This window comes from Equus quagga, chromosome 2 (assembly GCF_021613505.1).
Source record: "Equus quagga isolate Etosha38 chromosome 2, UCLA_HA_Equagga_1.0, whole genome shotgun sequence".
Classification (NCBI taxonomy): Eukaryota; Metazoa; Chordata; class Mammalia; order Perissodactyla; family Equidae; genus Equus; species Equus quagga.
The window spans coordinates 50,642,188-50,882,739 of NC_060268.1; the positions used below are offsets into that span (position 1 = coordinate 50,642,188).

The 240,552-nt window shown below is 39.4% G+C and overlaps 2 protein-coding genes and 1 long non-coding RNA gene across 7 annotated transcripts in view; 1 reads left to right on the top strand and 2 right to left on the bottom strand.

Annotated features, from left to right (window-relative positions):
- Positions 1–48,187: 48,187 nt before the first annotated feature.
- Positions 48,188–168,216, bottom strand: NEDD4 (NEDD4 E3 ubiquitin protein ligase). 2 transcript variants are annotated; one of them, XM_046653935.1, is made up of 29 exons: positions 168,101–168,216; positions 149,597–149,670; positions 142,084–142,162; positions 141,946–141,984; positions 123,836–123,889; positions 87,061–87,111; positions 85,506–85,567; positions 82,734–82,836; positions 77,576–77,742; positions 75,565–75,682; positions 75,306–75,473; positions 72,070–72,135; positions 69,410–69,529; positions 67,917–68,120; positions 66,020–66,100; positions 65,738–65,792; positions 65,593–65,651; positions 64,434–64,499; positions 60,659–60,888; positions 59,800–59,921; positions 59,643–59,713; positions 58,431–58,526; positions 58,031–58,104; positions 57,683–57,743; positions 55,110–55,169; positions 54,916–55,023; positions 54,187–54,283; positions 51,667–51,739; positions 48,188–51,143 (listed from the first exon to the last, which is right to left on the bottom strand). In XM_046653935.1, exons 1-29 carry the CDS (start codon positions 168,143–168,145, stop codon positions 51,041–51,043), a joined length of 2,706 nt encoding a protein of 901 aa, XP_046509891.1. In that variant the 5' UTR covers positions 168,146–168,216; the 3' UTR covers positions 48,188–51,040. The 2 variants fall into 2 exon arrangements, with proteins under 2 accessions (XP_046509891.1, XP_046509890.1); XM_046653934.1 differs by lacking the exons at positions 141,946–141,984; positions 142,084–142,162; positions 149,597–149,670; positions 168,101–168,216 and adding an exon at positions 114,636–116,223 and having other exon boundaries at positions 123,836–123,851.
- Positions 168,217–168,307: 91 nt separating this feature from the next.
- Positions 168,308–179,372, top strand: LOC124231923 (uncharacterized). 2 transcript variants are annotated; one of them, XR_006886729.1, is made up of 3 exons: positions 168,308–168,415; positions 169,608–169,710; positions 176,264–179,372. It is a non-coding gene; the product is annotated as an uncharacterized LOC124231923 (long non-coding RNA). The 2 variants fall into 2 exon arrangements; XR_006886724.1 differs by lacking the exon at positions 168,308–168,415 and having other exon boundaries at positions 169,261–169,710; positions 176,264–176,491; positions 178,025–179,372.
- Positions 179,373–232,814: 53,442 nt separating this feature from the next.
- Positions 232,815–240,552, bottom strand: part of RFX7 (regulatory factor X7) — a 127,161-nt gene continuing 119,423 nt past the window's right edge. For all 3 annotated transcript variants that reach the window (XM_046653954.1, XM_046653952.1, XM_046653953.1), the window contains exons 9-10: positions 240,119–240,414; positions 232,815–238,910 (exon numbers count right to left, since the gene is read on the bottom strand). In XM_046653954.1, coding sequence (XP_046509910.1) covers positions 235,638–238,910; positions 240,119–240,414 — 3,569 coding nt within the window. In that variant the 3' untranslated portion in view covers positions 232,815–235,637. The remainder of the gene's footprint in view (positions 238,911–240,118; positions 240,415–240,552) is intronic.

Sequence of the window (240,552 nt, forward strand, 5' to 3'; positions counted from 1 at the left end):
CTGACTAGTGTTTCAAGCCCCAGGCTTCAAGCAACACCAAGCTCTCTCCACTCCCTGCCGTGGGAAATGTTAGTGATGCACATGGAAGTAGCGTGGCAACTTCTAGTCCATAATTTATTGAGTTAGGTTTTATGAATCAGTAACTTTCTCAATCAATTCCTCAAAGACCTCTATAAATTGGTAAGTATTTAACATCTCGTTGAAAATGCATTTTATATTAACGGGAAATTTCAGGTTTGTCACTATATATTGGTTCTCTATTACTCCTGCTCCTATCTACCATAAATAATAGCAGTAGTAGTATTTAGTAATTCCTGTTTTATCCACATGGTTTTATCCACGTGGTTCACCATCTCTATCTAGGAGCTCGTAAACCTATAGATTCTGGACACTAAGTACACATGCTTCCTGCTAACAAACATGCACAGATATTTCTCTAGTTTGTAAATTGTATGTCTGTCATTGGCAAGGGAGAGATCTATGTGAAGGCAGTGAGGACAGAATAGTTTTAATAATTATAATTATAGACATAGAATTTTTTAAAGTTTTTATAAGATTTCCAAAGATTTTTGGATCACTCCAAGATGTTTTCTAGATCTCTTGGCTATAAGAGTTAGAGAAGAAAAGGTAAATAAATGTAGGGACATATATACTCACACTAATAGATTATAATTCCCTTTCTCTGGTTAGCATTTTTCAGAAAATTTATATTCTGCTCAAATTTCTCATTAAAATAACTAAGACTGATGACTTATGTTAGCAGTTATCATAGGGCAACCATTTATTTAAAAAATACAGTCTACCAATAAATACTCATTTTATAACACAGAACAACTTTCTTATGTAGCGGGGTTTTTTTGTTAGAAAATCATGCTTTTACTTTCAGAAAGAAAGTTTTATTTTATTTTTTTAAAGATTGGCACCTGAGCTAATATCTGTTGCCGATCTTTTATTCTTCTTCTTCTTTTTCTCCCCAAAGCCCCCCAGTACATAGTTGTATATTTTAGTTGTGGGTCCTTCCAGTTGTGGCATGTGGGATGCTGCCTCAGCATGGCCTGATGAGCGATGCCATGTCTGCACCCAGGATCCAAACCAGCGAAACCCTGGGCCGCCGAAGCAGAGCGCGTGACCTTAACCACTCGGCCACAGGGCTGGCTGTAGTGTTTTTAGTGATAACATAACTGTGAAGAAAGACTGAATAGTTTGATATGTTTTCGTTTTCCAAGATGAAAATGTATGACTGTATATTTTGGGAATGGTAGGTATGACATTACAGGTGCTCAAAAAATTAATCCTCCTTATTTTTTTTTTTTAGAATTAGAAGAGATTTTAATTTTTCTTGTAAAGATTGGCACCTGAGCTAACAACTGTTGCCAGTCTTCTTCTTTTTTTTTTTCCTGCTTTTTTTCTCCCCAAATCCCCCCAGTACATAGTTGTATATTTTAGTTGTAGGTCCTTCTAGTTGTGGCAAGACTTTAATTTTGAACCTTGGTTATTAAAGTTTCCCTTAGGTTTGATGTTCAGTAAGCAATCGTATTCCCATTTATACCAGTCAAATCCCATTTATCACTGAATGGCAGCAGCTACTGTGGAATGGTACCCGGGGTACTTGCTTTCAGTTCAAAGCTCTTGCACTAGTGAAGGAGTGTTAATTTCTTCAAAGACTTCACAGCAACCCCTTCACAGCCTGGGAGAGGGCAAGGAATCCTTTTCTGAGTCCCATAGAGATTGTTCTGCTTTATCACCTTAGAAGTAGGCAAGGAGGGAGGAGCTGCCCTCTCTTCTTCCTTTTCTTCCATCTCTACTTGAAGGATCTTCCTTAGCTCAGGGGGGTCCTGACTAAAATCTCACTGTGTGATTTCTAAGGCCACCCTGTTTCCTAATAGGGTGGAGGCAAAAGCAGAGGAAGAACAGGGAAAAAGGAATGTGAGTGAGGCCTTCCCTGGTCGCTCCCCAGAGAGCAGAGCATCCCATTCTCCCTGTCATTCTCTTCCTCTTACGCAGCACAGCATTATTGCATAGATTTATTTGCGATCTATTTATTTCCCGTCTCTCCCCCAGAAGACTTTATTTGGTTTACAACAAGCCCAAGCTTTTCTGGCATAAAGTAGACCCTCAATAACTATCCAATGAATGAATTAATGTGTTTTGTAGACATCATTTCATCTGTTGATAGTTTTATATTAATGTCGAGAGAATATTCCTGAAATGTTAGTTGTTTGAAACGAACATTTTTCCCTGATTTGAAATTCTATTATGTCAATATAAGATGTTCTTTCTGAGGAACTTCTTTCAGGCGGCTATCTTAATCAGGATTTGTTTTAACTGGGCAAACACATACTGTCTACCCAGGCGTTCTGCTGGATGCTGAGAAAATCAAGACGAAGTGACACAGCCCCGACCCTCATAAAGCCCCATCATAACTGTGGAGACAGACATATAAACAAATGCTGATAAGGCTCCGTGATACGTGCTGGAACAGCAGTATGTACACAGTGCTGGGGGGACCTGGCTGGGTAGGAATGTGTTTAAGTGGTGCAGAGGACAATTCAAGACAGGATTTAATTTAAAATGGTAATTTAAATGTTATTAAAGTAACACATGTACCTGGAGTAAAAACTCTTGATGAAAATGAGCGGTTCTGTGCACCCCTCCCTTCCTGACCAGAGTTTCTGTCTCCCACCTCCAGTCTGGGCTGGGGTCTCCGTCAGCCTGCTGCATAGCTATTGTCCTGGGACTTCCCTTTCTGGCTCTCCTGAGTTGGAGCCATGTTTCCTGGATCCCATGTCTCCTTGCTTGCTTATTCCTTTATTTTGCTAAAGCATATCCTGTAGTAGATCTCCAAGAAAGTTGCTCGGGAGGTATTATTTGAGTCCTTGAATGTCTGAAAATGCTTTTCTTCCACTCTCATGCTTGATCAATAGTGTGGCAAGATACAGAATTCTCAACTGAAAATCATTGTCCTTCACAATTTTAAAAGCATACACTCTCTTCTGGCATCATTTTGCGTTCAGGAGTCCTATAAACCATTCTGATTCCTAATTCTTTGAATATGGCTTGTTTTTTCTCTCTGGATGTTTTTAGGGTTATCTCTTTATCCAAGGTGTTCTGAAATTTCATCATCATGTACCTGGGTTCGGGCTATTTTTCATTCATCATTCCAATAACCAGTGGGTTCTTTCTGAGTTGTAAATTCTTTTTTTTTTTTTACAATGTTTTATTTGTTTTTATTTTATTAATTTATTTATTTTTGAGGAAGATTAGCCCTGAGCTAACGTCTGCTACCACTCCTCCTCTTTTTGCTGAGGAAGACTGGCCCTGAGTTAACATCTCTGCCCATCTTCCTTACTTCATGGCTTGATAAACAGTGGGTAGGTCCTCATCTAGGATCGGAACTGGTGAACTTTGGGCCTCTGAAACGGAGTACACAAACTTAACCACTGCGCCACCAGGCCAGCCCCTGAGTTGTAAATTCTTGAGAGTAACAATTTTACTGACTTTCGTCAGAAACTCCTTGCAAGGTTGTCTGATCATGACTCAGAAAAAAATCAGAGAGAAAATTGTTTCTTGAAGAGTTATTTTCAGTCGTTAGCCTAACTTATTCCAACTTTAAATTTTTGTAATGTGAAATTTCCAAAGCTGTTCTTTTCTAAAAAGTAAAACAAATACCATGTAATAATGCCTTCCATTTATATAATTTTTATAGTTTATTAAAATTTTTCACAAACTTGATCTCATACAATATTTTACCAGCTATTTTGTAATATTTTTAAAAAGATACATCAGAAAAACAGTGAATAAAAATTCATTTGACATTTTCCTTTCTCTATTTCTTAAAGGAATGGTAGGTATAAGTGTGATTTTCTTCTGCTAGGGAGTAATTTAGCACTTTATTTGCTCTAGATTAATTAAAAGAACAGTTTAATAAAAAAGGCTGTCTGATGAAGAATGTACACAGTGAGATAGGTAATTTGGAGTTGGAAATGGAAAATTCATAGAAAAAAGACAAAAAACACAAAGAACTAGTAATCTGTGGAAGGAAACAGGATAATATTTTAGAAGACATAGAAATTAAAACAAAATGTTATATTTGATATACTAAGGTGACCAACATAGGTCTGTAGAGGCCCAACTTGCTGAGAGACAATTAAGGGACAAATCCTCCACTTTAAATGCCTAAGGAGGGCTTCTGTGGTAAATTTTTTCTTCAGTCTCTGATTTCACCACCAAATAAATATCTTTTGAGTTCCCACACAGTCTAAGGATAGGTAAAGATCTCTTGCCTCCATCTTAGGCTGAAGAGTAGCTTCCATGGCTTTCTAAGTTATTATGTGAATGCTAACAAGAGTAAAACAAAAATTCAAAATTGTATAAAACCCATGTCTCTTTCACTGTTATTTTTGCTTAATGAGTTTTGTTAAGCCCAACAGAAATCCAAATTTTAGACTACGTTGGCCAAAAAAAAAAAAAAAAAAAAAAGCTCATTTTAACTACTAACGTTCACTTGATTTGGAGCTATATACCTGAAGTTCTCTTTCCAAATTTCCATTTTTATAGTCGTTGCAGTAATTAAGAGTGAATTCTCTAAACTCGAGTCTGACCATTTGGTTTCAAATATTTCTCCATCATTTACTTAGTTGAATGATATTGGGCAAGTCGCTTAATCCCCTGAACTTCAGTTTCCCCACCTGTAATGTGTGGATAATAGTATCTATATCACAGAGTTGTGATAAGAACTAAATGAGACAACACGTATAAACAGCTTGGCAGAGTGTCTAGCGCATAGTAAATAAATGCTCAATAAATGTAAACCAGATTATATTTGCGTATGTAAAGTGCAACTAAGCTCCATGTTCAGTTAAGTATTTATTACTTTGAAAGAGCTCAGATTTTGTTTTGAGTGAATATAATGAGGATTGTTGGCTCACAAAAGGTCCAGAAAATATCTGATGTAGGCTTTCCCCATGCAAACTATCAGAATCAATGTACAGCTATCCAATCCATGCTTATAATGACCAAGAAGCTTCAAATCCACCTGCCCTACCAAATAGGGGTACACACTTATTTGCAGAGAGCCCTTATATAAACCTTTTCTAGATATCTATGTTGCATATAATGGTCACCTTAGATTATAAGAATTTGGCTAGTTTGACTCTAAAATAATTTGTTAGATATTTGAAGCAACTGTAACCAGATAGGAAGGTGCTTTGTATAAGAAAAGTGCTGAGCAATCTATGAAATGAATTTATCAAATTTTGTTTCTGCATACTGTTTAGGTAGGCCCAAGTGTTACTGGTGATAAATAACAATAGCTGCTATAAAATTCCATGGTTTAACACAATAAAAGTTTGTTTTATGCTTATGCTATGTCCAGTGTAAATATTCGCGGTTGGTGATCTAAAGGGTCATCCAGGGACCCAGGATCCTTTCAGAGTGTGGCTCCACTGTCCAATCGGACTTCAGAGCCTCTGTTGAGGAGTCTACATTTGGCCAGCAGACTGGGAAAGAGAGACAGCAGAGGACTGTGCAGGAGGTACGTATGGGCCAGTTTTGAAAGTGGGGTACCTTGTTTCAGCCTATTTTTCCATTGTTCAGAGCTCAACCACATGGCCGAATCTTGCTACCAAGAAGCTGAGTCTAGATGGGTTCCCAGGAGTAAAAGAAATAGGTTTTAGTGATCATGTAGTCTCTGCCATAGCCCAGTTTAGAAACAAAGCCAACAATTACTCTGGAAATCGGTCAGAGAGTAGGAAGGCAACCAGGCGTCATGGTGTGGTCCAGAGAAAGTTTTGGGGTCTATGGTCAAAGCAACACAGGAAGAATGGTTTTCAGGGGCAGTTTGCTTACCCACCGGATGACCATAGCTAAGTTCCTTAAGCTTTCTGAACTTGAGCTGTCTTGGTCAGCAAAATAGGGATAGTAATATTATTTATCTCTTAGGGTTGCAAGGATTAAATAAGAGAATATATATAAAATCCCTAGAACATGGTAAACACAACAAATGTTAGCTATTATTATTATTACTGCTATTATTAAGACATTTTCAAGTCCTAGGAAAAAGTTGCTGCGTAGTTAAAATGCATTTCTGTTTTCTTTTATTTGCTCCTTTTGTGGCCAGTTCCTAGTGCCATCCAACCTGTCTCTCTCCTGCCTAGCCAAATAACACTTGCCTCATGCCTATGAGTTTTATTTACTTTTTGATTTAACAACAGAATGATCGAAGAGAACAAGGCAAAAGACACAGTGTCTTTAATGACCTAGCTACGGAAGTCATGCACCATTACTTCTGCCATATTCTGTCGTATAGACCAACCCTGATAGACTGTGAGAGGGTACTACACAAAGACGTGACGACAAGGAAACAAGAATCGCTGGGAGATCGTCTCAGAAGCTGGCTGTCCACATTCTGCCCGCTGGCCCCCAATGTTTCATGTCTCTCTCACATGGAATATATATTCACCCCCTCTGCAGGCCCCCCAAAGTCTCATCCTATTGGTGAGGGGTAGCACCCTTAATGTTCTTAGGAACCCTATTTTTCAACTGAAAAATTCTCTGAGGCACTACCTTGAATGTCCATGAGGTCTTCACGAAGAATTCTACAATGAGCTTCATCCTTCTATATACCATGTTTTTCTGCAAATGCCTTGAAGTTTATCTTAGTCCGGAAGCCATTTCTTAGTTTTAGCACCGTCTGTCATCTAGAGAGGCCAGGAATTTTCAAACCCCAAAATTCCTGAGATCTTTTAGTTTAATAGTCTTTTCTTTGCCTTATCTCTCTCCTCTCACATTTCACTAGAAATAGCAAGGGTAAACGGTGGCACCTTCAGCCTGGAAATCTTTTTAGCTATATCACTTAGTTCATTAAATACATTTACTACTTTCCTGTTACTACAAGCAACAGTGTTGCTAGAATTTATGCCACTATGTAACAAAGATCACCTTTCCTCCAATTTCCAGTAATATTTTCCTAATTTTCCTTTAAGACTTCACTGTCAGCTTCCTCAAAGGCTGCCAGTCTTCAACAGTCTCTTTAGAGCCCTTTAGGCTTTACTAACAGTCCCCTTAAAGTCCTTCCAGTAGGGGATGGCCCCATGGCCGAGTGGTTAAGTTCACACGCTCCGCTGCAGGCGGCCCATCCATGGCACTGCTCATCAAACCACGCTGAGGCAGCGTCCCACATGCCACAACTAGAAGGACCCACAATGAAGAATATACAACTACGTACCGGGGGGTTTTGGGGAGAAAGAGGAAAAAAATAAAATCTTTAAAAAAAAAAAGTCCTTCCAGTTTCTTCCCATTGCCTGCTTCCAAATTTCTCATATATTCTAAGTTTTTATTTTGGCAACAGCCCACTTTTAGGCATCAAAATCTGTATTTGTTATCTATTGATGCATAATGAATTACGCCCCAATTTAGTGTCCTAAAATAACAGTAAACATTTTTTATCCTTACTGTTTCTGTCAATGTATTACTTTTCTGTGGCTATTGTAACAAGTCACCACAAACACAGTGGCTTGAAACAACACATTATTATCTTACAGTTCTGGAATTCCGAAGTCTGAAACACGTCTCCCTGGGCTGTCATCAGGGCGTTGGCAGGGCTGCCTTCCTCTCTGAAGGCTCTAGGGAGAATCTATTTTCTTGCCCTTTCCAGCTCCTAGAGGCCACCACATTCCTTTTCTTGTGCCCTTTTCTCCGTCTTCAAAGCCAGCAATGTTGGTCAAGTCCTCACATTGCTTCACTCTGACCACTTCTGCCTTCCTCTTCCACGTTTAAGGAGACTTGTGGTTGACTGGGCCAACATGAATAATCCAGGATAATCTCCCTACTTTAAGGCCAGATGATTAGCAACCTTAATTCTACCTGCTACCTTGATTCCCCTTTGCTATGTAATATGACATATTCATAGGTTCTGGGGAGGTTGACATGGACCTCTTGGAGAAGGGTCATTATTCTTCCTATTACAGTGGATTAGAAATTCAGAAGCATCTTATCTCGGGGTCTCTCTTGAGGCTGCAGTCAAGATGTCAGCTGGGCTGGGAGGATGCACTTCTCAGGTGAATCTTCATGAGGTTGATGCTGATTCTTGGTGAAAGGTCTCAGTTCCTCCCTATATGGGGCTCTCTTCTGCTGCTAGCAAGTCCTCAAGACATGACTGTTGACTTCCCTCAGAGTAAGCGATCCAAGAGAGCAAAGCAGACCAGCTTCAGAAGTCGCACACTGACACTTCCACCAAATTCTGTAGATCAGAGACTAACGCTAATGCAATATGGGAGGGAGTGTACAGGGTGTGAATACTAGAAGGTGAGGCTAATTGGGTCATATTAGAGGCAGGCTACCACGCTGCCACACCCTTCATAGGAAATCCTTTCTAACCATTACTCTGACCCCATCACACTCCTGTGTGCTTTCTCTGCCCTCTTCCAGCTCACGCTACCCTTCAGTTCACTCATTTGTTTACAGGTCAGTTTCGCTTTCCCTCATTTTGAGCTCATTGAGGTTAGGGGTTATGCTTTATTTAATCCTGAATTCCTAACATCCAGCACAGTGTGGTTGAATTAAATTTAGTTAGTTTATTATAATTATTAAGGAAAGAGGGTCTGAGGACCGGCCCTTGGAAGCAAACTCCACTTTTGTGAGAGAGCCTTGCTGAATTTGAATGGTACCTTATTTGAATTTGAAGACCAGAGAGAATCTTAAGATGGTAAATCCCTTGAGTAATAAGCTATCTTTACAGTAAATGTAAGGAACTTGAAGCCTGGGGACCAACTATTCACTTCTTTTGATTGCTCTCCTGCCTTGAATAAAACTGGAACTTGACCACTCTGAATACCTGCAGTCTTTTTAATTGTCTAGTTGCACATGAAGGCTGCTCACTCTAAACAAGTTGTTCTGGATCTGCCAATATTTGACAGTGTGATGAGAACTAATAACTGAGGATGATTGGTTGCCTTATACAAGCTCCTATTCTTTCTCTCTAAGCATCTCTACACCCCAGAGAGACTGTGGACAGTTCCTCCAAAGACAGGACTTATTTGGACCCCTAAAATGTAAGTTTCCAGCCAGCCAGCCTGTGTTCTCTTCTTCTTGAATAACAGCATAAAAGCTTACAGGAGCATATACTATGTTTGTTCTGTGAGTGTCCATATGAAATGTACTCAGTTTTCCAAACTGTGTATTAATCTAAACTCTCTAGAAAATTTTGTATTAGTGAAAATTATCGCAGCATCCATGTTAGTGATAATGGTTTCAAATTAGACAGTTTGAATTTCTTAATAGAAACCAAAGAGACTTTAGGGTAATGTGTGAATTGAAAGGAAAGAATCTGCCAATTTCTGGCCAAAAGGTGACCCTTGTAAAGACATATTTGTTAGTTGTGAGTGACAGAGGTTACAGAGCCAGCTAGAATCATTTCTAAAGTGTTAAGCTGACCTTAGGTAACAAGGTCATGAGGTCGGTAGGGGTCAGGATTGGTCGAGGAGAACCCTTTGCCTTTTGTGGAGAGCTTTTAAAAGGCTTCAACTTTTTGTCCCTCCCTCTCTTCTTTCTGGTCCCTTCCTGCGTGGCTGTTTTCTAAAAGCCAGCATGATTTGAAAACTGACTCACTGGCTGACCTCCCCAGCCTAGGGGCACATGGACAACCAGATGCTGGGGTTCAAACCTCTTCCTCTTTGGCAGGGTGGCGAAAGGCATGCGGACTGGACCTGGGGAATCTCCTGTCCCTCATGCTATCTGTAAGAATTGTTTAATGATGATATGGCCTCCAGTTCTTGGCATTATTTCCCTTCGGCTTCTTTGAGTTTGTGAGTTTGAACTGGTGTCTTCAATGATCTTGAGCAAATCATTCAACAATTTGGGGACTCATTTTTTTCTCATCAACAAAGTGCGAAAGTTGGACTGCACAATATATTCTTGCTTCTTATTTTGTTAGTCTGGGTAGTTAAAATGCCTATGCTTTTTTTGTTCCTGACTAGAAAAGAATTAAAGAAAGGCCATGTTCTCTTTTCTACAATCTCTCTCTAGGAATTACCACACTGGATTACTCTTGTTCTTGCAAACTATTCTCTATGTATAATGGTTTGTATTCTAGAAGGTGGAGTATGACATTTTGGGCACCTATCCCAAGTGCTAACCCTTTGCTTTCAGCCTCAAATGACTTAAAAACTTTAGTACAAGTTTCTAAGACTTTGTACATAGTATATGCTCAGCATGTGGTTGTATTTGGTTTCCCAGGCATCTAACTTTTACATTACTTATGTAGTACTTTGGACAATCATTTCTTATTAAAAGGACTTTATCTTTTCCCCTTCTGAACATTTTACAGCACATTTGGACAGACGCCTTTTAAACAGAGAAATTCAGTGATTTGCTCACGTCTACCTTAATTGACTCAGGGATATTTCCTCCTCATTAACCTCTCTCCATCAATTTGAAAAGGAAATCAGCGAGACCTCACCATGAATCCTCTCTACCTCCGCACTTCCCCTTCTCCTTTCTTTTGAAAATCTGCTGGAATCTTGGTCTGACTTCTGAATATTTTCCAGGCTTCCAGCTGCAGTGATCTCAGCTCCCTGAAACCACAGTTGTCCACAGTTTCAGGGTGCCCCCAGAGGAAGCTGCTCCAATAGTTGGAAGTCCAGAGCCTTCCCCGCCGACACACACCCCGTGGTGTTTGCCTGTTGAGGACTCGGGGCAGACACACAGGCAGTTCTGGCCACCAGATGCTCATCTAGTTCCTTCCGCCTCCATTTTAGGAGAAAATAACCAGGGGAAGAAGAGGAAATGCTTGTGTTAATGATCATGGCTTCACAAAAATCTAGTGTATATGCTGGAGGAACACAATGTGGGATGGGAAGGCCCTGAGAACCCGACTGAGAAATTGGGTGTTTTTTCCATCTGATTCAATTCAACAAATGTTGATGTAAATAAAATGCTGTAATGTGTGCAATGAGGATGCATAAGACACACAAGAAGTGTCAGGTGTGCGTCCACAATCTAGTGGAAGAAGAAGTAAAATATATAGAGAACTTAAATATGCCCACATAAAGACCGTCATGGGAATAGAGAGGAGGATGGGACTTACTCTGAGGGGAAGACTTCCGGGAGTCTTCGTGGAGATAGCATTTTAGCCTGGTCTTGAAGAATGATATAACTTAATGAACAGATTTTGCTAGGGGGCAGAGGTCAGGGAAGATATTCCACGGAGAGAGAAGAGGAACCAGCTTGAATAAAACCCTAGAGGAGGGAACAAATGGCGAGAGGCACACAGGTAGGAATTAGTGAATAGCCTCTTGAACAGTTAAAAATTAGCGTGAAGTCATATAGAGGAAGAGAAATGTGAAATTATAATTAATAGCTGAATGGAGAGCAGGAGGAAAATTTAAACACAAGACCACTTTGGAGGCTTAGTTTAAAATAATTTTTGTTAGGAAAACAATAACATATGTACATGGCAAAAAACACTTTGGATGACAGAGAACATCTTGGAAAAATCTTAGTAGTTATTTAGACACTTTTAGGATTAGGATAGAGGTTGGAGAAGGGAAGGTAATACTCCTGTACGGGATAATAATTATTATATTTAGAATTATTATAAGGATAAAGAAGATAATTTAGGTAAAAATCTTAATAATAAGCCAAATCCCTAAATGGCAGTTGCTATTATTTTTAAAATTTTTATGATGTTTATTGCTATTGTTATAGTTATATGAAACTTAAGTCCAAAAAAACAAGACTTGAAAGTTCCTGGCCCTGAGAACAGAGGGGAGGAAAGCATCAAACCATGACCCTAAGGATTTGGAGAATGGAGGTGGCCGTGCATCGAGAGTGAGGCTGGGATCTGGGGCAGTGGAGTCCTTTGTGGACCCTTCCTCCAGCCCTCTGCTCTGAGCTCAGCTGGCTTCTTCAACAGTGGAAACCACTGCTGTTTCCCTCTCAATGTCCTGCTTCTCTCTCTAAGGCCAGGCCAGCGCCAGCCCCTTCCTCAAGGCTTTCCCTCCGGCCATTCAGAATGCACAAGAGACGTCTCTCTGTGCTCACAGTGTGTTGCTGGACCTTGGATATGCACACATTCACATGTTTGTCTCCCACCCTGGACTCTTTTGGGTGCCTTACAATTAGCGGGTGCCCAAGAAGCATTTATTGATATAAAATGCGGTACCTAGTGAGTTTAAGGTTGACTATAGTTACATTTTTTATGTAGGTATTGGGGGTAGCCCCAAATCCCAGTTGTGGTAAAAAAAAAAAAAAAAAAGTAAATCTACTTTTCTATAAATCCTATTCATTTCTCTCAGGTTGACAGAAATTTAGAGGGTCTCTTCCGCTTTCTCTTAGAACTAGATATAAGTCCTGGAGGGCTCAGAGAGAGCTGTCTTGTACTCAGTCCTCCATGTACACACTTATGGCTGAGTTGTCCCTTGTTCCATGATTCTTCTCTGTGCCTCTCAGGCTCAAGGGAACTCATTCCACCACCCAGGTGCTGTGTGGGGCCAGCTGCTCAGACACACACAGCCATACCCACTCTGGGCTGTGCCGCCTCTAGGGTCTACCAGAGGACCAGGGGATGAGGGTCCTCTGCTCTCAGCTTCTCCAAACTCACCTGCGGTTTCTGTTCTCATTTCCCACTGCCACCTGCCAGACCAAGTTAGAAGAGGCAGGCAGGGCACAAGCCTCTTTTCTCAGGGAGCTAACCTGCTAATGATTTTTATCACTGTCTTCCTCCCCAGCCTGGACTTTCCTCCTCCTTCCAAAGCAGAAAATCTTCATCTTGGCTCCAGAGTGGGAAAACTGGCTCTGATACATGCATCAAGTTTTGGGGTTTTGTTTTTGTTTTTTTTTTCTGTATCCTGAGAGTTCCTCCAAAGCCTGGAGTTTTGAGTGTCAGTTTTTCCTGTCCTTATTAAGGCACTGAATGTCCTCTGGTCTAGCTGCCCAATTAAGGTAAGAGTGGAGGGGTGACAGGAAATACTGGGGTGGGGGAATCTTTAATATTTCAACCACAACCTCCGGTCAAAGGGGGGCTCATGGTAGAGAAGAGAATTAGAAATGTAGATTCGGGAATCAAAACCATAGAGAAGTGATAACTGAATCTGAAAGTGAATCCATTTTCTCCATGTGTGTCTAAGGGGAAAAAGAAATCAATCAAGTCATTTTTTGAATTGAGCACTGTGCTAATCACCCCTAAGGGACAGACAGGAAGCTTGCAATTTACTTATAAGAACCTTCCGCGATGTGGCCCCAGGCTCCCTCCGTAGTCTCCTTTCTCACCACTGCCTTCCTTGACCAAGGCTTTTCAGCTCTTATGCCTTTGCCCAGCTGTTCCCTGAGGCTGGAATGCCTGTGAGGCTCTCTCTCATCTCTTCCTCAGCCAGCAAACTCATCCTTCAAGAAGATCGAATGTCTTCTCTTGAAAGCCTCTTCCTGACGCCTGCAGCCCTCTCTGCAGACCCGCGTTATACCTGCAACCACTGACCTGCGAAATATCTGAGGGCAGGGACCGAATCTATCCCCAGCACCTAGCATAGTGCTTGGCACATGGCAGACACTCAGTAAATATTTATTGACCGAATGAAGGAATTATATATACATTCTAAGCTATAAAACTAACAAAATAATGACATCTGAGCAGTTAACAATAATAATAGTAATAGTAAACAACTGTTGTATGTTCCAGATACTGTCCTAAACACTTTACCTTCACAGTCTTACTTAGTCTGAGCCAAAATCCTATGAAATAAGCACATTTTTTATTTCCATTTACAGATGAAGATGCTGAGAACCTGCGAGGTCAAGTTACCTGCTTGGGGTTACTTGCCCAACCCTGAGAAGAGTTGCTTAGCCTTGGGCGGGCTTCCTAATTCCTCCAGACTCCAGTTTCCGCATACTTGAAGTGAGGGCATTGGACCCTGTGATCTACAAGACCACTTTCAGTTTGGAAAATCTGTGACTTACTAGTGAGGGATGTGGCTAAAATGCAATGTATGCAAATGGTGGAAGTGACAGAGTAGGACTTGGGGGGTGGAGAAAGATGTATTCTGAAAGCAGTTGCTAAAGAAAAAGGCCCAACTAAGGCTCATATCCTTTCAGAGAACCAGCCCATGCTTTCCCTTCTCACAGGGAGGGTCCTTTCCCCACCATACGCCTTCTACTGGATTCTTTCAGAAAGGCACTTTATAGTTTCTTTTCCTTTTTTAAGGCTATGCCACTTGATACTCACTTTCACTGCCTTTCCCTGGGGGACAATGCTGGGGAGGGTGTACCAAGGATGCATCCCCAAGATGGCCTCGGGCCCCGCGTCTTCCTGGACACAGGCCAGCCAGATATAGGGGCTCAGAGAATTGGTGGGGCCCCTCTGAGATGGCAAAGCAGGGCAGATTACCAGGGCCAAACAGGTTTTGGCGTCAAGAAATTGATTCCAACTCCATCTCTGTCTCCTTTTGTCCTCTTAGTGTCCACACATCCAGTCAATGAATCCCATGCAGTCTCCCTCTCACAGAGCTGTGCCTCTCTCCCCTCTCTTTCACTGTCTCCATCTAGTTTGGGTTTTAAGTACCTCTCTGGTTTGTGGCAGTGACTTCCGTAACCGTCTCTCCTCTTTCCAGCTCATCTTACACCAAGCTGTCAGATTTATTTTAATCACTAGTCTGGTCCCACAACTCCAGGGCCCCCGACCTTCAGTCACTTCCCATTCTTTATCCTTCATGTTCTGGTCCCAAATTCTTTGTATTGTCATTTTCCACTATGTATAGGAAAACCATCCCACCCCTATCCATGTCTGTTGAAACCCTCTTAGACCCAGTTCAAATGGCATGGAAAGTAGGAATCTCATGTTTTCATATTTCTCACAGAGGTCAGTAGCAGCCTCTCATTTAGTGGTCACTTGGTAGCTGTTGAACATGGGAAAAAATATAGAAATGACTATAGGCCATGCTCATTGGGGTTGAGCAACATGAGCCGACACCGTTTACATTAAACTAAGGAAAGGAATGCGTGGAGTCTATTTTGCTGAAAGCTGGACATGATGTGCTGGGTAAAGGAACCTGGTAGTGGTTCCCCTGGAGTTGTCTGCTCCTGGGCTTCCATTCCAGTGAGTTGTGTCTCTGCATCCTCCTATCGCTTCAATTTTGAGGGCAGGGGTTTGCCCTGTGACCTCAGTTCTCTGATGGCTCTAAGAGGAGTTATTGATTTTCAGCATGTTCAGCATTTTTCTTGTTGTGTGAATGGAAGTGATGACTTCCACACTCCTTACATGCAGGACCGGAAACCAGAGGTCTCTGTAGAATCTATTTTGTAATAAGAAAGAACCACATAACTCATATTTGGGAAGGAAAGGACCTACGGTAACTCGGGGTATTTGTGCAATAATAGGAGCAGATCTCTCAGGCTTCCTGACATTGGTGTGATTTAGCATCAACAATGCCCAGGCTCCCCATCTCTCCCTTCCATCCCTCATGTTTCAGGGAGGGACTCCAGGGGGATTAGCTACCCCTGGATCAATCAGCTATGGCCAAGGTCACTGGGTCACATAGTATGGATGTGGCCTCTGGGGCCACTCCTCAGAGAAGGAAGAGTCTTTGTGAGCTGTGCAGAAGCACAAGAAGCATCCACCCCACAGTCAGAGGTCCCCGTTTGAAAAGTTGGGCAGAAGAGAGAACAGAGCAGGGCAAAGAATAGAGGAGGCAAACATTGGGTAAGAAGAAGAGCTATTACTGTCCAATCCCTAAAAGTTGGAGAATGAAAACAAGACTTGGTTTTAAGAAAATGTGACTGCTATCCTTAGGACCTTGTTTTGTAGCCTGGGGAGGTGGAGGCTGGAGGGGGCAAAGGTATACGTAGCAAAGAAATCGATCTTAAATGCACTGCTGGTTTGGATCATATATTTGGAGAATCAGCTGTTAATGGAAAGAGAAAATGAGGTGACAGTTGGAAGGAGGCTGTAAATTCCAGGGGTTGTTCTTTTTCCATGTTGGTGGAAACGTGAGAGTGTGATTGGAGTTGAGTCAGTAGGATGGGAGGGGAGTGGGGGGAGGTCCAGTAAGAACGGGTTGGGGCTGGGGTGGAGGGGTGGGTCCTTGGGGGCTGGGGCGTGGCTCTGGCAGTCATGACAGCTTCTGAAAGCAGGTCTGCTGTTAGCAGGCTTTCAAGGAGGAAAGAAGAGATCAGGGCCAGAACTTAGGTGGTGGTTATTATGTGTTCAAGCAGAGGAAGGACCCCTCTCTCTCCCTTTGAGCCCACAGGGAAGATAAAGCATTTAGCTGCAAAGGCAGGGAATATGGAGTCCAAAAGTGTAGGATGGGACTGACCACGTAGGAACAGCTGTACACTTTAATCTGTCACTTTATGTCTTTCAAGACAGCTATTATTCCTGTGTTCGTTTCCTAGAGCTGCTGTAACAAAGTATGACAAACTGAGTGGCTTAAACAACAGAAATGTATGGTCTCACCGTTCTGGAGGCTAGAAACCTGAATTAAGGTGTTGGCAGACTTGGTTCCTTCTGAGGGCTGTGAGGGAGAATCTGTTCCCTGCCTCTCTCCTAGCTTCTGGGGGTTTGCTAACCATCTTTGGCATTCCTGTCTTATAGACACATCACTCCAATCTCTGCCCTCTTCACATAGCGTTTTCTCTGTGCCTTCACATGACTGTTTTCTTATAAGGTCATAGGCATGTTGGATTAGGGGTCCACCCTATTCCAGAATGATGTTATCTTAGAGACATCTGCAACTACCCTATTTCCAATAAGACCACATTCTGAGTTACTGGGTTACATTCTGAGTCAACGTATTTGTTTTAGGGGAACACAATTCAACCAAAAATAGTTCTCATTTTACAAGTCAGCAGACTAGGGCTCAGAGAGGTTAAATGCATTGCCCACAGTCATCCAGCTAGTGAGAGTCAGAGCCAGGATTGGAACCTATGTCTCTCTAATTCCAAGACTGAAATGCTCTCATCATCTCTGTGAACTGAGGGTTGGTGGAGAGAAAATGGAAAGTTCGAGAGAGAAGGTTAGCAGCAGCTAATGTGGGCATTGAGCTTGAGAAGAAGCAGGAGAGCTGTTGGCAAGTGGCCAGGGCTCAATCGAGCTGGAGGACATAAAATTCTCGTGGCAGGTCTGCACAATTGCATGTCAATCGATGTGTTTTAATAACTTGCAATACTTATGCACCTTAGGATGGGAATGGTAGCACTGGGATTTGAGAACTCCTGCTCCAAATCTGGGGGAGAATCTGATGAGTATTATTTTTAGAACCAAAGATTAGAAAATAAAGAAAATGACAATATCGACGACTAATACTTCCACAGTACTTTACAGTTTATACGAGATATTGAGCCTGTGCAGTACCTATAGTCATCCTTAATTTACTAATGAGAAAAGTGAGGCTCGGAAAAGTACATGGCTTACCCGGGACCTCCCAGCTGGTATGGGAGGAATGGCCAGAGTTCCATCCTGTTCTCTTTCCACTGAATCCCCAAAGATGTCTTCTTCCCAGAGATGATAGCCGAAGCAGTGAGAACCAAGAGACACCACCAAGAGAGAGCACATGTAGAGAAAAAAGAAAAGAGGGACAAAGCCTGGTCGTCGAAGATGGTGTTTTGAAGTCGTGGTAGAGACCATCAGAGGAACAAGTGGATTCACACAGGGCAGAATCACAGAATCAAGGAGGAAGGAGCGGTGATGAAAAGCATCAAATGCTGGGGGAGGATCAAGAAAATGAAGATGGAGGAAATGTCATTGGATTTGGAAATAAGTAGTTCATCAGTGACCTCTTGAAGGGTTTCAGGAGAGCAGGGGGAGGAAGCTGGAGAGAAGGGGGTGGGGTTGAGGAAATGGCATGATGAGTGGCTCCATTTTTCATTCAGAAAGTTTGGCAGGGAAAGGGAAGAGAGAACAGGCTCGTAGCTGGAGGGCACAGCAGGACCCAGCAAAGGTTTTTCCAAGGGGGAGGCAGGGGGACCTGTGCATGTCTGGAATACATCTGATTTCAAGGCTAGCCTCTGTTTCCAGATGTGCAGCAGTCAACGATGAATACAATAACGTCTCCATCTGTCAGCCGAGCCATGTCCTTCTGCTCTCACAAAGACTTCCATGTTTACTAACATATGTTATTAATTTTGTTTGCATTGTAGTAGACACTATATTACCTAACACTTGTCAAAGGAGTCCCTACACTGGATTTATATCTACATTACCATTCAGCAACATTTATTGCATAGTGACCAAGAGCTCAGTTTTTTCTTTTTCTTTCTTTCTTTCTTTCTTTTTTTTTGGTGAGGAAGATTGGCCCTGAGCTAACATCTGTGCCAATCTTCCTCTATTTTGGATGTGGGATGCCTCCACAGCATGGCTTGATGAGTGGTGCATAGGTCTGTGCCTGGGATCCAAACCTGCAAAACCTGGGCAGCCCAAGCAGAGCACATGAACTTAACCGCTATGCCACCAGGCTGGCCCCAAGACCTCAGTTTTTGAAGTGAATTAGACCTGAGTGTGAACATTGGCTCTACTGGCAATGTAGCCTTGGGCCAGTTAATGGTGTCACTTAACCCCAGTTTCCCCATCTGGAAATCAGAGATCATATCTATCACAGAGTGGTGTCAGTAGGATTAAGAGAGCTAATCCATGCACAGTGCTTAACACAATGCCTGGAACATACTTAATACAATACCTGGAACATAGGCACTCAATGCACACAACTATTAGCAGTCTTAGGTGAAGCAGTGAAAGCAATACTACTACTGTCTTGTCCTTAAAATCAGAGTGTGGCATTTGTTTTTACTTTTTGCACCTCCACACTGTACAGCGATTGCTCACAGTCTCCTTTTACCAGGATCTTCTTTAGAGCAGAGACTAAGGGTGCTGAACTGGCTGCACTCCACACCCGAACAGACCCCTCCCCCACTCATTCCTCTACTATCAGGTCAGTCTGTGTGTGGGAAAAGAGATCTGAGTCCTTTTCAAACAGATCTGGGATGAAGGGGGAGGGGGAAGAAAGAGGAGAGAAGGAAGGACACCAAATGAAACTCTTTGATCTAAAAAAAATGCCTCCCCAGCACACACACATACACACACGCACACGCATTTGGTTTCTCTCTGCCCAGTGTCCACACGCCTTCCTTTCTGAGATTTCAGAGACAAAGGTAAGAACATTGCTGAGGGTTTCTACTTTTACAGACATTAAAAATTGTAAAATCTGAATGAACCATCGCAGCTCCTTCTTAGCCTATAAAATCATTAATGGATTAGGTGCTTGGAAAAATTACAGAATTAGAAGAAATTTTTTAACTTTTAGAAAAGCTCTCTGTTCTGGGGAATTGATGGAGTGAGGGGCAGAGGGATGAGGCGGGGCAGAGCTGCGGAATAGCTGCAGGCCAGACTGCCCCAGAAACCCAGACAAATATAAACAAATATCCATGCCCACTGAGATTTTCTTTCAAGTTTTCTCGGCTCTTCACAAATACCACTTCTCCTTTGATCAAAGTTTCTTCTGAAGACCTAGGGGGAAAGATGGAACAGGCTTCCTGCTGCTCTCGCCCCATTTTATCTCATTGAGACCCACAACTGATTAGGAGAAGGCCACTTGGCCGGGGAGCCCACACATCTCTGCTCCTGGAATGTGCTTGCTACAGTACTCTCTGCTGTCACAGGAAGAGTGATTGCCTCTCCGGAGTGTGAAGATAAACAGATTTCTCTGTCTGCAAAGTCTGTTCCCAGCACCACCTACCCACCCCTGCTCTAGAAGGACCCTTCTGGCCATTCTCCTGCTTTAAAAATAAAATATGACTGCTCTGCACCCAGACTCTTTCTACAGTCACATATTATTGTCATCTCAGGATCCCTGGGGAGGAGCAGTGGTTAGCATGACTCAGGCTTTTAGGAGGAGGCGATGCCGAGACAAACTGGTTCAAAAATAGGTGAGCAAACAGAAAATCAGGGGAGAGAGGGGTGTTAACACTTGGGGGTTCTCTGATGTTACAACTGCCACCTGAGGGCAGTTGTTCAAATTTCCTTCTAGGGACTTATTGGATCTTGCCAAAAATCTCTCTGGAACTCCTGTTCCTGTTATCTTGCGGCTGGCTGGGGACCCAGGTCTGCACGGTGTGGCCACCTCATCCTCCACCAGAAGGGGCGTTTCTCTGAAGCCCCAGTGCATCTTCTTTGTTTATTTGCTGTGACTCAGTAGCAGGTGGGGGTGGGAGTGGAGATCAATTGCTTCTGGAAGCTACTCAAGTAGTCATGCAGCTATATACTTCTAATAGTTGGGTGAAAATCTAACATGTGAGTATTTCCATCAGTGAATAATTGTCGGGCGTGGGAGTGGGCAGGGAGCAGAATGGTGTCAAGAAGCCACGGGTCTTCTTTCAAAATTCTTCTTCCTTTTCACGGCAAAAGCAGCCAGCTTTGTTGTCAGGACGATGACAGTTACCTACTGGCATGATTTGCAAGGCCGGATTTAGCTTTTCAAAGTGAAGGCCCCACATAAATCGAAGGAATAAACACTGTCCGCTAATGGATTCACACATGCAAATCTCACGTCTGGTGGTGGGACTGAAGCACAGAAAAGCACAGCCCCGGGGGCCAGGTAGGAATTTTAAACCGATAACCTTCTCAGAATAGCCAATTGGGTCAATAATCCCCCAGCAGCAGGTAACAAAAGGCTGCTTGATGACTTGCAGACAGAGCTCCCCGCCAGAGGCCCCTAATGGTCAGAAGTACATTCCCTGGTGTCTTCGTGCTTTTGTCCTAGAAAAACCTCTCCAGGCTCTGTGGGTTCCCTTCTGGCGCCAGCTCCCCAGGCCGGTGAGGAGAGGGAGGGAGAGCCGGAGAAGGGCTTCCCTCCCCGGGGCGGCAGGAAAGCGGTCTGCAGGGAGGAGGGAGGGGGAGGGGGATGGAGGTGTGTCTGACTCCATCTTCTGCTTCCAGGCTTGGGAGCTGGGCCCCTGGGCAGTGAGCAAATGGATGTTCCCAAAGAAGATGGAAAAGTCTGGGGCAGGCAGGAGAGCGGGCTTTGGGACCCCTTCTCTTTGGGCCCCGAAGAAAGGAGCAGCTTTGCATCTGGTCTCAGGCCCCAGCTGCCAGCTAGAGCTGGAGGTGTGAAAGTGCAGCGCTGGCAGCACTTTTGTGTCTCCGCTCCTTCCCACCTGTTCCTGCAGCCCCGCTTATACTCACCCTCCAGGTCTCAGCTGGAGTTCTCCTCCTTTCTGAGACACCTACATGAAGTCTCTCCCTTCCCTTTCCCCTTTTCTCCTTTCGTCTCCTGATCCTTTCATACGCTCAGTCCCATTTGTGATCTGGTTGTATACCTGTCTCCTCTAGACCTCACGACCTTTGAGGTCAGGATGAGGTCTATCCAGCTGGCCTGGTTGGTATGTAGTCAGTCTGAGTGCTGAATTAAAGGAGCGATGAATAAATGGATCACACCTAGGACATCTCTCCAAAGCGGCCCTTCCAGTGTTCCAAAATGTCTTCCTCCTCTGCAACTGACATTCATAGCGGGTCTCGCAGGTGTGTGGCGCTCTAGTCTAGGACAAAGGGAATAAACGCTAGCACACAGGATGCTCACTACTCGTCAGGTACTCTACCGAGCCCTTGTCATTTACTCATCTAGATCTCACAACTCTGTGAAGTAGGCATAGTTCTTGTAATCCCACACATGTTTTACAGATAAGGAAACTGAGTTTTCGTGGCTTGCTTGAGATCACACAGCTAGGAAGTGGCGGGGTGGGATCAGGACCCTGGGAGTCTGTCTGCAGAGCCCACAGCCTGGCTGTGCTGTGCAATCATTCTATAGCAGCAGATGGGGCTCCCCCCTAAGGGCTGTGTCCAGAGGCTACCATGCACTGCACACACTACTAGACCAGCAAGAAAATTGTGGGTAAAAATAAAGGTACCCATTTGCTTGGAAAGGCTGGTTCCCACCTCTGTTTAGCAGGCTGTCATAAGGCAGAATGGCAAATAGCTTGAGTAGCCCCCTTCGGAAATCCCCTTCCCTCAGATTTTAGTATGGAGAGGAAGACAAAGTTTATGATAATTCACATTAAGGTGTAAAAGGCAAATGGCTTAATTTTCCCTTCAAACTTCTACAAAGGAGTTTGTTGACACAGAAGAAGCTCTGTAGAACAGCAGCAGGTGTGGGATTCCCCCCACCCTGGGGTACTGCAGTTATAGGAGAACCGGAGGGCAGAGGCGGGTGGCAGAGAGCTCTTCCCCTAGGACCTCAGACCACCTTGCAGTTTGTCACAAAGGGGACCCAGTCCAAAGATGCCCTCTTCCAATGGGGTTCCCTAACAGGATCTGATAGTTTGTGACTTCTGGCAAGTGTCCACCTTTTTCATTCTATGGGATCCCCATGAACAACCCTCCCCAACCCCACCCTGTGATTGGATAAACTTGAATAAAAGACAGGAGCATGTTTTCCTTTAGGAAAGTTGTGCTTACAAGTGGATGGCTGTAGGTGTGATCACGTGCTACCCTTGGGGCTCTGATGGGAGGGGACGTTGTGTGCTGGCAGCGGGAGGAGGAAGGCTGGAGCAGACTTTTTCGGTGGAGGGTCTTAACAGGGAAGTTTTAAAGCTCTGTTGAGTCTTAGGAAAACTTTGGAAGTTTTTGAACTAAGGAATGTCTATTCATTTATTCACTCAGTTTAACAGAACTGTAGCCCCAGGTGCTACCAGGATGAATAAGCCAATTCCTGCCCTGTGTGATCTCTTAGACTGGTGGATGAGACAGGTGTATAAGCAAATAATTACAACGCAGCTGGACAAGCGTGCTAGTAGAGGAATGCCTATTAGCTGTGCAAGCACAGGATGGAGTCTCACTCTGGGGGAGGGGGTCAGGCTGTGCCCTCCACGAAGGCTTCCTGGAGAAAGAGACCTCTGCACTAGGTCTTTAGAGACGGGCGAGCGTTCACTAGGTAGAGACTGAATTGTAAGTGTGGGAGTAGATGAAGGTGGAGGGCTAGGAAGGGGCATTCCAAGCAGAAGGAAAAGCATTAGCCAAGGCCCAGACATGGAAAACAGCAAAGTACCACTAAGGAATGCCAGTCTGTGGAGGTTAGGATGGGGGAATTTTGGGGAGAAAGGGGTAGGGAAAGAGATGACAGAGATATAAAAAAAAAAAACGAAGAAAAAGAGGTTAGCAAGGCTGTTGGGAGTCTGAAGGGGAAGGGCCTTGCCTGGCTGCATCAGGGTTTGAAGCTAATCCCAGCCGTTCTGTCATTGCTTGGGAGGAATGGAACACCAGGGCCCCTTGGATGGTAGAACATCTTTCAGTCTGAAGAGGTCCTGTGGTCTGTGGTCTGTGGTCTAAGATGCGTAAGGAATCCTTGGGTTAGACAAAGTTAAGGTTTTTTTCACTTCCTGAATTTTCAGAATCTAGTATATTCTGAGAGTTTTTTTTTTAGGAAGATTAGCCCTGAGCCCTCTTTTTGCTGAGGAAGATTGGCCTTGAGCTAACACCCATGCCCATCTTCCTCTATTTTTTATACGTGGGACGCCTGCCACAGCATGGCTTAACAAGCAGTGCATAGGTCCACACCCGGGATCCGAACCAGTGAACCCCAGGCCACTGAAGTGGAATGTGCGAACTTAACCACTGCACCACCAGGCCAGCTATTCTGAGAGGATTTTTTAAGCATGAAACACAGTGTTTTATTGTATAGGATAAAAGCATTTTTGTAAGATTTGATAAACGTTTATTGAATAGTATATTAGTCAGAGCTTTCCAGGGAAACAGAACCAGAAGAAGATGTGTGTATGTGTATGTATGCAGAGAGAGAAAGAGAGATTGAGATTTAAAGAATTGCCTTACACAGTTGTGGGGGCTGCCAAGTCTGAAATTTGCAGAGCTGGATAGCAGGCTAAAAATTGTGGCAGGAGTTGATGTTGAAGTCTTGTGACTAGAGGCAGAATTATTTTCTCTTCTGGGGATCTCAGTCTTTTCTCTTAAGGCCTTCAACTGATTGGAGGAGGCCCACCCATATAATGGAGGGTAATCTGCTTGATTCAAAGTCTACTGATTTAAATGTTAATCTCATCTAAAAAAATACCTTCACACCAACATCTAGACTGGTGTTTGAGCAAGCAGCTGGGCACTATAGACTAGCCACATTGACAGATAAAATTAACTAGTATAAGCACTCATGAAGCACTGAAACTGCTATGGATGGCGGAGACACAATGGTGAACAAAATAAATGAGGTCCCTGCCCGCCACGGAGCTTACGTTCTTACAGACGAGTCTGAATGTCATTTCCAGGATGAGTTGAGGTGGGAGGGCAGGCAGAGGGGGAGCAGGGGAGGCTGGGATCTGGGAGGCCGGAGAAGAGAGTCTTGTGATAGCATGAAGGCATAAGGTAATGATGGCAACATTGGAGCAGGGACAGTGTGCCTGGAGGGACAGGGTTTGAAAAAAGATGCTTTTGGGAGGAGGAATGAATAGTAATTAAAATCATAGGAAGGACACCAACTCTTCATTTTGCAGAGAAGAAAACTTAGTTTTTGAGAGGTGATATGACAAGTTCAAGATTTCATGACACGTGGTGAAATTCTTTTTTATTGTTGTTTTGGATTTTTGTGAGGAAGATTGGCCCTGAGCCAACATCTGTTTCAATCTTCCTCTGTTTTATGTGGGATGCCGCCAGAGTGTGGCTTGATGAACCATGGTAGGTCTGTGCCTGGGATCTGAACCTGCGAACCCAGGGCCACCAAAGCAGAGAACGTGAACTTAACCGCTATGCCACTGGGCCAGCTCTGTGAAATTCTTGCTATGAGGCGTTTCTCAACAGGTTGGCACTGATATCTGGGGATACAGTGAATCACAGGTATGGGCCAAATTTTCATCGATGTGAATTGTTTTTTTAAAATGTAATCAAGGATGCCCTATTTGGCTATGACTGAACATAGCCTATTGTGAAAAACCAAACCAAGATTTGAGCTGAATGGGTCAAGTGATGGAGTGTAGAATAGAGTATCCTAACTTAAAAACATTGGGATAAAAGATCAGGTCACCTAGTTATTGGAATATGTGGGAACTTTGCCTCAGATAAGCCTGGAGTAGACCCAAAACTAGTCAGACCATAAGTGAGTATAGCAATCCTGGTTTGTTTTTCTGATGACCAGCACTGCTGCAGGAGCAGCGGGAGCAGAGTCTGTGGGGAAGAGTGGGGATAGCCAGGAGAATAAACCCCACCATCAATGGGGAATGAGTGCTTTACACCAACCAACAGCAGCCCAGGAAGTGGCAGGTGTGCGGGGCACCCTCGCTTCCTCCTGAGCCCAGTCCAGGAACCACTAGGATACTCTAACTTAATTACGGTTAGCATTTGTTCTGATTACATCTTGGAAATATTTCCTGTGGGAAAGCAGCCCCACAACATTCAGACCTTTAAAAAATACTAGAAAATGGACTGAACTCATCTTATTCCAGGACGGCAGCTGCCAGGTCCCAGAGATCACGTGCTCACGGGCTGCGAGCCAGGCAGACACTGCTGGGTGTCCCCCATCCCCCTCCCAAGGCCTGGCAAGGAGCAGACTGCTACCATGGCTGTTGGCTGTAGATCCAGGCCAAGTCAGGCCTGGGGGTTGGGTTTATGTGGAAAGGAGTCCCAGCCTCCCATTCGGCCTGAAGCCAGCTGGGGTCTGTCTTCTTCCTCTATCTTCCCTAGGCATTGCTGAGGTACACCATCCTTCTTCCTCCCCCTTCATAAAGGCTCCTCTTCCCTAGGCTTACCACAGGCCTGATGAAGCTGAGAGGCCATAAAATCATAGACAGCTTGTGATTAGGCACCAGTCATGAGTATAGAGAAAAGCTTCCCAACTACAGAGGAGGATGCATGACCGTGCAGGGAGGCCTTCTGAAAGTGGGTGGAAATCAAATCAGGCCTCATTGGTGAGAACTCACGCTCATCAGGTGCTAGGAATCACCGTGATGGCTGTGCAGTGATTGCTGTGGGCCAAGCACTACCATTAGCTGTTTGCCTGTATCTCATGCCGCATATTCCCTGAGGGCAAGTAGCACAGCTGTTTTGTTCTTTGCTGTATCCCTGACATCCGGAACAGTTTCTTGCACATAGTGGGTGCTCAATAAATATTTGCATAATACCTGAGGTAGGCATTATTATTTCTGTTTCCCAGTGGAGGAATTCAGGTTCAGAGAGAGGAGATGACCTGCCAAAGCCACAGCGATCAAGTCTAAAGAGGGCGGTGCCTGATGCCTACAGCTTGTAGACTGGAATTCATGCTGGGACCTACCTATCCTGGACTGTGGCAAGTTAATTGGGTAATCAAGAGAGTTCAGGATCATTCCTCCGCCTCCTAGAAACCACCGCTCATCACTGCAATTTCAGGGGTTCCCCCCCGACCCCTGCCCGCCCCCAGCCCCTTTCAGTCTTAGCATACACAGCTGGCCCAGAGTTGCTACTTAAGAAATGCTATTTGAATAGATGTTTGTCCCTTCTGTGATCTTCCGTGCATTTTTTTCTTGCACTTTTAAATTGCTATTGAACTTTTTTGCATGTTGTCCCAATTAGCTTGTAAGCTAAGGCTTGCTCTCAGGATTATTCTCTATCTTATCCTCCCTACTGTGCCCAGGCCAGGGCTGAGTACTTGCCGGGCTTTGCTAAGTCTAACATGTGTGAAAAAGCTTGTTATAAAACTCTCTATGGGCTGGGTCTCTATAGTTACCCAAGCCCTTCTCCTCTCTTTTTTATTAGTTCTTAGAATTGGTCTCTTTGTATGACCCTATGCTAGGAGCTGAGCAGGATGGGAGGGTGAGAAAAAGCCTGGTTCCTGCCCGCAGATGGTGTACACGTATCAAGCGACACAGACATGATTGTAAAGAACCAAAACTCGAGATAGAAAGAAATAGTTCCATTGGAGAAGCACAGATAAAGCCTAGCACAGCATGCCAGAGGAGGGAGAGATTGTTTCCAGCTGTTGAGATCAGGGAAGGTGGCTTCCGGGATGTTCACTGTCTTATGCCACTCACCCCCATCAAAGAGAGGTGACCTCGAAAGACTTCAAAGGATCGTGCTAACTAAGTAGATAACTGAGAAACTGGAGAGCTAGCCTTGTCTGTGTCCCTTGAAGTACTGCTCATTTACTTTATACTGCAAAGTGGAATCCTGTTTTAAAAACTTTCGTTGACTAGAGAGAGCTCAGAGGGAAGAGAATGGAGACGCAACCTCTGACTTTGGTAATCAAGTCAGAAGTAATTTCGGAAAGAGAAGTTTTAGAAGAGTAAGCAGAAACTAGACCGCAAGGATGTAACTTGGGATTGCATAATGAGGAAATGGAGACATTGAGGCATTTATTTGGCAAATATTTGAGTGCCAATTATATGGAGGCACGAGGCTAGACACTGGGGATAAGGAAATATGCAAAACAGGTATGTCCCTGCTCTTTGGAACTAGCATCCTATGAGTCCTCCTTCAAGGAGACTGGAGAAATGTTTTATGTCAGTTATATCTCAATAATTAAAGAAGATTGGAGTGCCATGAGGAGAAGGAGGAGGGTAGCACCACAAAGTAGGTGAGGGGAGGTTTGTTTTGTTTTGTTGTTGTTTTGTTATTAAGATGAGAGACCAGGGTGTGGTCTCAGGCTGAGGGGAGACATGTGGGAGTTTGGAAATGCCAGGGGCAGGGAGATACCTAAGAAAGCGAAATCCTAGAGGAGCTAAGTGTGGAACACTTCAATCATGGTGGCATTGTGCTAAGCACGTCTTGTAAATGATCTCATTGGATCCTTACAAGAACCCTATAAGGCAATTATTAGAGATGAGGAAACTGAGGTACAAGCCCACACAACAAGTAGGTAGAAACAGATGTGAAGCCGGGTCCAACTGCAAAAGCCAGGCTCTCAAGAACTTCACTGTTCCCAGAGAATGTGGCCAAGACGACATTCAACTGAGTCTGAAACTCCCTTCGGCTGGTCTACATTGCAATGTTTCACAGTCCTCTGGGCCAACGTTTACCTGAACTTTTCACAGTTTTGAGCAGTGCAGCATGGGAGAGCAGGATCATCTTCCCCGAGTTCAGGCTGCTCTGAGTTCATCTGCAGTAACGTTCTGGTGCAAATCCAACCCCAGTACCGAGGCTGACCACCGTCCTCGCCTCAGGCCCCACCCTGAATCTTCCTTGGGTGATGTTGACGCTTCCTTTGGCATGTCCCCGGCACCCATTTTCCCAGCCCATTCCTCTAGGTTCAGGCAGCTACCCTCTGCTCACCCACCCCAGTTCAGGCTTTCCTAACTTAAAGCAGTGCTTAGCACATAGGAAGCGCTGTAGAAGTGATTGACAAACAATATCGTGTATTTCTAAAGCAATCAACCCACAAGGATTATCAGAAAAGCACAGGCTTGGTCAGAGACACCTAGATTTCTACTCCCCTTCTGGCACCTAGAAGCAATATGACTCAGAACCAGTTACTCATTCTTTCCGAACCTGTCTCCTCATCTAAGAAATGGGATAACAAAACCTTCTTCATATACCGTAGTGAGGATTAAATGGGATAACTCATATCACGTGTTAAATGTCTCCTTCATGGGGCTGGCCCCATGGCCGAGTGGTTGAGTTCGCGCGCTCTGCTGCAGGCGGCCCAGTGTTTTGTTGGTTTGAATCCTGGGCGCAGACATGGCACTGCTCGTCAGGCCACGCTGGGGCAGCGTCCCACATGCCACAGCTGGAGGGACCCACAACGAAGAACATACAGCTGTGTACCGGGGGGCTTTGGGGAGAAAAATGAAAAAAATAAAATCTTAAAAAATAAATAAATAAAATAAATAAATGTCTCCTTCATAGTGTGTTTCCAATAAATGTTGGTTTCTTCCCACCTCAAACGCATTTTAATGAATCACTACCCCGTCCCAAGAGCCTGGAGGATTGGTCCATTGTTCAACACTGTGGAAAAGTCTCAAAGAAGGAAATGGGACCTAAAGCGTCTTCCAGTTTGTCAGAAATCCGACTGGGTTTGCAGAAGAGAAAAATCTCTATCTTTTGTATGTTGTCCCAAAAGGCATTTGCACACCAGAAGTGTGATTTTAAAGTAAGCGAAAGAAAGGAACTGCCTTTTGCAAGAACTGGACATGGTATTCACAACATTTTTAAAAAGCCACTGCGGAATCCTCTAACAGAGTTCATTTGTTGGTGGCATCATGAGATGCCTGGCTGATCTTGAGTAGGGCTCATTCATTAGTCCAGGAGAAAGCCAAAACCACGACAGAGAAGTTCTCTTTCCACAAGCAACAACAGATGAAAGCATGATAATGCTCTCGCCCACATGCCACCTGCTTCCATTCTGCAGATGGCGTGGCGGCAAGAGCAGAAGGGGACGTTCTGGGATGTGGCAACCCCTGCGTTGCAAACCCAGTGAAAAACAGGCCTCCAGCGAGGTCTGCAGAACCGTCATGAGGACAACCTCCAGGTCTCGTTTCACCCCTTAACCCTTGAAAGATTGTAAAGATGTCGGGTTTTTAAGGAAAATTTCAAAGCCCCATACAAAGCACTTGGTTAGTCAGTAATTAAGAAAAATGACTTTACCTAACGAGATCTACACCACCGTCCATGAGACTCGGCCGTGTGTGATGTGATTTCTCTAGCAATCTAAAATAATTAGTTTAGTTCTAATAGAAGAGACTAGAGAGGAAACTTCTGCCTGCACCGCTTCCTTCTGCATGAACAAGGAATCATTGTGTCTTTTTCAGATGATAAAAAAATCTTGCATGGGGTTTGAAAGCAATTTTTTCCTCTTCAAAATGGGTACATCCTAAATGTTCTGCCGAGGCTGGGACCAGAGAAGAAAGTTTTGACAACCTAACATTCAAAAGGTCAGAATCAGTCCACAGGATAATTTGATTTAGCTCATTAATTTTCCAGCCTGTCAGCCAAATAAATGTTTAGTGCTTACATATGTAAAGGAGATAGGGTGAACTAGAAGCAAAGACCAGATAATACATTTATATCATCTACTTTCTAAATCTTAAAATTATTTACTTCTTAAGAGGGAAAAGGCAGGATAATCTATTCTAACATTATTTTAGAAAAGTAATCTACTTTTCCCTCTCTCTCCCCTTCTTCTTCCTTCCTTCCTCTTTCTTCCTTCCTTCTTCCCTCTTCTGTTTCTTCACTCTTGAGAAAAGTTTCAGGATGAAGAGAATTAGGAAATTTTCATCTTAAATTCACTTTACATATCCAGGACTGGCCTTGGGTGAAATTAGAAATTTGGCCCCACCAGTCTTAAATCCTTTTCCTGTCCTGCTCACGGTAACCCAAGAAGACTAGGAAACCACATTTTCTGGGCCTCTCCAGCCTAGCTGTTGCCAGAGATCTGAAGCTGCAAAATTGTATCTGTGATCTCCTACGTGGCAATTAGGCAATTGCCAGCATAAGTGGCCATTTGTGCCCTCTGAATAGCATGCAAATGGCTGATTGTGGGTGCAATTCAACAGCACATGCTCCTTGGTATCTGCAGTTTTGCTTTTGAGCAAAGGGAAAGACCACAGTGGGGAAGTTGGCCCTGCCAGATTTCTGTCTTTCCCCCTTTCCCAGATCCTGAGGACTGTCCAAAAGAAGACGATTTTGATACGGTGGGAGAAGCAAAAGAATGGAAAATCCAGTCACTCTCAGGAAACACCAGCACCATGATTTTAAAAGTCAGTTGAGAGGCAGCTGCTTAGCAGATGAGTTTTCAGGCTCCTTTTCAAGGCTGAGGGGAGACTAACAAATGGTCAGCCCACGTCTGCTGGAAACATGAATTAGTAGTGCCACCTCCTGGCAGAGATGACCTCCTGGAGAAGGCTGGGAAAACATGGCAGCCATGTTTGCTGGGTCCAGAAGGTTCAGAGCTGGAAGAAATCATAGTGCTTGTTCTAGTCCAAACCGGAAACCAAGGTCTGGAAAAGTGACATAAAATCAGTGGCAGAGTTGAGACTGAGAAACTAAATGAACCACGTCTGTTGAATCCTTACTAAGGGCTGAGTCCTATGCAGAGAACATTACATCCTCACGACAACTCTCTCCCATTTTCCAGGTAAGAAAAGTAAGGGCCAGAGAGGCTCATAAGTGACGGTGAATAACATTAAGGACGAGCTCCCCACTACCTTATTGATACTTTTCAGCGGCATTTCAGAAGTGTGGCCATCACAGGTGACAAATATTAAACCCAGGCTCCAGTGTATCTGGAAAAAATGCTGTCACTGAACTACCCATATTGCCCTGTTCACTGATCCTGAGGGCCTGAATGGAAACAGGCTGGTTCTGTGGAGTGGGAGGGGCACCCTGGGAGTGGTGGAATGGAATCGCGAGAAGGCAAGTGGTTCCTGAGAAGTCGATTGGGAAATAACACTCATCAGACACCCTGTTCTCTCCATTAGCTTTTTCATAAATGTCAGACCAGCTTATTTGGAAAATATAGTTCCTATGTGGAACACAGCAGAAACTCCACAAATACTTGTGAAATGAATTGTTCCCAAGGGAATTTGAAGATGCTCTCCCTCTCAGTACTCTCGCCCTCCTCCTCAAACTCTTCTACTGTTATTCTGTATATATGTATTCTGTATATACTGTACTTCTACTTATTCAGGTTGAATAGCTCCAGGAAACTCGCTTTCAAAGACAGCCAATTTTCAGTAAGTGCTTATAATTAAAATTATTCCTGTTGTTGACTCAGTTTGTCTTCCAACAATTGCACTCCTTGGTCCTAATCCTGACCTCTCAGGCAACACAGGATCTATCTTGTTTGTCTTCTCCGTCACAGTGGCGAAGTTTCCACTGGGCTCCTCCTCTTTAAGTTAAATGTCCTTGGTTTCTTTCATAGTTTCTTAACAAGGCCTCCCTTTTCTGGGCACATTGTGTCCCCAGGAATCTAGCCAGCCTCTGGGTGGATTGGCTGCTGATGTGCAGGACTGACTTCTCTGGTTCAGGCCCAGGAACACCGAGGCCCAGCACTGCCTACCTCTGGACTTGTTGTGTAAGAAAAACAAACCTGTGAAACCAGCTCTCTGTTGCTTGCAGCTGAACTGATATAAGTACAGTCATGCGTCACATAACGATGGGGATGTGTTCTGAGAAATGTGTTGTTAGGAATTTTGTCATTGTGCAAACATCTTAGAATGTACTTACACAAAACTAGATGGTACAGCCTACTACACACCTAGGCTATATGGTACTAATCTTATGGGACCACTGTTGTATCTGGAGTCCATCGTTGACTGAAACGTCATCATGCAGCACAGCATGTGAACTGTACCTGCTTTGTACCTGGCTCTGTGCTGGCTACTTTACTAATACCATCTCCAACCACAGGGAAAATTCACTAACCATCCCTACCTCAGTGTTCCTATTTGTAAGATGAGGGATCTGGACCCGATTATCTCTGTGGTCCTTTTGGTGTCTGATGCCAGTTCTATTGGCATTGCCACCAATAGTCCTAAGCGCCTACACTGGGCTCTAAAAACAGTGGTGGTATTTTTCTTCAATGGTTTACAGTCACAACTGTATTTAATTTGCATTTTAATATTTTCCTTCCTAGAAATATTTTTCATAATTGCTCTTTTGGAGAAGAGAGAGAGAAGGGTCTTGCTGGGTTTGTTCCTGCTGAGTTGGAGAATCAATATTCCAAGTCATCTCTCTCTTCCTCCTTCCTCAGGCCAGTGCAGGAACAACCACCCCCACACACCAGCTTCCATCACTTGGTGCCAAGAGACAGAATTGGGTCATGGGGCAAGGGCTGTGTAGGCTGTTGCCCACTGGCTCCTAAGCCCCAGGGGGAGGGACCACACGATGCGTGTTGATGTCTGATGGGCCCGATCCAGCATGGCTACCAGCTAGCACCAGGACTTCTCTAGGGCCTGTGTGTGTTCATCTGTATAATGGGGGTGCTAATGATACCTGCCTGGCCAGCCCTGTGAGGTTGCTCTGAGGGGCTAATGAGGATTTTTGGACACTGTGAAGAGGCTGTACATGTCAGGATCAATATTAAGATTATGATAGCTACTCTTTCCGTATGACGATAGTTTTTATGACCAGGATTATCATCATTGTTTGTTACAATTCAGAGCTAGTACATGTGGAATGTTGTCTCTACCCAAATATCTCCATGTGGTTAGAACATACATTTATCTGTGCAATTTACCAGCCCAGAGAATACACAGAGTTTAGAGCATCTAATTACTCTGGCACAAGAAGAATTCACTCACTTCCTACAGGGGAAAAGCAGCCCTTCAAAGCAACTGTTGCCTGGCTATGGCTATTAAAGACACTGTTCTGTCTACCTTTTACTTCTAAATCTGAAAATCAAGGGAAGGGTTAAGCCTGAAACTCTAATTCTAGCCCAGCTTCAGGGCTTGTGGCTGCCACTGTGTTCTCGGGTTCCCCTGTGGGTAACGGAGGCAGGAACTGCTTTAGTGGCTGACACCGCATGGGAATAATCATCAAAAGAGAGAAGAGACAAAAATATTTTAATTGCTTGTAACCTCTTCTTAGCTGTGAAACAAGGTGGCCTTTACAGCCGGCCCCCCAGAGAGACTAAACACTGGGCCAGGACTGTTTTGAATGGAAAGCTATAAAGTCCAAGCATTTAAGAGGAGTGTTACTCTGTAATCACCACTGCTATTTATAGCGCTTGCCCTGCTCCTCAGGCTTATGGCCGCACGGAGAACACCTCTCGGCAACTGCCTTTCCCAGCTGATCTTGCTTGGATTGGGGGTGAGGGCCTAGTGGGACCTGCAGTTGGAGGAAGCCTGGGCCCTGTGATGCTGTCACTCACACAAGGTTTCCCAGGAAGGGGACCAGGACTTGAACCAAGCCATGCGAGGAGGAACGTAAACAGACCAGCTGATCCCTGCCGTCTTTCCCCTTTCTCATACACAAAACTTTTGGAAGCTAGGATCTATTCCCTTGGAAAAGTAAAACAAAATAAAATAGCTAAAACTTTTTTTAAATTAGAAGTTCTCTCCTAAGTTGAGCAGCTTCAGAGTTGTCTGGATTCTAGCATTTAGGGACTATCCAGTGGACAGCTGGCCTCCTGCTCAGTCACCTGCTGGCTGACAGACCTCACCCATTCACATGATTTCTTAATCTCTTATTCTTAAACACAAACAGAAATCCATGGATCACCAAGATAGTTGGTTCAAATTACAACATGACTGAAAGAGCCACACAAATAGAAAAATTGACTCCAGAGGAAACAAAGGTAATTCTGGGAACAGCAGATAGCTTAAAAAAAAATCTGTAAATAATATCCTCAGAAAAATGTGAGAAGATATCATGTCCATAAAATAAGAACAGGATGCTATTTAAAAAGGAAAAAATAAGAAAGAGCACTTGAAATTAAACTATAATTGCTAAAATAGATATTCAATAGAGATTTTAGAAATAAAGACAAGAAAGTCTCCCAGAAAGTAAAATAAAAACCAACACACAAAGACACAAAAATAAGACACAAGGACACTAAGATGCAAAAAATAAAAAATAAAAAAACATAAAGATGCTAAAAATAAGAGAGAAAAAGAAGAGACATAGAAGACCAATCAAGGAGGTCCAGAATCTGTCTTCTGAGTTTCTGAAAGAAAGAATCAAGAACACGGAGGGGAGGAAATTATGAAAGGAAGAATTTAAGAAAAATGTCTAACCCTGAATGACATTATATCAATGAGTGACACTGTAATTAAAATGATCCAGTGAGTGCCTAGTACAATAAATTTAAAAATAGATTCATGTCTAGATATAGCATGAAAGTTCACAATACTGAGACCAAAGAGGATCCTAAATGCTTTAAGGGAGACACAAACAGAACATCTACAAAAGAACAAGAATCAGAGTGACAACAGCAACAGTAAATGCTAGAAGACAGTGCAACAAAGAACTTAAAATTCTGAGGGAAAAGATTATCAACTTTTGTATACCCAACAGAACTATCATTTGAACACGAGGATGAAACCAAGGCATTTTTAGACACGTAAGGACTCATTTATTTCATGCGATCCCTTTTTTAGGAATTTACTTTAAGATATGCTCCCAAGGAAGCGGGGAGAAAACTAAGGAAAAAATAAGACCTAGGAAATACTGGAGCCAATCTAGGAGGGGAATCACAAGATGCCAGAGATTTCTTGAGCAAGCAGTCCCAGTCTGAGCAGGAAGCCAGGAATCCCAGAAAAGAGATCTCCAGGGAAAATGAGGACTTAACTGAATACTTATGTCGCTTGGTAATAATTGGGAATATGATAAAGACAACTGGTGGAAGATACATAAAAGAAAGGTAATGAGAAATTCCAGGAAAAACAGAAAGCTGCACAAAAAGGGGGGCTTTGATTATAGTGCGTTCATTATGTGCATCTGTATGAACACTATTTACCTGGTCATAATGATTGTTACCTACTGGTTTTCAGTTGTTGTATTTAACCAATAGGCAGTACAAGGAAGACTAAATTATGGTTCCAGAACAAAATGTAACCATTCTGAATCTTTAAAATGCAAAACTAAAAGTCAGATAAGTGGCATTAAGAGAAAGGAAGGAAACGAAATCAGCTGGAAGAAAAAGTAGAGGTGCTGATAGGAAGCCAGGAAATATTGTCTATAGTAGATGGAAGAAAAGATAAAAGATATTGTTTTTATTTAAAGTTATGAAAATGAGCATCTTAGTTTGTTTGGCTGCTATAAGAAAACACGACAGACTATGTGGCTTATAAACAGCAGAAATTTATGCTACCAGTTCTGGAGGCTGGAAGTCTGAGATCAGGGTGCCAGCATGGTCAGGTGAGGACCACTTCTAGGTTCAGACTTCTGTCTTCCCATAGTGGAAGGGGTTAGGGAGCTCCATGGGATCTCTTTTAAAAGAGCACTAATCCCATTCATGAGGGCTCCACTCTCATGATCAAATCACTTCCCGAAGGCCCTACTTACTAATGCCATCACCTTTGGGGGTTAGGATTTCAACATATGAATTCTGGGGGGACACAAACGTTCAGACCATGGCAATGGGTCAACAGAGAAAGTGAAAATTGGAATATAACAATATTGGAAGTTTACGATGGTAGGAGGTAGAATAAATGAGCCATATCATTTACTACAGCAGGAAATAAAGTATAAAATTGATAAATCAAGGAAAAGAGGCAGAAACATTGTTTAGAGTTATGGAGATGGGAAGTATCTAATACTTTGGGGGTAGAACTGAGGATGCAATAGTTGTTTTGATAAAAATTTCAAACTACGTTATTTTCTTTATGTTTTGAGATAATTTTAAGCTTAAAGAAAAGTGGCAAAAAAAATAGCACAAAGATTTCCATACACCTTTCATCCACCTTGTCTTAATGTTACCATTTTACATAACCATAGCACAATGGTCAAAACCAGGAAATTAACATCAAAACTATTGAGTGAAACATAGACCTGATGTGAATTTCACCAAGTTTTCCACTGTTGTCCTTTTTCTGTCCTAGGATCCAGACCAAGATCCCTAATGCATTTAGTAGTCCTGCATCCTTCATCTCCTCCAGTTTGTGAGTTCCTCAGTCTTTTCTGGTTTTTCACAACTTTGACACTTTTAAAGAACGCTGGCCAGTTATTTTGTAGATTGTATCTCACTTTGAGTTTGTCTGATGTGTGCTCGTTATTGGGTTGAAGTTATGCATTTTGGCAAGAAGTTCACAAGGGATACTGTGCCCTTCTTACTGCCTCATGTTGGGGTACCTGCTATCAACATGATTTATCACTGCTGATGTTAACCTTGATCACTTGGTTGAGGTGGTGTCTGCAGAATTTCTCCACTGTAAATTACTATTTTCTCCTTGGTAGTTAGTATCTCAGGGGAGATATTTCGAAAATATGCAAATATCCCATTTCTCTTCACACTTTTGCCCACTGTAGCATCCATCAGTGAGTCTTGCCTACGACAATTATTACTGTGGTTTTTGCCTAATCGTGATTTTCAATTTCTCTTATTCCTTTCACATGTGTTAATTGGAATTCTTCTGTAAGGAAGAAGATCCTCCCACCTGTCCCATGCATTTATTTATTTATTCATATCAGTACAGACTCATGGAAATTTATTTTATTCTATGGGTTACAATTCAATACTATCATTATTTTCATTCTCAATTTGTCCCAGGTTTCACTACTGGGAGCCCCTTCAGATTGACTCCTGTGTCCTTCTGATGTTCCTTTATCAGTTTTTGAGCACTTCCTTATTTTCTGTAACTATAAGATGTTCCAGGCTCATCTTTAATTTTCCGTGCTCCAGCCCTGGATTCAACACCTTCTCCAAGGAGCCCTGGTTCCGTTCACTGGAGAGCGATGCGTCTATCTATCTTTACATATATTACAAAACATAGTCCATCACAATTCTTGCAAATTTAACCCAACACTCTCAAGCTCCTTCTAGCCTTCTCCCTTTTCCTTTTGCTAACTTCCTTCTCAGACCTTGAGAAATGTGGACTTCAATATCTATAATATATTTACTTATTTGTTCAGTCCTGGTCTATAACTACACTGGTTTCCGAGTTGGCAACCCGTGCCACTGTGAGAAGCAAGCTTAGGAACTGGAGGACTGTATCTTTAACCTTATAGTAGCCAGTCAAGATACTGTTTTGCAAAGTTATTTAGTTATTTCTTTTCTTCCTCATTCCCTTCAGTATAGTTATAGTATTCATTTTCACTTCAATTAGGGTCATTTTTTACTTTTGTGTGCCACGTTGTGTTCTCTCACATCCTGGTTGATTTTAAATGTTTATTTTTGGCTGGTACGTGAAACATTACTACGGTTTTGAGTCAGAGCTTCACAAAAAGGTTTATTCAGCGAAGTGTTGCTCCTTCCTCATCCCTACTACCCCATTCTAATTCCTCCCTTCTTTCAACCCCTTGCCCACCCATCCCCTGCAGGGAACTGTATTTCCTAGGGCTGCCATACAAAGTGCAACCAACTGGCTGGTTTAAAATGACAGAAAGTTACTGTCTCACAGTTTTGGAGCCTAAGAAGTGCAAAGTCAAAGTGTTGGCAGGGCCAAGCTCCCTCCAATCCTTCCTTGCCACTTCCTAGCTTCTGATGGTGTGCTGGCAGTCTTTGGTGTTGCTTGGCTTGTAGGATGCCTTCATCTTCACATGGCCCTCTCCCTTTGTCTCTCTCTTCACATGGCCATCTTCTTAGAAGGACACCAGTCATATTGGGATAGGGGCCCACGCTACTCCAGTATGACCTCATCTTAACTAATTACGTTTGCAATGACCCCTTCCAAATAAGGTCACATTCTGATGTACTGGAGATTAGGACTTCAACGTATCTTTTCAGGGGTTGGAGAGAAGAGGGTGGGGCCACAATTCAACCCACGACAGTAACCTATTTCTTTAGTTTCTGGTTTAGCTTTCTCATAGTTCTTTTGTACAAAGGAAAAAATACGTGTATATTTTTCTTATATCCTTTCTTTCTTACATGTAGGATAGCATACTATAGATACTCTTTTTAGTGTTATTTTTTTCACTTAGAAAAGCATATTCTGGAAATCACTCCAAATCAATTTTACAGAGATCTTCCTCATTCTTTTACAGAGCTGCTTAGAATTGCATTTTATAGCTGAACCATAGTTTATTCAATCAATCCCCAATGAACGAGGATTTAGAGTTGTAATTACCAGGAATGCTGCAATGAATAACCTTGTGCAGACACATTTTCACTTGGTTGGAAGTGTATCCGCAGGACAGATTCCTAGAAGTGGTACTGCTGAGTCAAATCGCATGTATCGATCGTTCTGTTAGGTATGGCCTAAATTCCTTTCCAGTTTGTATTTGCATTGTCCATGTATGAGAAAGCTTGTTTCTTTACAGCCCATGGAATGTATTGTCATGCTTTTTAATTTTTGCCAACAGGATAGGTGAGAAATGGTATCTCAGTGTTTAATTTGCATTTCTTTAATTATGAGTGAATTCGAACATTTTGTAATGTATTTGAAAAATATCTTCCCCATTTTTCTGTTGGATTTTTGGTCACTTGTCCCTTAATTATTTAACATCCTTATTGAGATGTAATTCATACACCTTAAAATTTACCTCTTTCAGGCGTACTATTCAATGGTTAGTATATTCACAGAATTCTGCAACCATCAACACAATCTCAGTTTAGAACATTTTTATCACCCTACAAAGAAACCTCATACCCACTCCTATTCTTCCCCACTTCCCAGCTGTAGGAATCCACTAACCAACTTTCCATCCCTATGGATTTGCCTATTTTAGACATTTCATATAAATGGAATCATACAATAGTGGGCTTTTGTGACTGGCTTCTTTCACTTAGTGTAATGTTTTCAAGGTTCATCCATGTTGTTGAATGTATCAGTATTCCTTTTCAAGTGTTTCCCTGGCTACTTTTGCAGTTGTTTTTCCATGTGAACTCTAAGATCAACTTGTCTAAAAAAGCTTATTGGTATTGCATTAGATTTTTAAATTAACTTGAGGACGACATCTTCATAATGTTGAGTCGTCCTATGCGAGAACAGGAGGTGTCTTTCCATTTGTTCAAAAACGCTTTTGTGTCTCTCAAGAGTGTCAAATTATACTTAAAAATTGCTTTTCAATGACTTTAGGGGCTATACTGAGTTTTTAGGAAGGTGATAATTTGCAAAATGAGACAATATATGTCACATTCTATGCAGAAAAAAGACCAATATCTTGAATGCTAATATAACTCACACAGTAAGTGATGTTTTAAAAACCTGTAGTCTGACTGACCGATGCCTTTGATGAAACTTCATCAATGTCAGCTGTAGAGGGATGCTTTGGGCAGTCAGGAAATGCCAGAAATACAGGATTATTTTCTTTCTTGGATCTTCCTCTCAAAGCTCTGCAGGGAGCCAGATCTTTTCCACCTAAACCATAAAATTTCTTGAGAAAGATAAACAGCTTCTCCCTTCTTGAGAGGGGGAGCAGGAGGCTGATATAACCAGTGGAGTCAATGATCTAAGACAAAAACTTTCAGAATAAAGTAGAGGAGAAAAAGGAAGTGAGTGTGTAAGGGTTTGTAGCCAGGACAGCAAAGCCCTTGTGATGGAATAAACAGCACTGGACACATTGCAGAGAATCTACAGGTATACACCCACCTTTCTACTCTCACACACATACCCAAAGAGGACGGAGAATGACAGAAAAGAATTGATCAAGATGCAGAGAACAGAGGTCTGAGAGGGACAGGACAAAGACCCTGACTCAGCCTCCACAGCTACAGAACCTTTAGCAAGCCCCCTGTAAGTGAAGTGTGGTGTTCTGAGCCTAATGCACCTTGAAACATTTCTAATTTGTCGCAATGTTTATTAGAAAATTTTGTCCATTGCTGACAAGTTATTTTGAAAATATTGTTTACTGCAAGTCCCAGTTTAAGAACCTGATAAGGTTATATGAAAAATGCAAGTGTGATTAGCTCCTACTGCCCATTTGTCCCTGGCTGAGGGATGGCCAGGCTGCATTTAGTTTATCTACACCCATTCTATCTGGAAGACAGCAAGGGTGCTGGCTATATGACTGATACTCCCAATGGAGGGATTGCCTCCAAACCTCCCCTGCAGGTCAGACATAGTGAGATTCAGGTGAGTTCATTAGGCCTGGACGCCATGTTCTGAAGTTGTACAAAGGCTGGGTCAGGAGACCACCCAAAGAGGCTGACCTCACCTCTAGACCCGGGGCTGCTCCTGATTTACTCTGTGACCAAACACAAACCCTTGCTGTGTCTTGTTTTACCTTTCTGATCTGTCAGATGAGAATAATGACACGTGCCCTACCTGCTTTACTGGCATTGAATGAAATGAGACAAAAAATGTGAAAATCCATTAAAGAGAATCAGAAGTACTATCTCAATGTAAGGGACTCTCCAGAATGGCCCAGTGGTCCAGTACTTTTCAGGGTCCTAATTAGGAAGAGAGGGAACAATTAGATAGCTGTCAAACTTATTTGTTGTGGATTAAAAAAATATCCACTCAGTGGCTGAGTCACTATTCTAACCACAGTTGTATATACATTAGATCATGTTTAAAGGGCTGAGAAATCTGTGTTCCACCAGCTGAAAAGCCTTCCAAGCCCCCATAACCTGGCAAACAGACTCCGGAAGGAGGCCTCATGGCTGGCAGGGGAGGCTGAGAAGACGGGGAAAGAGGTTGAGTCAAAGGGAAAAAGTTATTGTCACTCGGAAAAGATTCTGGAGACTCAGAAGTAGAGTCTGTTATATTTTACTCGGGAACCAACGTAATTAAAGGAAACCTTACATTTATGCCCGTCCCTTTTGGTGTAAGCATATTTGTTCTCTGAGTTCATGCCCAGGAAGAGTTACCATCTTTTGAGCAACTCAGTCCTTGCAAGTATTTTGTGGTGTGTGGAGACATTTGTGGAATACTTCTCCTACGCAAAAGTCGCAAGTGGAATCTCATGCAGATGAAATAATCCAAGCAGTGACCCCTGCTGCAGCCAACACCACCACTGCCCCCACGGGAACTCTGCCCCCACCAGTCTCTCCGTCTGAGATTGATTTCAGGTAAACAGGGCCCAGGAGAAAATGGAGGGGCTTGAAATATGGGTGTTTTAGGACCCTAGCCTCCCATTTCAGGGCTTTTGTCCAGCTTAGGATGGGGTCCCTTTTCCTAACCTCTATCGGCACTGGAACGGGTCTTACCTCAGTCACTCACACTTTACTGTGAATATATTTGGGGTCAGGAAACTTTTGTCCTTTGTATTATAACTTCAGTCTTTTGAGTAAGGAAGTGAAAGGTTTTATTTGCTATTAAGATAATTTTAGTCAACAGCAAATAGATGGTGTGGGGGTGGGGAGCATATGCAATTGCCCTTGAATCTCACCACTCCTGCTAGGGAGGCCAGCCCCAGAGGGAACTAAATCTATTCACTGGGGTACTTTGGGGTCAGTAGTCATCTGGGGTACAAGGATAGAGAGGAGGGGCTTTCTTTCCTCCCTCCAGGGCTTGTCTCCTTACCTGCTCTCCCTCCTGGAGTGGCAAAGGCTTTGTCCAGGTAGCTGCTTGTGACAACACAGCCTCGGGTCCTGTCCGTGCGGAGCATACTGTTCCTGTCTACTTTGGGCTCTTCTAGGCTCCCTAACTCATCTCAGTCTCTACTTCCTCTTCCCCAAGACCTCCCCAAGGTCTCAGAGCCCCTTCTCATCATGCTTCTCCCTCCTCCGGCCACCCGGCCTGTCTCAGTTTCTCCACCCACCCAGCTTCCTCCTGGAGGTGACAGAGCTGCCTCCCGCCAGTGAAGTCCCACAGGTGCTGGGGCTTAGGGTGCCCACAGCACTTAGCCTCCCAGCACCTGGATGCTTAAGTGAAGAAGACTGGGCCAAATTCGCAGTGGGAGGCACAGGCAGGGTCTCAGATGGGAGGGAGCAAGGTGAAATTTGGCCTGGCACAGGGAAAATTGGGAGTGGGAGCCCAGGTCAACAACAGGTGTCAGGCTACAGGTGTGTGTGCACACGTTAGTGTGTGTGTGTACGGGGTGTGTTCAGCATCAAGTGGAGAAAACTGTTGGCAATAACTACAGGTCCTGGAATATCTAACAAAAAGGGAAGAAAAACCTAAAAGCTTGGTTTTCAGTTAGAAAAACTGCCAAATATAATGTTCATAATCTTCCCCCAATCACCACTAATTCTATTAAATACAAAGTATAATAAAATTAGCTTATCAGAAGTAACGTTTGGTCACTCGGAGCAGTCTCTTAGTTTGCTGTACGTGTAATGTGGTCTCCTCTTGAGCTCACAATTATTTGATGATAACCTCCTAATCTACCCATCTTAGGATCCACAACTGCCTCCCAGAAGGCTCCCCTTTGATGTCACCCCATCTGGATGCCCCCCTGTCTTTGCCCTTCTTGGCCCTCCCTACCCAACAACAGGGCTGATTCAACCTGCCTCCTCTCTCCATACCGATGTCTCAATGCTGGGTTCAGATGCTACCATGTTTCACCTCTGTCACTGGAATGCTCTCCAAACTAGCACCTGCCCACTGTCCTGCTGGCCCCAAATAGGTGGAATGAGCTTTCTAAAGTTCATACCAAGTCATACACTCCTTTTGGCTTGTCATTTTTGAATTGTTAATCAGATTCCTTAGCTTTGAATACAAGGCCTTTCACGGTCAAACCTTTACTATTTTCCAGTCCAATATAATCACTGCTATTTTACCCGTTGGGAGTAACTCATAATTATCTCTGGTGAGTCTCTTGTTTTATTTCACTTTCTTTTCCATGGGCCACACGCACTGCTGAAAATTAGAGGGCTGGTTCCAGTTCAAAGCCTTTAACCGGACTGAGCTCTCAGTCAGAAGTTCTCCATCTGCGGTCTATTAGCCCCCTGATCGCATTTTGTTATTCTCCTTGCACCAGAAAAACAAACAGATGTCTCTCCCACAGTCTCTGCCTCCCCTCAGTGTCAGAGGTTCTCTCCCAGGTGACCCCCTGTGACCCCGTGGAGTTCCTTCCTCTGCAGCGGCCTCACCCCTCCCTGTCATCCCGTCTCATTGCCACACTCTGGTTTCAGGCTGTTTCTTTCTGATAACCCACGCCATTCCCTGTCGCCCTCGCCCTGCTCCGGTGATGATCTTCCAGGTCCCAGACCTAGTGCTTCACACCGTTTGCCAGCGATTTCCATATGTTTGCTTCTGCCCACTGCGTCTGTGACCTTCAGTGTGGGACGCCTTCAGGATCATTCTTGGGGACAACCTCAGCACTAGGGAGCAGTCTCAGGTGGGACTTGGGTATTTAGCCTCGCTCCCCATAATCAGCATCAGCTCTCTCCCAAGCCACCCCTAGTACACACCCAGTGGAAGTGGAAACGGTGCGCTCACAGTATCAACCGCACCGCCATCCTTAGGCTCAAAATGTAAACTTTGGATTTGCCACAGGGCAACTGTCTAGAATGTTGCTTAGTTCTCAACATTTGGCTCCCCTGGAGGAACTTCTTCCAAGTCTCTGGAGTTGCCTGGAGGAAACAGGCTAATTTTGCACATTACCAGATGAACCACTTCTAGCTGCTTCTCGCCACTTCTCATTCCCTTATGTTGTGTCAAAGCATGATCTAGGCCCATTGATTCCAGTGCTGTCCAATACAATAATACTAGCCACGTGTGGCCACTTGAAATGTGGCCAGTCTGAATTAAGATGTGCTGTAAGCATAAAACACACATTGCATTTTGAAGACTTAGGATGAAAAATCTCTCTTTAACAATTTTGTTGATTGCATGCTGAAATGGTAATATTTTAGATATATTGGGTTAAATAAATTATTACAATTAAATTCTCTTACCTGTTTTTACTTTTTAAAATGTGCTTCTAGAAAATTTAAAATTGCATGGTACGTACATTATATTTCTGTTGGACAGTGCTGGACTAGACCTTGACTCAGAGTGAGATCTTAAATGTCTTTTTTTTTTTTATAAGGAAGATTAGCCCTGAGCTAACCTCGGCTGCCAATCCGCCTCTTTTTGCTGAGGAAGACTGGCCCTGAGCTAACATCCAAGCCCATCTTCCTCTACTTTATATGTGGGGCGCCTACTACACCATGGCATGCCAAGCGGTGCCATGTCTGCACCCGGGATCCGAACTGGCAAACCCAGGGCCACTGAAGCAGAATGTGTATACTTAACTGCGGTGCTACGGGCCGGCCCCTTAAAAAATGTCTTAATACACCTTCCAAAGGCCTGCAGACTGTGCTTCATGTTCCCTCTTTCCCGCTCCTGGCAATACTTAAATTAGTAATTAGAGGTCTTGATGATAAATCCCAAATTCCTAGTCACATTGTCCCCAGATAACAAGAGGGCAAGTAAGTAAATTGAGTCCCTGGGGCAACCACAGATAGTCAGAGTTCTAGCAGTGACTAAGTTAATAGAGCTTTTTCTCCCTTCTCACACTTCTTTTGAAGAAGCAGACAAGCATAAAATATTACTGAATTCCTCATAGCTTCAAACCACACATTACCATTTATTCATAAGCATTACACCATGACAACAAACGGCAATACTAAAAAAGCAAACCCAGTTGGCTACTACTCATTCATCACTGAGAACCTGGTCATCCCTTCGGAGAGCTAAACATAAGTGATTTCACTGTCATCAAGTCTACAGGAATATTTATGCTACACTTGGGCTGATGCCCAGTGACTGAGTATTAACAAAGTCATTAATCTGGATTGTGGTTTCAAGTCTAGCATCAGTGAAAATCCTGTTTGTTTAAAGTGGGATTATCTTTAGCTCACTGTGCTCATTGCCTCATTAATTTGAGAGAATATGCTTGAGTTTCTCATTTATGAAATATACATGTGAAAGAAAAACAACTCTCAGAAGTCCATGGGGTTTGCCTTGATAATAATTGATTATTTTTCCTAAGAGAACTTAAATCAGAACCTAAATGATGAATCGAGCATATTCATGAACCTACAGTTAGGGCTTTAATCTCTGGTTAGCTTCCCAAGAAGAAAAAACTCTGCTCCGGAGTTGTGTGACTCCGCAGGGTCCTGCAGTTCTCAGGGTGTCTGGGGGCCCCTCCGCCCCTTCTCTCCGGAGTCTGAAAGTGTGCAAACGCTCAGCAATTCTGGGGTCTGAACAGCTGTCTTCCCTTCTCGACTCTGTTTTGATTTGCACCCACCTCATTATCCTCAACATGATTTCATTGGAAAGAATACCAACTCTTCAAACCAATAAAAGCAGGAGCTATGACCTTTTATTTCCCTTTATATACTAAGGAATTTCCTAAGGATGCGCGGAGCAATTCCAGGCCACTCCAACCATGCTGGCCCTGAGGAAACCGCAAACCGGTGGCGCACCTGAGAGCAGGGATTTGTGAATTTAGCGCTGCTGAAGTTGAATCCTACTGGCCGGGCTATATTAGCATTAGTTGATCTGTCTTGGCCTTTCATTGACAAAGAATGGAAAACTGAAGTGTGCATGATAAAATTTGAGATATTTAAGTGTTTTTCAAGCTGAATGTTCAAAATCCCTTGCTTTCCCCGTGTGGGAGGCAAAATTTCTAGGAATAGGCCACCAGGAGCTCAAGCCCCAAAACCCTTCAACCCCGGAATGGGAGATCTCACCCGTGTGTTTGTGTTATGCTTATGGCACAGGTGACCTGCAAAAGGGGAGTTATCCAGGTGGGCCTAATCTAGTCAAGTGAACCTTGAAAACTAGAGAAATTTCTCCACCTGGTGGCAGAAGAGGAAGACAGAAGGCGACATCAGGGAGATTCTAAGCATGAGACAGATTCCACACATCATTGCTGGCTTGAAGATGGAAGGGGCCACGTGAAGAGGAATGTGGGTGGCATCTAGAAGTTAACAGTGGCCCCCAGCTGACAGCCAGCAAAAAAACGGAGACCTCAAACCTACAGCCACAAAGAACTGGATTCTGTCAACAACCTGGAGTATCATGGAAGCAGATAAGAGCCCAGCTGATTGACATCTTGATTTTGGCCTTGTGAGACCCTAAGCGGAGAACCCAGCTGAGCCCATGTGGTCTTCTGACCTACTGAACTGTGAGATCATGAATGGGGTTGATTTTAGCTGCTAAGTTTGTGGTAATCTGCTATACAGCAATAGAAAATGATTTTTTTTGTGTGTCCACTAAGTTTACACACTCAGGTGAATTACTTGTCCTTCTTGAGCCTACAGAACCTGCCTCACTGAGTTTTTATGAAGATTAAATGGGATCCACATAAAGTGTTTACTGGAGACCCTGGTGCTCGGCAGGGCCTCAATCACGCTCCCTCTCCACAGGTGTATTTATATGGTTCCCAATGTCCCCTAAATATAGAGCTTCCTGCGTATTATTGCACAGTACCAGGGACATCGTAGGTGCTCAATACATGTGCAGTGGATCGTATACACAAACAGTATTCATCAGATCGTCATGTTCATCAAATATTTATGCATTGGGAAATGAACATATTACAAAAATGTATAGAAAGTAGTCTCTGTCCTCAAGCTGCCCAAAACTTTGTAGGGGGAATTATGTGAACAAAGTCTTGCAATACAATGTTATTTGTGCTAGTACTTACCAAATGCCGAGGCCACAGCACCTTCCCACCCCAAAAGGAGGAGTGAGTTCTCAAGCGGACATGAGGGGTGAGAGCACGCCAGGCAGAGCGGGTGCAGAGGAGTCTGCAGTGACGAGGGACTGGAGGGAGGTCTGTTTGGGTGGAGCACAGGGGGCCTGAGTGGAGTATGCTGGACGGTGGAGCTCATACATTAAGCTGAGGACACACTGCGTTTCGTGCCAATGGGTTTGGGCTTCGCGCTTCTGGCTCTGGGGAGCTTTCAGCGGGCTTTTGGCAGACTAATCTGATCAGATTTGTCTACTAAAAAGGAAACACTGGTGCGGATGAAGGGACTGCGTAGGATGGATTGCAAGCAAAGAGACCAGCAGAACTGAAACAGGCAGCTAATTTAGGGATAATCTTTAACTTTCAAGAAAAATACAAATCTACTGAAGCCCTTTATTCATAGTGAGGTTCTGAGATCCTAGCACTTACTTTAATATCCTTTATAAAAGGAATGTATCTGCTCTGATTGACAGCAAAGCAAAGACTTCCTGTATGGGGGGGCATGGGGTGGGCTAGTTAGTGCCTGAGCTGGTTATCGCTGGAGGGGTGTAAGCAGAGAGGGCAGTGGTCTGGGTCCCAAGGATTAAAAGCTACAGTCTGGATTTTAGTGGAAACAGGAGGCTGGAAAAGCACCTACCCAGGGATGGTTTGGGGTTGTGTGTGGGGGGGGGGGCGGAGGGGGGGCGGCCGGGTGGTGCGCAGATTCCTTTCTAACTGGGAAACTTACAGGTGCCTAGAAGGAGGAAAAGATACTTAGTTCTGAATTAACACTTGGAACTGCTTTTTTCGTAGAAACAATGTTATAAACAGAGGTTAGGTTACAAGGCTGGCTTCTAGAATGAGCAACAACATGCCTGAGACCCAGTCCATTTGTAGCTTTGTTATTATGTTGTCTGCTGGATATTTCACTAACAACCAGACTTTTGGAACATCACATGTTTCTGTAAAGTGGAGATTATCTGTGTTAAGTTTATAATCATGCTAGTTCACCAGATACAAATTCAAGATGGTCTTGAGAATTTCACATGTGGCTGCAAAGGACTAGACCGGAAGATATCACCCAGAATACTGGCTTGGGAATTTTCTATTTAAAAATGAATCACAGTTTTTGTTTTTATTAGAATAAAACTTTATTTGTGGCATCAAGATTTTTAAAAATGATCTTTTAAAGTATGCAATAAATTTTGATATACTAATCTTGATATATATTTATCATACGAGAAGATTTTAAAGAACATCAAATGGCTTATAATCAAAACGAATTGTGTTGAACTTGATAATTATATGGAATAATTTCAGCATTATAAATAAAAAATGAAAACAAATACCATTTAAATTTGAGTTAGGATGAAATGCACTTGTGATACAATTTTATGTCTATGTTAAAATTTGTTTGATTACAGAAAAAATATAGGCTAAAATTATGTGCTTATAATTTCTAGAAAAATATGACATCCTTGATTTATGAAAATGACCCGATTTACTCTCCAGCCATAAAATGCATTTGAGATATTTTTCTATCTGGGATGAGGGGCTGTGTTGCTCGATACGATGTGGGAGACAAAAGGGATGATGGTCTGTGGCTGGGGGTTAGTGGGCGTGTCTGGTCTCATTAACACCCTGTTTTATTAAATCATAGGATCATCCAAGTGAATATTAGCCAGTTGAAAAGCAAGCTTTACGTCTTCTCAAGCTCTGATATCTGCTATGATATTTCACAGAAGTGATATTTAAACAATCATGTGGCAAAATCCTGTTTTAACAAAAATAGTTTTCATGTTCATTTCTATATATAATGAGGACATTCCAAAGTGCATTGGCCCGTATTAATATTACTTTGCTGATGTGGAGAAAATGAATTCTAAGATAGTAAGATCCACATTTAGATAAACCTATGTATACATATATATCTGTATGTATTCAAAGTCAGAGATGTTTCTACTTCCTTGTCTACTAGCAGTCATTTTTAAATAAAGAGATTCTTCTTTGGGAGTGGAGTTCGTGTGCACACCTGACTTGACAGAATCTGATGGTTACCACAAAGCATCTTCTGATTGTATGACACTGTACAGAGCATCTCTCTGGAACTTACAACAATCTTACATGAATGACAGTGAGGGTGGGCAGGATTATTCTCATTTGACAGATGAAGAAACAGGAGGCCAGAGAGGTTAAGAAAGTCACTTCAGTTTAAACAGTTGGTAAGTGATAAAACTAGGACTACGTCTGGTGGTCTTGCCTGAATGCAGGTTAACACAGGTGAAGATGAAACACAGGGTGCGCTGATCTGTGAATTACTTGCCCTAAGCCGTGCAGCTGATGGGGTGTTTGGAAAGTGGATTTGCTACTGTCACATTTGAGATCTCGACCAGGTGCTGACAGGTACCCATCGTGTTATATACCCTAACCAACTTAAACCAATAGCCATAAGCACTTTTTACTATTCTCAGAGTATATATGTCTTTAAGAAGATTCATAACATATATCTACAATTATTCCTAAATCCTCAAGACACCACCTTGAGAAATAGGTTTAACTTTTTGCAAGAGCACTTTCTATATAATCATTCCAATATAGGTATGAAACATATAAATACAGCCTTGACACACTTTATCTTTCCCTTTTGTTTTATTCTTCTCATCCCTACTTTTGATTGTTTAACAAAGTCCTTTACACTAAACCTGTAAATTCCTTGAGGGTGAGGGCTGAGTTAGCTTTCTTTGAAGCTGCTAACTCTCACCCCCAGGGCCCAGCTCGGCGCACTGCACACAGCAGGCATTCAGGAAATGTTTGTTGAACGCATGCACATGACTTTCATGTACTTCGATTTGGTTCAAGTAGGATTCTACCTGTAGCATTTTGCCAAAAGAGTTTTGGATTTATAGTAAAACACCATCATTTTCATAGTAAACAGTATTTTTTAAAAGCATAAGAAATATGGTAATAAATTTAATACAAATTACGCATTATAACTATTCTTTGGTTATTTTTTAACAAATTATTTGGTTTTTTTTTGACTAAAGTGAAATACTAAAAATATAAAAATGCGACTACAGAAATCAGCTTAATCTGTAAACATAATAAACCCTGTAAACATATATTTACTACATAATTGTGCAAGTGTAAAGAATGACTAGTAAAGGCAAGTACTATACATTTAACTTAGTTCTTCAAGGCATATTTAGAAATACTGCTTTATGGGGCTTTAATGTTTGAAGAAGGAATTGTTTAAACTAAATTAAAACATAAGCGATGACTATACCAATGAACCATCAGGACACACAGGCAAGAGGAAGGCGTTAACACTTTTCACCCTTTGCAAATCTGAATTTGTTTCACATGTCTTACGAACCACTTTGTTCAGTAAAACTCCATATTAACAAAAGCCAAACATCTTGAAAATGAAGAAGTAAACATTTTTCTGCAAGTGAGTCAGTGGACTACAAATATAGGTAACACACTTTCCAAGGTTTTTTCCAAAATTATGGGCAGTAAGGTGCATTCGGCAGGTCTACAAAATAATAAACAGCTGCAGGCAGCACTAAATAGATTGTAGTTTACTCCATATTAAAGTATTCTTTTCCAAATTTCAGTTTTCCTTCTCAAAAAGCATCAAACTTTTCACACATGACACTTATCACAAATATTTCACAGTTACAATTTCAGTAGTTTAAGAAAGAACTGCCTGGCAAATACTGTAAAAGAGGTAAATGTTAAGGACAAAACTCACTATTTCAGGCACACAGGACTCCTATCCTCGAGTGTGAACCCTAAGGATATGATGCAACAACTGTGTAAATGCAACACATTATCTAAAAGTGAGTGAAATCATGGTGAAGTTGTCATACTGTTTCTTCTAATGCTTTTATCTGATTTTCTCCATATCTGGGAAGAATCAATGGCCAAGTTTTAGTAGTTCCCTGGAAAAATTTTAAGTCAAGATTTTGCTTATACAAAAATGGCAGTAAAACACAGTGGATTGTTATTTGTAATCTAATCAACTCCATCAAAACCCTGAGTGTTCTCAATCGCCATCTGAAGTTTATCCCATAATTCTTCAAATGATTCATAGGGTGGCAAGTCCAAGCGATTAAAGCTGCAAGTACAGAGAGGCACTGGTTATGAAAGACACTGACAAAGCAAGTATCCCCACGGCACACACGGTAATGCTGCTCCCAGCAACACGAGCAGACATTTTATCACTGGGAAGACGGAAGACACAGGACTGGACTCTAGGCATGGCCTCCGGCCTGACTCCCTGGTGGAGTCCTCTCAGCCCCACCTCCACCTCCAAATGCCTGGGTTTCTCTGTCACCTTAACCTCCCAAAGGGGATGTTCCAGCCCCTCTTGGGATGGCCCATCATTCATGTGATGGAGGCAACATATGGTCAACAGTTGATGGGCTTCTCCAATGCTCAGCTACCTGGACATGAAGCCCAGGCCTACCTGGTAAAGAAACACCTGTTCTTGGCTTGGTGTCCACGTCACCGCCTCCTCCTCCTCCGTAGCTGCCACTGACAACAGCACGGAGTGGGCCAGACCTTCTGTACCTAGACTAACTGTCCGAGGGAGCTTCGCTCTCCCAGATTGTTCTCTCGGGGTCTAAGAAACTGCTTACCATGTATGGGCTCTTGGCAGCTTTTCAGGGGTTCCCCACTGTTCAACTGTAAATGACTGTGGTCCGTTTGAGCCTGGAAGGAAGAAGACTTGCTTTGGTTTCATTTACTCTTTATAGGAACCCTAGGCATTTCACAACTCACTTTTTCTAATGTAGAACTTACACTACAGGGAACTAATCTAGTTTCTTTAAACTCAAAAGAAATGAAAGCTGTCCTGTGCTTGATGGCTTTATTGTCCAGCCACGAAATGAGAATTTCTCTTCTAATAGTTCATTTGTGACCACCGTATCCCTCTGACTCTGGGGTGGCACGTCTGATGGTGTTTTTGCTGCTTCCTAGCCCTGTACACAACTGTATTTCCATATACCACCTCCTTCATAGGAGCACAGAGAAAATGAACATTTTCTTTCTCTTTTGAGTCCCACTGAAAATAGCTTTAATTTTTTCTGTCCGTATAATCTTACTGCAAAAAATTAAAGCAATAGAGAAAAACACAATGAAGGATGTAAAAATCACCTCAAATCCCACCATTAACTCTAAGCAAACATCCTGTCGTGAATCCTTCTGTGAGAATTTTATGTGCATATGATCATGTTATACAGGCTATATTTTTCTTTTATTATGGGCATTTTTAGAAACTCTTTTTTTTCTTTGTAGTTTTCACTTAGCTCTTCCTTCTCCAATTCACAACATCCTCTACCCACCCAGGTAATCAATGCTGACAACCCAATGTGTAACCTTCCATACTTTTCTCCATATCTTATAATCATATCCAAGTACGTGTGTGTCAGTATAATTGTCAGAAGTAGCACTAAAAATATTTAATAGTCTCCATATTACAGTTTTCTCAAAAAGCACTACTTTTCACACATCACCCATAACAATTACATTCACTGTTAAAATTTCAGTACTTTTGTCCCTGTTTGTTTTCCATGACATGGAATCATATGTATTTCCCTGCTTCTTGGTTCTCTCGCCTAAACAACCCATCATCAAAACTCCCTGTGAGTCAATTGACATAAACTTAACATACTTTTTATTGGCTAGATAATATTGCATTGTAATATTAACATTTTGAAGCAACTTCTATTTTTTCTTGTAAACACATAAAAATTTGAAGTTATATTCTAACACTAATAACTCTGGCTCTATGTGTAGGACATTTTCCCCAAATTTTAGTTTGTGAAATCAGTGGATGGCCGTAGGCCTGCACTGCATAAAAAAGGAAGGGGAGCTAGGGGTGGTAAGGGGTGTCTGCCTCGCCTTGGTTTTCTCTACAAACTGGCTGATGCACAGAAGAGACAGGAAGGGGAGCAGGTGAAACCACTAGAAAGACAAATGCTAAGAAATCCAATTAGGCAAGGAATGAGCGCATGGTTAGCGGCAAAGCTCCTGCCTCCTTCTTCTCACTGTGAGCGTGACTCTAGGTGGAGAAGTGGCAGCTGCTTGACAGGTTCTGCAAACAAATATAAATGAAGCTTAACAAGGAGACCAGGTTTGCCAAAGAGGAGACAGGGGGGTGAGCGATCCCATCACATAGCAACAGCCTTCTACTTGCACAGTAAATTCAGCTTAGCAACTACCTAGGTAGCGGTCCCTGACTTCTAGTCCCCAGAACAATTCTCATCGCTCTTGCTCTGAGTACAGCTCCGATCTTTGCTAAATCTCCTCTGAAAGATTTGTTCTTTCTTCTTAGTATCTTGAAAAGCAAGTAAATGTCATTCCAATAGAATATTAACTGATGTGAGAAAACTTACTGTGATCTACCTCAGAAACAGTACTTTTTTTTTTTTTTTAATAAAACACACCTCTAGTGTTCTAGGTAAATCAAAGAGAAAATAGTTTGACGGGATATACAGAATTTCACTTTACAGAAAACTGCATTAATAATAGTTCTCAATATAAAGAGACACATGCAGACTTATCCCCAGCCCTGCCGTTTCCCACAAGGCTGAGGAATAGCAGCCTGCTGAGATCCTCCACCCCCACCCCCCCCACCACCCCCACACACACACACGCACACACGAATTCCATGAGCAAGTAAGCTTTGGAAACTCTGCTTTTTTTCCATAGTAAAGGTTCTGAACAAGTCCCAAAGCAATCTATCTAACTTTGCTCAGTCCAGTATTCCCCCAGATGTATTCTACCATGAGACTCTGTTTTTTGGTGTATACTTATTAACATTCCATGGAACTTTACATGCTGCCCTAAACTATCACAGTACAGGCAATGCTTTTTCTCTAATGGCTTGCAGAGTGGGAATCAAATTTAAAATTCAAGAATGGAAAGTACCTCATTTCATGTTTCTACTTTTCTCCTTTGTTTTCCATGTTTCCAGTCTTCTCTGATTACAAGGTATACATATATATTTTAGCCTACTTCAGCATATCTAATTTAAAAACCTTACTTTTTTATTAAGCTAAATGTTTGTATAAATTATAGAAGCTTAAAGACTAACCAGCCATTAGAAAAACAATTGGCATTGCTCCATTTTTTAATGATCTATGGAAAATCCTTACCATATAGTTCAGCAAATCCATTCATAGGCACACGGGATGTGCCAGTGACAAACTGAAGTAATCTTATTCTTTTTTCTGAATCCATCATTAAAACAGCCTGAATAAGATAAAAACAGCATTGAGGAATATCGTTGGAAAAAAGGTAACAAAACTATTCTGAAAAATATGCTATCAGAATTTAGAGCACTAATGATCACTTATTAAATTTGCATGTTTGTTTTAGTTAAATGTGTGTTTATGGGTGGTTTACAAAGTTTTTGAGACTTTATTTCCAAGGCTACATGGTAACTCTTTAGAATAGGATTATACCCTAACAAAGTGACAAAAATTTCTTCTCAGATGTGACTCATGGATTTTAAAAAATCATATTTATTGATATTATTGAGTGGTATACACATTTTCACTTTTAAAGGAGCCATGTAGGAGTCCCAGAGAATACGCTGAGGTTATGACACATTCTCTTGAAGTGTCCCTACTTTAGTAAGGAACTTAAGTGTCTATCTCAGCTGTCAGTGCCCTTTACACACTCTGAACACTTTACTTACTTATCTGTAAATATGCATGGAGGTCAGGACCATATCCAGAAGGTAGATATATACAGTAGAAAATCAATGATAATTTTTGCTGGAATATATATATATATATTTGTCTTATCTATATGTAACCCACTAGTATAAATTGATTGAATCTATCAAAAAATAATTTATGAAAATAGAAGCTTTCAATTACCTTCCAAAACCACTGTATGACTGGATGATTTACATTGTAGCCATTTTTATATTTTGTGTGTTCTCTCCAGTCATTCACATCAACATCTCCCAATCCACACATAAGAAGCTACAAAATAAGAAATGTCAAACTGTAGACAAGAAAAAATAATGGGTACAAAAGTCCTGTTTTAAAATAAGAATACTATTTCGTACCTCTAGTTCATTTTCATCGAAAATTTTGATGAGATCCTGTGGTATTAGTTCAAAAAACCCCTAGTAGAAAGAATGTATTTAAAAACCTGGTTAGCAGGGTCAATGGACAATCCTATAGTTCACCTTCCAGGTGCTACTGGAGAAATCCCACATCCATATGGATTCCTACCACTACACATTCATGGGCTCTTGAGATTTCAATATTGGCAAGAAAATGAACGTATCCATCATCTGTTCTCTCTCATTGATTCCTCAAAGTGGCTATTTTAAAACTTTCCCGCACTTCTCAAGCCTCCTCCTCCTCCATGTCACCCCTTTACAGCAGAAAATTTCTATTTGAGAGAGAAAACAGAGGCGATTATGTAGGAAGGAATTCCCTCAACCTTCTGCATCTCACATAGCAACCAGCACCAACATCCATCATGGCGTCCTTCCCGTGGCAGTGGAGAGAGGTACCACTTCCTCTCTGTGCTTCAAATGCTTCCTCAAAGAGGTCACCTCACTGAACCTACTTCTCTTTATTAGCACACTCTTTATATATTTAAATTTGTTCAAGCCATATCTACCTTAAAAACTAACAAAAAAGCAAACCCCTCTTTCTTCTCTTTATAGCCAAGTTCTGGACAGTGTCATATGTTCCTGAATCCACTTGCTCATCTCCCCTCCATCCCTTAACCCACTGCAATCTGACCTCTATGCCACCGCTTCCCTGAAGCTGTCCTGGAAAAAGTCAAAGACAGTTTTGTGGCTAAATCTGACCAACGCTTTCTAGTTCCATATCTATTTGACTTTCTGCACTATGATATGGGCGAAAACACCTTTGTTCTTGAAACTTTGCTGTTGATGCTTTTCTCTTTGTCTCTGTCTGCCTTTCCTAATTTCCTTTGAAGTCTCCTTTTTTATTGTCCATTCCCGAAATGGTGGTGTTCCCATATCTCCATGTGTGGCCATCCACTTTTACTATTCTTTCGAATTTTCCATCTTATCTAGTCCACAGCTCCATTATACATATGCAGATGACCCCCATACTGCCACCCCAGATCTCTAGCCTTTAAATTGCCCTCTGCTATAGCTCACCCTTCCTGAATACCATTCAAATTCACACACAACTCTCTCCCCACCACCATCATCTTAGTTCTCGTCCTTACCATTCCTTACCTGGATTACTGTAGCCCTCTCCCAACTAGCCTCCGCTGCTAGTCTTACCTTTCTCTAATTCACTACATACCACTTCTGGAAGGAGAGGACCAAAATGTGATTAAATCCTGGTGTTTTATTGTTTAACAGCCTTTAATGCCACCTTTCCTCCCCTCACTGGAAGTCAGAAAACTCCAAACTCTACCTTTGTTTTCAGTTTAACAAACAGGTCCTTAATAATCTGGTTCTGCTCAGCTCCCCAGGCTTAGTTTTATCTCTTGTGTCCTCTTATCCAGTATATGAATTGCTTGTATTTTCTTTCTTTCTTTCCTTTTTTTTGGTGAGGAAGATAGGCCCTGAGCTAACATCTTCTTCTTCTTTTTGCTTGAAGAAGATTTGCCCTGAGCTAATATCTGTGTCAGTCTTCCTGTATTTCGTACGTGGCTCACTGCCACAGCACGGCTGATGAGTGGTGTAGGTCTATGCCTGGGATCTGAACCCGCGAACCTGGGCTGCCAAAGCAGAGTGTGCTGAATTTAACCACTACGCCGTGGGGCTGGCTCCTGTATTTTCTTTAACGTGTGCACAGTCTGTCTTATTGCCAGACTTTACACATGCTGCTCTCTCTCCTTAGAATTGCATTTCCTTCTTCCCTGTGGCTGGCCAATCCCTCTAACCTTCTCTGCCCCTTTCTCCACGTCTCCCTGCTCTGGTTTCTACCTCTTCTCTCTGCTTACCTAGCACTTCAGGCTTGCCTCTGTCTATTTCACCCTTTAGATTCTCTGCTCTTTGACAGCAGGACCTATGTCTTTTTGCCTCACAAGCACCAGACACAGTCAATGATCAATATCGAATACATGAAAAAGTATGTGATAAATATTTAATAGAAGATTTTATGTTAGCTTAAGAAATGAGTGCCCTGACAATAGCCTAAATGTCTATTAATTGGGAAGCGTAAATAGCTTATGAGTTTATTTTATGAATAAAATGCAGCTACAAAGAAAGGTAGCTATATACTTGACGTGCAAAATCTCCAATAAATATCTGATAGGAGAAGAAATCAAGTCATCAATCAATATGTATTGTGTGGTCCCATTTAGGAGAAGAAACAAATGGTATTTTCCACTGTCACGATAGCGCTCTTGTCCTTTGCTCACCTATGGTACTCAAGGTGAGGGGAGCAGGGCTGGGGAAAGGCGGGGGGCAGTGATAGATGTGAAGGGGGACTGTCAGTGGTTACTGCATAGACTTCCTGGATGATGGAGTTTTAACAGTGTTTATTCATTTAATATTTTGTTAATATGAAAATAGAATTGAAAATGGTTTTAAAAAGCAAGTCATATACTACTTTTTCTCAGATGTGATGAAGCCCAATGTTTAAAACTTATGGATCGTACTTTGAAATTATAGAAGAACAAACAAAAGAGAACGAGTACCTCTTTAAAAGCAGCCATTTGCTTCTGGATTCGGTTTACAAATCGCCATTGTATTACAAGACTACAAGAAACAAAACATTTCATCTTTTTCACATGAAGCCAGAAAACAATTTAAGGTGTATTTATTCTGGTTAGAAACAAAAAATAAAGACTAGCTAAGCCCAAGAAAAAAAACTGAACATGAGTGGGTAATATGACATTGTTATAGACAGAGAAAAAGAACACTGAGACCCTGGCTATGGGGGAAGAGAAAGAAGGTATGAAGAATTTTCCCAGAAAGAAGTACAAACTTATTTCCAGTAAAGTATTTACTAAACACAGTAAAATACCTACTAACAAGATACTTACTAAATATATTCCTTTTTGTTCTTATTGGTGACAACTATTTCTGATCCACCATTTTTCAACTCATGTTGATGTGTCTAAAATTAAGCAAATACCTTGACATGTTATTTTAGTGAAAAAAAAATAAAGTATACATATTATAGTTACACCAGAAACGTGGTGTTTTTAATAAATCCATTCAAAAACTAAGAAAACTTAAAATACTAGTTGTGCTAAAATAAATATGGAATGCGTCAAATAAAGCAGAAATTCTTGCTGAGAGACAGCTTTTGTTACCGGAAAATAAATTTAAAACTAGAGCACAGAAATGTGTTGAGGATATGCACTATTTAACATCTAATATTAAGTTATAACATTTGTTTCATAATTTATGTACCATTTTAATTAATCAAAATTTACGAACCTGTCCAAAAAGTTCTTCATCTATGACAAACCTGAGGTCCAGTTCTGTTGGGTCATTTTCAAGAATCCATCTTAGTGAATTGTAATATTCACCGTCCTAGATGGGAAAAATTGTATATTTAGAATTTGCATATAAAGAACACACCTGAACCTGCAAACAAAGTAGGCTGGGGGTCTGAATAATTGGACAAAAGATGAAAAGGTCAGTTGGACATCTTTTCCATAAATACACAAGGATTATAAAAAGAGATGGATGACTCGTAAGTGTGAGAATAAAAATGCATATATCAATAGAGCGGTACCTGCTTAAAAGTTTAGCAATCTATCTCTGTGTGGAAGCAGTGATTTTCTTATCCAGTTAAAGGGTCAAAGAAAGCAGTTTTCAGATGAATCCTACCTTCCATGGACACTCAGGGGCACCTAGCACCTTTCTCATATGGCCTATGAGACTGTGTGTGAAATGTTTAAGTAGCTATGGGGGAGGCTGTTATTGACACCTGGCCCAAGTTAAAGAAAAATATCAAATTAAATTCAGAACCTGAATTAGCCAACTCAACTGTGTAATCTCATGATTGATAATATGGTTCACACTGCTAATGTATCACTAGAAAGGAAAAAAAAATGAACTTGGTACCCAGGAAGAGGTCTTGGAATCTGTGTTCACACAGTGTATGAGGCCATTCAGCATAGGCAGCAAGGCTTATAGGCAGAGATTTAATCCTCAGGTTTCTGTTTCTTTGTAGTGGCCTAACCACAAGGCCTTGCCTTTGGACTGCTATTTTGAAAACATACGCCACTCATCATAAAAGATCACAATTCATATATTGATGCAAGAGATACATAAAAATGTTGTATAGCATGTTAAAGTATTTAGGGAGCAGTTTACCTATACTTGCAACTTTCTTTGAAATGCATCAAAAAATAAGATGGATTGATGAATACATGGGTGGACAGATGGATAGGTATGTGATAAAATAAATATAGAAAAAAAGCCAATTGTGGAATCTTGGTGGTGGATACACACATGTTCACTAGAAGATTTTTTCAATTTTATTCTATGTTAGAAAATTTTCATAATAAAATGTCGGGGAAAATGTTCATTTGTGTTTTGAAACATTATAATCTATTAATTTCATCATTAAAATCTAACTTTAAAATATTCAGTTGCTTGTTAAATTATATTTTCTCTATATTATAAGTGAAACAGACATACCACTGATTCCATGTCATGAAGTGTTATTGGTTTGTGTAGCATCATCTTGTAAAATGGGCGGATGAAAAAACCTTGCAAGAAATCAAATATATTTAAAATGATTACCAAGTGAAATAAGATAATTGAATTAAAAAAGAAATTTATGCTTGATACTAACCATCCAACAGTTTTCCATGGTAAACTGCCATTCCAGCTACCCGGCCAATAAATTTGAAATAAGAGAGGTGATCTTCATTACACAAGCCAGAGTTTGGATTTATCTGTAGTGTATAATTATCCCTGTAAAGACAAGCACATCTAAATGATCCTCTCTATATTTCATATAAAAATTTTAATATAACAAATAGTAAATTACCTCCCTCTTTTTAGAGTTGTTTACCGTTATTAGAAACACATTAGACCATTGGATTTAATGTTTTGAAAATAGTCATTTCTGCCAAAAGGTGGAAACAACCCAAATGTTCATCAACAGATGAATGGATTAAAAAAATGTGGTATAAACACATAATGAGATATTATTCAGCCTTAAAAAGGAAGGAAATTCTGACAGATGCTACCACATGGATGAGCCTTGAAGACGTTATACTAATGAAACATATCAGTCCCAAAAGGACAAATACTGTATGATTCCACTTATATGAGGGACCTAGAGTAGTTAACCTCATAGAGACAGAAAGCAGAATGGTGGCTGCCAGTGAATGGGGGAATTAGTGTCTAATGGGTACAGAGTTTCAGTATGGGATAATGAGAAAGTTCTGGAGACAGATGGTGGTGATAATTGCATAACAATGTGAATGTACTTACTGCTACAGAACTATACACTTAAAATGGTTAAAATTATAAATTTCACATTATGTATATTTTACCAAAGTAAACAAAAAGTTATTTCTGAAACATTAGTTATAGTCTCCATTTTCTGGCACATTGTAATATACACTTTCCTTGCATCATACAACTCTGTAACTTTCAAAATAGTGATTTTTTTTTTCTGTATACAGCATTGTGAAGTTACTTACGTAGCAGAATATTCAAACAGCCCATAATAAGGGTTAAACATTTCCTTTGAGATCAGGAAGAACCATTCTCTGGCAACTCCTCCATAATCTAATCCCTTTTCACCATCAAACTCAATCCACAGTCGAGCCTTGAGGAAGTCTGCTCTCTTGACACCCATAATTCTCCTGTAAGAGTCCTCAAGAACAGTTGCACGGCGAAGTTTCATTTCAAATTTGTTTGGAATGTCATTCTGAAAACCCAGAGAAGAGAGACACATGGTTTAAATCGATTCAATATGACACCAAATTTCTCTCTTATAAAAGTCATAAAATCCACTGCACTCCACCCTGTGCTCAAGACCCATTTTGAGGGAAAACAAGACTAGGAACGCTGTCTATATTTCCTCTATGGTATAAAAGAATCCATGCATTTTCTCTAATCACATAATAATATAGCCTTCTGATTTTTATATCTGAAGAAGCAGCAAGTTATAGTGGTAATAACGCTCACATGAAGGCATGTCATGAACAGTCGGTTCCATAGAAGTTCCAACAAGGACCATTCTGTGACCTGTAGTCTAGCTGCTGCCTGCTACTTGTTGCCTGCCTGTTGGTCCAGGGTTTTTCCCCACCTCCACTTTTCCTCCTTTGAGCCTACCCTGCTTAACTATTAACAGGTGCTAACATTTACAGACCGTGCCAGGCACTGTTCCCAGCATTTTAATTTAACTTTGACCAGTAAGTTCATTTACTCCTCATAATAATACTATGAAGAAGCTACTATTATTATCTCCATTTTATTGATGAAGAAACTGAAGACAGAAGTTACGAAAGTCTTAGCTTCAGAGTCTCTGCTCTTAATGAGTGAGCTACACTGCCTCACTAATCTTTTGTACATCCTTTGCTTATGTGACAAATGTAGATAACTACGCTTTTAGGCAGACCTTATTGTGAATTTTATGGAAGTATATCTGATTCTTTTATTCTTGAGTGCTTTGTGTGCAACGTTCAAGTGGAAACCATTACGAGAAAACATGCTATCAATATTCTGTCACTTTAAAAAAAGAAAAGAGGCTTAGCTCTAAGGAAAAAATATTAATTTTACTATCAATATATTTAGGCAAAATTGAAAGCCCTATAGAAACAATAATATAAGCAGTTTATATAAACAATATAAGCATAATATAAGCAGTTTCCTCTGCTGCTTTACAATCTAAAAAAATGGGAATATTGGAAAAAAGCAATTTTAGACTAGACACTAGGCAACCAGTGCAGGTCGGTTACTCACCAAGCATTTACTGAGGCCTGCTCTGGGCCAGGCCCCACGCTAGGTAGGTAATACAGTGGGACCAGGGATGGGAGGAAAAGGGAGTAAAAACATGCCATAAGATGTGGTCACCTCCTCAAGGAGCTTATGATCTGGAGAGTGTGAGAAACAATATAAATGTTACTAATTCTGAGACTTAAAAGAGTAGGAAAATTGCTAATTATTGAGATATAAGCAATGTTTTGTGGGATCCTAAAAGATTGAGCTATTAATTGCAAGTGAGGCAATCAAGGAGGCCTCTAGAGGAAGTCTCGACAGGAAGGGAAGGGAGAGAGGGACTGAGGAACAGCAGGTTAAGCGGAGAGCATGCATGAGGGGTCTATTCTATTCAGAGGTACTGTACTATAGTACTACTGTAGAATACTTCCACATACTTCAGAGGGTACAGGAGGAGGAGGGGAAGGGAAAGAGGGATTATAGTGCAAGAGGAAGGTGGAGAAGTCTGTAGTCTGGGGCCAGAGTGTGGAAAGGGTGAATGGTGACTAGGAAGAGAGTCACTGAGCAGGGAGCACATGATCAGATTGCTGTGTTCTCAGAAGCTGACGGGGTAGAGTGTAAAGGGTGGTTTTAAGGAGGAGAGACAAGAGGCAAACTGGTCAGTTAAAGACCCTGAAACAGACCGTGTGAGAGAAGACAAATGAACTGTGTGAGTGAGTGACAACGGAAGAAAGAGAGGGATGGAAGAAAAATTTCCACGGTTTAACGGGATAATGTATTTCATGATCTTACATGGTATCTGGCACAGGGTGAGCTCAATAATGATTAGTCAGCCTTATTCTTAACTAATAAGATGTTAAGATAAGGCAGAGGAAAAGGTTAAAGATAAGGCAGAGGAAATGCTACAAGGCTTTGTAGCATTGCCTTTTAACACTTTTATCTCTACCTCAGGGTTCTACTCTTCTGCTGTGATACATCCAGATATAGATTTTATGTTTTTAAATCATGCTTGAGACTTTTTGTTAAACTGAGAATTCAGATTCTCAGCCTCTTCCCCATGTTTTTGAGTCTCTCTTTCTGGAATGACTCTATGTCTCTTAACCTTTCTTTCATGTTTTTATCTCTTTACATGCCTTTGTTGCATTCTGGGTAATTTCCTCTCTTAATCACCAATATCACATATCATGTTGGTTAAGACGATGGACTCTGGAGCTAGACCGTTTGGTTTGTATCAGGTTTTGCCACTAATAACCATGGAACTTGATGACATTGCCTAATCTCTCTGTGCCTCAGTTTCCTCACTTGTAAAGTGTGGTGATAACAGTCCCTTTCTTATAGAGTTGTTGTAGGGACTACATGAATAATACATGCAACTTGCTAAGAAGAATGCCTGGAATGTAGTGAAAGGTCAATAAATATTAATGCTTTCGTTATGTTTTTGTGTTCTGTGACCTGTTTATAAAGGCCTTGTTCCATATCCTGCTGCCTGGAAGACGTCAATAATTGGATACAGTAACAAGTTTATAAGTGTTCAGAGTGGCAATTGGAGAAGCTGGTGCTTCTCCACCAGCATATTTTCACTAAGAGTGAAAATATTTATTAGAAATCAGTGAAGACTGACAATCCCAAATCCTAGAAGTAGAAAAACAAATTTCCAAAGTGATTTTGACACAGTTATTATTTGAGTTTAAAAAGTTGCTGATATTTTAGGATTTTGTTAAGGCATAAAATATGTGCACTAAAAAACTATATTTCATTTTTGTTAAATTCTGGATGAAAAAAATCTGTGGTAGCAGGCCCACCATCTTGAATCCTTGGAAAAGCAGGCTTCCTGCTTAGAACGCAAGGAAGTATAACCCAATATCGCCACCTAGTGGTGGCATTCCTAAACTGCAGGGAAAGGGGGAAAGTACGAGCAAATTACAGAAAGGCATTAAAAAAATGGTCATCACCAACAGAAATGAAACAGATGGGCAAATGATGAGTTTAGTCCCAAACATACTGAATTTGTGGTGATGTAAAAAAGTGTAGTGAACATATCTGATAAGCAGAAAAAGACAAGTAACGAGCACTGTTCCAATCACAGTTCTATTTTCAAATTTTGCAGAGAGAGGTTATATTTGAAGCTGTGGAGAATGAATAGCCAAAGCATAAAAAGAATCCTGAGAGAGCTCCCACACAATCAAAGACTAGGTCAGGAGACAATCTCCCGAGGTACTCTAACTCAGATTTGACAAAATCCAAACCCCACAAACTTCACCAAGAAACGAAGTTAGCGCTCTTAATGGCAAACTTTTAATACTATTTTTCTATACTACAGAATATCTTGAAAAATGAAGAAAGACATAAAATAATTGTGGTCTCTGATGATATATAACAGCTACTCAAAAAATAAGCCCCTTTTCCTGTAAACAACTATTCAAAATTATTACAAATGTAGAACATATTCTCTATTACTTTTTAAAATGCATTTCCCATACTTTCAGTCTATATAACAATCATTTCTAAGAACTCATTATAAGTATCACTAACCTGCTTCTTCAACTTTCTTCGGAAGAACTCATACTTTCTTTTGTAATCCCTGGAGTAGGGCACTGCCTTTAGTTGAAAATTTGGGAAAAATAAAGAACGTTTAGGTTGTGTTTATTCTGAAAAAATTTTAAAAGTTCCCCTTTGGGTATTTTATGAACATAAGTTTAAGATATCAAAAGAGAATATTTGGAAAGAAAAGTTTAATTCGAAGAAAAGCAAATATAAAACTTTAAAAATTTAAATTTCTCTGTGTAAGATAAAATTGTATTCAGCAATTCCTATGGCTGTAATTTTCATCATGCAATATTCTTGAAATGTACCATGCCAGAAACAGGAAATTTCTTCCAAGGAGAGAAATATTAGAAATGAAAATTTCCATTTCTAAAGAGACTTTCAAAGTGATTTCTCCATTAAGGGAACAATTTGAAAAATGTACTTTTTCCTTGAACTCTGAGGAGTTGCCTTTTTTATCCATTATTTTAAAAGACTAAACATGGGAGACTCAAGAGTAGTCTAAAAGAACTAAATCTTCAATTTTACTTGTTTTTGTGAATTAGAAAACAAGTAAAATCTGAAAAACTAAAAATGGAAAAAGTAGCTATAAATATAAAAGAGGATAATGATTTTGCTATCATTAATCTGACTCAAGAGTAGTATAAACATATTACATGGTAATATTTATACTTCAATACGACTGTGTCATATATACATATATACACACACATATCTATACACATACACACATATACATATATATAATATCTTATGTATATAATGATTTCTACCACAAAGTTCAAGACATGACCCTGGAGTTGATAGGGCACTGTCAGCTATCAGGTTGGCTCCTCTCTGATCTGGGGAGGACTGCCAGGATTCTTTTTCGGGCAATGGCAAGTACCAGCCTGAGCACAGCAGCCCACTGCCTTAGCATTTTGACTGTGGCTCCCTCGTCTCCCAAGGCTATTGGGTAGGGTAAGGATAATGACCTTAGAGGCTCTTTGCAAACAACTGAGACCTGGAGTGGGGTAGGGGCGAGAGGAGAGAATTGCAAATGTGCTTTCCTGTCAACGCCTGCAGGATTATGCCCTTGACCATTCACCCTTGAAGAGACAGGGGAGAGGACACTTCTGTCAGAGCAGAGTAATACAAAGATACTTACTGGTCCAGTTATTGCTACATTCTGCAACCGAGGATCTTCCCATTGTGTTCTTTTTATATCTGAAGAAAGAAAATCGATGTTTATTCTCATGCACAAAATTCAGTATCACAAAAAAAAAAGTAATGAAAAATCACATTGTACATACTGTGATTTATGTAGAAGATTCTTCCATCTGTGTGAGTTCTTTCTTCCCATCCTGGCTGTAATGAAGAATGTTTTTCAATTATTTTAGGAAAGGGTTTTAGATGTATAGGTAGAAAAATGGCATTGGTTATACGGTTAATTTAATTTGTACATTCCATTCTTTGTAAAAGGCATCAACCCTTTAATAATAATATTAATTATAGTTGTTAAAGAACTACTGTATTCCAAAATACAAAATGTTTGAGCTAGCCAAGTTAGATTGGTAGCAGTTCTCCAAACTTACAGGTAAAGGCCCCAGATCACTGGAAGAATCAAGTGACGTCTTTCCTCTCAGATGAGCTGGAATTTTCAGTCTTGGATCTTCCTTTTTTGGTAGAGTAAATAAAGAAAACAATACACACACACAAATTTTAAAATCACAGAAGTCAATCTGTTACTACGGTTTTTAGTATCAGTGGATATTTAAAATATTCTCTTTAGAGCCAGCCCTGATGGCCTAGTGGTTAAAGTTCGGTGCTCTCAGCACTTCGGCAGCCTAGGTTCGGTTCCCGGTCACAGAACCACAGCATCCGTCAGTTGGCATGCTGTGGTGGCGATTCACAAAGAAGAACTAGGACTTACAACTAGAAAATACAACTATGCAGTGGGGCTTTGAGGAGAAAAAAAAAAAAAAGAGGAAGATTGGCAACAGACGTTAGCTCAGGGAGAATCTTCCCCAGCCAAAAAGAAAAAAATCTCTTTAAAAAGTACACTTTTCGGGCCTGGCCCGGTAGCATAGTGGTTAAGTTCACATGCTCCACTTCTGTGGGCTGGGGTTTGCGGGTTCAGATTTCAGGTGTGAACCAACTCACCACTTGTCAAGCCATATTGTGGCAGCATCCCACATACAAAAAAAAAAAAAAAATAGAGGAAGATTGGTACAGATGTTAGCTCAGGGACAATCCTTCTCGCCCCCCCCCCCAAAAAAGTTCACTTTTGGGGGACTAGCCCAGTGGCATAGTGGTTAAGTTTGTGTGCTCCACTTTGGCATCCTGTGGTTCGTGGGTTTGGATCCCGGGTGCAGACCTACACACCGTTCATCAAACCATGCTGTGGTGGCATCCCACATACAAAATAGAGGAAGACTGGCACAGATGTTAGCTCAGTGACAATCTTCCTCAAGCAAAAAGAAGAAGATTGGCAATAGATGTTAGCTCAGGGCCAATCTTCCTTACCCCCCGCCCCCAAAAAAGGGCACAGTGTTATTTCATTTGCTTAATCTGTGAAATAATATTTTCTCCATCTAAAATCTCTCATTCTCAGGCTACTCAGGCTACAGTATTCAGTCCTCAGAGTGGGATCAGTATGAACTCATCATCTCTTTCACAGAAACCATTCAGAGTATTTTGCCCCACTCTTTAGGGATTGTGTCACCATAGAGGGGTCTTCTCTAAATAAAAACTGGTGGAAGAGTGGGACATTAAACTGGACTACACGTTATGTCTCAGTCCCCAACCATGCTTTTTGGTACCTATCTGTTAAGGTGTTGACTTAGTAATATTTTTGAAAGATAGGAAGGTAAGCGCAAAAAGGTTATTAAAGTCAATTCAAATTGTTGAAGAAGAGAACAAAATTCAATTTATTTGGATTATTTATATATATCATTTTAATATTATTTTATTAAATAACTTATTAAACTATTTTAGTATTACTTAGATACACTGATCTTTTAAGTAAATTAATTGAAATCTATTCATCTGCTGATGACTTCCAGTAATTTTTCTATTAGTGGTGACCCAACTGCTAAACAACTTTAACTCTGATCTTAAAATAAAAATCCCTATTCTCCTAGCCTTACAAGGTTTTTTGGGTAATGAGATATGGATTCAAAAGTGCTTTAGAACTATAAAGCCTCCTATAAAGGTAAAGGATTATTACTAAATTTCTTCCTAAGCACTTATGGCTAATGAGCTAAAAACTTGAAATAGGAAGTAAATGTCGATATCTCCAGGACAATCCCCCAAAATATTAAAAATAGGCATAAACATATTTTGAATAGAAATGATACTATTAAGAATTCAACATATCTTTAAATAAAACTAGGAAACATAGGTTATACTAATAGACACTTAAAGACTATAAAGAACTATACATAAGGGATTACTATTGCTGTCGCTATAAAACTGAAGAGTCAGAGTTACCCAGGTGGTGGTTTTGGTGTTGTGGTCTATGAAGAAAGGCCTCCCATTTGGGGCATGCCGGACTTCCCAGCCTTTGGGAAGGAATCCTTGCTCCATCTCAGATGGCTGGGTCACCTGCTGTGCTGAATCACTCGTGGGGACCTGTGGTTGAGTGCATGCAGGAGAACTCTGGCTCGATGGCAGCTGACTGGTCTCCACTGTGGCCTAGGATATTAATTAAACCATGTTGTCATGCTTTATAGAGAACACACATAGCTGTGGTTAAAAAGGTAACCTGCAAACAGAATACATACTTCTTATAAATTGGCCTAAGCATGGGAGGCTCATTTTTCTAGTAGAGTGTTTTGTCAAACTTTGTTTTTACAATTATTTATAATTTCTCAGCTAATTCTCGAGTGATAAGATGCTGGGTACCAAAGTTGTGGTGGGCGCATGTGACTGAGAAAGCTGGATGGGCGGGCCTGTGCTTAGAGGCAAGGAAAGCCATAGAACCCAGTGGAGGAGGACTTTGCTCGTCCAAAAGACTCAGAGAGTTGGGGAATTCCCCATACACAGAAGTGGGTTCAGAGCCTGGACAGACAAAGTGAGTGGCAAATATTCACTATACAAACAGGTAATTGAAATGTAATATATTCACATGGTGAAATATTAGGCAGCAGTTAAAAGAAATACACTGGGATCTATATATAAAACAACACGGATAGGGTTTTAAAACAATGTTGAGCAAAAAAAGACTTAGACTTATACAACAAAACATCTATGCAAAATCTGAAACACACTGATATAAACAATAGTTTGCACTGTTTAGCTGTCTACGTAAGTATATAAAATAGGCTGGAAGAATATTCAATGAATCAAAGATGGCGGTTCCCTCTCGGGACTGGGACCAAAGTGCTTGGTTAAAAGGAATTTAGTTTTATCTGTAAGTTTTTTTTTTTTTAAAAAATAAAATGTCTAGAAAGAAATATGGTAATTTGTTAATGGTAGTAAATTCTGGGTGTTAAAAAAATGGATATTTGGTATATTATTCTCTGCACTTTTCAGCGTTAAAAAATTTCTCAATAAGAAAAATGGTGATAAGATAAAATAAATATTTTCCCAAAACACTTACAAGGAAATATTACAAAAGGCACTCACTGTTGTTAAGAACAAAGGGTCATTGTTACAAATTTCTTTAACAGAGACCAATCACTAAGATTATTTTTTAGCAAAATAATGATCTTAACCATTCAAATTACAAAATTACCCAATGGACCAGATCACTTACTTTTCCTCTTATTCCCAATTGGACTTGTTTTACACAATAACAAGTGGTAATTCATGCATATTAGAGATGCACAGGAAATGGTAGACACTTAGCACGCATGTCAGAAAATAATTAGAAGATGCTAGAAGCATCCAGTATATACTACAAAGTGATATAACAGCTTCCATAGGAATATAATGGTTTAAATTCTGTAAGAAAACAAGTTGATGGACAGATTGCAGGGCACCTGTACTGTGGGCTTCGTCCAGGTAGTAGTTCTGGAGTTGTGATCTACATAATATGATCTTCCTCTTTCATCTTGTTTTTCTTCCCAACCTGGTGGTAATCCAGATGAAGTAGGCAAAAGCTAAAGAGATTAATAAGAGGAGAATTAAATATTAATAAGAAAGAATCTTTTTAAAAGGTCTACATCCCTTCTCCACTGCTAGCTCTCTTTAAAATGAACCATATTTTAATCATATTTTAAAACGTACAAAATAAAGTGTATAGCATTTCACTTAAAATAAACCCAGCAGAACAGACAATAATCATGAGAGTGATAACAACCATATGCTAAGTGCTTTACATGGATCCTGTCATTTAACCCCATACAAATCTTAATGAGATCATTGCTGTTACTGGCATTTTACTTAAGAATTAAGTAGGAAGCTTAGAAAATTGAAGTAATTTCCTAATGGATACATTGCTAGTATAGAGCTAAGACTTGAACCCAGGTAGTTTAACTACAGTAATTATCACTCACAGGCGCCGAGTCAAAAGTTACCCCTGCCTTCTTTCTGTAAGGGCTGGGAAAATGTTGCTTATTATAGTTTATTACTAACGACCAAAGAGGTTTGATTATTTCCAGGTTTACTTAAAATAGTCCAAGTCTGGTCTTCCTTTTGTCTTTTGAAACAGATTAGACTCGCCATGGCTTAGCCCGGCTCCCTAATGTGCCTTACACATAAAACCAATCACCACTAGTCTGTTCACTAGGTACACCGCTCCTGATACACAGGAGGTGGGTGAACGTTGCTGACAGTTATGAACTGTTAGACTACAAAATAATGGAATTCAAAGTTGCTCAGCTTTACAAATGTCCAACAGCTGGTGAGTAGAGAAATGAAACGTAGCAGATACATCTACACAATGGAATATCGTGAACTACTGAGACAGTGAACAACATGGGTAAATCTCAAAAACATCCTATTATGTGAAAGAGGACAGACACATAAGACTACGTATGGTATGATTCCACTTACAATGAAATTTCTAGAAAAGACAAAGCTGTAGCAACAGAAAGCAGATGAGTGGTTACCTGGGGCTGAGAGTAGGTATTGGGATTGAAAGAACTTCTGGGGTGACGGAAGGGTTCTTAAACACGATTGTGGTAAAGTTTGCACAACTGTATACATTTACTAAAACTCATTTTTATGTTCACTTAAAAATGGGTGGATTTTATGGTATGTAAATTATACCTCAAGAAAGCTGTAAAAACCCCCTAATCAATATATTGAGAAGAAAAGGCACAGAGATAGCTTTTCCAGTACATAAAATATAAATCATCTCTAGATTCTGCTTCTCCTCTGGCGCACTTAAGCTTGTTTCTTGGATGAATGCCTGTCAATCAGAAATTGAACAGTTTCACTCTATGGAGCACATTATAAGGTGCAGTGGGAGAAGGACCACAGATCATGGTAAGCAGGATCCAGTCAAAGGGAGGAGGCCGGACAAAGGACAAGAAGTGAGAGTAAGGCTGGTGAGGGCAGTCTTTCAGTGGCATCTACCCTCTGGTTGACGGTCAATACTGGTGGGGCCAGTTGCACAGGTGAATGCCCCATCCTTCCCCAGAACAGCATCTATGCCCTTCTCTTAGCTCAGGGCCACCTTTGTAGATGGATGCGCTATTCTTCGGTCAAGGAATTTTGAGCCTCAGCCTTCCTCTGCTGGAACTTCCATAAAAGCAAAACCAATCCCTACTTTTCAAAATTAATATACAGGCTGCCAGTCAAAACTACAAATTCTTGGTGAAAAAAAGTGAGGAGGCCATTCCAAGTGGGGAAATGGAATGTGCGTAGACCCAGAAGAGGGAGAGAGTTAGGACACGGGGAGAGTCTGTGTGGAAGAAAGAGCACAGATGGGAAGGAAGGCAGCAGGTTTCTGAGGGTGGAGAGGAGAGGGTAGGCTGAAGGGGCTGGGAGCCTGGGAGCTTTCATTTGGTTAAAAAACAAGTGGGGGCCACGTGGGGAGGGAGACACTCAATGAGAGTTGAGTTGGGAAGGATGGAGGCTGGGAGACCAGAAGGGAGTGAGCAGTGCAGGCACGAAGTGTCAGGGTCTAGACTCCGGTCAAGGCTGTTGCTGGGATGCCACTAAGGAGGCAGCAGAAGCCTCGCCAGACTGGTGGACGCGAGACTGAAGGGAAGAGAGGGAAAGGGGACTGATAAACTCCAACCTGGCCACTGAGCCAGGACACCAGTGCGCACCTGACTGAGTGACTGAATCCTGATGTGACACCTCACGTACGGGGCAGAAACGGCTGCCAGATGCCATGGCTCATGTACAGAGCACTGGCACTAGACACCATAACTCCGAATTGTGTGCAGCCTGCAGCAGACCACCTCCAGCCAGCACAGTGCATCAATCGACAAGGCCGGGTATCACCCACAGTCCCCAGCACCCCCAGACTTGGCTTTCTTACTATGGGAGCGACAGTTCTCCTGTTTTTGTCCTTAAAGGTCCTACCTTCCCCATTTCTCCTCCCCTGAACTTCATCCACCACAGCCTAGATTCTGTGCTGGATCAGTTCCCTGTTGGCAGTCAAAAGCTCATACTCGGCGCTCCATGAAACAAAAGGTGCTGCATTTTATATTTTTACTGATGACTGAGGGGAGAGGAGAAAACTCACCACAGGAAGTGTAGGCTGTTCCTCAAAAGTATAGGCTTGTAAGCTGCCTCTTCTGCTGGAATGATTCTTATGGGGAAAAAAAAAGAACAATGACAACTTTAGGTCTTAGATGTAAAGGTCTTTGAAGGGCAGATAAGGTAGCAGGGTGGATATGATGGAGCGTACAAAGAACCACCACTAGGAAGTGACCGTGGAGACTGTATGCGAAGGCACTGAGCCTCTCTCAACACCACCACATGCTGATGACTTCCAACTTCCAGCTCATACTTCTCCCCGTGCCCTAGTCCTACACTGCAACCTGGATACTTCCTCTTGAATGTCTAACAGACACCCCTTCAGTGTGACCAAAACTGGATTTGGTTTTTCCCTGTCCATACCCTCTCAAACCTGTTCCTTCTTGGGTATTCTTCATGTCAGTGGGCAGTTCTTGAGTCCAGCAGCTGCCTAAGTCAGATATCAGTCAGTCACCTGGCTTCTTCCCCTCCCGTCCCTTACAGCCAGGTCAGTCACCAGATTCTATTCATTCTATTTATGACTAGCTCTCAAATACATTCCCCCTGGACTTTAGGTCATTTTTTTAAACTCCAAATTTTCATCATTTGTCACCTTGATTATTACTGTAGAAAATCCTAATAGATTGCCCTGCTTTGAGTCTTATTTCCTTCAATGTACTCTTCATATTATGTGTAGCAGCTGAAAGAGTGGTCTATAGTGCAGATCTCGTGACATACTCTCTAGCTCAAGGCCCTTCAGTGATTTCTTACAGTCACTAAGATAAAATCTAAAGCACAGAACACAACACTTAGGGAACCTCATGACCTGGCTTTTCCTGACAGCTCCAGCCACTTCCCGCCTCACAACCCACCCTCTGGACATTGCAGGTTACTTGCTTCCCGGAAATCCCATGATCTTTCTTTCCTTGTGCTTTTATATGAATGCTGTTGTCATACACCTGAAATATCTTAGTCTTGTTATTTAATGACATCAAAATTTATAGTACACATATAAATTGTGAGAATATCTATTGCAGTATTGTTTCTAACAACAAAGAACTGTAAACAATCCAAAGTCCATCAATAGGAGACTGGTGAAATATCTCAAAGGTTACTCTCACAATGGAATATGCCAGAGTTTGATGTTTTTTTTGTTGGTTTTAAAAGGAGTATATCTATATTCACTAAAATGGTCCAATGTCTGGGACAGAGAAAGTGAAGAAAGTAAGTTACCAAAAAGTGTGTATAAGATGATCTCAGGTTAAAAAATTATATACAAATATATGTGTGCATGCATGTTTATGAATACATAGACAATATTTATGACAATATATGCCAAACCATTAACAGTGAGTAAGGGAGCATATATTCAAGGTATATGTTAGAGGTAACATGGAAGATTTAATTTTTATATTATACACCTCAATACTGTTTCAATTTTTAACCATGATCACACAATACTTTAAAAATAATAAATTAAGTTTTTTCAATAGGTAACGCATGCAAATAGTATAAAATTCAAAAGGTACAAAAGATATATGTCATGCACACTCTGTTTCTCTCTTCAAGCAATATTACCAGTTTCCTGTTTAGCTTTCAAAAAATATCATGTCCATATTTATTCTTGATCATTAAAATAATTTAAATAAATGGCAGTAAATCAAACACACTGTTCTGTACCTTGCTGTTTTTCACTGACCAATATCTCTTAGGGATTGTTCCATACAACTTATACATTCAAAGCCACTTCATTATTTTTGACGGCTGCATAGTATTTCATTGTATGGATGCCATGTATTACTTTTATAATTAAAAAAAATAGGAGGAAAGAAAATAGAATCTTTTGCGACTTATCAGCAAATCAATATAGCTTATCCTATAAGTCTTTGACTGACCTTCCCACTCCCCTGACAAAAACATAAAATGAAATGAATGGAAGACAGAATAGACAGATGGAAGAAAGGAGGGAAAGGCAGCAGGCAGGCAGATATGCTCTTGGACATCCACACAGGTATTCGCATAGAGCTGTTTACATGGGAGATTCTCGAAGAAGGTGATGGAACAGAACTCAGTAAAGTTTTTCTGTTAAGGTCCAGACAGTAAATATTTTTTGTGAACCTTACAGTCTCTGTTACAGCTACTCAGCTCTCTTGATGTGGTGTGAAAGCAGCCATAGGCAATACTTCAACAAATGGACAGGACTGTATTCTAATGATACTTTAACTAGCATACAGTGCCTTGCATATAGTCAGCCCTCAATAAATACTTACTAACTAAATGAAAAGCAGAGGAATTCCAACTGGAAATGACCATAGCATCCTCAGAGAATAATCTGTCTTCCACTGCAAGATCTCTCTTGACACAGATTAGAGAGCTAGCCACAAAGATCTCATCAGGGCAGTGTATTTTGGAATACCTGCTTCTGGACCTCATGGACAGCAATTTTTATAGCAGTTGCTGGGGTGAGAATGTCATCTAGTTCCTTGTTTAGTCAAAGTACATCAGCTGTCATTCATACATGGGTATTAGTGACATGTATGTTATAACTAAGAAGGTGAAGGGCAGCTCCTGACATCCACGACCTTTGCCTGGCCCTCATAGGCAGGATCAAGACAAATCAAGACCACGCTGTGATCATGCCCGAACACAGACAAAACATGAACGTTGTCCAAGCCACGAAATACCAAACATCTCCCCATCCTGGCCAATGTGACTGCTGCTCTTTTTTTTTCTCTCTTTTTTTTTTTTTACTAATTACAGCTTTAGCCTCACTACAGATAAGATTTGAGATACCCAATCACAGAATTACCCTGCTTCCAGACAGCAACCAATGCAGAGCAAAGTGTTGATTCCTTAAATGCTCCTCAAAATCACCTAACATGAGCCCAAATCCTTTAAGTCTTTCCTAACATATTCTTACCAAGACACGGTGCGTGTTCTCCCCTGCTGAAACAAGTAATAAACCCAACTTGTTCAACTACAGGTGTGTTCCTGGTGGTCTTTAGCTAGAGAGCATTCACATAATGGACATTAGACTCCTATGACCGTTTGGATTATCCACAACTCTGCTCCATACTATTAGTGTGAATATTTGATAAATGAACATGCTATAAAGTCCTAAAGTCCCTAACACCTTATTACATGCCATTTAAGACAAGATTTTATGAAAAAGTTAGTTATTGAATGGAATAACATACAGAACATAAAATCTTCAAGCTACAACAAAATCTAAGAGCATCTTACTGAGCTGGATACTGGCTGGCTGGTGGCTGAATTTCCACAAGTAGTGAGTCTGGCATTCAAATCTTCTGCAAGATGAGTCTGAGCATCCAAGTTACTTGACGGTGGAAGTGATGGGAAGGCCTGATTGCTATACATGGTGGCTTCATCTTCCCTTATAATTTCCCAGCTCTAAAACGAACAGAACAAGCTTAAGCCACACATACTTTAATCTATTGCTATAACATGTGTCTATCAATGAGAACTAGAAAATTATTTCTACCTCAGAAGACTCTCGGTTGTCAACGTTTTCTGTTTCCTCGGATATCTGCCGCCGGGTGGTAAATGCACGTTGCGCTTGCAGTTGAATGTTCCCGTTCTCGGCATCCGTTAGGTTGTCCCTGTATTGAAGTATAAAACCCATCAACCATGCTTGTAGACAGTTAAAATGATACTCAAAGATTCTGTGATCCTTTAAAGAAATACCCATGCTAGATCAGAATGTATTGTTTTTGGCCAAAGGCTATTTCAACATGCGTAGATTAAGTCGTGGGCATACTGGCACCTTCAGAGTACCTTACAGAGTCACAGTTTTTGTGAGAATGGGTAACATGTCTGACTCTGGTACTTTAGTTCATCACTGTGCCTAGGATAATGCTTGACACGTATGGGCACTCAAAAATATCTGTTGAATGGAGGAATATCTGAGTTTCATAAACAATTTCATTGTATTATTATTTTGCCCTGTTATGACAAGAGTAAAACATAAAGTAGCTCTAGAAAGTTCATAAAAGAGAAGCTTTAAGAGCTACATACACATCTTCATGAATCAGTCAGTAACATTTTCCAGAACTGATCTTAAGCCAAGAGTAAAGTTCTCCATTCATGAAAGCAGAGGGCAGAGTGAAAAATAGTGTAAGGACACCATAATTAAAAACTTAATAGATTATGGATTAAATAGTATCTGTTTTTGAGCATTTATAGTAATGGGCCTGGTCTGAAAAAAGGACAATAGTAAAGGCACCTCTGAGTTTAGGAAAGGTATAGTAAATCAGACTGAATACCCTTACCCCAGTCATTTATTAGTTATATTATTTTAAGTATTTGCATTTAATATAACTAGACCATCACATCAAGAATTCTGTACAAATATTTAATAAAAAAATTATTGTTAATTTATTTAATGCTATATAAGCCCAGGACAGTCAGAAGAGCAGTTCTTACTGTTGCTGGAGAAAACATAATTTTCACAGATGGTCCTAATGGAATGCTTGAGATTTTTTCCCCCACTAAATACTTGATTTTGGCTAGCTGAAAACAATATAAATCATAGTGAAAGAAATGTGATTCTGCTCAAGTCAGGCTTGCCATAATACTGAGATATGCAATAGGATAATTTTGTAGAATATTACAGTGTACAGTTTTGCAATCTATATGTCATCCCACAGAGATAAATGCTTCTGTGCCATGAAGAACCTGGATCACTGATTTGCTTTGGAAGGATCTGAGAATAGAAAATATCTATGAAAGTGCTTAACTATACCAGACACAAAATACCAAAGCCAAAAATCAAAAGGTTAAAGCACAAATAAGCAAAATTGTAAGTCTATGTCAAAAAGCAGAAAACTAAAGAAAGACTTCATAAGGCTATAAGGAAGGAGAAGTGGACGGACAGTTGACAATAAGAATGAATAATGGGAGAATCTGTAAATGTATATTTACAAACAGTCAGATGATAATAAAAGAAAAATGTCACTGAGGAGACGTAAATTAGAATACCCTGAAGGTCATTCTGTCCTTGATATGTGTACATGGGAAATCATGTATACATTGACCAGATTGGCAAATGGGTGTTTAACAAAAGACCTTTGTTATTGAGTCCTTTATATTTAAACATAATTTATATTTAAAAAATAGTGTACTGTGGAAATTAACATTTTATTATATTTTTGTAACAAACTACAAAAAGTCTTCAAGATTTTCTAAACCAATCTGAAAAATGTACTCTTTGTGGTGACATAATAATTAAAAACATAAACAACTGACAATGTATTAAAATAAAGAAGCAATTAGAAGGGTGATATTTGTAATACATAATTTTGAATATTATCAAATCATTTTTAAAAAGAAACAGGGAAGACAGCATTTTTAAAGCTCTAGGCCATAAAAATCCTGGTATTCTTATAGTTTATGGATCCCTATACTATTATGAATCTATCTGAGACATGACTTCCAAATGAAAATTAGTGGTCGAATGTATTCAGATTACAAATGTGAAAGCCATCATCACATACTGAGGGGTTGGTCTTTTCCACTGTGTTCTTCTAGATTCATGGTTTACATAGTAGGTCCTTCCAAGAACATCCTGCCTCTCTTCCCATCCTGGAGGTAGAGGAGAAGGTTCTTGTTGCTGCTGCAAATGGCAAGCAGCATCCGGTTGGTCCAAAACAACCCAGCCAGGCTAAAAAACAGAATGGTAACAATTAAGTTTATACTTGATTTTTTGCACCTTATAAATTATGCTAGAGAAAATTTAAAAGGAGATTTAGCTTATTCAGTTCCAGAAATTATGCAAAGACAGAATTAGCACATTATCAACTTTTAAGACCATCATATGAATATTTTATGATAGTAAGACTTTTTTGCAAAATGATAACATTTATATTTTTCTTGAAATAGTTATAAAATTTTTCATTTTAAAACATACCTAATTAAAAAAAGGACAGAAAAAACTTTTAAATAAACAAACAATGGAAAGCACTGAGAAATTGAGAACCATAGCCTAAATCAGTGTAACCTTAGGCTATTCTCTAAATTATAAGCAAATGAATGAAGGGCAGGGATCATGTCATATTGGGCATTGTCTCTCCCACAGAGAAAGCACCTCATTTATAGTGGAAATCAATAACTATCTGAGACCTGAAAAAAAGTCAACAGATGAAGGTCAAACATGTAGAAGCATGACAGGGAAAAGCAAAAGATTTAGAAATAATTGCTAAAGTGAACTCTCTAGAGATTGAAAAGTCATTATGATCCTCTGGTCTGACTTTTCTCTTTCTCCTCTGGACCACGGAAAGGCATTTTGGTCAAGTCATAAAACAGCCAAAGAAAGAAAGTTTAGTTTTGTTTTGTTTAAATGCCAAGAAGGCACTGGAAATTTCCTCTGAGACTAGCAAGGGGCAAATATCCATCAGGCCTTAGCTGGGGTAGTTAGAGTAAGGAATTAATTGAAAAAGGTAGAGAGACTTATTGACATGCTTTTATACAGGAAACCTCATGACAGAAAAGGCAATAGGTTAAAGTTTCTACTAAATAAAGCATAAAAAAACTAGTGAAGAAAACTTAAAAATTCTCCTAAAGGAACAAAAAAGAAGTCCTGAATGAATGAAAAGACATCATATGATGTCGGCTAGGAAGACTCAATCCCACAAACGTGTCAATTCTCCCCAATTTAATCTATAAACTTACCAAGATTCTGATAAAACTACATTATGGATTTTTTAAAATAATGAGACAAGGCAATTCTCAAGTTCAAAAAGAAACACAAACAAGCAAGAATAACCAGCCTCATTCTAAAAAAGAATGAGGGAAGATTAACCCTAGCAGATAAAACATATTATAAACCACAATAATTAAAGTTGTGTAGCGCTGGTGCATGCATAGACAGACAGCTCAAGAGAATGGATGAGAAAGCCCAGAAAGAGACTCAACTTTATAGGAATTTAGTATATGATAAAAACGTTTCAAATTTGTGAGAGAATAGGCAAATTACTTAAAAAAGGAAAAAATTTAATTTGGATTGCTACCTCAAACCTTATACCAGGATGTTGCAGATTGAAAAATATTTAAGAGTTAAAAAATAAAACCAAAATGTATTAGAACAAACGTTGGGAGATTTTAAAAATGTATTCTAAGAGGGGCTGGCCCCGTGGCCGAGTGGTTAAGTTTGCGCGCTCCGCTGCAGGCGGCCCAGTGTTTCGTTGGTTCGAATCCTGGGCGTGGACATGGCACTGCTCATCAGACCACGCTGAGGCAGCGTCCCACATGCCACAACTAGAAGGACCCACAGCGAAGAATATACAACTATGTACCGGGGGGCTTTGGGGAGAAAAAAGGAAAAATAAAATCTTTAAAAAAAAAAAATGTATTCTAAGAGTGGAAAAGCCATTTAATACGCCATCAAACCAAAAAGGCATAAAAGAGATTGATAAATCTGATCAAAACCCTCCAAATCTGTAAATGGCAAAAACTACTAAATCAAAGTGAAAAAAAAAAATAAAATAAAGAACAAAAAACAAATGACAAACTGGGCAACATATTTGGTACTATAATGATAGGCAAAAAATAATTTCCTTGATATATACAAAATCTTTTTTTTTCTAGGCACTGGGGATCTGGCACTGAAGGGCTGTTGTGTGCCAGCCAGTTGACGGCTTAGAAGATGAAAGGGAATTCTTCTATGTTGGAAGGCTGGATCTGAAAATGAAGAGCCAGGGAGAAGAGCTGGGAAGGAAAGGAATGTTTTCTGGCAATACGGAGAGAAGGCTAGGGGTTTCTGCAGCCAGGAGAATCACTTCTGGCTGGCTCTGTGGGAGGGTCATGGACTGAGGCAGAGCAGAAGGTGAGGGGTAGGGAGAGAGGAAGACGGAAAGAACTATTCCAGGAAAAGGGATCTGGATGGGAAGTAAAACTGACTTTTTCTTTCTTAGTCTTCTTTATTTTTTCCTTTTTACTCTTCTATGGGAACTGTCTTCTCTTTAATTTTGTTTCTTTCTTTTTATTGCTCAACTCCATTTTCTTTCTTCCCTCTATCCTCTTCTTTTCTCTCCATCTATTCCTTTTCTATTTCTTTAAATGATTTTAATATGGGATCACACACTTAAAAATTAGTCTTGTATCTATTAAACTGGGTTTTATTTCTCTGGTCTCAATTTCAAAAGCATGTGAGTTGAATTTTTATATTTCATTCTCTTGGGAAAAAATGATTAAACTTTAAAAAATATAGTCATTAATTATTCTGCAGATTAATGAAAGTTATTAATAAAAGAGTTCTAACGACTGCTGTAAAGGATTGTAAAAATATTCGGAGCTGGGAAAATGGTACCAGAAGAATATTTCTTTAAAATCCTCTTAAAGATTTCTCTTTTAAATATCTACTTATTGAATTTATGTTATTCAAGTAATCTTCAGAAGGAGGGGATAAAAACTAATTTAATTAAGGGCCTTTTAAAAAATCCTGTTTCAAGGTTGAGAAAGTAAGCTTGTACATTTGAACATTGTTTAGAAAGACTGAGTTTTCATTTTTTGTATGGAATGCCTCTCTATTAAACATGTATCAGCTAATATTCTTCACAAAATCATTTTTTAAGAATCAATGAATGTTACTTAATTACTAACCTCGAAGCTAACATGCAATTGCTCACAATTTAACAGAGTCAAAGTGGGTCAGAAAGAAAGCATTCAGAGCTACAACAAATGTTATATTATATGTTCATCTTGTAAAATACATACAACTAAATCTAAAGTTGCAAAGGGTACAAAAAACAAATGTTACATAATTATCTAGCACAGCCACATTTTATCATACTAAGGAATACAAACGGCCTGAGAGTGAGCCTCCTTTGAAAATTACAATTGTTTTCTTTAAATAGCAGAATTCTATGTATTCAGTCACAAACTCGGTGTCAAAGGCAAGACTTCTCTGGTCATTAGCTACACAGAAGATAAATAAGCACAGATTCATGTGTTTGAATTCCTAGGGCCTTTCATAAATAAACTCCTACACGCTTACATCTGCTGAAATTATAAGGTGTATTCTGAGGGAATTCAAACATTGAGACATGAGACCACAAAATGAAGCGAAGCAGCTCTACCCACAGAAACTGAACTGTGAATAAGCTACCTGTGATACGTGTATGTGGGCAAAACTTGGAGGAGGTTACCAAATAATGAAATGCTGTTAAATTTTAAGTTACTAAATAAAGAATTTTCTTTCTTCACAGCAGACATCCTTCATTTCAAACAGAATTCCATTATGCAGGATACCCTGGGCACCAAAATGCCAGGTAGAGAAACTTCTACCCGATAAATATCCACAAACTTTAAAAAATCATTATTTTAAGATATATCAGAGAAAAACTAAAAACGAAAAAAGTAATCAAATAGGGGAATATAGACTTAAAAGAGGATACCAAGTTCTTTGATGGCCAAACAGAGGGCTGACTATATTCTATGATTTAAAGGAAAAAAGTTCTGTCCTTTTATTGTTATAGATTCCCCCACAAAGTAAAATCTCATTAGTACATATACAAAATTCCCAGTGAGCTTTGCTGCAAATGCACTGCTGGTTCGGAAGCTTTCTTTCACAAGGCATGTGGGTGTGTGAGGTAGAGCCCAGCCCTTGGGGAGGTCCCTCAGCTTTACAGTTCTTCTGGAGACATAAGCAGACCCTCAGTCAAACAGGCATGACTGTTGAGGAATGCACACAAACTAAACCCTTCAAAGCAAACCGCTGCCAATACACTGTGTGCTTTCAGTAAATATTGCAGAGTAAGATGCGATCTTTTGATGATAATGTCCCTTCATTGGGAACCTCAAGGGGCAGGTGCTTTTGTCTCCTTTTCAAATCATGAATTCTTCTGCTAGCAGAAACCCTACAGCCCATCTGGTACAATCCTGTCACTCTGCAAATGAAGAACCTGAGGTTCAGAGAACTTCAAAGTGGCTGAACTTCAGCGAACTCACACAGTCATTCGGCTGGCTAGTCGCAGAGGTTGCGACTAGGATTCCAATCTCTAGATCCCCGTCCACTTCCCTTCCAAATACTCGCTCTCTACCTCTTCTTCACTCACCCCAGAGGCGTGGCTCTGCCCCAACACTGGACTGGGACTTCCTCTTACCCTGTCATCCATGAAGACTCTTAAATTCTATCTGCTCCAAATAAACGTGGCTTTCTATCAGATCACTTGAATTCTCTCCCCCTCTCTTTCTCTCATTCCCCTCCTTTCTTATGAGCAACCCCCACAACCAGGAAAATTAAAGTAACAGGAATTACATTTTATAAAAGAGTTCCTAATTAGTAGAGTCTCCTCAAATTTCCACATATTTAACTTACGAATACTAAATTTAATAAATGGGAAGATGACATAGTTTTAGAAAACTTTAAAAAACTAGGAACAGTTAATGACTTATACAGTAAATGCTTTCATTTATGAACATTGTATTCTCTATTCCCTAAGAAAGCCTCAATAATGGCCATTCATTCTAAAGAAATATCCTTAGAGGAAAAAAATGGTTAATGAATGCTTGGGTGAAATAAACAAATGTCCAGGTAAACAATTTTTATTGCACACATTAATTTCATTGAATAAAGTTATTTTCTCTTCAGAGTATAGGAAAATAAGAAATCAGATATTGTCTTTTTAGTTTAACCAAATATTTATAAAATCTCACCTCTAATTCCTCAGCCTGTTCTGCGTTATCTTCTTCTGAGCCGTTGGTTTTAGGTAAATAAGTCATTTTTAATCTCAGATAACCTTTAACTCTCGATTTGTGACTGTAGAGAAGAAAAAATTATTCACAACTTTAACGGTAGGAAGAAAAGCCTTCATTTAAATAAGAGTTTATTGAACACCCACTAGCTACTAGAGGAGACTCAAAGATGAGTTTCGGTACAGAAGTTATCTAGGAAAAGGAATAGATGGCAGAGAAAAAGGAACATACATAAATAAATTGTTAGAACACACATAACCTGTTATGAGATAGATAAGATACTAAGGAAGTTTAAGTGAATGATTTGAGAACTTGAAAGAGAAGCTGGCATTTGAGTTGCTAGAAGTTGGGGCTAGAAGACTGGGGAGGATTTTGAGCTGTGGCAGTGGAGGGAAAGGCACATGAGTGGAGAGAAGAGCAGGAACAAGGACACAGAAGGGAAACCTGGGCTGCAGTTAAGGAAACAGCAGTAGTTCGGCTGGATGACAGGACACATGAAGGAAGTGGGGTGGTCCAGATGATGAGGTCCATGTGAAGAGAGACAACTTTAGATTTTATTTTGCTTATGCTGTGAAGCCATGGAATTTGGGGGATAGGGAAAGGCATCCTCAGAGATGTGCTTCAGGGATACTCATCTAGCCATCTTGTCTAGGATGAGAGAAAAGTGGGGAGCAAGACCTGACAACTGTCTGAAACCTACTATCTTTCTTTCACAGCTGTTTGTATCTGTCATACACTAACTTACCTAATCTGTTTTCATATTGGATCACCTCTTTGAATAATGAGTTGTCAAAGCTAACGGTTGCTGCCCACTGTATTAATATTTAAATGTTTTTAAAAACCTGTCTTTCTTAAGCTTCTAACTTAAGACTTACTACTGTCTATCGCCCATATCAACTGGAGGTCCTATTCACTTAGGAAATCCTTGCTTGCCCTAGCTTTCTGTATAGATTTCTTTTTGGTGATTTTACAGACATCACTATGTAACCAATTACGCTTTCATTCTGTCTTCAAGAGATACTCCCTACTCTTGTCTCCCTTAATCTTTTTAGTTGTTCTCCATTCTATGCTTATGGGTTTGGAAGGTGTACCCTTCTCGAGTGGTCAACAAAATCCCCGATGCTTATTTCCAAGGTCACTAACATGGCTCATGTCTCCATGTTTAAGGGGGTGGGAACACTCTGACTTGTTGCTATAAAACATGGATATAGAAAACTTGCTCAGATAATGTTTTATAGAAGAGTTTCTTTACAACGATGTGTTTTATGTCTTTCCAACTAGATAAGAAGTGCGTGGGCTTGGACTCAATGGGCCTCAAGCAGATCTACGAATGTAGTACATTTTCTCTTTGAATAAAGTTTCTTTTGCACTTGCAGTAATATCCAGTGCAGAAAGAATATGTAAATTGTCATATTTTCTAAAGAGAAAGATATTTTAGAAAGCATTTGACAAATTGAAAAGCAGGCTATTACGGCAATCAAATAAGAGAAGAAATATTTATTTAGTTATTCTTGGTATGCAGACGTCACAATCAGTCTAAAATTAAAGGAAGAAAAGAGATTCATATTCCAAGACTTCTACAGAAATTAAATATGCAACTTCTCTTATAGAAAATATTAACATAATCAGAGAGCACCGTCCCTTTTATTTTAATATTTACATCACAGGATAATTAAAAAATTTTTTTCTTTTTTTTTCTGTTGAGGCCCTGAGCTAACATCTGTTGCCAATCTTCCTCTTTTTGCTTGAGGAAGATTTGCCCTGAGCTAACATCTGTGCCAGTCTTCCTCTATTTTGCGTGTGGGACACTGCCACAGCATAGCTGCTGATGAGTGGGGTAGGTCTGCACCTGGAGAACCAAACCTGGGCCACTAACGTGGAGGGCATTGAACTTAATAACTAGGCAACAGGGCTGGCCCCTAAAAAGTTTTTAATGTAAAATTTTACTGAGTTCTCACAGTATATTTTTCAAATACATTTTCTAGTTTTAAAAACAAGAGAAATACTGTTGTTTTCACAGATGTCCTTCCTCTGCTTAACTTTGATCTTTTTGACAGTAAATCCATACACGTTTGAACAGATTTTACTTGACTATGTGGTACAGAAGATCAAAGGGAGTTTTATTTGCAGCTTAAACTTAAAAAATTTTGACAAAAATCAAGTAATTCATTTTAGGAAATGGAATTATGAACATGCTCTTTGGGTTTTAAATTCGAGTCTTTGCTCATGTTATTTTCTTTAAATATTTGAGTTTTCTGAAATACCTTTTTTTATTAAAGTAGACAAAATGTAGTTAGGTTTTTCTGAAAGTGGCTTTGTGTATGTCAAGTTGGATATTAGTTTTAGATGAATTGATGTTTGTGATTTTTTACAGCATACTACGACAATATTACATATACTTTAGATATAAAATAAATAAAAATTAATGACAAATTTCAGCCTTCTAGTCTGATAAATATTAGGTGGGCAAATCTTTCCCAAAGGGGTACGATCACTGTTCTGTATTTCTAGAATTTTTTTGTACTGGGCATATATTATTTTTATCAGACATAACAATAAAGCTATTAAAAATAATATAATAATATTATATATGTAATATTATCTAAGTAATATAAATAATATTTAGAAGTAGCTTATTTACAAAGATTTAAACCTTGAAATTCCAAAGAGGCTACTATAAGGCATAATGAAGAAATAAAAAAATTAATATGTTATTATTTTATATTTACTGACCTTCTTGGGTGAAGAACAAAATCCTTAAATGTGTATGGTCTCTCCATTCTTGGGTTTTCTGTCTAGAATAAAACAGTGGGTTTTCAAGAAATATCTATAACACCAAAAATATGTATTTCTCAAGAATATTCATGAGCTATGACCTAAGGCATAATTGAAACAAGAAGTGAGAAAAAAGTAGCTTTAGCTTATTAAACGATTACAGCTGGTAACTTGACTGTGCTTTCACTTTCTCGCACCATGAGAATTATAGCCTGCATCACAGCTCAGTCTAAGACTAGCTCAAGAGGTGCGCTGCGGAGCCACAAGGAGGGCAGGAAGTAGAAAAACAGCAGAGAGTGGTCAGTATGTTGGCACCCCAAAGGAATATGCAATATGTAGGATGTCAGCAAGTTGCCTTGGTTAGAGCATAGAGCCCATTCTAGGAGAACAAAGTAAATGGCCTGGAAAGTCAGATTGGATTAAATACATTATTAAAAGCTTGTGATCTCTAAAGACTGTATAGAACCAATAAATATCTCAAAAGACTGATAAAGAAGTATTATTTCTCTTTCTTACCAAGTTCAACAGAACTTTGGTTTTATTATCCTTTACTTCTCTGTTGCATTTTGCATTAACTATCCATTCAGTCTTAAAACTCATTTCTTAAATTCTCATGACATTATTTTACTTGGTCCTTTTCCTGTCTCTCCTTGTCAGTCTTCTCTTTCTCCTCTGACAGACTCACTTTTCCTGTCTCTCCTTGTCCGTCTTCTCTTTCTCCTCTGACAGACTCACGTTGACTAAGGTTCAGTGTTTGGCTTCAGTCCTCTCATCTCTCTTATTTGGACAGCCCATCATCCTCAGAGATTCTGCTGTTACCTCACAGAGATAACTCTCAATCCTTCTGCTCCCTATTCCCTACACAATTTATTTTCAAATCTCTGTCAGCTGTCCACTTACAGCTTTCATTTTTCCTCTTTTCTATTGAAATTCAATATGGCAAAAAAAACAACGTTATCATATTTCAAAACAAAATGGCTTTCCCTCCTAACTTTTCTACTTGAGACGCCACCCTTATCTCCCAAGTTCAACCTGTATTATCTTTATTTTTTGCTTATTTTTTTAACCTCCATACCAGAAACTTGGTCCAATAATGTTTTATTATGAAGTGTTTCCTGAATCTGTTTTCCTCCATTGCTATATGCTTGGTCCAGATTCAGCTTGACGCCTATCTTGTTATAAACCACACTAGTTTCCTTCGGTAAGCCTAGGCTCTCTCCATTCTAGTTATTCAGTAGAATACTTCCAAACTGATCTTCCTCAAACACTGCTTTCATGATGTCAACAAACTTCAGTGGCTCTCTTTCTTACTGGGGTTCATGTAAGGAAATCTTGAAGACAAAACTAAAACGGAAAACTGAGATGAGTTTTCAGAAAAAAATACGCTCAAAAAATAATAGCAGTATATATTTTATAAATAAGATATTTACATTAACTATGTTGTAGATTTGTAAGTATTTATTAAATTAAAAAGAATAAATACAAAACTAAAATCATGGACATCTATACCAACCGGTAATGGGTAAAGAGGAACGTCCACTTGGCCTAGGAAATCATCTCTTGTCTACAAGAGAAAGAAGAAAAAATGATTAGTAATATGCTCAATCCTTTAGAAGATTTTGATGAGCTACTGCCATAATTCATAAAAAAATGTAGACTTTTTTTTGTTTAATCCTATGCAATATCAATGGGAAATAAAAGGTAATATGGTACAACTTCTAGTAATGGCAGAATAGAGTGTATTAGATTGATCCTTTTGCAGACAATAACTATGAACTCTGAAAAAATATAAAAACAACCATTTGAAAGCACCATAAAGTGACCAAAAGCGAGCAGAAACTGGAGGGGAGTCAATCTTTGAAAGAAGAAAGTGTACTGGGTAGGGTTCATATTTATATGGCTTTTCACCTGGTAGTACTCCATGGACTGGGGCTTTGAGGAGAAAAAAAAAACCAGGCAGATTAGCGACAGGTGTTAGCTCAGGGCAGGTCCTTCCATGCCAAAAAGAAAAAAAGAAAAAGAAAAAGAAGCAATTAGAGAATAAGGAAGAGCTTTCAGAAATTAAAAATATAACTAAAATAAAAAGTTGAAGATAGAGTTGGAAGATAGAGTAAAAGAAATTTCTCAGAAAGTAGAACTAAAAAACAAAAGACTATAGGATTCCCCAAATAAGGAAATTACAGGATAAATTTTAAAAGTCAACATCTAAACAACAGGCATTCCAGAAAGAAAAAGGCAAATGGGGGAAATTATCAAAGAAGCATTTTGAAAAGCCTTCCTTGAACTAAAGGACATGAATTCTGAGAGTGAAAGGCCCCTCTACACGTATTAGGCATGAAGAAAAAAGTCATGGCATGGTACCTCATTGTGACATTTCAGAGCACCAGAGACAAATTCTAAAAGCTTTGAGACAGACGAAACAGAGGATACACAAAACGGAAAGACAAGAGAATAATGCCTCCAAAATTGTGTGAGGAAAATATTTCCTACATAGAATTCTATACCCAGCCAAACTATGTTTCTCAATAACGAAGGCAGAATAAGGACATTTTCAGATATTAGTGTTCTTAGGAGGATAATGGAGGATATACGTCACCAAAATTAGGGAGTACACCATGGTAAGAAAAGATGCAGGGGATTCAAGACAGGAGAGAAGCCAAGAGGATTCCCAGAATGATGGGGAAGGGAACTCTCAGAATAACAGTAGTGTAAGACCTACAGAACAATGAGTGCATACTGGAGCAGGAAAATGGATAGCTGGAAGAGAGATGTTTCTAGAAGAAGAAGAAGAATAAGGTTTTGTGAGAATTAAATGAGAAAATATACATGAAGTGCTTTGCATAATACCCAGCATCCAGTGAACATTCAACAAATGTCAGCTACTGTTACATTTGAAATGCTGGATTCTATAACAAAATCCTTACTCCCTTCCCCCTGGACCAGTCTGTGGACATTTCAAACAGGTACATATAATAAAAAGAGCATGGCTGGAGACTGAAACCGAGAAAATTAGCTTAGTTTACATAAGCTGGTGATAATTTTTGAAACGGACAAGTTAGCTTTTAATTATACCGTCAAGGCTGTGCTATGGTATGTTTCCTTATTCTTGTTTTTATCACAAGTATATGTTATACTCAATAAATATGATCTTTAAGAAGCTATAAGTAAGGAAGTAAAATACAACAAAATATAGTAAAATCTCAACCAGAATGACTGAGGAATAAAATATTTTGGTTAACTGGATTATCTAACTTAGCTTTAAGCTTAACCAGATAAATAAATAAAACATTTTTTTTTGGCTCAGTCTTATTGAATAGGCTTGCCCTTAGTAAACTGAATACACTGATTATCTGTTTGATGATTCATGATCTTGATGTGCTTCAAAAACATGGCTGTGGTCAATTATCTCTAGAGTAACACAGGTATAGAGCAGGGTTTCTCAACTTGGGCACTATTGACATTGAGCCAGATAACGTTTTGTTGTTGTTATGGGGGCTGTCTCATGCATTGAAGGACGTGTGGCAACATCCCTGCCTCTACCCACTAGATGCCAGTAGCCCTCCTCCTCTTGCACTTATGACAACCAAAAATTTCTCCTGGCATTGTCAAACGTCCCCTGGGTGAAAAAATTGACTGTGGTTGAGAAGCACTGCTAAAGAAGGTATAAAACAGAATATCCCAAACAGTGAGCAAGACTCCCTCACTTCTCTAAATAACAGCTTTATTGAAACATAATTCACATACTATATAGTTCACCCACTTACAGTGTACAATTTTAGAACATTTCATTACCCCCAAAAGAAAACCCATATCCATTAGCAGTCACTCCCCATTTCATCCCTCTCTCCCTAGCCCTAGGCAACTACCAATCTACTTTCTATCTCTATGGATTTAACTATTCTGGACACTTCATATAAATATAATCATATAACATGTGGTCCTTTATGACTGGCTTCTTTCACTTACCACAATGTTTTCAAGGTTCGTTCATGTTGTAGCAAATATCAGTACTTCAGTCCTTTTCGTATTGTTGAATGTTACATTGTATGGATATACCACATTTATCCATTTATCAGTTAATTGACATTTAGGTTGTTTTCATTCTTTGCCTATTATATATAATGCTGCTTCGAACATTCAAGTACAAGTTTTTGTGCTGACATACGTTTTCATTTCTCTAGGGTATATACTTAGGAGTAGAGTTGCTGGGTCATATGGTAACTCTAACCTTTTGAGGAACTATCAGACTTTGCAAAGTGGCTGCACCATTTTACATTCCCACCAGCACTGTGGGAGGGTTTCAATTTCTCCATATCCTTGCCAACACTTATTATTACCTATCTTTTTGATATAACCCTCCTAGTGGTTGTGAAGTGCTATCTCATTGTGGTTTTGTTTGCTTTTCCCTGACGGCCAATGACGTTGAACATCTTTTCATGTGTTTGTTGTGCTCCCTATTTCCTAAAACCTCTTAACGTATACATCTTCCCTAGAGAGTCAGTCTCTACAGCAGAGGTGGTACTTGGTCACTACGGAACAGAAAAAAACATCTCATCTCACATATTGCTCCATATTCCTTGTTCATTGATTGCAATTTGTGAACAAAAATCCAACATAATAAAAATATCCTTGTCTCCAGAAATTTAGATATACAAAAATACATTTAAAAAATGTCTTCTAATATATCTTCCTTACATCTTCTTTCTTTAAAATAAGTGATCTGAAATGAATTTCTTAACTTCTACTTAAAATGAAACAATACTAAAGAACCATATTTCTAACATTAGAAGAACGAACAAATTTTCCAAACTAAAAATCAATACGTATGGTCTGAGGAGATGGAGAGTATGAAACTGGGAACTACCCTGGAAAGTCTGGGACATATGGTTTCTATAAATATAGGACAATTAGAGGTTCTTTTTCCACTTACAAAAAAAAAGTAATAGTTTTAAATTCATTCCTATGAAGGCAAGTCAGTCTGTGATGTTCATTAATGTTTCCTTAGCCAACCAATTGTTCCAAATTCTGAATATCAAGCATTTCTTTGCAAGAGTTATTTCCTATATTTGAACTGCATGCAGCTTAGTTCATAAAGCAAATCTGCATTTGGTAAAATATAAGTAATTTTAAGAATGCCTGAAAATCTGAGGAAGAATTTAGAACAGCAGGTGATTTTAAGCAGAAGCATGTGTAGTAGGCACAGTCCAGTTAGTAAATAATAATTTTTCCAATATTTTAAAGATGTGAATTTCAATTTCTTAAAATAATTTTTAGACTATGAAAAGAGAAAAAGCAAAATTGTTGTTTTGTAATAATTCAATTAGAACTACAGAAGGCTCTAAGTTTAGGAGGACAAACTGTTAATAACTTTGATAAGGGTCAACAGGGTCTGAATGTTCTGCTTTAAGAGAACCCAATGTTACAAAAAATCAGACTTTCAAAAACAGATAACGTGTCATAGCTTTGAAGAAAACTTGGGCTTAAAAAGAGTTCCCATTAAATCTGAATTACAAATAATTTCCCAGGGTAAATCCATTGTATAAAGCAAACTATTAAAGGAAAAATCACTTCCTCATAACCAGAGCCAAACAACATAGCCAAAGTTTTCTGCTGTAACATCCAATTTTTAATTTTAATCATGCTTTTTAATTCGTAAAAATGAATTTTATACATGAACATTGATTACAGTATAGTTTCAGTTTTCAGACAGCTATCACCACTTTTCTAATCAAGATGATTTTTTAAAGTAATTTTAAAACAAAGATGACACATACACAGAGTATAAAAGTGAAAGGAAAAAAAGGTTCATAGCCTCCAGCTATGTAACTCCATCCCTGTCCTTCCCAGAGGCAATAGCTGTCATTTTTTTGTGTCTGGGTATCCCTTCAGTTTTCTGTGACATACTCTTATGCATCTCACTTTTTTCCCTTCAACAATGTCTCTGGGACCTTGTGTAGTATCAATCCACATAGAGATGATCTCCCTCTAACAGTTGAATGGTATGCCAGTATATGGAATATGAAACTTTATTTAACTAATTCCCTAATGACAGATATTGAGATTGCTTCTAATCTTTTGCAATTGAGATTGCTTCTAATCTCAATGAATAAACTTGTATTTATCATTTGCATATATACCCAAGATAATTTTTATTTTGTGTAATAATAAAGACCACCATGAATAATCTAAACTAATGTGAAATGGAATAGGTCTTAATGACTAAATGAATGTTACAAAAGGAAATTGTCTCCTGAGTGAGCCAGAAAGCACATGTAAGTTTTCAAAGATAAGATCAGGATCGAAGATTCAAGATCAAGAAGTCTGCAGTTGAATTAATATCTTATTCAGTGCTAATAGCTACCGTCTTCACACAGCTGTATTCAAAATTCTCTATGTGCAAATGTCACGACTCGTCTGTATAGATCAGTAATTCTAAAAAAATGAATTGAGGCAAGCAGTTAAAAAAAAGAAGCAATAAATTCATAGTTATAAAAATGTGCAAGGCATTGTTAATCACATTATTTAAATTAAGTCAAGGGATCAAAAGATACTTCAGAGATCATAAAACAATCGAGGTAAAAGTTCTCAAGCTGAGACACTAAAAGTGAAATTATCTAAAAACTTCTTTATATAAAGCAGAATTTAAACTCCTACTATTTATATGTTAAGAAGTTAAGTGTTTTCTTGATTTGAACACATGAAAAGTCAATATTTTGACATTGAGGATATTAGCACACGTGGATCTCTGAGAAAAATAAGCAGAACTTACATGAATGGATTCATTTATAGTATTTTTTAAAATAAGGAACCATATAGTTTCTGCTTCCAAAATTTTATAAAAACTTTTATTTTTAATGAACATCCTTCTTTCCTCTCAAAAACCCATACTACATGGATTCATACTACATTCTAGATATTTTAAACTGACAAAAGGATTAAGAAAACTAAATTTAGCTTAACTATTTTCTAACGTATGCAAATCTTACTAAGTAAAATTGCATTTGCATAGCTTCTACCTTCCTACTTACATACTGACTCACTCTATTTTAAACATTTTTTTCTAGAAGTTCAAGATTTATTGATTCAATCTTTTTAGTATGTAAAGGGAAAAATGGTGTTAGCTAAACAAACAGTATAATCTGATCTATGCCATAAAATCATAGTGTTATGGAAACTGGATGTCCTTGCTTAAAGCAGACATTCAACGTCCCGAGCTTGTGACTCGCTCGGCCAGCCAGCCTGTCTGGGAGATTTAACTCTAAGACACAAACTGTACTTGTTCTTTCATACTGCTTGAAAATGCGGGTACATGTGTTCTACAGCCCTTAGCAAGCCTCACATTTTTAAAGGGACTTTTACCTAATAGACGGGGGGTGGGGAGGGAGTCAGGAGAAATCTCGAGGCCAGTTCCAGTCTGAGTTCCTCTGAATTTCAGTCTCTTTGGAGGTCTCCACTTTGTAATCATCACAAACTTGTGAAAACTGACGATTTACATTGACAAGTTCCTCTACACTTTAAAGTTTAGTTTATAATCTACTGTGAAGATTTTCAAACATAAGCCATTTTTGAAACATGCTACAGAAGAGAAGGAATCTGAAGTAAACAAGGGAGGAACACGAATCGGAATTGGAATAGGTTGGGTTGCATCAAACAGGAATAGGATTTTATAATTATTTTCAAAATTAAAATTTGATATATCCAACACAGTTTTAGAAGCAATTTATATTGTATGACCCTAAACTAGAGCATTATAAAAGGCGAGAGCAAAGTTTTGCATTTATTACAACTTTCCTCCCTCCTTATCATTTTTTCCCATTGTTTCAAATTTATATTTCTAAACAAAGGGAAATAACAAGAGGACTAAACGTATAAACTTCTAATTTACCCATAAAATACGTACAGCTAGATAACTGATAAAAAGGGATATAAGGCTCTTCCTTTCAGAGACAAAGTATTCATTCTTGATTAAAAATAAATAGAAACAAGAGACTCACTCTTGTGAGGGCCACTAAATTATGATACTACTTTTTTTCTTTCTAAGAATGTCTGCCAAGCTACCAGGGAAAGAAAAAGGTAAACTTTTGAAGAGATGGAAGCTAATATTCTCTGGGGAATTACATCTGTAGTTTAAATGAGAAACTAATTTAGCAGATGGCTGCCACTGTTGAGAAAGATATAGTGACCTTAATTCTAAGAAACCAAAGAACTGGGTGAATATAATTTTATTTAACTTAAAAACAAATGTGAGATATTTAAAAACAAGTGTGAGAAGATGAACTAAAATCATCACTTTAAAATGGGTAAACAGAAGCTACAGCAGCTGACGAAGTATTCTAGAGGCTTCTGCTCGCGACCTACTCTAGAGTTTCACAAGATTCATGTTATTAGTCCATTCAAGTGTTTTCCAAACTTCAGTGTGTGTCAGAATCAACTGGAGGGCTTCTTAAAGACAGATCACTGGGCCCCACTCCCAGAATTTCTGATTCAGTAGGTCTGGGGTGGGGCCTGAGAATTTGCAGTTCTTGAAAGTTCTCAGCTGACACACAGCTGATTCAGTAGTCACACCTGGAGAACTATATCTTTATTCAATTCTTGGAGAAAACCAGGAATCGTAAGCAATGATTGGTATAACTAGCTGAAGATGAATGAGCATAACATCTAAATTTGTCTATGCTTATCCTGTCTACTTGGTAGTTTTTAACGTAAATTAAGACAGTTAACACTGAACAGAATTCCTCTAAAAGAAGCAAAAGGAGTCAGGTATCTATGTATTTGCATTTCTTTCTAGCTTAAATTGTAAAAATAAAAACGTATTTTCTAACTATGGAAATCCTCTTTTCGAAACCTCTGAAGACTGGTTATTGCATAAACATCATTTCCCAAGTGTGTTCTGAGGGATAATAGGTCTGCTGGATACTAACACTTCAAAGGTGGCCACACAATTGGGAAACATTGGGTTAAATGAAGTTCAAAAGTTTATTTCCTTTAGGACTATAGGAACTTTACTAGTGTGCATTGTAACATTACAAAAAATACAGCATGTGGCATTATACAAACTTATTTGTCAATAGGATAGCTTTTATATGACGTATCTCACAGACTGGTGAGGAACACATTTAAAAATACATTGGTCCAGAGGAAAAACCATACATTCCTTAGCATGGGATTCTAGGCCTTCGACACTTGCTTTTCCAGTCTACCTTACTGCCTCACCTGTTAAAACAAGCCTCCCCAACACAGTACCACACCTTTGCTGAACAAACCCTGTAGTTTTCCCTCTCAAACACACTTCTGCTTCCTGAAAAGGTTCTTTTTCATCTCCGCCTGTTTAAAGCCTATCTACTTATGAGGCCAAACTCAATGCCATTTTAATGAAAATTTTCTTGATTAGACTAAATTGCTAATTTCCTCCTCTGTAATTCTACTTCACCTTGTGTCTGTTTTAACATCTGTATTATAGTTTTCTTCTACTCCAACTAGACTGGAAATTCCGTGAGGTTAATAAACATTAGTGAGTGGCTTCTATAGCTGGGCTCCATGCTAAGCGTGGGAGAACGTTCCTGATGTCACGGAGCATACAGTCCTGCATGGTTCACAAACATGCACATACGATTAAAGTGTATGCAAAACCTATAAGGAAAAGTACAGAATTCTATGGATATACACATAGGAGAAGGGTTAAGGAAGACTTTTATTCTCTGCTATATCCCAATGTACCCTGACTTTTTAGGTACTTAATACCCAAAGATAAATTCTGCATTATTAAATAGTACTAAAAAAAACTGAAGTGGGCTGACTCACTAGTAGATTGTATTATATCATCATTTTTTATCAATTAATCCCTCCCTTGTAAAAACCAGCTATTTAGACCTGAGGAAGTAATCTATGATGCGGAGAGAATCTATCAAGAAGCAAGTAGTAATAGTTCTAGCATTATGAAACCAAATCAGCAATGTGACAGGAAATGCTACAGTATCAAAAGAAGATGGTATCTGATTTCCCTCGTTTATTCAGGCACTGGACTCAAGTCTGGCTCGCCCATTTCAAGAAGGTTGAACGATTCAAGAATATGTTGAACACAGCTGGAGTAACAAAAGGGTTAATGAGGGGCTGGCCCGGGGGGCACAGTGGTTAAGTGTGCACGTTAGGCTTCGGCAGCCTGGGGTTCGCCTGTTCGAATCCCGGGTGCGGACATGGCACCGCTTGGCAAGCCATGCTGTAGTAGGCGGCCCACATAGCAAGCAGAGGAAGATGGGTGTGGATGTTAGCTCAGGGCCAGTCTTCCTCAGCAAAAAGAGGAGGATTGGCAGATATTAGCTCAGGGCTAGTCTTCCCTCCCTTGCTCCCCCTACTCCCCAAAAAGGGTTAAATGACCTGCTCAACTAATGGCAATCTGACTGCCTTCTTCAACCTGGGCTTGAATTTAGCTTTCTGCCACAAGTGTAACAACCTGGTAATGTCTGGGCTCCTGACTGGTTTATTGATTCCCTCCCACGTTTCTCACTGCTTTGATTATGGTGGATGTTCCTGGATCATTTACTGGCTTTCCTGCCCCCGATTCTGAACTGTATTTTCTTGAGTTGTGAAAGGTTGTCTTTCTTATAAAGAGGTGGTACAACACTTTCCCTACACTTCTCTATAGCCTTCCCCATCTGCTCCTGACCTTTTCTGCCCTCTGGTGACCGTGAGCCACTCTCCCATCCTTGGCATATGGAATCCACTGTTTGGAATCCACACATACTGGGTAAAGTTTGACAGAATATTTTACGCGAATCTCTATTATTCAGTTGCATGAGATTACAACCCTGCTCTGCTAGCCCCAAATTAAAAAAAATACATCCATGAGAGGCGAAATCCACAACTCACGTAGACTTAGATTCAGATAAAATCACCTCATTAATTGGTTTAAATATAATCTAAGAATGTTTCAACAATGTTTAAAAGTAAAGTTAAAAATAATTCCTAAGTGTTACTGTGTTGTGCAGGGCCTAGCAATGCCCTGGACATAGTAGGAAGTCATTATTTAGCTCATTGTTAGGTTGTTAGATTAATTGCTCCAGATTCCAGTTTAATCATCTTTAAAGGTAACTGAATCTGAAATTTATAAACCACTGAACTTCACACAGAATATGTTTCTTCAGAGTATTAAACAGCAGCTGGTATTAAACACTAGCGTTAGTGGGTCTGGGGACCACTGCTGACAATTCAGAATTTATCAAAGTTTTCAGTCTACAGAGAATTTTAATGAGGAGATCGTCCTGCAAACTCCCTTGATTCATGAGCAGGCAGTCTTGAAGCTATGATCATCTCAACTCTCTGATCTTTCATTTCTAAACCATTTTGTATATGTTGTCTTCCTTGCTTAGTCTGCCCCATCAAAAGTTGGGATGATGTTTTCTACTCTTGTATTTCATAACAAAAGACATTTAAAAAGCAAAATCTACTTGTTGGAGTTTTGGCACTATTTTCCATATTCATCAACAAACAGTATTAAGCACAAATGGTGTACAGTGCCTGGCAAATACAATCAAAGATTTATTGGCAGTACAATGAACACATTGGGAGAAGACCTGAAGGGACCAGCCAAAGAATACCTCTAAACAACAAACAAAACAATTAATTATGAAAAATCCCCAAAGTGGTTTTTCTTTTACTTTCTTTCCGTTTTTTCTGTAAACCTTGGTGTAAGACTACTTACATAGTGGTAGAATGAAATGTATTCTCTAATAATTTTTACCTTTTGAAATGAATAATCTTTTCTCAGTTTTAAAAAATAATATTTCAGAAGTAGAAACTGAGATTCTTACAATTTGATTACCTGATTATCTGATCAAATGTAAGTTTAGTTGATCTATAAACAGTTTTTAAAGTTTCTCTCGGGGATGAAAACTTAACAATTTTTATTGAGTAATATAATGTATCAATGAAAACAGGGAGAAAAAAAAGAATGTGAGTTACAGTTGTTTAAGAAAATAAGAACTCAATGGATTCCTTTAAAACCAAATTTTTCTTGCTTCAACAGCAAGGCAAGTACCAGTGGAGGAAAATAAGGCCATTGGGATGTGGCTCCACTCCTTCAGCCACCACAGTTACCAAGCGCTGTAGCTTTAGGTGCCTTCCTCAATACACTGGACCACTGTCAAAGCTACACAAGTATCAAAGCTTTATAGCTCAAAATGTAATGTTCTAGGGGAACGCCGTCCAATGGAACTGTTTGCAATAATGGAAATGTTCTATATCATTTCTGTCCAACGCAGTAGCCACCAATCACGCGTGGCTATTGAGCACTTGAAATGCGTCTAGCGCAAATGAGGTTCAGAATTTTAAACGTGACAATTTATTTTTTATTTTTATTTATTTTATTATTTTATTGAGGTAACATTTGGGTATATAAATTTCAGGTGTACATCGTTACATTTCGATTTCTGTGTAGATTACATCATGTTCACCATCCAAAGACTAATTACCATCCATCACCATACACATGTGCCCAGTCACTCCTCCCCCCCTCCTCCGTCCCCTCCTCCCCTCTGGTAACCACCAATCTGTTCTCTGTATCTATGTGTTTGTTTGTTGTTGTCGTTTTTATCTTCTATTTTTGAGTGAGATCATAGGGTATTTGACTTTCTCCCTCTGACTTATTTCACTTAGCATAATACCCTCAAGGTCTATCCGTGTTGTCACAGACAGCAAGATTTCATCTTTTTTTTTTTTATGGCTGAGTAGGATTCCTAATTTAAATTAAATTTCAATAACCACATGTGGTTACTGGCCACTGTATTAGACAGCGGACTTCTAGAAAATTTTTTAATAAAACAGTACTTCCTGGTTTTAAGATTTTATTTTTAGTTCTTGCCCTGGGATTTAGACATGTCCCTAGAGCTGACTGACTCCCCCACCATGCTGTATTCAGAATCAAGATTCCTTTTTTTTAAACTAGGTTGGCTTGTCATATCTAAGGAAAGGGTGAGTTAAGCTTTTTAAGGCTGCTCCTGGGAAAGAAGTCACCCAAAGGAAAGAAGGAAGAAATGCAGCCCAGAGGGAAGCAGCAGTACCAAAAATGACAATGCCTGGATATACAGCAGCAATGTTCCACAGGACTGGATTTGTTCAAGAGTGCATGTGAGCCATCTCCTGGGAACCCCAGAAATACAGAAGAGCACTTTATAGCTGCCTGGGGTCTTTCATGAGCAGAAGAGAAGGGTTAAGTCAGTGAAACTTGGGTTATAATTGTTATTTTGTCTCCACTGGTATCTGCAGTCTGGTGATGCTTGGGAAAACTTAGGTTATATGTATTAAATAAACAGATTTGACTGGCTTTTATCAGTATTATATATTTCAGCAGTTTTACCACCTGTCTAATAAAATTTACAAATGACACTCAAGGGTAATATCCAAATTAACTTTAGGTTAAAAAAATCCTAACAGCAGTTAACTAGGCTTATTGTGGTGATCATTTTGTAACGTATATAAATGCTGAATCACTACGTTGTACACCTGAAACAAATATAATATTGCATATTGATACTTCAATAAAAAAAGAGCAAAAAATCCTAAGAGTCAAATATATAGTTACTTTCAGTAAAGGGAAGGATAGCTATATGAAGGATTTTTAAAAACCCCACCAGATGGACAAAATTGAGTTACTTATATGAATCATATAAAATTGATTTTTTATGAATGTGTCAAAGAGAGTAACTATATAAACACAAAATTATGATAGCCAAATTACTTTGCTTTTATCCTACCTACAACTGCTAACCAGACATTTTAATATAAAGATAAATGGGCACACGAGGATATGTTTCCTTTTGTAAAGGAATCTTTTGCTAAAAACATAAAGAAAAAAATAGATATAATAGTTAGAAGTTTATTTGATTCCTAAAGATAAAGAATAAAATAAAAACCAAGTTATAATGTGACTTTTACAAAACAAGATATTTATTTTAATGTCTTAAACTATTATGAACTCCTTTAAATGAAAACAATGCTATTAGTGAAAACTATATCTTAAAACAACTATTAGTAGACAATCTGAATAAAACTGTATCTATAAAAGAAATTGAATTAATAATTAATAATGTTCCAAAACAAAAAGCACCAGGCCCAGATGGGTTCACTGGTGAATTCTATCAAACATTTAAGGAAGAATTTATACCAGTTTATCTTTAATATCTTTCAGAAGATGAAAGCAGAGGGAATACTTCCTAACTCATTCTATGAGGCTAGCATTACCCTAAAACCAAAATTAGACAAATATATTACAAGAAACGAAAACAGATCAATATCTCTCATGGACATAGATGCAAAAATCCTCAACAAAATATTAGCAAATCAAATCCACCAATGTATAAAAAGAACTATATGTCACAACCAAGTGGGATTTAGCCCAGGAATGCCAAGTTATTTCAACATTTGAAAATCAATTAATATGATCCATCTTATCAACAGACTAAAGAAGAAACATCAGATGATCATATCAATAGATGCAGAAAAAACATTTAACAAAACCCAATACCAATTCACGTTAAAAAACAGTCAGTAAACTAGGAACAGAGAGGAACTTCCTCAACTTGATAAGAAACATCTACAAAAACCCTACAACTAACATCATACTTACTGGTGAGAAACTAGAAGCTTCCAACTAAGATTGGGAACAAGGCAAGGATGTCCCCTCTCACCACTCCTTTTCAACACTGCACTGAAAGTCTTAGTAAATGTAATAAGACAAGAAAAGAAAAGAAAAAGTATACAGATTGGGAAGGAAGAAATAAAACTGTTTTTGTTTACAGATGACATGATCACCTTTGTGGAAAAACCAAAAGAATTAACAAAAAAAGCTCCTGGAACAAATGAGCAATTACAGTAAGGATGCAGGATACAAGGTTAATATACAAAAGTCAATTGCTTTCCTGTATACTAGCAATGAACAAGTGAAATTTGAAATAAAAAACACAATACCATTTACATTAGTGCTCAAAAAAATGCTTAGGTATATATCTAACAAAATACACACAAGATCTATATGAGGAAAACTACTAAATTCTGATGAATGAAGTCAAAGAAAAAATGAATAGATGGTGGGATATTCCATGTTTATGTATAGGAAGACTCAATACTGTCAAGATGTCAGTTCTTCCCAACTTGATTTATAGATTCAGTGTAATCCCAATCAAATCCCAGAAAATTATTTTGTGGAAATCAACAAATTAATTCTAAAGTTTACACAGAGAGACAAAAGACCCAGAATAGCCAAGAACATATTGAAGGACAAGAATAAAGTTGGAGGACTGACACTATCTCACTATAAAACTACAGTAATCTAGACAGTGTGGTACTGGTGAAAGAACAGACAAATAGATCAATGGAAGAAAATGGAGAACCCAGAAACAGACCCATATATACACAGTCAACTGATCTTTGACAAAGGAGTAAAGGCAATAAAATGGAGAAAAGACAGTCTCATCAACAAAAGGTGCCAGGGAACAACTGGACGTCCACATGCAAAAACATGAATCCAGATACAGACTTTACACCACTCACAAAAATTAACTCAAAATGGATCCTAGACCTACATGTAAAATGCAAAACTATAAAACTCTTAGAAGATAAAGTAGGAGAAAACCCAGACGACTTTTAGTGATGGCTTTTTAGATACAACACCAAAGGCACAATCCATGTGAGAAAGAATTGATATCTGGACTTCATTAAAATTACAAATTTCTACTCTTCAAAAGGCAGTGTCAAGAAAATGAAAACAAAAGCCACAGATTGGGAGAAAGTATTTACAAAAGGCATATCTGATAAAGAACTGTTATCTAAAATATACAAAGATTTATTAAAACTCAACAATAAGAAAACAAATAACCCAACTAAAAAATGGGTCAAAGACCTTGACAGACACTTCGCCTAAGAAGTTATACAGATGGCATAAAAGAATATGAAAAGATGCTCCACATCTTATGTCATCAGGCAAATGCAAATTAAAACAATGAGATACCACCACACACCTATTTGAATGGCCCAAATCCAGAACACTGACAACACCAAATGCTACTAAGGATGTGGAGCAACAGGAACTGATGGTGGGATTGCAAATAGTAAAGCTGCTTTGGAAGACAGTTGGGCAGTTTCTTATAAAACTAAACTTACTATATGATCCAGCAACACACTCCTTGGTATCTATGCAAAGGAGCTGAAAACTCATGTCTGCACAAAAAGCTGCAAACATACATTTATAGTAGCTTTATTCACAATGATCAAAACTTGGAAGCAACCAAGCTGTCCTTCAGTGGGTGAATGGATAAATAAACTGTGGTACATCCGGACAATGGGAAATATTCATATTCAGCACTTAAAAAAAAGAGTAGTCAATCCATGAAAAGATATGGAGGAAACTTAACTGCATATTACTATGTGAAAGAAGCCAATCTGAAAAGGCTACATACTGTATGATTTCAATTATATGACATTCTGGAAGATGTAAATCTATGGAGACAGTAGGCAGATCAGTGGTTGCCAGGGGTAAGAGGAGAAGGATGAATAGGTGGAGCACAGGATTTTCAGGGCAGTGAAACTACTCTGCATGGTACTCTAGTGGTGGATTCATGTCATTATAAGTTTGTCCAAACCCACAGATTATATACCACCAAGAGTGAACCCTATTTGGACTCAGGGTGATGATAATATAGCAGTGTAGGTTCGTTAATTGTAACAAAGTACCATTCAGGTGGGGGATGTTGATAACGTGGGAGGCTGCATGCTTAGGGCAGAGAGTATAAAGGAAATTTCTACGCCTTCTGCTCAATACTTCTGTGGACCTAAAACTGCTCTAAAAAACAAAGCCTATTAAAAAAAAAAAACACCTATTGAGAAATCTGAAATTCTTTAGTTTATAAACCGAAGAGAAAGAATCTACCATCTTATGGCTAGAAGCTGACTCTATCAATGGCGTAAGATCAATTAAGATACAGCGTCTTTATGAGTCAATATTTTCAACGAGGGATAAAAAAAACGATAGGGTCACCTTCTTTAGAAATACCAATTATTGCATAAGCAGTGGCTTGTGGCCCACATACAGGACTTTCTAGCTGTAAATTTATTTCTGTCCTTCTTTTGTGCATCTAGTCTCAACATAATTTTGTCCCCAAGAATATACATAATCAAAACTGAGCATGGGGGCTGGCCCTGTGGTCGAGTGGTTTGGATCCTTGGTGCGGACATGGCACCACTCATTAGGCCATGTTGAGGCGGCGTCCCACATGCCACAACTAGAAGGACCCACAACTAAAATACACAACTACGTACTGGGGGGATTTGGGGAGAATAAAGCAGGAAAAAAAGAAAAACCTGAGTATAAGTGAAAAGAATTGTGCTTTAATTTTTAACAGGGCTTTGGGAAAACTGTATTCCTTTGAAACTATATCTTGATCTTTGATTTAGAGTCTTATGAAGAAATGCTTCTCCAGATTTCTCGTTTGTGTGTATTTTCACTACTTTTTAATAATGTGTTCTTTTCATATATTTCCTAATACTTAACTGTTAACCTGGATTCCTAAAGTTATAGATGATTCAGTTTGTACACACACAAAACAATAACTATTATTATTAGTGTTTTACATATTGTGGCATTTTACAGTTTACAATGTGCTTTCACATACTCTCACAACAACATTACAAGGAATATAATATCTACTTTTTACTGAGCACAAGCTATCTGCCAAACTTATATAAAATTTCTAGTCCTCAGAACAACTCTGCCTAGTTTCACAAATTTCATATTTCACAAACATGATTAAGACTCAGAGAAGCTATAGGAGGAATTAATATAGCAAATTCACCATAGAGCACATTTTCACTCTACCCCAAAATAAGGAAGGTAAGTATTCCAGATGTTTGAGCTCTAAGTGCAGATTTGTGGTGATTAAGGCTTAGGTAAGGTGTAGTTAGATGATAAATTCCAAGTCCTACCTCTAACCTTTTAATTTTAGTTTCCAAGAGAAAACTTTAATTATTTAGGTAACAAATATATTACCAAAAATTATCTGATTAAAGAAACAGAAAATCCTATGGTAAAAAATTAACATGCTCAGCCCCAAAGTAAGGTGAACATCATAAAATAGATGAAGAATTAGACAGACACAAGTCAAAAGAGACGCATCCATCTCGAGCTTCATCAACACTAAAATGACCTAGACGACTTAGACAGCCGATCAAAACCGTGAGAACTATTGCTAATTTTGTTGTGTGATAATTACATGGTAGTTTGATATATTTAAAAGGTCCTTATCCATTAAAGATGCACTTTGAAGTGTTTATGGGTAAGATTATATGATGTATGGAATTTACTAAGAAGAAGAAAATTCCAGGAAAAAAAAAGGAGAGGAGGAGATGGATGACATGATTGACAAAATGTTGATAATTGTTGAAACTGGGGGTTCACCGGGGGCCACATGGGGGCTCACTGCATTACGCTTTCTACTTTTGTGTACAGTGTTGGAAATTTCCCATAATAAAAGGTTTAAAAATATTTTTAAAAAGATAGGCAGTTTATAATGATTTAGGTAGTTTATAATAGTTATTGAAGAAAAAGAACATAAGAATCAAATTCATAAATAGTGTTATAGGAGGTACAAACTTGCAGTATGTGTTATTTGATCAATAAAATTAATCAGAAAGAACAAAGTAATTATAAACATCAGGTCACAAGTCAGAGGAATAGCAAAAGAAATAGTTGAAAGACAAACTGGTTCTTTAGTAATGTGCTTAAATAATAATTCCTGAACTCAGCTTTCACTCAACAACGGCAATAAGAAAGGACTTGATCTGGTCTATATGTTCCTCAGAGTGTAAAAGTTATTCATCACATTGTAGTCAGTCCAAGTGGAGATTTTCCTTTAGATAACTCTTTTTTTTTTTCTTTCAGATGCTATTTTTACTAGAATAACTTTCCCCAAGCAACTTTATCCCTTGCATTCCTCCTACTGCAGGGTAGGATGAAAGTCCTCTCCGTTAGTGATACAGTAGAAAAGTGCTTAGAATACATAATAGAGCTCAGTTTTATTCCACATCTGACATTTGCTAGTTTTATGATCTTGAGTAAGTCCTTTTAACTTTGCTAAGCTTGCTCCCTTTTTTCTAATATGGAGATGATCACTACCACAGTGAGTTTTTTGAAATGTGGTATCTAATATGATATGTTAACTGATTTAAACTTTTACAGATATAGGGTTAAGAGCTCAAAAAAGAATGTATCAGGATTTTCTCCAAGTTAAAAAAATCACAGTTAAGGTTTCAAGATCTAGTGACAGGAAGCATCCAACATGACACTCCATTAAGAGGCCATTCTTGTCTCCTCTTCCTTGTTGTCTTATACCCAAATACATTTTTAATAGGTCTTTTCTCTTTCTCGGAGTGACAGGCATGCACATTTACACTTAAATGTATTGCCAAGAATGTAAAAAGTTGGGAAATATGTTAAGGAAACCACATATTTGATTATAACGAAGGTTTAATTTAGTCTTTCTAGGAGTATCGTCGCTTCTAGAATATACACAATGTATGTCAGACAACAGGTATGAAAATCAGGCACTTCACTTACTGTAAATTCATTAAATTATCATCAGTACCTTAAGAATTTGGTAAGTAAGTATCACTTTTAAGGTGTCATTTACCCTGAATTAATTCAGTTTCACAACCCCTAGAAAGAAATCACCTTCATTCCTAGTTTACCACTAACTATGCTATAAAACACAATCATTGGAAGTCTCTTCTCTGGAGAAACAAACTGACCTCTGAGAGAAGACCTCCAGATACTGACGAAGGTCTCCCAACAATGAAGCTGAGCAGTCGAAAAGCCCCACACCATTTCAGAGCGTCCAGACAACTTCATAGTGACTCATTCTCAAACATGACCAGACAGACAGCCAAGGTTCACCAGACAGCTGGAGGAAAACGTCCAATAACAAAGAGAAACAAACAACAATAACAATGAAGGGACCCACGGGAACCAGAGAGAACGCAGGACGTGTAACACAACAAACACACACAAAACACCCTGAAGCAAAATATTCTCGGAGATAAGAGATTGTATTGATAAAACAAGAACAGGGAATCATCAGAAAACAAGACAGAACTTAAGAAATTAAAATAATCAAAATTTTAAAATTAAAGAGAAGGGGAAACTTGGGGGAGATTTTTCAGAATATACAATAAGCAGGCAGAGAAACAGAAAACAGGAGAGAAGTAAATTATAAGATCAACTCAAGAGGTGCAAACTTTGGCTAATAGGAATGCTAAGGAGAGAGAATACAGAGAAAAAGGCAAAAAGGAAATCTTCAAAGAAATAACATCTGACTCTTTAAACAGGCACATGTGTTATCTTGATAAAAATTAAAATTAGTTAAAAATTATATAGGCAATCCCATATCTCAGAGTTTAGGTATTCACCTGCCTGAAGTAGGTATATGGATATTCTTATAAATTATACTGTATCGTACTCTGGTTGGTTGTTTTAACAGATTATTCTGCCTTCTCATCTAAATTATAAACTCTTCAATGCCAGGAATAATATTTGCCACTTACAGCAGGTGCATATTCTATTTCTGATAAATACTTGTTAAACTCATTTGCTTTGAAGATGACTTGAGTTTCCATTAAGCTCTGTGACTCTTCAAGAGGGTTCAGTCTTTCAGCCTTGGTACAAAAGGTCAAGGTCGTTCTTAGCTAAAACAGTTACTTGAAACTCCAGGAACAACTCTGAGAATCCAGTTCTCACATGAAGTCATTTTATTAAACAATGATAAATTTAAAGTTAATCAAATGGGCTTTGTATAGATACCCTTAAAAGATTTTGCCCATTCAATCTTCTTTTTAGAAAATTCGATCTGAGCCTCTATCCAGACACATTGTTCTATGGTACCAGTTAGTGGAATGTGTAGGCTATGAATCAGACTCCACTGTGGAAACTAATCCTTGAGTCACGATCATAATATTCCATTGGCATCCACCCCAGGGACAAGGTATTCATTTAAGAGTGCCACTCTTTCATGCAAAGGATGAAGCATCAAGTGGCTCCCTCTCATCATTACAGTCATCACTTAAATATCCTAGTTTGGTTGTCTGTGCAAGGCAGTCTGGTCACCCTCATCTCTGAGGGGGATCTCTACCCCATTCCAAAAGTTCCCTTGGCTTTGTTCAAAAAGTCCCGAATAAGACAAAAAGTTCCCCAAATCCCTGAATGTAGGGAATTACATTCTAGTAAATTAGAGCCCAGAAAAGATTACCCATTTTCTTAATCCCGTCTCTAGAATTCTTCTTTGATCGATTCTAGAAAAGTTACGTTTGCCTACCTGCTCGCCTGCCTATCTATTTCTGTCTCCCCATTTCTGCCTACCCATCTTTAACTTTTTTCTTGCTATGCTTCCTTTTTCTCATTTCTTACTTGAAATGTTCAGTATCTTATGAGGCTCCCTGAAATTAGGCTAAGCCGTGAGTAGCCACAATGACTAAAAAAACCTAGGAACCAGTAAGCTTTCTTAAACTGCTCCAATGGAAGAACAGTTGCTAAGATTTTCAAATACTGATTTATACTTTAGAAGTAATATATAATTTTAAGCAGCATTACAAAGTTATATACAAAGGATTTTTAAACTTTCTTCTTATAGGGCTATCAAAAGGACAGCTCATTACATATGGTGTTTCACTTCATTACACAAGCCAATCTAAGATTTACACATTCTTAGTAGTCCCCTAACTGGCACTGCTACTGGAAAGTATATGGAAAAGACTGAAAATGATCACAGAGAGGAAGGATAAGCCAGAATAAGCCAAAATAGTTATGAAAAATATAACATTTCACTTGTGTATTTTTCAAATCTCACCCTCTAAACCAGAATTACAGCCATAATGAATTCAAGAGATTTCTGTAAGTAGAACTACATGCCCTATAGACCAATATTTTTAAGTTCTTAAATGAAACGAAAATGTAATCCTGGAAAATTTAATACCAGTCAGAATTGTGCAAGAGTCATACTAAAGTTCTTTTATGAGGCAGGTAGGCAACCTTGCTCTTGAATGTTTTCTTGGTCCAAACAGTTGGTTCAGACAATGTATTACATGGTCTCGATCAATAACTAGTCTAAATGCCTAAGTGGATTTAGAACTCAGCAAATTAGTTTGGTCCTGGCCGCAGTATACTTATGGCTCTTCTTTATGTAAAAGAGGAGAGGGACTCATCAGATGCTTCAGCTATGAACTGTATTACTGTTCTCATAAGAGAATGGTCTTAAGCCTTGCTTCTCAAAGTGCGTTTGCGGAATCAGCAGCATTGGTATGACCTGGGAGCTTGCTAGAAATACGGAACTCTCAGGCCCCCGACAAACCTACTGAACCAGGAGCTGCGTTTAACAAGATCTCCAGGTGATGTATATGCACATGAAAATCTGAAGATCACTGGTCAAACTGACAACTTACTAAACTATTCTCCAACTGCAATCCTTAAAGCATTAGTAGGCAATTCCTACCAACAAAAATTTCAGAGAAAAAGAAAAGTAAAAAAGGAAGTAGTGCTAGATAATATGATTTTAGCTGTCTTAAAATGTTACACTCTCAGCTTTTCTAAGAGGGACAAAAGATAAAAAGTCTGTTAAGAATGTGTCTTGGAGGGGCCAGCCCTGTGGCCGAGTTGTTAAGTTCACGCGCTCTGCTTTGGCCGCGTAGGGTTTTGCTGGTTTGGATCCTGGGCGCCTCATGCTGAGGCGGTGTCCCACATGCCACAACTGGAAGGACCCATAACTAAAATATACAACTAGGGACTGGGGGCATTTGGGGAGAAGAAGGAAAAATTAATAAATAAAATCTTAAAAAAAAAAAAAAAAAGAATGTGTCTTGGAGCCGGCCTCGTGGTGTAATCGTTAAGTTTGCCCACTCTGCTTCAGCGGCCCAGGGGTCACAGGTTAGAATCCTCGGAGCGGACCTAGCACCACTGATCAAGCCACACTGTGGTGGCAACCCACATGAAAAACAGAAGAAGACTGGCACAGATGTTAGCTCAGCAACAATCTTCTTCAAGCAAAAAAAATAAAGACTGTGTCTGTACTTAATGAACAGCTGAATTTAAAGACATTGTCCCTTGTATTACCAATATCCTTGAAGTAAATTTCTTTCTGCTTAGTAACATTTTTTTCTATTAAGGTGAATCACAAAATGTTTCGCAGCGTTATGGTTTTGTAATACATCTAAGTCAAGCAAAAACCTGATCTTTTTGTCCCTCAGACTTCTTAGAGCCTAAGTAGAAACAACATGGATTCGCTTGCCCAAGGTGTTCTTTGTGACTAGCCCACAAATTGAGCTACAAGGTACACAGTCATGCTAGCTGCTTGCCCTTGCAAGTTGTCAGATCTGCTCTAGTTATATCTAAGCAGTTTAGTTAAAGCTCAGCAAAGATAAAATTGCTTTTCAACAATTCTCCTATGTTGAGAGCTTCCCGCAATCTCTCTCATTGAAGTGCGACAGATCTGTTCACCTCTTGTTTTGAAAGGCTCTCTTACACTTGTAAGTGTCTGTTTTCATCTGACCATAGGCTTTCAATTTCACACATGGGCAAACCAAGAATACTGAATACTTGAGTAACACTTCAGTTGTTTCCTGCATATGCTGACAAAATCATTGGTTCCTTTTCTTAGCACTCATTCGCGCCTTCTGCTAACCACCCTCCTGACCTCAACACATTGGCTTGGCCACACCCAGGGCCTCTGCCAAGCCCCTTCTGCCTAAACAGGCTCCTGGTCCTGGCTTCTCCTGGTCTATCCTGTTCCCCTTTCACCCATAATGTATAGGGAGGGTGGATTTAGAAGGGTGAGGCCTCACAACAGCTAGCACATGGTGGGCTCCATATTCTGGAAGAAACCAGTCACACACAGAGGTGCCTATTGTCCAAGTGGTTTCTAGGGACAGGCCTTAAACCTTTACTAGTTTTCTATATAGAGGCTCTGTTTTTGTTTTGTCTTATTTTTGGTGGTAGGGAGGAGGTTGAGAAAGTTAGAATAATGCTGTTCAAAATGAGCCGTAACTATTCATAGGCACTGTCAGGTTTTCACTTCTAATTTTCTGTTTCCTTCATTTCACATTGCTGAATCTCCATTTCAGTTTTCACTGCTTATACTCACTTATTCTATAGTTCTGCAGTGAAAGAACAGAGAGGTACAACCTTTTTTTTTTCCCCTAGAAAATAGACTGCAATATTCTTGTAGACACGGAAGTTTTCTTATGTATCTTATATCCACCTAATACTGTGTCTTCTATACAGCAACCTTTAAATAGATACCTTGCCTACACTATCTCATGCCTATTTTATCACATTTAGCAGGCAACCTATGCTTGCTGTTTCTGCTTCCTTACCCGTTTCACTTTTACTTCAACCAGACTTTTATACTATTCTCCTAAGACTTCTCTTGCTAAAGTCACCAAGGACCTCCTAACTGCCATGTTCAGTGGATGTATACATTCTACGGCATTGTTTGCTGCCCCTCTGAATTTTCCCTTCCCCTGACTTCTGTGCCTCCATGCTCTCCTGGCCTCTCTGCCCTTCCAGTGGCTCTCTTCTTCCACTGTCTCCCCAAAGTTGTTGCTCCCAGAATTCTGACTTATTCCCACCTCTCGTCTCACTTTCATGTGTTTTAGTTCATCCTTACCTAAGCTTTTGACTACACTCGCAACTCCCAAGCTACATTTGCAGCTCTCACTTCTCTCCTGAGCCCTGGTCCTGCATCTCCCTGGTCCTGCCCTACTTCACAGCAGTACCACCAGGGCAGCTTCTCAGTACATAAACATAATAATGCATGATTTCTTCTTCACCCTCCGATCTGGCCCTTCTCCTGAATTCCCTATCCTAGTTCATGACATCAACATTCACTCCGTCATCTAAGTCAAGAAAACTTTATTTCGTTTATAATCCATGGTGTCATAAAAATTTATCATCTAAAACACAAAGATGAGCATGTTACAAGTTAAAGACTTTCATTGCCTATTGTCTGCTAGCAAGAGACACATTGCTTTCTCTTCAGCGCTGTGCCCAACGAGACTCCAACCCAATTCTACCGCATCCTCACACATCCCCAGACTCCTATGCTTGAGTCACATTGAACTATTTACAGTGTGATTCTTTCACCCTCTAGCCTTGCATGAGCTTCTACCTAGAGAAATGATTCTCAACAGGAGTCAATTTTGCCCCTAGGGGGCATCTGGCAATGTCTAGAGATGTTTTTCGATGGTCACAACTCCGGGAGAAGAGTGCTAGTAGCATCCAGTGGATGGAGGCCAGAGATGCTGCTAAACATCCTACAAGGCACAGGACAGCCTCACACAACAAAAAGTATCCAGCCCAAAATGTCCACTGTGCCAAGACTGAGAATCATTGCCCTAGAATATCCTCCTTGATTTCTCTGCCTGGTGAACTCCAACTCACCTACCAAGACTTAGCTCAAACGTCACTTCCTCTGTGAAGCCTTCCTCTACTGACAAGGTCCTTTCCTCCAGGCAAGTATTGTTGCATCTTTTTGCACTTTTTTATACATACCTCTATTTTAGCAGATCACATACTAGACTGAAATTATTTTTGCTTACCAGTGTGTCTCTATTAATGGGACCTCCCCCAACTAGAGACTGTTCTTCATTAACTTTTATTCCCAGCGCTTGAGTCAGTGCCTGGTTAATAACAGGCATTCAAATGTGCTAGGTGAATGAATTAAAGAAGACACATCCACAGAGAAATACAAAGTATTTCAGAAGCAAACAATTCAGCTCCCTCTGAATTTCAGAATCACTCTGAAATTACTATTATAGTGACTCAGTTTTAAGAAATATACATATACAAGCATACATTTCTCAGTAAATTTCTAAAACTGGTCATTAACATTGTTGTGTCACAGTCTGAGAGTCAATATTTACAAATTATACTGGTTTTTATAGGAAAGATGGTGTTGTTCAAAATAAATTTAACCAAATGTCTCTAAATATTCTGCTAAAGGTAATAAAATAAGGACTGAGAAAGAAAATAATAGAACACTAAAATAAGTATATATTTAAAACATTTATTTTAGGAAGAACAACTAAATAAAAAAATTATTGAAATGTATAATCTTGAGATTAGTGTTAAAGGTTTTTAAAATAATTGAGACATAAGCTTTTTAAAGTTCTACTATACTAAGATTAAGTAATTTGCCTACCCAGGATTAGGTAACAGAAAATAAACAAAAACTTTCATGACAAAAAAGAAAAAATGTAAAGCCAAACTTTCTGATAAAAACATGCATATACGTCAAGGATGGAAGACATGTACAAGCTTGGGTAAAATGCTAAGCTATTTTAAAGAACAGGGTAATGAAATCTATGAGCATCGTAACCACATAAGACAAGAGATTTAAAAAACAAGAGATAAGGAAAAATAATACAGTAAACTATTACACAGATTTTAGAAATCTAAATAGTAATCTTTGTAACTGGATAAAAACTATCTTAGTTCCATAACCTATTTCTTGATCAAGCTGATAAAATATTACACACAATGTTAAAGCATCAAATATCTACTTTCAGATAAAAAGTCATTATACGGTCTTTACAAAAGCAATATTATATTTCAAAAAGCATATATAATAAACCTATGCCAATTACTGTTATGTTCTTTGATAGCAAATAAATAAAATATAGATGATCATGCAGACTACAAAGTCCCATCTTCATTTTAAGTTGTAAACACAGGACAGAGCCCTGTTGCAGATACAGGTAAAAGTTCTCACTAGATTTAAAAAATTTGCCATTAATGAGCTGTTGATTATAGAGAGCAAGAAACTGGATACTATGCTCCTAGAGACTGGTAGCGAAAACCATAAGAAAAGAATGTGTAGGCCTCTCAGTGCTTTAGAAACCAGGGTCCCTGACCAAGGCCGTGATTTAATTTCACGGCTGCTTGGTACAGATAGCTGACATTACTAAACGCTACTCTAATATCAACTTGTTAAATGTGAATCCAGACTCAGCATATCAGAATACTAACCCAGACTAACTGGAGTCATGGGAAATATTTTGGGAGCTGTTTATTTATAAATGAGTTACAATATACCACTATAATTAGATGAATATATAATTATTGATAAACACAGGATTATTTCTAAACCCCATTATTTTTACCATTGCTTTGTTCAGAAAAAAGATTAGTATTTTCCTTTTGAAACAAGCCCTTGATTTACAACTAATCAATTACATCAATTTAGATCTAGTATATGTTGAATTTAATGATCAGTATATTGTTTACAATATTTTTATAAAGAGTTCTTTAATAAACATTAAAAGGAGAAACAATCTAAAGTTCTTCAGCAAACTACACACTTCTGAACTATTTTATAATCCAATAATTTATCAAAAAAATAGAATCTGCACAGAGCTAGGCATTTGGCTGTCACAGAAAAATATTTAAGTTAGCTTACCTAAGTTTAAATAAAATCAACAAAAGTGTATATTTTTAGCCATGCAAAAGGCACTTAGTCACACTTTATTAAAAACCATTGAAAATACCACTTTTCAAAAGCATCAACAACAAACTATAATATTACAACAAAATCAACTATTTCAAGAATATTACTATAAAAATTTCTAGGTTAAGTATTCCTTTCAGATTGATTATCTCATTAAATGTAAAATAAATTTACAAGGTAAATATAATTCAATTAGCAAATTATTAAAATGTTTCTTCATAGTATCACATTGCTTTCTTTTGGGGGCAAAACAGCTGAATGGATTATAATCTCTTAAAAAGCTGTTTTAAAAAAATTTTTGTAAACAGAATTAATAATTCTAAAACATAGATCAGAATTCGAAATCCGATCCTTGTTCATCCTCAGTAAAGTAGTTGCTTATATTAACATCTGGACATTGGGTAACAATGATTATATTTATCAGATTTCAAAAGAGAACACAAACTAGCAATTACTTAATATTTTATTTACCTAAAGTTACTTGTCCAGAAGTTTCAAAAAAACCCTTTAATATAGATATTAAGTGTTATATAAATACCAATAAACAGATAAGTTGTTTTCCCCCAAACTGCTAGGTACCGTCAATCTAGTATTGGTTTAATCAGAAAAATCTCTTAATTTCCTGGTATCTGGCAAGACTTTCCAAATACAGAAATTTAAAAAATCTATTTAAGTTCAAAATACTTAAAATACTTTGGAAAGGCCAAATTACATAAAGAGCTGTTTTGGTTAAAATTCATTAAAGTTACTAATACAATAAAGCAAACTTATCAAAGTAAATTTTAAGGTAACTAGAAAATTATGGGAAACGCCTAGAAATTGAAACTAAATTCAAAAATATAAAATTCACAATTCAATATTGTTCAAAGAATGAGTTACATTTTAGATGGCAGTCTTAACTGGTAGCTAAAGAAAAATAGGGTGGAAACAAAATTCCTGTGGTTAAGGATATATACAAATGTAATTGCCATTTATTTTTCCTCTGCTTTAAACATACAGCTTAATAGTTTTTTATCAATAATCTAATAAATATATATATTTTAGAGAAACACTTTCTCTGTTCATTTATAACAAGTTTTTCACATTTTTATATGGGCTTTTTATTGTTTAATATTTTAAATGAGCATTCTATATTTTACTTTATTTCACAATGATTAAGGAGGGGAGAATACCAAATGAGCATTTTTGAAAGTAGGAATAAATATGGAGATAGACATTAAAATACCATGCCACTTGAGGGAGAAATATACCAAGGTAAAATGTTATAAAATAAATTATTATTTAAGGCTTATTTTTATGCTACAGAAATGTTTTATGGCTTAAATCACTTTGGAAACTTTTTTTTTAATGCCTATCTTCTATGTTGGTAAAATAACAGAGTGAAAAACTACTGCGGCTTCTTCAGATTTACAAATATAAATATCATGACTACAAAATACTTGCTAGCTAAGGATGAAGAAAGTATATAAAATTGCTAAGTTATAATAAATTTTAACCAAATATTTCATAAAGCTAATCTATTATAAATTAACATTTACTGAGACCAAAGGAAACTTACCTTACAAGAATGTTTCAAAGAAGTAGACAGTTCATTTGTGAAATCTCTGTTGCTGTCTCTTGATAAATTATCAACTTTACCTTCATTTCCAGATGCAAACTTTATGAGTAATTGAGATGGTCCCCCCTTAGAACAATTGTGCTTAAGGCTGGATAAACAGGAAACACTTGGATAAGTTCCTCCCACAGAAATACTTCTTTGTAAAATAGCATGGTTTTTGTTTATCTGTGAATTTGGTCTTTCCAACTGTCCATTGATATTTATTTGATAATCTGTGTTTTGGGAGGATGGTAAACATGCAGATGGCCTATGCATAAGCTTAATATACTCTGCTTCAGAATTAAGCTTAATTTCTGAAATCTCTGGTTTACAATCACCATTTGCTGTTTCACAATCTAATGTAGTTGCTTTCTGTTGGGTGAAATGCACTGAAACACAAGAATATCCTTCAGGTGACTTTTCACAGACAGTCTGATTTGGACTATTATTTGCAATAACCATTTTCTTTTGTAATGAGCCCTTCCCGTGAAGGGGTCGTATGTCTCTTCCTTCTCCAGGAGTACAGATTGTTTTAGATAACCGAAGTCCATTGACAGCTGTTGAAAGAAATCCCTTTGCACTAGTACCATCTTCACTGTGGGCAATTTCACTAGGAGAAATAAGAAACTGGTGTGAGGTTTGATAGGATCCTTTGTTTGGAAGAGTACCTGTATTTGTTGGAGAAGTTGGTGGGGTATTTGAAGGACTCCTAGGAAAAATTACTAAGGATGAACAACGTTTTAGTGGAATTTTCGAGTTCCTGCTCACTGGCAATTTCATAATCTCTAGTCCATGCTCCAAGTCATCCTGGACAAATGGAACTGTACTTGTACTTCTTGAAAAAATTTCACATGGAGTAATATTCCTGTTTGGCACGCTTCTATTGGAGGTGCTGTCAGAAGATAAATTTCCACCAAAAAAAGTATCATCAGTTGGTGTAAAAGTATAACCACTGCTGTCACTGAGGATACTATTGGTGTATGAACCTCCACTTGTGATGCTTGTGCATGACCCATAATCACTACCGTTGCTGCTGTAAGATCCATTCTCACTGGCTGAAAAGTTACTAAGGCTACCACTGCGAATGGCAGAACTGCCTAAAAGGTTACCATCATTCACAGCATTCAGTTCATTATCAACCACGGCAGTGCTGTAAATGCCGTCCTTCAAGACACAAGCAAATGAAGCATCGTCACCATCAGCTAAGACATTGCTAGACGGAAGACATCCACTGTACCTTGTTGGCTGTAGCGAAATCTGTAGACAGCTGCTCTTTTTATTAACATTTTCAGGTGAAGGAACAGATGATCTTTCCTGAGACTTAACGTTTTCCTTTAAGAACGGAGCTAGTGCAGTCTGTCTGGGAGTCAGCTTCATTTGAACAACATTAGACGCTGAAATCCGTGTTGGTCTTTTGAAGCACATGTGAACACTGCTATCCAAATCATCTCCGGAGGTTTCTGACAAAGGATAAGTATTGCTTCTTCTGGCTGCAAAGTGCACTCGTAAGCTTTGTGCCATTTGTTCTCATTTCCAAACATGTTAAGGGCTAAAAGGCATAACAAAGATCTCTGTCGGTAGACAGGCTAGAAGCAGCTGCACTGCATCGAACGAAAAAATCATTTGTGGTGCCTAAAAGAGCTTTTAAGTAGTAGTCTTTATCCTAGGTAAAACATTAGCTACCAGATATCATAGAAAGAAAAAGACGACCCATTCCTGAGACTGACGTTTCCAAAATGTCTTGAATCTCTTGTAGTCAAAATGCCTTCACTTACAAAGCACTTGATTTCCAGCGACCTTTAAGCTGAGCTCAGCTGCAGCACACTGCCTCAAACACTGCCAACCTTGTTTCAATTATACCTTCTCCAATTTGCATGAATGAGTAACACAAGAACAACAATCTTCTAGCATTTCAAGTTGAACAGTATTTTTTCACTCCAGCTCTACTAAATGAACAGTTAACCATGTGAATCACGGTGCCTATACTTTCTCCAGCTGAGTTTGACCACTAATATTTTTACCCAGAGGCATAGAATTACAGGAAGTTGGTAGGAATGAAGCCCCATGAAATTGAGTATCAAATCAAAGATTGAATTTCCAAATAGTAGCCATACTAGGAATCTAGTCAAGTTAGTTAATGTAGAAAGGAATACAGACTGTTAAATTTTTTTAAATGGGTAAGTTCAAACAGTTGTATAAATTTGGAAATACCAAAACTTTGGAGTGAATTAAAATTTTAGCATTAAATCAAATAGATAAATATTTTAGCTTCCAAAACACTACTTATAAAAAGTGAAAGCTTAAGGATAGAAATTCAAACTTAGCCCAGGAATACAATTGCAAAAACTGAGCATACGTCTGAGGAAAAAAGTTAAAGAGAAGCTGTCACCAGGCATTTTCTCCTGTAATTTTAAGGTCTTTTCCAGCCAAGTAGTACAGTCTTTAAATGATGCCATTTATATTTTGACTATTAAAACTCTGCCAAGAAATAGCCTAAGCAAACATTCCATTAAAAATATATGCAGATTAGACAGAAAAACTATACCCCAATATAGTTTGAGCACACAAGATATTTTATTCCACTGTCTCTGCAATTCATTCACTTAAGAGAGTGTTGTGGCAATTAAAGAAGTCTAACAAGGATTTAACACATCAAATAAACATATCTCAATGCCAATTCTCTTCTGAAAAACTCTAAGAGCTCTTTGCTGGCCCCTACTGGTGCTTTGAAACAATCCATTTAGCTGTCTGATAGCTATAAAGAAAGAAAAAACATACTGCATATTTTTCCCCCTTAAGACTGGCCCTGAGCTAACATCTGTTGCCAATCTTCTTTTTCTTCTTCTCCCCAAAGCCCCCCAGTACAGAGTTGTATATTCTAGTTGTAGGTCCTTCCACTTCTGCTATGTGGGACGCTACCTCAGCATGGCCTGATGAGTGGTGCTAGGTCCGCATCCAGGATCTGAACCAGTGAAACCCTGGGTCCCCAAAGCGGGGTGTGTGAACTTAACCACTGGGCCATGGGGCCGACCCCTGCATATTTCTTTATATAAACAAAGTATACACTTGTTTACATTTTTGAGTACTAGCACTGCCCTAGAGGTGGAATTCCTTACTACTGCTGATAAAGCTCCCACAGCAGAGAACAGTAGAGTGTTTGTCCTTTTAGAGGTTGTGATTTTATACATATATATTTTTTCTGCTTTGTATTTATTTAACCTTTACTTTATTTTCAGTTTACTAGGTAATAAAAGTTTAATATTTTAATTTCTCCCCCACATGTCATGGACCAAGGTTGGTATTCGATTTGAAAGAAACAAATTTATTTTTAAATAATACTCCAGGGTATATTTAAACCCCTTACCTGAATTTTATAGCTGGAACTCCAGTAATAAATATATACTGGCTCATTCATAGGAAAGTAAAAAGTAAAACAGTTCAGTTGTTTACACCACATGGTACTACACCCAAGTTGTATTTTTCTAGGTAAGTTTTTTTTTCCTAAGTGAAAGCAAATATGTAAAACATATACTTGCACTTTGTTTAAAAAAAAAAACTCAGGATAAATTTGTTCTCAATCACAATTTTCTAAATAGTATTTTTAATCAACTAAGACATGACAAAATAGAAATATGGGATTTATTAAATTATATTTCTGACTAGAATAAGATAGCACTGTGTTTTAGAATGTGTATAAAACTGTAAACTTAGTAATAAAATTATTGTTATTTTGGTTTTGTATAATCTATCTCCTTTACCATTTTGCAGACTTCAGCAAATATTCCCTTATCATCCTTTTTCTTTATAAAAGGAAGAGTCGTAACCTTTTCACTTTGCCTGCAAATGACTGCAACTTTCCTTCTTGAATTAAGTTAGGAGTCTGCTAACTCAAAGAATGGATCACTTCTAAGAGGCTAGTCAATGAGCTCTGATTGCTCATGCCTGTGGCCTAAAACCTCTGGTTCATAAGCATTAATCTCTGGTCGTTAACATAAAATAATGAACCTCAGGTATTTGGCCAGATAAACATTTTCTCTTTGGGAGGCTGCACTCTAAGCATTGGTTTCACGTCCCCAAACCAGATTTTAAGCTTCTAGAGTGCGAGGACCATAACTAAATATTTCTCCTGATCCTGCTGAGCTCATGCTGGGCACAAAGTGAGCACTAGGTAACACCAGAGAGGAGCGTGGATAAACGGATGGATGGTCGCCACAGCTACTCTGATCGCCTAACATGTTCTTTCAGAATTTTCTTTAAGTTGATCCAGGTACCACTTCTAAAGAAATATCAAAAAGCATTGCAGCTGGACAAGCAGGAATGATGCTTGAAAAATTTGCAAGTAGGGCTTCAGCCAAAGGAAAGTAAGCCAAGAACTTCCTAGCACTTCCTAGCACTCCAGGCTGAGTTTAAATTCTAGAGGCTCAGCCATTTGCATTGCTGGCTCTGGTCTGGGACTGCACAAGATCTGGACCACCATTACAGCAGTTAGGTGTAGAACATGGAGAACCTGGGATAAAATGGAGCCCGTTGGCCAAACAGAAGCCAAAAGAGGGGCACCAACCCTACCCTCAAGAGCAGAAGAGCTGGAGAGTGGTGGCAGCCCTCATCTGGGAGGGATCTATGCAAGTCCTATAGAATTTCCTATCTTGGAATGAAACGGATAATGTCTTAGGCTTAGACTGAAGCTCAGGACCCCACATTCTGAGATGTGTGGTTATTGATTATCTCCATGCTATGGATAGGCTCCGCATAACCCTGATCATTGACTAGAACTTCAAAGGCCAAAATCCACTGGGATGGTTAATTGTTTGTACTGTCTTGGCTAAGCTACTTTGCTCAGTTGTTTGGTCAAACACCAGTCTAAATGTTGCTATGAAGCTATTTTTTAGATGTGATTAACGTTTAAATCAGCAGATTTTTGAGCAAAGCAGACCGCGCTCCATAATGTGGTGGGCCTCATCCAATCAGTTAAAGGCCTTAGGAGCAAAGACATGTTTCCCAAAGAAGCAGCAATTCTGCCCCAAGACCACAAAGTGAAACTCTGTCTGAGTTTTGAGCTTGCTGGCCTGCCCTGCAGACTTCACACGCAAGACTGTAACATCAGCTCTTATCTGATCTTCGACCTGCCAGCTCTGCCTCACAGATTTCAGACTTGCCAGCTTCCACAATTGTGTGAACCAATTCCTTAAAATAAATCTCTCTCTCTCCCCCCTTCTGTGTGTGGGTGTGTGGGTGTGTATCCTATTGCTTCTGTTTCTCTGGAGAACCTTAATACAACCCCTAAACCTAAGAAGCACCGCATCTCCACCTGGAACAAAGAATATAGACGTCTCCTAGAGCTTCAGAGGCTGGATGCGTGCAGGTGCAGCTCTAAGGCAGTGACGCAGAAGCACTAACTTTTGCATTAGTGAGTAGAATTCATTTAAAGGCACAGCATTCTGAAATGTCCCATCACTAGCAACACCACCACCACTATCACCATCACCAAACTACTACCGTTTATAACGCTCAGATTCTTAAAATCGGCTGAAAAAAAGGAATTTAAGCCTACTGTTTCTTGAAATAAATATCGCTTATATTGCAAATCTTTTCCAGATGACTAGAAATTGTTTCTGCTTAAAATTATATCTGTGCTCTTCTCTGTACATTTCCAAAGAGAATCTTCTAGGAAAAGGATATATCCTTAATTTAGTTGTGGATGCTACAGGAGAATAAAGATACAATGACATTTACAGTGGCATAAACCATTTATCGCTATACAATCAAGCCTGTTACTCCACCAATGGCTATGGCTTCTATGACATCTCAGGTGATCTGCGCACTTCAGCTACCTGCTAGGACTAGCAACAAATCAGAGGATTAGAATGATGCACACCACCCTGTTTTAATTATTTCTTGCTCCCTTTTGCTAGTAAACTGAGCTTCTTGAGAAAAGCTATATTTCTTTCTGTTTTTTTTTTTGAGGAAGATTAGCTCTGAGCTAACATTTGCTGCCAATCCTCCTTTTTCTTGCTGAGGAAGCCTGGCCCTGAGCTAACATCCGTGCCCATCTTCCTCTACTTTATATGTGGGATGCCTGCCACAGCATGGCTTGACAAGTGGTGCGTAGGTCCACACCTGGTATCTGAACTGGCAAACCCCAGGCTGCTGAAGAGGAATGTGCGAGCTTAACTGCTGCGCCACTGGGCCAGCCCCAAGAAAAGCTGTATTTCTAAAGCATAGCAGAGTATCTAACACAGTAGATACCTTAAGTGGCATACCTTAGATAACACAAAAAACATAGTATCAGAGAACCATAAATGTATGAGTCCACAAAAGTTATATGTGTATCATGATGAAACATTTCCTGAGTGCTCTGATACCCATTATCTCATTTTATCCTTACAATACATTTATCAGATGGGTAGAGCAAATACTGTTATCCCCATTTTTTTGTTTTTTAGGAAGATTAGCCCTGAGCTAACAACCACCACCAATCCTCCTCTTTTAGCTGAGGAAGATTGGCCCTGAGCTAACATCTGTGCCCATCTTCCTCTATTTGATATGTGGGACGCCTGCCACAGCATGGCTTGATAAATGGTGCACACGTCTGCGCCTGGGATCCAAATCAGTGAACCCCAGGCCACCAAAGAGGAGTGTGCAAACTTAATCACTAGGCCCCTTGGCTGGCCGAATGTTATCCCAACTTTTAAAGCATGAGAAAATATTTTTCAGAAGGATTGAATAATTTGTCCAGGGTTATAAGCTAATGTACCAAATCACAGGCAGGACTACAATAAGACTTCTGATTCCTTGGTGTGGAGATCTATAATATCCTGATCAATGCATTATTTTCTTTTTGCTTTTAGCTTTAAAGGTTTTTAAAATTTTTACATATCATGTTTATAAATCTAGAAATATCCCATTATTAATATCAGAGGCAATTTTTTTCTTTCGACATGTCATAACACCACGGAGTGTTAACACACCTATCAGTGTACGACAAATATCAATTTTGGCAATGAAGAGAGAGTTACACCACACTAAGTTACTGGCAAAAAAGACTAGACAACTAAGCAGGCTGGAAAGCACAAATGCGAGCTATCCTCCTTTGGACAACATGCAAATAACTCAAATAAAAGAGTTTATCAGTGATGCACCCAAGAATGAGGGAGATATTCACATCAGTGTCATTAACAACAGGAAAAACGCCAATGTAATACCACATAATACCAGCAATACCATGACCCAGTGATTCAACCTCAAAATATGAATCTTAGAGATACACTCATACATGTACATTGGGAAACACAGCAAGAATGTATATCAATTGGCAATAGCAAAAAATTTGAAACACTAATACCTATTAAGGAGGATAAATACATAAATTACAGAATTATACCATTTGCAGATGAAGGAGAATTATGCCTCAGTGAAAATGTGTTATCTTGGATCAATCTCACATATATAACATTAAGTAAAAAGTATGTCAAAAAAGAGGAATGTATTCAGAGTGATACTATTTTAAGAAATTAAAAAATATGCAAAAGGAAACTGTCTTTTTATAGATAGATACATGATAAAATATTTTAAAAAGCAAAGAAATGATAAACATAATATTTAGGACAGTGGCTACTACTTGTGGGGGAAGAAAAGGAGATGCTATTGGGGAAGGATCCAGGGGGTTTTGAAGATTTTGGTAATGTTCTAGTTCTTAAGGTGTACAGACATTTGTCTTGTTATTTAAAATAAAGATTCATATTATATATACCTTCTTCTATATGTATAATTCATGATATTAAAAAACTAAATTTCATCTACTCCCATCTGGAAGGAAAACAGGTCTGTAGAGACAGAGGGGGAAAAAAAGAAACCATTCCCTATTTTATACAAAAAGCAAAAATGCAAACTGAAAACAAAAGCTGTGCAAATGACCATATCTGATAACCAAATTATCAACACCTGTGGGGCCGGCCCGGTGGCCGAGTGGTTAAGTTTGAGCGCTCTGTTTCCGTGGCCCAGGGTTGTGCTGGTTCGAATCCTGGGCACGGACATGGCACTGCTAATCAAGCCATGCTGAGGTGGCGTCCCATATGCCATAACTAGAAGGACCCACAACTAAGAATATACAACTATGCACCAGGGGGCTTTGGGGAGAAAAAGGAAAAAAAAATTACCAACATCTGCTACTCAGTCTTAAAAAATCAGATTGCCAGTTAGTGATGAAGTTTCCTCCAGAAGCAAGAAAGCACCTTTGCTTTTTACGATGCTAATTAATAGATTTTATTTACAATATCTTCAGTTACTAGTATACTTCTCATTTCTTGAGAGAAAAAAACATGTTATGTAGTCTCACACTAAAAACAGAGTCTTAAAAAAATACAGTTTGTTAGCTAAAAAATGAATAGGATTGTTTAATTTCTTCTTTGGTGCTTCTGTTTAATAACTGATAAGCTCTGAATACATAACACTGTTCTTTTACCTTCATGTTCAAATCTTACAGGATTAAAATATAAATGTAAGATGCTAAAAAGAAGGTTTGAAATAGGATTCCAAAGAGACAAGATGAGGAAAAAGATAGTCTTTAGGAAATCAGGAATCAGAACTACCATCATATAAAAATAAAATCAGGTTTAACTTTGCTTTTTGCCTCTGTAAGAGCAGACAATCCTTTAGAGGACTTTATATTATCAGTGTGAAGAGGATAGTTTTCCTCTGTAGAAGAGTGGGGATAAGAGAGTGGATGGGATGTCGTAACCGGATACAGGCAACCCTAAGAAATTCACCCTAAAAAATTCACTGGAGTGAGGAGACACAATGGAAGACACTGTGGGAGAAGGCTCCCTGAGCCTGGGTCTACCCACCAGGGTACCAGGATGAGTGTGAGGGGAGGCAAGACAAAGAAGCCAGCTCTCCTGCCATCTCAACACAAGTGGCCTTGAGTAATACCTTATAATCTGTTGAGAACTGACAATCAGGAGAGGTGCTTGGGAAGAGAACAGAAAGGTAGAGAGTAGCACTAGGAAGCAGAAAAAAAATCTCATCTTCCTCATCATTTTGCCTAGAGTCTCCAAACCCCCCCAAATCATCTCTCACATCACAGATCCCCAACCCACTTTTCCTTGCTGCCGTACTGAAATATACCCTTGCTTCACATTTCACACTAGTAAAATACAACTTACCAATCGATTTTCATCAAATACTTCAAAAAGAAGCCGGTGCTCCTGAGGATGGACCTAAGAAAGAAAAACAAAACCTTTCTTTAAAAACAAGTGAACATCAACCCACAGATACCGAGAAATAAATGCTTGAAAATATTGCTATTTCCTAATTCCTGCTATTAAAATGTTTTTTAAGTTACATGAGATACTTAATACAAAAGCACACTAGTCACATGTCATTCATTTTCTAATAGTTTTATCATAACAACAAAATAGATTTGGTTGCTTCTGTTTCCTATTTTTCTAAAATAGAATGAAAGGAAGTAAAATTTCAAAAAATTATTTAAACATTTTCAAGCACTTAAAAATATAGACTAGGGGCCAGCCGGGTGGTGTGGTAGTTAGGTTCGTGTGCTCCACTTGGGGGGCTCGGGGTTCGCCGGTTCAGATCCTAGGCACAGACATATGCACTGCTTATCAAGCCATGCTGTGGCAGGCATCCCACATATAAAATAGAGGAAGATGGGCACAGATGTTAGCTCAGGGCCAGTCTTCCTCAGTAAAAAGAGGAGGATTGGCAGTGGAAGCTCAGAGCTAATCTTCCTCAGAAAACCCCACAAAACTATAGACTAGATTTTACCTTCTCATCAATTTTATTTACTCAGTTTTTATTTATCTGGTTAGAATTATCCAAAGTAGAAGTTGATTTAATAGAAAGTAGCATTCTGAATCCTTCTAGTACTGACTTGATAAAATCACTTGTTACTTCTACTATATAAAATACATAAGCAGTCAAAAGGTATACACTGAGTTTTCACTTACTGTCGTATTTTACAGCACGAATAAAAATTAACACGTAGTATTTTATTTCTCAAAGCCAATGCTTTCTTTTTTTTTGGTGATGAAGACTGGTCCTGAGCTAGCATCTGTTGCTAATCTTCCTCTTTTAGCTTGAGGAAGATTGTTGCTGAGCTAACATCTGTGCCAATCTTCCTCTATTTTGCATTTGAGATACAGCCACAGTGTGGCTTGATGAGCGCTGTGTAGGGCCATGCCTGGGATCTGAACTCACGAACCCTGGGTCACTGAAGCAGAGCAGGCGAACTAACCACTGTGCCACCTGGCTGGTCCCCCACTGCCTTCATTTTTGCTGTAACGTTTCAACATCAAGTTAATATCTACTAAACATCAAACACAAAGAAAATTTTTAATAATGTTTATACCAGAAGTTGAGATGATGTATAAAAATTTTCACATTTACATTGATTTTTTTCCCTATGACAAATACATTACATTAAACACTGCAATATTTTAAAACTTTGGTTTACATGTCAAAGGTATGGATAGCCTTCAGAAAAAAGTCCTATGAGTGTAACGAAGATTTTTAGATAATTAACCCAATGTCCACCCTCCCTTATGTCCTTCTGAGAACATAATCCTAATTTTACCTGCAGCAACATGTCCAGGGTCACCATACTGCACAACTCTGGGGGAGAGGGGCATTAATTTTTTAAAATTGAAGTATAACATACAATCAGTAAAGTATAAATTTTACTAGCCTTATATATACAGCTTGATGACTTTTTATATATCTATAGTGTGTCACCACTCAGATTGAAATATCAAACACTCCATTCTATTTTATGTATTGTTTTCTATCTGAACCGTGCCCTTTGGATTTGTCCAACATTGAAGCTCTGAATATGTCTATCTAAAAATGGGGGCTGGCCCAGTGGCATAGTGGTTAAGTTCGTGCGCTCTGCTTTGGTGGTCTGGGGTTTGCAGGTTCGGATCCCAGGCACGGACCCAGCACCGCTCATCAAGCCACACTGTGGCGGCATCCCACATAAAACAGAGAAAGACTGGCACTGATGTTGGCTCAGTGGCAATCTTCCTCAAGAAAAAAGAGGAAGATTGGCACAGATGTTAGCTCAGAGCCAATCTTCCTCATAAAAAAACTAAAATAAAAACAAAAAATAAAAATGATTCCCTGCAACTAGAGGTAACCAATGAGGCCAACCTAGTCGCAATCAGCGGATGGGACTTCTGGGAGAGCTCTTTAGAGGGGGCTAACTCAGCTGGGCGAGACGTCCCTTTTGCCCTTTGCATTTCTCTTTCCTGTCTGGAACTTGGTTAGGACAGTGGGCACTCCTACAGTCATAATGTAGCCATGGCAACTATGAGGATGGAAGCCCCAGTCAAGGGCTAGACACCAGGGGAATAGAAAAATAGTGTAAGATGAATAGTGTAAGTGTAAGATTTTCGTCTTTTCTAAGAAGATGTAGAGAAAGTTTTGGGGAGGAGATAAAGCTGAGCTGAGACTCGAAAGATGGGAAGATTGGAATAAGAAAGTATAGAGAACATTTACAGCCAGCAGATCACATGAAGAAAGGCATGGGGGCAGAATGAGCATGTTCTATAGAGATCAAACTGATAAGAACATTTTTGTATTAGAAAGTGTCAAGAAAAATTTGGTTTGTTGGGGTAGAGCCAGGCTGAGGGTATGGAAATCCAGAAAAGGAGTTAAGACTTGATCGGTAGGGAAGAAAATGAAGCTTTTATGAATTGGAATGGATTGGACTGGAGAGAGACCCTGGAGTCCATGGGGACTGTGGCCCTAGTAACTCATGCATGAAGTGCTGAGAGCTGCCTGGGATGGTCCCAGTGAGAATAGGGAGGGAGACAAGGCCATGAAAAACATTTTGAGAGGAAAAATCGGAAGTCTCAGTGTCCGTCAAAGTACCTGGCAGATAGTCTGTAGATGTTCAATGCATATCGCTAAGAAAATAGGTATAAAATATCTGATCTACTCAGGCCCCTGCTGTCCTGTTTCAGCCTACTATTAATAGCTTCCTAACGAGATTCTGTACCTCAACTATCTTATCTTTTTAAGCTGTTTTTCCTACTATTACTGGAGTGACTTAACCTAAAAGACAGTTTAGGCCATCTTTACTGCCCTACTCAACAGTTGTTCCCGATGGCCTAAAGAATAGAATCCAAACGCCTGAGCGTGGAACGATGCTTCATGATGAGTCCAATTTGCCTTTCCAGCCTTGTCTTCTACAGCTGTCCTCCTGCCCAACTAAATCCACATACACCCTATGTTCCAATCACGTTAGAAACAGACTGCTCACTGCTTCCTGCGCTTTCTGACCTGTACTTCTTGTACACGCTAAGGTCTCTCCAACTGAAATACCTTCTCCTCTCCATGTGTCTAAAAGCCACCCATTGCTGAAGCCTCAGCTCAAACGTCAACTCCTCCCTAAAGCCTCATCTCCCATCACTCCTGCTCCTCTGTTTTCAGGTTATCACAACAGTGACTACATTCCTCCTTTTACTAAACTTAATCGTGTATGTGTGATATCTCCCTACTGAATGATAAACACTATGAAAGACTTGTGTACTTTTTTTTTATATCAGAGGCACAGAATAAATGAAAAAATACAATTAAAAATGTGTAAGAATACTAATTCAAAATGGCAACCTGCACACAAACATTTAATCTCTCCTTCTTAAGATCCTATATAAGTAATAGTAGTTTATGAAAGGTAGAAAACCATCACAGCAAAGATCACATGTGAAGGCCACCAGCAGGTGAGCAATTTCAACAACTCCTTAGTAGACAGATGAAGCAGGGATGAAAGCAATGAAGCAGGGCAGAGGGAGTTGAAAACTATTTTAAAAACACAGGGTACAAAGCAAAGGGGGCAACTGCCCCTGATGAGAGAATGTTCAGGTAGCACCCAGCCCTCTGGATGGTACACACACACACACATACAGACACACACACATTATCAGAGTTTCTCTGCGTCTGAGTTCAGGTAGAGATTTAACAAAAATGCAACCACCGGTTTTAACATATAAAATATAAGTGGTAACTAAAAATGTAACATGTAATTGTTGAATGTTTATGCCTTTTTATGTATAGAAGCAATACATGGTTTTTCTACGTCTCACTGTTAACTATGGCTAAATTACCAGAGATCACAGACGTACAAACAGAAAAATTGTCCTCAAAGGAAAAAGAGATAATTTAGAAAACAAAAGAAAACACTCTAAAAAACTGTAACTAGGATCCTTGGAAATATCTGGGAAAGTCTTGCATCTATAAACCAAAAATAGAATACCAGAAAAAGGGAACAATTGGAGAACAAAGGGGAGGTTTTGGAGCTAAAAGTGACTGTTGAATTCAAATATAAGGAATTTAAAGTAAATGTGCAGAAATCTCACAAAATGTAGAACAAAAAGCTAAGTTAATGGAAAATGAGAGAGAAAATTTAAAAAAGAGGATTTTTCTGAACAGATTCACTGAAACAAGCCTTAATGCCCTAAAACAGAAGTTAAACAAACTATGGCTTGGGGGCCAAATCCAGCCAGCCACCCAATTTTTTTTTTTTTTTTACAGTCCATGAGATAAAAACGTTTTTATATTTTTAAATGGTTACATTTTAAATGGATATATAGATACCTACATAATAGCCTTGATTTTTGCCTCCTGGACCGTGACACCTAGAATATTTACTATCTGGCCCTACAAGAAAAAGTTTGCTGACCTAACACATTCACTGTATGCTATCTATTAATTTCTCTCCTACGTATCTAGAATGGTACTGGATAAGACCACCCTCAGAAGATGTGAGAAAACAGTCACTCAAACCATTTCCTGTGTTCTGTGGTTCACATGAGGAATTCCTGTTGAGAAAGACAGAATCAGTCTAGGCGACCCCATATCCAAGCAGTTGGAATCCTCAAATGATAACACAAACAGAGGGAAGAAACTTATTTAAAAAATAATTCACCCTAAAATTTTCAGAGCCAAAGGGAAACAGCAGTCTTTATATTGAACTGCTTACCAAAGGTCCACTATAATAGATTTTAAAAACTGTACACACAAGGCATATCACTGTGAAATTTTAAAACACTAGGATAAGGATAACTATCAAAATTTTCAAACAGAGAGAGAAAGACCATCCCCAAAGGACTAAGAATCAGACTTTTCAACAGCAACACAATGCTCAATGATGATAAAGCAATGCCTTTAAGTCTCTGAGGAAAAATTATCTTCAACCTGGAATCCTATGAGAGTCCAAACTATTAGCCAAACATAAGTTGACTATTTACTCATCTATCACAGCTGGAAGTCCACTTGGGACATGGATGTATGAGCTATTCAGCAATATGGGAATAATGATCCAATAACAAAGAGAAACAGTTAAAAAGTGTTTCCTCCTGAGAAGCAGGAATAGGCGGGAGGATGGGGCACCAGAGTCTGTTGCTGTTCCTTATAAGCCCCTTTATACTATCTCATTTTTAATCTTTGTGTGAATTCTTTGATGAGATGATTTTTTAAGAAAATTATTAAAAATAGGAGTAAAGCTATGGTCACAAAAAATAGAGTTTACAGGCTCATATTTATAGGAAAGGTGAAAGCAGAAGGAACAAAACCAAAAATACTAGTGACAGGTTTTTGGAAAAAGGGTAAGTATGCAAGTCTATACATGCATAAAAGAGTAGAGAAAAAAAATCTTGCCAGAGGAGTAACCAAATTTTCAACGAACAAAGGGATTGATATGTTTCAATTTATTCTGTGATATTCATAAATAACCTGAAGTAGTGTTCCTGGAAATTTTGCTGGTGGATGCAGGAAACACAATGTAAGCACATTAAAAAAATAACTTTATTGAGATATAATTCACATACCATACAAGTGACCCACTGAAAGTGTACAATTCAATGGTTTTTAGTATATTCATACAGTGTGCAACCACCATCACAACTTTAGAACATTTTCATCACCTCCAAAAGAAACCCCCATGCCCCTTAGCAGTCACTCCTAATTTCCCCTCAACCTCCCTAGTCTCAGACAACCTCTAATTTACTTTCTGTCTCTATAAATTTGCCAATTCTACACATTTAATATAAATGGAATCATACAACATGTGGTCTTTTCCAATTGGCTTCTTTCACTTAGCATAATATTTTTGAGGTTCACCCATGTTGTAGCATTATCGGCACTTCACTTTTTTTTATAGCTGAATAATATCCCATGGTATGTATATACCCCATTTTGTTTATCCACTCTTTTGTTGATAGATGGACATTTAGTTTTTTTCTACGTTTTGACTATAATGATGCTATGAACATTCATGTGCAAGTTTTTGTGTGGACATATGTTGGAAGTATATTTTAAAATAAAACTTGAAAAAATTTAAATGAATTAGATACGTTTTTTTACAAGCATTATATAGATAGAAAGTATCTTGGCATTTTTATTTACATGTTTTATGTCTTTCTACTTTGTTTTTCTATACAGTTAGTTATTTCTTTTTTCTTTTCTTTTTTTTTTTTTGAGGAAGATTAGCCCTGAGCTACCTGCTGCCAACCCTCCTCTTTTTGCTGAGGAAGACCGGCCCTGAGTTAACATCTGTGCCCATCTTCCTCTACTTTATATGTGGGACGCCTACCACAGCATGGCGTGCCAAGTGTTGCCATGTCCACACCCGGGATCTGAACCGGTGAACCCTGGGCCACTGAAGTGGAACGTGTGAACTTAATCACTGTGCCACTGGGCTGGCCCCAATTAGTTATTTCTAATCAACAAATACAAAAATAAATTATAGATACATAACTGTAGGGGAAAACCAAAACAGTAAAAAAGATATAGCGAATTATAAATCTCTCTCTTATCACCCTCAGAGAAAATACTGTAAACATTTTCTTAGGTCCTTCCAGAAGTATTTTCTGCAAATATTGGCATATGAGAGAGCATTTTTTTGTTTCTGTTTTTACACAAATAGATGCATCATATACACAGTGTTCTCTACCTTTGTTCCTTCACTAAATACAGTTTGAAGCTAATGCTCTTCAATACACACACATCTGCCTCTTTCTAAACAGCTGATGAGGACTTCATCGTATGGATGTACATAATTCACTTAGTGCTTTATTAATGGGGTGCCCCTCCCTTTCTTCCTAGCTTACAGAAATCTGATTCTGTTCAAATATTGGACAATGCGTGTCAGGGAGAGATGGCCACTCCACACCCCCAGGGGCTGAATCCTGATTCTTCTGATCCTCATGGTAACTCAACTCTCTTTACCAAGGACTCGGTGAGAAATATACACATGACACAATTCTGGCCCAAGAGACATGAATCAAAGTCTCCTGGGGGAACTTTCGGAAAAGGGTTCTTCCCTTTTTAAAGGAGACAGGTGGGGAAAACCTCTCCCTTTTCTGCCTCTGGACATCATTGTGTGAGGCTGTGACATTTGGAACTGCTGCGAGCATCTTGTGACCACGGCTAGAAAGCCACGAGAATCCCAGAGAGGCTGGGTCCCACGTGACTCTGTTCAGTCACCACCCTTCCTCTGTGTATACTGCTTGCGATTAGAGAGAATAAATGAGCTCACTGTTTAAGCCAATATTAGTTGTTATTTCAAGTCTGTTATCTGAAACTGAAAGCATCCTAAATGACATGCTTCCTCAGAGGGGCCTTCCCTAAATCCTATAGATTCAGGGATCCCCCTAAATTCCCTAATATGCCCCTGATATTCACTCCCTAGCATCTGGTGTCTTCCCTTTCCTAACGCTCAGCACAGCGGCAATTATTTTGAGAAATTTGTTCAGAGGGGTCCACAGTAGTGATCGGCTTCGATGAGGGTAGGGACTGTGGCCAGCTCATTAACAAGCATTAGCAAAGTGCCTGGAAAACAAGTATAGAAAAATATTACAACAATTTTTTGTATGGCGGAGGTGGAGAAGTATAAATATGTGGATAAAATACACAGGAAAAATACTAGAGGATCACATAATCAGTAATGGTTTTATGGAGATTAAATTATGGCTAATTTTTATTTCTCTTTATAAAAATACCATGTACAAGTTACATTGTTTCTGTAACATACTACAAATATACACACAAACATATACACATCATGTAAATAGAATATGATGAGTGTGAACACTAAAGATACAAACTAAGCATGACAGGAACACAGGGAATGGAGTGGAGGTAGAGCTGTCTTTCTCAGATGTTCATGCACTACGCTTATGTACAGAGTGCGTAACCTGTACCCAGCACTTCACATGTCAGATTCTTTTCCCTCCTGTAACCTGCCTCCCTTCATCCCATCTGAGCAACTATAAGTGTACGTTTAACCATAATTTGCTACTGAGCCCTGACTTCAATTTGGAGTTTCCTCTGTTTGTTAATCTACCAATAACAGTTCTCCACAAAAAATTTTTTTGAACTTCACATTTTCTCAAAGATATAAACCTACCTTCAACTTCTGACCACAATTTCCATTTGGCTATATGCCCAACAACCAAGTTTTTACTGTAATATATAATCTCAATAGATATGTTTATGTGAATACACCCAGTTGAAGACATTTTGTGCTATGTGTAATAATACAAATGACAAAGACGAAAATGGGAGACCACACATAATAATGTCCTTTGTACAGTCATAAATCACTATGTGTTTTCAGTTTTTTCTAGTTGTGATGAATTAGCATTGATTTGCACAAATTTATCTAGTTACCCTTGCAATATATTTGCAAAATTTCTGATTAAAATAAATGTGCAGCCTGTGATCCCAGAGTAAAGTAATGCTGGCTAGAATATTTGGTAATACCGAAACTATGGTAAAAGAGACAATGAGTAAAAGACAGTAGAGTCAAGAGCCTGGTTTATCATTTACACATGGCCTTCTTTCTTATTTTTGTGGTAACATCTCTAATCCCAAATTAGTACCAACTTTCAAGCATCCTATCTAAGAGGAAATCAAGATTATAAAAAAGAATGAGAAGACTTTAAACAATTTTAATTTTTAAAATCTTAATTATAATTTTAATTCCTCTAACAGATATCCACATATTCTATCCCTACTCATACTGGTTTTGACATATTTTAGGCTTTTAAGAGATTTATCCATTTTAGCTAAGTTGTTAAAATTATTGACATAAAGTTGTCCCTAATAATACCCTATGTTTTTAATGTCTGTATGATGTTCCTTTCATTTCTGATAGTTGCCATTTGAATTCTCTCTCTCTCACTTGGGCTAGCTATGGTATATCAATTTCATTAATCTTTTCAAAGAACCACCTTTGGTTTCATTTATTTTCTCTACTTTTCATCCATTTCTATTTCATTGATTTCCACTCTTACTTCCTTCCCTCTACTTTTTTTTTTTTGCTTAAGGTAGAAACTTAGATCATTGATTTTTACATCTTTTTTCTTTTATATATAAGCATTTAAAGGTGTAAATTTCTCTCGAAGCACTGAATTAACTCATCTCATATTTTAATATGTTATGATTTAATCATCAATCAGTTAAAACATTTTCTAATTTTCCTCATGATTTCTTTTTTGATCCATGGCTTATTTTCAAGCATGCTGCTTAATTTCCAAATATGTGTGGATTTTCCAAATATATTTGTCTTACTGAATTCTCTTAAGTTTGTTGTAGTCAGAGAACATATTCTGTTGACTTTCAAACATTTTAAACATAATCAGGCTTCTTGTATGGCCCAACACATGGTCTACCTTGCTGAATGTTCCATGGGCATATAAAAAGAATGTATATTCTTCAGGTATTAGATGTAGTATTCCATACATGCCAAACAGGTTAAGTCGATTGACAGCATTGCTCAAATCTTTTATGTACTTGCTTTTTTCGTCTAGTTTTATCAATTATTGAGAGAGTAGTGATAAAATCTGCAACTATTCTGGATTTCTTTATTTTTCTATTTAGTTCTGTCAGTTTTTGCTTTGTAATTTTGAAGCTCTTTCATTAAGTGCCTACACATTTAGGATCGTATGTCTTCTTGATGAATAAGCCCTTTTATGACCACGAAATGTCTCTCTTTATGTCTACTAATACTCTTTGTCCTGAGGTCTACTTCATCTAATGTTAATACAGCTATATCAGGGTTTTGTTTTGTTTGGCTTGGTTTGGTTCCTTGTTTTCATGGTATATCTTTGTCTGTACTTTTACTTTTAACCTGTCTATGTCTTGATACTCAGCGTCTCTTGTAAATAGCCTATAGTAGTTGATTCTTGCTTTTTTTTTTTTTAGCAATTATTGAGATATTTGGCTTTATAACTATAATCTTTCTATTTCTTTTCTATTTGTCTTTATTCCTCTTTTCTTCCCTTCTGTCTTCAAAAAAATTATTGAGTATTTCTTCATATTCCACTTTATTTCCTTTATTGGACTTTTACCCACAATTTTCTGTTTTAATTCTTAGTGGCTGCTCCAAGAATTACAATATGAGGTACTTGGATCTCTTTCAAGAGAAGCTGCTGTGAGGAGCATAGTTGACTGACAGCCCCCAGCTAACAATGCACATATGAACCTACCCACTGTGTTCTCCTTTCTTGCTCCCAGTAAAAGACTAGGCACAATGGGGATGCTAGAGCTCAGCCATTCTTGCCCAGCACTGGACTTTCCTAACAACCTCCCAGATGACCTTTGATGGGAGACTCCCCATCAGCCTTGATGAGACTTTCTCAGAACTGTGCTGCAGTGAGAGGCTCTTCCCATCCAATCCCTTCTCCCCTCTCCTTGCATAGGAGTTTGGACTGCATCATGATGAGGAGGTTCTCCCCATCTGTGCATCCTCCCTGTTTGACCTTCACAGGTGCTCCCCAATAAACCTCTTACATAGCTAATCCCATCTTGGTGTCTGTTTTTTAGAGGACCCACACCAACAGAGACGGTATGGGTAGTGGAGTTTGTGGAACAGCCCACACTCATCAGGCTGGCAAGGAGCTGCCCTTCCGGAGCAGAATGTGGGGCACATACAGTTCTCGGCACAAGGTGGTGGCCCAATTCCTAAAGATTTCTCCAGCGGTGTCTGGGGAAATGTCCTAACAGAGGGGAACACCCTTACCAGTGTGATACTTGAAAGATGTGGGGAGAATAATGTCTACAGGGACAACGGAGTTAGCTAGTTACTACTATACTGTATTGATGACTTATAGAAAGATAATGAGAAAATGAGGGCAGTTAACATACAGCTAAGGGTTAAATATGAGAGGCACAGGGCCTCTTTGGTAGCTTATAAAGAGGACACAACCGAGTAGACTCAGATAGAGTTGACAGGGTTGCAGAGCTCCAGAGACATTTAAATGCTCAGCCACTGCAAGTCTCTGTTAAAGTCAGGGCCTTGGCTGGGAAAACCCGGGATCCTGATGTTTGGGATAGGAGGATCTGGGTGGATGCTCCTGAGGATTTTGGCTCCGCAGTCCCCTGAACCTCACAGAGCTTGCACAGTACAGCAGCCCAGCCCTCTGTGGCAAGAGCTAGCACTTCCCTTATGCGGTAGACACTGCAGAGGCTTCTCCCGAACGAAGGAAAGGGTTCTCTCTTCAGGAGTTGCCCCCACTTCTCTGCTGGCTATGAAGATAATAACTAGTGTTAAATCCCGCATAACCCTGCTGGGCGTGATAGAGAATGAGAGATTACATTCTGAAGATGCTTCAAGAATTAAACAGCATGTAAATGCAAATAAAAACCACAATGAGATACCACTTCTCACCCACTAGTAGGGCTATAATAAAACAGACAGGAAATAACAAGTATTGGCAAGGATGTGAAGAAATCAGAACGCTCATACACTGTTGGAGGGAATGTAAGATGGTACAGCCACTTTGGAAAACAGTTTGGCAGTTCCTCATATGACCTGGCAATTCCACTCCCAGGCATATACCCAAGAAAAATGAAAATATATGGTCACACAAAAACTTGTACACAACTGTTCACGGCACAAGTATTCATAATAGTTAAAAAGTCTAAACAACACAGATGTCCATCAACTGATGCATGGCTAAATAAAGTGTGGTATATCCATACAATGGAATATTATTTGGCAATAAAAAGAAATGAAGTACTGATACGTGCTACAATATGATTAAACTTTGAAAACATTATGCTAAGTGAAAGAAGCTAGACACAAAGGACCACGTACCGTATGATACCATTTATATGAAATGTCCAAAATAGGCAAATCTAAGAGACAGAAAGTAGACTGGTAGTTGCATGGAGGGGGGACCGGTATTGTGGGGAAAAATGGGGAGTGACAGCTAGTAGGTATGAAGTTTCTTTTTGGAGTGATGAAAATGTTCTAAAATTGATTTTGGTGATGGTTGCACAACTCTGTAAATATACAAAAACCACTGAATTGTACACTTTGAGAGGGTGAATTGTATGTTATGTGAATTATATCCCAAAAAAGCTGTTAAAAAAATAAACAAAACCAACAAAAATATTGCAACCCAGTGGGAATGTCAGAGATTAGTACCACCACTAAAGACCTATAGGATACAAGGCTGGTTCCTATCATATGTTCATATAATTCTCCAGTCTGTCCTTGCAGAAACCAGACAGACCCCGAAGAATGACTATACATACAAGCACACCCAAGTCACCCGTTGGTTCCTGGACACAAGGATACAAGGAGTCCAGAGTGCCCTGGCTCTCTCTCAGTAGACTGTGGTTCGATGGGGCCCTTGCTATGTCCGCTGCAAAGAGTGTACTCCATTTGGGGACTTGGAGAGCTAACTCAGCAGAGCCCAGAGTTGCCGAGATGGGAAGCACATAGTCCTTCAGTGGGTCTTCAGCAATGATGGTGAGTGGGGCCACTCCTACTTCTACTCCTTTGTTCCTGGACCTGTATACACTTTCTGTTGCAAACACAGCCTCATAACTGAGGTCTCTGATTTAATGAATAGACTGGCACCCCATCTTTGCAGAGCATTGCCTCCATATTGGTGGCTCAGTTGTGCCTTCAGTAGGCCATTCCAGGGCTCTATGAGATTGCCTCCTTCTAGAAGGTGTGGTAGGTGATGTGACCAATGGATCCCATAGTCATGGGCTCATTCCTGCACCTCCTTCTCTGTGAAGTGGGTCCCCTGGAAGGATGAAATGTAGTGTGGATTTCCATCCCTATGGAACATGCATTCTGTAAGCCACCAGATAGCTGTGCTAGCTGAAGTTCTGCAGGCACAAAAGGCAAACACATACCCGGAAGAAGTATCTCCCCCTGTGAGGACAAATTACTGGCCTTTCAGAATGGAAGAGGCCCAATTTAGTAAACTTACCATGAAATTGCTATGGTCATGAGAGTTAATGGTCTGCAGTTTTATTTCCTTATTAAGTCTTTGTGTCGTTTTGGTATCAGGGCAATGCTGGCCTCATGAATGAACTGGGACATGTTCCTTCCTCTTCTATTTTTGATAAGACATTGTATAGAACTGGAATTACTTATTCCTCAAATGTGTGGTAGAACTCAACAGTGGAACCATCTGGGCCTGAAGTTTTCCTTGTTGAAAAGTTTTTAACTTCAAATGCAATTTTTTAAGAGATAAGGGACTTTCCAGGTAATTTATTTCTTCTTAAAGTTTTGCTAGTAAATGTCTTTAAAGGAATTAGTCCATTTCATCTAAGTTATTGAATTTACGGGCAGAGAGTCATTCCTAGTATCCCTTATTATCCATTTAATGTCTGTAGGTTCTATAGTGATGTTACTTTCTAGATAAGATGGAAGCTTAGATTAATGTTTCCAGACCTTTCTAATATAAGCATTTAATGCTATATACTTCCCTTCAAGCAGTGGTTTAGCTGCATCCTAAAAATTTTGACGTTGTATTTTTATTTCATCCTGTTAAAATATTTTATTTCCCTTGAGAATTTGACCCATGGGTTATTTAGAAGTATGTTTAACTATAAAATATTTGAGGATTTTTTCAGATATCTTTGTGTTACTGATTCCTACTTTAATTCCATTATAGTCAGAGCCTATACTGGAATATAGTACTGGAGTACTATATTCTGGAGTACTATACTGGAGTATAGTACATATACTTTGCATGATTTCTATTTTTTTTTAAATTGTTAAAGTTTGGCTTTTGGCTCAGCTTACTCGTAAGCCATGTACAATTGAAGAGACCATGTATTCTGCTGTTGCTGAGGTGGAGGGTCTATAAATGTCAATTAGGTAAAATTGATCTGATAGTGTTGTCTAGGACTTCTATATCTTTATGGAGTTTTCTTAGTCTGCCTGTTATACCAGTAACTGAGAGAAGAGTTCTGAACTCTCCAAATACAATTGTTTATTTGCCTATTTCTCCTTTCAGTTCTATTATTGATAGCTTTGTATATTTTCAAGCATTGTTTTTAGGTGCATACACAGAATTGTTATGATTTCTTGATGAATTTGCTCTCTGTTTTTTGTTTCTGTTACTGGCTTTTTGGCTATAACTCTATATTATTTTTTTGAGGAAGGTTAGCCCTGACCCAACATCCGCCACCAATCCTCCTCTTTTTGTTGAGGAAGATCAACCCTGAGCTAACATCTATACCCATCTTCCTCTACTTTATATGTGGGACGCCTGCCACAGCATGGCTTGAGGAGTGGTGCATAGGTCCGTGCCTGGGATCTGAACTGGAGAACCCTGGGCTGCCAAAGTGGAGTATGTGAACTAAAACACTGTGCCACTAGGCAAGCCCACTGTATATTATTTTTTAGTGGTTGCACTAGGGATTACAATATACATAACTTTTCATGGTCTACTTAAAGTTATTAAACCACTTGAAGTAAGATGTAGAAGCCTTATAAACAAATAGGTTGCCTTACCCTCACTCTTTTACATTATGGTTGTAATATGCATTACACATACATAAATTGAAAAATCCCACTGATATTATAATTTTTGCTTTCAATAGCCATACATATTTTAAAGAACTTACGAGGAAAAAACCCAGTCTATTATAATTACAGATATTTACTATTTCTATTGCTTTTCCTTAAATTCTGAAGTCTTAAATTTCCCTCTGATATAATTTACCATTAGTCTAAATAATTTCTTTTAGCATTTCCTTTAGAGTGGGTTGGCATGCAGTAAATTCTCTTATTTTTCTTCAGCTTAGAATACCTTATTATACTGTCATTCCTGAAAGATATTTTTGTTAGATACAGAACTCTGAGTTGAAAGTTCTTCCTTTTTTTTGTTTTTGTTTGTTTGCTTGTTTTTAAAGATGGGCACCTGAGCTAACAACTGTTGCCAATCTTTTTTTTTTTGCTTTATCTCCCCAAACCCCCCTGGTACATAGTTGCATATCCTAGTTGCGTGTCCTTCTAGTTGTGTCATGTGGGACACTGTCTCAACGTGGCCTGACGAGCAGTGCCATGTCCGCGCCCAGGATCTGAACTGGGGAAACCCTGGGCCGCCACAGCAGAGCATGTGGACTTAACCACTCGGCCATGGGGCTGGCCCCTGAAAGTTCTTTCTTTTTTGGTATCTTAATTATGCTGTTTCATTATAGTTTCTGATGAGAAATCCATAGTTACCTGAAGCATTGTTCCCCTATAAATAATGTATTATTTTCCCTGGCAGCTTTCAAGATTCCTTTTTTATCTTTGGTTTCATCAGTTTGATTAAGATGTGTCTGAGCATGGTTTTCTTTGCATTTACTATATTTGGGTTTCACTGAATTTCATTAATCTGTAAATAGATATCTTTCACCAAATTTGGGATATTTTTGGCCAATAGTTCTTCAAATATTTTTCTCCCCTAATGTCTTTTTCCTCTCTGAGACTTCAATGACCCAAATATTAGACTCTTTTAATATTATCCACAGGTCCCTCAGGCTCTACTAATTTTCCTTCAAATTCCATTTTCTGTTCTTCAGATTAGATAATTTCTACTGATCTATCTTTAAGTTCATTTTTCACTATTCTTTTCACTATTATCTCCATTCTGTTATTGAGCTCATCCAGTGATGTTTTAAATTTTGGATATTATATTCTTAAGTTCTATTTCTATTTCATTCCTCTTTATAGTTTCTGTTTGTCTGCTGAGAATGTCCACTTTCCCATTTGTTTCAAGAGTGTTTACCATTATGTCATAGAGCATGGTTATAAAAGTTATAATAGATGCTTTAAAGGATTTTACTAATAATTTCAATGTCTGGATCATCCTGAGATTGGCATCTGTTGATTATCTTTTCTTTTGAGAATTGGTCATATTTTCATGGTTTGTTGTATGTGAAATAATTCTGGATACATTTTGAATATTATGTTGTGGGTTTGCTAAAATCTGGGTCTAGATCCTGCTAAAATCCTTAATATATTTGCTCCAGCTTTAGAGTTGTTTACAGCATCAGGTTAAGTTCAAAGCCCTATCAATGCATCATGTCTAAAGTTAGAAGTATTGATTTTTTTTAACTCTTGAAAAAAATAACAATAATATAAATAGCTAAATACCTGTTTAATATGATAAATAATAAAAAGCTATGTTTAATGGAGAAAGGCTAGATGTATTCCCATTAAAATTTGGAACAAGACAAACATTCATCCTTATTATGGCTAAAAATTATTTGACATGTGCAAGCCAAAGATATTAAAAGAGAGAAAAGAGTAAGAGGTACAAAAAACCTCCAATACATTGAACACATATATTTCTAAGAAAAAACACAATAAAATTAGTAAAACAATAATAAAAGTGTAAATAAATAAAAAACTCAACCACTTGAGAATTTTTAAAACTCTTTCCTAAGCAATACTTATGCCAAAGAAGCAATCAAAACCAGAGGTTATCAAATCTGGAATTTATTCTAGTGAAAGTAAACCAGAAATTTAGTTTCATTTTCCTCCAAATGACTACCCAGTCAACTCAATACCATTTCCTCAAGAGACTAAAATTTCCAAACTGATTACAAAAGCTGTTTTTATGCCATATTAAATAGAGTGGGGGAGATCCTTCTCTGAACGAGAAAAACCAGAAGCACTCTAGTTGGTACTGTTGGCTGGATCTTCAGCAATAGCTTCTCAGACATTTGCTTCAACATTTTTTTTCCTTCCACTTATTAAAACAAAACAAGGAGCCAGCCCGGTGGCACAACGGTTAAGCTCCTGCACTCTGCTTTGGCGGCCTGGGGTTCGCCGGCTCAGACCTCGGGCACAGACTTACGCACCGCTTATCAAGCCATGCTGTGGCAGGTGTCTCACATATAAAATAGAAGAAGATGGACAGAGATGTTAGCTCAGGGCCAATCTTCCTCAGCAAAAATGGGAGGATTGGTGGCAGATGTTAGCTCAGGGCTAATCATCCTCAAACAAAACAAAAAAACTTCAAATGTGAAATACAGAGGAGGGGCTTCTGTTTTCCTGACTGAAATCAAGTGTGGCACCATAGAAGACTCCAGATAGGCTGGTGTTTCGGGAATGGTCGTCCACGTCAAATGCTGCTAAGAGCAAGATTAAGATGAGATTAGATGAACATAGCAATGTGGAGGTCACTGGTGACCTCAAGAAGAGCAGTTTCATTTGAGGGATGCTATGTGACTTTGATTAGAGTGGGTTAAGGAATGTACTGGAGAAGGAGAAATGATGGGGGCAGGATATTGGTTATTCGGGTAAACAGAGAAAAGAGTCAACAGCTAAAGTGGAATATGAAGTCAAGGAAGAATGTTTTCAATATGGAATGTACAAATGGGTATAATCCAGCAGAGAAGGGGAGATGACTGATATGTCTCTCTACCACTGCTGGTAAGCTGTTGATTCTGGCATCAGTAAGGACTCTGACAGACAGGTACAAGGAGATGTTGTCAGTCTGATGGCCCTCCTGAGAAGCCTGAAATAACTGCTGATTATAGTTTGCTCCTATGGTGTAGTGAGGTGTGGTGAGGGGAAAGGCAGGAATACAAATGAAGGGTATATAAGAAGAAATGCATTCAGTTATTGATAGTAACTCATCATTTCTTGCCTGGATCAGTTTATTTAATAAATGACTGGGGAGACACAAATATTGCATTGTCTTTAAGGGAAAACACCAAAATCTGATAAATTGGATTAAGACTATTATACAGTCTTTAAATCAGTTTTGCATACTAGAATAATTCCAGGTTTTAGCTCTTCATTACCTTACCTTTATGTTTTTCATAAGATAAATGGTTCCAGGACCATGTCACCACAGGGATACCTGGACTTAACTCTTTCTAAAGTTTTAAAAATCTAGGCAAATTCTTATAAGTTACATTTTAGAATATTATGTGAGAACTTTTAATTCTAACCTATTGATAAAAAAAATTATTTTTGCAGTTTTAATGAAATAAAATGCATACTTACTCTGAATAATATTTCTTCATTCCATTTTGGATTCAAAGTCTAAAAGAAAATAAACATAGTATAACTAATTTTTTAACATTTTGTCATATAAAAATAAACCAGTGTATTTAAAAAATTTTTAATAATGCTAAGTCTAACCTTTTTGATGGTTTTCGTTTGCACACTTGTAAAAATTCCACTCATTGGGTCATATAACGTCACTCTCACATAGGGATCACTGTTAAAATTAAAAAAAAATTTAATTGTTGCTTATTCCCAAACCCAGCTAACTCAAACTATAAAAGTCACAGAATTTTCCTTGTTAACAATTTCTACAATTATTTCCTATACTTAAAAGTAAGGGTTCCTTCGGCAAGGAAGGGTAATTATAGTAATTTTTGCATCTTGTTAAAAAGCTAAAGTACCATGTTAGTGAAATAGGCAAAGAATTAGAACTAAAACCTTTTAATCACAACTTAATGATTTCCAACCTTTTTAGATGTTTGAAATTTTGTTTGATTTTCATTCTACTATTTCTTTTTTTGAGTTAGGATGGTTAATTCAATGACTGTCTACACTAGCTTTATAGGACCCTGGGTGATTCGAAGTTATCTCATGGGTGTAATCTCTTTTTACAAAATAAAGGCAAAGTGTTTTCAGTTCAAAATAACTGTGTATCATGTAACCCCTTCTACAAACAGACACGTAGAAGGAAAATCTTGTGATATTTAGGTTTGCAAAGCAAAAGACTTTAGACACTTTACTTGTCCACAGTCACATTTCTCCCATCTCCCTTGAGTATCCCAAGTTCTCACCATTCTCCACCACCAACTCCCTTCCTCTCATTTCCTCATACAAACTTACTTCTTACTTTGAAAAAAAATCGAAGCCATAGGACTACTCCCAACATACTGGTATTTATCAGAACCCATTTTTACCCCTAACTTCAGTGATTCAGGTGTTGCACCCCCAGTGTGGGGCCAATCCCCTTGTCCAGTTTCTTCCCGCCTCCTCTGCAACCTTGCATCATCTATTTTCACTTCTCTTTTATACCTTCAGCTTTTCTTTTGACCTAGGTTTTTCTAGTCATATAAATATATTTTCAAATTCCCTCCTCCTTAACTCTTCCTCTCTCCTCCAGAAAAGCAAACTAGATTTTTTTTCTTCCCATCTTAGTCAAACTTTTCAACAGAATAATCCATATTAATAATAATAAAAACTACAATAACAATTAATACTTATTTAGCAATTACTCTGTGTCAGGCACTGTTCTAAGTAGTTTACACGTATTAACTCTCTGAATCCTGATAACCATCTGTAAGGTAGATACTATTATTATCTCTATTTCGTACAGAGAGATAAGTCAATTCATTGCAGATCATACAGCTAGTAAATGGAAAAGCCACGACTGGAACTCTAGCACCTGGCTCCAGAGGCCATGCTCTTAACCACCAGAGCATACCACCTCCTTCATGTCTTCAACTCCCATTCATCTTTAAAACTCTCCAATATGGTTTGCCCCTCCTCCCTTCAGACCCATTCGTCTGAAAATGCTCTTGAAGAGTCACAAATCTTGCTAAAACAATCAACACTTTCTAGGTAGTTATTTCGTTGGTCCTCTATATTTGATACTACTGACCATTTTCTCTTCGAAACGCATCTCGTTTAGCTTTCACGACACAACTCCCTTCTGGTTCTCCTTATACTACTCTACTTGTTCCCTGTTAGTTTTGTTCTTAGGCTCCTCTTCTACCATCTGCCAGTTAAATACTGAGATTCCCTAAAGTGTTGCCCCTGGTATTTTGTTCTCTCTACATTTTCCCTTCACAAGCTCATCTATGGTTTTAACAATAACTATATACTCTTGAATAGAAATGTAAAATGTAAATGTAAATATTCATATATATACCCCTGACCTCATCACCCAGGTATATACGTCCACCTGGATAGTCCACAGACAATGTCTGTTCAAGAGTTTTGTCCATTTTGAATTGGCCTTTTAATCATATTGTTATTGAATTGTAAGAGGTCTTTATATATCGTGGATTAAAGGCCTCTGCATAATAAAGATATACGTTTTGAAAATATTTTCTCCCAATCTGTGGCTTGCCTTTTCATTTTCTTAACTGTGTTTTTCAAACAACAACTGTTTTTAATTCTGATGAAGTTCCCTTCAACATTTTTCTTTCTTTTATGTTTCATACTTTTTGAGTCCCATTCAAGAAATCTTATGTAACCCAATAAAGAAACAACTTTCTCCTATGTGTTCTTCTGGAAATTTTATAATATTAGCTCTTATTAATTTTCTATATGATGTGCAGTAAAGAACCAGGTTTATTTTGTTCCATACAGATAACCAGTTATTCCAGTACCATGTACTGAAAAGACTATCTTTTCTCTTGAACTACCTTAACACTTTTTTCCAAAAAGCAACTGACCATATATATGTGTATATGTGTGTGTGTGTATTCATATACTCTATTTCATTGAACAATATATCTATCCTTATGCCAATGAAAGTCTGTCTTGATTTCTATAGCTCTATAGTAAGTCTTGAAATTAGGTAGCACAAGTTCCCCAATTTTGTTCTTTTTCTAAATTGTTTTGATTATTCTATGTCCTTTGATTTTGCATAAAAATATTAGACCAAGCTTATCAATTTCTCTAAAAAAGCATGCTGGGATTTTGATTAGGACTGTGCCAAATCTAATCAAGTTAGAGAGAAATACCATTCTAACAATCCTGAATCTTCCAATCCATGAACATGGTATATTTATCCATTGATTTAGATATTCAATTTCCCTCAGCAGTGTTTTGCAGTTTTTGGTATACAGTTCTTGCAAATCTTTTGTTAAATTTTTTTCTAAGTTTTTTATTTTTACGCTATTGTGAAAGAAGATTTTTAAAATTTGTTTCCCAGTTGTTCACTGATAGGATATAAAAATATAAGTGGGACATTGACTTTGTATTTGTGGCCTTGTATCCTAGTTCTAGCAACTTTCTTGTAGGTTCTTTGGGGTTTTCTATGTACGTGATGATATTGTCTGCAAACAGATAGTTTTCTTCCTTTTTAGTGTGTATTTCTTTTATTTCTTTTCCTTGCCATATCACACGGCTAGGATATTCAGTACAGTGTTGAACTGAACATGAAAACAGATAATTTTGTCTTATTCCTGAGTTTAAGTAGAAAGCATTCAGACTGTCACCAGTGAGAAGGATGTTAGCTATTGGTCTGTTCACAGATAACTTTAATTAGGTTTAGAAGATTCCCATCTGTCCCTAGTTTGCTAAGAGCTTCTATCATGAATAGGTGTTGAATTCTGTCAGATGCTTTTTCTGCTTCTACTGAAATGATCATGTCTTTTTCTTTTATTCTATTCATATGGTGAATTACACCGATTAATTTTCAGATGTTAAACCAATCTTGCATTTTATTCTTAGTTTACTGAGAGTTTTTATCATGAATGGATGTTGGATTTTGTCAAATGCACTTTCTATACCTATTGAAATGATCGTGCATTTTTTTCTGTACTATATTAATAAGGTGAATTACATTGATTGATTTTTTTAAAAAATGTTGAACAAATCTTGCATTCACAGGAAAAATCCCACCTAGTCATGTATTGCTATCTATTGGTCAATATAGGGATATTCAAGTTTTCTATTTCTTCTTTGATTAATTTTGGTAATTTCTATCTTTCACAGATTTTGTCTACTTCATTTAAGTTGTGCACAATTCTTTATAGGGGCATGAGGTTGTGCACAATGTTCCCTTTTCATCTTTTTCATTCCCATAGGCTCTATGGCAATGCCCTTGGCTTTTATGCCCATTATGGTAATTTGTGCCCTTTACTCTTTTGCTCTTGATCAGTCTAGCTGAAGTTTAAAAATTTTATTGATATCCTCAAGGAATAAACTTTTGATTTCAATGACTTTTTCTACATTGTCCATTTTCTGTTTCTTTAATTTCTGCCCTTATCTTTATTATTTTCTTCCTTCTACTTACTTTGGAATTAATTTACTCTTCTGTTTCTAATTTCTTAAGATCAAAACTCAAATCATTCACTTAGATCTTGTTCCATTTCTAAGTTAAGCATTTTAAAACTACAAATTTTCCTCTAAATATTACTTCAGCTGCAGCCCACAAATTTTGATATTGCTATACTTTAATTTTCATTCAGTTCAAAATGTTTTCTAATTTATCTTGTAATTTCTTCTTTGACCTATAGATTATTTAGAATGGTACTGTTTTACTTTAAAATATTTGGGGTTTTTCTAGATCTCTTAATGTTACTGGTTTCTAACTTAACTCCATTGTAATTACAGAACATTCTCTACATAATTTGAATCTTTTCAAAATTCCAGAGACTTGTCTTATGACCCTATACATGGTCTATGTTGGTGAATATACCCTATGCACTTGAAAAGAATGCTTATTTTTCAGTTGTTTGATTTACTGTTTTATGGCCCAGTATATTATGGGAGACAGACTATAGGGTAGCTCCTTTTATCCCCAGCTCCTAATGTTCATGTCTTTTGTGTTCCCCTCCTCTTAAATGTGAGAAGGACTATATATTCTAACCGATACATAAAGTGACAAAATGTATGTGGTTACATTACAAAAGATTGTAACTCATCTTGCTAGGAGACTCTCTCTCCTTTGCTAGCTGTGAAGAAGCAAGCTGCTAGTTTGTGAGTTGCCATATGAAGAAGGCCGTGTGGTAAGAAGCTTAAGGTGCCCTCTGGCTGACAGTCAGCAAGAAACTGAAGCCCTCAGTCTGGCAGCTTGCAATGAACTAAATGCTGCCAACAACCACATCAGCTCAGAAGTGGATCCTTCCCCAAATAAGCCTCGATAAGACCACATTCAATGGCCAATACCTGCTTGCAGCTTTTCAAGATCCTGAAGCAGAGGACCAGTTAAACTATGCAGGAACTTCTGCTCACAGAAACTAGGAGATAATAAATGTAACTTCTTTTAAGATGCTAAGTTTGTGGTAATTATAGTTGTGCAGCAATAGATAAGTAACACATGTATGGGCTGTGCTGGTGAATGTACCATGTGCACTTGAGAACAAGTGAACACCTGGAGGTATTAGGAATAGTGTTCTCTAGGTCAAAGTTCATAATATTGTCCATCTTTATGTTTTTGCTGATTTTTTTACCTAGTTGTTTTATCAAATTGCTGAGAGAGAGGCATTAATGTCTCCAACTTTGACTGTGGAATTTTTTTATTTCTCCCTTTAATTCTGTCAAGTTTTGCTTTATATATTTTCAAGTTCTGTTAGCAGGCACATACAAATTTATGACTGTTATATCTTCCTGAGGAATTTATTTTTCTATTGTTATGAAACATCTGGAAATACTTTTTTGTGCTGAAATCTGTTTTATCAGATATTAATATATCTACTTTAGTCTTTTTATGGTTACTCTTTGAATGCTATATTTCTTTGCATCCATTTTCTTTCAGCTTAGCTGTGTCTTTATACTTTAAGTGCATCTTTTAGGAGAGCAGGTAGTTGGGTCTTGTTTTTCAATCCATTCTAATAACCTCTGCCTCATATTGACGTTAGTTCATTAATGTTTAATGTCATTATTAATGTGATTGGATTTAGGTCTACTAATCTTTTATTTGTTTTCTATTCTTTCCTTTCCTCTTTCTTGTTTTAAATCTCTTATTCTTCCTTTCCTGGCCTTTTGCTTAATTATTTTATTTTTTCAAGAATTCATTTTAAAATTTCTATTTTACCTATAATTCTTATTTTTTAGCGGTTTATCTAGGTATTAGACCCTTAATTTTTTTATTCCACTTACATTTAACATTGTGTCACTCTACTAAATAGGTTCGTAACCCACACTTATCCCAGTCCTTTATGCTACAGTTGTGATATGTATTCCACCTACATGATATAAATCCTACAAGACAATGGTATAAGTTGTGATTTAAACAGGTGTATGTTTAAAAAGTTATGATGAAAACAGCAAAAAAGTCTTTTGTATGTTCCCAGATATTTACCATTTCTGACGCTCTTTATTCCTTTCTGAGGATCTGAGTTTCCATCTGGTATCTATTCTCTTTAACTAGAAGAACTTCCTTTAGCTTTTCTTATAGTGCAGGTCAGCCAATGACAAAGTCTCATAGTTTTCCTTTATCTGAAAATGTCGTTATTTTGTCATCATCTTGAAGGATATTTTCACTGAATATAGAATTCTGGATTGACCGTTATTATTACTCTATTGTTCCATTTTCTTCTGGCCACCATAGTTTCTGGTGAGAAGTCAGGCCTTAATTGTAATTACCTTATATGTAATTTGTCATTTTCTTTTCTTTCTTCTGTCAGGATTTTTCTTTATATTTGGTTTTCAACAGTTTGACTACTATGTGCCTCAGTATGTTCTTCTCAGTGTTTATCTCGCTTGGTGTTGTTTTGATACTATAAATTTGTGTCTTTCATCAAATTTGGAAAAAATCTGGCTATTTCTTAAAAAAAAGTTTTCCCACATTCTTTTTCTCTCCTCTATTATTAGGACATTAATTACATGTATGTTAGACTGATATTATCTAACAAGTCCCTGAGGCCCCGTTCATTTTTAAAATTTTCAATTTTTGTCTTTCTTATCTTCCAAATGGAAAACAGTTTCTATTGCTCTATCGTTTAAGTTCAGTTAATTTTCCTCTTCACTTTCAGTCTACTATTAATTCCATCTGAGAAGTCTAATTTCAAATATTGTCTTTTTCAGTTGTAGAATTTTCATATTTTATGGTTTCTATTTCATTCCTGAGATTTCCAATCTTTTGCTTTATTATGAACATATTTTCTTTTCTCTACTGAGAATGCGTTCCATTTTCCTGGTTCTTTATAGATCATACAATTTTGGGTTATATCCTGGACATTATAAATGTTAAGTTGTGGAGACTCTGGATTCTGCAATTTTTCTCTGATGAGTATTTGTTTGTTTTATTCTATCACACAATTAATTATTAGGACAAACCCCACAAACCCTGTTTCTTTGGCAGAAACTCTGACCGCTGTTCAGCTCTTCTGACTTTTAGCTGAGTTGCTTTGAAACTGCTGTCATACATGTGAGTCAAACTCAGCAAGAGAAGTCAGGAGACATAGTTTGGGAATTTCCTAACCAGTTCTTTCTCTTCCAGAATCCCCACCACTGCCACGTCTTCTTCAGATTAAGAAATCTTCTTCAGGGATTCCCAAGCTATGAAGACTACAATTTCTCCATGTTCTGATTCCACGTGGCTGCAGGCTAATTCATAAAATCGGGAACTCAGTGTAACTCCCGCCTCCAAACATAGACTTCCCAGTAGACTCTCCCGCTCTGTTCACTCTCTGCTTCCTTCAAGTTGCTGCTTTTTGTATTACGTTCAGAGTTTATGGTTGTTATCTGCTCCAGGATTAGTCTGTTAGAATTTTACTAATTCTCCGAGGCAGAACTCAATAATGTATAACTACCACTCTGAGTTGTACCTTCGCCTAATTTCATAAATTGAGTAATTCAGATATCAAGGAATTTAGTAAACCACCAGCTGGAAATATTATTTCACCTCACATAGCAGTTTACTAATAATATTATTCAATTTTTCATCTAACCAAATTTTAGAAAAACTTTAACAAGTGCAAAGTTTTAAAATTACAACCCAACTTGATATACTTACCTAGATCCCAAGATATCCTTCTTGGCAAGGCCTATCCCAGCTATAACTTTCACCCTCACAATTCGGGAATTTTCCTAAAAACAAAAATTTATATTTTATTTTCATGTACTTTATAACTTACTTAAGGAACATATCTTTAAATACATATATCAAATAAAGTAATCAGGATATTAAAATTAATTGGAAGAATCTTTTTCAGGAATTAATTTAATTAAAAGCTATATAAAAGAAAATGAAAACTACATTGTTATTTGTAATGACTTGATTATCTACAAAGAAAAGCCAAAGAAACGAGAGTCAAATTATTACACTGAGTAAAAATTTATCATTACTTCCAAGAAAATCTAAAGCCAAATTATTGGAACTAACGTAAATTTATCATTGTTGCTATTTACACAGTAACACAAAATCAAGAGGTCATAATCCTTTGTAGTATCTATTTAGAATAGTAATCTTTTTTTTTTTTGAGGAAGATTAGCCCTGAGCTAACTACTGCCAGTCCTCCTCTTTTTCGCTGAGAAAGCCTGGCCCTGAGCTAACATCCGTGCCCATCTTCCTATACTTTATATGTGGGACGCCTACCACAGCATGGCGTGCCAAGCAGTGCCATGTCCACACCCGAGATCCGAACCGGTGAACCCTGGGCTGCTGAGAAGCGGAATGTGCGAACTTAACCGCTGCACCACTGGGCGGGCCCCTAGAATAGTAATTATTTTAAAAATCCCATTCAACAGACTATACATTAAAAGGATAATGTATTGACACTGTAATGTATAAAATACTAAATTTCTTGGGTATCAAAATAGTATTATGAGGTTTTATATGAGTGTCTTAGTTTTAAAAATAAATATTTACTATACTAAATATATAAGAATTTAGGAATAAAGTGTGATAAAGTCTGCAACTTATTATTAAATGGTTCAACAAATAAAAAGTTGAACATGAGTGTATGTTTGTTTGTATGGAAATAAAGGGAATAAGCAAAATGTTACCAATTTGTGGATCTAGCTGATGGTTAACCAGGTGTTCATTATACTACTCTTTACTATCCTGTAGATTTGAAAGTGTTCAACATAAAAAGGTGGGTAAGAAAATACTATAAAATAGAGTGCATTTAATAAAAATTTGCAAGTAAGTAAAACTGTTACAGAGGAACAAAATTAATAACAAATGTCAAAAACCTTTATGGATAAAATTTTAAAATAATTGAAGAAAATAAATAACACAAATAAATGAAGAAATCCACTGTGTTCTTGGATGGAAATATTCAATGTTATTGTCTGATTTCTCCAAAGTAACCTATGAATTCAATATAATTCCAATTTCCCTCCTCCAATGTTTTTGTAGATCCTAATAAATGGTTTAAAATTCATAGGGAAGAGTAAAAATGAGTAAAGAAGTAGAAAATAACATTTCATCACTATCTTTTTTTTAATTATTTTTTATTTTTTCCTTTTTCTCCTCAAAGCCCCCCAGTACATAGTTGTATATTCTTAGTTGCGGGTCCTTCTAGTTGTGGCATGTGGGATGCCACCTCAGCGTGGCTTGATGAGTGGTGCCATGTCCATGCCCAGGATTCGAACCAACGAAACACTGGGCCGCCACAGCAGAGTGCACAAACTTAACCACTCAGCCACAGGACCAGCCCCCCCTTTTATTTTTTGATCACTATCTTATACTATATACATAAACAAATTCCAGATATATTAAGGTGTAAAAGTAAAAAAGAAAACTTTAGAAACTTCATAAGATATTTTAGAATATTTCTATGACATTGGGGTAGAAAAGGCTTAAAGAAATACAAATGCTAATGGGAAAGTTGTTAGATTTGACACTAAAATTATCTATCTTTTGTATGAGAAAAGATGCCATGAGCAAAATGAAAAGATAAGGGGACAGACAGGGAGGAAGTATCTAAAATATGCACCATTGACAAATTATGATTATCCAGAATATACAAAGAACTCCTGGAAACCAATAAGTGAAATACAAACAACCTAAGAAATCATAGAGAATGGCCAATAAACACATAAAAAGATCTTCAATCTTGCCAGTAATCAGGGAGAACACTAATGTACTGTTGGTTGGAGTACAAATTGAAGAAACATTTTGAAGAACAATTTGTCTATATCCACTAAAATTCTAGATCAATAACCCAGGAATTCCACTTTTAGATATATCCTCTAGCTAAACTATCACTCATGTACACAAGTACATGAGAATTCACAGAATTCAGTATTCACAGAAGCATTTATAAGATCAACAAACATAAAATAAAAGTTGCCCAACAGACAGAAACCTGAATCTATTATAAAATTATTCCATTGGCAAGTAGCAGGTCATATTCCCCTTTGAGGAGAGGTATGAGTGGGAGAAAATATTCATGAGTATTTATTTCAATCTCTTCCATTTCTAAATACTTACAACCACCCTCATTCCTGGAGGTTTCTGTGAACAAATATGGTAACTGAAATATTCTATCAGCTCCAAAACTCAGATGATAAATTCAGATAACACAAAAATCCTTGACTAGAGATGCTAGATAAAATATAACTTTCTTACATCATCAAATAAAACTACATATACAGCTGATCTTGCAAGACAGAAGGGAAATCCTCAGGTATCAGAAATAAAGATAGAACTGAAAACCAGAAGGGAAAATATGTAAATGGAAAATTGAAATTTTCTGAGGGGATGGATTCCCAAAAATCTGAAGAGATTTACAGATTACCCTTTTTTCTTGGAAAGTCACAGAATAAATAGGTCAATTCTATTGGCCCTAACAGCCAAATTCTCACTACGCCAGTTGACTGGAAAATGGCTGTACTTTAACAGATAGGTACTAATCTCCAAGACTGAATTCTGAAAATTAGGAATTTTTTTGTGATGACTTAATTAATAAATGCAAAAACAAACAAATGCAAAAGTGGTAAAGTGGAATCAAAAGTGCCCTCAGCAAATAACATTATTTGATAATCTTATCTTTTCCAAACACAGGCAAGTGTTTATAATTTGTATATAAATGTAATTGAGGAAAGAGATTATCATACCCCTCTAAAAAAGTTCATCCATATTTGTGGAGTCTCTACTGAAACTATCCCCCAAGAATCTTCTGGAGAAAAATGTAACAAACATTAATTAAAAACAATGCCAGAGAAAGATAAATTACAGTCACAGACACATTTAACTTTTAAATTTTCTCCTTGAATTTTCCACCACAAAAGTCAGAACCAGTTATTTTAGATGCTGTGGTTAATTGATGTGAGGCTATATTGATTTAAGATTCTTTCATAAAGTTAACTAAGAAATTCCATTTATTTTTATACTTGGATTTATTTAACTTTGATAAATTTATGCAATTTATTATAAACTATAAAAATAAGTAATTTGACAATTTATTATAAATTGTCAAAACTGGTGTTTTCCATCATATCCGTAAGCAGAGATCATATCTCACATCATCTTTGAAAATGAAGGAGAAGAGCATAAATGCTGCAACTAAAGGCCAAACTCTTCAATAATTTTAGAATCATGTTACTAAAAGTACTATTAACATAAACCTGGATAGTGCTCAAATAGGTAAAAAAGAAACAAAAATTAAACATCTTTTCCTCAACAAAAATGGGGACGTCATCCTCAAACAGACCTCAGCTCTTTACTAAAGCTTGAATTTTCCCCTTCCACTCAGAAGAGAGCTTTACTGAGTTTTGAAAGTGAAACAGAAAAGTTGCAAATTGTAGGCAAAGATATGTGGTCTTCCTCAATGACAGAGAGCAACAAAATGGTAATATGTTATCTATGCAGGCGGCTTCAGTAATTAAAAGCAGCTTTCCAGGGCTAAGATTTTTCTCCACAATTCATGGAAACAGCTACTAACTGCTCCTTAATCTTCTGTCAACCCCTTCCAGAAAAAAACAGGAATAGGCAATGCAGAGCTTTAGGTCTTTCCATCTCTCACAGGTTTGGGGAAAATTTTTGTTACTCTCTTCATCCTTCTGTTGCCCACACCACCCCCCACCCCAACACAGTCTACTTTTTAAAAGATATACCTTGGGTTTACCTTTTTTTTTTTTTTAAACACATACTTTTTTTTTTGGTGAGGAAGATTGGCCTGAGCTAACATCTGTTGCAAACTTCCTCTTTTTTTTCCCTCCCCAAAGCCCCAGTGCATAGCTGTATATCCTAGTTGTAAGTCCTTCTAGTTCTTCTCTGTGGGACGCTGCCACAGCCTGGCTTGATGAGTGGTGTATAGGTCTATGACCAGGATCTGACCTGGCAAACCCCGGGCGAAAGTGAAGCACATGAACTTAACCAATATGCGACTGGGCGGCCCCCTAGGTTTACTCATCTCTGAGTTTTTATAGAAGGCGGTTCCCCCTGCCTGGGATATTCTTCCCCATCCCCTACCCTTTCATTGTTAAAGTCATATATTATATGAGCAGATTCCTTTAAAGCCATTTAAAATGTAATTATTAATATTATTTAATGACAGAAAATCATAAAGTTAACTAGAAAAAAAAAGATGCAGAATGATATTTATTCTTTGATAACTCTGTTAAAACATGTATGCAGATGGATAAAGATTAGAAGGAAATATGCAACAATAAAGATAGCTATTAAAATAATAGATGATGGGGTTTTTTTCGCCTTAAACTTTTTATAAATTTTAAATTATATTTTTTCTTACTAAAAAAAGTTCTGTCCTTTCTTCAAAGTCCAAATGCCCTCTTTTCTAACAGCCTTTATAGTCGAAATGAATCTTCCCTTCTCATTGTTAGAGGCTTATTTACATAGCACCTATTATACACAGACTTACATCTGAGGCAATAAACTATGTGCCTTTCTCCACTATTAAAATTGTGGGATTGTGAAGCCCAAGAAACTTATCTTTTCATTATCTTTGTATTCTCTATAGAACCCAGCAGAATACTGGCACATAGCAGGGGCTGATAAATTCTTGATTAACCACAAAGCTTTCTGAAGTAGCTGAAAGTAGGAATAGGTCACCTTATCAAAAGCAAGGAAAAGTTTGCACACACAGTGAGCCAAGAATGCTGGCTGTCAGACCTAAACAACCAAACAGAAGATTGGAAGACTTCTCTCTGAGGAAACTGAGTGATGCAAGGGGCTATAAATACTCGTACGTGAGAGTCCCACAAAAAGATGACGCTATTGTGAAATACTCCAGTTAACAGTACCTGCCCACTCATACAGAGGATGTATGTCAGCAAATGAGGGAATGAATTAGGAAGAGGAAGGCAAGAGATGAAGGAAACAGTGGATCTAACACAGAAAAGAGCTCAAGAGAATTCTCAGAATGATGGCAAACAGAAGCCTGCAGGTGATGGCTATATAACAGGTATAGAATGCAAACAGTTCAGATGGAATGTAACACAGCAAGAGGCTGTCTCCAACAGGAATGAAGAAAAGGGAATAGATAGCATTCATTATATCTATATATATGTACATATATATACATACCTCATATATATGTCCACTATATATATGTATATACACACACACATATTGTACTACATTGAGTGGCTTTAAAGCTCTCTCAGGCAGTTTGCAATTGAATTTTTGATATATGTACAGAAAACTAAAGCAAATAAAAAATGTGCAATAAGTAATTATAAACATGGTATAATGGTTCAGATGTGAATAACACTATATTTACACAGGCAATAATATAAACACTGAATATTTAACAAAAAAAATGCTAGGGTGGGAAAGAGGGATATATTTTTTAACTTTTTTTTACAATAAACGCTATATAATTTATGGTGACCCTATTTTCCAGACTAAAAATTGGAACCTACGGATTGACAGCAACTTTCTTCCTCCTTTGTGTAAATTTATTTGAAACATTTTACAAAAATATAAATGCTAGATCACTCTTACTGGAAAATGTATGAAGTCAGGACTGTTCTAGTAAAGGTGGAGTATATGATTGCTATATATTTGCTATGCACTGTCAAAGCTCCTCAGGAGTTTTTGGCAGTAATAATGATGATAAACTAAAATACTCAGAATTCTTAGATTTAAGAGACAGCAGTGGTTCTCAAAGTGTATTACCTGGACCAAAAGTATGAGCATCACATGGGAATTTATTAGAAATACAAATTTTCAGGCCCCACACCAACTGAATCAAATGCTCTGTTGTGGGGCCAGTAGTCTGCATTTTAACAAACTCTCCAAGTGATTCTGATAGACACTCAAGTTGAGAACCACAGGTAAAGAGCATGAGGGTAAGAAAAGGAAGTGCTGTAGTTAATGCTATTGCAGGAGTATTCCTCATTTAGAAAACTATAACTTTATTTATTCAATCAGTACTATATAATTTCCAGAAAAGAAGAGCTCATCACTACTTTACATCTTAACACCATGTTTAAATGTGATAGCACCATAGCTCCTTATTTATACACAAAATATCTCTGGAAGGATACACATCAAGCTGGTAATCTACATTTGTGGAAAATATATCTCCACAAGAAGATCTGTAGGTGAATGTTCACATTCATAAGAGCCAAAAGCTGGAAACAATCAAAGCGTCCATCAAAAGGAGAATGGATAGGAATGACATCAGCTTCATGGCAGAATGAGCTCTCGCCTTTGACTCGCCCCTCTAAGATACAATGAAAAGGACATTCATACTCCAATAGAGGACATTCACACAACACACAAGACGTCTGAGAGACCCATGCAGCCATACGTCTGAAAGTGAAGGTGCTGGAACCCCAGGAGGAAGTGGAAGGAGGTAAGGGGGATTTTTCCCTTTCTCCTGAATGTCAGCGACCATGGGACTGCCTGCAGCTCTGAGAGGAAAGTGGGGAGGGGCGGCCCTCTGCGGGAACAATTGCTCTCCAAGTTCACTCACAGCCTGTGGGAAAGCCCCACACAGAGGTAACTAAGCTACCGTGGGGTCTCTTCATCTAGCTAGCAGCCTAGGAGAGCAGACAGTGAGGGCCCAGTGAGAATGCCCCCAGGACCACGCAGGTGAAAGAAAGTGCCCCTCCCCCTCCAAGTGCTCCAGCTCTGCAGTGGGCCAGAGAACCACACAGGAAGAAAAGCAGTCTGAAGCTAGGGGGATCACACAGGCAAAAAAAAGTGCTCCTCCCTTGGCCTGGTGCTCCAGCTCAACAGGTCGGCCAGAACACTGCGCAGACAGAAAAGCAGCCAGTGGCTGGGGGGATGGCGCAGGTGAAAGAAAGCACCCCTCCTCCCGTCTGGCACTCCAGCTGAGCAGTTGACCAGAGTGCTGCAAGGGCAAAAAGGTAGTCAGTGGCTGGAGGGATCATGCAGGCGAAAGAAAGTGCCCCTCCCTGAGCCCAGCACTCTAGTTCCCTGGTTTGCCAGAGCACTGCACAGACAGAAAAGTACTCAGCGGCTGTTGGTAGGGAGCTGCAGATTGTGGCAGGCTCAGAATACACAGCTCCTGATCCCCATCCAGTGGTGGCAGGTGGGAGCTGTGACCAGATACTATCACTATGTGGAGGCACAAATGCACACCATCAAGCAGTATGAAAAATACATTCAATCTCCAGACCAAAAGGAAAATGACAAATACCCAGAAATCAATCCTGAAGGCACAGAAATTTATAATCCAAACATAGAATTCAAAATAGCTATCATAAAAACCCTCAAACAGTTACAAGAAAATACAGAAATACAGCTCAATGAAATCATGAACTTCCTCACAAAAGAGACTGATACTATAAAGAAGAACCCGTCAGAACTGTTGGAGATGAAGAACACAATGGATGAGATAAAGAAAAATCTGGACTCCCTAGCAACCGAGCTGATATTATGGAGTACCAAACTAGAAATCTGGAGGACAGAAATGTGGAAATGCTTCAGATGGAAGAGGAGAGAGAACTAACAGTAAAAAGAAATGAAGAAATTCTCTGAGAAATATCTACCTCAATTAGAAAATGCAACATAAGGATTATAGGTATTCCAGAGGGAGAGCAGAAGGAGAATGGAGCAGAAAGCTTCCTCAAAGAAATAAAAACTGAGAACTTCCCAAACCTGGGGAAGGAACTGGAAATACAAGATAAAGAAGCCAATAGATCTCCTAACTCTATCGATGTAAAAAGATCTTCTTCAAGGCAGAAAGTAGTAAAGGTGGAAAAAGTCAATGACAAAGAAAAAATATTGAGGGCAGCAAGGCAGAAGAAAATAACTTACAAAGGAACCCCATCAGGGTTTCAGTGGATTTCTCGGCAGAAACCTTACTGGCTAGGAGAAAGTGAAATGATATATTCAAAATTCTGAAAGACAAAAACTTTCAGCCAAGAATACTCTATCCAATGAAAATACCCTTCAGGTATGATGGAGAAATAAGAACCCTGCTAGATAAACAAAAGCTAAGGAGTTCATCACCACAAGACCCCCCCCCCCCCCCCAGCCAGAAATCCTCAAGAAGGCCCTCATACATGGTGAAAAAAAACAGAAAAGGGGCTACAAAGCCCTGAGCAAGGAGATAAATAGGTAGGCAAAATCAGAAAAATTGCAGTTCTCTATCAGAAAAGGTTAGTAAACACTTAATTATCACATTAAAGATAAAGGGAAGGAAAACACCAAAATATATATAATCTCGTCATTTTAACCACAAACTCACAACACAAGATGGAATAAGATATTACAATAATAACTCAGAAGGGGAAGAGGAAAGGGATGGAATCAGCTTAGTCTAAGGACATAAGAGGCTATCAGAAAATGGACTTCTCATCTACAAGGTTTTTTACACAAACCTACTGGCAATCACTAAACAAATAACTAGAACAGAGATACAAATGATAAATAAGAAGAAAACCAGAATAGAAAACTACCTAACCAAAATGGCAGTTCGAAATACATGGTACAAGAAACAAAGGAAACACAGATGAACTGGAAAATGAGCAATAAGATGGCAGCATTAAGCCCTCATATATCAATCATCACTCTAAATGTAAATGGATTGAATTTTCCAAGCAAAAGAGAAAGAGTGGCGGGATGGATTAAAATACAAGACACAACAAAATGCTGCCTCCAGGAAACACATCTCAGCTCCACAGAGAAACACAGGCTTAGAGTGAAGGAATGGAAGATGATAGATACTCCCAGCTAACAGCAAACAAAAGAAAGCAGGTGTTGCCATACACATATCATACAAAGTAGACTTCAAGATAAAACAGGTAAAGAGAGACAAAGAAGGGCAGTGTACAATGGTAAAAAAGGGACACTCCACCAAAAAGACATAACACATAAATATGTATCTACCCAACACAGGAACACCAAAGTACATAAACATAAACTATTAACACACCTAAAAGGAGATATTAACAAAAACACAATAATATTAAGGGACCTCAACATCCCCACTTACATCAATGGATAGATCACCCAGACAAAAAGTCAACAAGGAAATAGTGGAATTAAATGAAAAATGAAACCATTTGGACTTTACAAATATATATAGAACACTCCATTCAAAACCAGCAGAATACTCATTCTTCTCAAGGGCATATGGAACATTCTCAAGGATAGACCATATGTTGGGAAACAAGGCAAGCCTAAATAAATTTAAGAAGATTGAAATCATACTTAGCATTTTTTCCAACCATAATACTATGAAACTAGAAATCAACTACAAGAAAAAAGCTGGAAAAAGGACAAAGATGAGGAGACTAAAAAACATGCTACTGAACAACCAACGGTTCACTGAAGAAATTAAAAGGAGAAATAAAAAAAATCTGGAGACAAATGAAAATGAAAAGACACCATACAAACTCATATGGGATGCAGAAAAAGCAGTCCTAAGAGGGAAATTTACAGCCTACAGGCCCATGTTAACAAAAAGAAAAATCTCAAATAAGCAATCTTTAAACTACACCTAACAGAATCAGAAAAAGAAGAATAAAGCCCAAAGTCAGCAGAAGGAGGGAAATAATAAAAAAAAATAGAACAGAAATAAATGAAATTGAAACAAAGAAGACAGTAGAAAGGATCAGTGAAACAAAGAGCTGGTTCTTTGAGAAGATAAACAAAATTGACAAACCCTTAACCAGACTGACTAAGAAAAGAGGAGAGAAAGCTCAAATAAATAAAAATAGAAATGAAAGAGGAGAAATTACAATAGATACCACAGAAATACAAAAGATTATAAGAGAATACTATGAAAAACTATATGCCAACAAATTGGACAATCTAGAAGAAATGGATAAATTCCTAGGCTCATACAACCTCCCAAAACTGAACCAAGAAGATACAGAGAATCTGAATAGACCAATCACAGGTGAAGAGATTGAAACAGTAATAAAAAACATTCCAAAAAATAAAAGTCCAGGACCAGATGGCTTCTCTGGAGAATTCTACCAAACATTCAAAGAAGATTTGTTACCTATCCTTCTCAAACTATTCCAAAAAATTGAGGAAGATGGAACACTTCCTAACACATTCGACAAGGTCAACATCACCCTGATACCAAAGCCAGACAAGGACAACGCAAAGAAGGAAAATTACAGTCCAATATCACTGATGAACACAGATGCAAAAATCCTCAACAAAATATTGGCAAAGCAAATCGAGCAAACCATTAAAAAGATCATATACCATGACTGAGTGGGATTTATACCAGGGACACAAGGATGGCTCAACATCTGCAAATCAATCAATATGATACACCACATTAACAAAATGAGGAATAAAAACCACAAGATAATCTCAATAGATGCAGAGAAAGCATTCAATGAGATCCAACATCCACTGATGATAAAAACAATAAAATGGATACAGAAGGAAAGTACCTCAACATAATAAAGCCCATATATGACAAATCCACACCCAATATCATACTCACTGGGGAAAAACTGAAAGCCATCCCTCTGAGAACAGGAACAAAACAAGGGTGCCTACTCTCACTGCTCTGATTCATCAGAGTACTGGAGGTTTTGGCCAGAGCAATTAGGCAAGAAAAAGAAACAAAAGGAATCCAAATAGGCAATAAAGAAATTTAACTCTCGCTGTTTGCAGACAACATGATGTTATATATAGAAAACCCTAAAGAATCCATTGGCAGATTTTTAGAAATAATCAACAACTATAGCAAAGTTTCAGGGTACAAAATCAACTTACAAAAATCAGTTGCATTTCTATGCTCCAATAAGAAACTACCAGAAAGAGAACTCAAGAATACTACCCCATTTACAATCACAACAAAAAGAATAAAATGTCTAGGAATAAATTTAACCAAGGAGGTGAAAGCTCTAAACAATGAAAAGTATAAGATCTTACTGAAAGAAATTGATAATGACATAAAGAAATGGAAAGATATTCCATGCACATAGAGTAGGAGAATAAATATAGTTAAAATGTCCATACTACCTAAAGCCATCTACAGATTCAATGCAATCCCCATCAGAATCCCAATGACATTCTTCATGGAAACAGAATAAAGAATCCTAAAATTCATATGGGGCCAAAAAAGACCCCGAATAGCTAAAGCAATCCTGAGAAAAAAGAACAAAGCAGGAGGCATCACAATCCCTGACTTCAAAATAGACTACAAAGCTAAAGTAATCAAAACAGCATGGTACTGGAACAAAAACAGACACACAGATCAAGGGAACAGAATTGAAAGCCCAGAAATAATACCACATAACTATGGACAGCTAATCTGCGACAAAGGAGCTAAGAACGTACAATGGAGAAAGGAAAGTCTCTTCAATAAATGGTGTCGGGAAAAGTGGACAGCCACATACAAAAGAATGAAAGTAGACCACTATCTTTCTCCATACACAAATCAAAATGGATCAAAGACTTGAAGGTAAGACCTGAAACCATAAAACTCCTAGAAGAAAATATAGGCAGCACACTCTTTGACATTGGTTTTAGAAGGATCTTTTCAAACACCATGTCTACTCAGACAAGGGAAAAAAGAAAAAATAAACCAGTGGGACTTTATCAGACTAAAGAGCTTCCGCAAGACGAAGGAAACCAGGATCAAAATGAAAAGACAACACACCAACTGGGAGAAAACATTTGCAAATCACACACCTAATAAGGGGTTAATCTCCATATCAGATAAAAAACTCACACAACTCAACCACAAAAAAACAAACAACTGGATCAAAAAATGGGCAGAGGATATGAATAGACATTTTTCCAAAGAAGATACACAGATGGCCAATAGGCACATGAAAAGATGTTGAACATCACTAATCATCAGGGAAATGCAAATCAAAACTATACTTAGATATCACCTTACACCTGTTAGAATGGCTATGATCACCAAGACAAAAAATAACAAATGGTTATTTGGTGTGGAGAAAAGGGAACCCTCATACCCTGCTGGTGGGAATGCAAACTGGTGCAGGCACTATGGAAAACAGCATGGAGATTTCTCAAAAAATTTAAAATAGAAATACCATACCACCCACCGATTCCACTACTGGATATTTATCCAAAGAACTTGAAATCAACAATACAAAGAGATTTATGCAACCCTATGTTCATTGCAGCATTATTCAAAACAGCCAAGAAGTGGAAGCAACCCAAGTGCCCATCGATCGATGACTGGATAAAGAAGATGTGGCATATATATACAACGGAATACTACTCGGTCATAAGAAAACACAAAATCGTACCATTTGCAACAACATGGATAGAGCTTGAGGGTATTATTTTAAGCAAAATAAGCCAGACAGAGAAAGACAAACACCGCATGATTTCACTCATAGGTGGAAGATAAACAAACACTTGGATAAAGACAACAGTTTAGTGGTTACTAAGAGTAAGGGTGTTGGGGGTGGGCATAAGGGGGTGAAGGGGTACATTTATATGGTGACTGACAAATAATAATGTACAACTGAAATCTGACAATGTTATAAACTATTATGACTTCAATAAAAAAACCACAAAAAGGATAATGGATAAACATCTAGTATATTCATACAATGGAATACTACTCAGCAATAAAAAAAATGACCCACTTATAAAAGCAACCACATAGGTGACTATGGAAAACATTACAATAAACAAAAGAAGCCAGATACAAAAGAGTATCTACTGTATGCTTCCATTTATATGAAGTTCCAGGACAGGTAAAACCAATCCAAGGTGATAAAAGGTTGCCTATGGAGAGTGAAGCGGGGGAGCTGACTGGAACCAGGCCCAAAGGGACATTCTGGAGTGATGGAATATTCTATATCTTAATTGGGTTATTGGTTATACATGTTGTTGAAAATCACTATATATCAAATTGCACATTGAAGATCTGTGCATTTCACTATTTGCAAATTTTACTCCTTTCCCCTCCCCCTGAAAAAAGAAAGCAAAACAAAGACATTTTCAGACAAAAATAAGAACTGAGAAAGTTCATTACCAGCCAACACTCACTGGAAGAAATTCTAGAGGATGTCCTTCAGGCAGAAAAAAGTGATCTCAGATAGAAAGCCAAAGACATGAGAAGAAATGACAAAATAACAAGCAAAGAAGATGTTAAATCATGAAGAACAAACATTATAAAAAAAAAGGTAATGATGACAATGATGGTGCGTGTGTGTGCCCACGCACATGTGTGTCTGCACACACGTTTTGTGTTTCCATTCCACTTGGGATCCAATTAAAAATTCTTAATGAATGGCCTTCAGACCCTGCCTGACTGGGCTCTGCTGTCCTCGCCTCTCCAGATAACAACTCCTGACACCGTCCCTCTGGCTCCACCACTCTAGCCTTATGTTCCTCTCCATGTCATCTTTTGTGCACACAGTTCTATTTACCCGGAAGGCTTTTTGCTCCCCCTCTTCACCTGGCTAGCTCCTATTCATCTTCAGTTTCAGTTCAAAGGTAACTTCCTCAGCATTTGCTTATATTCTCTCCCCTCCTCCATACCATACAAAATTAATTCTTTTTTTCTGTTTTGTGCTTTCATCTTACGCGCCTTTTCCTTCATTTATAAAACACTGATGTGTGATTATATATATTTAATGTCCCTCTAGACTATAAATTCAGTACTGTCCGTCTCCCATTATTATAACCTCACAGCCTGACTCAAATGCCTTACACATAGTAAATGTTCAACAAATATTTGTTAAGCAAATACAGAATTCAATCACTTCAGAGGTCCATCTACAAGACTGAGGACCTGCTACAGACTGCAAAGACACGACACGTACATGCAACATATGCTCTCAGATGGGCTCTTGGACCAGAAAGGAAGAAGAGAAATTATTAGACCACTTATCAAAGATTGGATGGGATCTGTGGATTGGACAGTAGTGTTGTAGAAATGTTGAGTTCCTGGCCTGAGGGTTGGATGGCTGTTATGTAGGAAAGAGTTCTTGTTTTAGGAAAAAACACACTAGAGTATTTAGAGATGACAGGGCATTATGTCTGCAGCTTGCTCACAAATGGTTTAGAAAAAGACCAATGAAAATGGCAAAAAAAAGGGTTAGGGAGCAGCTGTGGTGCAATGTCAGCAGTTGGAGGATCTGCTTGAGGAGGATTTGGAGTTCTTCATTCTGTACTTCCAACTTCTCTGTTGGTTTAAAATAATTAAAAAGCAAATTATTAAAAATAAACTATCTTTATCCACTTCTTTGGTCCCATGGAAACACACGAAAAATACTTTAAAACTATACTGGAATAAAAGATTTGCAAAAAAGCAGTAATGGCAAAAACAATACATGAAAGATTGGGATAGATACTAACGCAGCTGCTGCTTAACTGAGCTTCTCCTTCTTTGTGTGCAGAGAATAAAGGTTTGGGAACTTTGTTCCCAGGCTCAGTGTGATGCCAGGGCAGGCAGGGTCTACTTCTGCCCGGCACTAGTGGGTCTAGAAGTGTCGGAATGTGCACTTCTTAGTTACCCTGTTGCCTATGCACTGGTGGAGCTGTCACCATCAAAGGCCTCCATTCTTCCATATGTGCAAACTCCCAAACTGGCAGCGGAGACTCTCAACTCTTTCCTCTTTATGTCCTTCCTTCTTTTCATTGTTTCAGTTGTTGGAAATAAAAATCATTCTAGACGGTTTAAGAAGAAAGAAGTTCATACCGGGAATTAGGTACTTCCAAAATCGGTGGAAGAGCTGGAGGCGCGAGCTGTAGGCTGGGCCACCAGAGGAGTCAACAACATCTCGGCACTGGCCCACCCAGGAAGCTATCTCTACCCCTGTCAGAAAGGTAGGTGAGGGGGCCGGCCTGGTGGTGCAGCGGTTAAGTTCGCACGTTCCGCTTCTCGGTGGCCCGGGGTTCACCGGTTCGGATCCCTTGGCAAAAGCCATGCTGTGGTAGGCGTCCCACATATAAAGTAGGGGAAGATGGGTGAGGATGTTAGCTCAGGGCCAGTCTTCCTCAGCAAAAAGAGGAGGATTGGCAGTAGTTAGCTCAGGGCCAATCTTCCTCAAAAAAAAAAGAAAGAAAGAAAGAAAGAACAAAAGAAAAGTAGGTGATCAGGAGTCATCACTATATCTGAACATACCTAATCTAGAGATTGGGAAGCTGCTGCCACCACCACTTCTGCAACTTCCTGTCAATACCCACAAAACAAGTGACTAGGTACCAGAACACTTGTGCAGAAAAACTCAATGTCTACATGACTATGCTTGTCAGAAAAAGCCAAAGAAACAAGAAGTTATGCTCCACTTCATTTCCACCTTCCAAATCTCAAGCACACCTAGTTGAGAAACCTATTTCACAACTTATTTGCAGAATGCTAAAGCCAAGCAGGACTGCGAAACACGGTGTTTAGCTTTCCAGCCTCCACAGAACAGGGAGGTCCACTGAAATGAGGCTGGAAGGAATGCTGAATTCTACTGCCTATATCCACCCAACTCCTCACCAAAGATTAGTGGGAGCTATCCTCTGCTGTTAATCCCAAGAGATAGAGCAAATCTGGTATAAATTCTCTTACACTGCTTCCTTTTGTTATGCTTTAATGGCAAAATTCTGCACATGGAGCCAGGACCATAACTCACTGAAGCTAAACTCACTGAAAAGTGAGGGAGGCATCATGATCGAAACTCTGGCATCTGTCAACACTAATACGCTCATACAGTGTGACTCAGCGGCTATTCAGTACATACTGGTTAAATTATAATTCCCTCACTCTCTTCTCTCCCATGTCTATCCATTTTTCTCCACGTTTCAGTTTCAAATTTATAAGAGTCATCTCTTTTTGCTGGAATAGAAAAGCTACCTTACTTTTAATCAACAGCAGAGGGCTGCCTATTCCCTGACTAGACGTGGTTTTAGAAAATGACATAGCTGCAATGTTTTTCTTCTTAAAAAATGGGGGGTGGCTTTTCTAAGCCTTCTTTCACTTTTGTGATGGACCAGAAAATAAACGGCAAATGATAGCGTTGAGATGGCAACCTCTACCAGAAAACAAGCGATTTTTGTCTCTCCCACCTGACTGTGAGCTCCTCACAAAACAGGTGGAGACTGTTTTTTCTCTCTCTATGCCTAGCATACTGCGTGATACAGAACAGACAGTTAATAAATGTCTGTTGAATGAATAATCCAAATTATAGTGGGAGACAGCAGTTCATCATCATGTCTCATCTTCCTATCTCACTCTCTTCCTCAATGTGGACAGAGGGAGCTGGAAGGCATTTGAGTCACGGGACTCGACAACAGGACCTCCATCATGTAAACACTGGAGTGGGCCCCACACCATGAAGCTTTCCAGAGGTACAAATCCTTCAGCAAGTTCAGGAAAACCTCCTTTGAAAGGCTGGAGTTTCTTCCCTTTAACCCCAGTGGCTTACTGACCACCTCCTAACTGCCATAATTCCTTCTACGTCAGCTGGGCAGAGCGATGATGAGAGAAGCAGATAACTGCAAAGACAGATCATGTACCAAGAGGGAGAGAACAGCAAACAACGTGGCAATAGTTTGTCTATGATCAATTGGCTCTGCTGGAAGGGAGTGAAATGAGCAATCTGGAACAGCAGTGCCTACCTCTGAGTAACAGCTACCACCACCACCACAGGGAAAGAAAGTCCAAGGCCAGCCTGATGGGGTTGGATGCCTACCTGAGGTTATCTGCATTGCACAGCTTACTGTAGCAAGTAGGGAGATCTGACTGATAAGAAGAAAGCTATCATAGGTTCAACACTGCTTTATTTTCCTCTGATCTCTTCTACAGAACAGCAATGGGACATTATCTTTAGCCATAACATACTGACTTGTCGCTGAAGGACTACCAAGCTGCCACCATTTGTCCACCACCACTTTGCTTCTCTTCTAGTAACAATAACTAAGAAATTAAATTCTAATTGCATCACACAATCATTCTCAAAATACTGTGAGATAACTTGTTTGCATAAACAAATTGCCCATTTCATAAACAAAGAACTTTCAAGAGAAATGTAAAAGATATTTTGTAAAAGATGTTGAAGATAGCAAGTTTCTAAGAGAAGGCACTACTACAACACTGCTAGAAGACACCTAAGCAATCAGTTTAAAGTAGGCTGGAGGATTTATAGTTAATTGGGTCCAATCTTGATAATAGGTGCATGTGACAGCTTAGTCAGACAACAAGAATGTTTAGATTTTTTTCCCCAACTGAACTAGTCTCTGTTAGACTAGATAGCCTTTTCATCTCCCACCCACTCCCATCTTTGAGACAATCACCAAGAGCATAGGGAAGCCACATCTCATTTAAAACAGAACAACTCCTTGCAAACGGCCTTATTTTGAATAAGGGTAAGGCATAACCAGCATAAGTTATTAAGCTAAGAAGAGTCAGCTTTGCCTTCTCAAATCACAGAACTTAAATTCCACAGTGAATAGCTGTGGGAAATTCTTTAAAGTATTTATACTTTTTCGGCTTTATTTTCTTAAATATCAATGAGGACGGGGGAAACACTGCATGAACTTTCCACATTTGATACTTGTTGCTAAATATGAGGTGGAAAATCTATCTACCTGCCTTCCCATCCCCATCTCCAGTTCCATCCCCATCTCCAGTTAGGGAGCTAAAAAAGATTTCAGATAAAGAAGAACAAAACCAAAACCGCTAATGACAATTCACTAGAAGTCTTCAGGTCAAAGTTCATCAAGTTTAGTCCGGCGGGCCTCCGCGAGAGCAGGCTAATCCACAACCGGGATGCTAAGCCCCAGGGCAACTCGCCCCACCCCCGGGAGCTCACGCATACTTGGCGGGGGGGGCAGGAAGGGGCCGGCGGGGTGATGCGCGTCCCACCCCCGCGCACTCACAGCCTCGTCCCCCTCCTCAATACTTCCCGACGGAAACTGACAAGGAGGGCGGCGGCTCCAGCGAGGAAGGCGGCGTGGAGTCTAGACTTGCAGGGAAAACGCGGCTCCCTAAAAGCAAGCCTTCCCCCGACCACGCGCGCCCCGGGCCGCCCCACGGTCCCCACGGCGCCTCGCGCGCTCCGGGGGCTCGGGCAGAGGGAGGAGGGGGCTGACAGCGGACCCCCGGGCCGCCGCCGCCTCCTCCGGTCCGGCTCATGGGCAGCTCGATGGGAAGCCCGCCCCGCAGCCCCGCGGCCCCCGCACCTCGTCCTCCGGGAGCCCGAACACCTCCACCGCGCAAGTTGCCATTTCCGAACGGTTCCAGCAAACCGGACGCGCTCGCCCCCGCCCAGGGAGTGGGAACTGGAGTGAGGAGGAGAAGTGGGAGGAGGCGGGAGGAGTTGGAGGAGTAGGAGGCGACAGCAGCGCCTCCCGCGGCCAGCGGGCGCCAGCGGCACGAGGCAGCGCGGCGGGAAAGGGCGGGCTGCGGCTCGACAGGCGGCGCGCGTGGCGGGATTCAGGGGGCTGGGAGCGCGCGCGCGCGCCCGCGGCGGGGAGAGCATGCGTGCTGGGGTTCAGGTAGGAGGGCTGACCGTGGCGGGGGCGCGGGTGGCGGGGGCGCGCCGGCCGCCCCAGCGCTAGGAGGGTGGTGGCGGATAGGCTAGCGTCGGGAGTCGCCGAGTCCCGGGCATTGCGCTGAGCAGCCAGTGGAGGCCTGGAGAACGTCAGCCCTTCCCCTGGGAAACAGAGCTGCGGTTTTCCTCACCAAGTCTCACTGAGATCTGCCTGTTGTTTAAATAGATGGCCAATTATTTCTCCAGCAAAAATGGGTTTATTCGGGATAAGCAAAGAATTGTAATTCAGAGTCTGCCACCATGGCGAGACATATACAAGTCCCCCAGCAGCCAGGGAGGAGAAAGTTGGGAGGGCTATTGTAAACAAAGCGTTCAGGTGTAATGGCTTTTCAGTTGGCTGAGCTGTGACAGTCTCTCATTGGCTGAGCTTCTTGCCGGGTGAAGAAGAGGAAGTCTGTCTCCTCTCTCTTGGGCTCCGCTGTCACAGTAGGGGGTGAGAGCGCCCCCTTTTGGCCTCCCGACTCCAATTTAATGAGGTTTCGGTTTATTGCCACATTTTTCCCTTTTGATCAGGATCTTTCTCTGAAAGCATCATGGATCGAAAGTCAGGGTTTTCTGGTTTCAGCGGCTTTTTGGCCCTCAATATCAGGAGGGACTTTTCCTCGGCGTCATGTTCCATGTTGGAAGGAAGGTGCACAGATTGGAAACCTGTTGAGGCCACATTTGAGTAAGAAGAAGAGGTAGAAGGGAGAACTCTCAGGCATTTTTCTTTTCTAAAGTCTATATATTGTCAAGATCATAGGCATTGGAGATCATCTGAAGCATATGTCATCAATAAGGTTTGGCAGACTTCTGACAGGCTGGGTCTGGGCCTCATGGGAAAGCTGTCTCATCAGATGTCGTCTGCTTCAATTCTAGAAATCTTTACTTTCAGGTCACCAGAGGATGTGTATGTCTAGTTAGGGTCTGGTACTTTCTTCAGATGTGTCACATAAATCCTGGAGTTTTGTGGCACAAGAGTTAGTTAAGCAGTACCTGATAGGGGCCTTTCCAGAAGAGTTGAAGAGAGTCCTTCTGGAGGTGTCTTTTCCAACAGACAAAATCTCCAGGTTGCAAAGTGTTATGCTTAAGGTCTTCATTTCTCTGGAGCGCACTGTGAAAAGATTCCTCTACTAAAACATGGTTATTTTTAACAGGAGCAATTAGGCCTTTGCAGTATTGGAGTGCATCTCCTTTTATCAGCTGTGGGTCAAAAGAGGAAGGAGCCAACTGCATTGATGTCCTGTAACTATGTCAAAGGTGAGAGTTTATGCTTTCTAAAGGGGGTGGATCTGAGATTTAGAAGAACCAACGGCAGTGCTTTGGCCAACATACTTGGAAGGTCTATAAATTTTGCCAATTGAGTCTTAATAATGTCATTAATGCGTTCAACTAAACCAGAGTGTTGGGGATGGTAAGCACAGTGAAAATGTTGTAAAACTGGCCCAACAGCACGAACTTGTGGAAGGACCTGATCAGTAAAATGGGTCCCTCAATCCCTGTGAAACTTGAGAGGAGTTCCCCAGGCGGGGATAATCCTTTCCGAAAGGACTTTAGCCCCAGAAGAGGCAGTAGCTTGTCTGCAAAGGAACGCTTCAGTCCAGTTAGAAAGCATACAAACCATAACTGAAACTATTTATATCCATAGACAGGGGAAGTTGTGTGGAATCCATTTACCAAACCTTGAGTGGTCCATTAGGCAGTTTAAAATTTCTAGGAGCAGTATGAACAGACTTCCCTGGGTTTTGTTTCGGACAAGTGGGACAAGTGAGGTAGATGCTTTTTGCAGCCTTATTAATATTTCCCCACTAATATTGATTCATGAATGATATCATTTTGTCAGTAGACCAATGATTTAATGCATGTGCAGTGGTTAGGAGTGGGAATTTTACAGTCTCTGGTAGGACTTGGCGGTTAATTTGGTCCAAACTAGAGCTTTTTCTTTTTATCAAACCAGCAATTGTTGAATTTTCAATCTTATTTTTCTTTTTCTGAGGCCAGTTGTTGGGCTTCTCTAGCCAGGTTTTGTAAGTTATCATTTGGGAAAATAATCCCTTTGGACCTTGACAGAGCTTTGGCTGTTGTTGGTTCCTTTAAGGGCTGCATTCTTTGTGGAAATATTAGCTAGACAATTTCTTTTAGCTTCCATAGAGCCAAGTTTAGAGTGTCCCGGGACCTTAATAATAGCTAAATCAGCAGGAAAAAGTATAGCATCCAATAATTCCTCAACATAGTGGCCATTTTTAATTTCATTTTCACTGGAAGTAAGGAAGCCACGTTCCTTCCACAACATTCCCAAATCATGAGCTCCTCCAAACGCATGTCTACTATCAGTATAAATGTTGGCGGTTTTGCCCTTGGCTAAAGTACAAGCCCATGTAAGAGCATATAATTCAGCCTTTTGGGCCCATGTAGCCATTGCTAAAGGTGCTCCCTCAATGATATGAAAAGGACTATCAATAGCATACCCAGCACAGTATTTGCCATTGTCACCCTTTAAATAAGAACCATCAGTAAACCACAAGAAGTCATCATTACCCAAGGAGTTCCCTGCAGATCATCACAAGGAGTCAGGAGGTGATCCATCAGCATTTAGCTGTGGTGAGGGACTCCATCAGCAATGGAAGAGAGAAGAGTAGCAGGGTTAAGGTTATTACAACATAAAAGAGTTCTGTGAGGAGTAATTAACAAAAGGCTTTCATAGGAGGTCAGGCGGCTGACTGAAAAATGTTGAGTGTGATGAGAACTCAGGACGGCTTCCACAGCATGAGGTACAAAAGTGGTTAAAGGGGATCCCACAGTGATTTTCTCAGCAGCCTTAACCAAAAGGGCAGTGGCAGTAATGGCTGTAAGGCAAGGAGGAGATCCCCATGCCACAGGGTCCAGTTGCTGGCTATAATAGCCTGTAGGCTGATGGTGGTCCTCAGTGGTGATACCCCAAGGGCATTCCCTTCCCTTTCATACAAAAAGGAAAAGGGGAATCTGATCATTGGGATGTCCAAGGGCAAGTGGGTTCATCAAACTCTCCTTTAAGGTTTGAAAGCCTTTAAAGTTGGGGTTGTTCATTAGTAAAAGATACAGAGGTTTGGACATAAGAGAGAAATTTGGAATCCAGTTTTGCCAGTAACCAACTAGCCTGGGAAAACCTTGCAGTTGGTGCTTAGTTTTGGGTTTTGGGAAATCGAGGACACCATGAAGCTCATCTGGATCTAGGTGTAGCTCTTGTTCTGATATCAGATGCCCTAAATGTCAAACCTGGCTTTGGGCAAACTGCAGTTTCTCCTTGGCAACTTTATGTCCCTTTAAGGGTAAAAGCTTTAGCAGGTGGATGCTGCCTTCTTGTGAGGAGCCTTCCAGTCTTCTAGTATGGGCTTTATACCTTAAAAGGCTTCTTTACTTTTAGGATATTGATCAATTTTGGGGAGAGGTTTTGAGGGATCATTTGAATCTTGATGGGAGGTGTGCTGTAAATTTTACCAACATCAGTTGAAGATTTTTGCCCATAAGAAGGGTGGTAGCTGATTTAATAGGACAAATGATCAGTGTTTCCAGAATCAGCTCTAGTACCGTTAAAGATGGAAACAATAAAAAATGTCAAGGGGTCATTTAATTCACCTGGTTGGCTCTTTTGATGACTACTGTCAAATTCTAGAATTATTTTTCCTTTTGACGAGAAAGAAATTCCAGCATGATACTTTTCCAAGAAGTCTCAGCCTAAGAAATGAATAGGATCGCTTCTCAGCTTTTTGGCTAAGATCAAGTGTAGGAATGAATAGGGTTGGAGAAACTAAGGAGGAAAGGGTCTGTGTCTTTCAAAGGACCTAAACAAAAGGGAATAGGATCAGAGACAGGAACATGTTAAGGTTCATTAAAAATCCCCACTATTTGAACTGTTTTAGTACTCTGAGGCAGAGGCTGCTTTATAGTAGTGAGGTTAAGCACAGAGTATGGCTCTAGTGTCACTTAGGACAGAAAGAGATTCTTCTCCAATCTGGAGAAATGTTTCTCCAAAATGATTAAGAGGGAGGATTGGGAAGAGCCCCTCTATTTCCTCAGAGCCCCATCATTGGGAATTTGGAGGACATTGGAAAAGCCCATTAGAGGGCTGAAGGTACATGAAATGCTTAAAGTTGTAACCATCTCTTTTCCAATGTCCTGGCTCTTTGCAATAATAACAGAAACTAAGAGAGTTTTGTTTTCATTTAGGGGCCTTCATTTTCTGGAGTTGAAGATTAAGAATTTTAGCAGTCTTTCTTTTAGGTGACTCATGTACAGTGTGAGAGAGTTGGTTTGCTAGATTAACTAAATATGGAGTGGACACAATCTCCCATTCCATCCTGGTCCATTTTACAGGAAGGGAAAGGTATGGATTCAGTCCATTAATAAACATAGAGTTAAAACCTACCCAGGTGGAATCAATATCAGAAGAAAGACCAGAATTTTCTTTAAAAATAATTTGAAGTTGATTGTAATAGTCATGAACAGGTTCATCAGGTTTTTGTGCACAAGTCTGAATCTTGTTGCAGTCAACAGGCTTTGGGATAGCCCTGTAATTGCCTGAAGAAGTTGTCTAGCAGTTGCCTGAGGCTGATTATACAGCAGGTCAGTGGGTTGGTCTCCTGGTTGTAATTCCAGAGACCTTTCAGGATTTCCCCAATTAGCAGTTTTCATCCAATGCTGGGCCTGGCCTTCACCAACAAGCATATGAAGTAGCTGATAAAAGTCAGAGAAACCAGGTTGATAAGTCTGAATGACTATATTAAATTCCTTATCAAATCTGTGAGGATCTTGAGTTTCTTTGGGAAAATCTTTGACTGTCTCGCAGTTCCACCTTAGTCCAGTGAATACAAGAAGTTCAGGGTTTAGCCTTTCGATCCTCAGAATGCTTAGTTTTTAAAGGGACAATTCTGATAGATTCAGAGGGAGAGGGAATGAGAGAGGTTCAGAGGAGAGGGGAGGTTCAGGGAGAGAGTTATTATGGGGTAACTGAGGATACAGAGGAGGTGTAGACTATATAGAAGGGAAGGAGGAAGACAGCGTTGCACGTGGGCCTGAGATAAAGAAGCCAGGGAAGAAGAAGAAGATGACGCTGTAGGAGAAGAACATGAGGCTTCAGAAGCCATTTTCTTTCTTTACTAGTTTGTTTACCTCAGTTAATCTTAAATATTGATTTTGCAAAGAGGCAATTTCAGACTCCTAATAATGTTTCGAGGCCTCAAAATACCAATTGAAATAGGTATTCTGTTCAGCTTTGGAAATTACAGAGTTATGGTTGTCTGATTCAGTTTTAAGAAAAGTAAGTTTGGGGAATTCAAAAGTTCCCCATAATGGCCATTGATAGTCTAAATTAATTTCGGGTAAATCATTCCACTTAGTTAAAAATGCACATGAAGAATGACTACAGTTTTTAACCATAAAATTAGCTAGGGTCCCTATAAAGGGGAGGGGCGAGCCCTCAAAATATTTAGATAACTGAGATGTCATTTCTTAGAGCTTTTTCTCCTAGAGTGAAAGAATAATTCTCAAACAGCCTAAACAACTCAAATCACTTAAACAGCTTGAACAGCTCAAACAGGCTGCAGGCTTAGTACCAGCCAGTCCCAATAGAACAGTCCAATTTCATTAAGATGAACTGAAGGTTGAATCAGTGCAGTTCCAAGGAGCAATGTAATTCCAAAGAAGAGTTTGGTTCCCAAGGGAATTGGACGAAAGGTTGATCAACATAGTTCTAAAGGACAGTCTGACTCCGTTGGGAGCAGAAGGCTGAACGGCACAGTTCCTGAACAGTCCAAAAGTCAACCAAAGGCTAACCAGCTCCAAGTATGAGAACAGTCCAGTTCCAAAAGGAATTGGACTAAAGGCTAGCGTAGTTCAAAGAAATACCCTGATTCAAAGAGTCAGGCTGAAGTGCCATCCAAGTACTCACAGTCAAGACCTTAACTAGAAAAGGATAAAGCCTTAGAATAAATCTTGAATAAAGCCTGGAGAGCCTCAAATATAAAGAGGGTGGAAGCTCAGATGCAGGAGAAAGACTTACCATCAAACTCCAGGGTCAGTGAGAAAAGCAGGAAGCTCAATGGGCTCTGTTGTGGGTACCACACCTGTTTGCTCACCAGCTTCAGAGTTGCTGGTAGCAAAGAGGTGTCCTTCTCTGGATTCCCATATGGGCCACCAAAGTGTTGACCTTAAGCAAATAGATAACTAGTTATTTCTCCAGCAAAAATGGTTTTATTCAGGATCAGCAAAGAATTACAATTCAGAGTCTGCAACCGTGGCAAGCCACATGCATGTCCCCCAGCAGCCAGGGAAGAGAAACTCTTTTATAGAGGGGAAGAGGAAGTTGGGAGGGCTATTGTAAGCAAAGAGTTCAGGTGTAGTGGCTTTTCACTGGCTGAGTTGTGACAGTCTGTCATTGGCTGAGCTTCTTGCCCATCAAGAAGAGGAAGTCTTTCTTCTTCTTGCTGAGCTCTGCTATCACAGTAGGGTATGAGAGCTCCCCCTTTTGGCCTCCTGACTCCAGCTTAATGAGGCTTCTGTTTATCAGTTTCCACCAGAACTTGCCCTCTCTCTAGACATGGAATCAGAAGAACTTAATCCTAGCCTGACCACAAGCTAAAAATCAGAGCACTTTCTATTTGGTTAAGGCTGCTGATTCCAGTAGAAGCTAGACGTTGGGACCTCTGGGAAAGCCTGAGCATGGCAGCAAATGGGGAGTCTTGAAGGGAGCTCGTCAGTCTTGGACTCAGCATCTGAAATTCTCTCCCTAGGATTTGTAAACACTGTGCCAGTTCATAAGCCATTTCCTGTCATATGGTCTGTCCATCTTTAAAGCCTACCAATAATGTCTAGACTCTAGGCTTAACCTACACCTGCTTAGCTAAACCTTGAAGTGCAGCCCCACTGGAAGGTATTGAAGAAGGAGGGAAAATAAAATGAACTAGGACCTCCTGTGATGGGTTTTCTAGTTCCATAATCACAGAAAGATCTCACCAAATAAAGCACCCGTAAAAGAGAATGGGGAAAATTATAAGCACTCATTGTCTAAGTCAGAATTGATATCTTGTCCTATTTCCTAGAGTTGCAGAAATTTGCATAACTCTAGAATCCCAAAATCTAACTAATTTCAGTTTTCCTTAAAGAATCCAGAATAAACAATTTAAAGTGCTGAAAGGTGGGAACAAGACTATACCCCACATTATCGGTTTGTTATGTAAGATTTTGTTGTACTTTAATTATATTTGGCAGGGTCCATTTCATTCATATTGTGTATCAGAATTTTATTAATACATAATCCAAATTTTATCATCTGCAGTAGAGGGGAAAAGGTGGCAGTTAAGTAAAGACTAGTGCAAAATTCCAGAATGGTCAAGAATTGTTGGCGTTAACTAAATTTAAAAAGCCATAATAGCATGAATTTCTTTGTTTTATAAACTGTCACATACCTGTGTTTTTAGTGGGTTAGGAGTAAAATCATCTGAAAATATTCAGTATGCGCTTTTATTTTGGAAATAATACTTTTTCCTAATCTCTTTCTGATACACATTTTTATATTTAATTTTAAGTAGGACATTCATGTCATTTCAGGGCCTAGTTACAAACAAGTATAGAAACAGCTTCCCATACTCCTACTAAAATGTAATGAATGGATGAGAAATATACACACAACCTAAAACTGGTAATAAAATTAGCCAGAAATCCCAGTGGTTTATATAATAAAGCATCAGCTGATATAGCCGATAGGCAATACTGAAGATAATTCCAAATACACCTGATCTAACTCATGGTTTCTTATTCTTTCTGTCTGGATCCAAAGTCATAATGAAGAATTAAGCAGGAAGCTACTGATACGTGATGAACTAGAGTAATTATTATTTCCCAGCTGGAAGCCAGGAGAGTCTCTGTGCAGCTTGTACCTGGAATTAAGAGAAAGTTCGCATAGAGAACGTGGTATCAGCTGGTGGTCCTGTAGCCACCACTCCCATCAAGAAAGCTGTGTGGAATGAGAAACCCCTCTTTTCTTCGACATACGGCTCAGTGCATGGTAAGCCCATGAAGGTTTTTTGCCCACCTAGGCTGCCTTCAATTAAGTTCATGTTGATTTGATTTGAATAACTATATATAACCTTGTAAATGGCATGCATAAAGAACGTGATATTGTGCATAATAATTTGTTCCAAGCCTCATGCCCCCGCTGTAGATTGCCCAAAGTCAAATCCGAGGCAATTCTAGCAACCTCCAGTTGCATTGCCATGCTATCCCTTCTTCTTGAACTTATCCTCCCTTCAATCTCCCTTTACATGAGCCTCCAAACTAATAAAGGAGCAGTAAGTGAATGAAAATCAATAAACCTGGTCGAGACCTTCTAGTGTTCTACGTTCCTAAACCTCTTGATCTCTGCTGAGAGTATTACTTGTGATGCAGAATTGGAGGTAGTTTTTATTTTTTAAATATGAGCTCTTTGGATAAAAATTTTGGTATTGAATAGCTAATCTAACAAGGATAACAATATGAAAGATAATGTTGGTTATTAATTCTCTAAGGAATACAAAAATAAGACTTGTTTGAAAGTTCTCTTTTAATTTTCTCTCACTCTTAAAATCTGCTGGCTGCCTCTCTTTTCTGTAACACTAGATATTTGAGATCTTTAAGATTCATTTTTTTCTTCTTCTTCCACTCTAAACTCCCTGGACCTCATCTGTTGCCGTTGCCATGGTTTCAGCTACAATCTTTTTAGAACCCATCTCAGTCTCAGGGCTCAGTAGTGCAAGAAATGTTACTATTTAATTTTCTATAACTGAACTTAGTTCCCCCCACAAGCTTCCTGTCTGCCTAGTGGTAGAAAACTTAGTCCTAATCAATTCCGCATTCTCTGTCAACCCCCTTTTCACTAAGGTTGACTCTAAGTTCTAGCAGGCTGCTGTAGTACTACATTATCTCAGGGATGGAGAGCATGCCACGGTCCTTATTACTCCATGCTGACATTACTGGAAGCATCCTTGTTCCCTCTGGTCTCTAGTTGTGGACATTTGTATCAGTTGGAATGATGCTTGGCTGTTAGTAACCCAAACTAACAGAATTTAAAGATAGATGTTATATTGTTCTCTCATATAAAAGTCCAGAGGTAGGTATTCCAGGGTAAACTTGGCTAATTTGCATCCACAAAGGCATCAGAAATTCAGGCACTTTACACCTGGCTGCTTTGCCATTTGTAGGTGTGGCCCTTATCTTCATAGTCCAGAGAGTGCCTCAAGCTCCAACCATTACATCACTGTTCCAGGCAACAAAACAGAGGAGGGAATAAAGAAGAAAGTTCAGGTCTCATGCTTGTCTTTTAAGAAAGGCTTACAGAACCTTCTACTTAAACTCATAGAACAGAATTGAGTCACATGTATCTGATTACAGGCTAGGCTGGCAAATACTGACTTTTTTGTGGGAAGCCTTGTAGGGGTTCTATTACTAGGGAGGAAAGGGAGAACAAGGGATATAGGGGGCGAATTAGCAGACTCTGCCCTAGCATCTTTGCCCTCTGGCGTCCCTGGAGAAGTCAGCACTCCCGTCTGTTTCTGGTCTTCAGGCCATGTATTCTTAGGCTCAAAGATGGAAATCCTGTCAGGTCCTCTCTGACGTGCTCCTGGCCCTTCTGCATCACTCTGTGGCTCCAGAGACTTGGGGCCTGTCTCCAGCTGCTCTGGGTACTCCGGCTTTGCCTCACTTCTGCAGTATTGCTGCCGTTGCGCTAAGGTATGTGGTAGGGATGGTGGGAACTTCTGCAAAAATTTCCATTTGAGACTGTACCCAGGACACAGGTCACCTCTGCTTTTGGATTCCACAAATCTAACTGGGGGTTTTGTCATTCTCCAGTTTTGAGGGAAAAACCCAAGTGCTGGAAGGGAGTTTTCAGAGCCTCTTCTCGGAAATAGTCACCGTTTCCAGTACTGTCCAATAAAACCTTCTGCCATGAAAGAAATCTGTATCCGCACTGCCAATATGATAGCCGCTTGCTCATGTGGCTGTTGAACACTTAGAATGTGGCTAGTGCAACAAGCAATCATTTTATAATTAACTTAATTTAAATAGTCACCTGTGGTTATTGACTGCCATATTGGACATCACAGGGACTGTGTCTAACATATCCCAAATTGTAGAAACTTTTAGAAAAATTTAGAGTACATACAAAAAATTATAAAAATGTATAAGGTATAAAGAATAACAATGAAATGAACACTAATGTGCCCATCACCCATGGTAAGAAAAACAATATTTCCAACAACTTTTTTGCCTCTTTTATGCCTGCCTGTTTCATCCCCTTTCCTCTTCCCGCTGAGAGATCACTACTATTCTGAATTCTATGTTTACCATTTTTTTGGATTTTTTTATTGTTTCATCACGTGTTTATATTCCTAGATAATGCATTGTTCATTTTTGCTTCTTTGGACTTTATATAAATGGAATCATAAAGTGGCTTGCATTTTTTTTACTCGCCATTCTATTGGTGAGATTAATTCATGTTAATGTGGTTATAGTGGTTAATTAATTTTCACTGCTGTGTAATAGTCCATTGAATAACTCTGGCCACAATTAATCATTCCTCTCTTGTTGGACGTTGGGGTGTTTCCAGGGTTTTATTTGGTTTTTGCTTTGTTTTTAACTTGTAAAGATATTTTATTATGTAATTTAGCTGCTTCAAATGTTTGTGTAAAGTACAATGGTGTCTGTGAAATTTAATGATGGTTCAAAATTTGTATCAGTTAAGATAAATGAGGCATCAGTGAGATTACTAATTTTTCCCCAAAGGTACATTATGTTCAAAGACAAAAATATCAATTTGTAATTATGGTGTTAAAAGACTGATCCTATTATGCTTTTTTTTTTGGTGAGGAAGATTGGACCTGAGCTAACATCTGTTGCCAATTTTGCTCTTTTTGCTTGAGGAAGATTGTCGCTGAGCTAACGTCTGTGCCAATCTTCCTCTATTTCGTATGTGGGGTGCTGCCACAGCGTGGCTTGATAAGCAGTGTGTAGGTCCACACCCGTGAACCCCAGGCCAACGAAGTGGAGTGTGCAAACTTAACCACTATGCCACCAAGCCAGCCTCCATTTTTTTTTATGAAGTAAATTCTAAAAATTTTCCCCTGCTGAAACCCAAATACAGCCCAGTGCTTCTTGTTTTAGCTTTTCTTCCATGCCATTTCAAGAAGTTTGGACTTTACACTCCAGCAATGAAAGGCAATGCTTCTTTTCTTTTTTGATGATTTTTTTCTATTGTTGTTTTGTTTTGTTTTGCTATTAGAAATAATGCTGCTATAACATCTTGTATATAAAGTCTTTTTATGAAACATCTTAGTATTCCAGAAAGTAACAAAAGTAATGATGAGGACATGTTGAAAGGACACAGCAGCCAGCTGGAAGAGGCTCCCACTGGCCAAATATGGACTAACTTGAGCACCAAAATAACTTATGATAGCAACAGATTATAATCCGATGAGTAGATCTGATACTGTGAATCCATACTGGTGTAAATTATACCCAATGAGCAAATTCAAAGTTTGACAAGTGAGATTTTTACAGCATTTGATGTATCTTTCTACAAAATACTTATTAATTACAAAGGGAGAAAGGCTGAAAGACACCACCATAATCAAGGGATCAAAGTGAAGATCAGAAATGGGACGGGGGCCAGCTCCACGGCCAAGTGGTTAAGTTCAGCTCTGCTTCAGTGGCCCAGGGTTTGCCAGTGTGGTTCCTGGGTGTGGACCTACACACTGCTCATCAAGCCATGCTGTGGCGGCATCCCACATAGAAGAACTAGACTGACCTACAGCTAGGATATACAACTATGTACTGGGGCTTTGGAGAGAGAAAAAAAAAGGAGGAAGATTGACAACAGATGTTAGCTCAGGGCCATTCTTCCTCACCAAAACAAAAAGGCAAACAAAAAAAAAAGGAAATGGCACAAATTGAAATCTTGAACTTTATGAATGTATCTGAGGATTAGATGGTTGTAATGTATGAATGTTGATTGCCAGTTTTGATAATTGTATTGTGGGTGTGTAGGTGAAAATGACCCTGTTTGTAAGATGTACATACTAAAATTTTAGGAGGTGATGAGGGAGCAGTCAATGAAGTGCTCTTAAATGGTACAAGAAAAAAATTTCTTTAAACTATACTTTCAACTTTTTTGTAAGTTTGAGATTGTTTCAAATTTTTAAAAAATGCAGTTGTACTGTTAAAAATAAATAAATGTCTCTAATAAAAGGAACCAGGGCTCCCTGGAGAAATGACTGATTCTAGGTCTGGGGCAGGAAATGTACAAGATGACCCTGGAGCATCTTTTAGTGCCAGGAAGGAAAGAAGTGCTCAAAAGAAAGATCTCCCAAAGGCCGAAGCTGGGGCAATTTTCAGCAGCAAAATCAAGTGGTATTAGATATAACCCACAGTATAAAATAAATATACACAAGTCCCTACTGATATAGATAAACGATTAAGTAAATAAATGGGGGAGAAGACATAAGTTTTGTGTAGAATTCCAAATAATTTATGTAGATAGTCCGCCCTCGAACAGGGGGAGCATAACTGCCCACTGCTACAGTGTTGGCTGAACACAGTGACTCTCTCCCAAAGAAGACACCATCATGGAAGGGAGAAAAGAGAGAAACTTTACAGTACAGGACCCTGACAGACCCTGTCTCAGCCAGGTGACCAAGGTCAGCATCAGTAGTGATGTCGTGTTGATAGAATGTACCCTTGACACTATATGATGAAAATGACACTTTACCTCTGTGAGACCAAAAACGTATAACCCCAGTCTAATCATGAGAAAATCGTCAGACAAATCCCAACAGAGGGACAATCTCTAAAACACCTGGTCAGTGTTCCTCCAGACTGTCAAGGTCCATCAAAAACAAAGAAGTCACAGCCTCGAGGGGCTGCAAGAGACATGATGAGTAAATGTAATATCCTGGAACAGAAAAAGGACATTAGGTAAAAACTAAGAAAATCTGAATATGGTACCAATTTTAATAATAATGCATCAGTATTTGTTTATTATTGTGCCAAATGTACCGTACTCATATAAGGTGTTAATAACAGGGGAAACTGGGTGTGGAGTATATAAGAACTCTCTGTACTATTGTCACAACTTTTCTGTAAATCTAAACTGTTCTAAAAAAATAAAGTTTATTTTAAAAATAAATGAATAAACAAATAAATAAATAGATCTTAATATCTTTCAAAAAGTTTTACAATTTTCTCCACTGGGATCTTGCATATATTTTGCTATATTTGTTCTAATAGACTCTATATTCTTCCTTGCTATTGTAAATGTAGTATTTTTTTTAGATTACATATCCTAACAGTTTATTGCTGGTGTACAGAAATACAACTGAGTTTTGTACACTTATTTTGCTATTCAACAAACTTCCTGAATTTCATTATGTCTAAAATACTTATTTTCACTTTCAGGTAGACATTAATACCTTTGATTGACAAATTTGTTTCTTCTATTCTAATCCTCTTGCATTTCTTTTTCTTATGTTAGTGTCTTGTCTAATGTTTGAATAGACATGGTGATGACAGGTATAATTGTCATGTTCCTGGTTTTGAAGAGTATGATATTTGCTGTAGGGTTTTGTTTTTTGTTTTCATTTTTGGGTTTTTTTTTTAAACTATCCTTTATTTGGTTAAGAAGCTCATTTCCATTGCTGGTTCACTAAGATTATTGATCATAAATGGACATTGGATTTTATTTAACAATGTCTTCTGTATCTCTCTCTCTCTCTTTTTTTTTTTTGTGAGGAAGATTAGCCCTTAGCAAAAACCTGCTGCCAATCCTCCTCTTTTTTGCTGAGGAAGACCAGCCCTGAACTAACATCCGTGCCTATCTTCCTCTACTTTATATGTGGGATGCCTGCCACAGCAGAGCTTGACAAGTATTGTGTAGGTCTGCGCCTGGGATCTGAACTGGTGAACCCCAGGCTGCTGAGGCAGAACGTGCGAACTTAACTGCTGTATCACTGGGCTGGCCCCGTGTATCTCTTGAGATAATCTTTTTTTCTTTGAATTTTTTAGTGGGGTAAATTTTGGTGAGTTATGGTAATTAGCTGTAAATTTTATTTGTAATGATGTAGTCATTTCAGATTTCCCCACTCTTTTCAGGTTTTAACTTAATCAAATGATTATTTTTCTTTTCTCCCCATTGTCTCACTAGTGGAATCTGAGTGCCAGGAGCTTACGTACGGTCATGGCAATGGAGGAGGGTGTCTGTGTTTTTCCTGTTGGCCCTCTATATGGAATACCTAGCTGTTGTCAGTTTACCCCTCCTTCTCTGGTTGTTGTCCCTTCTCTATAGGCTCTCTGGTTCACTGGCCCTCTCTTTTCCACCCTCTTTTAGGATCATGGAAACTTCCACATGCTATCCCCTATGATTTTAGAGACAGAAATCTTAGGGGCTGGACTCCAGCACACTGTCAAATCACACCATATTGTCATTTCTACTACAGCTATTGCTGCTAGGCTATGCCAGCAGAGGGAGAACTGTCTGGGGTTTACCATCTCACAGGGCTCCTGACAGGAAGTAGGACACATCACATTTTCTCTTAGATCTCCATAATTATTAGGGAGTTCTAGAATTGCCTCCCACTCATAGCTCAGCAGCGAGGATGTAGAGAGGGAGGTAGGGTCCATTGTCAGCAATGCTCATCTATATCTTCTTGTTTTTAATTCTTTTTTTTATTTTTATTTTTTTCCTTTTTCTCCCCAAAGCCCCCCGGTACATAGTTGCATATTCTTTGTTGTGGGTCCTTCCAGTTGTGGCATGTGGGACACTGCCTCAGCGTGGTTTGATGAGCAGTGCCATGTCCGCGCCCAGGATTCGAACCAATGAAACACTGGGCTGCCTGCAGCGGAGCGCACGAAGTTAACCACTCGGCCACGGGGCCAGCCCCCATCTATATCTTCTTTTCACCCCCAGCTCTCTTTGCGGTGGGAAAACTGATTCTTTCATCATCATTCATTCTACCTAAATCTAGTGCTAAGAGCATCAGCTTTGGCTCTTCGTGCTCAAAATCCAGGCTTTTGAAACTCAGAAAAAGCTTTTTTTCTCAACCTACTTTCTCTGCTAGGAGATTCAAAGCTCTATTTTGAAACTTATCAACTGAGCATTGACTCATCTTTCTCTTTTCATTTCTGTAGTAACAGCCCTCCGCTGAGGGCTGTAAATATAGAAAGCACTCAGTACTGCCCGGGTTGGAGGAGAGAAAGGGAGGCAGAATATTCCAGACATAATGAGTACTTACCCACAATAAAATTTCACAATAACGTTGTGCCCCAGCTTCTACACCCTTAGCTCTCTCGTAACCTCCACACATGTATTTCTCACTAGCTAACTCTGCCTGAATATCCAGAAGAAACCTCAACTTAGTAGATCCAAAACTGAACTAACCATTGTCCTATATTCTCTGTCTCCGGAGATGGCGTTACTGTCCATCCAGTCTCAAAGGCTAGAAACTTCTGAGTATCCTCAAATTCTTTTCCCACCACTTTTCCCACCACCAATTTGTTATACAGTAGAAATTCTTCTCCCTCCAACCTCGTAATTTTTTTTTTTTATCTTATTGGTATCTCTGGCTAATGTCAGTGCATGCACCATTCTCTGGTTATTGGCCCAGACAGGTGGATAACCCTTTGTCTTTCTTTTTGTGTCTTCTTAGACGAAAGCTTGAATGCAGGTAGTTTATTTTGGGACACACTCCCAAGCAGTAGTATCCTGGACTCAGCTCCTACTGTCCCCCACGTCTCTATCCACCTGCAGATTTGGTGGTGTCATGTTGATAGCTCAAAATTAACAGGATGAGTATTTACACCACAGACATTGGCAAATGCTACAAAACAGGGTAATTTTTCTTTTTCCTAGAGAGCCAGTTATTAAACATTTACCAGCACACTACTGATCCTAGGGAAGATGAGTCAGGGTGAGGGCCCAAGAAAAGTAAAACAGGAAGGGGGGTAAAACCAATGCAGTGGTTTTCGAGTTATTGAGCTTGATCAATATTGTTGAGTTGATTTGGGGTTTAGTCTCACTAAGGACCCCTGGAGAGCCATGCAGAATGTGCCTCAGAATTATCCTCCCAAGAAAGGAGTATTTCTCCGCTGGTTTCTGTTCCCCTTTGGACAGGGGTTGCCTCCTAGGGTATTAAGTCTCTCACATCTCCGGATTGGCTTGCGTGTAGAATGGCTGGTAGGTTCCTGCAGGCATCTCAGGCAGCAGTGGCCGTGAAGCCCAGGCACAGAAAGTGAGAGATATGTTGCACAACTGAAGTGAGTTGCTGTCTGATTACATCTCTGATTACACATCTGATTACATAGCTGGTTGCTGCAGTAAGGACAGAAGTAAAGGCTAGTTGAGAGGATGTGAGGCAGAGTACAAGAGGAATCTGATACAAGGGTTAGCTGTAGCACCCACTGCAGTAGCTGGCCTCAGGGTAGTAATTAATATTCATCTTCTCTCTCCTAAACCACCCAGTATAGATTCCCCACACCCTTGGCCAGCACTTCAGCAATTCTGGGTTGTTGCGTGATGACTCAGATTTTTATCCTCAAGGCATATGAACCATCCTTTGTGTTAACCTTATGGGCCATGGTTGCTGTAGTAGCCCATTTACAGTTAGCATTGGATATGCAAGTACTAAGATATGCCCCAGTGAATCTCCTCAGTTCCACACATACTCTTTAATGCCTTTCTTTTGTAGCCCCAAACTAGTTCCTCATGACAATGAGTCCATCGGTCTACCCCCCCTGCCAGTACAGTAACTCCTTTGTTTGTCAACAGGTCCACTAGCATGAGAAGCTCAAAAGGACCAAGTGATAGTCATAGCTTCAGGTATAGTGGGACCCTTACTGTGTCTCCTAGAAGAAGCATCCCTCCGTTCCACCACAGGAACTAGGACTTCTAATCCAGCAGAGCCTAAACTGGGGGAGCGGGAAGCACAGATTCCACAAATGAGTCACTGAGATGATTGTAAGAAAAGTCTAGCCTACTTCCACCCTTTGGGTCAGAGATCTGAGGGTGTAGCTAGTAGAGACACAATCTCATATGTCAGTCACCATAGCGCCCATTGTAGTCATGTCTGCAGGTCTCTGCTCTCCCAGAACCCTATCCTTATAAAGATAGTTTCATGATAATATCTACTGTTGCCAACCCTGCCCTACAGAGGATAGCCAATGAACTCAAAATTGTCAGTAGTCCCCTCACCAGTGCATTCCTTATTGCCTTAGTGAAGTGTCCTCTGTGTCCTCTTAGGGAACAGAGTTGGGTGGTGAGTTCTCTGGCCCCACATGATAAATCAGTTCTAATATTCCTCCCTCGCTGAGCCTTCTGATTTTTACCTCAGTGATTCTACCAAGGCTGTTTGGGCTCTCTACACCCTTTGCTGTATGCCACAGTCATGTCCGAAACTCAAGGAACAATCCCAGCAGCATATAAAGACTGGACCCAGGTATCCCTGCCAGGACTTTTAACTCTGAGCTGGGGGAGAATGCTCTATGTTAATAAAGTCTCCTCGTCCAGCCTTTGTAGTCTGCCCTTTATAGTCAACAGCTTCAAAATCTCCTCTTGCTTATGCTCTCTTGGTTTCTTTCAGGTATGGTAGTTCTGAGGTGTATACAGTACTCCCTCCCAGAGCAGGGATTATATTTCCTTATTTAAGCTGTGCTGTGACCTGACCCAAATGTGCATCCATTATGCATCTGAGGAATTGATGAGAGAGGATCTTGAAGAGGACAAGCATGATCTTGAGAGGCACCTGCCTCATGTGACATCTTGGCAGGGTGTCTAGGTGAGGGAGGTTGCTCCACTCTAGCAAGGGCGAGGGCACTGCTTCTGCCAGTCCAGAGAGTGCTGGGGAATCTGGGTGTATCAGTTTCCTAGGGCCGCCATAACAAATTACCACAAACTGGGTGGCTTAAGCAACAGAAAATCATTCCCTCACAGTTCTGGAGGCCAGAAGTCCAAAATCTAGGTGTTGGCGGGGTTGCGTTTCCTCTAGAAATTTTAGAGGAGTATCTGATCCTTGCCTCTTCCATCTTCTGGCAGCTGCTGGCGTTCCCTGGCTTGTGCCCGCATCTCTCTCTGCTCCACCTCCATGTTGTCTTCTCCTCTGTGGATCTGTCTTAGCTCCCTCTGCCTCTCTCTTGTAAGAACACCTGTGATGACATTTAGGGCCGCCCTCGATAATCCAGAGTAATCTCCTTATCTCAAGATCCTTAACTTAATCACATCTGCAAAGACCCTTTTTCCAAATAAAGTAATATTTATAAGATCCAAGGATTAGGACTTGATATATTTGGGTGGCCATTATTCAACTTAATGCAATGGGATTTCCAGATTCTCAAGCTCTTCCAACTAAATGTCTCCATCTGTGGTTTACAGCATTGGGCCCAGTATTTTCCCCATCAGAGCCTGGATTTTGGTGTGACCAACCTGTTGAGCCCACATATTCAGTCTCCTGTGTAGCTTTGCTGCCCTTATCGCTAAATCTTGGACCTTGTTTTCGTCACAACCTGCCTGAGAGCACAGGAGGTACAGATGTCTTTAAATGCTGCCTTGGAAGAGTTCTGACTTTCACTGTTCTGTCAGTTTGCCCGTGCTGTCTTTCTGCCGCCGCTGCCCTTCTGCCTCCCCTTTCTTGGACTGGAAGGCACTTACTCACTTTTTAAGATCCAGCTCAGATGTCATCTGCTCCCCAAAGGCTCTCACCATTCCCCCAGGCAGACTTAGTTGCTCTGTTTTCTGTGTAATCACAACTCTCTAGTCTTAGCTTTTTTTTTTTTAACTTTAATCAACTTTCACTCTTTTAAAAAGTTATTCATACCTCTTTTACAGTACCTAACACATTGTCTTATAAATTGTCTTATAGTTCTCCCTGAATTAGTCTGGGAGTTCCTTGAATATGGGAATTGTGTGTATTATCTTACCACTGGACACATAGTAGCCAGTCAACACTTACGTATTACATGAACAAACGATGATATTTCTCAGCAGTGGGGGGAAATGCATATGTAACACTCATATTTGTACCTCATTAAGTTTTTATGTTTCTGTATTTTATGTTTTTTTCTTATTGCATGTGACGCAGTTCTACAGTAGATAAGCCATATCTATGCCATCAATACTCTGTAGCTCAAAAGCTCTGAGCAAATGCTGTTGTTTGTTTTCACTCCCAAATATAAAGTAAACTGACAAAGAACATTCAATTTTAGTTATTAACCATTTTTTCAGTGATAAAATGAAAAGGGGGGTTTAAAAAAATATCAATTATTACTACAAAAGTATGGTCTTTCTGTAATGACTTGTTGAGCTTTTCCTTAAAATGAGTAGCATTTAGGATTTTAAATGATATTTGCCTGAATTATTAAAAAGCTAGGTAACAGTTTGAATTGCAACACGTTTTATATTGTTCCCTGGGAGAATAAAGACATTGTGTTTGTGGTTCTTTTACCCTAACTATTCTTTTTTTTTTTTTTTTCTAAGATTTTATTTTTCCTTTTTCTCCCCAAAGCCCCCTGGTACATAGTTGTATATTTTTAGTTGTGGGTCCTAGTTGTGGCATGTGGGATGCCACCTCAGCGTGACCTGACGAGTGGTGCTAGGTCTGTGCCCAGGATCCGAACCGGTGAAAACCCGGGCTGCCAAAGCAAAGCACGCGAACTTAACCACTTAGCCACAGGGCCGGCCCCTTCCCTAACTATTCTGAAGTCTGAATTAGAAAGTCTATTCATAAAAGTGATTTTGAATTACACATTTAAGAAATTGCTTCTGTTTTATTGTAATATGTAGAGTAAAAGTATAATAAATGGGAATTTCTATACTATTATTTGAAATGACCCAAATATGTGAATAAAAATAACATCGTCCATATAAGACCAAGAAGACAAGTTGACTAGCAATTAGAAGCTCAATGCTTTGCTTAAAAAGCGAAAATTATCCTATAGCTAATGTGGTATGTGTGTTTGTGTGTGTGTGTGTGCATGTGTGTGTGCAATTTTGTCTTTTTTCTTTGTATGCCAGATTTCTTAGGTAAAGCAGTCATTTCTAAGTTACACATGGCCTCAAAAGTCTAAACCATTGAGAAAACTGTCTTCAAGTTTTCTCTCCAAGTATAGATGAACCTTCCAGTTTTGTTATTAGGAGATGATGAGTGATAGATGGCTCGAGGGTTTTGTAGGAAACTACTTGTAAATTAAGCTAAAGGTCTTATCTGCACGCGCAAACTTGTTTAGCTTTCGGCTGAAGACTCAAGCGAAGATAAATAAAATGCGGGCAACTTGTTAGATAAATTTGTTGCGTGTGAATTCTTCCTCCTTCTCGACTCATTTTTGAGCCAAGAATAAAGTCACTCCTTCTAAGGAGACATCTTTTGAGGTTAAAACATCATACCTGTCTAGTGTGCAGTGAAAGTACAAAAAACGACTTGGCATGTCTAACTAGGAATTCTTAGAGAATTGCAGAACTTCAGAACAGCAGGGCATGGCCCTCACTGTGTGTGCCAGCTGATGCTGAGGCCAAAAATGTGCTTATTGCAGAATAAATACAAAAATACTGGTTGCAAAGTCATGTTCTTTTTTCTTCCTCTGTGTCCCACATTGAACTTTTTGGATCAGTCTTATGTATAAAAGTATTTTCTCTATTATGTGAAAAATTCATAGGAAACATTGTGAAATCTAAACAGCCAAATTAATATTAATAAAGGACTACCTTAAATAAATCGTGGTATATCGATACTCTGTATTTCCATAAATATAAATGTATAAATTAAAGGAGTAGGCAGCACTTTAGATTACAAGACAGAGTGTCGAAGGAATAAAAACAAGTTGCAGAACAGTGTGTGCTGTTTGCTACCAAAGTGGAACTGTGCACAAGGGGAGGGTATTGGGATTTGGGGATTTATAGTCAAAAGGGGAACTTTAGCCTTATCTATAATGTACTAATTTTTTTGAAAAATAATTTTTAATCTGCTTTTTATATTATAAAGAATTAGTTAAAACATGATTAAATGAGACAATAAATGAAAAATACTGTTAACTACACAGTGCTACATTAATATTAGCATTTTTTAGCATTAGCATGTTTTTGTGGAGTTTTTTTTTGCTGGGAAAGATTTGCCCTGAGCTAACATCTTTTGCTGATCTTCCTCTCTTTTTGTCCCCCCCCCACCAAAGCCCCAGTACATAGTTGTATATTCTAGTTGTAGGTCCTTCTAGTTCTTCTCTGTGAGCCACCACCACAGCATGGCTACTGACAGACGAGTGGTGTGGTTCTGCACCCAGAAACCAAACCCAGGCAGCTGAGGTGGAGCACAAAGAACTTTAACCATTGGGCCATCAGGGCTGCCTCTAATATAAGATTTTAATAAGAAATAGAAAAATATTAGGTAAGATTTGGTTTAAGGAGAAAAAGGTAAAGCATTTAACCAAAATTACTGCTGATTCTTATTTGATGATAATATTGCTAGGAAATAATTTCAGAATTACTAAGAACCAGAAGACTATTTAGCATAGCTTAAAATCTCTATCCAAGTGAGGAACCAAATGCTGGTTCATGATGGCTCCAGGACACTGTCACTTAAAAAGAAGGAAGCAAGAGATGAGTATTTAAATGAAACTATTGTAAAATATATATCATTTGCTTCTGACTGCCCAATGGATCTTCCTTTGGAAAACTCCCATTGCTTCCACTTCATAGGCTTCTGAAAGAATGCCAAGCACAAGCTCCTATAGCCCTGACCACAGGGATGAGAATGTGGTCCAAGCTAGGCCAATCAAACCGTCTCTTGGGAATTTAAGTTTTAGGTGTGGAATCCAACAAAGTATCAATATGAAAAAGACAGACAACCCAATAAAATACCTCACAAAGTATGTATTTAAAAGACTTAAACAGGCACTTCACAAAGGAAGATATCTAATTATTCAATGAGCCTGAGAGAGGCAGAGGGAGCTAAGACAGATCCACAGAGGAGAAGACAATATGGAGATGGAGCAGAGAGAGATGTGGGCACAAGCCAAGGAATGCCAGCAGCTGCCAGAAGCTGGAAGAGGCAAGGATCAGATACTCCTCTAAAATTTCCAGAGGAAATGCAGGCTGACTTCCCTCAAGATCACAAAATGGCTGCCAGCACCAAATGACACAACAGGTTTCTTTACCTATATTCAATATGGATAAGTGAGATTGACTTTCCATCGCTATCATTCTAACAAAAGGAAGAACTTTCCTGAAAGCTTTCAATAACTCAAACTTCATTTGCCAATATTGGGGCACATTCTCATTCCTAAGCCGTTTGCTGGCCAGGGGCAGGATGCCCATGATTAGCTTACCTTAACCAGTCCTCACTTTGTGAGCCAAGGATGCAGTCGGCTTTCCCTGAGTCACAAAGGTTGTGTAGGATAAGGACTGGTACCCAAACAAAACTGGAGATCCGTGAGAAAGCAGGTTTGGCAGCTGGATCGCGGGTAGGCACTAAGAACATCCACTATATACATTTCTACCTTCCTCAAATTCTTGCACTATTCTTCCCCTTGATGTCTGTAATCCAGCCTCATTGGCCTTCTTTCACATCTTCAACACGCTTTGCTCTCCCTCACTCTGAGGTCTTTGCTCAGGCTATTCCCGTAGCCTGGAATTCTCTTCTCCCGCCCCCTTTCCTGGCTAAATACTACTCAGCTATCTGCATTCCACTTAAAAGTGGCTCCTTTGGTAAAGCCTTCCCTCAGCGCCATGCTAGCTCACGTGCTTCTTCCAACTCAAACTAACTTAAGCAAAAAGAGAATGCAGTTGGTTCTCATTATTCGTGGTAGTTATGTTCTATAAAGTTGCACCGACGCTGAATTAGTAAGTACTGAACCAGTGCTCCTAGGGCATATAGAGGCTTAGCTTCCAGGGGGTCTCTGGTCACAAGATTTTTGTTAACCAACCAATACATAAACTTGTTTTATGTGTATTTCTGTGTAAAGACAGCTTATTTAGTATATATTGTTGATTCGTTAACACAGAACTCACAACCAATAGCACTCTAACTCATCCTGAACTAAGCTTACAGGTATTTTCTCTGTAAGGCACAAGGCACCTTCTTGCTCTTAGGGGCACTAGCCAGCACTTAAGCACTCCCCTTGTGAGCCATTTAAAACAGCGAGATCACCCAAAAAAGGCACAAAAATTAGAAAAATGTGGCACTAGACTGTGAAAAGGACACTTGTTTACAGTCTGAGAGCTGAAACGAGAAGGCAGAGTGTGGCCTTGTACGACCTCAGCTGGGAACACACACAACAGGGAACTCAAAATTTTTACCCTTCTGCACACGGATGTGTCCACGAATGACCAACTGACTGCAAAAGTACCACACTATTGATTTTGGGTTACAAATAAATTTTAGCCAATAGGCAAGTTGGAAAATACAGAATCCATGAATAATGAGCATCAGCTGCATATTGCTTCACATACCTGGAAAGTCCAACAAGGTGAATCTGATGCGAGGCACGGCTGGATCTGAGAGTCACAGGTCTCTGTCTCTCTTTCTCCAACCATCTCCTGCCTTTTCTTGGCTTCATCCTTGAAAAGGCTCTCTCCACCCGTCGGCACAACAGCTGCTAATAGTCCCAAGTCTATGTATTCTTGGTTTACCCACAAACCCAACAGGAAGAGAAACCCTTTATCTCCCAAGCTCTGTGTGTTTAATCTAAGGGAAGACTCTGGTCCTTCTTGCACCCTGTTCCCCCATCTCTGGTGGGAGGGAGTGTGTCAGTCCCACCTTACCCACGTGGGCAAGACTTAAAAAGCATAATTAGGGGCTGCCCGGTGGTGCATCGGTGAAGTGTGCCCGTTCTGCTTCAGTGGCCCAGGTTTCACTGGTTCAGATCCTGGGTGCTGACATGGCACCGCTCAGCAAGCCATGCTGTGGCAGGCATCCCACATATAAAGTAGAGGAAGATGGGCACGGATGTTAGCTCAGGGCCAGTCTTCCTCAGCCAAAAGAGGAGGATTGGCAGCAGTTAGCTCAGGGCTAATCTTCCTCAAAAAAAAAAAAAAAAAAAGGTATAATTAATAAATAATAGTAGTAGATATATTCACTTGGCACACCACTTGACCCGTGTGCATACGTTTCACATGAGGCAGGTACTGTTCTAAACACTCGTATTATTAACCCATGAGGTAGGTCTTGTTATCATTCCATTTATATAAGAGGAAACTGAGGCACGGAAAGGCGAGGTGGGCTATGTGACTTGTAAGTGGTGAAACCAAGATTCAGACCTAGGCAGTCTTTCATCCACTATGCTATGCCATCTCTTATAAAAGTCAGAAAATAATACAGTCATGCATCCAGATCAAGCATTTCTTGATATTTTGCCACTTTTGCTTGAGAGCACTCTCTTAAAAATATTATAAATACATCCAAAGCACCTTTCTCTGTCCTGGCCCCATTTCTTGCCCTTCTCCCCTTCTAGAGGCAACCAGTACACATGGATGTTTTTTACTTTTATTACATATGCATGTATCCATAAAAAAGATATCAATTATGCTGTGTACTTCTAAATTATACATAAATAGTATCATATGCATATATACATACACATAATACATAATGTACATATATATGTATATATAATATACATGTCATATTGGTAATAGTATCATAGTTTACAAATTCTTTCACAGCTTTTCAACTCAGCATTATGCTTTTTTAAAAAAGTATACAAGTTGATACAGGTTTACAAGTATACGAGTGATAGAGTATACAAGGTAATACAAGTGGATACAGGTTTACAAGTATATGAGTGATACAATATACAAGGTAATACAAGGTAATACAAGTTGATACAGGTTGATGCAGGTAAATCAGGTTTATTCATTTTATCTGTAGTTTGTTATTCCATTGTATGAATAAATGAGAGTTTATCCATTCCCCTCCCAAGGGAGGGTTAGAATGATTCTGCCAGTTTTTATTAATCTATTCTTTCAATTACTATAATTTTATAGTGCATCTTGACTTCTGGATGTAGTGCAGGTCCCCCTCAAAATCTCTCTACTGTTCTTAGGCTTTTCTCTTCCATCTGAATCTCAGGATTGCCTTCTCAGATTACATCACAAACCCAGCCAGGAGTCTGATTTTGATTGGAATTATATTGAATGTATAGGTTAATCTGTGACGAATTGACTTCTTGACAGGGTTAGGTATTCCCACTTAGGAACATGGCAAACCTTTGCATTCACTTAGGACTTCTTGAAACATCAATTAAGTTTTTAAATTGTATCAATAAAGGTCTCGAACATTTCTGTTGGATATATTTATAGATATCTAACCAATTTGGCTTCTTTGGTGAATGGCATCACTTCTCTTTGATAACATTTTTCAGACTGTTTGTTGCTGCCATGTGGGAATGCAATGGATTTTGAATATTGAGTCTAAATCAACCTTGCTGGACTCTCTCATTAGTTTTAATTGTGTATATGTGTCTTGGATTTTCTGTGTACATAATCACATGATCTGCGAATAATTACCTTTTGCTCTTTCCTTCCAATCCTAACATCTGTTTTTTCTTGTCTTCTTACTACATTGGCTGGGTCTGTCAAGATAATTTCGAATAGAAGCAGCAATGGTGGGCATCAGTCTTTTCATTAACTTTGAAAATATTATCTCAAATATTTTACTATGAAATATAGTGTTTATACTGTACATTTTTTATAGCTATGTTTTATAAAGGTAAGCAAGTTTCCTATTCTGAGTTTGCCTAATGAGGGTTTTTTTTTTTACTTACCTAACTTACCATTTTTAAATGTAATAATTGGATTTAAAAAAATATTTTTAAAATACCCTTGAGATTTTTTCCTCACCATTTTCTTATTTCCTACTGTGGGGGATCAGAATTTGCCACCCCAAAATGTGTCTCTTTGGCTTGATTATTTTTAAGAACAGAAGACTCAGGAAGAAACTTTGACCTTCCACCTAACTGCCTAAAAGAATTTAAGATAGAAGGCCTGTTCCATGAAGGAGCTGTCACCATAGATAACTCTAAGTATGGTAGACAGGGAGGCATCTAGCAAAGCCCATCAAATATTTGTTTACTGAACATTTGCTTTTCCATCTCCATGTGAATTGCCTTCCTCCTCTTTGAAGTCCCAAACCACTACCCCAACCTACTCCCTTGTCTTTAGCTGAAAATGGTATTTAAGGTGGTGGCTCAACCATTTTGGCAAGTTACTCAGTTTTCCTGGGTTTCTCCCGTGTTTACATGTTATTAAACTTCATTTGATTTTCTTCTGTTGTTCTGTGTTGTGTGGATTTAATTCTCAGATCAGCCAGAAGAACTTAGAGGGTAGAGGAATATTCTTCCTCCCCTACACCCCCAACCAAGTCACAGACTGTTCAGGTGGCTGATGACCACAGTATTACATCACGTCTCACTTGGACTCAATTTGTAGAAAAACTCTTTTTTTCTGCATCTATAAGAGGATCATATTGTTTTTCTCCTTTAGTCTACTAATTTGGTGAATAACATTAATACATTTTCCTTGCATTTCTAGGACAAATTCTATTTGGTCTAGTATAACTTGTAGTCATCCTTAACCACTCTATCTTTCATAGCCTGCATCCAATCCATCTAAATCCATTAGCAGACCCATGGTATGTCCTAGAAAAATGACAAAGTGGACACAGTCCTTGCCTTCTCCTCTCCTTCCTGCCTTCTTGCATAATTTCTTCATGTGGGCAGAGTTTATCTGAAACTGTACATTCTGATTTTAATGGCTTTATACTCTTTACTGTTAATATCTACTATCTCTCAACACTTACTGCCATGAAAATATCTTACTGACTTACTCACAATAACCAATAAGATTTTGAGTGTTATGCAACCTGGAAGTAATTACATTTCAACATAAAAGAAATTAAGATATCAATATATCACAAACGGGGAAATTTAAATAGAATAGTTATTTACCTGGTCAAGGGGCTCCCTTGTCACCTCTAAAAATATGTAATATGTGTTGCTAACTTCTTTTACTCATTGCTTTTGTTCCGTAAGGATTTCAAAAGCTGATTTGATCTTCTCAAATCATTTTTCCTTCTTCCCTACTTCTTACTCCTCACTGCCTTGATCAGTAATATTATCTCTGACCTTTGCCAGCATTCAAAATATTCTTTGTTATGTCTGCATTTGTAATAAAACATGAAACCAATATACCTTGTTTTCTTAATCAATGTTGATATAAATTGTATTCAGCATGGAAATATTTTTAAAAATTCTAAACAGCTTAGCAGAGTCAGATGCTTGATTTTTGTGGGATACATTTAAATATCTGATGTTGTGATTTTCTAAAACATTACTTATTTTAAAAATTTTAGAGAAAAATGACAAAATGTCTAAAACCAACTACCTAAATTAACGATGAAAATTTAGTGTTAATTCACGTATAAGTTTTCACTTCGTAACATAATTCATCTACTGATCATCTTAATATTAATTTAGAACATTTCATTAGGTTTTTCTCGGATTTTTTTATCCTTGTGTTTTTCTGTATTTTATCCATTATGAATAAATTTCTTTGCACAGTTAACTACTTGTCCTCTATTGAATTATTTCTCTTGAACATATTCCTGAAAGGAAGATCGCCAGAATAAAACAGGTCTGAATGGTTGTATGAGTTTTCTGGGGACCACTTTGATGCCCAATTCCAGGAGCCACTATTCCCAAAGGATGTAAGAAGGATGGTGCTCCCTGGGGTCCTGCAATATGGCTACCTTGCTCTTCTATGTAGTGCCAGAAAGGCTGCACCATTTACTGTTCTCAAGTCTATTAATAGACTTTTAGTATTTTATTTACTTTTGCTAAATTATTAAGTGTAAAGAAATACAATGTTTTAATTTGCATTCTTTACTTACTAAAAATGTGAACATTTTCTTGGTTTATTCTCTGTGTTTTGCTTTGTAATGAGCTCATAGTTAACATCCTTAAAAATGAGTTACTAGGGGCCGGCCCCATGGCCAAGTGGGTAAGTTCGCTCCCTCCACTTTGGTGGCCCGGGGTTTCGCCAGTTTGAATCCCGGGCGCGGACATGGAGCCACTCATCAGGTCATGTTGAGGCAGCGTCCTACATAGCACAACCAGAGGCACTCACAACTAGGACATACAACTATGTACTGGGGGGCTTTGGGGAGAAGGAGAAGAAGAAACAAAAAGATTGGCAACAGATGTCAACATAGGTGCCAATCCTTAAAAAAAAAAACAAAAACAGAGTTATATATTAGGAATGCTTTGACTAGAAACTGGCATATAATAAGTTCTGAATAAATGTTACTTGTTCTCCTTATTATTATTGTTAAAATATTTTATTCTTTTTGTGGTTACCATGACCATTTTTGACCTAAAGAGGCTGGATTTAGCCCATGGATTTACACCAAATTTCTTCTTTCTCTATTTATCTTTAGTAGACTTTATATTTTAGAGCAGTTGTGGGTTCACAGCAAAATTGAGCAGAAGGTACAGAGATTTCCCACATACTCCCTGCCGCCACACATGCACGGCCTCCCCCATTATCAACATTCCCCACCAAGGTGGTACATTTGTTACAATTGATGAGCCTACATTGATGCATCATTATCAACCACAGTCCCTAGTTTACATTAGGGTTCAGTTTTGGTGTTGTACATTCAGTGAGTGTGGACAAGCGGACAGTGACATATATCCATCATTATGGTAGGATACAAGGTAGCTTTATTGCCCTAAAACTCCTCTGCACTCTGCCTATTCATCCTTTTCTCCTCCCTAAGCCGTGGCAACCACTGATCTTTTTACTGTCTCTGTAGTTTTGCCTTTTCCAGAATGTCATATAGCTGGAGTCATGCAGTATGTAGCCTTTTCAGTTTGGCTTCTTTCATTTTGTAATATGCGTTTAAGTTTCCTCCATGTCTTTTCGTGGCTTGATAGCTCATTTCTTCTTGGCAATGAGTAATCTTCCATTGTGTGGATGTACCATAGTTTATTTATCCATCCACCTACTGAAGTACATCTTGGTTGCTTCTAAGTTTTGGCCATTGTGAATAAGGCTGCTATAAACATCAGTGTACAGGTTTTTGTGTGGACATAAATTTTTGGCTCCTTCTGGTAGATATCAAGGAGCACCATTGCTGGACCCAATGGTACAAGTAAGTTTATAAGAAACCGCCAAACTGTCTTACAAAGTGGCTGTACCATTTTGCATTCCCACCAGCGATGAATGAGAATTCCTGTTGCTCCACATCCTCCTCAGCATTAGCTGTTGTCAGTGTTCTGGATTTGGGCCATTCTGGTGTGTAGTAGCATCTCGTTGTTTTAATTTGCATTTCCCTGGTGGCGTATAATGTGGAGTATCTTTTCATAAGCTTGTTCGCCATCTGTATATCTTCTTTGGTGAGGTGTTGGTTAAGGTCTTTGGCCCATTTTTTTAGTTAGGCTATTTGGTTTTTTATTGTTGAATTTTAATAGTTCTTTGTATATTTTGGATAACAGTCCTTTATCAGATGTGTCTTTTGTAAATATTTTCTTAGCTAAGGGCAACCCCTCCCTCAATGTTTCAGATCCTATCCCCCCTCGCCTTCTCCAAAACATTGCTTCAGCAAATCTCACCTCTCTCTCCTACATTATTAGATTCCCTCTCTACTGGAGTTTTCCCCATCAGCATACAAAATGCCACTGATATCTCCTATCTTTAAAAAAACATGAGAAAATGGTCTGATTACACTTCAGTCTCCTGAATCCACACTTTCCCTTTACAGAAAACTAAAAAGAAAAGTTATCTAAACTTGTCTCCTCTCACCTTCTTTTTTCCAAATCTCCTTTTTAAAGTTGCAAATTTATTCCAATTGCTATGGATACTATGGAACGAAAATTAAAATAATAAGATTTAATAAAAGTTTCCAATTATGTAGAGAAATAGTGAAATAAGATTGACAAAATATTGATAATTGCTGAAGCTGCAGCATGAGTCCCTACAGGTTGATTATACTATTCTTTTTATTTTTATATGTATTTGAAATTTTTCCTTAACAAAATGCTCAAGAAGAAGTGTGCACTGAAGTCTTTCTCGCGCCCTTGCCCCATCCACCCCATTTTGCCTTCCTCTGCAGGTCATCACATTATTAGTTTCTTGTGTGTCCTTTCAATGCAGAGACAAGTAAAAATGAATGGATATTCTCTACCTTCCTTTTTTACACACAGGTCGCACACCTCATACACACTTCTGTGATTTGCTTTTATTGTGTTAACAGTGTGTGTTAATATGCTACCTTGTGTGTGAGGCACAAGTCGGTGGTGCAAAGGATCGTGCAAAACATTTCTTTGCTTTTCATACTGAGTCACCTTTTAGTCCAGAGTCTATCTCTGATGGACATCTAGGACTTTCCTTCTTCCCGCTCTGGCCTCCTCCTCCAGCCAGGGTCCCTGATCTTTTCCTCCGTCATGCTTCTCAGATCCAGGCTCTGTCCTGGGCGGGTGAGAGGGTGGGCGGGGGGCTGGAGTCAGACCCCTAAAGTCCTGCATGTCCCCTGGAGCAGCAGTGGCCGCTGTAGGGCTTTAGTATCTCAGGCGGAGGTTTCAGCCTTTCAGGTCCTTGGAAAGGACTGAAGCTTCTATAAGATGAAGATTCCCTTTGCAGATGGTGACCACTTCTCGCAGCCAATCTTTGGTGCAAAGTCTCACCAAGGATTTCTTTCCTTTTGGTGGGGGAGGGAGGGTGAAATGGGGATGGGAATATAAAGAAGAAAGAAAGGAAGAAAGAAAGTCAAATCCAGCCACCCATTTAAAACTTTGAAATGTTTGCTTCTATTTTCACGTTATCTCTATCACTAGCCTCTATTTCTGCTTATAATTTTTTTTAAATGTATAATTGTTTTATATTTTAAAAGGCTACTGCTTTTCCACTGAAAATAGTTTCTGGAATTCTTACTATTTATTTTTCTATAAATGTTTGCTATTTTCTATAGAGGTTTCCAACAAAATTTAAATTGTACTGCATTAAATCTATGACTAAATTTGGAAGGACATTGTGTTCCTCACTACAAATTATTTTTAACACAGGATGTAACACATTGCGTCTTCTATTCAAATCCACCTTTTTTATTAGATGCATGCTGTTTTATTAGATCTAATTGAGACATTGTTAGGTTTGCTTTATAAATGCCTTAGCACCTTAACGTGGCTAATATATACTGGATTGTTCAAAAAGAAGTTTGATAATAAACTACAGAAAAAATCAGAATATCATACTGATGGAAAGTTTTAAAACATTAAAACAGTCTGAATAATAATGCTAAATTTTTAATTAGCTTTACTGAATTCAAAATTCCCATGTCCTAAGGTCACAGCATTCTGTCAGTAGAGTGATTGGCGCCGTGGCAATCCTCGTTTCTCAGTGGGCGTCTCAGTGCACGACACTACTTGTTCCATGCGGGCCGATGCCAATTCTCCTCTAAGATAGACAATTTGTGCTTCAAACCTCCCTAGGTTAGGGTTGCCGGATAAAAACATAGGACAGTTAAATTTGCATTTCAGATAAACAGCAACAAATTTTTTTTAGTGTAAGTATTCCCAAGTATGGTACATTCATTGCTTATCTGAAATGTAAATTTTAACTGTGTATATATAATGTGTGTGCGTATATATATATTTTTTTCCTAATATTTTCCTAAATCTAGCAATCCTACGCCCTACCCTAGGTATTATCAACTAGTTTTATTTTCCAGTCTGAGTGATACACCTAGCTCATAATTAATGTGCTGGTTAGTGGAAATGAATATTTTGAGACCGGCCAAGTAATAACAGTCACATCTTTGGAGCATTCAGTGGCTTGCAGTCCACACTTTCCAGAATATGAAAGATCAGGCCAGAAGTACGAGTCCCGTCTTCACATCAGTGGTACAGCCCTATTGAACTGATTGTCACGTTCAGCTACGCTAAGAAGCCCGATCCTCAGTGTACCCGCCTAGGAGTTCGTTCCGTCTCCATTTCCTCCTCGTTCTCTCAGAATCCTCCTCACCTGTGCCCTCCTGGCTGGCTTGAGATCATCACACTGGCTCAAGCTCGCTTATGGAAACGTGCTTCCCCCAGGTTCCCCACCAGCTTATCTGACTCCTCAGTGTGGGCTCCAGGCTGTCTGTGGCTTCCCGCCATCCGTTCCCTCTGAGCAGCACTCTCGCAGTTCTTCCAGCCACAGTCCCGTTCCTATACTGCCCCACGTGATCTTTGAGAACTCTGCTCCTCACTGCAGACTGCCCATGAGCAGGAGACAAGAAGCTCCTGACACCCGGGAGCTGGCCTGGCACTCACAGCTAGCCTGGGCATTCTCCTGTGGAACATACGTAATTTCACAGAACAGCAAATCAGACAAGGCCACTCTGTGACCAGGATGGATCAAGGCAGAGACAAGCCCACTCTGGAACCATGTGTGAACACAGATAAAAACATGAATATTGTCTAAACCATAAAAAGGACCAACCAAGCATGCCCTCTCTGGACTAATGGGAGGGACAGCTGCTTCTTTATTGATCACAACTTTAGCTTTACTCGTCTTCCCTCCTTCTAGGTAAGATTCAATGAGATCACATTGAATCACAGTGAATTCTGTGAACCTAATCACAGAATGACCCCTGCTTCCAGGCAGACAGCCTCTAGTCCAGAGCAAACTCCTGCTTCCTTAAGCTGTCCCTAAAATTACCTAACAAAAGCCCAAATCCTATAGTAAGTCTTTTCAAACACCCGTGGTTACTGAGATGCATACCACGGTATGCTGTCTCCCCTGTTGCTAGGAAGAATAAACCCAACTGTTTGACTGCCGGGGTGTTCCTGGTGGTCTTTAACTGCAGGGCATCAACAACTCTTAGCAACCCGTGATTTAGCATCAACAGTCTTCAAGGCCACTCCCAGGATCGAGCAAAAAGCAGCAAGACGTAAACTTTTGTCAAGACCTAAACTGCGTGCTGTTCCCTACAGGTACCCTTATCTCTGGCTCCTGTCTCGCCGCTCCAGGCTTACAGCAGGGCTTAGAGGTGAGCTGTGGTGTCTGCCCACCTGTCAGAGGTCAGGATGGAAGATTCCAACACCTTACCTCGCACCCAGGACCACCTGGCTATTGGTGAATAGCCCCACTCTCAACATTGCTGGGTTCGCTATGATTGGGTGAGGCAAAGAAATCTAGAACTAAGCCCCCTGGGCCATTAGCCATCTCATGGAAGAACCGTGGTTTTGTAGCTCTGTCCTCACACCCTCCAACAACAACCTTTTCCTGAGCAGAAGCACTCACTTCTGCGTCAGATCTAAGAGCAAGAACGTTAGGCTCAGCATAGAATCGACTCAAAGTTAGTACAGGAGTGTCTATATTATTAAAGTTTAGGAGAAAGGAGTCCCTGTCTAGCATACGAAGGTGAAACAAGCAGCTTCAGTCACCCGCAGAACTCTAGAACTTTCACCAGCCAGATATGATAAAGAATCTTGCAAAAAAAGAAAAAAACAACTCAGGCTATGCCAGGCCTCCTTGGGAATCAACTCTGACCATCTGAGGAGCCAGGAGGTAAACTCCTCTCTCTGTCCTCAAATATATAACCAGCCAAAACTGTCAGCCCAAACCTACAAGTATTGACTGCATTCCATTTTTTAAAAATTACCGTGGGCTGCTGTCTTGTACCGCCTCTATCTGAGAACATGAATATCAGTCTCAAAGAGTGTTTTCAATCAATTAAACTGACAAAGATTAAAAATACCAATAATTCTCAGGGCAGACAAAATTGGTAGGGTAGTACTTTGGTACAATGTTTCTGGAAAAGATTCTGGTAACGTGTTTTAATGTTTTAAATGTGCATAGTCCACATTTAGGAATTTATCCTACGGACAAATTCGCAAAGATGTATATAGAATAATGTCAGTTGCAGCACTGCATGTAGTAGAAAAATTCAAAACCACCTAAGCGTCCATCAGTAGGAAAGGGTTCATATGTCGTATGGATAACACCATGCAGACATTTTTTGGTTTTTGTTTTTAGTAAGATTGACCGGTGATTCTCAGCCCTGGAAGCACATCTGAGTCACCAGAAGTCCGTTGGAAAAAAAAAAACATGATTCCAGAACCCACCTCAGAGGCTCTGACTGTTTGGTGCGGAGCATTTGTATTTTCAAAGGTGCCCCAGGTAAATTCTAATGTGCCGTCAGGTCTGAGAACCGCTTAACTCTCACAACCAGGTGAAGTTTCTGTATCAACCCCAAGAGGAAAGGTGCCTAAGACACATCACAGACATATCATTTCTTCTATTTTATAGATGGAAGGATATATCATCTTCTATTTTAGAAACTATATGTTCAGGCAAGTATTTCTAAATTCATACATTAAAAAAGTGCACACTTGAGACTAGAGAGTAAAAATTTGTTATAGCTCACGTGCAGAACTTCTATGTGAACTGGCAGTGGGGTTTACTGAAAATCATGATTCAGGGTTTCACCACATAGTAGAGATCATTAAAAAATATTGTAATGAAATATTATATATAGTACATATATTATTGTATATAGTATATATAATATTGTATAAAAACCTGTAATGTTTATGGGTCTGGCCCAGTGGCATAGTGGTTAAGTTCATGCACTCTGCTTTGGCAGCCTGGGGTTCATGGGTTCAGATCCCAGGTGTGGACCTACACACTGCTCATCAAGCCTTGCTATGGAGGCGTGCCAGATACAAAATAGAGGAAGATTGGCACAGATGTTAGCTCAGGGACAATCTTCCTTAAGCAAAAAGAGGAAGATTGGCAACAGATGTTAGCTCAGGGCCAATCTTCCTCACCAAAAAGAAAGAAAAACCACCTGCATGTTTACATATTATTATATATAATATATATTGTTAATACTATTGATTTAAAGTCTTATTCTTTTTTAACTTGATTAAGAATAGCTTATCTTTTTTCTTTTTTTTTAATGAGATAACATTGGTTTATAATGTTATATAAATTTTAGGTGTGCATTTTGACTCCTGTATAGACTATATTGTGTTCACCACCTATAGTCTAGTTTTTATCCATCACCATACATATGTGCCCCTTTACCCCTTTTGCCCTTCTCCCACCACCCCGTCCTTCTCCTCTGGTAACCACCAATCTGTTCTCTGTATCTATGTGTTTGTTTGTTTATAATTCTTTCTTCCTCCCTTGCTTCCTTTCTTACTCCCTCCTTTTTAAATTTTTTAAATTGAGAAATAATTGACATATAATACTGAATTAGTTTCAGGTGTACAACACAATGATTCAATATTTGTATGTATTGCAAAATGATCACCACAAGAAGTCTAGGTAACATTCATCACTATACATGATACAACTTTTTTTCTTGTGATGAGAACTTTTAAGATCTACTCTTAGCAACTTTCAAATATACAGTACAGTATTATTAACTATGGTCACCATGCTGTATGTTACGTCCTTATTTTTACAACTGGAAGTTTGTACCTTTTGACCCCCTTGGCCCATTTAACCCCCCACCCCCAACCCCTTGCCTCTGGGAATCACCAATCTGTTCTCTGCATCTGGGAGTTAGGTTTGTTTGTTTGTTTTTTAGATCACACATATGGTATTTGTCTGTCTCTCACTTATTTCACTTAGCATAATGACATCAAGTACCATCCATGTTATTGCAAATGCCAAGATTTTATTTATCCAGAGCTGATTTCTACATATTGCATAAACTATACTATCTGTGCATTAAAAAAAAAAAAAGAAGAACACTTAAACTCCCAAGTGGTATTATTATTTTCTTGGTTAGTTCTTTCTATCATGTACGATATCTCCTAGAATGATACAGAGATCGAGGCTCTATTCACAGTTAGGTTCAGCTGTCAGGAACGATTAAACACCTTCCTTATTCCCAGGAAAGGTGGAAACCAAACAGAGAACAATTGTGCAAAGTTAGGCTGCTGGTTTCCCCCATTCAGAGGCTTTGGTGCATCCCAGCTCAGAGGAGGAGAATGGCATGGTTTTATACTAGGTTATGGGATGTACAATGGGATAAATTTTCTGGCTTCTCTGAGGTCAGTCTTCCAATAAGAGTTATTTCGCTTGAAGTTTTATTTCCAGAACATTTATGCCAGTTCCCAAATGTAAAATTCTAAACAACAAAAGTCATACATTCTAGGGGATTTTGAAGCAGTCATTCTTCATAACCATCTGTACCTTTCTTGTGCTTTACTTGCATGGATAATTTGGAGTTAACTGCAGAGTTAATACTTAGGAAATAAATCCCACGTGATTTTCATGTTAAAGGTGAGAAAAAAAGGAGAAAGGGCAATTCCTGTGCCTTGATGAAACATTTTATTCCATTGGCTGAAGTAGCTGAAGCGCACACGCATGACTCATGTTGGAACAGCAGGCTAATCGAATAAGAGCATCACGTGCTGGCAAACAGTGCGAGCTGACAGGCTGGTTATCTCTTTGGGCTGATGCAATCCTGGAATTTCCTGAACAGAAATACAATTTAGAACCAGAGGGAGAGGCCTTAGGCTGTCTGGCCTTTAGCCAATCCTGCAACCCCATTTCCCCCCTTTTTTTTTTTAGCATTTGTCCATTTCCTTCTTTTCTTATGTGTGAGGTGATAATTGCTAACAATAACACTGTGCCAGACACTCATCTAAATGCTTTACTCTCTTCACCTTCACAACGCATCTATGAGGTCAGCATCCCAATTAATAGATAAGGAAATTGAGATGCAAGAATCCTATGCAATTGCTTTAGGTCACACAGAAGACTTTGAGAATTATATCCAGGCATTCTTGCCCTCGGTGCTCAGGTTGTGTCTAAGTTGTCCAGGAAGCCCCACTCTTGGAAAGACCATACCCGCTGTGAGCTGTGACAAAGAGGACATTGCCACCTCCGTGAACTCGGTGCTCTGGTCATGCATTTTTAACCTCAAAATCAGAGCTTTCTTTTATTTATATTAGAGCTTTATTTTTCTATAATTGTTTCAGATTGCTCTTGATATTTTAAGATTGTCTTTAATGTTTTATCAGAAAAGGGTCACCACCTAAGATCTCCCCTGACCTTTTTAGGATTTAAAGAATGAGATTGATTTGGGATTTTAAGATTACTTTCAGATAACAGCAAATGATCAAGTCTTAATAATCTTTCATAGCTCATTATTTTGTTCTGGATTTAATGCCAGTATTTATATAAATAAGAGAAAAAAATCAGGCAAGGGATATGTTGGTTTGATGATTATCCTCAGGTGCCACACAATTCAAAATCCATATGTCCTTCATGTCTTATCATCACATAGGAATGGAGGAAACTGTAAATGTGTAATAATCTTGGAGGCCATATCAATGATGGAGTCCATTCAGCATTGGATGTTTTGGTGTAACAGTTCCAATTGATAGCCCCTCCAGTCCAAACTACATATACCTACTGGCAATTTGCTAGGAAGGCAGGAAGCACAGAGTGAGTATAGATTGATTGCCCAAACTTACCACGTAGACCCCAGGTGCCCAGCACAGGTTTCTCTAACACCTCCCGGCCAGGGATGGAATTAAGATATCCAGAGTTATTCCTGACCTGAGGCCCTTTCACTACCTCAGTTTACTCTTGAGATGGAGTTCAACTCTTGCCCTTACATGTTTCTGGAATTACTAGAATGTTTCAAAGGTTAAATTCAAGGTTCTTTGACCACACGTTTTGTGCAGGGTCACTGTCCTGGTAGGGCCTCTGGCAAGTGCTACTTCAAGGTTCCTTTGTTAGCTATCAAGACTTACCTCTGTTTAAAAGAAGACATGTCATATCTCACTGATGGAGGATAGACAGAACTCTTCCATTAGAACTCTTCTATTAGGATATAAATTCCAATTAAATGAGAAGTATGATTTGAAATCACATGTATACCAAGAACCCAACACAACTGATGCTTCGATTATTGCTTATTTGAAGACTTATTCCTATCCCTCCCACTTCTCCTCACTCCCGGGACATGTTAAATGGAGTCAGGAGATTTACAATTTTAAGATGGAGGAGGATGTGTACTGATGGGAAGTGAGCTGATTTGCCCCACAGAACCCTGGAAATGCTCAGGAATTGGAAGTGCTGAGTACTTCAGAAGACAGCGAGTGAAGTGTGTGTGTGTGTGTGTGTGAAGGCATGTAAGAAGCAAGAGCAGGGGGACTGTTGGAAGTCTGTATAAGCAACAGTCAGTCAGCTTCCCAAGTTGCCATCCACATGCCAAGAAGCAGTCAGGCTCCCCGCCTCCCCAACACTGGCAGCACAGGGGATGCTTTGGAGGAACTGGACCAGAGGTTCTGGACCCAAAGACGCCAGAAATAGAGGAGAGTGAGGATGAGATGACAGATTTAAAACAAGGTAAGTGATATTCTGCATACTGAAAGATAAAACCTCTTTCTCTTTCCCCTACTGAGTTTCAGAATAAAAATAACCAGTCTTAAAAATACTGGCAGGAGATGGAAAGATGGACAACCTCCGAAGAAAAGGTCTATGGATGCTAACTTTTGGGGTTGCTATTCTTCCATACTACCTAACTTAGATGTGAAAAAAATATGTATGTGTGTCTATCACAGTGTCATACTCATGGTGATGAAAAACACTAAAAATGGATTTAACCAAAATTTGTGAAAAAACCATATTGGAAGAATGAATTAGGAGAGGTTGAGGGAGCGTAAGTCTTCTTTTACTATAATAATACATAATTTAGATAATCTCTAAAATTGGTGAATAAATAGCAAAGTTTGCGCATTATTTTGAAACGTGAAAGTAAGTGTTAGAACAAAAGAATTAAGTAGGTCTATCTAAGGAGCAGAACGAGATGATGAGGAGGGCCGAGGGTTGCTGTGCTTTGTTACATGCCTTTAACAATTATATGATATTTTAAAACCACGGACTAATATTACTTTGATGGAAAAGATACTATACAGTTAATAGTAAATTAGATTATTTCTTTTCAATGAATAATTTTGAGAGTGGACACCTTAATTTAACTAAACCTGTTCTAGGTAAAGTAACGCTGTTCCTTCCAGAAGGAAATAGATTGCCCTTTTTAAGGGTACTTCCCTTACAGGAGCTAACTCTTTAATGAAAGACAAAGAGATTTTCCCAGTAAGGTAAATTCTATGAAGACATTAGAACCTGGAGAAGGGAAGTGGGGAGTGGATGCATCACCCTTTCTAAATTAGCCTGGATATCTTTGCAGTAAACGACTATTATCTTCCTAGAAATTCAAATGCTTCATTATCTAAGAATGTTGTTGAGCTATAATCTGAGGAGATAACTTGAAAACTGTGAAATACTGTGCAAACAAGAAGATATTTGCAAGCCTTTGACAAATACATCATTTCTTCATTAATTGTAGAAAGTGAAAAGACTCTTTAAAAAGTATTGTAAAAGCACATTATCTCTTTTTTAATATTGGTTATACTCCAGGTAGAAATTAAGACCAGTTGCAGATACTAGATGAAGAAAATCTACAAGGTTGGGAAACATAGGTAAGGGCTTAATTACCTGATTATTCACTACAAACACTTATACAGATTATTTAAAGATCTCTTTGAAGAAAAACGGGCAGTTCTTTCTAGAATCTTCTTCTCAAGGAGTAACTAAATATTGTGACCAAAGTAGAGATCCAAAGAAACAGGTTGCTGAGTAAATTGTCTCAAATTTATTCCATTTCCTCATAAATTTACCAAAACAAGTTTTAATTCAATGACTAATCAATTGATGTCTTTCCCTATAGAAGTGATCTCTCCATTTAAGTAGAGATTCTCTCAACTGAGTTCTAGACTATAAAGAGATCTTAAATAAATCAGAAGAAATAACCAAATGTGATGAGGAAATCCCTAAGTCCAGAAATTTTGATAAAACCTGAAAACCATGACTCTGTTTAACATCCATGTTTCCATAGTGGCTTTGCAAGACATGTCAGTAAAGAGCTGGTTCATCAAGTGTTTTTAAAGTCATGGTGGCATTCCTGAATAAATAGAGTCAAAACAAAATGCTACAATAAACAATAGTTTCAAAGGACAACTTCTAAAAACGTGTAATTTCTAAAGGTGTACTGAGATAATACTTAGAGCTTTTAATCTTGGACTTTTTTCTCTCCTGAAATTATTCTGCAGTTCTCCGCCAACTGGAGAGCGGCATTCACTGTTTGATGAGGGCAGACATTGCCGACAAAAGGGGAACTCAAATAACTTAATTCAAGGGCTGAATGGATTTTTTTTTTCTTTTCTTTTTTTTGGCGGGGGGGGGGGGGGGGGGTTGGGGGGGAGGATTGGCCCTGAGCTAACATCTGTTGCCAATTTTCCTCTTTTTGCTTGAGGAAGACTGTCACTGAGCTAACATCTTTGCCAGTCTTCCTCTATTTTGTATGTGGGATGCTGCCTCAGCATGGCTTAATGAATGGTATGTAGGTCTGCACCTGAGATCTGAACCTGTGAACCCTGGGCTGTGGAAGTGGAGTGCATGAATTTAACCACTACGCCACTGGGCCAGCCCCTGAATGCATTTTTTGGTTTTTCTTGAGGAGGATTAGCCCTGAGCTAACATCTGCTGCCAATCTTCCTCTTTTTGCTGAGGAAGACTGACCCTGAGCTAACATCCGTGCCCATCTTCCTCTACTTTATTCATGGGATGCCCGCCACAGCATGGGCCAACAAGCGTTGCGTAGGTCTGCGCCTGGGATCCGGACCCAGGCTGCTGAAGCAGAATGTGCGTGCGAACTTAATGGCTGCGCCACCCGGCTGGCCGCCGAATGGATTTTTAAATTCACACCTGGCGAGAGTATGAAATCACAACATTCTGGATCTGTATGAGGCAAGCCTTTGAGAGAGAAAGGTTTTTGTTTTGAAGTCAAAGAGGGCATGGTTCCAAAGTTTGACCCAGATTGGAGGAGCAGAGTTTAGGCTTTATAAAAAGTCGTCACCATAGAGTAGGGAACAATGCACTCTATGACTCATGGAGTTCCCCACCCCCAAGGCAGGAAAATTAAAGAAACTTTTCCAGGCCTGGCAGAGGAATCAGAGAAAGAGAGAGAGGAGAGCAAGAGAGCTGAAGTGCCCCAGCGAGGACTGCTCTCAGCCCCCTTCTGGGGGCAGTCAGACCTGCAGTGGGGGCAGGCTGATGAGCTCGGTTCAGTAATCAAAGCCGAAGGAGCCTATACCCCACCTCCCACATGGGATCCTGAAAGGACACCTCTGAGAGTACCCCGTCACCCCCACGGGCAGCCTCAGTAGAGTAGAAATGGTACCATGATGTGTTTGGTAGATGAAGAGAGCTTGAGTCTGTGCCCCATTGGTTCCCCACGACCTGGACGAGATCCTCAGTTCCTGAGTCAGGTGTAGTTGGAGCCCAGGGTGCACAGACCAGGTGTACTAAGTGGAGGTAGACACAGGACAGCAGTGGAAGAAGAAAGGAGAGAATGTGGGATGCTATAGATAAAGCTGCTTTCTTGGACTCTGAATAGTTCAAAGAACTGAACCTCTTTCAGAGAAGTAAAGACACAAAGCATAAAGCAACTCAAGCCCTAAGGATAGAGGCTTAGGGGATGTTTAGAAAGATCAAGCTCTGGAGAAAGAGACGAGATTTTATAGTGAGACTTGAAAGAGAGCCCACTGCTAGTGATTCAGAAGCTGAGCAGACCCGGGAGGTGCTGAGGAGGCAGAGAGGAAATAAGAGGAGGGCCATGCTGGTCTGGAGAGAGCCTAGGCTCAGGAGGTGCCTACAGCCCTTTCTCAGCCACAAGCCAAGGAGGATACTGCCTCTAGCAGGAAAGAAGAGGAGATTTCGGTTGAGGAATCAGTCCCTACCTTCTGTTGCTCTTAAGGGAAGATAGGGGCTTACCTGGTTGATGTGAAGTGAGGGTCACCATATACAACCCATTTTGGGGGGGCCTTCCACACAGACTAGGATAAAAATGGTGCCCCAGGGTTGTGCACATCCTGCACTCCTCTACTTGGGGGCTCTGTCTAAAGCCTGCCTGAAGCTTATCCCCCATCAGAGGAGGTTCTGTCTACGTCATGGCTGAAGCTTCCTAAAAGGTGGGGCTGGTGAGAGGATGAAGGCAAGCCACTGAAGAAGAGATGCAAGGATGTTGACCAAGGCCACCTGGGTAAACCCAGAGGGCTTGCAAAGAGAGACACAAAACAGATTCTGCACAGACACCCTCTTGGAAGTGGGAACATCCAGATGAGAGTAAATGTCTTTGCGGTGGCCCTCGATGATTCACTAGGAGAAAACATGAATTTGGAATTTTGGGTGATATTTGGAAATTTTAAACCACGATTTGTTTTCTGTCCAAAAGGGATACTTGCCCAGTGATTCTTCACCCGTTAGAGTGGCATTCATTGCTTCAGGGAAAGGCCGAGTCAGCCTAGAACAAAGAAGGCCATTGAAGGGTTGAAAAGTAGCGTGCATGTGAACACACGCATGTGTGCGTGTGTGTGCATGTGTGTGTGGGTCTAGTCTCTGTGTTTAAACTCAGAGCAGGCACAATTGCCTGAAACCCTGCCCATGCAATAGGTTTGAGGTTTAAGGTCATAATGACTCAGATGAAAAGAAATATAAGTTTCTTTATTTGTCGATAAAAATAGAAAGAGCTCCTTTGGTGAGAAGGGTGGGAAACATTTCATCCTGCCCCTTTAAGGTAATGCAGTTGTCTCCAGTTAAAACCTCATCTCCTTTAACTGAAGGGTGGAAGAATATGGCACCCCCAAATATGCCGCTTTGGTATAAAGATTATTTTGAGCTGAAGGCAACTGAGAAGGAACAGATACAAGAAGAGCTCTCTGCCCTCCGTCACTTTGCCTGAAAACAGGACATACAGTTGCAAAGCTGTCCCTCCCCCCCTCTACCAGGAAGGACAAAAGTTACTCACAGGAGACTTTAAACCCTATCAGCCTGGAGATGGCACCAGAGGGATCTACAGAACAAATTTATTGCCTAGCCTTTATAGACCATTCGTTTCCCATATATTTGCCTTCCCACAATTTGCTGCCCCTGAAGACACAAGGTCCTTTTCCTTTGTCTTGTCACTTCTCTAAAATTTATTGTTCCTTTGCTAAGATGCTATATAAACTCAAGTTCTAACCAAACCTTTCAGTTACTCATCTCTGGGGTACACACATGTCCCATATGTCACAAGCGTGATACACATGTTAATAAACTTCTGTTTGTTTTCTCTTGTTAACCTGTTTTGTGTTACAGGGGCCCCAGCTGAGAACTGAGAAGGGTAGAAGGAAAATTATTTTTTCCTTCCCTATATAACCAATTCAGGATTCAAATTTAGTTAATTCAAAGCCAAACTCTATGTTCAGGCTTTTCTAAACCTCAGAGCCCTATTGCCTCCAGGGCTGTGCTCTGAGTGCAGGTGGTGGGTGGCACGCGGCCAGCATCGTGCTGGGGAGAGGAGCGTCTGGGCCGTCTGGCCTGTCTGCAGATCTGCGGCCTCTGCACCTTGCTGGCCTAAGGGCGACCCCTTGCTCAGCTAAAGTGTCTTATTCTCTGCCGGGTGCACCACTGGCGATCGCCTGCTTGGGTCATCTGCTCTGTGACCCTGCCATCCACGCTTGGAAGCCTGTGGTGCTTGCCTTGGCCTCCCTGCTCCAGGGGCAAGCTCTCCTCAGCTGGAATCCAGTCATTCCCCAGTCATATCCTCTCGGCAGGTGTGCAGCCTACATGGAGGCACATGGCCTCTGGATCTTGTCCAGGACACACATAACCCCAGAAAACCCACGGAAAACCTCAATCACAGACTGCTTCTGTGCCTAACACTCCACCCACCATTGCTATTGTCATTCTATTGTCTACTGTCATTCCTGTGTTGGTGTGGGACATCCTTTAAGCTGGCGTCCTTCCAAGTCTTTCCAGATAGAAAATAGTGCATGAGCTTCCCCACTCTAGGAATCTAAAGTGTGAGGTTCTTTATCCCCCCCTATCCCCATTCACGGAGCTGGAGAACCCTGCCCTCCTCAGCCTTTTCTCCAAGCTCCTCCTCTTGAGTCAGGAAGGGTTTTTATTGCCTTTTTGTGTGACAGGAAATTGCCATGACCTCATGTCCTATACCCCATGGTTTATATTAAAAACTCTAAACTTAGCCCTCATGCTTTGGATCTAGAGATTTAAAGAGAATGTTTTGGAAGTTGAAATAAAACAAAACAGAACAAAACCCTTTCTCTCTCGAGTGGCTGGGCTTTGTAAATGATGTGCATCCCTGGCCTGTTTGCCCTCTAGTCCTTTCCTGCCCTGACCCTGTCCAGCTCTCGGGCTTCGGGGCCCAATGCCTGCAGGCTCCCATGGCAGCTGACTCTGGCTGGGTTCAGCCACTCGGCGACACTGGCAGGAGCTCGGGCTGGAGGCAGGAAGGAAGAAGTTTGAGTATTTCTCTCGGCCTCGGCAAATCTCTGGCAGAAGCTGCCTTATTCCGTTTGTCTCTCCAATCTTGCTGATGTGGTTTATTTCTGACTTGACCATCCACTCTTTGGTTTCTCATCTCCTCCATCTCGTGTGAACCCAGTTACCTACGCTAATTTTCCTCTGTTGTAAGTTCTTAAAGTGGTTTCTGTCTTCCTGGTTAGACTCTGACCGCACACCTGGCTTTCAAGACTCTTGCTTCTGAAAAAGACTTCAAGAGTTAAACAATGACTCTTTCCATTCCTGCTGTAAAAATCCTAATCCTTCCTAAGGAAAATGAGGCTGAGTCAGAGGAAAGTCATGGTCATAGAAGCACAAAAATAAAAAACACATTAATATATTTCAAAATACCTCACTACCAAAGCATGCACAGTTACTGCATTCATTGTATGGCTACTTCAGTAGACAATTTGTTGTCCCGCCTGCCCCCTTATAAACTCATGGGGAAAAGTTCTCAGGTGTTCTAATATCCATGTGATCTTCCTTGGGTCCCACGCTATGTCTCTTACCTTTTACTTACAGAAGATTATGCCCCATTCAACAGCAAGTCACACAACCCACTCGGCTGAATGAAGTAATGGTATATATTCTCAGTTGTAACAAAGCCAATTTTACACATTGACCAAAATGTGGATGCAAGAGTTTTAGAATATCAGCTTGTAATGACTGGTACTGACCATTCCAACAATGATACTAAAATCTGCAGATCCAAATGAGTGAAGGCAGAGGTCACACAGATCAAAAATGTCTGTGGGGCCAGACAGGTAAGACACGTGGGAAAGGAGATCCCGTGTATTACAAAAGGGAGCAGTGGGACTGTGAAAACTAGAGAGGAGGTGTGTTAGTGAATGGGGAGGCAGTCTCTACCCAGCTCCAGCTGATTACACCGTGTGAGAATGGGGACCCCTTGTAGGAAATTTTACAATATTTGAAGAGAAGCCAGAAATCCAGATTGCATGTGAAAATCTCATGATTTGTAAAGTAACATCAACAAACTCAAAAAATTTGAAAACGTTGTGCAAATTTAACAAAACATGTCTCAAGCTAGATAAGACCCCATGTCATAAGTTTGCTGCCTCTGTTCTAATTAGACATTATACATTGGAGAAATATACATTATATGTTCTAATAATGCTGCCTTAATTTATAACATTTGTGGATATTTTAGTTACCTCCATAACATGGTCTATTCTTTTGAATATTCTCATTTGCATGAAATATACATTCTTTCATGGTAGGCCAAACTTTCGAGAATAGTCAAAATAATAATGTGAATATCATTTATAAACAAAGAAAAAGTGGGGAAAATGAATTTGGGTGTATGTTTTTCCTTCTCACTTTTAACCTCACCCCCACCCCGACTCCCCCTTCAGGTTGTCACATCTTTGAGTTTTAAAAATATTTCTGGGGGCCAGCCCCGTGGCCGAATGGTTAAGTTCACGCGCTCTGCTTTGGTGACCCAGGGTTTCACCGGTTTGGATCCTGGGTGCAGATGTGGCACTGCCCATCAAGCCACGCTGAGGCGACGTCCCACATACCACAATTAGGAGGACCCACAACTAAAAATACACAACTATGTACCTGGAGTCTTTGGGGAGAAAAAGGAAAAGTAAAAAAATCTTAAAAAAAAATTTCTGACATTCTCATTCTATCATTCCAGTTAAAGCAATCATTAATAGATTCCCTCTAGTAAACCATTCTGATAACTTCCCATTTCTCTGAGCTCCCAGGCTATCCTCTATGCAGCTTATTATGAAGCAGCTAACATGAATTAGCACAATGCTAGGAACTCAAAGATAAACTGGGAAAAATTTCTACCCTCAAGAACTTTACATTGTACACATTTTGGTAGGTAGGAGGCCTGTGGCTGTTGGGGAGGAGAGAGTCCTGACTCTGCCTGAAAGAGGGAACGTGGAGGAAGAGAGCCTGGTTCATTGACTGGAGCCTCAGAGAATCCAGCCCTCCCACCCTCACTGTGGGAAGTAGTTAGAATGTCTTCATTCCACATTTAAAGCAATATAGCCTCTCACCACATCTCGTCTTATCTCCGCCAAGAAAACTGTCCTATTTTGTGTTCCACGAACACAGTGTCATGCTTTTCTGCCTCCGTGTTTGTTTCTGCAGCACTCTCCACCTCAGCCTGTTGAAATGCTACTTAAACTATGAAACTCAAATGCTACCCACCCAAAAATCTCCTGCTAACTTTTTGGAGTTATTCTTTCCTTTGAGTTTCCGCAGAACTTCTTGTCTACATTTTGGCATTCATATCCTGCTCTGAAACACAGATTCTTGAGTTCTTGTCTTCTCCCCACTAGACCACAAGGACATTTCGGGCATCACCTGCATCTTATTACTGATCTTCTGCAGGGCCTAGCATTAAGCTTTGTACAAAGTACGCGCTCGAGACATCTGTCTTGTATTGGGGAGAAGATGAGTTCTCCATCTAGTGGTAAAACTGAAAACCGCATGCAACTTTTGCCGAGTCTAACACTGCAAATTGCTTCAACCTTAATCTATATGGAGGAATGCACTGTATTACTTCGCAAGCAGACGTTAATCTCTCATAATATTTTTTATCAAATCACTTTGTCTAAAAAATTTCTCGAGATGGTACAAATAAATCTTTCTAGTTAAGGTTAACACTCTGAAATGCAGGTTTCTACAGAAGTTTTTAGAGCAGAATTTCTAGAGATTGGGACCTACCCAACAGCCTAGACGCCTTACTTGACAGAGTCTCAAGCCACTTGCTGCTTTCATATGCCACTGTCTTCTTCCTTTCTTTTCCCCAGATTTAACAGGAGTTCAGTGGGGAACAGCTCACACCAGCAATGGCGTCCACAGAGGATGATCAAGGCCTGAGGAAATGTTCGGTAACTCAAGAGACAGCTTGGAGACCCTGCTTTAGCGTTTGGTGTCTTTTTAGAAAATTGCCTTCTAAAAATAAAGAAAAAATAAAGTTAAGATAGTTTTGACAGTAGGGCTAAAATAAAATGATGGTATAATGCTCTCATGAGATTAATTTTTAACTGTCATATATTTTATTATGTAGACAGTCATTCTAGTTCCCTTCTATTTATCACTTAGATTCCTAGGCAAAAATGTCAGGCATTTGACTATAATTTTTGTGGTACAGTGATAAATCGAAAAATATGGCCACAATATTTTGCAGTTCTTCTCATTAATAAGATGAGAAGAGAAACTATTCAGTTCTCTGCTAGTTCCCTACCTCTTGAATCTGGGCTGTTTGCCTTGCTTTGACCAGTATAATGTGATACAAGTGACACTGTACAAGTTCTAGAGACTTAGCTTCAAGGAACCTTGCAACTCCTACCTTTTCCTTCCGGGAATGCTGCCCTAGCCCACTGAAGATGAGAGGACCAAGATGCCCCAGCCGACAGCTTGAGCCAACTGCTGGCCCTGTGAGTGAGGCCATCTCAGACCTCCAGCCCAGCTAACCCTCCAGCTGAATGCAGCCCTGTGCGTGAGCCCAAGCGAACGCAGCAGAGGAACCCAGCCCAGCCAGTCCACAGAGGCTGAGAAGTAATATGTTAGTCGAAGCAAGCCTCGAGGCCAGCCCAGATTCAGGGGAAGGGGAAATAGCCTCTGCCTCTTGATAGGTGGAAGCCCAAAGAACTTGCAGCTATGTCCATGACTGTATTTCTATTTCATTTATCTATTCCTTTGTAACTAGCTATCCCAAAACTTAGTAACTGATTGGCTTAAACAACCCCTGTGTATTAACTCACAATTCTGCAATTTGGGCTTGCTAGACTTAGGAGGACAGTTCTTTGCCTGTGCCTGGGAATTCAAGATAGGTTTACCCACATGTCTGTGTCTCACTGTGATGGCTGGAACACCTGGGGTTTGGCCAGTGTGACACTGTAATATAATAAGACATACATATTTAGTCTTCATTCCCAGTTCCTGTCACGGAGTCCCCTAAAACTTGTGATTTCCTTGAGTGCTGAGGTGAAAGGAGCATCTTCTGTTATTTGTAATAAGCCCCTTTCGACCATACCTGAGTTTATATTAATGAGGTGACTGGTGGCCAAAATCTAAATACTTTTAGGGGCTAGTCACCAGAGGAGCCAACCACGTAATTAGAGAGTTAGAACTTTCATCTACACCCCCCAAACTCCAGGGAGGAGAAAGGGGCTGGAGACTGAGTTAATCACCAATGGTCAGTGACTTAACCAATCATGCCAAAAAATGGAACCTTCATGAAATGACTAAACTATGAGGTCAGAGAGTTTCTAGGATGGTGAACACATCCATGTGCCGGGAGGGTGCACACCCAAACTTCATGAGCACAGAAGCTCCTGTGCCCAGGACTCTTCCAGACCTAACCCTCTGTACCTCTTCCTTTGGCTGTTTCTCTGTATCCTTTATAATATCCTTTATAATAAGCCAATAATAGTAAGCAAAGTGTTTCCCAGTGTTCTGAGCCATGATAGCAAATTATCAAATCTGAAGAGGGGGTCATGGGAACTCCTGATTTGTAGCCAAGTTGAACAGAAGTGTGCGTAACCTGGCTACCCACTACATCTGAAGGTGGGGCAGTCTTGTGGAACTCAGCCCTTAACCTGTTGGGTCTGTGCTCAGAATTGACTTAAATTGTAGGACACCCAGGTGGTGTCCACAGAGAATTGGAGAATTGCTTGGTGTGGAAAACCTACACATTTGGTGCCAGAAGTGCTGTGAGTAGAGAAACAGCTTTCCTTTAGCCAGCTATCTTTCATCTCTCCATCTAGGTTGCTAAACCTCTTTCCATGTGGCTTGGAGCTCCAAGAGGGCAAAAGTGGAAGCTGCACAGTCTTGTAAGGCCTGGCACAGTGTGTCTTCTGCTGCATTCTAATTGTCAAAACAAGTCACAAAGCCAGCTGAGATCCAAGGGGCAGGAAAGTAGACTCCATGTCTCCATGTGGGAACAGAAAATATTTTGTGGCCATCTTTAATCTATTACAGTCCATCCTCTGGCCATAAATTATTTGCATCTCTCCCACATGGGCCTGTTCCCAAGACCTTCCAAGTCTCATGCAACATGGCAGCAGCTCGTTGCTCAGAATTTCATCATCTGGATCAGGTCTGGACGTGCATGACGATGCTCGGGTGTGGCTTATCTCAATCTGGAAAGCTGTGAACTAAAAGTTTAAGTTATCTGCCATCCATCACCACTATCCTTCACAACCCCACATACAATAGTGAGTGAGGGATAAGATAGTGACAATGGACAGCCCCATTCCCAGGGGGAGGAAACTGAAGGCACATAGTAGGCCTGGGTCCTTAAAAATTCTGAAACTCAGCCATGCGCATGTTGCCTGATCCAGAGGCAGGGACTATTACATGATTAGGGCCTGTTTCTGCTCTCGGAAATGATTCCTTAACCCACTGTTCTTGGCTGTTGGCTCTGTCCTCTGACATCTTTTTCCTTTTCTGTGAGAAATTGTTCATGTTTGCAGCTGAGTAATTTCTCAGTCTGCTTCTTGCTCACAGAAAGTTGGGGGCCCAGAGGTCTCTTTTCATTTTGAATTGTCTTTGTTCCTTTAGACTAAGTGTATACAATTCCTTTAAAAATGTTGTGGAATTTCTCTATATGAAATTATAATCTACCCCATTAGACAAAAGTCACACCCCATCCACATGTCTCCTGGAGACAGGCCCTCTCTACTTTGGGCTGTGATGTCTTAAAACAGGTCTTACAGCTACATCCTCAATTAGATCTTGATTAAGGTCACATTTTGCTGGCAGCATCCCGAGGCCATTTCTTACTTTGAAAACCCTTAGGAGCAGGAGAATCTAAGAAAGAGAATAGGTTATATTTTCCAATCCATCAAGCCTGAGCTTGCAAATATATTCTCTAAATTCTGCTTGGAAGCTGAACTGTTCCTTCTTTGGTTCATCTCCCTTCCCGTATTTTATCATAGGCAGCTAAAAGAGGCAAATTAGCCTCTCCAGCATTCTACTTGGAAATTTCCCTTGGCCAGATCCACAAGTTCATTAAGAACATTTTCTACCTTCCACATTACGGTAGTCCTCAGCTTCACTAACCGTCCCCTACTTTAAAACACACGTGACCATCTTTCCAGCCCCCAATAACAATTTCCTTTGCCACCCTTCCAGCCTCTCCCCGTGGCTCAAGCTCAAAATCACCTCTTTTAGATTTCTGTTCCTGCAGCACCCCACTTCCAGATACTACTTTTTGTTTTAGTTATCTATTGCCACGTAATAAACCACCCCAAAATGTAATGGCTAAAAACAATGATTTATCATGTCTCGTGATTTTGTGGATTGACCGCAGTAATGTGATGCATTCGTCTAGGAGCCTGCTTGGACTGGACTGTCCAAGATGGACTCTCACCCTCCAGAGTGTGTCTCCATTTGGCCTCTCATCGTTGAGTGGTCTAGCCCAAGTCACTTTTCAGCATGGTGGTGAACTTCCAGAAAGAGCATTCCTAGAGGACAAACCCCAATGCACAAGTGCTTGTCAAGTCTTCCGTCACTCTTGCTAATGTCTCATTGGCCAAAGCAAGTCACAGGATCAAGTCCAGGGTCAATGTGGGAGGGGATGCCAAAGGCATGGATACTGGAAGGCATGATTTATTGGGGGTCACTGTCTCCCGCACTCTCCAACTTTATGTCTTAGCAGTTTTTCCCTTGTTGACTATGCTGAACTTACACTGCGTTCTTGCTGTTCCTTACACAGAAATCTCTTCCTTGCCTCAGTCTTTGTTTTTGATGTTCTCTACCTGGATCACTCTATCTCTAGTCTTCACATTGCTGTTTCCTTTATATTCCTCTGGTATCAGCTGAAATGTCGCATCTGCCCTCCAATTCCCAGTTACTATCACATTACTTTGTTCCTTTCTTTCTTGGCATGTGAAATTATCTTGTTTACGAATTTTCTAAAATTTTTTTCCCTCCCTCTACCAAAATATAAGATCAAGGGGTCTTGTCTGCTTTGTTCACAGCAGTATTCTCAGCACTCCAAATAGGCCCAGCACATTGTAAGGACTTAATAAATGTCTCTGAATGTATGATAAATGAACAAATGGATGAATGAAGTAACTAAAGCTTAGTGTAAAGGAATTTATAGATAAATGTTTATTTTTTACAGAAACTATATAAAAGTTTTAAACAATTGTTGACTACTAAAAACCAGGAGTGACCCAAAAAGCTATTTTTTGAGATCTGGACTTAATATTGGTTATAGCTTGCTGAAACATTTAAAAGAAATGATAAATTTGGGGTTTGCTTCAAAATAATCTGGAGAACACAGGGAAATGGGCTGGGGCGCAGATGACAAGAGACTGACTATGAATTGATACTTATTTAAGTTGGGCTAAGGGTACACGAAGGTTCATTATACTCTTCTCTTAACTTATGTATCTGTTTGAAATTTCCATGATAAAAAGTTTAAAAATTATATGTAGATTATTAAGGGACTGAAGAGCATTAGAAAGATTGTAAAAATGTTTTACAACTATGAACTAATTTATTGCTATTCCCACTTTTCCTACTTCTTTTAGAAAGAGATTTCTATCCTCATATGATGGAAGGGAGGCGTTTTTAATGATCATCTAGAAACAGCATTGGCTAGATGATCTGAGGCTTACTTAGATGTTGCATTTAACCCACACTAGACTCCATTTTAAGATATTGCTGGAACTTGGCATGCAGAACAGATTTCCGTAAAGCAAATCATTTTCCCATTGATTTCCATTCGGTTTTGAAGACCTGCTCTCATACCTCCTGTTGATTTCTCTGTCTGCTAATTATAGCTCAAGGCAGGAGATGGGAAGTGCAGAAGCTCATGTAAGCACTGGCATTTTGCCCTGATCTGGGGCTCAATGCAGCTATCTGATGCAACAAATTTTTATGTCCTCTGCCTGGATCAAGAAGAAGCCAGGGAGAGCAGGAGTTTGCTCCAACACATGCCACCCTCAAGCTGACAGCCGCTTTGCCTGGCTCTGATATCAGTCTGGGGAGTTGCTCATCTGTTGGCAGAATTCAATTAATAAGGGACTTTTAATTATTATATATCTTTCATATGAGTCTTAATTTGGGGGAATATAAAAGAAATATGGCTTCGTCTCTGCTATCAAGGAACCTGAAGGCTTAACGGGCTCAGGAACAAGTCCAACCTTAAGGCATCAGCTGGTATTTTTCCGCCCAGAACTAGAAGAAAACTACTATAAGGTTGAGGGCTGCCATATCCTGGGCGTTTGTATAACGAATCAGGACCCTGGGGCCAAAATCGTGGAGCGACACAGCTTATTTGTGAGTGAGCAATGGAACTGATGATGCCCTTGTGTGGGCAGAAGACCAGGTGGCTGTGCTTCCATGCTTAAAGACCCCCAGATCCGTATCCAGGTGAATCCATTCAGGACGGCCACCTGCTGGGCATCCCCGCCTCTGGAATAGAGATAAGCACCCAAATGGGGATTTGTTTTAATGGAAGTCTCTTTGCTGGGATTTGTCCTCACCCGCAACTCACACACACCTTCACACAAAGGTGGTTGGAGAAAGGCCAAGACCCAGAAATGGAGGTGTGTGGACAGAAGGAACCTGGCATATCAGTTTAGGGTGCTTTCAGCTGCAAGTAACAGTGATCTGTCAGTGTGGTTGCTTCATCTAGTCTCCGGGAGGCCCTGAATTTGTAGTGACAAAAAGCACTGGGCCAGAGGCAGGCTGACCTGAGCACTGGTCTGGACTCATTATTTTCCTCACCTTTCTAAATCTCGTTCTCCCATCTGAACACGGAGGGAGATGGTCTAACTTCTTGGAGATATCAGGTCCAGAAATCAATAAACAAGTGATGAAATAAAAACTTGTAGACTATTGGAGGGGGCAAACTTCGGAGGAGTCTGTCGTTAGGGCCTCTGGAGAACGGGGCTTCCTGTGGGTGGGAGCAGATCTTTGAGAAGTTGGAGGAACTAGTTCTTCACTTTGTGATTATGTTCAAAGCCCCAAATGGATGTTGGCTCTTTGGAGTAAGATGAAGGTACCTACCACTGTGCTCAGTGAATGTTAGTCTCCTGCTCTCTTCCGATGGGTGAAGCCCACCTTCCCTACGTAGGACCACCTCACCCAGACAGGAGAGAGAAGCACTTCTGATTTGCAAAGTAACACAGGCCTACATCAAGGCTTTCCTTTAAAAAAGGGCTTATTAAAAATTTTAAAATATGTATTTGCATAGCATAATTTCACAAAGACTACAGTAGACTCCAGTCACCAAAATAAAAATAAAACTATAAAAATATTATTTCAGTTGGAGTTGAGGATGTTCCCATTTACAGATTCACTCAATAAAATAGTAGCTTAATCAACAAATTGTTTAATGCAAATATTTGGCGTCCTGCCAGAAGGACCATAAGGCTATTGTCAAATCAGTTAAATTTCTGTTACAAGCAGTGAGGGTGGCCATCTGCTGTGGTTGGCAAAGAAATGAACATATTTCGAAATGCAAACACATCTCAGTCTCTCCCTACACATCTCAAAGCAGGCATCTTGGCTATAGACAATTTGGATGGAATATTTAGTGCTTCAACTAAAATGATGTCCAATGTCTTTAAAAATAGGCAAGAGATTTTAGATAATAAATGTTCTATTTATTTGCTGTTATGAAGAATGACAATTCTTTAGCTGAAACTTTGTGCCTTCTTGAGGAACTCTCTCCGAAAATCATTACTGTCAATTCAATTCAGCAAATGAGGATAGTGCCCCTGCTACAGTCACTGGGCTCTGTGCTTTGAGGCGAACAACGAAAGGGGCCTTTATGGAGCCTCCGTTTGCCTGCACAGGGCAGAGCACTCTCACAGAGGCCTGAATCCAGTGCCACAGGAGTCTGCTTATTTCACAGGCAGGGGTGGCAAAGGCTTCTCCTCCCATGGCAGTTGAGGTGGATTTCGAAGGAAAGTATGACCCATAAAAAAACCCCAAAATATGGAGAACAGCCTGAGCAAGACTTCGAGACACAGGAGTGCGCACCCTATTCAGGAAACAGTAAGCGGTTCTGTTTGGCTAGATACATTTGGTAAGATGAAGCTCAAAAAGTTGTGTGGGAACAATGGTGGGCACCTCTCATGTGTTTTGCCTGGCTTTCATTCCCCTTCTTCCGGAAACACCACTCTGATTTTCCTTTAGGGAAACTATGCCTTACTCTTTTCAGCTCACGAGACTTGAAGGAGCTGATTATGCAATGCTGTGGACACTGGCCAAAGGAACTTGGATTTGAGCTATATATATATATATTTTTTTTTTTTTTGAGGAAGATTAGCCCTGAGCTAACTTCTGTCGCCAATCCTCTTCTTTTTGCTGAGGAAGACTGGCCCTGAGCTAACATCTGTGCCCATCTTCCTCTACTTTATATGTGGGACGCCTACCACAGCATGGCTTACCAAGCGGTGCCACGTCCACACCTGGGGTCGGAACTGGTGAACCCTGGGCCACCAAAGCAGAACATGTGAACTTAACTGCTGTGCCACCGGGCCAGGCCCACTGAGCTATATATTTTAAATCTCTTATTTAATAGAATGGAGAATCATAAAAACCTTTTTAATGAAAAATTTGTGGACATACAGAAGTAAAAAACCAAATCAATGAATCTCTATAAAGCCACAACCAGACTAAACAATTATCAAGATTTTATGATTCTTCTTCTATCCCGCTCTCTCTTTTCTTAAGATTGGCACCTGAGCTAACATCTGTTGCCAATCTTCTTTTTCTTCTTCTTCTCCACAAAGTCCCTCAGTACATAGTTTATTCTAGTCGTAGGTCCTTCTAGTTGTGGCATGTGGGACTACGCCTCAGCATGGCTTGATGAGTGGTGTCATGTCAGCGCCCAGGATCTGAACGGGTGAAACTCTGGGCCACTGAAGTGGAGCACATGAACTTAACCACTCAGACACGGGGCCAGCCCTGCCCCTCTCTCTGTCTTTTACCAAAGTGTTTCAAAGTAAATCCTGGACAACCTGTGTTTTCACTTCCACATATCTTAGTACACGTCTCTAAAAAGTATGTATGGACATTTTTGGGGTCAGCTCCGTGGTGTAGAGGTTAAGTTTGTTGTGCTTTGCTTTGGTGGTCTAGGTTCACAGATTCAGCTCCTGGGTGTGGACATACACCACTCATCAGCCATGCTGTGGCAGCAACCCACATATAAAATAGAGGAAGACTGGCATAGATGTTAGCTCAGGGCTAATCTTCCTCAAGGGAAAAAAGAGGAAGATTGGCAACAGATTTTAGGTCAGGGCTAATCTTCCTCAGCAAAAAAACAAAAGTACAGACATTTTCTTACAAAATGCCATTATCACAACTAACGATTCCTTGGGATCAACTAATACCCAGTCCATATTCAAATTCTCCCAATTCTCTCAAAAATGTCTCTTTAAGTTGGTTGCTTGAATCTTGTTCTAAACAAGGTCCACACATGGCAAGTAGTTTTCATAGCTCATCAGTCTATTTTAATCTATAGCAACCCTCCTCTCTCCACTTTTTTTTTCCTTATGCCATTGACTTGTTGAGGAAACCATGTCAGTTGTCTCTTATAATGCTCCCTCTTCTGGATTGGTCTCATTGCTTCCCTGTGGTGGTGTTTAATTTATTCTTCTAGCTCCTGTATTTCTTATAAATGGAGATTACCCAATGTTTGCTTGTCCCACATTTATTAGTAGTAATGCTAAGATTGATCAGTGAGTTCAGGTGGTGACAGCCTGTTCCTTCCACTACAAAACTTCTTACCCATCTACTACCTATTGGTTTCATCCATTGATGATCTTTGCCTGAATCTTCTATTTCATTAGGTGTTGCAAAGTGGTGATTTTCTAATTTTATCACTCTTTCCACACTTACGACCTGGATTTTTTACAAAAGAAAAATTTTCTCTGTCAATTAGGGCTAGTTGGTTATCCTAAATACTGTTGATATAGGAAAAGCAAATTTCCTTGTAATTGTCAATTTTCAGCATACTACTTAAAAAAAATTGAAAAATATAACAGATACAGAAAGCCACATAAACTAAATTAATACCTTAATAAATTATTGGAAGCAAACACTCTTGTAACCATCACCTAGGGGAGGAAATAGAACTTTGGCAGCCGCCCCAGAAGCCCTCCACGTGTCCACTTATTCTGATTTTTATGGTAATCGTTTCCCTGCTTTTCTTTATATTGTATCACCCAAGTACGCATGCCTAAATACTATAGTTTCATCTGCTTTTTATTTAGTATGAACTTTACTATGACTTTTTTAAAAAGTCTCTTTTAATCTACAGGTTCCTCTTCCTTTTTTTTTTTTTTTTTTTTTTTGCTTTAGGAAGATTGTCCCTGAGCTAACATCTGTGCCAACATTCCTCTATTTTGTATATGGGACGCTGCCACTGCCTGGCTTGACAAGCAGCGTGTAGGTCTGTGCTTGGGTTCCAAACCCAGGAACCCTGGGCTGCTGAAGTGGAGCATGTGAACTTAAACACTATGCCACTGGGCCAGCCCCCATGTTCTTTTTCTTTTGTTGAAATTTATTTGTTAAAGAAACTTGACTGTTTGATCTGTAGAGTTTCCAAGATTTGGATTTCACTGATTGTATCACCATGATACAACATTTCATAATCTATGTACTTCCTATAATTTGGTAATTGGATTTAGAGACTTGATTAGATTTCAGTTTAATTTTTGCAGGCAAGACTACTTTGTGGTGGGTTTTGTTCTTCTGTCATGAGGCACATACTGTCTGTTTGCCTCTTTTTTGGTGATGTTAGTACCCATTGATGCCTATTGTCTGGATCAATTCAATTCATTAAGGGTTACAAAATTATATTGCAATTTTATCACTCCTTTCCTCTTTATTAGCTACTCTATTTCTATATAGAGCAGCTCTCCTTCATCTATTATTTGGTTTTCCAGTGGTACAACTCGCAAAGGAAAGGCAGGATAAATATTTGAGTTTTTCCCGTGACCCAATTTTAAAAATAGTGATTGGTTGCCTATCATCCTCAAAAGGTGACCAATTAATTTTTTAGGATCATTAAAACTCATGGATTTAAACATATTTTAAGTGTTTCAATCCACTGAAGTTATTATCCTTATTGAACTTAAATTGTCCCATCTTTGGCCAGTGGCAGCTTCTTCAAGTTGGCTCCTCAGTCCTGTTGACATGACCTTAGTAGTCTCTGATAGCTTCCTTGCTACTGAATGGCAAGATATTCCATGAGTTCTTACTGATACTTCCAATCCAAAGTCAGGACTGTATTGTTTTTACTTAACATCTTCTATCTTACATCAATATCTCCTTTCTTCTGAGAAGCCAGATTCTCAGGGACCAGAGAACAAGAGAATTAGAATATTATACAGTTACTGTTTGCATTGTCTTGCATTATACACAATAGTCTCAGCAAAATCACTCATTCTACCACCACCAATATTATTGAAAAAGTTAAAAAAGTGTTTGCATATACTCTATTTTCTGTAGTTGCATTTTATCTAGATTTTCAGAGAATATATCCAATACACAGCATACTCTGTCCTCTTTAACCCTCATGTAGTCGTGGTTTGCCAAGTAAATAGGTATTCAATGCTCACCACCAGTCCTTAGGTTGACGTCTCTCTAGTCATTGGGATGTCTGAATTTGTTCTCTGATAGATTCTTCAGGAAATGTGCAAGGAAGCAATATTGAATTCCTGTGCCCCCACAATGTTTCCAACAGAGGATGCTGTCAAACTTAGATTTTTTGCCAACCTGATAGGTGAGACATGGTAACTTGGTGTATTTCTCTTATTATGAGTTAGATTGAGCATTTTTTTTCATGTTTAAGGATCATTTCTTTTTCCCTGAGCCATCTGTTCATATCTTTTGTTCATTTTTCTATTGGGTTGTTGGCTTTCACAGTTCCCTCATTTTTAGGAGCTCTTTCCATATTAGTGTTATTACTCCTTTGTGTGTGATGTGAGTTACAAATATTTCTTCCTACTTTGTCATTTGTTGCTTGGCTTTACTTACAGGGATTTTGGCATGTGACTTTAATATCTTGCAGGGTTAGCCTCTCCCTCACTGCATTTTTCAGAATTTTGGGGGGCTATAATTGTTTATGTTCTGATTTTAAATGTATATTCAACTTGTCTAGCTCTAGAAAAAAACATTGACATTTTTGTTGAGATCGTGTTAAATTTACCCATTAACTTAGGCAGAATTGCTACCTACATGACATTGAGTCTTACCATCTAAGAGCATGGTTTCTCATCCCATTTGCTTTGGTCTGCCTTGTGTCTTTCACTAAAAGTACTTGAAAAGTTTTCCTTATATAGGTTTTGCATGTTTCTCCTGTGTTCATGCCTGGATATTTTATCTTTTGTTGCTAGCATAAAAAGGGTCTTTTCTTGCCTTCTATCTTCTAGCTGGTTATTGTTTATAAATACGAAGAATATTGACTTCTGAATATCACAGGCTTTTGATTTAAGGATTTCTATGGTGACACTGTATGGAAATTATTAGAGAAGTAAGAGAGAATTCAGTATTTCAAGCGAGACATGAATCCACGTACCAAGGCAGAATCAGGAGGGAAAGAGACATGTACCTCAAAGGCAAAGGACTTGGAAACTAATCTGAGGTTGAAGAGAGGATGAAGGGCACATGAGCTTTCAACTTGGTGACTGCAATGATGATAATACTGTTATCAAATAATAGGAAGAGGAGAAGGTTGGGGAAGAGAGAATGAATTTCAATTCTGGGCATTTAGATTTTGAGACTGAAAGTCAGAGAGAGGTCAAATCTGAAAATTTAGATTTGGAAGCCATCAGGCAGAGCTGTAGGAGTGTTTGAAAAGACTAGGGAGAAAAAGTAGAAGAAGAGAAAAGCCAATGGTAGAATGCCAAAGGACTCCTATATTTAAATAATAGGCAGAGGAAGCTGACCCCTGAAAAGAGACCAAGAATTTGGGGTCTGAGGTAGAAAGTGAATCAGAATATGAAGTCCTGGAAACTGAAGGAACAGTGTCACTGGGTTTACCAATTCTGAAATCACCAGTAATTTTCAAGACAGCCATTTCAGAACTGCTATGAGGGTGAGGTAAGATTGTGAAAGATTAAGTAAAGAAATCCTATTGACTTTAAAGGCATAATCTATGTAGGTATCAATTAAACAAACATGCTCAGATGACAAAAGCTTGGCCTAAGTTAAATTTTATTAAGTTATTTCTTGCTTATGGCCACATAACCCAAATTCAAAGTTCAGCTCTTTGCCTGAATCTACATTCTTACTTTACCTTCTGACAGAGGTTGGGGGGGATGGTGTGTGTGTGTGTGTGTTGCTTCAAGTAAAACATAACTTTTAAGTGCTAAAAAGGACAAGATGTTTTTCCCACTCCTAGATAAATGTCTGTCCTTTTATGTACGTAGTTATAACAATCACAATGGCTTATACTTAGAGTTTACAAAACATTGTCCTATCACTGAACTTCACAGAAGATTCTGGGAAGTAACCAGGACAGGAGTCATTGTTCTTCATATAAGTGCAGAAAGGCGAAAAAAGTGACAGAACTTGGTCTAGATCTCAGGTGTTCCTGACTCCTAGCCAATAGGCATATGTTAATAATAGTTAGAGCTAAGTGTAGGAGATGCTTATTCTAGGTATTTCAAGCAGAAAAAGATAATGCAGATAATTGTTTACATGTACAGAAGTGGAAGAGCAAGCTTTAGATTGTGCCTCTAGAAATGACTCCCAGAACACGGTAGAGCTGACCAGCAGGGGAATGGGAACGAATTCACATCTGGAATCGCTCCAGAGGTCAGGAAGCCAGACCAGCAAGCTGCTGATACTGCTGCTGCTACCATTGCTGCCACTACTTGACTGCATATTGACATTCACAGAGCTGGTGACTTGACATTGGAACAAGGACCCTTGATACCTAAGAATCTCAAGAACAGACTCTAGAACACTGCTGCTGAAAAACTTTGTCACTAGGAGCTTGCTTGCAAAAAGAAAGTCACAAAAAGGGGAGAAGAGGATAGCTTCTGCTTCATTTTCATCCTCCAAATCTTTTAAGAATGCATCTAATAGATGGAATGCAATTCATATCCAGAACCCAAGCAGTGAAGAAGTCTAGAAAATGCAGTTTTTGACCTCTCAGGATCTGCATAACAGGAGGAACCTGGAACAGAAATTGGGCAAGCCAATCTACAATATTTGCCACAGCAAACTTTTTGTATGTTCACTCAAGATTTTGGCAAAAATAAGAAACAGGCCAGAACCATTGTGGCTCACCACTGGAAAATGCTCTCCAGATGGGTATCATTACTAGCATTCAGATAACCTGCCCAGGGTCATGGTTAGAATCGGCAGTGCCTAGAGTTAAACCCAGGTCTGACACCAGAGACCAGAATGCTGTATTGCCCTTCAATTTGATTAATTCTCTTTAGTTGTTTTAAGCAAAGTTTATAATCCTTTTTTTTTTTTTTTTGACAGCTGTGAAACAGTATTCAAATGTTGCGCTAAAATCAGGGTATTCTTTCTAAGATTTTCTCCTGACTTATCAATCCCAATGAAAAAGAGAGGCAGTTTGCCATTCTTCAGGGGAATCCGTGATGGTTTCGTGATCCTCACGCTAATCTAACATTCCCCACTCCTGCTTAAAACCTTCTGATGGCTACGTTGGGTTAGAATTTGGATTTGCGTTGAGCGACAGAAAACTCAAAAGAATTGACCTAAACCAGAAATTTCTCTCTCATTCATAAGCAAGCAGTCAGGACCAGTAGGGCAGCTTCCCTGTCATCAGGGCCTTAAGCTCCTTCTATATTGTTACTCTATCGTCCTCAGCACATAGCTTTACCTCGAAGAACAAGGGAGCTAGTTCTAGTCACCACAGGTGCGTTCCAGCCAGCAGGGAGGAAGGAGGGCAAGAACACAAAGTCGCACACAAACCTTTTGGTTGAGTACTTGGTAAGTGACTCCCCTAAACTACAAGGGAAGCTGGTACATGCAGTCTTTCCTGCAGGTGCCCGGGAGAATGCTACTAGTGGCAAACAGCAGTCTCTGATACGGTGACCTCATTGCGTCCTGCAATCCTGTTCATTGTGCGTCTTCCTCATTATATTGTAAAATTTCAGAATGGCAGGCGTCTTTTCTAGCACCTGACACAGAGACTGACATATTCTAGGCACTTCATCATTTCTTCAACAGCCTATTTCTTATTTCCTGATGAAATTGTAAAAGTGGTTTAAAAATAAATGATTAGGTACACCTCCAAGAAATGTGCCTGAAAAACATGTGTGTGAAAAACAAAATTTCGTATTTAAATCTTATTTCTCCCTTGACTCCAATACATCAGGGCAGGTATTTCCACGGGGGTAGGAGACGGAAAGGGACTCGATTCATTGATAGGAAAGTTACAAAATACAAGTAAAATCCAAAAGCAACACAAATGAAAAGGAAGTCTAAGAGATATAAGGATGGGAGCTTAAAGGGAAATAAAATCCTCACAAAAATCAAACAACACCAGATTTTAAGCTGGAATGAAATTTAAAGAAGCCACCAGCTTCTTTACAGCAGGCAGTTTGAACAAGTGTCTTAAGTATAGCATAACAGTTATGAACTAGGCTTCGGAACCAAGTTAATCCCAGCCCTTCCTGTTGTTGCTGTTACCCCTATCACTTAATCCCTGAGCCAGAATTTTCTCACTTGAAAAATGATATTCTTTCAGAATTGTTACCATGAGGAAATGAGAATATATACAACGTATTTAATATGGGGTTTAGTGCAAGGAAATATTCTATATATGGTAGTAATACCATTCTCATGATACATTTTATTTGTAAAATTATTTTCTCTTCTCTCCAAAATTAAGTACTTCTTAGAAATAAAATCTACCTTGAAAATAGCAGTCCTTTTGTTTTTCCCTTTCCACCCCATAAGCAGATAACTCAAGGGCTGGTCATTTATATATTTTAAATTTCAGATTATATAATATTGATCAATGATTCCATCCACAAACTTGTAATTCTAAAGATTCATTTATAGTAATGTACATCAAAATCAATCTCTATAGATTGGACAAAATCAAAATTTTGGCAATAGGTGCTGAGGCAATTTGCATTTATGATACTCAATAATACCTGATTTTTCATCTCATAAAGGGAAGGCAGGATACCAGTTAACAGTTTACACCAGTAAGCAGTCTACTTCTAAATGCAGTCTTTACTAAGAAGCTTCTTTTGCCCTGTTCTTGGCTCCTGTGTGAATTCTCACCTCTTTTCTTCTATTTCACATATTATATCTCTAATTGGCACTTCTCAAAGAACATGTGAGTAGTTCTTTGTAAGACTGAGAGCCCCTTACAGCTGGACACAAGATCTTAAGTCCCTTGCATCTTCTCTAGGTTAAGGAACTCATTTTAAGGTGGATAACCACATGCTCCAGGAAACGGACGCGTACCCTAACTATAAAGAATCAAGAATCTAAGCTAATTTGTTTTAGGGTGGGCCTTTGACCTTGTTTTGTCAAATGAGACTAAATGGGGGGTGGAAGGTGGGAAGGGAGTGCCTAATGGGAGACTCTGGGGAGGTTTTTTTTCTCTCTGATAAAAGGCTGAGAACTGCCCTTATCACCTTGTTTGGGATGTACAAAGATAAAATTTCTGGAGCTGTGGCAGCCAAACTGTGACCACAGGCAAGAGATACAGAAAAGCAAAGCTGAAGAAGATGGAACAGAAAGACAGAAAGATACACTCTGGTTCTTGATGAGATTGAGCCATTCAATGAACTCTTGAACTTCCTGTCTCCAAAATTATTAAGCTAAAAGTAAGTATCCTCACGGCTTAAGCCAGTGTTAGGTTTTCTCTTACTTGCAGCCAAAAGCGCCTCAGGTACTACACAGTATTTTTCCTCAGACTTTGTTACTTGTTCATTATATCCACTGATTCTTGTTTTATTCGCCTGCTCTTAATTTTTTTCCCTTCTGTCATTGAGAATCCTAATGTACTTAAAGTAACGTCCGAATAGTTCATTACTTTTATCTGGAGAGACCGCTAATTGTCTTAGTTTCGGTTTCTTCGAGTACTTTAGAATTTTGGTTTACAGGCTCAACATCAGTTTTGGTTTGCAGGCTCATCTTGCGTGGCAGTCTCCTTTCTCTTCATCCCCCCACTTTCCAAACGTCACTCTCTTTTTTCCTTTTATAATTGCTTCCACCACCTGTCCACACTCAGGGCTCAGTCCTGTGGTGAAAGTGGGGCTACTATGGATTAACACAGATCTGTATACACAGATGAGTCGGCTGTTTGGCTCAGGCCTGGCTACAATATAAATTACAGTGTCAGGCACCAGTGCTGCATCTGTTTCCTCTCCAGAGTGAGGAAACTCCATCTCAGATCCTGGTTCATTACTCTGTGGGAGTTGAAACTTCTGGCTCTCTTTCCTGTGTCCAGACTACAGCTCAAGTTCTGGTTTACCAGTTCAGTGCACTTATCACTTTGTACTTCTGGTTCACCAAAATACCTATATTGCTTTTGGACACAGTTGTGCTTTAAAATTTTCTCAGTTTATTCTTCTATTCAAAGCTCCAAAAATATACATATCTGGGTACTCACAGGCTAACATTCTAAAGAAAACATTATGTGAATGAGCAAAAGAAAAGATGTTATTTTGGACAACATAAAGCTCTATGCCATGTACCACTCACTGGTAATAAATCCTAAGTGAACAACAGAATTGTGACAAAGGAAATAAGATCTGTGTATCCTTCTGGATTAATAGCAGAGAGCAGGTTAGCCGCACTGTTTCACCTTGTGCTGATTTTTATCCATTTCCCCGAATATCATGAGATCAAAGGAAGAATGGCATCAGGTCTGTTCACAAAATGCATGCTCCCTATATAAAATAGCTCCCATAAATCACCTGAAGATCCAGTCAGTTTAATATAAAATGTTTTTAATTGTTTTTGAAAACATTTAAAAAACAATTTTTGAGCACTTTTAATAAAAAAAGAGAACTGAAATGCTACTGCAATATTCAACTACTGTAGTTTCAGCAGGTACAACAGACAACAAAAACACTCGGGAAATCTGACTTTTTGCACTAAATGAAAACATGAAACAGGGCTTGTTTTTGTCATTTATGGTGTAGTAAAGCACATTATAGTACAAGACTATTATATGAACCTCAGATGCACTGCACAAAAAAACACTTTCCTTCTTTTCAGTTCAAAAGTCAGTGCTTATTGCAATTATATGCAAAATTATTTACTTCATGAAGTCTTATCATGATAAACAGTATGCAAAATGTTTTAAACATCAAAACAATGAAAATAATCTGAGAAAAGAACATATTCAACAATAACTAAGCAGAATTAGTAAACATAAAAAAGTAAATAACTTGTGAATAACTATGCCTGCCTGGTTAACATTGAACCAGTCTCAATACAGCCAAGAAAAAAAAAGTGGTTACAGGAATACCTAGTACTGTACAAGGTAAGTCAATAACACTCATGCACATTTTGTGATCATGTATTAACATGGTGAAGCAAACTAAATTCTTCCTGCTGTAATATTCTCACGTAAGAGAATAAGAAATAGAAATATCTCATTGAGATCAATGCACATTGCTACATAAGACAATTTTATCTGTCACTTTGATGACATTTTGTCTTTTCATAATGAAACACATTTAAAAAGTTTAATCTGTGGACTGTATTGGTTGCATTTATCCTAAGAGATGTGCCTACCACAGGTTCAACGAATTTAGTGCAATATATGAACCCCAGAAAGTTTGTTGGACGAATTCAACCAAATTTAAAGTGTTTGCTGCAATACTGTACAGGGGTTAAAAATCCTCCAGTCTTTATATTTTTATCAAAAAAGATTTCCATTATTTTTATGTTAGTAGGAAGCTAATAATGTAAACAAGGGATTAGAATGGCCTCAAAATCTCCTTTTCAGAGTATCTCATATAGAAAGGCTCCCATCATTTGTTAAAAGAAATCACACAGTTTCCTTTGGGTATTGCATACTTTGGTGTGCAGTAGTGCTGTGTCTCAATGTACAGTGAAGAAATAACTAGGATCAAGAAAAAATATCTAACAGATCATTAAATCAAGATAACAGCAAACACACACAAATGCCAATAACTAGGACATATCAATATATAAACCTCTGAGCAAACCCTAGCACCATTTATTTATCAAAATATGTTAATAACCTACCTTGCAAATTTATTGAACAATGAAGCCTTATTAAATTAAACCCTTCATCACATTTGTTAAATATTCATTGATTGTAGTCTTCCGATTGGCTTACTAATTAATAAAGGAAAGCTTATCTAGGTTCAAGGTAGCATAGCAATGGTTTAATGTTAGCTTTAAAAACTTAATGGCAATTTTTAAATCTATTTGAAAGTCATCTTGAAACTCACTTAAATGGAGCTGTCAACTAGTGAGCAGATTTGTCAACATGAAATTCATAAATAATTATTCATAAAACAAAATGGGAGCCATAGAGAGAAACATTTTAAAACAAATCCTGAGTGCTTCTTTTGCAATTGTGGTTATCACAGTCAATAAATTAAGCATGTAATAAAATGCCCCTCTTCTTCAAGTACTATTGATGGCCCCTTTGCTTATCAGATACAAAGATCTGTGGCTTCAGACCTTAGGTGCTGAAATGTTTTTTGCTCAGTTTTTATCTTATCTCCCTCCTGCTTGTTTCTCAAAGGGATCTCATGATCACGTTCTATTACTAGAATCAGGAGGAGCAGAGGAGTCGGTCACTAAATTGAGAACTTAAGATTATTCTACTTAAAAAAACTTCAAAAGAAATCTTCAATAGAATTTTACATATGTGCATGTAGCCACTGTGATGAAACTAAGAAAATGCTTTTATTTTCCTTCTAAATTCCCTATCTCAACTACCTAATAATAAAACACAAAATATTTTCCTAACATGCTTGCTTTTATTCTATTAAATTACAATGTTTGGAGTTATTTGCTGTGTGTGTGTGTGCACACACGTGCATGTCTCTGTATTTTAGCTCCATATTAAAATCAGTATTTTAAAATAAGACTAACACAAGGTCACAAATATAAATGGCTACTAGGTTTTCCTTTAAAAAATTTTAGTGCAGCTTTTGCTTTCCTTAGGTTAATATTTAATTTTCCATTATTTTTTCCTATTGAAGCCCTTCATTGCAGGTGCAAATGGTACTGAAGTCCCAGAAAGTCCTACAGAGAATTTTCATTCTACAGTAGCTCTATGCTTCAAGCGTAAATACTTATAATAACCTGAATATTATCCCTGTTTCAAGGAAGACCTTCTTGTCTACAGTTCACCTTAGCTATGATTTCATATCTAAAAGATAATGCCAACAACAACAAAAAATAGCCTATACCTAAAATCAATGGTTTCCACTAAATTCTGTGCAGATCAACCAATGAATTAAAATGAATTTACACAAAATAAAGATCTAGACTGCTCTTGTAAAAGCTGGTTAGTCAATTGTTTACTAGCAAACAATGTGATTAAATGGGGAACATTATAAAATTTAAAACCTAATACTTTTTCTTCTACAGCCTACTGTCTTTAGAAACTTGTTAAGAACTGAGGCGAGTCTAACCATTTCCTACTGAAGAAGAAACCACTTCTGCAGCAAACTTTTTAAATGTCACAATTAATAGTAAGTGTTTCTGCTGCGGGAGGCACTTCCATTAAGACAAATACAATACATATGTCTTTAGATACAGTGTGCTACATATTATAAAACACAATTTAACCCAACATTTCAACAGTAGGATGGTCCTTGCTTTCTATCCATTCAAAACCTGATGAAGTCATAGAGTTCATGGATTCACTGCAAATTTGTTGAAATAATGGGTCATTCTTTAATTCTTCCAGTGTAGCTTCATCATCTTGTCCCTGCTGACGACCTGGATCAAACAGTAGATTTGGGTCTAAAGTGTTCAAATCATTGATGCTGCCTGAGAGCTCAGAAGACAACCTGATATCGCTAGAGAAATCAGACGCAGTATTAGTAAGATCAGATGCTACCTGACTTACTAGCTGCTGGCTGGTTTGCAAGCTGTCTCCACTCAACAGGTCTTTAACAGTGCTATTGAAATCTAATTGTTGCTCTCCAATTTCTGATTGTGCTTGATTATCTCCAGGAGAAAAACTGATCTGATCGGTGCTATTACTTTTGGTGAGGTAAGATGGTGTTTGGAATTCATAAACAGAAGTGCTGGAATCGATCATATTCTGCGGATTGGCACTAGGAAAAACAGTGGAAGTTTCCAAAATCTGAGTGAGATTCATCCGGGCTGTGTAATTGGAGGGCAAGTTGTTCATGCCTAAACCTCTCACTGCATCATCATTGTCAGAATCAAGTTTACTCAACAAAACATTGGTTATTTTTTTACTGTTTGTTTGCTTCTGAAGAGCATTCGGGAAGGCTGTCTGCATCATGACTGTCAGTGGAACTGATTGACTTCTTTGAGCTATGTTGTTGGCACATGGGTCTGTGTGAACATTTGTGAAAATATGAACATCTGGGGTTACTGGACTTCCAAAGGGGGTCACATTAGATCGGGGGATATTAGCTACTGGATAGAGGGTGCTTCCACTAAGATTACGTTGGCGATGAACAGCAGGGCTCACACTCCGGCATCTGAAATTGCTGCTGGTAGATGAATTAGTTCCTTTATTATCAAGAGGGGCAGGGACTGCAAAACCCTCCTGTTTGTTGGTGTTATTTACAGTGGCACCTTGATGCTGCACAGGAGAGACAGGAGTCAAACGACCAAAATGAGTGTCATGATGTCTGGATTGAGACTGGTAAGACTGTCCAGGCACAGCAAAAGCATGAGGTTTCCTGAAACGGTCTTCCACTAGTTCCTGATAGCTTGGGAGAATGCCATGGCCAGAAACTGATGAATTACCAACCCCACTATACCCATTATTCATCCATTCTAGCTTGGTTTTGTCAGGGTGTGTGGCCATGGGTCTTTGCATTGGCTTCACAGGACTACTTGAAACAATGCTGGCATCATGATATGCCATACTGGAGCTTATTGGGGTAAATGCAAATGGATTCCTGCATTCAACAGGGCTGGGAGGGACACTACTGCTGCAGTTAGAATGTGGAGTACCAATGGGTGTATGTCGGCTACTTCCTAAAGCACTATCCACAGGTGTGGTCTGGGCTAGCCTGGAACAAGGGCTCTCCCGCGACAGACTTTGAGACCCAGCAATCATTTCAGATGTTGGGGTTGGGGTCGGGGTCGGGGTTGGGGTCGGGGTAGGAGTGGGTGTGGGTGTGTGGATTGGAGTGCCATTGCTATGGATTGGATGATAGAAGTGGGTGCTGGAGGTGTGAGATGACATTGGAGCTCCTGGAGTTACTGACTGACTTTGAAGGGTCATTCCCAAACAGTTACCATAAGAATGAGAATTGTTCATGGACATTTGCTGCTCCATAAGCACCAGCTCTTCCACAATACTATCTTGTGTAAGTTCATCATCAAAAGGAAAGTAGCTTTCATTTGTTTGGGAAACAGAAGGCTCAAACTCCTTTAGTTCAGACTGTAGAGGTAACTGATCTGAAGACTGTGCTTGTATTTGATTCAAAGAAGATTCTTGTATCTGGCTATGTAGCTGCTGGGTATATGTGTCCTGTGGCATTCTTTCTAATTCCCAAACAGATTTCTCTAAGTCATTGATATCAGAGTGCTCAGGAATTGTCATAACACTGATATCTTGCTGTTCACAGCCGGCAGATATAAACTCAGAATTCTTAGTGACCTGCTGCCATTCATTTGGATTAAAGCTGCCATCTGGTTTTGAATCACCGTCTAAGAGAAAGACACTCCCTTCAAGTTTTACTTTTATATCTGGAGATGATGATGGTGTTTGCTGTTCCGAAACTGAACCACTGGTAATAAGAGCAGAAGAATTCAAGGGTCGATTTGCCACTGTGTGTGAACTGACATTCATTGATACCTTGCTAGAAATCTGAGCACCCGCTGTTGAACTTTCTGTTTTCCCTGAATGTGGAACCTTTTGGTCCTTCTTAACACTGCCTGGTTTCTGACCTTCCATGTTAACTGCAGAAAGCTGTTCCACTATTGGTTTCTTTATAGGAGGCACCTGGGACTCTTGCAATGCAGAAGACAGTCGCTTTCTTGGACTTTTAGTGCATAATTTAGGGTCTTTATTTATTGAGTCACCATTAGATGGTGAGTTGGTGCTGGTGAAAGTTAAGTTTTGAGTGGCAACTGAGAGCGTGACAGTGCTTTGATTATTGCCTGTTGAAGTGATCGGCAGAATTTCATTACAGCGACTTTTACATTTGGTCCTCTGGTCACAGACCTTAGTTGCTTTTATTTCAATGACACCTTCATTTGAAGGTTTTTGCACTACTCCATCGGTATTACTTTTCTGCCCCAAAAGGGCACTAGGTGTTGTTTTGGGAGCTTTAGTCCCATCAGAGTTCTCTTGGCACTGTACAGGATGCTCATCTGATGAAGTTTCAGGTTCTATTTTGACTTCCACAGCAGATGATCCCCCAGCGCTGCTGGTCCTGGATCCAGGAGACTGAAGTGAAACAACAGAACCATTCTTGATCTGCGGAAAGGTCCTTGATTCTTCTGTTGTTCCTGTAGCACTGTTTACTGAGGCAGAATGTTTAAGAGGGGCACTACTGTTGCTGGGTGTGAGGGATATTGCTGTCATTTTCACCACATTTAGAGAACTCATGTGTGAAGTGGGTACAACAGCGGTTTTGATGGGACTGCTAGTAAAGAGGACAGTAGTTGGAGAGCGGATGGTGAGCGCACTGGTGTTGGCAGGTTTGGGTAAGATCTGAGGGTAGCGGTGCCGGGCAGAACGATCCCCACCAGGACTGGCTGGAACATTCTGAGGAGTCTTTGGTGCCTGTTTCACAGACTGCATGTGCTGAGTGACCACCTGTACATTGAGGGGAAGAACTTTGCCATCAGAAGAACTCATTGGACTTGGGGAAGTTACCAACTGCCTGGTCCGCTGGACCTGTTAGAAGGTGAAAAACAAGAAAAAAAATCAGATTTAACAAGCCTAGGATATAAACAGTAATTCATATACCTGTATAGTAACAAGGCATTTAATAAATGCAATGCTAAAAAAAAAAAAATCAGTTCCTATGTTAGATGAGAGTTCTTCTAGACCAGGTTCTACACAATCAGACACATAAATATGAAAATAAATGCAACATAGTGCATTATAGCTGGAAGACACAATATGTAAAGAAGAACATTAAGATACTTTTCAATTAACAGGACCAAAAACTTCACACTTGTGATGAATACTTACCAAAACAATGATTTTTAAGGAGGTTATAGGGAGAAGAGGAAAATCTTAAAGAAATATGCAACTTTATGATGGTATCGACTGGAGTCTGTGCCAAGAAGATAACTCACTCACTGGGGACACTGTCTGATAAATGGGTCTAACTTGCATCTTAGTAATTAAACCACTGTGGATAAGGTCTCAGATAAAACAACTGTCTCCCCAAATTTGCTCTATAGTGAACAGTACAAGAGTGTAGTTACCAGGTATTCCATGTTTTAATGACATGATGATGATAATGGTAGGAACAAGAAAAACAAGATAAAGTTTTTATCTCCCTCATAATATCAGTAACAACATAAAATACCATCCTGTTTTAGTATGATACACTTTCATTTTAAAAGCCCCTTCATCACAACCTTAGTGGTCTGAGACAGGAAAAGGGAAGAATATCACCTCCGTTTGTTGATAAGGAAATGGACTCAGGGTAGCTAAGGGACTTGCCCAAGGTCCTCTGTCCAGCAGGCCACAGGCATAGGTCTATGTTAAAGCATTATCAATACACATTACAATTTTGCTCCATCTGAATGTTAAAAAGAAAAGAAGTTTAAACCAAAAAAAAAAAGTTGAAATTGCGTCATCTTGGCTTAGCTAGAGAAGAAACAACTCTGAAAATGACTCATCTCTTACATAAAGCTCTGACCAGTTATGTGCATACTTTGTATGTCTTGGATCTTTGTATTTTCACGTATGTTCATTTGATAGCTCACTTTGTAAAAGACAACCAACTGAAGCTGAATCTATCTGTGGTCACAAAATTAGTTAATAACTGAATCTACACCTATACTTGCCTCCTTCTCCTGTGCCACTTTTAATTAAATGATTGACTTCCCACCATCCCAGTAAAGCCAAACACTATTTGATGATATTACCGGAATGGGACTAGGGACAGCTGCCACAACGATACCAATAGGCTGAGGAGAAAGGATTGCAGGATTTCCATTAGAAAGATTAGTCACTCCATTAGTTGTAGCGCCTTCTGATTTTTTCGCTGAGGATTCTCCTGGCAAAGGGGATTGTAGTTTCTGTTCTTGCTGCTTCTTCTGAATTTTCCGTTGCAATTGCTGTTTAGCATCAATAGGTGATGGCAAAGTCTTCACCTGAGGCTGAAATGAATTACTTTCAGCTGTAGGTATAAAAGCAGAAGGCTGGGTAATTCCTTTAATTCCTGAAAATAAACAGAATGGAAAGCTAAAATAAATACTCTCCTTTATAGAAGGCAGTTACAACTCCATTTCTTTGAATATGTAGCTATCTACCGCACACGGCAACCAAACCTAGCAAATTTATTTATTTTTTTTTTTTT

Excerpts from the sequence above, each read along its gene's own strand:
- NEDD4 (XM_046653934.1), bottom strand. The coding sequence starts at position 116,195 with ATGGCACAAAGCTTACGAGTGCACTTTGCAGCCAGAAGAAGCAATACT. Across the intron at positions 55,170-57,682 it reads AAATGGCTGCTTTTAAAGAG|GGGTTTTTTGAACTAATACC; the intron begins GTACTCGTTCTC and ends TCTTTCTACTAG. Across the intron at positions 54,284-54,915 it reads TCATACAGTGGTTTTGGAAG|GCTGTTTTAATGATGGATTC; the intron begins GTAATTGAAAGC and ends TATCTTATTCAG.